Source organism: Lutra lutra, chromosome 9 (genome assembly GCF_902655055.1).
Source record: "Lutra lutra chromosome 9, mLutLut1.2, whole genome shotgun sequence".
Taxonomy (NCBI): Eukaryota; Metazoa; Chordata; class Mammalia; order Carnivora; family Mustelidae; genus Lutra; species Lutra lutra.
In genome coordinates this window covers 28,087,214-28,375,571 of record NC_062286.1, presented here as the reverse complement: position 1 = coordinate 28,375,571, position 288,358 = coordinate 28,087,214, and the positions used below count along the sequence as shown (strand labels likewise).

The 288,358-nt window shown below is 35.7% G+C and overlaps 1 protein-coding gene across 1 annotated transcript; it reads left to right on the top strand.

Annotated features, from left to right (window-relative positions):
* Window positions 1-53,113: 53,113 nt before the first annotated feature.
* Window positions 53,114-187,845, top strand: LOC125109785 (40S ribosomal protein SA-like). Its single transcript, XM_047746934.1, has 3 exons — window positions 53,114-53,159; window positions 68,584-68,975; window positions 187,786-187,845. The coding sequence occupies exons 1-3, from the start codon at window positions 53,114-53,116 to the stop codon at window positions 187,843-187,845; spliced, it is 498 nt and encodes a 165-aa protein (XP_047602890.1).
* Window positions 187,846-288,358: the final 100,513 nt, after the last annotated feature.

Here is a 288,358-nt window from a genome sequence, read left to right as displayed (position 1 = left end):
GAAATCTTCTAATACAGTTATGCTTCATTCAGGAAATAGATACAGGTGGTCTCTGACTCCCTGTAGCCTCAAAGCTAATAAATATCCATGAGGTTTCAGAACAAGGTATAAGACCCAAATTCTCTTTATCACCTTGGGATCTTATTCCATGATTCCAGAAAACACTTCTCGCTGGATTAATGAAAGAATAATGGACCAGATCACGCGAATACCAGCCATATCTATACAACCTACTGCAAGGGTGATAATATCAATTCAAATTATGTATTTTGGAAATTTAGGATTTCTTAATGCTAGGAGATGAGGCTATATCAGAGCATTTGTAGCCTTATGTGCTTAACAGACTCCAGAGACTGCTATTAAGGGTGCAGGTAAGAGAACACAATTGTAGTATTCACATCCCTTCTTCCATTGGCCAGATATTGTAAAAAATTTTGTTTTTAATTTCTTTTAAGCAAAAAATTCTTGAGTTTGAGTAAAATGCAAGTTTGACAATTACTTCTGTGGTGTACGCCATTAGAGAAAAGAACAAAGACGAATCAGGGGATTAGAGAGCCTAAAATTTCACTCTAAGAAAACAAAGAGCCAACTAAACTGAAGTGAGCAAAAGAAAGCAAATAAAGCTAAAAGTAGAAATACACAAAGGATGTCATATAAAAACAAAAAAGAAAAATTAAGAAAATCAATAGTGGCTTTTTTAGATGATTAAAAAAATAGATTAATCTCTAGTGAGGCTGAGTAGGAAAAAAAGACAGGACACAAATCACCAATATAAAGAATGAGAGAAAGAACAATACTACAGGGCACACAGGTATCAAGAGAATATAATGAACTTTATGTAATGAATTTGACAACTCAGATGAAATGGACAAATTCCTTAAATGACACTAATTAAGAGGACTCCCTCAAGAAAAACTGATAACTGAAATCATTCCATATATTTAAAAAATTGTTTTAAAATATTCCCAACATAATTTCAGTCCTATGTGGTTTACCCAAAGAATTCTATTAAACATTTAAGGAAGAAATGACAGGACTGATATAAAAATTCTTCCAGAAAATTAAAGAGCAAGGCATGCTGCCCAGCTTATTCTATGAAGCTAGTGTTATACTAATAGATAGCAAGACTTGAAACAAAAAGACAAACCAACCAACCAACCCAGGACCCAGGAGAGGGATGCCTGGGTGGCTCAGTCAGTTAAGCATCTGCCTTCAGCCCAGGTCATAATCCCAGGATTCTGGGACTGAGTCCCACCTTGAGATCCTTGCTCAGCAGGGAGCCTGCTTCTCCCTCTACCTGCAGCTCCCCCTGCTTGTGCTCTTTTTTTTCTCTCTCAATAAATAAAAACTTAAAGCAAAAATGAAAAAACCCCAGGAGGTTAATAGGATTGCCAACTGATCTCAATGAGAGATGCACAAATTCTTAACAGAAGTTTAGCAAATTTAATTCAATAAAATAAATGAAATAGAATAATATATTGTGAGTAACTGAGGTTTATCCTAGGAATGCAAGGACAGTTTGGAACTCATATATCTATGTAATCCACCACATTAAAACTAAAAGGGAAAATTATATGGTAACCTCATTCAAAGTATAAAATGAAAAAACTTGCAGATTTTTTAAAAAAATTAACATAGTGAGACTGTATTTCAATGAAAGAGTAAAGGACCTGGGAGTGGCAACAGTAACTTTGAAAGGGAGGAACAAAGCTGAAGGATATATACTACCTTATATGAAGGCATACCATAAAGCTATCGTGATTATGATAATGTAACAGAATAGAGACAAAAAGAGCCCTAAAGAGCGTGTGAGAGTGCACGCACATGTGCACACAAGCCGACTGAGTTTTGACAAAGTTGCCAAGGCAATTCCCTGTGGGGAGGATAGTCTTCAAAAACAAAAATGGTGCTGGAACAATTTGTCACATGCAACATAAAAAAAAAAAAAAATGAATACCATGATCTTAAACCTCACAATATAGGCAAAAATAAACTTGAAATGAATCAGAGCTCCATGTATAAAATGTAAATTATAAACACTGTAGAAGAAAACACAGATGACAATCTTAGTGACCTTCCACTCTGCTTTTCCAAGTTACAAGCTGACTATGATAGGGTCTATCTATAAATTTATTAGAGAGTGCATTAGGAAGTATTATTTTTGCTGAGAATCAAAGCCAATGTCACCAGTAATCAACAGTATTAATTATATTTATTCTCTTTTGATTAGCATCCCCTAAGAGAATAGAGCATGAGTGAAGTCTTAGAGAATTCAAAGAGGTCTATTCTGGTTCTCACTACTGTGTGAAATTTTTGAGCCTCAGAATCTTTCTAATATTTGAAACAAGGGCAACAATATTTGTTCTGCCTACCTTGTAAAGTGGCTCTGAAAGTGAAATGGGATTGTATGTGTAAAGAAGTCTGTAAACTGAGAAGCAGGGTATGTTTGTAGGGATTTATGATAATGATGATTATGATTCTAGAATTCTCTACAGTTCTGGGGTCAACCTGAACAAATACTAGATTCCAAAGCAGGTCTTCTGATTACTAACTAAATGCCTTTTAGGTTACCAAAGTGATTTTAACCTCCCAAACCAAGTTTTCTTCATCACTAGAGTGAATTATACCAAATTTTGAGTTACCGGTATCTTCATAATTGCATTACTGGAAGTATGAAATGGATGAATTCTTTAGCACCATTGCAGGACCATGGCTAGTATTTATGGACAGCCTAATACATGTTAGACATGATATAGATCTTAACTCATTTAATCTCTGAATCAACCCCGTGAAGTAGCTACCATTTTTATTAACATTTTATAGAGAAGTGACTGAGGCATATAGAGGTTAAATAACCTACTGGAGATATACAGTTAGTAGGTGATAATATGGGAGATTTGAATCCCATGTCAGGATCCACAGAAGTCTTGCTTCATAGCCCACCCTTTTAAAACCTATATTACCCCCCAACCATCTGTGTTCAGCTTACACAGTCATTATTATTGTTATCATTAGTATCATTAGACAGTGTAGAATACTAGCTCAGGTTGTTCTAATCCTCTGAAGATTCCATAAAATGAACATAATCAAGTCTCTTTTTTTTTTTTCTTCTTAAAAAAAAAAAACAATGGAGAGACAAGAGTATTAGGTAAAGATTTCAGGCCATTAACACAGAACCCCAGATTCAAACCAAAGGGCTTAGAATCCAAGTTTTGTTATCAGATTCTGTTCCAGGGTCATCTTGCTTATCAGCCTCCCACAGGTGCCAGGAAAATAAGCACAGGGTGTCAGAATCACCCACAACCAGGTGTTCAAATTCTAAGCCAAGAACCCAAATTAAGGCAGTCTCAGCAGATGTCTGGCTTGGCGATCAAGCTGGCCTGGCAAATTCAGTGGAAGACCCAGGGAAACGTGTTGGGCACGAAAGATAGTGAATTGACTTTCTAAATTTGGTGCCAGCAATACGCTGCCCATTGCTGCAATTTTAATAGAATATTATGTCTCCAAGATTTTGTCCAATTCTATGTCCATTTCATCTATTTGTGGCCTCTCATGTTTATGGAAAGTAATACCCAAGTGAAGTGAATCTCCTGATAAGGATTAAATGTACAAATCCAAGAGCATGGGACTAAGTACGAAGGTAGAATTTTATGGGTTTGGCCATGCATTAAGAAAGATGTTTTTCAAGTTGGGGCTTTGGAAAACATCTAAATACAGGAGGCGAGTACAACAGTACAAATAACCAGTTGGGCTGGTTATGTCCAAACAGAAAAGAAATGGACATGTTCTTGGAAAAGGTGAGTCACCGTAAGTTATATTTCAATAGCCCTGAGTTCTAATACAGGACTAAAAAGACAATTCATGTGGATACACACACACACACACACAGAGTTCTGAGATAAACATAATAATTTTAGATGCCATAATAATAATATAGATAATATTTTTTGAAGATTTTATTTACGTAATTGACAGAGAGAGAGAGCACAAGCAGGAAGAACAGGAGAGGGAGAAGCAGAATTCCCTCTGAGAAGGGATCCTGATATGGGACTCGATCCCAGGACCCTGAGACCATGACCTGAGCCGAAGGCAGATACTTAACTGACTGAGCCACCCAGATACCCTATATAGATAGCATTTCGATAAAATTATATATTTAAAAGATAATGAATACTGAGATCATTAATAAGCCATCAGAAATGATCAAAGGGGAAACGTGTAATGAAAATTCCATTAAAGACAAGAGCACTTGTTAGGTTTTTTTGTTTTTGCCTTTCTTTTTTTTTTTAAAGAGATGAGATACTGTAGGAATGTTTACTGAATACAGTGCCAGATTTATAACTAAAACTTATTTACAGCTTCTGTAGAGTTGGTCTCCCATCAGAGAGGTGGTTAAATTTCCAAATAGTTTATCTTTAGGTTTAGAGAAATATTCAAGTACATTTCCTTTTCCAATAGCTATAGTGAAGGGTAAATTCAGCAACAAAAAATCTCCTACTATCTTTGCTACAGATGTGTTTAATGAGCATTTTAATTGATTTGGTGAAAAAGCACTCAACCACCCATGACACTACCTATTTCCTCCAAGAGGTGCAGAGAGCAAAACATTTGTCTTTTATGGAACAACTTCAGGGGATAAAATAAATAAATAAATAAATAAAATAGGAACTTCCACCTGAAGGGACAGATTAAGAAAGATTCCTGGACTCTTATCACTGATGGAAATAGGGATGAAGACAATCCTTGTGTCATAGATTACTTGTCACAATTGGAAGCTAGGACTCCACATTATGAATAAGAAGCTTGATTTTCTCTGTTAAAAGCAAATATTTTATTAAACATAAAAGTATATTTTACTATTTTGTATCCCCCATAGGAACCAGTACCATGTCATCAGAAGTATTCAGCACAGGTGAAGAAAATGATAAAATATCGTCAGACTTCTGTGTGTGTGTGTGTGTGTCTGTGTGTGTGTGTGTGTGTGTCTGTGGATGAATTAGAGTGAGTCTTTAGTGATTTTACAGGAAAATCTTGTCTGAGCTAAAATTATCACAGAATGACACATCTGTGAGCTATGGGAGACTCAATAATCATCATGGATTAATTATGTGCTTTCTGACTTTAGGTCAAAGAAAATATTTCTTTTTAAAGGCCTATATTCATAAACATTTCTTATAAAGTGGTTGAGCTTGCTTCAAACATTAAGCATCCAAAAAATTAGTGATTACTGACGTGTCTGTTCAGTGTACTAATGCTCTCTCCCTTCACAGTCAAGAGTAGGTTAAGTGTGTGAAGCATTCGCATTGAATGAAAAATTTGCAGGGGTGTCAAAAAAGTCAGTAATCCACATAAATAACATTTTACTATAATATTTTAAATTTTCAAAATATAAACATCTTCAATAAAGACATTCCTGTGATGAACTCTGGATCTTGAGGCAAAAGAAATGATTTTTTAAAAAAATATATATATGTGATTTTAGCCAGTTTCCTAGCTTTAATGGAAGAACACTCATTAACAATATTTTCAAAGTCTACTTTTGGAAAAAAATTAACCATTAAAAAATATGTATTATTATCATAATATTTTTAGTATAAATAAAATATAAATTTAAAATAATGTGAGTTTCAGTACATCTAGTTTCCATTTAAAAATATTTTTCAACTACTTTAATATTCAGGAAAAATTAACCATTTAAAAAATACATAAAAACATGTATGTAGGGGCATACAGTTTTCTATTTGCCTCAGGATTAACATGGTCGGGCACTGCAGATCCAGTCTTTATTTTTAGTATTTTTGTTTCTAATGGATTTTTTTTCTAATTAACTTTTTGGGGGGCATTCTCTTAAGTTTTATACCCAGGGTGAGTAGCTCTCTTCAACCTAATCCTGTTACTGTACTGAATGGGTGATTCATCTTTCCATCATTTGGTACCAGCAGATGCTGTCAAAACTGGTAAATTTAAAAGAAAACACATCTTATTTTGTATTTCTTCACAAGGATCAAAGAAACCTGGTGAATTAATAACTCCTTTAGTGTCTTACAGGTCATGTTGGGGAGCATGATGAAACCTGAATGCTAAGGTATTTAATACTTGTCCTGTTACAAGAAGGATTTAATTAAACCAAATTTTAATAAAGTAAACAAAAATAATTTCTACCACTTTGATGAAGATGTATCTTTATTCTCAGTCCAAGGATACTCCTATTTCACCTTATTATTATATTTCTTTGCAAATTCTAATGAGAGTGTGAACTCTATTACAGTTTTGAATCCTACTGTCCCTCAAAAAATAAATTCAAAATTTCTGCATCAAAGTTATATATAAAATAAAGAACATTTTAAAACTTTAACTTCCTTCTTTCCTTCACTGCCTTTTTTTTTTTTTAACATTTAAAAGAAGGTTTTATTTTTGTCCCCCCACCCCCAACTGATATGATTTTGGAGAACAGAGAAAGCACATCACGGTCTCAGATTTTCTTTGTTTAGGGAAAGGCACCAGAAGGGCTCATTAGTCACTCAAAGGCGAGGTAGAAATAAAATAATGATTTTTGTGGATTTCCAGGCATTAATGAAGAAGTTAATCTGAATTAGCCAATACATCAGACCAGACATTGAAAATATAATGTCTAATTGTTGGGAGGAATCCTCCTGGTTTGAAAGACATTATGAGATGCTTTCCACATTTCACCTCTTATATGGAAACAAATAAGGGGAGTAAGGGAGGGAGAGAGACAGGGAAAGAAAGACAGAGAGAGAGAGAGCGCCACTATGCCATCAGAAGGAGAATGGAGGGAACTGGGCTGAAGAGGACAGGAAGAGGGGAAGGTGGAAAGCAGCAGCATGGAATGGCTGAGTGAACGGACTGCAAAGGTATTCAAAGTTCAGAATTGGAGAACCTTAGTATCTATCTAAGATAGATAGTATCTATCTAAGATGTTTTTGGGACAATGCAGGGATTGTCCCAAAAACAGCTTCTAGGACAGATTTGAAGATTACATCAGGTATCTTTTTTGCTCTCTTACCATTTCCCTGGAATGTCTTCCGTAGGGTGGGTGCTAATATACTGCTGTGAAAATGGAGTCTACCTAGCTAGCAGATACTGGGTCATTGCAAATGGGTAAAACCGTATCATAGTGAATTGGTAGACCTGGATAAATTTTTTTTCATGTAAATCACAATGTGCAAAAGGTTATACAAATAAGAAAATTAAAAATTATGTATAAATAAATAAATAAATAAATAATGTATAAAGACATACATAAATAAAAACACAAACCAAATACATAAATACATGTAGTTTCTATTAAAAAAAGGGGGGGCAGTAACTGTGTGGCTCAATTCCTTACTAAGAAGTATCCATTAACATTAAATCTCAGCCAATATATAAGGATCAAAACATAACACTAAGAAGATATTTTTACAAACTGCAAAGGCAAAGAATGCTTTGAGTCCAGAGAATAAAGGAAACCAAACGCCCAGAGAGTTAAAATTTTCATGCACAGAAGAATAAGAACTTAAGACCAGTTTTTAAAAGTTGAATAAACTTGGGGCGCCTGGGTGGCTCAGTGGATTAAGCCGCTGCCTTCGGCTCAGGTCATGATCTCAGGGTCCTGGGATTGAGTCCCGCATCGGGCTCTCTGCTCAGCAGGGTGCCTGCTTCCCTCTCTCTCTCTCTCTCTGCCTGCCTCTCCATCTACTTGTGATCTCTCTCTGTCAAATAAATAAATAAAAAAAAAATCTTTAAAAAAAAAAGTTGAATAAACTTGGGTTGGCAGAGAAAAAGTCTGAACGGAGAGGAGATGCTAAGAAGAGAAATGGAATGAGGAATGAGCAAAGAGTGTGTGTGTGTGTGTATGTGTGTATGTGTGTGTGTGTGTATGTGTGTGTGCGCACGCGTGCGTGCATGTGTGTTTAATTTTATTTCCCAATGTAACAGCCCATTTAAAAACTAGAAACAATTAAATCCCCATCGTTTGGGTATTGTTAAATAAGTAAAGCCTATCTGCGTGATGCACTTTGTACTTGAGGAGTGACGGTGATCAAGATAGTATTGCAACGAAGAAAGTATATTATAGAATGATTGTTTTGTAAACGACTTTCCATTATCTGTGTATGCTGTTTTTCTCTCTCCCTTTATATGTGTGTAAATGTCTTTATTTTATATAACCACCCATATCTATATCAACTAAACTGATCATTCACACGGCATTAGATCAGACAATTCTAGATTTTCATACAATGACCAACATTTACTACCTAGGTAACCTGAAGCAAGTCATTTTATAAATCTGCATCAGTTATAGGCTTGTCAACTTTAGGTTAAAGAGAAAACCTTCTCTCACAGAATGGTAAATGTTGAGTGAGTTCATATACATAAAAGCACTCAGTTCAGTGTCAACCACATTTATATAAACGGAAGACTCAGTTCCTCCCTCATCCTCTCCAATCAGAGGAATACAGAAAACTAAGAGTGGAATGTGAGCATAAAATGGCGGCGGGGGGTGGCCCACAAGCCTGTGGTAGTCAGAATAATGTCCCCCAAACATGTCCAGGTCCTAATCTCCAGAACCTGTGGATGTGTTAGGCTGTACAGCACAGGGGGATTAAAGTTGTAGGTGGAATTAAGGGAGATTAGCCTGGATTATCCAGGTGAACCCAATATAAGCACATAGACTCTAATAAGTAAATGAAAGGGAGAAGAAAGAGAGCCAGAGAGAGAAGTATGAGAGGGACTGGGGCTGATGTTGCTGTCAAGGAGTGTGGGTGGTTTCCAGAAGCTGGAAAAGGCAAGGAAACAGATTCTCTGCCAGAACCTGTAGAAGGGACACCACCCTAACACCACTTTGATGTCATGTGAGAACCATTTTGGATTTCTGACCCCCAGAATGATAAGATAATAAATTTATGTTGTTTGATGCCACCGAGTTTGTGGTAATTTGTTACACCAGCAATAGGAAACTAATTAGAAAAAGCCCATGATCAGCAGAAGAGAAAAAGAATGAAAGGGGGCCCTTTAAGGATGCTCTATATTCCATTCTCTCCTGCCTCATTAGAAACCCAGTCCTGCTCTCCTCTTTATCTTCAACTCTTCTCTCTGTACTGACACTTTCCCATTAGCATTTAAACAAGCTCACATTTCTATAGCCTTAAAAAAAAAAAAAATTTCCCCCACACTTCCTGCCTTAAGACACCAATAATATCAGAATTCCTTAAATTGTGACAATCACAAAACTTGTGTGTGTTATTTCTCTGGGGAGGGTCCATGGTGTCAGTCCCCTTTTAAAATGGGTGCAATTCAGTGATGTTCTGGTGACCACCAACTCTCCATGATTTCAACAGTTCTGCTCTGACTGACGGCAATCTACCAAAGGTTTATCAGGACCTCAAAATGTTACTATTTAACAATTGGCTCCCCTGAGCCAGTTAGGTTCTGGCTCTGGCCCAACACTAGGTATGTTAGGAAAAAAAAAAATAAATAAATAAAAAGCATCATGGAACTGCATGCCGGTATAATCAACATATAATTTAGGTATCTCTACTAAAACTCAAACTTGAATATTAATGACCCTTTAAAGTCTCCATAACTCTATGTCTATAGTCAAAATTTTTAAGAAATCTCCACATTAATGTGGCCAAATACTTGAAACGCAGTTTATCCCAAATTAAATGTATTAGTCTTCTATTGACAGAAAGCTCTCAGATATTTCTGATAGTTCTAATTTACAAACCTGCCATAATCTTATCAATGTTTTCTGACTGCATAATGATAAAACATCACTTTTTACTGCAGTGAACTGAATAGCACCCCCTCAAAATTCATGTCCATCTGGAATCTCAGAATGTAGCCGTATTTTCAAATAGTGATTTTACTTTGATTTTATACTTCCGTCCTCTGTTACAGTGAAAGAAAACATCACTGCTGTTTTAAACTACACAATGTGCGATAATTTGCTACGGCAGACCCAGGAAAATAATTCACTACTACGGTCTGAATGTTTGTGTGCCATCCCCCCAAATTTATATATTGAAATTCTAAGCCACAAAGTAATGGTGTTACGTGGTAGGGGCATTAAGAAGTGATTAGGTCAAGGGGTTGGGAAGCCCCTTGATTCTGGGACCAGGGTCCTTATAGTCATGACTGGGATTAGGGCCCTTATAAAAGAGGACCCATGCAGCTCCCCAGCCCCTTCCACAATGTGAGGAGGACACAGTAAGAAGTCACCAGCTTGCAACTTGGTGGAGGGTCCTCACCTGAACCCAAAGATGTTGACATGTTGATCTTGAACTCCCAGACTTGAGAAGTGTGGGAAATACATTCCTATGGTTTATTAGCTTTCAGTCCGCAGTATTTTATTACAGTAGCCTGAATGGAGTAAGATTTACAAACACTAACTGAAGATCACTAAGACATAACGCACAGAAAATCCCAGAGAAGAAACCCTTGGTGTTGGAAAGTATTATATTGATATTATCAAGAGAAAACAGTTTATAAATGTATAAATACATCGGAGTATGTCCAGATAGATGTCTTCAGGTAAATAAAGGAAAAATAAAGCCTTTTATGTGAGGAACAATGAAGGAAATGGGCAAGGCAAAGCTAAAGATAAAGCATTCAGGTAATTTCAAAAGCCATCATATACTGAAGGCAGGAAATGTATTTACTGTGTTTTCCAGTGTTTCCAATGTCACCATGCTATCAATGGGAATCAGGAATAGATTTGAGATAGATAGATAGATAGATAGATAGATAGATATTGATATATATATAGATATTGATAGCATATATATTGATAGCATATATATAGACAGATAGATAGATATATCTCCTTTGTGAGAGGAAATCTCTAATTAATAGATTTATCCAAAAATGGAATGACCTTTCTTGTGAAGAGCTGTGTATTCTCTCATTAGAGAAGAGAGAGTGGGATAAATAACTTTGAGGAGATTTATGTCAGTACTATTCAGGGAGAGGCTGGACTGGGAAAGACACTGGTCATTTTACTTTAATTTCCACTGAGGGACACAGCAATACTTTATATTGATTCATATCCTCAGCAATGCTGAAGAACACTTTTTTCTAAAGCATCATTGCTCTGTACACTTTAGAAATCTGTTACTATGAGTGTTGACACACTAAGAATCAGGGCAATTTAGCTGATTGGTTCAATAGATCGCACTGTCATCAATTATGCGTGTGCTAAAGTAGGGCAGTCCCAAAGTACAAAGTCATCTCATTCACTTATATTGATCTCTCACCATGGGATCATATTTTGTTAATTACTGAACTGCATCATATTCTCTCTGAAATGCTGAATTTATAGTTTAATTTGCTTATGTTTATTCTGCTAAAATAGATGATAATATTTAGGAGGAGTGAAATCTGGCCCTAGTATCAATTTTTTTTTTCCCAATCCATATGTTTTCACCTTCAGAATCAATGATTCCTACAGTTTATTAATGGCATAAAGAATGAGAGATTTTGTTACAATTTATGTCCTTGAACATATATGACATTTGGAAATCGCCTTTCAGTGTGTGAGGAAAGCCTCTCAGAACATTTGTTTCCAAGTACCTGATCAGTAAGAATAGTATTTGAAATTAAAATCTGAGTCAATAAAGCATAGAGCTTTTCTGCTAAGTACTTGAAAAACAGTTTCTCAGCAGGCTATAGCCAAGGGAGCAACAGAATTCAAGTGCAGTGAGGCTAATAGAGGCATCAGCTGCTGAAATAGAATTAAATTGAGGGTCAGGAATTAGACTTGACAGAAAGATTAATAATTCAGTTGGGAACATAGAAAGCAACATGAATGGTTTCAGCTTTTGCTTGGTAATTGTGTCATCTGAAAAAAAATAAACATAATGAAATAAAATCAATCACTCTTTGGACCATGATGCTTTTTGAAGTGGAATATGGACTGTCTGACAGAGCTCCTGAAGTTGATATCATAGGTCCCTTCAAAGGCGCTTTTACCAGATTTTGCTTTGGCTGATCATCAGAGTGGCCATAGCTTGCAAGCCTCTGAAGGGAAAAGGAACTTACAGACAAAATTTTAACAAGGTTGAACCAAAGACAAAACACTGCCTTCCCTACTGGTGTGGTTCTGTTACTTCTTAACAAAATGGTGGCCAGTGTCTCTACCTAGGATTTTATTAGACTCTTTTTCTTTCTATTACAGTGTGTGGGAAAATTAGTTGCAAATAAGTACATACTCCATCTGCTGATAAAATATACCACGCAAGTTTAGGATATATAAATACAAATAAAAAACCCAACTATATAAAATACGTAGCTATGAGTTCAATAATGTGTCTGGAGGTTATAAAAATGTAAGAATAGAGAAATCTATGCAGGCCAATCAGAACACTTCAGAATTCTCTTCCAACTCCCACCATTCACTACTCATTATTTAAGAGTTACTGTTATTAGAGTGCACCAGACATTTTTGGCCCACTTCGGACAGTGTATTAGTTTACTTGGGCTACTATAACAAATTACCACGGACTAGGTGGCTTACATAACTGAAACTTACTTTCTTACATTCCCAAAGGCTCAAAGTCCAACATCAATTTGTTAGCAGGGTTAATTTCTTCTGAGAACTCTCTCCTTCGGTTGTAGATGACCATTTTCTACCAGTGTCTTCACATGGCCTTTTCTCTGTAACTGTCTGTGTTCAAGTTTTCTCTTCTTGCCACATTTGATTACAGCCCACCCCAGTGACCTTATTTGAACTTAATTACCTCTTTGGAGGCCTAGCTCCAAATGCAGTCACAGTTTGAGGTATTAAGCTTTAAGGTATTAATATTCATATATTAAATTTAATGTATGAATTATATGGAATAAAATTCAGCCCATAAGAGAGGGTCTTGAGTTTGTTCAGGTAGAAAGGAGGCTTTCAAAAAAGAAAAAAGAGAAGAAGAAAAAGAAAAAGAAAAAAAAAAGAAAAAGAAAGGAGGCTTCCAACATCTCAGTAGGAGTCCAGCTTTGCTTCTCCCAAGACTTGAGCAGCTGAGTGTCCCGGAGTGATGAAACAGTGTTTTCAACACAAGGTTATTTGGAAGTGAATCAATTCTTTTTCCCAGCATAATTACTATTCACTCTTTCTGGACAGTCAGTGAGTTTGGTGCTAGATGTTGATGTGCTTACACTTTTATAGGTCATTGAAAAGAGGTACAGTTTGTGTGTTCCCTGGCCTCACGGGCAGTCTATGGACACACAATGACAATCTTCTCCTCTTACAAGGCTGTGGTGTTTAAGTTTTTGTTAACTGGTATGTACATCTCTAAAAATAATCCTTCTCATATATAAAGTTAGTCAACAGTGAGACTTAACTTGAGAAATTCTGGGGTAGAAAAATGGGGAGGCTCTAAGGAAGTCATAATGTATATGTAACTGTGGCAAAGATGTATCTCAGTAGTTTCCACTTTCACCACACACTTGGAAGAATGAGTTTCTGGGATCCAGATATATCTGAGTCACAGGATATCCTCTTTAGCCAGCTTAAAACATCACCTTACTCTTCAATATAGTCTCTTGGTTTTGCTGGGGTAGTAAAAGTCCCCAGGTTATTACTAACTGCCTCTATGTTTGCTAAGTCAATATAGGAGTTTCAAGAAGCTATGATTATTAGGGAGGATAGTCCTAGAACTTATGAAGTTTTATATTTTTGCCATTTGCAAATGTGATGTCACAGACTATGAAAAATTACTGGGTACAACAGTAAGTGGAGAACGCAAATAGAATTTTTGAGCACATATTACGATGATGAACAGAACTAGATGTTTGCATATGGCATCTTAATTTTCACAACAACCTTATAAATAAATGTTACTATCTGCATTTACTGATGTAGAAAGAGCTGCCAAAGTAATTAAACAATATGGTCTAAATCATGAAGATAGGAAGGACCAGAAATAGAATTCTATTCTTCTCTAATCCATGCTCTTTTCATTACACATTAATGCAGGCGTCACTAGTCAATCTGTCAGTACGAAGGGTTATGGTTCTTCAACAAGTATATCCATTGGAATAGGGTAACACTGCATTGATTGCTTACTGTTCATCTACTCCTGCTTTCCAATTACAGAGTTAGAGTTAGGAGATTTTAGTAGGCACTAAAGGATACCACCCACATGACTTACTTTAAATTTCATGTTAAATACTTGAATCAGAAAATAACTAATTTAAAATCAAAGATGATTCCATTAGAACTGATTTTTCTTATATTTGGGGCCTTGTGTTATCCATATTCGGGTGTGAGATACACACATAGGTACACACATCATCTCTTCATGTAACACAAATCTTCAAATCAATTTAATCCTAACACTGAGAGTGTAAGTTTTTTTGTTTTTTGTTTTTTTGTTTTTAATAGGCCTGTGAGGGGTTAAGGAATGTCCCAGATCTCTGCTGCAATCACAGGTATTTTAAAACTCTCAATCCGTAGTTCCAGCTTATGTCTTTCCATGTCAGGGAACTACTCACAACCAGAACCAAGAGCAGGTATCTCTGGTCTGGACTGACAGCTATACAGTTTTAATAATAGATAAATTTTCCACATTCCTAGATTCTGAAGTACTTGCTCTAGTTTCCTAATTGGCTCTATATTCCCTTTTTAATTTCTCAGTTTTCTCTTTCCCAGCTTGACCCTTAGATGATACCTGTATATTAGAATGACTACTTTCTGCTTTCTCTTGCTTTAATTTTCATTTATTCATTCAGTAGTCAGTAAAGAGTTATTAAGAAATTTCAATGCTTCTGGATGTTTTTAGTTGCTATGGATATAATATTTTTTAAAAGATAAAGTTGCTATCATATGATCTCCCTGATATGAGGAAGTGGAGATGCAACATGAGGGGTTTGGGGAGTAGGAAAAGAATAAATGAAACAAGATGGGATCAGGAGGGAGACAAACCATAAGAGACTCTTAATGTCACAAAACAAACTGAGGGTTGCCGGTGGGAGGGGGCTCGGGAGAGGGTGGTGGGGTTATGGACATTGGGGAGGGTATGTGCTATGGTGAGTGCTGTGAAGTGTGCAAACCTGGCGATTCACAGACCTGTACCCCTGGGGCTAATAATACATTATATGTTTATAAAAAAATAAAAATAATAAAAATAAATAAATAAAAGACAAAGTTGCTGCCTTCATTTAGCTTATATTTAATTGGGATAAGTAGATAAAAATAATGGTATAGATATATAATGTCAGGTTGGGATTTGAGCTCTAAAGAAAAAAAGAATTAAAGAGTAGAAGAGGATAGAGCGATTATCAAGGCTACTAATTTGTTGAGGTGGCCAGGGAAGGTACTTCTAGGGAGGTGAAATTTGAACAAAGACCTGAATGGGATGAGGGAGAAACTTGATAGATATTTGGAGGAAGAGTTCAGGATAGAGGTGGTGGAAAGTGCAGGTGTCCTGAGGCAGGAGGTGGTTGGGATCTTTGATGAACAACCAAGAACACAGTGTGACTGGAACATTGGGAGCAAAGCAGGATATGGTAGGCATGTGAAAAATTTGAAGTTGTAGAGAAATCAAAAGCAGAATCTGTAGCCTTTGCAAGCTGTGGCAAAAACTAGATTTTACTCCCTGTGTATGTGAAACCACTGGAGATATTTGACTTACTTGGAATACTATGACTTGATCATCCCTTAAAAGATTCTTTTTGCTGCTATAAGTTAACTGGCACAGAGTTGTAAATGTTGACAAGAAAAGCTGTTAAGAGGCCATAATAGTAAGAGTTCAAATTCTGAGTATCAGTTACACACATGTATCTAGGGCCAACAGTATTTGCTAATGGACAGTCAAGAATAACTTCAAGGTCTCTGACCTCAGGTTATGCCATTTCTGGAGATGGTGATGATAGCAAAAAGAACAGGTTTAATGGGGGAAATGCAGAGGTCATATTATATTTGAGATGCCTACTAGAAATCCAAATGAATATGTCAATCAAGTAGTTATGTGAAAATACAGGGGAGAACTCATGGTTAAACATCTAAATTTCAGTCATCAATATGGAAACGGTACTTTTAAAGTCACAATCTTAAATGAACCCACCAAAGGGGACAGCATAGACACAAAACAGATTAAGTTCAAGGACTGCACTTTGGGTATATCTGAGTTTTATACATTGGATAATAAAGAAATTTCAGTAGAGGAAGACTGGGAAGGAGTGGTGAAGGCAGTAGGTGGAAAAAGCAGGGAAAGTGCAGTATCTCAGAGGGGAAGAAGAGAAGGTGATTCAAGGGAGAGAATATGCCCCACTGTGTCAAATGTTACTGAGAAGGTGAGTACAATGATGACTGAGACTGTGGTGATGTGTGGGCCTTTGGTAAACATCTGCAATCACAGTTTCAAAGGACAAATGAGGACACAATGCTGACCAGAGAGAGTTCAAGATATAACAGGAGAATGAAGATGACAATGAATATTAACACTTCCTTTGACGGGAAAAGAGAAATGGAGCAGGATATGAAAGAAGATATGGGAATCAAAATACATGTATTTTGATGGGAAAGACATACGATAGAGGAAAACCGCACATTTAGAAATAAGAGATAATTTTATTATCTACATCCTTACACGGGCAAGAGAGGATGGGATTCAGTTGTACAAGGTCAGGGTTCTTCTGACATGATCAAAGAACATCCATCACAGCTGGAGAGAAGATACAGTTGATGACTTCACATGTTATGGAGGTAGGAATAGATTTATATTTCAGTTCTTTTCTGTTTGCTTTTCCTTTCCCGCTAAAATGAAAACAAAGGTCATCAGCTGAAGTGTGAAATAGTTGCTTGGGCAGGACAGGAGGAGAATGGACTGACAAGAAAAATGTAATAGGAGTGTCAGTCAGCACAGACTCTTTATTTGAAATTTAAGACATTGATTGGTAATGAGTCCAGTTAGGTCAACCTTTTTTTCTCGTTTTTGTTTTGTTTTGTTTTTGAGGTTGTTGGGTTTGACTGCAGAGTAGGCAAAGAGTAATCTGTATCCAGAATGAGGCTTTGCCAGCAGAATATGATGGAGGAAGAAAGGAACCAAGAGAGTGGAATATGTCTGAAAATGCATTATGATAAAGGTGACTCATGAAAGTTAAGTGGATATGGATGGAATTAAGAACATGAAGAGAATCATGGACACAGAAAAGTTGGTGGGGTCAACGAATCCATAGCACTGACAGAAACGGGGTCTGGGATTTTAGCGTGGTAAGTTGGAAAGAGAGACTGTACCATAGATGGGATAATGAAATGAGTATTATGAGGTACAACAGAAATTAGAAAAGACACCATCTAGTCAATGACCTTAGGAATGATCAATGGGGAGGGGATGGAGGATAAAATCATTGGCACTGAGGAACATAAGGATGAGAACGACAGGGACATGGATGAGTTTTTAAAAGCACCAAGAACAATAACAGACATCAGAGTGGAGAAAGAGCAGTAAGCCAAGTGCAAACCAAACCAAACAAAATTCAAAACAATATATGCCCAGGAAACAGAGAGGGGACTCCAAAAGAGCACAGATGATGTATCCGATGGCATATAATTTAGTATGTATTTTTATTGTGTTTTGTTTTAGGGAAGAAGCAATGAGAATTGAGGAGAAATCTCTCCCTCCAAGTCTAGTTGTGGGTGGGTTACTAGAGAAAACACTGTATCTTCAGGAGTACATTCAGTTAACATCTACTTTTCATTAGAGAGAGATTAAAAAGAGAAAGAAAAATAAATACTAGGGAGTCAGTTGATATGTTTTGCTGATCATAGGCACTGGGGTCCAGAGGGCACGAAGGAAAGTATAAGGCCCTGAATCAGGTGATTGTATGCCGTCTAATGGATGTGAGAGTCAGGGATATGGGATGACCTAAAAAGCTCAGACTTCTAGTGGTAACTTTGATAGAGAGGGATAAGTTTTAACAGTCTCTAAAGAAATATACTCGATCAGTTCTAACAGCAGTCTTTTGGGGGGAGTGCTAGGAGGTTAAGACTACAGGAGGGGCAGAGGTCCATGGGTCTCCCTTGAAATCCTCCTGAAGGCAGAATTTAGAAGGGTGGAGAAGCAGTTGAATCATTATTACTTGACTTTGGAACGGTGCTTGCCCACCTCCATTCTGCTACCATAACTAGGTGGGAAAAATCTGTCTAATCTGCCTTTCCTTTCTGTGGATATAGTGCCTATGTCAGAAATGATTAAAGTATATGACTAACACATAACCAGTGCAATAGATTATCTCCAACACAGGTACCTGCTAGAGAATTCAATAATGAATTTACTACAGTTTAACACCCGCTTGCTAAAGACATATGATATTTGAGAGGAGGGCTTGCTGGATGGAGAGACTGCATGCCCATTAGGCTCTTTTAACATAGTATTCTTACATTAATTCAGATCACCAGAATACAACAGAACCAAAGGCACAATTATCCCAGCCTCTCACTGAGCTACATTTAATAATCAGCCTTCTCCTTTATAAAGATTCAGGAGTAGATGCATGCATTTGAACAGCAGTTCTGGCTTTTATTAAACCATAGATTATCCACTGTGTTAATCTGTGTCTCTTAAACCAAGCTGTTTGACATAAATTTCTTCTTAACTTTATTTCAAGGAAATCACTTAGCTCTACAAGGGAATTTTTGACTTATAGATTTTGTCAGAATGCAAAAATTATTTAATGAATCCTATTTTCCTTTTCTGCAGACCCTAGAAGACCTGAACCTAGAAAGCTTAGGGTCATATGCAATGCTGGACTCTATTTCATCTCACTGTCTGGAAATAAAGCACACGCAATATATACTTCTTTTTCTGTTTCGAACCTCAACTACACTATTAAGCCTTATGATAAAAGTTTAAGCTATCTCAAGTTCTTTAAGAAGTAGGCTACATATAAATACTTAGACTATGCAAAGAAGAACAATTCCACAAATTTTTACTCTAGATTTAGAAATAAACTCACATTGTTCTTTACATGTGACATAAGCATAGATTATCTATGATCCCAGATAAATTTAAAAAGAAACATCCATTAATGAGAATGCATAGAACTAAAAGTAGCAGAGAAGGGGATTTGTAATGTAAATAATAAGTTGAATAACATGCAATTAACTAATTCTGTATACTTGTTTATAACTTAATCACTACAATATTATGATTTATGCATTATTATTATTATTATTATTATTATTAGAGGAAATAGCAGCCTAGCGAGAGTAATTAAAATTTTTATTCTCAGGATGCCCACAGCTACCAGAATGGAGATAGGAACTCACAGTTTAACTTCAAAGCCTGTGTTCTTTTCCCCCACACCTACTGCCTCCCAGCCTCATTACAGGAAATATATACCATCCTACATTCACATTTTTACTGCTTTAGCTTCCAGTTAAAATTCTGGTAAGGAGCCTGTTGCTAGAAGCAGAGCAAGTCCATATTACATTGCAGGCCCTTATGATTACAGAACGGCCAACCAAAATGGCGAGGGAAGCCTTGAAATTATCAAGGGTCCTACAAGGCTCAGTAAACATCAGTAATAATAGCTCTATTGTACAAGGACTAATACAGGATAATTTTGCCTGAGCGCATACGCTACTTGGAAAAATGTCATCAGTCATTTTTCTGCAATGCTCTGTCCTATTTTTCTAATATTTGTATGTAGCTTTCCTTGAGTCTAAAACATGTATTCAGGGCACCTGGGTGGCTGAGTTGGTTAAGCGTCTGGCTTAAGCTCAGGTCATGATCTCAGCATCCTGGGATGGAGTCCCATATTGGGCCCCTTGCTCAGCAGGAGGAAGCCTGCTTCTCCCTCTCCCTCTGTTGCTCCCCCAGCTTGTGCTCTCTCTCTGTCAAATAAATAAATAAAATCTTTAAAAAAATAAAATGTGTATTCATTGTAATTTAAGTTCCAGCAGCAGGTTTTTTTTTATTTGTTCTTTAGTTTGTAAGTGTATTGTTTTTTGTTTTTCGTTCTATCTACTGCTTAACCACTCAAGATCTAAAACAGAGTTGAACACTTACTAGGTGTTTAGCAAATATTGCTGATTAAATAAATGAATCTGTTTTAATTTCAAAAATAAACTCTATGACAATTATTTCTTAGCACTTTTCAGCTCGACAAGAATAGGCCTGTACTAGCGATCAGCCCAGAATGAGGAAATGCATTGTAATTTCCTAAGGGAAGCTGGTAACAAGGCAAATGCAAAAACCTATAAGAAGTGCTGCCTTTTGATTTGACATTAATGGAGATTAGTTAAAAATAAAAGCAGCTGCTCTGCAATAATAAACAAAAAAATTCAGCATTCCTCTTTCCTTGCCATTCTGTCACTCTAGTCTTATCTTTTAATTAAACCTGAACTTTAAAATAAATGTGTCTGGCTTGCTAGTTTATTAAATGGAATATCAGTGGAGAGCTTCTAGATTCAGCAATTGGTATGCTATAGAATGCCTTTTAAAAATATACGGCCACATCAAAGCTCTAATTGTACTAAAAGTCCAAGTTTATAGTTCTATTAGAAAGGCGCCAAAGAAAAGTGTGACAATTGAAGTGGTTTGGCTTGTTGAAGTGCTCACATAGCTGTGTTTAAGGAATGATTAGCTTTTATTAAACATGGTAATTTTGCCAAGAAATGTAAAGTTCAGTATGATTTTTACAATGCAAGCCAACTTGAAACTTCTGAATTTATACCTACTGAGTTTTGCATACTTTGCCCATTTTTGCATTTTTGTATTTTGCTTAAAATCCACCATAATCAAATTCATAGTATCCTCTCTCAGTCACATAACATTTTAGCAGTGGTCAGTGTTTGCTTTTGAGCTGTTTATTATTTATAAGCCAATGGTATGAACTTGTCAATATTAAGAAATCTGAGGTTAATAGTTTTGCTTGTATGCATATACATAGCATTCACACATACTTAAATTCTGGTTATGCTCTAATATATTTATATACCACAGGGTGTCAAGAGTATGATTCTTAGTCCTCTATCTACCACTCTGTGACTTGGGCTTTTTGGTATTTTATGACTCTTTTTTTTTTTTTTTTAAATTTTTATTTATTTGAGAGATAGAGACAGACAGAGAGAGGTCGGGGAGAGGAAGAAGGAGAAAGTCTGAAGCAGGCTCCTGGTTGAACACAGAGCCTACATGGGGTACCATCTCACCACTCTGAGATCATGACCTGAACTGAAACCAAGAGTCGGATGTTGAACTGATTGTACCACCCAGGCGCCCCTGACTCAGCTTTTATTTATAAAATAAAAGTGCAGGCAAAGCATTAAATATTAATAACAATCTTTCAGAATCAGAATTTCAAAATAGGGGGCGCCTGGGTGGCTCAGTGGGTTAAACCGCTGCCTTCGGCTCAGGTCATGATCTCGGAGTCCTGGGATCGAGCCCCGCATCGGGCTCTCTGCTCTCTCGCGGAGCCTGCTTCCTCCTCTCTCTCTGCCTGCCTCTCTGCCTGCTTGTGATCTCTCTGTCAAATAAAAAAAAAAAAAAAAGAATTTCAAAATAGGGGATATAACAGCTTTACTATTGTTATTTGCCACTGTTATTGCCTCTATCAGTTTGATCTTTTAAAAATAATCTGTCTGTATATTAGCATATATACTCAGGTAGGAATGATTGGGCCATATTTACAACTTTAAATGTTCATTGTACTATTCATATCCATTAGGTAGAAATTTTTTTTTTTTTTTTTTTTTAAAGCAGGAAGGGGGAGCGCCTGGGTGGCTCAGTGGGTTAAGCCGCTGCCTTCGGCTCAGGTCGTGATCTCAGAGTCTTGGGATCGAGCCCTGCATCGGGCTCTCTGCTCACCGGGGAGCCTGCTTCCTCCTCTCTCTCTGCCTGCCTCTCTGCCTGCTTGTGATCTGTCTGTCAAATAAATAAATAAAATCTTTAAAAAAAATAAAAATAAAAAAAATAAAAAGCAGGAAGGGGGCTCCTGAGTGGCTCAGTTATTTGAGCACCCAACTCTTGGTTTCAGCAGGGGTGTGGTCTCAGGGTCATGGAATCGAGCCCTGAGGCCAGAATCCATTGGGCTTGGCACTCAGCATGGAGTCCACTTGGCCCTCTCCCTCTGCTGCTCCCTCCTACCCCCCTTTAAAAAAATAAATAATCACACACACACACACACACACACACACACACACACACACACACACGGCAGGAAGGGGAGAAAAGATGCAAAGATTAATTGGGGGAATATGGATCTTTAATCCTACAACAGATTATGGGAGTGGTACTGGTCATTTAAAAATGAAATATGTAAGTAATACATAGTATGAAAGGAGAAAAATGTAAAGTCAGTTGTATCTCTTGTCGAAATCCGTAAGACAAATTTAAACAGATAAATGTTATTACCTAAATTTGGTAATTGGATAAAGTTTTTGTGAAAAAAGACTAGCAATTATTTTTGCTGAAAGTAATTTTTTAGGCTACCTCAATAAAATATATTACAGTGTTCAGTTACAGTAGATGGTACATCCGCATTGCAGTATTAGGTTTATTTTTAATTACTTCTTAAAACAGACAGTAGGCAACTTAGAAAATATCTGGAATATATCCATAAATCACACATGAGAAACATGTGAAGTGCTAGATGGTTGGATGCCCCTCCCAATTACTGTCATAGCGCCTGTAGCATTTCATCCTAATTTACGGAACTGTTGACTTCTCCTGTAACCACAGTGAACTGTAAACTCTGTATCATGTGTCTTATTCTCTGTAGAATCCCTAGTCTCTATCACATATTAATTCTACAACAATTTTCTCCTTACACGGTTGGATATGGTTTTTTGGGGGGAAAAATCTAAAGGATAATATGTTCGGTATGTTCAAAATAGGAATAGGTAGAGCAAAAAGAACTAAAATTAACATGGAATGCGCGGAACAAATTAGAACTGACTGAACAGATGATTCAGAGACATGAATTTCAGCTGTTCAAGGGAAGATGTTATAGCCTCTAGATAAATCCAAATATTAAAAAGAATGCTTCCAAAACTAAAACTGATTCACAATCAACAACATTCAACCAGATACTGGATAACCATTGATGAGGATTATTCTCAAAGATTACTGCCTTGGGGTTGAAGTTAGAATTAATTAAATTAATTTAAACAACAAATAAATTAAATAAGTAAGTCTTTATAACCTAAATCTCCGTCATTATATAGGTCAATTTATAAAACAAGAGCAGACAGAATTAAGTAATATCCAAAAGCAGTGATCCCAGGTTTTCCCCAACAAAGATGGGTCCTATATAATCTGGTTTAGAATACAAAAAAGACACCTGTGAGGAATGGTCACTTCCAGATCTGCTTGGTTTCCTGACTCCACAGAAAACAGGAAGCTGCCTCCAGCAAATGCTGGCTTATCTTGTGCTCACCAGCTTTATGTTCTGCTCCTGAAGAGTGGCATACTTGCCTTTCCAGACCCCTTTCCTTGTTCTGTGCTAGCATCGTATCTCATTCTCTTTTATAGTATCATTAAAATGAATAAACAGAGTAATTGCCTTGCCAGCAAGTAGGGCTAATCTTATTGCATGTATCCTAAATGTCTTAACTATTTTGAAAACCAGCTGGTCTGTGTCTCAAATGCTGACAACAAAGGTAATAGCTTTTACACCTAGACAAGCCAATGGTTTTCTTCTATGGGTTTTTAGATTTGCCACAGGGAAAAAATTGTAATCACTTCTTTCACAATGATAATAGCTTAATGTACATCAATTATTGTGAGGCAGCTGAAATGGCTGTGTACTTCAGGACTGTGTATTATCTCTCAGGGCCAGAGCAGGATTGCCATTTTTGGCAAGAAACAGCTAGCTATCCATTTACTGCCACTTGATTGGAATAATATAGAGATTCCTTTGCTTGCCAGAATTTTTTGGCTGTGAAATCTACGAAATGTGTTCTGTGTTACTGCAGTGATGCTCATTTTTGGTTCCATGTTTTTTGTTTCTCTTTTCAGTACTTTCTCTCACCTTTTAACCTAACCTACAACCCTCTAAAGAACTGCAGGGAAATCCTTCAATTCTCCCACTTGGACTTGACATTGAACCATCAATAGGAGAATGAGATGGAAATTACTCAAAAAGGGGTGGGGGAAGCTATGTGAATCCAGTTGCCTCATGCTTATTAGTGGTATTATCAGTATGCCATATGGATTCTGGCTCTGTGAATTCTCAAGCCACCCCACCTCCCACTATGGAAAGGCCAAAAAACCATGCCAACATCCATGAGAACACTTGAGGGCAGATTTACACTTAACATTAGGAAAGTTGGATATTCCCCTCTAGGGAGAAAGCTATAGTCAATAGTGTTGTAAGTTACATTACCTAAAGGAACAAATTATCAAGCCTATGGTTGAGGGTTGAGAGTACTGCAAGACATACTTATTGCTATAGTTTACTTTGAAAGTGTAATATCTAATCAGACTGGCTGGGTTTCAATTTTGGTTCCAGTTCTTGTTAGCTGTGTGACTTTGGGCAATATAATAAATTCTCTCTGAAACAGAATTATTAATAGTACCAGCATCTAAGGATTGAGATGATAATTAAACATGATAATGCCTATAGATCATTTAGAATAGGGTCCATTTCAGCCCATTTCATCATGTTTGATAAATTATACACAATTATTATTGTTACTACTATGGCCACTACTACTATGGTAGTGTAAAATTATTTAATCTCTCACAGATAACAGAGATAGGGAGCTTCATAAAGAGACAGAGATAGAAGGAAATGAGTTATCAAACTTAACCACAGTAAGCCTCTAGTTAGATTTCTGGTGGAATAATTCTTATAAGCAGATTTACTTTTGATCAGCTGGCCATGTAGCATGGACCCAGCTGTTTGGATACTTAAATGACAGTCTTAGCCAGAACAACATGAGATAGAGGAATGTTTATCTTTTTCGTCGTTGTTGTTAACTTTTGTTATAGTTGGTTTTATTTGCGTTAAATCCCTTGCCAAAATTCTAGGGCTCGTCAAGTCCTGAGCCAGCTGGGAAGAAAAGCTCCCATAAGTACTTATTTATCCACTCCTAGTGTATAACATCCTCAATATGTTGGAGGATAAAGGCAAAATAAAATTACAGGGTGCATTTTGCCAAATATTTCTGTCATTTCACATGATAATTTTGGCTTTTCTTGCCATCAAACTAATATATCTAAAAATATGGACAAACTGTCCATGAACAAGGCCACTCAATTGGAGCTGTCTTAGATTTTGGAGCCAACCCAGATTTCAAGTTTATCTAGTTTCCATCTCAAGTATGGATTTTTCAGTGTCATTCAAATTGAAATGTGTCTGAAAAATGGATGCACAGGGAGTTGGTAGAGATGGCATTTCCTCGAAAGAATGTTCTCTTTGCAGTAAGACAGTTACATTTTGGAGAAAACTCTACTTGTCTTACTGCATGACAATAACCTGTTTGGAGTCTTAACAAACAATTGCCTTTATGCATTTGTGTTCATGCTGTCATTGGTATATGTATATGTATATGTATATGATGTATATGTTATGTGTGTGTATGGCTATATGGTGTTTATATATGGTTTCTCTTCCTAAAATTACTTTTTTGAAATAAAAAATAAATAAAACTAAAGGCTTACAGTGTTTTTACTAAGCCTTAAGAACTGACCCACATTTCCATGGAGAAAAATGGATAAAATAACTTAAAACTGAGAGTTAGAGAAACTGTATCCATTAACACTGTTATAGATCAGACAAATGTAGTGATAGCTAAAAGCACCAGGTTCTTAAAAGTAACAAATAGACTCAAACAGGTGAGCATTAGATAATGTTTGCTACCATTGAAAAAATGGGGGTGGTATTAGGGATGGGAGGGAAGTGAAAAGACTGTCACTGGGTTTACACATATCTGTTTGAAAACAAAGTTGTTTGTTGATATAAGGAAAAAATGATATTTATTCCAATTTACACACTGAAAACTGCCAGGAGGATATAATGTGGAGTTGTAAGTATATTAGTATAAATGGAATTTCAACTATAAATTTCCTCTTAATCTGATCTGGGCTATAGCAAATGCAAACAAAAGAGAGGCTAAGATTCTATTTTCTAAGAAGGAACAGTGTTATCAACCACTTTGTCAGTTCAGTGTTTTTGAGGATGCTCAGTTCATACCTTCTCTACTATACTTGCGCGAACGCCTAACGACAAATCTTGCTCGAAGTCTGATCCTTCCCTGTCCTTCCTCCATCATATTAGGCTATAGCAGGGAAGATGTCCATCAACACAAGTGGAGCAGGGAATAATTCAAAATTTCTGTCATACTGAGTTTCTGCTGGAATGTCAATGACTCAGGAAGGCACAGGGGCAGAAATAGTGAGGTTCATTCTCTGGGAAGACTGGAGGATCATGTGATAGAAAAAAGGAATAGTGGAGCCAAGAGATACAATCATCTCTATCAAACTCAACACTTGAATCACAAAAATACATATGCAATTGTTCTGGGAGCTTCTTCTACACCATATTACAAAGAAGTCAATTTCTATGTGACTCCTGGGAATTCGGTGACACCTTCTGAAACTCAATGGTTCCCCTTAAAATGGTCCTTCTCCAACAGTATTCAGCATCAACCTCCTAAGCAGCAACTCTTACTCCAAGTGTTTCAGGGGATCAAGTTTCAGGAAACCCCACTGTATGTTCCTCTTTCCTTAGGCTTCGTCATAGTTCTCTCCTGTACTTAGATAATGTGTCCAAGGACTTTCAGTGATATCTTGTTAGTATTAGAATGTATTAGAATACAATTCCTAAATGCCCAGCTTTATGGAGGTAGGGACTACTTTCAAAAAACAGAGATAGGGGTGCCTGGGTGGCTCAGTGGGTTAAAACCTCTGCCTTTGGCTCAGGTCATGGTCCCAGGGTCCTGGGATGGAGCCCCACGTTGGGCTCTCTGCTCAGCAGGGAGCCTGCTTCTTCCTCACTCTGCCTGCCTATCTGCTTACTTGTGATCTCTGTCTGTCAAATAAATAAATAAAATCTTAAAAAAAAAAGAAAACAGAGATAAATACTAGTCACTATACACATGTTAGAATCTTAGCTCCTCTATTGTCCATGTATCAGGAAAGATGGCCAAACAAAAAGCCACTGATGTGCTTCAGGCTATGTAGCAGGCATTTTCATCTTGGATCTTACTTTCATTAAAAATTGTGTCTCTTTAATTACTTCAATTATTTCAGTACTCATCTGAGTAACTTAATTCTGACGTGTGTCATTTTCAGTCGCACCAAAATGAAAATTTGGTTCATATACTTGAGTCTTCCCTCTTTCACATTCAGGATTTCATTTTCCTTCAGAGGTTCTTTCCACTTTATCCTCTCTTTTTATATATCTTTTAAACATGTTAGGGTCTTTTTATTCATACAGAAAATACTTAATATATAAATAAAAAACCACTTCTTTAAACTTCACTTGTATACAGTCTACAACAGATTGATTATCCTATGAAAACTTTCTATAACTCCTTGTTACTGATAAGGTAACACCAAACCCCTTCCCCAGAATTCAGGAAATTCCAATATCTGGGTGTGATCAATGGTGAGTATACACTTCAAATGGTTGATTTAGATGTTGACTGTGACTGCCAGTAACTAGAAAATTTAGTAATTCTACTTCTGAAGTTGATCAATGTCCTGACACCAACTGTGCAATAATTAACTTTTCTGTAAGAAAATTTTGATTCCATGAATGATTTATTTCATGTTGAAAATTATAAAATTAATAAAAGGTATAAAATTAGGGTGAATGGTACCAACAGTCAAAAATGAAAGAATTTTTTTAGGTGAATTTCTATACCCAATGTGGGGCTTGAACTCACAACCCTGAGATCAAGTCTCATGCTCTATCAACTGAGCCAGCCTGGTGCCCCAAAGATTAAAGAATTTTGATGAAAGAATATAGAAGAATGATTCACTGAAATTTTAACTAGTTCTCTAAAGTTTGCAACAGCAAAAGAAAGGAAGAAGAAAGAAAGAAAGAAAGAAACTATAGTTTACACAAATCCAAATACAGGAGGCACAAAGATTCTGACCACAGCACTATGAAACTAGAAATCAAGTAAAAGAAAAAATCTGGAAAGAACACAAATAAATGGAGACTGAACAAAATGCTACTACACAATGAATGGGTCAACCAAGAAATCAAAGGGGAAGTCAAAAAATACATGAAGACATGAAAAATGAAAACACAATGGTCCAAAATATTTGGGATGCAGCAAAAGTTATTCTAAGTGGGAACTTAATATCAATATAGGTCTACCTCAAGAGGAAAAAACAAAAACAAAAAAACCCCTCAAACAAACAACCTAATCTTACACCTAAAGGAACTAGAAAAAGAACAAATAAAACCCAAAAGCATCAGAAGAAATTATTAATAAAGATTATAGCAGGAATAAATGACATAGACAAAAAAATTTAAAAAAGAGAGAGAGAAATATCAATGAAATCAGGTTCCTTGAAAAGATCAACAAAATTGATAAACCGTTAGCCAGACTCATCAAAAGAGAGAGAGGGAGAGAAGACTCAAATAAACAAAATCAGAAGTAAGAGGAACAACCAACATCAGGAATACATAGAATTATAACAGAAATTATAAACAGTTAAATAAATGCCAATTGAACTGGACCATCTAAAAGAAATAGATAAATCCTGAGAAACATATAACCTTCAAAAATTGTATCAGGAAGACAATTATCAGCAACAAAATTAAATCAGAAATAAAACAAAATCCCAACAAATGAAAGTCCAGGACCAGATATCCTCATAGGTGAATTCTACCAAACACTTAAAGAAATGTTAAAACATTTTCTTCTCAAACTATTCCAAAAAAAAGAAGAGGAAGAAAAGTTTCCTAATTCACAATATGAGAGCAGCATTACCTTGATACCAAAACCAGATAAAGATATTTCAGGGTTACGTGAGTGGCTCAGTCAGTTAAGCATCTGCCTTTGGCTCAGGTCATGATCTTAGGTTTCTGGGACTGAGCCCCACATTGGGCTTCCCACTCAGTGGGGAGCCTGCTTCTCCCTCTTCCTCTGCCCCTACTTCTCTCTCAAATAAATAAATTAAAATCTTTTTAAAAAGACACTACAAAAAAAATATAAGACACTAACTCTGATGAACATAGATGTAAAAATACTCAACAAAATATTAACAAATCTAATTCAACAATACAATAAAAAATTACGATGATCAAGTGTGATTTATTTGTGGGGATGCAAAGGCAGTTTAATTTTGCAAATCAATAGGCATGATACATCATATCAACAAGAGAAAGGATAAATACCATATGGTCATTTCAATAGATACAGAAAAGTTACTTGGCAAAAGTACATCAATTTATTATAAAAACCCTCAACAAAGTAGGGTTAAAGGGAACACACCTCAACATAATAAAGGCTTTATATGAAAACATTACAGCTAATAATATACACAATGGTAAAAAGCTAAGACCTTTTTCCTAAGGTCAGGAATAAGGCAAGGATGTCCATTCTCACAACTTTATTCAACGTAGTACTGAAAGTCCTAGCCGTAACAGTCAGACAAGAAAAAGAAATAAAAGGCATTCAGATTGGTAAGGAAGAAGCAAAATTGTCAGTATCTGCAGATGACATGATACTATGTGTAGAAAACCCTAAAGACTTCACCCAAGAAACTACTAGAACTGAAAAATGAATTTAGTAAGGTCACAGGATACAAAATCAATACACAAAAATCAGCTGCATTTCTATACACTAATAATGAAGTATCAGAAAGAAATTAAGAAAACCATTCCATTTACAATTGCAGCAAAAATAATATAATACTTAGGAATAAGTGTTTTTTAAAGCCTAGGAATAAATTTAACCCAAGAAGTGAAAGACCCATAGTTTGAAAAGTATAAAAAAATTGATGAAAGAAATTGAAGACAAAAAAAAAAAAATAGAAAGACAGTCCATGCTCATTCATTGGAAGAACAAATCTTGTTAAAATGTCTATACTACCAAAAACAATCTACAGATTTAATGCAATCCCTGTCAAAATACCTACAGCATTTTTCACAGGACTAGGACAATCCTAAAATTTGTATGGAATCAGAAAAGACCCTGAGCAAACTTGAAAATGAAGAATAAAACTGGAGGTATCACAATCCCAGACTTCAGGATATCTTATAAAGCTGTAATAATCACAACAGTATGGTACTAGCATAAAGACAGACACATAGATCAATGAAACAGAATAGAGAGCCCAGAAAGCAACCCACAATTATATGGTCATTTAATCTTCAACAAAAGAGGAAAGAATATGCAATGAGAAAAATACAGTCTCTTCAACGCATGGTGTTGGATAAACTGGACAGCCAAGCACAATAGAATAAAACTGGCCCACTTTCTTACACCATACACAAAAAGAAACTCAAAACAGATTACAGATTAAGGACCTAAGTGTAAGACCTGAAACCATAAAATCTTTAAAAAAAAAGTGCACAGGCAGTAATTTTTCTGATCCTGGCCATAGCAACATTTTTCTAGATACGTCTTCTGAGGCAAGAGAAACACAAGCAAAAATAAACTACTGGGATGACATTAAAATAAAAAGCTTCTGTAAGGTAAATGAAGTGATCAGCAAAACTAAAGGCAACCTACTGAAATGGTATTCGTGAGTGATGTCTCTAATAAGGGTTAGTATCTAAAATAAATGAAGAACTTATAAAACACACAAAAAATGGGAGAAGACATGAACAAACATTTCTCCAAAGAGGACATACAGGTGGCCAACAGACACATGAAGATATGCACAACATTACTAATCATCAGGAAAATGCAAATCAAAACTGCAGTATCAGCTTATACCTGGCAGAATGGCTAAAATTTTAAAAAGTGCGAGAAACAGCAAGTCCTGACTAGGATGTGGAGAAAAAGGAACCCTCATGCACTGTCGGTGTGAATGTAAATTGGTGCAGCTACTCTGAAAAACAGTATGGGGGTTTCTCAAAAAATTAAAAACAGAATTACAGTATTATCCAGTGTTTCTACTACTGGATATTTACCCAAAGAAAATGAAAACACTAATTCAGTAAGATATATACACTCCTATCTGTATGGCAGCATTATTTATACAGTAACAAAATTGTGGAAGCAGCCCAAGTGTCCATTGATTGATAAATGGAACAAGAAGATGTGGTATGTATACACAATGGAGTATTACTCAGCCACAAAATAGAATGAAATCTTGCCATCTGCAACAGTGTGAATGGATCTAGAGAGTATAATGCCAAGTGAAATGCTAGGTGAAGTGCTGTCAGTCAGAGGAAGACAAATACCATAACGATTTCACTCATATGAGAAATTTAAGAAACAAATGAACAAATAAAAAAGAGAGAAACTAGAAAACAGACTCTTGACCACAGAAAACAAAATATGGTTACAGGGGGATTTGAGGGGCGGTGGATGTGGGGATGGATGAAATAAGTGAAAGGGATTAAGAGTACACTTATGATGATGAGCACTGAGTAATGTATAAAATTGCTGAATCACTATACTATAACCCTGAGATTAATATTACCCTGTATGTTAACCACACAAATTAAAATTTTTAAAAAATTCAACATTCTTTATTGATAAAAGACACACAGAAGATTAGGAATAAAAGAGAATTTGCTCAAGTCGATGAAAGGCATCTATAACAAACCCATAGGTAACATCATACTTAATGATCAGATAATGAATGCTTTGTCCCTAAGATCAGGAACAAGATGTCTGCTGTTGTCACTTGTATAGAACACGGTACCGGAGGTTCTAGCCAGGAAAATTAAGGAAAAAGTATAAAGGCCATCCATATTGGAAAAGAAGGGGTAAAACTATCTCTATTTGCAGATGATATGCTTGTTAATACAAGGAATCCACACATACAGAGTAACTATTACAGTTAATTATGAATTTAATAGTTTGGGAGCATGTGAGACACTGAATAGACATTTCTCTAAAGCAGATAGACAAATTGCCATCAAGCACATAAAAAGATGCTCAACATTAGTTTTTAGAGAAATGCAAATCCCTCTATATTTAGGAATGCACAAAAGTTTTGGCAGTTCCTCAAAAAGTTAAAGGTAGAGTTATCAAGTCACTAACCAACTGCTTTCCTAGATATATATGCAAGAGAAATAAAAACCCATGTTCACATAAAACCTGTATAAGGATGTTTATAGCAAGCACTGTTCATAGTAGTTAAAAAGTGGAAACAACCCAAATTTCTGTCAACTGATGAATGAATCAACAAAAAGTGGCATATCTATGCAAGGGAATACTATTTGGCAATAAAAAGAAATAAGGTACTGATATGCTACCACATGGATGACCCTTGGAAACATTACACTAAATGAAATAAATGAGTCAGAATATATCATATATGGTATGATTCCACTTCTATAAAATGTCCAGAACTGGCAAATCCATTGAAATAGAATTTATATTAATGGTTAGCAGTGAATTGGGGAGGAGTAGGGAGCTAATGGATATGGTGGTTCTTTTAGAAGTGATAAAATTATTATAAAATTAGGTCATAGTAGTGGTACCACAATCTTTTGAATGTACTAAAAACTATCTAATTCTACACTTTAAAAGTATGAATTTTACTGTATGTAAGTATATCTGAATAAAACTGTTCTAAAAACAAAATCTTTAAAAATGCAGCTAGGTTGCTGGAAAATGAAGTCCACAAAGATCATTATTTTCAGGGTTTAAATTCATCTAATTTTCTAATCATTGATTTGGGACCTACACTCTTTTAGGTACTCTGTGGATGGGGTTGTAAGATGTGGATCCTGCACTATGGCAGCTCAAAGTTCATGCAAAGATAGGCATGCAAACAAACCATTAAATGCAGTTTCCTAAGTGGTAGTGCGTGCTTACAAAGTGTTCTGGTGGACCAGGGCAGAGAAGAATTTTCTTTTTACTCTGGGAGCTAGGGAGTTGTCAGATAGGCTTTGCAGAAAAATGGACACATAGATCCTAAAAGATATACAGCCATTAACCAAGGAAAAGAAAAGGGTCTTTCAAGGCAGTGAGATCAGATTAAGTAAAACCGCATTACCTGCAAAGATGTCCACCATCTACACTACTATAGTGCCTGGGGCTAACTCTGTACAAAGCATTGCTTTACTACTCTCCATTCTCTTTCTTAATATACACCATCCAGAACAGTTATGTACTCATAAAAATAATTCATGGGTATTTGTACAGGTGTACTGAGGCAAATTTACGCTTGGGAAAATAATCTCATACACACACACACCACCACATGCACGTACAGGCATTTTTCTGCCTACGCCAAGTCATTTTAACCATTTCACATCACAGCTGTCTTTATTCTCTCTCAGTTTAGTTTCTATTCCAGGGGTGCCTTATATAAACTTTCTTCATCTCAGAAATAACTGCTAAAGTCCAGCTCTTAATTTTCTAAAGGAAAAATCGTACATTTTTAGTACTTTATGATATCAGTGAGATTGCATTAAAATAATCACATTGTGATCCTTCTCTTAAGATTGCACTTAATATTGGAAACCTTCTCTTGCCTTGAAAAAATACTCAGGCCTCCAAAAAAAAAAAAAAATTCCCCTAAAAATATGGCATTACAAAAATGTGTGGCTTGTTTGCAAAATAGAAGAATGTGATGTCTTTTCTAGTCCTGAAGACCTCTTTCCATAATCATAGAAGATTGCCATTTCTATCCTCCAGTACTAGATTAGAGCTATCATGTTTAATGGAATAGTATAGCACCTGAGCTACTTGGAGGAGAAAAGATGATTTACAATTACAAATTGTTTTTGAAATGAGTTATAGTTCCTTTTCATGAAGAATTTATAATAATAAAGCACTTTAAGTTTTAGCATTGAAATGCCTAATGAAACTACTTCGAAAACATGAAAGAAAAGATGAATAAATTTTGTGGAAAGCTCAAAAGACCATAATCTAATTGAATTTATCCTGTGAATTCCACATTTTGGATTGTATACTATTGTCAGGAAATCTTTAGAGAGCACAGAATGGTTATTCAATGAGTTATGTGTGATGGGAATTTTTGCATTTGATTGCACTAAATCCCATTTTTCAATTAAACTAAATGGGTAAGACGTTGAAATATACCCTACTCCAATCTTTAATTTCCTTAAGAAACTTCTTTAGGATGTGGCAAGTAAAAAAATGGTAAAAAGGAGTCGACAGCATTTCCCTTTACTCACTAACAGTATCTTGTTATGCAGAGTTGATATTCTTTTGTGTCATGGCTCTTCTTAATAAAATAGTAAACTATACTCCTGTTGCCATTTCTCCTTTTATACTACAAGTAGGTAGGTTTCTATGATGGGTTTCATGTTCTCTAAAGAAGCATGCTAAAGAAAACTATGAATATGGGGCGCCTGGGTGGCTCAGTGGGTTAAAGCCTCTGCCTTTGGCTCAGGTCATAATCCCAGGATTTTGGGATCAAGCCCCGCTTTGGGCTCTCTCCTCCTCGGGGAACCTGCTTCCTCCTCTCTCTCTGCCTGCCTCTCTGCCTACTTGTGATCTCTGTCTGTCAAATGAATAAATTAAAAAAAAAAAAAGAAAGAAAACTATGAATAAATTATTTTCTATATTCTTTCTCTAATGTAATTTAAAAAAATCTAAAGTATAAATTTACCTACAGTGATGTGCACAGATCTTATTGCTAAAATTAAAGAATTTTGATAATTGAAATTATTCGTAAAGGATAAAAGCCTAAAAAACATTTTTGTTACTTGTTACATATTTTTCCTGATTTTAATAATAATGTTGGTCCCATTAAGAGACTTGGGAAGTGTTCTTATTTTATATTCTGAAATAGTTATATAGCTATTGTTATTCCTTATCAATATTCTCAGGCAGGTAATTCCATCATCCTCCAGTTGCTCTTAAGGTTTTTATCTTTAGATTTCAGCAATTTGACTAAGATGCTAGGTATTGTTCTCTCATTATTTATTTTTGTTGAAATCCATTGAGCTTTCTGAATTTGTGAGTTGATATTCTTTACCACAACTGAACAATTTCATCATTGCTCTAATTTTTTATAGTCTTATTTCTCTATTTCTGATACTCAAGTCACTGAAATGTTAGACTTTTTGCTATTTTCTCACAAATGACAAATTGTTTATTTTTGCCAGTCTTTGTCCTCTAAATTTCTGTTTAGATAATTTTTCATACTGTGTCTTCAATTTCATTCATAATTTCCTTCAGTCTTCCATCTACACTTTTTTCTTCCTTTTTTTTTTTAAGATTTTATTTATTTATTTGCAGAGAGAGAGAGATCACAAGTAGGCAGAGCAGGAAGCAGAGAGAGAGGGGGAAGCAGGCTCTCCGCTGAGCCAAGAGCCCGATGCAGGGCTTGATCCAGGGACCCTGAGATCATGACCTGAGCAGAAGGCAGAGCCTTAACCCATTGAGCCACCCAGGTGCCCCTACACTTTTTTCATCTAATAAATTCCTTAAGTATTTTATGCTATAATTCAAGAATTTCTATTTTTTATTTTATTTTATTTATTTAATTTCTATATTTTATATTATTTCCATTAGTTTATTGGGAATCTCCTTTATTTTTCAAGCTGTATATTTATCTTTTCCATAATGTGTTAAATATTGATGCTTTTCATTTCTTATGTTACAGCTCAAAAGTTTATGGTTCTATTCACTTTGTTTTTTGGTTTTCATAGTTATAGAAAATAGTATTCTGCTTCTTTACATGTTTAGCACTTTCTAATTTCTAAAAGGTATTTTGAATGCTACATGTTTAAAGTCTGGGTTTTGTTGTCTTCCTTTAAAGAAGGAAATGAGAACAAAATGAGTTTTGTTCTGGGAGGCAATTAATTTACTGGTAGATTAATGCTGTACTAACTAGCCTTGATTTTAAGTTTTGTTAGATTAAGTCTAAGTTAGGCTTTATGAAATGGCCCAGGTAGTTTTCCTTCTGAGGTATGACATTTTAGAATCTCAGCTGAAAACGACATATTCAGCATTATCTCTCTACTCGGTTAGGATGAAATCCCCATATATCCCTCTTTTTTTGGCCCATGGGGCATCTGTTTAGTGCTCAGCTTCACAATACTATACCTCATGCAATTTCATCTTGTATATGTGCAGCTTATGGTTTGTCCAAAGCCTTAACTAGATGCTTCGCTGTATAGGAATTTTCTTTCCAATATCCTACACTTCAATTTCCAGTACAGATTTCTGCTTCCTCAGCTCAGCAAGACATCTCTGCTTTGATTAGATTCCATTTCCTTCTATTGTTGTCTGGAAAGTTGCTTAAGGTAGAAAATTGGAATAAGTGTAGAGATTACTTCGTGTGTTTCTTTTCTATCAAGAATCATATTCTGCCTGTTCTCTGATGTTCCAAAAGTGTTGCTTAGTATATTTTCTCCTGTTTCATAGTTGTTTATGGTGAAAGGGTTAATCTGGTTTTAAGTTATTCTGTCAGAGTCACAATCATAAGACATTTGGTTTTATTTTGAATATATTACTTCAAGCGTTGTGTCTAATGAGCCCCATATTTAAGGTTGAGTACAAAAATCCACTCTAGTCAGAACAATTCATTTTGATGGTCACTAACATGCCAACAGATGTTTACCAAAGCATATGTGAATCCATGGAAAGAGCTTGGCAATGGGAAGTCAAACTAAAGAACATGACACTAGGAAGAATATCTATTCTTCTTTCACATGCTATTTGGTTGTTCTTTAACCATCTTGAAATATCCATCAATAAATTGCCCCAGTAAACAATTCCAATAAAATGGCTATTTCACTGAAAAAGTGATGAAGTTATTCTCCATTGGTCTTCACATTTAATGATACTATAACCATGTCTAGCTCATACTGGAATACCAATATTTTCACTACTTATTTTAAAATTCAGAGATAACAACAGCAAATAAGAACCTTAAAAATCCTACAAATGTAGTGATCTGAAGGGGCACATGCACCTGAATGTTTATAGCAGCATGTCCACAATAGCCAAACTATGGAAAGAACCTAGATGTTCATCAACAGATGAATGGATAAATAAGAGGTGGTATATATAGACAATGGAATACTATGCAGCCATCAAAAGAAATGAAATCTTGACATTTGTGACAATATGAATGGAACTGGAGGGTATTATGCTTAGTGAAATAAGTCAATCAGAGAAAGACAATTATCATATGATCTCCTTGATATGAGGAAGTTGAGAGGCAACGTGGGGGGTTGGGGGATAGCAAAGGAATAAATGAAACAAGATGGGATGGGGGGATAAACCATAAGAGACTCTTAATCTCATAAAACAAACTGAGGGTTGCTGGGGGGAGGGGGGTAAGGAGAAAGTGGTGGGGTTATGGACATTAGGGAAGGTATGTGCCATGGTGAGTGCTGTGAAGTGTGTAAACCTGGCGATTCACAGACCAGTAGCCCTGGGGCTAATAATACATTATATATTAATAAAAAAATAAAAAATTTTAAAAAAAAGAACCTTAAAAATCCTTAAGGTGTATCTTATAAAATATAATTATAATTTAGTTACAATGATAAGATTGCACTACTAAATATAATCTCATCATGGACAGTTTCCAACCTTGAAGCCAAACTCATTTTGTTTTCACTATTTACAAAGATTAATAAATATAAATAATGCTTCCAGGATTCTTGCTCTCAGGATTCTCCAATCAACATAGGCTTTAATGCGTCTATTTTTGCATACCCAAACACATGTCCTATCAATCAAGACTTCTTATTCTAATCAGAATAATGTGAGTTACCATTTTGGTACACTAAATCAGGAGATATTTAACTAATTCACCAATGTGAACAGCAATTTATGGTGTCCTTCACAGCCATATACCAAAGATGTTTACAATTAAAGAGGTGGACATGTCATATCGTTTAGAAGACAGGATATCAAACATGCTTTTTTTTTTTAATTTAACTTTTTTTTCAGTGATCCATAATTCATTGTTTATGCACCACACCCAGTGCTCCATGCAATACATGCCTACCTTAATAGCCAGCACCGAGGGGCGCCTGGGTGGCTCAGTGGGTTAAGCCGCTGCCTTCAGCTCAGGTCATGATCCCAGGTCCTGGGTTCGAGCCCCACATGGGGCTTTCTGCTCAGCGAGGAACCTGCTTCCTCCTCTCTCTCTGCCTGCCTCTCTGCTTACTTGTGATTTCTCTCTGTCAAATAAATAAATAAAATCTTTAAAAAAAAAAAATAGCCAGCACCGGGCTCACCCAACCCCCCCACCTCCCTCCCCTCCAAAACTCTCAGTTTGTTTCTCAGAGTCCACAGTCTCTCATGGTTTGTCTCCCCCTCTCATTTCCCCCAACTCACGTCTCTCCATCTCCCAATGTCCTCTGTGTTATTCCTTATGTTCCACAAGTGAAACTGTAAGATAATTGACTCTATCTGCTTGACTTATTTTATGCTGAGTGAAATAAGGCAAACGTGCTTTTTTGAAGTTTATGAAGTAATGACTTATGATGTTATTATTTTAACTAATAAGCTATACCACTTAATTACAAAACACACTTTTTTTTAGCTTTGTGGGTAAAAGGTAGCAAGAATAATCACAGCGATAATCATATTGTCCAATAACTTATTAGCAGAACCTACGGGGAGTAGGGAATGGTTATAAATATTAGTTGAAAATTACAGAGACATGGAACCTCAATAAATTATTTGATCTAGTCTTCACTGTTAGGCTAGTGAGAGGCAAAACATTCAAGACAGGCTGTTGTGGAGTATTTTCCATGTTTCAAAAGACAACATTCCCACATTTCCACACATCTACAACAAAAGTCTCGAGAGATTGTGATTGCTTTAATTTAACCTTTGTCTTGCTTGGAGTATTTATGTACATATATGGAATATTCCTTTAATTATGGTTTTCATTAGGGCTATGGGAAGGGGGGTGCATTAACTTTTACCTTTCTCCTAATTTAAGGAAAATCTGGAAATACAATTATTTAAACATGTATTCCAGAATATAAGTAACATCTGAGGGGAGACATAATTTTCTTCAATGTCCCAGAGCAGTTTTAGACCCATTATTTTTTCCTGAATCTGTGGACTAAGTTCTCCTTCTTTCCTTTTTGGACCTTCCTTCTGTCATTAGAGCCCTATTATTACAACCCTCCATCCTTCTAGTATAGTCTCTCTTTCACAATAGAGCCAGCTAAAAGTATTACTGCTACTATATCCTCATTCCCTATACTTACACTGGTAGCCAGAGAAAAAGAGACACACATTATGATACCTCATAAGTTCTAATTAGGAAATGATTGTATAAATTCAAGCTCACATGTAATAAAGTCAAATAAAATTATCTTAATTCAGGTATGTGCCGTCTATCCCTACACTTTGAAGAGTTTTGATCAGGAAGGGATGCTGTACTTTGTCAAATGCTTTTTCAGCATCTATGGAGAGTATCATATGGTTCTTGTTCTTTCTTTTATTAATGTGTTGTATCACATTGGTTGATTTGCGGATGTTGAACCAACCTTGCAGCCCTGGAATAAATCCCACTTGGTCGTGGTGAATAATCCTTTTAATGTACTGTTGAATCCTATTGGCTAGTATTTTGGCGAGAATTTTTGCATCTGTGTTCATCAAGGATATTGGTCTGTAGTTCTCTTTTTTGTTGGGATCCTTGTCTGGTTTTGGGATCAAGGTGATGCTGGCCTCATAAAATGAGTTTGGAAGTTTTCCTTCTATTTCTATTTTTTGGAACAGTTTCAGGAGAATAGGAATTAGTTCTTCTTTAAATGTTTGGTAGAATTCCCCCGGGAAGCCGTCTGGCCCTGGGCTTTTGTTTGTTTGGAGATTTTTGATGACTGTTTCAATCTCCTTACTGGTTATGGGTCTGTTCAGGCTTTCTATTTCTTCCTGGTTCAGTTGTGGAAAAAAAGAAAAAAGAAAGGGTGAATACCCAAGTTTTGTAGCAACATGGATGGGACTGGAAGAGATTATGCTGAGTGAAATAAGTCAAGCAGAGAGAGTCAATTATCATATGGTTTCACTTATTTGTGGAGCATAACAAATAGCATGGAGGACAAGGGGAGATGGAGAGGAGAAGGGAGTTGAGGGAAATTGGAAGGGGAGGTGAACCATGAGAGACTATGGACTCTGAAAAACGATCTGAGAATTTTGAAGGGGTGGGGGGTGGGAGGTTGGGGGCACCAGGTGGTGGGTATTGTAGAGGGCACGGATTGCATGGAACACTGGGTGTGGTGCAAAAATAATGAATACTGTTATGCTAAAAAAAATTAAAAAAATTAAAAAGAAAAAAAAATAAATAAAAAAAGAAAAAAATGATCTTAATTAAAAATTTTCTTTCTGTACTTTTGTGTTAAGTTCACAAGTAAACCTGTGAAATAATTTCATGATCATTTTTTATAGAGCAGATCCCTACCTTTGTGAAAATGAAAATGTGAAAATGAAAATAACAACCATAGTAAAAACATATGGATCAGCAAATGCTCTGGTCTAAATATTCCTCTGGTGTTTATACCACAAAATGCCTCCCTGTTCTGGCATTCAGCTTTTTCTGTAATAGCACACAGAGAGGCAATGTGCCAGCATGAAGAACCAAATAAGGTATGCATCCTGGGGTCTAGTAGGAATCGGACAATGCCAGACCACTGGGCACCACACAGAGTTGTGTTAGTACTAATATCTTGATGTACAACCCTGGAGAAATCAGAAAGCCAAGGTTTCTGGTTATACAAATGTGCCATTCCAGGATGCTTTTTGACTAGTGGGGAGTATTTTCAAGTATGAGAAAGTGTTATAGTCAGACCGATGTAGAAGACAGTAGACTTTTTTTCTGTGAAATTTAATAATTCAAAAGACAAAAAGAAGTTTAGGGACCAAAGGTTGAAATAAAGCAAAGATATCTAATAAAAGCAAATTACATTATTTAGAAGGATATATGAGGAAGCTCTAAATATTTTACAGGTTGAAATAAAAATCTAAGGCTATGCCACTTTTACCTCATCTCAAATATAATTGCTAAAATTCTCTAAATATTAGTAAAAGTAATGAAGCAATCAGATATGCCCTTTGAAACAAATTCCATTGCCTTTTCAGAGTGATTCTCTCCTGCATCTTTCTCCTGGCTACTACGAACGCTTCCTTCACAACTGGCACTCCCTGGTTTCAGTGGCATCAGGCTGCCATTCCCACGGATGCAGATTTTCACAGTCTCTGCTTCAAAGGTTACCCTTCAGGGGAAAAAGGGAATTGCTAAGACTGTGGAAAAAGGTAGGGAATGAAGTAAGTGGCACCTTCCATTCTGCTGAGACCCTGTCAGCCAGCCTCAGAACACATTGTTAAGTCCTACAATGGTGACAGAGGCCATGCTTCCCAACGAGATGCAAAACGGAGGTTCTAACCTCACACACCTGAATGGATTCCTAGCTCTCTTCGCCAGAGAAATGACTGTTATCTTGGCCAGAATCCAGTATGGTAATTGCATTTCTGTTCACCTCTCTCCTCTCCCAACGGTTTTTTCTATTATTGGAAATTCTTCTAATACATGACAAAGTGACAAAGAAAAATTTAGCCACCACGTTCCAAGGAGAGTGTGCTTCTAAACAAGGAAGGGGGAAATTAACAATATCAGACACTCTTTTATTCTCTCTGTACCCATCTTTTGATGTTTGTGATGTACTTTGTGTAACATTCTTATAAAAAACCTTTGTTGTTACTAAGAGAAAACACTACATAGGTAGTAAAGGTGTTCATTCAAAGTGTAATGAGTAATCAGTAAAAAAATCCCCAAACCAAGGTCCTTCCAGAGAACTGAAAAGAAAAGAGAGAGTGCCTCTGGCTTTAGTTGTTTGGAGTAAATGGATTCTTTATCTAAATGCATTATTTAATATCTAAAACTTTTAATTAGTTTTTTATTACAAATCCATTTCTTCTTAAAAATAACATACCGTTACCTCTATTCTGTTATAATTCTTAGAGGAAACCAGAGCTATTCGTTTGTTTCAGAAAACACACATGTGTGCACGATCATTTATATGCAACTATAGGAAATATCGTTTGTATATGGGTAATTTTTTTCTTTGCACAAATGATATAATACTTTATCTGGGCTCTATTTATTTTTCCTCACTTAATAGCACTTCTTAAAATTCTGCTACATCCTTATACTTGCCACCTTCCGTGTATGGATTAGTATATCTCATGCTAGTTACTGAAACAGAACTGCTGAGTCAATAGACATACAAAAGTTCATTCTATCTTTCAAACTGTCTTTGGATGAACATTCATTTTGATTCTTGTAGATTTCTGGGCCCGTTGCCTTTATACCTTTGAATGGAGAGCACCCTGCCCAACTAATGCTAGAGACTCACTCTTCAAAGTCCAACTCAAAGTCACCTTCTACTGGATCCAAGCTCCCAACTCTAACCGACCTTTCTCTCAGGTGAACCTGCACAGCACTTCATCTGTAATTCTGCCATAACACTATGTGGTTCATTGTATTATAGCTATTTATAGGCAGAGCTTCTCTCCTCTTTGTTCCCCACTAAATTGTAAGCTCAGCTCTAAGGGCAGGATTCATACCATCATTTTTATATTTGAATACCTATGTCCCATATCTGTGCACCTTGCATAGGTCATTCTTCCATACCACTTTATTAAGTGGATAAAAGGATGAATGTATGGATGCACGATGTAGCATTTCATGGCAGATCAGTACCAAAGAAATCCCAGGCCATGTCTGTTGTACCGCGTATTGTCAATTCCATGGAAGCACGGACGGAATTCTAAGTAACATTTTTTATCTAACTGCATACTGGCCTCCATCATGTAGCATGTATTTAATCACTGATGATGGAAATGATCTGATGCTTTCAGGGTAGTCTTTGTTCTATTTAGAGAAGAATGTTTGTAAACCCTTTCTGAACTGTTTCCTTTCACCAGTACTATTCTCAGCTGCAGTGAGAGATGAATTTAAGTATCCCAAGTACGTACTTAATATTCCATCTGGTGGTATGTCATCACCACACCCTGCTCTCTGACCCCAACCCAATACAGTCAGCAACCAGGACAAAGACAACCTCTCAACATCTGGGCATCAAGAGTTTGATACAGGTCTTGGCGGATGCAGAGAAGACCATGCTCCTTTCTTTCTTTCTTCCCTCCCTTTCTTTTATTCCTTCCTTCCTTCTTCCTTCCCACCTTTCTTTTACTCTCATTCTCTCAATCTCTGTCTCAAACCAGAATCAGTAGAAAAGGGTATGAGTTTCAATTATAAGAAAATATTATCACACACACATTAAATCTAAAGTTTTATGGGCAACTTACATGATTTTTAAGGGAAAAATAACCTACCATTCAAAAACTCATGTAAGGTGTAGGTGTGTGTGTGTGTATATATATATATGTATGTATGTATGTATGTATGTGTGTATATATATATATATATATATATATATATATATATATATGGCTATCAGCTAAAATAAATATATACACATTTATATACATATACAGTATTTATAACCAAATTAGTTTTATGCAGACCAGCAGTCTGGCTTTCAAAATCTCCTGTCTGCAATCTCTACAGACCCTTTCATTTCAAGATTTCTTTTTTTAACTGAATTCCTGAAATAACTCTCGTAATCTCATCCATCTATAGAAACGATAATAACTTCTTTTATTATGAAATAGTCAATATTTGTTTAAGGACCTGTGTTAATTCTAGTTTTTATCCTTAAAGAAATTTCTACAGGGGTGCCTGGGTGGCTCAGTGGGTTAAAGCCTCTGCCTTCAGCTCAGGTCAGGATCCCAGAGACCTGGGATCGAGCCCTGCATCGGCCTCTCCGCTCAGTGGGAAATCCCAACAGAGAAGCCTGCTTCTCTTCCTTTCTCTCTCTGCCTGCCTCTCTGCCTACTTATGATCTCTGTCTGTTAAATAGATAAATAAATAAAAATCTTAAAAAAAAGAAAGAAATTTCTACAAAGTATGTCCAACATATTTTAAATCTTAAATCTCTAATACTAAACCTTCCTTAAATGGTCAGTACATATAGTGGCATTAATGCAGAAAAATTAGTTATTCTAGAACCTATTCCCTTTTCTGAATTTATTGCAGTCATCAAAACTCAAATGAAATAGTTTTCTATAGTGAGTATCTTAAATATGAAATTGTGTTTCAAATGTTCTACAAATAGGGGTCACTCACAGACATGTTTCTAAAGCCTACATTCATTGGAGATTAGAATAAGCATGTTCACTTGTTAAAAGACCATCAAATGTTTTCTTCAAGAGTCTTAGAATTTTTATTAAGAATAAGATTTTAACTTAATTGACATACATTTCTGCCTTTTGTGGTGTTACTAAAAAAAAACACATATTTAATTTTTGAGATTTCTTTCCTATTTAGGTACCAAGTTCTTCAACTTATTTTTATTTTCCCAAAGAAATTTTGAAACATTCTCAACTAATGATAATATTGGCATCATAACACCGTGTTACCAAAGAAACCGTCCATGTATGAGTATTACGACAATTAGATCTTCAATTAGATTAGCTTAAAATTAATATTGTGTCAGTTTTCCACACTGCTAGTTTTAGAATCACAATATTTCACAATAATTGTGCCTACGGGTAAGTTAAAGGCTAGACATATATTATTTACAGAATGCTATAATATATAAAAATTTTATCTTGTGTATCTCTAAAGGGAAAAAAAAAAGAAGAAAACTCAGGCATTGCTTCAGGAGACTGGCCTTGCTCTTTGAAATATTTCTAAACATTTTTTGTGTGAAAATATACACACACACACACACACACATATGGATATATATAGGAAATAATAGGGATAGATAGATGGATAGACAGAGAAACAGATATCTGCTCCCAGTTCCTGCACAGAGCTCCTAAAATCCTTCTAATTTCCTAAGTGATAAAAATGGTAGAAGCACCTTCTCTTTTAATATTTGGTCTATGACCCTGGCTCCTGACAAAGGGCTTCTTAATCCCTTGAAATCTCCTGAGTGACAGGAGTGTCTTTTGGTCTAATGAAGTGATTGATGGTGGACTCCTGGATAGTTTCATAATGGGGGCTAGTCCCCCAAAAGACCAACCCATGGTTTGAACGTTGGGATTTTCCACCCAACCACAGATCATCCAGAAAGAAGAGAGAGATTAGAGACTGAGTTTACAGTTGATCATGTCTGCATAGAGAAGTTTCCATTAAATTTCCAAAAATACAGGCTTCAGAGGGTTTTTGGGTTGGTAAATGTGGAAGTGCTCACAGAGAAGGCATGGAAGCTACTTTCCACATACTTTTCCCTGTGTATCTCTTCACCTGGCTGTCCATTTGGATCTGTTGTTGTACCCTTATAATAAGCTAGTAAACATAAGCAAGAGCTTCCCTGAATTCTTTGAGTCATTTTAGTCAATTATTTAAAGCAAGGAGAGTGCTGTGGGAACCCTAATATATATATAGCCAATTTGTCTAAAGCACTGGTGACGATCTGGGACTTGTGATCAGTATCAGAAGTCGGAGCAGTCCTACAGAACAAGGTCTGTAACTTGTGGGATCTGATGTTAACTCCAGGTAGATGGTGTCAGAGCTGAACTGAATTATAGGACAGGGTCACAGCTGCTATCAGAAGGAATTGCTTAGTGGGGGGAAAACCCCTGACATACTGGGTATTCGGAGTGTCTGAAGTGAAATGTTCTTTGTGAGTCGTAAAGGAGAAAAACACAGGAGTGTGTTTTTCCTAGACATCTGTGCAGTTTCTTAAGGAGGTAAGCAGGGGTCTTCAAGTCAGCCTTCAAGCTACTTTTTCAAGAACCTCATCTTTCAGACTCTTAACTTGGAAATTTGAGTAAGCACTAACCCCACTCACACAGGTCTCTGTTTATCTTAATAAAAAAAAAAAAAAAACCAAAAAAAAACCTTCCTTTAAAATAAGGCTTGCCTTTGCAGCTGCCAGAAATATTTTTCAAAAATATTTATTGACTGCTTTATAAGGTTAATTGAAATGGAAGGATGATATGTTTTCCCATGAAAAATACTGGGCTTTTGACCTCTGCTTGCAAAATACATAACATATATTTTATGCCTTTTGATTTATTAGACAGATGAAATTATCTTCTCTTCCTTTTTAAAAGGTATTTTTTTCCTCTTCTGGTGGACTTCCAAGTTTTAGCCTGTATCCACTTCTCATTGCTCTTTGCCTCTGCAAGACCATCTGCTCTCTGAAACCAACTGAATACAGCCCTGGTGCTATTGTTCAGAGACTGAGTTCTACGGAGGGGGCAATGTCTACGACTAACTTAAAACTTCTAGACAAAGGAGCTGAAGTGTATTTTTCACCACTATAAAGGTAACACAGACTTTGACTCATTCCAAGACACTTAGCTGTTTACACCAACACTGGAGAAAATGCAGAGACTTAAAAAAAAAAAAAAGATAAAGAGGGTATCAACACAAGTGATACAGAGGGAAACAATGTGCGTATTTCCATTTGGGATGATCAGGAGAAACCCTTGCCTCAGAAAAATTAGGAGGGTGAGGAGAAATTGCAAGAATAAAGCATTCTTTCCACATTAAGATTTAAATAAATTATCACAATTTTCCTTCCCTTCTGATAGTTTTTCATCTACAGAATGACTATTCCGGGTTAGTTACTACATGATACAGTCTCCCCTGCTTCCTTCCCATCACCTACTTCATGTTGCTTTATCATTTTTTTTTTAAATTTATTTATTTGACAGAGAGAAATCACAAGTAGGCAGAGAGGCAGGCAGAGAGAGAGGAGGAAGCAGGCTCCCTGCTGAGCAGAAAGCCCGATGCGGGGCTCGAACCCAGGACCTGGGATCATGACCTGAGCCGAAGGCAGCGGCTTAACCCACTGAGCCACCCAGGCACCCCTATCATGTTGCTTTATCATTTAACTCTTCTTTCCAACCATTCATTGTTCTCTGGTCCCAGGTTGTCAAGTGAAGTCTGACATCCTTGCATGCTCTAGCTCACTAAAACAATCACGGTGGCATTGCATGACAAATGCTTTATAGCAATTTACTTGCTCATAACTAGTAACAAGAATTTACCCTAAATCAAAATTTATTTTTTAAATGGTAGGCACCCTGTAATTCTACTGAGTTATGACTCCATTATTGTATAGTTAACTAAATACATTTATCTTCTTTCTAGCTTTTCCTTTCTTCCCAGCTATATCTTCTTATTCATGGGAAAATTAAACATGACAGAGATATTAAACAGGGAAAACAACTGTAGTTCCTATATCCAGTTACCATTTGTAAGTTTTTCACACTCATACATTGACTTTTTGATTAAATATTTTATGCATTGTCTTGTCTAAATACATACTGGGTATTTGAGATCATTTATATTGTTTTTTTTTTTTTAATGAGTTCTAGTCTAATATAGTCAATGAGGTTATGGTCCTTGATTTGGTTCAGTATGAGAAGCTCAAGTTTTGAAACTGTATTTCTATTCAAACTATTTGTAATTATCTATATATAGGAGATGACACATCTCATTTTCTTTTCAAACAATTAATGTGAAGTACTATCCATTTGGTATGAGGCTCAATATTTTAAGGTTTTGAACATACATTTTTCATAGTTTTTTATTCAACTACAGATTTTTATGTCTTATACCATAGGAAGCTGTCAACACACTAATGATTTCTGTGAAACATTTTCAGACTAAAAGCACGAGTCTCATTGAGCTGTTGTTGTATTTCTGTGTCTTAGATACATGGTAATGCACTGACATATACGGAGAATCTCCAACCCATGACATTAGTTCTGAGTAATCTAACAACACGTCTTCATCCACAGAAGGAAGAATTTCACTGCCATAGCATTTCTTGAGGAAAAACAGAATTGGACACATTTTTACCCAGCTACATACTTTATAACAGTCACTACTGATTCACAGTATAGTGCACCTTTTCTCCACAGTCATGGAATGCCCCCATGCTACACCCCTGCAGAACCCTAGATCCATATACTGCTTGAGTTGAACACATGCTCAAGAACTATTTCAGTGCTGATTCCTAGAATTATTTCTCTCTTTGCACCTAACGAATCCCTCCATGACCTGTGCTGTGAAACCATCAACGTATGTATATAAAATGCTAGTCAGGTGATACACAACTGCCTGCATAAAATAGGTTAATCTTTGAACTATATGGTATGAAGGAGGAAAAAAAAAGCACATAGAATTCAAACACTAGGGGTGCCTTGGTTAAGTTGGTTAAGTGTCTGCCCTCGGCTCAGGTCATGATCCTAGGATCCTGGGACTGAGTCCCACATCTGGCTCCCTGCTCAGCAGGGAGCCTGTTTCTCCCTTTCCCTCAGCTGCTCCCCCTACTTGTGCTCTATCTCCCTCTCTCTGTCAAATAAATAAAATCTTAGAATAATTCAAATACTAAAGTATTAGAGAAAATTATATGCATGAGAACTTTTTCTTCTTTTTCTTTTAATTTCATGCCATGGACATCTCTGACATCATGTCAATGCTTTTCGATCTGCACCCTTTTTAGAGTCCTTCACGGGACACTGGAGTAAGTGACGTTGTCTGGCATTTCTAACACCAGGGAACATGACAGTAGAATTTAGCAGGGCATGTCCTGGGCAGCAGGATAGGAAGAAAGAGCCACAGGGATTTTTCAGAGAATCTGTTTTCTGGAAATCTATCCTCAAGGATAGATAAGCAAACTGTAGAGACTAGAAATAACATCGACATATACCAAAACCAAATGGCCCAATGACAAGTCTTATACTGAGTCACAAAGAGAGGTGTTCAAGTAAAATAAAAGGGAAAAAAAAAACACACATGTCAAAAATACTTCAAAACTAATCGTTAGCTGTGAGACACCATTTATTCAATTAAAAGGACCCACTTGGCTTCCAACATATAATAAACCTGTTATCATCAAAAGGAAGTAAAATAACTTCCCAAGGAATGATTGCTGCTAGTTTCCCCATTTTGGGTTTTATTAACTATTTTTACTCATGATCATTTAATTAAACAGAAAAAATGACAACTATTAAAATTTCTCCTTACTACATTTAGCTGTGTAGAATTCCTTTGGTTTATCATGATTCCCATCTACTCTTATTAAGTTCTAGACCAAACCTTGGGAATTATGGACACAAGTTACTTTCCCTACATGGCTAGGTTGGAAATGCATTTGATTAACGGTGATCTCCATTTCTGTCAGCTCTCAAGGTTTTGATAATTTAGTTAATAGCTTACCTTCTGAAGTGGCAACATTATTATACACTTGAAAATAGGTTGAGTTCCCGAAGGAGAATTAGATCATGTTACAAAATATTACTATATTGTTTTTGGTTGTGGATTGGTAACTGACACATTGCCATAAAAGATAATGAATATTATCTGTAGCAAAGTAAAAGTAAAGATAAAGGGAGACACATGGCCTTAGATGATGAATGACAAAGAGGGTTACTACTCTTTTCCTTTTCCATATCTTTCCTTACAATGCTCAAATTCTTTCTTAAAAAACAAGTGTCTTTCAACCCAGTGATGTTTATTAGCATTATACATACCATAACTTTGTACCAAATATTCTACAGTAGCTTTCTTTTTAAAACCAATAGCTGTGTTCCTGGAAACTTTGGGTGTGATTTTTTAAATATATAGTATATCATATCTTTAATCTCAAGGAGTTTATTTAAGTAGTTTGTTATTGATAAATATCTCATGAGAATTTTACAATGTAGCAGAAAAATATTTAGAAAAAGCAAATGGGAATGTATCTTCATTGTATTTTTTCATTTAATTTTTTTTCCTCTATCTTCAAAGACTTGATGAACTATCAAAATTTCACAATGCTGATAGAAAGCAGAGCTCATGGCTCCCGGGACCTCTTGGTTTAATGGAAGATAAACAAGTAAAACAAATATAGTTGACAATAAACTTGGGATACACATATACATATGTGTGTGGGGGGGGAATATTATATGGGGAAGTGATCTACTTTACCACCACACTTTGCTCTGGACTCAATTGCTGCAACAGGTTCTTACTGACTTCCCTGCTTTCATCTCCTGCCCCTACCTCTATCATTTCTCCACTATTGCCAAAGCAATCTAAAACACAAATATCACATCTCACGTGTATTTAAACTAATGGCTTTCCAATTGCCCCAATGTTCATTCTCCTTGACAAGGGTTACAGGACCCTTCATTGCATGGCTCTCCCATACCCAACCCCTCTCAGCAGCTCCCAGCCACTCCTCTTCTTCACTCTGCACCACTTAATTCAATTACTCCCAAAGTCCTGAACATCTGCAGCCTCCCAATACTCAGCCTCTTCATGAGTCATTGTCTGAGCAAAGCATTATTCTCCCACTCTTCCTCCTCCACCATTTGTCTGGTTAAACAGGTGTGTTGTTAACATCTCACCTTGTGTGAGTAGCTTCCCTTAAATATCACTGTTAAGCATACCCAAGCACACATTGTAAATGTGGAAGTGCTTCTCCCTTACATGTCCTCTCATGGTATTCTCTATTACCCACCAGCAGATCTCATTGCTTTGTATTATTATCTCCTATTTACTCATCCAGATATCACTAGATATCACTGGATGTCACTAGACTCTCAGTACAATGAGGCAAGCATAGTTTTGATCCCGTTTATACTTATATAGATGGTATCTAACACAGTACATAGCACATAGTAGAGGACAAAAAATGCTTGTGGAGCATAACAAATAGCATGGAGGCCATGGGGAGTTAGGGGAAGGGAGTTGGGGGAAATTGGAAGGGGAAGTGAACAATGAGAGACTTTGGACTCTGAAAAACAATCTGAAGGGTTTGAAGAGGTGGGGGGGTGGGAGGTTGGGGGAACCAGGTGGTGGGTATTAGAGAGGGCACGGATTGCATGGAGCACTGGGTGTGGTACAAAAACAATGAATACTATTATGCTGAAAATAAATTTTAAAAAATGATAAAAAAAAGAATAAATGAAGTATTTAGGCAGGTGTTATTTATAAGTCATATAATACAATTATGAAGACAACTGGATTACAATGCAATGATCCTTTTTCTTAGGAAGAATTTTTTAAGACAGAAGCTTGCAAATGTAGGAGAATGAAGCCATGTAAATAATTTATGAGTCCCAGGGCAAAGTGCAATATAGGCCAACCTCTTCATGTAATTTGCATGGTAAAACTGTCTGCCAGTAACCCCAAATCCAACTCTCCATTTCCTTATACCACAAGATACTCTTCTTTTGGTTTTCTGTTTTAGATATTTTGTGAAGAATTGCAGCATTAGTATTTCTAATGGCAAAACTAGATAGAAAACCACTAATACTATTATCAATTAATGAAACCTACAAATAAGCAAACACTGAAGAGCTTAATAATGAAAGTGTTAATCTACAATTGCCTTGGAAAGTGCCCATAAAATTTTCTCCTTCAAATTTTGCAACCAACAATATCATGAGAGAAATAACATGGTGTTATACTAAGAAAGGTTATAAAATGTTATAGCCCTATATTTTAGAGTGTCCCGGGTTGTAAAAAGATACAAGGAATTCTCAAAACTTTTTACTGCAATATACTGGGAGCTCTGTATGAAATTGGTAAAGTATTGATAGAAGAGAAGATAGTTTCATTCTATGTATGATGCTTATGTAATTCTACTGGGCATTGATATTTATCTATATAGTTCAGATTTATAAATATAACAAAGGAATTGGAAAAAGAACCACATTTCAATTTCCAGTTGAAATATTATCCATTTCAATGTTTCCAGAAAGTAGACCTGCTTACCAAGACTTTGCAGTAATATATCACATATCCTTCAGACTCAGAGTCTGTCATGTTTACCTCTTAGATCTCACAGTCCTGTGTGCATTTCTTGTACAATGTGGTTGCTCAATAAGGTTGAAATCAAATATGCAGTAAGAATTAAAAATGTTCCTACAATGATTTATATTTTTAAAAATACATTTATAGAAATATTTAGAAAATGTGACCCCTACAGTTCATATGACCCAGCAATTAAAACATAGAAAACGGTCATCTGAAACAATGCACAAATCTAGAGGATGTATAAACCTGATTTAGCAGCTTTCACAAACGAAAAACAGCCAAGTGTATTGAAGCAGTTCAGATCACAGGTATTGGAGTCTGATGGCCTGGTTCTAATCCCAGCTCTATCACTTAATGGGGAAACTTTCAAGTTTGTAAGCATGAGCTGCTTCATTTGAAATAAGAGTAAGTGTCCATCAGTAGATAAATGGATAAAGATGTAGTATATATACATAATGGAATATTATTCAGCCATAAAAATAATGAAATATTACCACTTATGACAAGACCTGAAGGGGGTTATGCTAAGTGAAAGAAGTCAAACAGAGAAGGACAAATATCATATGATTTCACTTACACGTGCAATCAAAAACAACAAAACAACCAACAAATGAAAAGCAGAAACAGACTCGTAAGTACAGAGAACAAACTGATGGTTGCCAAAGGGGAAGAAGATGGGGGATATGGGCAAATGGGTGAGGGGAAGTGGGAGGTGCAGGCTTCCAGTTACGGAATGAGTAAGTCATGAGGATGAAAGGTACAGCACAGAGAACAGTCAATGGTATTATTAAAAAAAATAAGAGTACATGAACACTGACCCCACCCCACAGGTATGTTCTGAGTATACATATAGTTATGAATGCAGCATGTTTAGCACGAGAACTGGCAGTCAGAAAATTGTTAGATAAACTCCTTTACCTTGTTCTTTTCTAACCTGCAGAAGGAATATTGTTTATAAACAGCATAGGTAAGAAAGCTACTGTGAAGCATGCAATATAATTTTGAGAAAACAGGTGTCCTTATTAACACAGGCATTAATATCAGAAAGTTTGAAGCCCAAACAACTAGGAAAGCTAAAATAAGTCATTTAAAATTTGTAATTTGTTAGTTGGAGCAAAAATAGCTCCATTGCCTGAATTAAGTTGATTGCCATTAGAGAGAACTTTAAAATATAAAGTATTAAAGCAATTAAATGGACATAAAGCCCACTCTCGACGGTGCCCGTTTGTACTCAGTGACTTGCAATGTTAAATCGCTACAAGACATCACAGGATATTGAAAATATGGAAGGTAAGAGTCAGATAAGTGGAAAATTAGTTCTTGAAATAATGTTTGTTCAGGTTGTTAAAGCAAGTTCATTTTTTCCCCTCAGGCAGGTATTTTGAAGGTTGTACTAGCTTCATTTTCTAGAGAGACGGGTAGAGAACAGGAAGTTAATCATATCTCTTCATGTGTCATGTACCTTAGGAGCTGCTCAATAAATATTAATTGAGGGAGATGAATTGCAAGGACTACATTTTACAATTGATTCACAGAAGTCAGCCCTAGGCATCTATACCAATGTGACTGGATGTTTCCAGCATCTTTTATTTAATTCTCTCTTTGCAAGATCATGTCAGAATGCACATGCTCAACTGGGATCCTAAATATCTTCTCCCTTTCTCTCTTTCCTCCTTCTGTCCCACCTTCCTTCCTTCTTTTCCTTGCTCTTCTTCCAGTCTCTCTCTTTATCTCCTCCCATTGCCTGTTTATATAGTATATAGTGAAATCATAGTCCCATTGGATAGAGAGAACAATTAGATCAGGTCTAAGACCTGTTGTCTCTTTAGAGCTAGCCCTTGAAAATCCTTACCTCACGAACCTAGAAAGTAGATGAAGGGACTTGAGCTAATGTTCTCTCCTTCATATTGCCACTTACCATTCACAGACACTCAAGGTTCTCTCAGTTTTTCTGAAGTCTTATCTGCGGAAAGTTATGTGAATGTCACGACTTACAGATACTAGCACTAGCCACTTGGCGTGGAGAGAAACTGTCCTGAAGGCTGGTCAGAATCTTTATTTCTTTAAAACAAACAAACAAACAAACAAACAAACAAAAAAAAAACCCAGCCTGACTCCCTGGAACATCATCTCAGTCCAAACTATGCCTAAACCAGAACTTGGAATAAATTCCTGCCTTATCTGGCTGCTTCATTATTCCACACCTTTTAGGCTCACACATGAAAGAATACTTTTTATCACATAAAATCACAATCTCAATAACTTTTTAAAAAAATGTTTTTGTTTATCCCAAAGTTTCATTTTTCACGAAATGCAATTATTTAGGGAGGCAAGTCACAGAACTCCAGAGGATCATGTCAAAATGTTTACCATGGGTCTGTAGCCTTGGTTAGTGGACAAAATAAACCCTGGCTAGCTAGTAACATTACATTTCTTTTTTATATAATTTAATATTGATTTTTTTCATGTTTTCTTTTTTGTAAAAGCCTAGGTTTTGGCAGGTTTCTTGAATTATCAGCAATTTTTTAGAGCGCCAGATTTCTGCAATCACAAAAATGAATCAATTCAGCAGACAGACTTTGGGTCCAATCTGAGTATAAGCAAGAGGGGTCAGCATGAATAAGGTTAACCTGAGAAGGGAGCTCAGGTGTGGAAAAGGAAGTCAAGTTCACAATTAACTATGATACCTAAACAAAATGCTTTAGAGTATAAGAACAGCCCAAGTTTTCCAGAAAACTAGAAAAGAAGGAGATACTGGTTTTCTGGCTTAGACTAGTTTTCTCACAATTTTTTTAGTGATACAAGTGTTTTTTGGTGGAGTATCTAGTTAAACATTTTCTTTATTCACTTTATGGTCAGATTTTCTAGCTCCCCATCTTCCAGCATGGAGTTTTTGTGTGTAGATGTTGAGATTCGCCTATTTTTATTTCTTCCTGGATATGCAAGGATCTGTCTCTCTCTCTCTCTTTCTGTGTCTGTTTCTCATACAAACACATCTTCAAAATCATAACAGTTTAACAGGAAACACCTTGAAATGTATCATTCTGTATCAATTGTTCTGAAGAGTTGTATTCCTTCCTTCAAACTTGGATTCAAGTTTTCTCCATTTCTAAACAGTTTTCTCAATTATAAATTAAAATATCTGTTTTTTTTTAACCCTCATATCTGTGGGGGCCACATCTCTCATTTTATGCATTTTTAACTTACTCATTTTCAGCTCTTTTGTTGTTTTTGTCTTGTCCTCTCTGGCACCACTTACTCAGTTGTGTAGTCGTCTCCTTTTTACATCTCAAAGGGACCTTCATTTCTGTGCCATTTTATTTTCTGTTTACCTTCTTTTCTGGGCAATGTCAGCTTATTTTTCATGCCCTTCCTCTCACTGCCATGTCAGTTTTGCTCTATTTTCTTTGTATGCTGTGTGTATGTGTGTGTGTGTGTATGTATGAGAGACAGAGATGGGGAGGGGGGAAAGGTAAGGAACATGAGTGCTTTGGTTTGACTTTTCATCATTCCTATATACGTGATGTCATAGTTGCTAACAATGGTGTTGTTTCGGTCCATCAGGGTGTGGCCCATGGTCTGGAACTCTCCGGTTTCTTCTAGTCCTATCTGCACCTGCAGCGGCAGGCATGCCTGGTCTAAGCTTGATCTGACAACTTTCCTCTTAGATTGGGCCTGTGGTTATACTGTGTCCTAGACTGATTTAAGAATTTGTATATACATCTTAGCATCCAAGTTCAGAGATGAAAAAGGGGTACATATCCTCATCTTGTCATCTTAAACCGTAAAGTCCCAAGAATTTTCCTTGAAGTTCTCCCTATAATTTTAGGACATTTATTGGGATAAAATGGTAAAAACAGATGTCAGTCTCTTTAGACAAAAATCTTCCCTGGGATTATTCATTTGTCTTGTACACTCTGCACGATGCAAAACCAATGCAATAAAAAGAAACAGCAGTAACTATGGTTTCAGTGTGCTTACAATACATCAGATACCTTCCATTAATTTTCACCATCATCCTAGATGTGACTTTAGGTTGAACTATCATTCAAGACTAAGAAAATAGATAGGGTCGTGCAATATGCAATGTAGCAGAGGTCGTTCTGTACTTCAAAACATAACTTGGTCAAAATTATGATTTAGTTTTTATTATTGCTAAATGTATTTCTTTGAGCCAGATAAGTGGTGGGATCCATAAGAAACACACCTCCTCTTAGCAATTTAAAAAAAAAAATATGCCAGTAAATACTGGCCAGACTTGAGAATGGAGAGACCAGGGAATAGCTAGTGCTTTTGTAACTGACAGGAGCTAAGTGGGTAAAGCTGTATGGGTCAGGCAAGTGCCTGTTGAATACGTGCTTTGCTTTATCAGAAAAAGCTCTGATGTACAACTCAGTTACCCATCTACCCATGACCTCCTTCATGGGAAAAAGCCAGACAACTGACACAGAGGCCTAGATCAGCATATTTCTGGTCTAAATATATGAATAACATTTGATATACAAACTGTATCTCAATGTTCTCAGTATGATAATCTTCTACCCTGGGGTGAGGAATGAGCAATGAAGTAAAGAAAAGATTGGGGCTGTTATCATGTATTCTTTTTAAATATATTCCATTTATTCACTGCATCTGATAGAGAAGCCTCCCCTTCTTATTTAATTAGATGTCTGGTAATTTTAGGTATTTAATTTGGTTGAAACTTTCAGGTTGGTCCAGGAAAAGTTAAAATTGGCTCTCTGTTCATGAACTTAGCCCAGAAGCTATTCTGCAATACTTCTTTTCTGCATTATTTTTAGTATCAAATTCATGCTGATTCATGCTGTGCTTAGATCAGTGACTCTTACATAGTAGAAAATCAATAAATGTGGGGTTATTTGATTGAAAGTAAATTACAGCATGGGTTAATTTAAAATATTACTCTCTTTGTGGTATTTTACCTGATCAGAATTTTTGAGCAAAGTAAATATAAGACTTATCATCATTATATGACTAGAGTAATGAAAACCCATTGAGAAAAGACCCACAAATACCTTCTTAGACTTCTTGCTATAGGATATAATGCAGTGGCTAAGATCTTGGGCTTTATTTATTTATTTTTTTAAAGATTTTATTTATTTATTTGACAGAGAGAAATCACAAGTAAGCAGAGAGGCAGGCAGAGAGAGAGGAGGAAGCAGGCTCCCTGCTGAGCAGAAGGCCCGATGTGGGGCTCGAACCCAGGACCTGGGATCATGACCTGAGCCGAAGGCAGCGGCTTAACCCACTGAGCCACCCAGGCGCCCCTAGATCTTGGGCTTTAAAATAAAGCTTACCAGGGGCACCTGGGTGGCTCAGTAGGTTGAGCCTCTGCCTTTGGCTCAGGTTCTGACCTCAGGATTCTGAGATGGAGCCCTGCATCAGGCTCTCTGCTCGGCGGGGAGCCTGCTTCCCCCTCTCTGCCTGCCTCTCTGTCTACTTGTGAGCTCTCTCTGTCAAATAAAATGAATAAAATCTTTAAAAAAATAAAATGAAATAAAAAAATTAAGCTGACCAATGTTTACATTTGGATATGTTACCCAAATTCTTAGAGTCTTGTTTTTCTTCATCTCTAAAGTAAGATTAATACTAGTTATCTCCAAGAACTCTGTAAGGAACATCAGAAGGAAAAAATGAATTAGAACACCTTTCACTGACGTCAAACATTTGCTAAGGGAGTTGAGAGAGGAATACTATCTAAAAGAACTTGAAGTTCAAAAGTCTGAGCAGTTCAAGCTTAGAACAGAGTCAAGGAACGTCTGCTAATGCCACTTTGCTTTTTATTGGGCTAGAAGCACTTTTAATTGGGCACCTCTACGATCTCTTGCTATACCTTAAGTAATATACGAAGCCATCCTGATAAGATGACCTACTTCAGCAGTAAAAATAGTTCATTACCCTTTCTAATACCATATCTATTACACAAATCAAAACGTGCTCTTAAAAAAAAATGTGCTCTTATAATAACCAAGGTATTGAGAAGATATTTACTGGTGAGTGGGAGAGGAGGGTAATGAAAAATTAGATAAAATACAGCATTCATAGCCCTACATCTTAAGATAAAATATCCTCATAATCTCAGATATGATAGACAATGCATGTGGTACTCTTACCTTCTCTTGGACCATGAACTGGCATTTCTGGAGCTTCTTCTAGAAGTTTCCAGGCCTCTCATCTCCAAGAAAGCTGAAGAACATCTCCAACATCATTTGAGAAAAGGATGATCAGTATATTGAGAGTAAAGCTCTAACCCGTAACCAGATTTGGTCCTTTTCATAGCTCAGTTTCCTATTGCTGTCACCAGAAATGGAATCTATCAATCTCTAATTCACCTCACATAAGATTTGTACAAAGAAAGTACAAATTTATTAGTAATTAGCCTGTTCATTCTTAAGGAAAATTTATTACAAATGATTTATGTTTGCTACAGCTTTATCCTTTATTTTTTAAGGAAGACTTTATAACAAAAAGAAAAAGCATATGTAATTCCTTGATTCACCAGAGTACATTTTAAATATAAATATTTTTAGTCATCTCAAGAATATCATTTCCTTTTGGTAAAATAATTATCATATATTCCTAAGATAGTTCTTTAATCAAAATCAAACTGGATACCTGGCATTTAAGGCACAGTCAGTTAAGAGTAACTACTTTTATTATTATTTGGTATTAGGGGTGATAAGGCATTAAACAGAAATGGTGCTACTCTAACTGAAAACTAAGGTGATTTATAAGTCTTTCCCAATATTACACTAAGAATAAACAAAGCAAAAGAAAGAAAGAAAAAAGGAAAGAAAGAAGAAGAAATCCCTAGACAAGTCACAGACAAGTTCAAAGTCAAGCTTTGCCACTTGTCAGCACTTTGATCTTAAGCAAGTGTTTTAAGCAATTTGAACCCCAATAGCCTCACCAATGTTCTATATGTCTGGTATATTGTAGTGATTAAATGAGATAATTTATATGAGCATTATCACAGTGCTTAAGAAACACAGTGCTTAAGAAAAAGAGTGCACACAACAGGACTCTGGGATCATGACCTGAGCAGAGGGCAGAGGCTTTAAACCACTGAGTCACCCAGGCGCCACAATGATGTGCCTTTATTTATTTATTTATTTATTTATTTATTTATTTATTTATTTGACAGACAGAGATCACAAGCAGGCAGAGAGGCAGGCAGAGAGAGAGGAGGAGGCAGGCAGAGAGAGAGGAGGAAGCAGGCTCCCTGATTAGCAGAGAGCCCAATGGGGGGCTCGATTCCAGGACCCCGGGATCATGACCTGGGCTGAAGGCAGAGGCTTTAACCCACTGAGCCACCCAGGCGCCCCAATGATGTGCCTTTTGTAGCCAAGTTTTTGCCAGTGACTTGAGTGCAATTCATTGATTCTTCACTGGCATAGTATTTAGTTTGTCTACTACTTTTGATACTTTGCTTGAAAATAACAAAGCCTGCCCCAGAGAATAAGAGATTATTTTTTTAGTAGGGTAAAATATTATATTCACTATTCTGTTTCTTATTTAAAAACCTATGATTTAGGGAAAAGTGTGCAGTGGATCATGGAAGCCAACCTGCCAAAATCAAGTCACTAAGACCTTGCAGGAGCCACAAAGGGTGCAGAAACCATGTTATGGCTTAGATAGAATACAGATTCCTAGCAAACTTTGTGAGATCATGCAGCACCTGGGCCAGTTTGAATCTGGGGGTGGAATTTAACTTCATCATTTGAACTTTGTTTTTTTCTTAACTACCACAGTGGTTAAGGGGTGTAAGAATTGTAATTAAGCCCAAGCCTGACCTTTACTAGTTGTGAGCCTTCCAACTCATAAAGCATCAGTTTTTTTACCAATGGGATATAAAAAATGTGAGTATCTCCCAGGGTTGCTGTAAGCTTTAAAGGACTTTCACAGTGGAAAATGTTTAACATAGCTGTTTGCACAGTCAACACTCAGGAAGTGTTAGCAATTGTGATACAGTATGGGCAGGAATCATAACATAGAGGTCCTCTGCCCACTGCGAGTTTATCTTAACACCCTTCTCATTCGTCGGGGATGATTTTCCCCTCTACTACCACAAAATAGGCTGCTTATCCCTCTTTTAGATAGCCAGTAATCTCATTAATTATGAAAGGAAATATAGTAGGAAGAAATTCAGGGCTTTAAAATTTTTATTCATTCATTCATTCATTCTTATTTATTTATTTATTGGTTTTTAGATGAAGGGGAATAAACTGAATGAAAAATGTTGGTGTTAGTTTTATTATGTTAGCAGCTCTTGCATTGAAAAGAAAGGGAGAGAGACACGGGCTCCTAACCTGAATGTTTTAAGTGAGCTTTTTTTTTTTTTTTAATTTATTTTTTTTAATAAACATATAAGGTATTTTTATCCCTAGGGGTACAGGTTAAGTGAGCTTTTTATCACTTGAAAAAATAATTTCCATGGCTGCAATGCATTAAAAATGAACACAAGTAGTGAACATCTCTATACATAAGTAGTCTTTCAGTTTAATTAATTTTCCCATGTATGACATCTTTTAATACTCTCCAATTTAGCTATTATTATCATTCTTAATTATCAGACAAGAAAAATGTGTGATTCCAAAGATTAAGTGACTGGCTCATTATCCCATAACTAGGGCTTTTAACTTAAAATTCTATACCTTTTTCCATACTTATATTATTCATAATATGCATGTATGTATTATGTATTTCATATCTGTATTCAGTATATGTATACATGCATACATCTATCCATTTATGTATGTGTGCACATTAAGTATGCATACACATCTATATATAAAGAAAGAATATACTATGTATACAAATGTAGTGTATATAAACAGAATATATTTTAGCAAATGTGAACACAGGTCTCGGGACTAGCATGACGATATCAGTAGTAAAAATAAATAACTGACATATAAAAATTGTATTGAAATTATTATTTATACTTGTTTTCCTAGCTGTCTTTGTCAAATGATTTATAAAATTTCTTGTATGTGATTCAGGTGATTCTCATATAGAAGCAAATGACTTATTAGGTTCATTTTATTTGTATCCAACTTCCTCAAAGAATATAAACAATTTTAACAAATTGAATTCATTCCTTACTCTAAATTGAATTAAAGTGATTTCTTGCCTATCTTATGTGGAAGAAGTCACTGGGGTTTTCTTTCCTCTCAAACACAAGTTATGAATCCATTTTCTTAGGCTGATTATATGTGTAATGAAGGACTTTGAAAAGAATTCAGAAACCATCTCAAAGGAAAATTAACATTTAGATATTATTCTAAGTAAAAACACAAAATTCACTGCTACAGTAGGAAAAGAAATTACAATTACTGAGCACTAATATATCAGTAGCTTTCACTTACACTGCCTAATTTAAACCTAACAACAATATGGTAACTGTTGTCCCCACTTGAAAATGAAGTTGGTCACTAAGTTATTCACTGAGCCTAAGACTGCACAACCAGTAAATGGCAATTCGGCTTTCAATTCCTTATTTTCCTGACTCCCAAGACTATGTGGTTTTGTTACCCATATTTCTAGCTTCCTTTTATTTGAAACTGTCAACACATAACCATTTTCATAAACCAAACAGATGAAGGGTTACCATTCTCATATGGCTACTTCCCTATTCTTTCTGGGTTTCCTAGTCAAGAGTTCTTAGCTCTTCAAGAATTTCTGAGTGGGTGTTACTCAGTATTACAATGCTGTGTGGCAATTGGAGACATTCAGCCTCTACCACTTACTAGACTGAGGACTTTGGGGAAATTTCTAGATTTCTCTGAACTAGAAACAAAAAGTCTTGATTTCTCTGAACCTCAGTATACCCAAATTGTGGTATTTCCCAGAGTCTAGGGTCATTTAACAGTTTTATCCTATACCTACTATGAGTTTTATGTTTCTCACGTGGCTTACTTAACCACCCTTTATAAAGTAGATCCATCTCTCCCAAACTTTTATTATTTTTTACCTCCATCCTCACCATAATTTTAAAATTAATTAATTAATTAATTAATTAATTAATTTAGTCTCCATGGAGTTAGAAGGACTTTGTATGATCATTAGCTTATACCCAGTGCTTAGTAGTTTTCCTGGCACACAATCAATACTCAAAAAATACTGAACGAATGGAGAAATGATTGAAATTGCACATGTCCAATCTAAGCCAAACTCAAGGGACAACATTAATAGATAATTTCCTTAATCTTATTCTGGTCTGAGTGTGACACATACTATAACTCATTTGTCTGTAAGTGAGGTGAAACATTTATATTGATCTAGAGTGTTAAGGTCTGTGATTTCCCTGATGTAAACTGGTTTCTTAATGCTGTGACCACACACACCAAAAATTATGTATGTTCTATGAAAAAAACAATTCAAAAAGTGGTGTATAATATTACTGATATCTCTTAGAAAAATAGAAGAATAAAAAAAGAGTCTAAATAAAACTAATCTGTTATGCTGAATACAGACTACTGAGAGCTTATTTCTGAGGAAAACTATGTAAACTCTTCAAGATATAGCAACAGGATATTAAAGATCTTAACATTTTAAAGACTAGCAGGCACCACTCTTATTCAATGTAGTACTGGAAGGTCTAGACAGAAGAGGCAAGACAAAGAAATAAAAGACATCCAAATCAGAAAGGAAGACACAAAATTGTTATTATTTACAAATAATATGATCTTACATATTTAAAAAAATCCTAAAGATTCAACCCACCCCCCCCCAAAAAACATATTTGGAACTCATCAGCAAGTTCAGTAAAGTTGGAGGATATAAAATCAGCATACAGAAACCAGCTGTGTTTCTATAAGCAGTAATCACAAAATATCTAAAAAATAAATAAAGGAAACTATCCAATCCTTAATAGCATCAAAAATGGTAAAATATGTAGGAATAAATTTAGCCAAAATAATGCGAGATCTTTACAATAAAAACTTCAAGGCTTTCATGAAAGAAATTGATGAAGAAACAAATGAAAAGATAACTGTGTTCATGGATCAGAAGGATTATTATTAAAATGTCCATACTAGTCAAAGCTATCTATAGGTTCAATGCAATCTGTCAAAATTCCAATGGCATTCTTTACAGAAATGGGGGGGGGAAGCATCCTAAAGTTTGTACAGAATCACACACACACACATACAAAAGTAAATAGCCAAAGCAATCCTGAGAAGGAAAGACAAAGCCAGAAATATCACACTTCATGTGGTCCGACTATATTACAAAGCCATAGTAATTAAAACTGTATTGTACTGGCATAAAAACAGACATACAGATCAATATAACAGATACCTCAGAAATAAATCCCTACATATACAGTTAAGTAATATTTGATAAGAGAACTAAGAACATTCGATGGGGAAAGGATGGAATCTTCAACATATGGTGCTGAGAAAACTGAACACCTAACATGAAGAAAAATCAAACTGGACCCCTATCTTATTTCACTCACAAAAATTAACACAAAATGGTAAGACTTAGACATAAGACCTGATATGATAAAACTCTTGGAAAATATCACAGGTAGGGAAGAATCTCCTTGACATTATTGATCTTGGCAAGGATATTTTAGATAGGACACCAAAAGCAAAAGCAACAAAAGCAAAAATTTGAAAAAAATGGAACTACATCAAACTAAAAGGCTTCTACACAGTAGAAGAATCAAAAACATAAAAAAGCAACATACAAAATGAGAAAATTTTTGCAAACCATGTATCAGATAAGGGGTTAACATCCGAAATATAGAAATAATTCACACAACCCAGTAACAAAGAAAGCAAACAATCCAGCTAAAAAAAATAGGCAGAAGAACAGAACAAGCTTGTTTCCAAAGAAGACATCCATGTGGCCAACAGGTACATCATTAGCTACACAGCATCACTAATCAAGAAAATGCAAATCAAGACCACAGTAAGGTATTACCTCATAGCTGTCAGAACAGCTATCAACAAGACACTAATGACAAGTGTTGGTGAGTGTGCAGAGAAAAGGGAAATCCTATGCACTGTTGGTGGAAATGCAAATTGGTTCAGCCACTACAGGAAACAGTATGGAGGTTCCTCAAAAAATTAAAAATATAACTATCATATGATCCAGCATTCCTATTTCTGAGTATACAGCCAAGAAAATGAAAATAAGATACTGAAAAGATATCTGAACTGTTACGTGCATTGTAGCATTATTCATAATAGCCAATACATGGAACATCCGAAGCATCCATCAGCGGGTGAATGAATAAAGAAAATGTGGTATACATACAATGGAATATTATTTAGCTGTAAGGAAGGAAGGAAATCTTGCCATTTGCAACAACATGAATGGATCTTGAGGGCACTATGCTAAGTAAGATAAGTCAGAGAGAGAAAGACAATTACTGTACAATATCATTTATATGTGGAATCTAAAAGAGAAGAAGTTATAAAAACAGAAGAAAATGGTGCTTATGAGCACAGGGAGAGAATGGGGATTTGGAAAGAGATTATTTAAGTGTACAAATTTGCAACTCGTAGGTAAGTCCTAGAGACCTAATACACAGCATATGGATCATAAGTTACTAAGAGACTGGATCGGATTTGTTCTCACCACAAAAAAAGAAATGATCATTATGTGATCTGAGAATGGTGTTAGCTGTGATGGTAACCACACTCAATACAAAGATGTATCAAAAGGACATATTGTGTACCTTAAACTTAGACGACGGTTATAGGTCAAGCACATCTCAATTGAAAAATATAGTATTGCCAACATCTCTCAAATCATTAGCTGTAGCTTTAAAATGCTGAAGCTGTTCCTCAGAAATTTGGCCAATTTGGTCAACAGATGTGTGTAATCATTTTTAGAACTATCCAAATAAAAATAACTTGGAATGTTTAAACTATTAACTCGAAGTAGAACCAGAGAAGACTTTATATTATCAAAGCCTGAAAGTAATAAGATGGTCCTGCAGTACAACTTTAAGTCATTACTGTCCCAGTAGATAATAAGTTTTTCTGGGCGACTTTATATAGTAAGACACCAAACAATGTCAAATACATCCATCTTAAATGATGGAACTAAGTAAAGTACTGTGTTTGAATAAGGCACTTGGGCAAAGTGAGGGATATAGTTTGTTAATTGTACTTCGAAATCCTGAAGGAAACGAAAACTTTGATAATTTGGTTACAGGTAAAACAAATATTACAATAAATAATCCAAGGGATGACTAGATCCTTTTTCTACAAAAACAATCATAAGAAGTCTGTGTGTTCCTCAAGTTTCATCTTTATTACTGGGAAAGATTAGGTAATGGTTTAGAAATGTCAGTATGAATTCTAATGGGCTCAGCTTCTATTCTCCAGCATAAGTAGATTCACTTGCCCAAAATTATTTTGGAACCTGACCTCAATCTCAATTACTTATCAATTATTTCTTCAATAATATTTACTGTAGGAAAACAAATATCAAAATACCAGCTATAAAATGATCAGAGGTAGAACATTTTCCTGGACATTCTGTATACAACTTTTCAGTTAAGTATTTTACTGGACAGTTTTAATTGCAGAGTAAATCTCTATAAAATTTGATAATAAATTTAATAGGTTAGTTTCATAGAAGATAAAGAAGTGTGGTAGTAGTCGTCACAGAGGGACAATTAGAGGTTGAGACATGGAGAAGAATTTGGAATTATTAGAATTTCCAATGACCCAAGTAGAAGTAGTTCAAGAGATTTGCTCTTCCACAATAGTGGGATTTATGATAGAAATAGTAGCACTTATACCCTCAAGAAAAAGACGTTTGTACTGCTACTTCTCGGTAATTCAAGAGAGAGAATTACTGAGTGCTAAAACCTTTAGAATGGTGTCAGGTTTGGGAAATTAACACTTTTTGTGCATATGCTAATAGTGATATTGGCTTTCCCAATGATCTTTTTGCTTATAGAAGCTGAAGTTTCCCTTTTCAACAGGCCCTCAGGTCTGAGGACTGTTAAATTCTGTTTCTACTGGGAATCGTTGTTTATCTGAAAGGTGATGTTATTTTAGCTGTTAGTTTTTCAGCCTTTCAAGGTCCCTTCAAAAATATTCCACTACATGATAGAGGTATACCGGATCTATAATTTTTGCATCTTGATTTAGTCTTTCTCACGACATTTTCATTTTAGGCCTTAGATTATTTACAAAAATAGAGGATGGGGTCATTTCATGAGCCACTGGGTCTAAATCAGTACATTATCTGAAAATATCTTGAAGCCAATATTTAAAGTCTCCTACAAATTCTTCCAATCCTTTCTTAAAGTCTTGTATTTTTCCTCTAAAGTTAACTTGACAAAATTCAGAGAATAAATATAACATGAAATATACAGTCTTGCTGTGTCTCTCGTGAGAATTATATATTTGGAATTACTAAATTCTTTTCAGTTTCCCACCCAGTAGCCTTCAACCATTTTTATCCATCTGAGGGACTCATAAATACATGTATTCATTTGTATCAGTCTTTCAGATCTAGAAAGCAGGTGTCAAATAGCACTTGAACTTGTGTGGCAAATTTCTTGCCTATCCTCAATTGTTTTCTTCTTCTGCTTCTGCTGCTTATGTCAGTATAGTTTCAGATTTGCTAGTACTATCACGTAAATGGAGTGACATGATATATGGAATTCTGTATCTGGCTTTGTTCACTTAGTGTAAGTTTGAGGCCCATCCACACTGTCGCATGTGTCAATAGTTTGCTCAGCTTTATTTCTGAATAGTATTACATTATAAGGATACTTGCATTTTATTTATCCACTCACCTCTTGATGGGCATATGAATTGTTTCCAGATTTTGGCTAATAAAAATAAAACTGTAAGAACTACTTGTATGAAAGTCTTCATATGAACATCTCCTTTCATTTGCTTGGGTAAAGATGAAGTATTAGAATAGCTGTTTCATGTGTCAGGTGAATGTTTAGCTTTTAATGAATTGCAGAAGTTGTTTCGAAAGTAACTAACATTCGAACTGGCAATACATGAGGCTTCAGTTTCTCTACATTCTTGCAAAACTTACCCTATCAGATTTTTGGTTATAGACATTCTAGTGGGTATGGAGTGTTCTTAAATCTTGGTTTTAATGAGCAAATTAATTGGTCATTTTCTTATTTTTTATTGACCATTCATATATATTCTTTGGTGAAATGTCCAGTCGAAACTTTTGTCCATTCTTAAAAATTGTGTGGTATGTTTCCTTGTTTAGTTTTAAGATGTTTCATAAACAGATACAAGTTCTTCATTAAATATGTGATTTGCCAGGTTCTTCCAAGTACCTTATCTCTTCGTTTACTTAATAGAGTTTTTCAAAAAAGAGAAATTCTTAATTTTGATAAAGCACAATTTTGCATTTAAAAAAAATGGATTGTGCTTTTAGTAGTTTATCTAAGAACTTTCAGCCTAACCCAAGATCATGAAAATTTTCTCTTGTTTTCTCCAAAAGGTTTTAAAACTTTAGTTAATACATTTAGATCTCTAATCTATTTTGAGTTAATTTCTATGTATGGTATAAAGTAAAGTTCTAAGTTAAGCAAGAGCCAAACAGACAATTAGGCTTGATTAAAAGTAAAAACTTTTGCTCACAAAATATACTATTATTAAAAGAATATATAAGTCACAACAGAGAGAAAATATTTATAAAACATCTCTCTGGGAAGGACTACTGTTTAGGATATAAAGAAAATTCCTACAGTTCAATATTAAAAAGGCAAATAATAAAAAATGGGCAAGAGATTTGAATAGACACTTAAGAATATGTATAAACAATGAACAAGCACATGAAAAAATGTTCAACATCATTAGTCATCGAATAAGTGTAGATTAAAATTGTGATATATATACCCAACAAAATGGTTAAAATAAAAAATATTGACAACACCAAATGTTGGTGAGCACAGGAATACAAGATGATATAACACTTTGTAAAATGTTCTGAAAATTCATACAAAAATATACATACACCAGTCTTCTTACACAGAAATACCACCCCCAAGTATTTACCCAAGAAAATTTAAACACCTGTCCTCAAAAATGCAGTATAAGGATATTCATGGTGGCTTTATTTTAATATCCCAAACAGAAAACAGTCTATCCATAGAATTTCATAAATATACTTGATATACTGGTATCACACTACTCAGCAATAAAGTGGAACAAATCATTGATACATGTAGCATCATGGGATGAATCTCAAACACATTATACTACGTGTAAGAAGCTTTACCCTAAAGAATAGGATTCTACTGATATGACAGATGGCAACAGGCAAAATAATCTATACTACACAAAATAAAAGCAGTATTTATTTTAGAGTGGTTTGGGACAGGAGTGACTGGCATCCTTGAGGAAAGACTGGGGTGAGGTTAATGGTCTAGAAATTGACAAGGGCTTGAATTGGAGATGTATATGCATGTGTTAAAACTTAGTGAATGTATGCTTAAGATATGTGTATTTCACTGTATTATGCATAAATATTATGCACAAAAAGTAATACAAACTTTAAGTAAATTCTGAATTCTAGTTGATTAAAACAGTTTCTGCCCTCTTTTGGGCTTGTGGCTTGGCTGACAAAGATTGAAATGATTCTAGAAGGCCCTGGTTTATAGCAGTGAGGGAAGCTATGAAGTCAGGGACTGTTGTCACCAAGTATGGGGAAAAGGCAGAGAATTAAAAAAAAAAAAAAAAAAAAGATCCCAGGGCTGACCACCAGCCTCTTACAGAGGCGTCTTACGTTAACCTGCCTACCATTGCTCTATGTAACACAGACTCTCCTCTGCACTATGTGGACATTGCCATCCCTTGCAACAACAAGGGAGCTCACTCAGTGGGTTTGATGTGGTGGATGCTGGCCAGGGAAGTTCTGCGCATGCGTGGCACCATTTCCCGTGAACACCCGTGGGAGGTCATGCCTGATCTCTACTTCTACAGAGATCCTGAAGAGATTGAAAAGGAAGAGCAGGCTGCTGCTGAAAAGGCTGTGACCAAGGAAGAATTCCAGGGTGAATGGACGGCTCCAGCTCCTGAGTTCACGGCTACTCAGCCTGAAGTTGCAGACTGGTCTGAAGGCGTGCTGAATGCTCAAGTATTTAGAGGTGATTTTTTTTTTCCTGAGCACTACTTGCAATGATTTTATTGACAATGTCCTTCTCAAGGGAGTGCTCTCAACCTGGAGTTCCCAGTTATATGTTCATAACTCGAAGGGCATATGACATTGTGCTAGCATGAACACAACAAATCTGTCTCTATAATCAATTTCAATCAATACCGAGTAATTTTAAATGTTCATTTTCAGAAAACAGAAAACTATTAGAAGAAAATGAAAACTTACCAAGGTTTAAGATAAAACGTGTGACTACAAAGACAGTGTTGTGGTAGGCTGCTTCAAGTTCTGCCCTTGTACTTCCTGAAGGCACATGTTCTATGCTTTGGGGGGCGTTTTGAAGTTAGAGAAAACCAGCAACTGAAACAAAAGATCAAGAATTGAATTATGTGAGAATTAAGTGGAAATCTTCTAGTACAGAGTTCATCTTAACATATACAGCTTGGTAGAAAAAGACACTTCTCTCCTCAGGTTCAGGGTGTGTTTCTGCAGGTGGCACTTTGATGTTAGAGTTATTTGTGGTAGTTAAGATGATCCAAAAAGGTGCTTAATATCTGGCTCCAACCATAACACATGGTTCTGTTGTTACTGATTGTAAAGTCTCATTGTTGCTCTGTGAAGGAATACATATAACTCAGCCAAAGAATCTGAAGTGATTTTAGCATAGTTGTAATAATTACTATTGGGAAAAAAAAAAAAAAAAAAAAAGAACCATGGCAGAAATATTTAAGTAGGCTGGATAGAATTTACTCTCTGAGACCAGAAAGTATAACTCCCGAACTCCATAAATACAGAAGAAAACTAAACTTGGTGACAGTTCCCCAGAATCAAGTTCATTCACCTCTTCCACCTTTTGGTGAAGTATGTTCAGTTAAGGGCAGGGGTGGACAAGCAAGATAAGAGAAGGATGATTAAATACATTTTTGGCCAAGCTGAGTTCATATTTCTATCCAGAAAGTGAAATCTAAAGTAGTTAAAATACAGTTTTATTTTTGGGGATACATGCACACACACACATGCAGTAGTAAAGTATATACATCAGCACGTTACCCCTCACAGAAAAAAATACTGACAGTAAAAAACAAATCCTTATTGTTTTCTGAGATTTAGGAAATAGGCAATATAAATGGAACTGAAAGAGAATCAAAGAATGAGTTACCTATAGACCTAGAAGACAATGAATATAATTGAATATCATGGCAAACACATGAAATTAGGGGGAGAAATAAGAGCAGCTAAAAAATTCCTAAGAACTACTGAGATACACAAGAGAATGAAATCTGAGAGAGAACCATTGAATTCAGCAAACTCTTTACCTATTGGGCAAGAGAAGTTTTGTTTAAACAATCCTAAATCTTGAATTTTCGATTGTCTGTCTACTTCAAAACATTACTTTGCTGATCTTGGAATTGCACATAAAGCTGTCATTCCTATGGCATCTGGCTGCATTGGGCTCCCTGCTTGGTGGGGAGCCTGCTTCTCCCTCTCTCACTCCCCCTGCTAGTGTTCCCTCTCTCGCTGTGTCTCTCTCTGTCAAATAAATCAATAAAACCTTAAAAAAAAATCATTAGATTTCTTAAGGAATTGCCACACTGGAGATTTTATAAACTGGCTGTTTTCCAAAGTGGCTGTGCTAACCCGTATTCCCACCAACAGTGTAAGAGGGTTCCCCTTTCTCCACATCCTCTCCAACACTTGTTGTTCACTGTCTTGTTGATTTTGGCCATTCCAACTCATGTAAGGTGGTATCTCAATGTGGAGGGGGAGGTGAACCATGAGAGACTGTGAACTCTGAGAAACAACTGAGGGTTTTGAAGGGGGATGGGTGAGCCTGGTGGTGGGTAATAAGAGGGGCACGTACTACATGGAGCACTGGGTGTGGTGCATGGACAGTGAATCTTGGAACACTGAAAAAATAAAATAAAATAAAATAAAATAAAATAAAATAAAATAAAATAAAAAAATAAAATAAAATAAAAAAATTATTAGATTATGACAGTGCTATTCTTATCCAAGAACTCACTCTGAATTTTGCTCCTAGAGAGAAAGAAAAGAGATACATACTCTTTTTTGTGTGGTATGTTATCTCTCCATAACTGAATTCAAGTATGCCATACATCTTTAAAAAAGAAAAGTTAATTCAGATGGTGACATTCCTTAAAATTTTACCAACCAGCTATCTCACCCTAAACATCCATTCCATTAATTTAATAAATTTGAGCCCAAAGCATAGGAAAAATAAAAACAATTCATATTGACAAATATCCATCTATTAGTACTTTATCTGAAACAATGCTATGTAACAAAAAAGAAAATATTTTAAAATGACTGACATGTATCCATTTTCTATTATAATAAAATGGAAGACCATTTACCTATACGGAATTCAACAACTGCCTATCCAAAAAAAAAACAAAAAACAAAAAAACAAAAAACCACCATTTATTTCAGTTGTCAAAGTTGATCTCCTTCAGTGTTCCATATGAATGCTCATGCCAAAAATTCCTGTCTGTACTCAATACGCTGTAAAATAGAACCGTCTGTATTTAACAAATATTCCCATTCAAAGCAAACTCTATCAATATTAACAACTATAAAACTAATGGCAGAATCAAAACATCATTAGCATTCTAAAAAGGCAGGGGTTCGATTTCTCTACAAGCCTTTTCTACAATGCAAATCATGTGTGCCTGTGTTCAGTCACAACAATAAACAGAATTTAGTAAGGCCTAGAAAAGTATCTATTACAATTATTTTCAGCTTCTTTGTAAAGAACAATTTCTCATTTTCTTGAAGCCTTGTGAAAGTGGGCCCTGACTAGGACATTACTGGGTGCTGTGAAAGCTGAGACTTTCTTAATTTATACATTAATAATTTAAACACAAACTCAACTGATTTATAATCCAGACATCTAGTTCTTTTCAGTTTTTCTTTTCTTCTTTCTTTCCCTCTTTTATCCTTCCCTTCCCTCCTTTCCTTTTCTTTCAATAAAATTACTAAGCATCTGATAAATGCTTAGTAGCATTACCTTCATTGTCATGAGCCCATAAGGAAACCAAGAATAATACTTTTAAAAGCCCAAAATAACAGCATTTGGCCAGAATTAATACTGACAAATTATACAGTATTTAAAAATTCATGAATAAAATTTCCCTAATTTTCTCTACTTATAGTCATATTTAGTTGAGTGTATTTAGTCATGTGTATTTGGCTGCAATGGACCAGGGGTGGGTAATTTTTAGTTTCCTGTATGTCCCCTTATATATCCACTTTAAGTTCAAATTCAACACCCTTAAAAATAAAACTTATTTTTTCACACAAAATGCTTTTATCAAACTAGACTTGTGACTTTGAATCAATATTTAATATCTATACTTTCACTATTTCCTAGTATTTAAATACTATGAATATTTCTATTTCCTTTTTATCTCCATTTTTCTGCGTCTTTCATAAGGTATGACCTTCATTATTCCATGCTAAGATGACTAAAATTATAAATGGGTCTAGCCAGAATCTTCCTCATTTTCACCTTCAAGTTAGTTTGTGTACCATCTATGGCCTATAGCTGGCTGAGGGGAGGGGGAAGATACATCACTCCATTGTTACACATTTTTAGTGATCCTGTTTCTTAAAGAAAACAATTCAAACACTATAATTTTTACAACATCCACTAATAATAAAAGCTCTTGAAAGAGAGGGTTTAGAGGGAAAATACCTCAACATAATGAAGGCCATATTTGAAAAATCCACAGCTAACATCACAGTCAATGATGAAAAACAAAGATTTTTATCTAAGATCAGCAAAAGGACAAGGATGTCCACTCTCACCATTTTTATTCAATATAAAAGTCTGAGCCACAGCAATCAGACAAGAAAAATAAATACAAGGTTAACCTTGTATTTACCAAACTGCTAAAGAAGTAATACTGTCAATATTTGCAGACATACTACATACATAAAACCCTGAAGACTCCACCAAAATTTAAAAAAAAAGAAAGAAAATTATTAGAAATGATAAATGAATTCAATGAAGTTGTAGGATACAAACACACAGAAATCTGTTAAATTTCTATACACTAATAACAAAGTGGAAGAAAGAGAAATAAAGAAAACAATACCATTTACAATTGTACCACAAAGAATAAAATATCTAGGAATAAACTTAACCAAAGAGATGGAAGACCTGTACTTCAAAAATTATAAAACATTTGTGAAAAAAATTAAAGATAATACAAATAAACAGAAAGATATACCATGCTCATGGATTGAAAGAACTAATGTCATTAAAGTGTCCATACTATCCAAAGGAACTTACAGATTCAGTGCAGCCCCTATCAAAATACCAATAGCATTTTTGACAAAACTGGTACAAGTAATCATAAAATTAATATGGAACCAGAGAAGACCCTGAAGAGCTAAAGCAATCTTGAAAAAGAACAAAGCTGGAGGTATCAAAATCCCAGATTTCAAGATGTACTACAAAGCTGTTGTAATCAAAACAATATGGGATTGGCACAAAAATGGACACAACAGATTTATGGAACAGGATAAAGAGCTCATAAATAAACCTACAGCTATACGATCAATTTATCTGAGACATAGGAGGCAAAAATATGTAAGTGGGGAAAGACAGTGTTTTCAATAAATAGTGTTGCGAAAACTGGACAGTGTAAAAGAATGAAACTGGACTACTTTTTCCCACCATACACAAAAATAAGCTCAAAATGGATCAAAGGCCTAACTTGAAACCTGAAACCACAAAACTCTTAAAAGCATAGGTGGAGTGCCTGGGTGGCTCAGGAGGTTAAAGCCTCCACCTTTGGCTCAAGTCATGATCCCAGGGTTCTGGGATGGAGCCCTGCATTGGGCTTTCTGCTCTGCAGGAATCCTGCTCCCCCCAACCCCTGCCTGTCTCTTTGCCTACTTGTGATCTCTGTCAAATAAATAAATAAAATCTTTTTTTTTTAAGATTTTATTTATTTGTCAGAGAGAGAGAGAGAGAGAGAGCGAGCAAACACAGGCAGACAGAGTGGCAGGCAGAGGCAGAGGAGAAGCAGGCTCCCTGCCGAGCAAGGAGCCCGATGCGGGACTTGATCCCAGGATGCTGGGATCATGACCTGAGCCAAAGGCAGCTGCTTAACTAACTGAGCCACCCAGGCGTCCCTAAATAAATAAAATCTTAAAAAAAAAAAAAGCATAGTCAAAAAAATAGGCAAACATCTTTGGACATCACCCTTAGCCACATATTTATGGATATGTCTCCTTACGCAACAGAAACAAAAGAAAGACAAACAACTGGGATGATTCCAAAATAAAAAATTTTGCCCAGAAAAGGAAGCCATCAATAAAACAAAAAAGACAACCTACTGAATGGGAGAAGATATTCACAAATGATTTGTCTAATAAGGGGTTAGTGTTTAAAAAATATGAAGAACACCTAGAACTCAAGAACAAAAAAAAAAAAAGCCTAATTAAAAAATGGGCAGAGGACCTAAATAGGCACTTTTCCAAAGAAGACATACTGATGGCCTGCAGAAACATGAAAAAGTGCTCAACAGCACTATCATCAAAACCACAATGAGATATCACCTCACAGCTGTTAGAATGGTTATCATCAAGAACACAAGAGATAACAAATGCTGACAAGGATGTAGAGAAAAAGTACTACCAGTAAATTGTTGGTGGGTATGTAAATTGGTACAACCACTATGAAAAACAGTATGGAAGTTCCTACAAAAAATTAAAAATACCATATGATCCAGCAATTCCACTGCCGAATATTTGTCCAAAGAAAACAAAAACACTATAGTTTGAAAAGATGCATGCAGCCCTATGTTTATTTCAGCTTTATTTACAACAGACAAATATGGAAGCAACTTGTGTACATTGATAGATGAATGAATAAAGATGACAAGGCTATAGTGGAATATTACTCAGCGATAAAAAGTAATAAGATCTTGCCATTCGCAACAACATGGATGGATCTAGAGGATATTATGCTAAGTGAAATAAGTCAAACAATGAAAGATAAGTATCATATGATTTCAATTATAAGTGGAATCTAAAAAACAAAACAAATGAACATGGAAATGAACAGACAAATAGTAAGAACTGGTCGTTGCCTGAAGGAAGATGGGCAAGAAGATGGGTGAAATAGATGAAAGGGACTAAGAGGTACACACTTTCCATTATAAAATAAGTAGATTATGGTGATGAAGAGTACAACCAAGAGAATATTGTAATAGCACTGTACGGTGACAAATGCGACTACACTTATGATGAGCACTGAGTAATGTACACAATTGTCAATTCACCTGAAACTAATATATTATACTTCAATTTAAAAAATGTGATACTAAAAAAGAAGACACTATAATTTTATATTTAATACTCTACTATCTAGCTCTCAATGATTTAATATAAAAAAGAACAATTCTACTTCAAGTAACTTAAAAGAAGCATGCTGCCTTCTAGAATAGTTTTGTCAACTGGAAATTTTCACACCCAGCAAAATGACCCCTAGTTTCGAATATTAAAGTTATAAAATAATTAGAAGTGATATCCACATTGAGAAGGAGTTTGAATTTGATGATCTGTCAGACATTTTTTTCACCTGAGATTTTTTATTCTATTCCTACACATTTATCTCCTTTTAATGCATATATGATCTTTCTTATCTTTATCAAACTCAAAATTTCATCATTCTCTGAACATTTCCTGTATTTTGTTGCTTTCATGCATTACCAATATTTGACACTCCTATTAAAAAAAAAAAAAAAGCCTTTTGCCTTTACACTTCACTCACCTAAGCCCTTGCTATCTTTGAAGGGATATGAAGATGAGCAAGCTGTTACCTTTCACCCAATTTATTATCGAAGTTGGTGTGTTGATGTGCTGTCTAGAAGGCTATCCTCCCTTCACATCTCATCTAACTCTGTTGTGGAAGAGACAGGTCTATGTTCAGTGAATGGCATGGCTGTCCTCAACTTCCCCCATGAATCTTTCAGTAACATACCTATCTTCTAAATCTTTTTCAGAAAGTCCCAACCTTGGGTCTTTTTCAGCAAGGACAAGGGGTAAATAATGGATAGGTTAAGAAAGAGAAGCATGGGGGACGACATAGGACTTGTGAGTGCTCTTCAATGCAGCCACTCACCCGATGTGATACTGACCATGGTTACTCATTCAGCAATATCGCCCCTAACTTAACGTTCTGATATTTGATTCCTTCAATGTAAAGACCTCATTCAGATGGCCCTTAAAGGTGGTAGAATGAACACATGCATTATATTCCACTCCTTTGTGAATTACAGTCTAACCAAAACTATAATGTATCTCTCCTTGGCGGATGGCAGAATGGAAAACTTAGGTTTCTATAGTAAGTGTTCATATGTCTGTGTGTGTGTGTGAAAGGGTAAAATCTACGAAAGAAAGCAAAATCTCCAGTTCTATGGCAACTGTGGTCAGTGTATCATGGTACAAGATCTGGCCCTCAGCACTATGAACTCTGATTCCCCAACATGCCAAGAATAGATGTCATTCTCAATGGCAGGTTCAGGTGAAACAAATTCATGAAACTGATGTATAAAATCCAAATGCTGCTTTTTAAGTATTACATGAGAATGACAGCCTGTGAAGGAACCAAACATTTGAATCCATATAACCAGCTTTTTTCTTCTTTTAGTCATATCTACCTGCAAAATTATCTACAGTAAGGATGTCACTCACCTAATGTAATATAAAAGTACAGAGGGGGTTGGGGCGCCTGGGTGGCTCAGTGGGTTAAGCCGCTGCCTTCGGCTCAGGTCATGATCTCAGGGTCCTGGGATCGAGCCCCACGTCGGGCTCTCTGCTCGGCAGGGAGCCTGCTTCCTCCTCTCTCTCTGCCTGCCTCTCTGCCTGCTTGTGATCTCTCTCTGTCAAATAAATAAATAAAATCTTAAAAAAAAAAAAGTACAGAGGGGGTGGAAATGGATATTAATGTTTTGCATTCATACAGACCAGGGGTGTCCAAAGTAACTATAATATGATCCACAGATATGCACACAAAAGTCTCACATGTAATTTGAGTATTTTTAGAGGCCATATTAGAAAATAAGAAACAGGGGTGCCTGGTGGCTCAGTTGGTTAAGCATCTGCCTTTGGCTCATTTCATGATCCCTGGGATGGAGCCCAGCTTAGGTTCGCTGCTCAGTGGGAAGCCTGCTTCTTCCCTCTCCCTCTGCTGCTCTCCCTCTCAAAAAATTAAGCAAAATATCTTAAAAAAAAAATAGGTGAACTGAATCTTTTTAAAAAAAAATTTTTTTAAAGATTTTATTTATTTATTTGACAGAGATCACAAGTAGGCAGAGAGGCAGGCAGAGAGAGAGAGAGGAAGGGAAGCAGGCGCCCTGCTGAGCAGAGAGCCCGGTGCGGGGCTCGATCCCAGGACCCTGAGATCATGACCTGAGCCAAAGGCAGAGGCTTTAACCCACTGAGCCACCCAGGCGCCCCTGAACTGAAACTTAATATTATATTTAACCTCATATGTGCAAAAGTATAATGATTTAAACAAATTTAAATTTCAACATACAATCAATAAAAGAGTTACTAGTAAGATGATTATGTAGCTTTTGTACTAGGACTTTGAACTGCAGTGTGCATTTTATACTTACTGTACAGCTCAACTTGGACTAGTTACAATTTCAAGTGGTCAGTAGCAACATATGGCTAGTAACTGCCATATTGGACAGGCCTACTGCAAGACTCCTCTTATAAGTATACAAGAAGAGAACTGAACATCAGAAAGCTGCTTTTTAGTGCTGGTCTTAAAACCTCAGGAGTTAGTTATGAAATATGGATATTTAATTGTCTCAGGCTAAGGTGACAAGCCGTATATTATACCTACAGTAAGTACACATCATTCCAGGGGACAGCACAGTTTAGTGCTTGGATGGGGTTGTCTCTTTTCTCTAGATAATATCTGTTGGGATGCAGTCCATGTTTACCTCAATGATTTCCCTTTTTGTTTTCTAATTAATTTGAACCAAATTAGAAATAATTTCTCCTTACCTAGGGTTTGCCTCTTTTTTAGTGACCTTACATATCTTTCCTATTTTCAGCTGTGGAGAAGAACTTCCGTTCCTCTTATTTTCTTATTTCTGGAAAGCATTTTATTAGATACTGGCAAACAGAATCCATATTCCACATGTTTGATGGGTGCATCATCATACAACTTTCTATAGGTATGAATCTCTAATTTAGCAGGTCAGCAAGCTAAAGATTATATATCCTCACAATTCTTATAATTGAAAACATCAATTATATTTTAAGTCCTGCCATAGCAATTATTTTTATACTTATTAATAAAACATACTCTTTGGTTTTTTAAAACATAATTTATTTATAAACTATATAAAATAATAATTGTTCTGTATAAATGTCCTGAAATTCAATGAGATAATATGCAAGATATATAAGTTATGAAAAGTGTTTTATAAATGGATTTACTTAGTGTCTCTATACATTTGTTTTATGTTTATTAAAAATGTACAAAGTTATAAGGTAAAGGACAGTGCCATAAGCATGTATCAGCAGAATGTTTATAGGTCAGGAATATATATATACCATAAATGAAAATCATTCTTGGATAAGAAGCTCCTTTAAAAGATGGCAAACATTTATAGTGATAATAAGTAAAATTATAAACACAAATAAAATTTTTCCATTAAATCCTGTTCTCAATTTCTTGCCACTGAAAAGCAGCTTTCTGCTGTTCAATTCTCTTCTTGTATGCTTGTAAGAGGAGTCTTGCAGTAGACCTGTCCAATATGGCAGTTACTAGCCATATGTTGCTACTGACCACTTGAAATTGTAACTAGTCCAAGTTGAGCTGTACAGTAAGTATAAAATGCATACTGCAGTTCAAAGTCCTAGCACAAAAGCTACATAATCATCTTACTAGTAACTCTTTTATTGATTATATGTTGAAATTTAAATTTGTTGAAATTATTATATTTTTGCATATATCAGGTTAAATACAGTATTAATATCTTGAAAAAAAATTTTTAGCAGGACCTATTTTCCACATTGTATTTGATAAATAATATAGAGATTTTTTTTTAAATTTTGAGATTAGTGAGTAGGGAATCTGGTTTTAGGGGATCTTCTAGTATAAATTAGGAAAGACGTTTTTCATCATCTGCAAAATGAGAGGTCAGACGAAATGGTCCTTAGGCTCTTCCACAGTTCTAACAGACAGACAGACAGACAGACAGACAGACTTATGAATGGGTTGCAGAGGTTCCTGGCACTCACTGTAGCTATCCCTTTTAAACTTAGTCAAGATTTCATAGAGCCATTGAGAGAATGCTCCAATTTCTTGGAATAACAATGCAAACTCATAAGCATAACCATGAATCTAGGACTCTCAAGGCCCCAGAAAATCAGAAGTTCTGGGTTTGAGTTCGGCTTTTATTAAGTATCAGTCTCTGGACAAACTGTTTAATATGCTTGTATCTTCAATATCCTTTTGTAGAAAATGGAGATGATAGCTCCTGTTCTGCCCTTCTCACATGGTTATTGAGATATGTGTGTGTGTATATCCAAGCATGTGGTCATGTAAGTATTAAAGCTAAATAATAATCAAATGAACAGTATTAGTATATTTTCTCCAAATATAAAAGCATTCCTTCGCTTTTACTATCAGCCATGAGCCAGATGTGATGCTAAGAATTTTACTTACATTGCCTCTTTTCATCCCTATGGGGTAGTGCTATTCTCATTTTATAGATGAAGAAACGGAAGTTTGAATTGTCAAATAATTACCTAAAATTACAATGACAGTAAATAGTAGAGAAGGGATTTAAAAATGGGAGTATAGTCTAACTTCAAAGCATGTTTTTTAAAGACATTTTCTTACTTCTCTAAGTATACTTGCACTCCTTTCGAAAAGCAACTATTCAGTTCAGGAATGATCTAGTTTTCTATAAAATAATTCTGAAATTGTCACAGTAATTTAGGATTTGGATTGACTCTACATAATGTAAAAAATACAAACAAACACACACACACACACACACACACACTCACTCTCCCTATTACTTAGGATTCTATGACCCCATTTATAATTTACCCTGGGTATCCTCCAACTTCTTTGCCTGTTTTGTCTATGATTCTCTGAGCTTCCATTAGCTCATCAGCTAAATTATTTAATATGATTAGAATCCCTCCAAAGTTTTTTGCTAATGTAAACATCTATTTTTCTTTTCCCTTGGTTGGTTTAGGTCTCCTTATCACTGTCTTCCAGAACTAAATAGTCTCTGAGTTTCAGCTCCAGTATTATTTTCCTATTTCTTGTTTCTCTATATCCCTTCATCTTTTCTTTCTCCCTCCAACTCCATTCAAACCCAGCATCTTCATTTCTCACCTCTACAGTAACAATAACTGAATCTCATGCTCCATCATCTAAAAATGACATCTTAAGGCCTTTATCTTTTAAAATCTCTAACTGTGGGGAGTCTGAGTGGTGCAGTTGGTTGAATGCCTGACTCTTGGTTTCAGCTCAGGTAGTGATCTCAGGATCATGAGATTGAGCCCTGCTTTGGGCTCCACACTCAACGCGGAGTCCGCTTGAAGTTTCTCTCTCCCTCTCCCTCTGCCCCTCCCACCTGCTCCCTCTCTTTCTAAAATAAACACATTTAAATTTAAAAAAATCTGTTAGTAATAATATCTCTAATTTCATTCTAAAAACATTTCTGCAGTTAATGCCTCCACACCTCCATTACTTTACATTTAGTTTTTATTCTGCCTCTCCTCCCATTGCACTTGAAATTGCTCTCTGATGGTCAACAATGACTTGTGAAAGGTTAACTCCATCCAGTTTCCTCCTCTTTCAGCTTACTTAAACTTTAACTTTAAACTTTCTGTAGAAATTAGCACTGTTAGTCTCCCTTTCCTTCTCGGAAATCTCTACTCTCAACTATTGCAAATTCCTAAATGTCCTTCTAATTTCTCATTATTTTCAATAATCTTCATTGAGACCACCTAAATGAGAATCTGCATAAGCTATTTACTCAAAGCCTAGGTTAGCAAAGTAATCAGCCACTATCACTCATGTATGATGGAAACTCAAAGGCAGGTAGGCAAGTGGGAAAACTTTATAATAGGGGTTGGGAGGGCAATGCTTCAGATATGCTCTCACTGGAAGAGACTGGAGTGGGCAAGCTAGAGGTGAAGCTACTAGAAATCTGACCTCCTATGTAATTAGTGTAGGGAGCATGGCTGGCTTTCTCTGGCTGATCCTGAGGTTGAAGCAGGGATGAAGGAATCAAAGTTTGAGAAACTGACAGTCACTGACCAAGACCTGACTATCTGGGGCCAATTGCTGCAGAGGTTCTTGTTTGGCTTCCCAGAATGGTGGCTATAGGATTGTGGTCAGAGTATTATTTTCATATAGGATATGGCCACTGTTCAATGGTCTATCACTCTAAACTCCTTTAAAAAAAAAAAAAAAAAAGCTACTTCTATAAACTAGCTCCTGCTTCTGGCCCCATTTTTCTACCACAGACCATGTGTCTACCAAAGAGGAGTTGAATAGATACTCTCCTTTCTTAAACACCTTCCAACAGGGACATATTAATGGAACAACATGTTTGTTTTCGTTGACACATTTACTGGGTAGTCACGTGAGGAGAGGGCCTCTCAAATTAATAGTAAGGCCATTTTACTTCCACAGTGGTTTTTTTTAAAGGTAGATATGTCATTTGAAGTAATAATTTTCCAAATATTTTTCTCCTGATTTACACACATCAGAAGACTCCTTAGAAAAATTAGATATATTACTTTTCCTTCACCATTTTCACCTTTTTCTCCAGAATAATTTCAGTTTTCTTCTATCCTTTAACATCTGCTTCACACAGAGTGATGCATTTCCATTTTGAAATCTATATTGTGTCACCTGGACCAGGTATACCACAGTGATTCGAATCAAGAAGCAGATAAATCATGTGTGATTGATAACAGAGGTATATGCTAGCAATGGGAAATGAATTATGATAAAGAATAATCGGCCCTGTCAAGCTAGAAGGCAGGTATTGTGGGGCTTAATGTTGTATAAATATAAAGCCCTAAGATTTTAGAATTTTATGCAGTCCTGCCATAAATCATGACACAAAAAATTTCTGTATTTTACAGATCATGCACACACATTTTTTTCCCGTCATCCGAAAGACATATTTCGAGATTCATTAGGCAAGCTTCTGCTGTGCCTGTGTGAGCAAACTGTGTCCTGCTCTTATGTAATCCAAGGAGAGGGCAAAATGTTTCAATAAACCACTGATCAGACCCCTGAAGAAATTGGTTAACCTCAAAAACTGAGGACAGAGCAAGCTGTAATTTTTTCATTCAATGCTACGAGCCCTTTTGTTGAACTAGGACTACAAAATTATTATTTTTACTTTAAGATATAATTTACATGCAGTAAAATGTTTAGGTATGAAGGGCATAGCTTATGGACTTTGGGTTTATGATATTACCACTAAAATTAACATATAGAACATTTCTACACTGCGAAAATTCCTTCATGCAACACATCAATCCTCCCTCAACTCCTTGTCAGAAGTTTAGTACTGTTCTCATTTCAGTGACCATAGAATAGCTTTGTCTGTTCCTGAACTTCATATAAATTGGATCAGGTTTGTGTACTCTTTTGTGTATGACTTCTTTCATTCAACATATTTTTGATATTATTTTGGAATCAGTTCTTTTCTTTTTTATTACAAAATAAAATTCTGTTGTATTAATATGCCACACTGTAACTATTCTATGGACAGGATTTTGGATTGTTTCCATTTTTTCTTCTTACTGAATAAAACTGCGATAGACATTCTTTTACATCTTTGTGTGCATATAGGCCTACTTATCTCTAGGATATACCAAGGAGTGATATTGCCAGGTCATGGAATACGTGTATTCCTAGGATGGTAAGAAACTGCCTGAGAGTTTTCCAAAATGGCTGTACCATTTCACATTCCAACCAGCAATATATAAAAATTTCTACTACTTCACATCATTCCTAACTCTTGTTACTGTCCATCTATATCCATTTGGATGGATGTGAACCATTACCTGGTTGTGGCTTTAACATACATTTCCCCATTGATTAATGATGTTGAGTATCATTTTCATGGGTTTAGTGGCTGTTTGTGTATATTCTAAGTGTGTGTTTATTTATTCTGCCTATTTTTAGTGGGTTTTTTGTCTTTTTTAAAAATAATTATTATTTTTATTTTTTTTTTAAAGATCTTACTTATTTATTTGACAGAGATTACAGGTAGGCAGAAAGGCAGGCAGAGAGAGAGGGAAGCAGGCTCCCTGCTAAGCAGAGAGCCTGATGCAGGGCTCGATCCCAGGACCCTGGGATCATGACCTGAGCCAAAGGCAGAGGCTTAACCCACTGAGCCACCCAGGCACCCCGGTTTTTTGTCTTTTTTATAATTCATTTATAGGTGTGCTTTATATTTTCTGGATAATTATGTTTTGTCCTCAAAGTTGCTTTTGACCAATGTCTCTATTAGATCTGTGACCACATTACAGAGTTTGTTTTATTATTAAGAAATATTTCCTACAAACACAAATCACTGAGTAATAAAATAAACACTCACAACTGATGTTATGCTTAAATCAAGTCATGAACACTGGATTCATGAGACTGGAAACTTCTTTAATCTGACTGAAGAAAGGAATTTCTCTGTAGCTGTACAATAAAAATCCCCACATAATTAACTGCTAGGAAAATAGCATCTGCAATAAAGGAGCAACTTAATTATGCGTAAGTGTGTGATTATCAGCCTGTCCTGAGTTCCAGAACCAAATATAATTAGTTGTCAACTCATCATTTACTCTTGATGCCTAGAAAAATTAACAAGACTTCTCTTCTGTAATTTTGTCTTTCCGTATTTTCCCCATTTCATTAGATGACACTGCCAAATTCCCACTTGTTTAATTTAAAACCTTGTCATTTATCTGATTTCTCTCATTGTTTCAATCCCTATACCTAATAAATTAACAAATATTAACAATTCTATATCCAAAATATATCACCAAACTAATTACTTTTCTCATCTTCACTGTCACTGTCTAGTTTCTACTACCTTCATCCTCTGAGGGGCTACTTTAATATCTTCCTAACTGACCTCCATGTGTCTACTCTACAATTATTTCTACAAACTATGGCAAAAGTAACATATATATTATAGATATTATGTTATATATATTTATATATATATAATGTAATTATATATGACATATATTAAGAAATATATATGACATGTATATATTACATTAAGAAAATGTTTCTTTCTGTGCTTAAAGTCTTCTAACGTACATACCCAAGCTTTAAGTTCCTGAAAAGTATTATCTTTGCCTACTTCTATTATGTTATCTTGTATTCATAACATCATTGCCCCAAGGCCAAACTAACTTTCTTCTTTTCAAACACCATAAGCTTGTGCCTGCTTCAGAATCTGTGCTCTTGTCCCTCTGTGTAGAGAGAGCTCTTCTTCCAAATTTTCTTAAAGATGGCTTCTTTATATCATTCATGTTCCTGGTCATTTGTAACCTCCTCAGAAAAGATGCTCCTTGCATGCTTCCTTAACCCCATTTTCTATCACAACAGCCTCTTTTATCATTAAAATTAAAAAAACAATAAAAATCAAGTAAGTACTAATAAAAAATTAAATGATCAATTATATTGGTTAGAATTTGAGTATTAATATTAATTACATACCTATCACTCTTTTTTTACTATTATGTTACGTTAGTCACCATACAGTACATCATTAGTTTTTGATGCAGTGTTCTATGATTCATTGTTTGCATATAACACCCAGTGCTCCATGTAATATGTGCCCTCCTTAATACCCATCATCAGGCTAATCCATCCCCCAAGCCTGCTCCCTTCTAAAACCCTCAGTTTGTTTCCCGGAGTCCATAGTCTCTCATGGTTTGTCTCTCCAACTGATTTCCCCCCCTTCATTTTTCCCTTCCTTCTCCTAATGTCCTCCATGCTAGTCCTCATGTTCCACAAATAAGTGAAACAATATGATAATTATCTTTCTCTGCTTGCCTTGTTTCATTTGTCATAATCTTCTCAAGTTCCATCCATGTCAATGCAAATGGTAGGTATTAATGGCTTCTGATGGCTGAGTAATACATATGGACCACATCCTCTTTAACCATTTGTCTGTTGAAGAGCATCATGGCTTCTTCCACAGCCTGTACTTTCAATGCCATCCCAATCAAAATACCAATGGCATTTTTCAAAGTGCTGGAACAAACAATCCTAAAATTTGTATAGAACCAGAAAGACCCTGAATCACAAGGAACATTTGAAAAAGAAAAACAAAGCTGGGGGCATCAACGTTGTCTGATTTCAAGCTATTTTACAAAGCTGTGATCACCAAGACAGCATGGTACTAGCACAAAAAAAACCAGACACATAGATCAGTGAAACAGAATAAAGAGCCCAGATATGGACCCTCAACTCTATGGTCAACTAATCTTTGACAAAGCAGGAAAAGATATACCATGGAAAAAAGGCAGTCTCTTCAATAAATGGTGCTGGGAAAATTGGACAGCTATATACAGAGGAATGAAACTCGACCACTCTCTTATACCATATACAAAGATAAACTCAAAATGGATGAAAGACCTCAACGTGAGACAGGAATCCATCAAAATCCTAGAGGAGAATGAATATAGGCAGTAACCTCTTTGACATCGGCCACAGCAATTCCTTTCAAGACACATCTCCAAAGGCAAGGGAAACAAAAGCGAAAATGAACCTTTGGGACTTGACATCAAGATAAAAAGGTTCTGCATAGCAAAGAAACAGTCAACAAAAGAAAGAGGCAACCCATGGAATGGGAGAAGATATTTGCAAATGACACTATAGATAAAGGGCTGGTATCCAAGAACTCTAAAGAGCTTCTCAAACTCAACACCCAAAAAGCAAATAATCAAGTCAAAAAATGGGCAGAAGACATGAACAGACACTTCTCAAAAGAAGACATACAAATGGCTAACCAGCAGATGAAAAAATGTTTATCATCATTAGCCATAAGGGAAATTCAAATCAAAACCACATTGAGATATCACCTCACACCAGTGAGAATGGCAAAAAATTGACAAAGCAAGAAACAACAAATGTTGGAGAGGTTGTAGAGGAAGGGAAACCCTCTTACACTGTTGATGGGAATGCAAGTTGGTAGAGCTACTTTGGAAAACAGTGCGGAGGTTCCTCAGAAAGTTAAAAATGGATCTACTCTATGACCTAGCAATTGCACTATGGGATATTTGACCCAAAAATACAGATGCAGTGAAAAGGACGGCCACATGCAACCCAATGTTCATACTTCTCACTCTTCTATGATGATTCTTATGTGTCTGAATCTACAATTTTTTTTGAGTGACATCTGAATATACTGGATCCTAAGTAAGGTGGCTCATTACTTTCTGCTTACATGAAACAGACTTGGATTAAGTTTGTTGTGTGTCAGAGTAACCATAAATAGTATCTCTTTTCACTCTTGAAATTCTATGTTCTCCATAACTATAGGTTATATGTAAATTTAAATAACTATTTCCAGAATATTTTTCAGAATGGCTGTATCAGTCTATACTTTCCAGCAGTGTGAGAATTTCTATATGCCAACATCATTACTAGCAACAAGGCAATATCCACATATCAAATTTTCTAGCCAAATAAAGTGATAACTCACTGTGTTTTATTTTATTTCTGTGATTACTATTAAGTTTGGGAACATCTTGCTATGTTGGTAGCTTTACAGATTTCTCATTTTATAATCTACATGTTTATATTATCTATAATTTTTTTACATGTGTTCTTCAATATTCCTAGTTGATTTCATAATTGAGGAAAACAAAATATTAGTTTCTAAGAGGCAATTAAATATTAGAACCATAAAAGCACTTAAGTCAAAACAAATATTGATTTGATAACAGAATTCCTAACTTTTTTAGTGTATTTAGTAAATTGATTATTGGCTATCAAGTGTGACCTATATTCACTTCCTAGAGGTAATAATTTTACCATTTTTTTCAGATATGTGTGTGTATATATATATATAAAACCATATAGGTTTTTTTTTTTAAGGTTTTATTTATTTGACAGACAGCAATCACAAGTAGGCAGAGAGGCAGGCAGAGAGAGAGGGGTGAAGCAGGCTCCCCGCTGACCTGCTGAGCAGAGAGCCCATTGTGGGGCTTGATCCCAGGACCCTGAGATCATGACCTGAGCTGAAGGCTGAGGCTTTTACCCACTGAGCCACCCAGGCACCCCATTTTTTCAGATATGTATATATTTTTAAAATTATTTTTATTAATGTACAATGTATTGTTTGCTCCACAGGTACAGGTCTGTGAATCATCAGGCTTATACATTTCATAGCATCCACCATAGCACATACCCACCCCAATGTCCATAACCCAACAACCCTCTGTCTATCCCCTAACCCCCCAGCAATGCTCAGTTTGTTTTATGAGATTAAGAATCTCTTATGGTTTGTCTCCCTCCCAAACCCATCTTGTTTCATTTTTTCCTTCTCTACCCTCCAACCCCCCCCCAACATTGTTCTCAAATTCCTCATATCAGAGAGAGCATATGATAATTATCTTTCTCTGACTGACTTATTTCGCTCAGCATAATACTCTCTGGTTCCATCCACATCATTGCAAATGGCAAGATTTCATTATATTTTATTTTAGTGGACAAGAAATGTTTCTTTTTACCGGGTTCCATTATCCTTCTGACATTTCACTTGAAGTTAGGAAGAACAACAAATAGGCAAATGGAGGAGAGAGCTACAGCTTTATCTTAAAATAGAAAGGCTAATTCTGGGTATGGCAGAAGTTACAGAATGATCTGTATGTAGCTGGGTTTGATCATCTGTTAGATGTCCTTGTTAAAGTCAGCTCCCCCAAGAGATTTGAGTTAACATTTAAGAAATAAAATGTAATTTCAATCTATTTTATTCAGACTCCAAGGCAGTAGTTTTAAAAATAAGGTTCCATAAATTTTATATAATTATGAAGAAGAATATTTCTTGCCCTTACATTCCTTTAAAAATTAATTTAAAAATCACCAAATAAATTAATTTGAATCTCTCAGGTCAGACAACCAGAACCTTTCAGTTTCCTAAGTCTTTCTTAAGTGTTATTTTTTTCAGAAGATGCATTCACTTCTTCAGAGGTTGGCTTAAAATTAGTACACAATAAAATTAAATATTTTTCATACTGGAAGCAATCCTATACTTCAAATTCAAAAAGGCACTTTGAAATGAATGGTTTTATTAGCATTGCTGACCATTAAGATTGTACTCAAGAGATGTAAGAAACTGGCATAAATAATCATATGTAACTTTTCTTTATTTGAGCATCAACTGGGGAACTATCTATTTATTCTATTTTTCATTATGTCACATCTTGATAATGACTTTCCCTTTACATTAAAAAAAATCTTAAAAGACTGTTGCATGGTCAGTTTTATAAGTTTAGCTATCTTAATGACTTATTAATATTACTTCCCTGTTGGCTAGATTTATTGCTGAGCAATCAGTCTTTAATATGACCCCAAATTCCAAATCAAGCATGTTACGCTCGATTTGGTAGGGCAATTTCGACACTGCTGGTATGGACACTAAATTTTTGTCAGTTTCACTGTGTCCTTGGTCAGTTCATTAAATTTTTGGGTGGATGAGTATCTTCCTCTATTAAGTTGATAATCTACTTGCCAAGAATGGAGGAATAAAGAACTAATTAATATTATGAAAGGCCTTTTAATACTAACAAGTATAAAATAAATGGTAAGGTGAACAGTTAAACCTTATTGTACTACATGACTATGCAATATAATTAGTTATAATGTTTATTTTACTTTTTACCCCCCAAATATTTGCAATTTGATTATGCAAGGCAAATAATATAGATAAAATTTTGAACCAGGCTACAAACCATGTTGTTCTCAGATTTAGCCAGGAATAATCCACAGAAGAAAGATGGCTGATGAAAAGTCTTGGAAGAACAAGCTCATGATATAAGGTATTATTCATTAAGCTAATGGCAATAAATATGACTGCATGAACTCTGAGTTTTGGACATTTTTTAAAGTATCAAGGTGTAATTCATATAGTTGGTTGCTTAACCAATCCCCACTTCCCAAATAGTCCAATTTTTGCTCCTATGCAATCTTTTCTTCATTCATCACATACCCCCTACTTCCAATTTCCACCTCCACGCTTAGTTCCAACTGGTATAAGAGTAAATGTCAACACTAGTAAAAGAAATGAACTCAGGAACTCTAATTTAAACCAATAAACTAATGGCATTTCCCTGGTCATTTTAGAAATGAGCATGCAACACAACCCAGACAAATTTAAAAAGGAAATTTGCTAGAATTTCTGTGAAATAAATTTCCTTTAAGAAATACAGCTTAAGGGGTGCCTGGGTGGCTCAGTGGGTTAAGCCTCTACCTTCGGCTCAGGTCATGGTCTCGGGGTCCTGGGATCGAGCCCCGCATCGGGTTCTCTGCTCAGCAAAGAGCCTGCTTCTCCCTCCTCTCTCTGCCTGCTTCTCTGCCTACTTGTGATCTCTCTCTCTCTCTCTCTGTCAAATAAATAAATAAAATCTTAAAAAAAAAAAAAAAAGAAATACAGCTTAAGCCATCACAAGAAATAGAAAGTTTTAATTTTCAGCTATCTCAGGATGTCATGGTCTATGGCTGTGAATCTTGAAACAGTTACAGACATTTGCCACGATGAGAGATGCTAGCCAGAAGCTGAAAACAATGGATGGTTTGGAGGATGCAGCCCAGGCAAAGACCTGGAAGCACAGTTAGAGGAAGGAAACCAAGCTTGACTTCACTCTATGTCTGGACTTCCAGTTAAATGAATCAATACCAGGCTTACTGTTCAAGATCTAGACCCTTCGCATGCATTTCGTACAGTTGTTTTCTACAAAACCCCACTGGGTGCTATTCACATAAATCTCAATTGCTACTGGGTTGTTTCCAATGAAGGTCCTGAGGCAATTATGTTTCCTCAAGGAAAAGTAACCTAAAGCCTGCAATGATTTATAACAAACTTACATATAAGGCTCTTTGCAATCTTGAACACTGTTCAATGGTTTATTTGCTATGGTTTAACTGCTAAAAAGGTTAAAACTATTTGGACAATGGAAGTATTAACAAAGTTTAAGTAATAACCATACTATCTTATATTCATCATGACTCAATAAACATTTTTGTTGAGTATCTGCTATGTGAAAAGCAATATATAGATGGTATAAAGGATATAAAACTCAGGAAATAGAGTTCTTGCCTTCAGGGATTTTTTTTTTTTTTTACATAGTATGTAAAAACATACCACAACAAAAATATCCAAGGGCTTGGTAGGAAATCCCAAAAAGTGATATATCATATCCAATTTAGCTTAGGGACTGATTCACTAAAGAATTGGGACTTAGTTGTATCTTAAAAGACAGAGATTGGAAGGTTTTGATAGATTTCAATTCAGTAGGGGCATTTTGCAAGCAGAGATAAAAACTGAAGGAAAAAACTGGGAAATTCTTAAGTTGGGAAGTATAATAGTTGATGTGAAAAAATCATTACAAGATCTCAACAGATCTGAGATGGCAGGAGAAAAAAATCCAGTAAATCTCAATACAGATCAACAGAAAATATGAAAATATGCATTCTGAAGAGCAAGAAAAGAGATTAAGCAAATATAAACAAATATAGATGCCCTGTGACAACATAAGCATTCTAAAAGACATATAATGGGAGTCTGAGAATAAGAGAACAATGGGCAGAAAAATTCTTCAAAAATGCCCCCAACTTCCTAAATAAAAAAAGCATTAATCCCACAGATCCAAATAGGATAGACACAAAGTAATCCATACCTAAATAAATTGACAACACCAAAGCAAAGGAAAAATCTGGAAAGATCACTTAGAGGGGAACAATATTACAAGTAAAGGCTAACTACTCATAATACTAATGATGGAGATCAAATGTCAGAAGGATGACAAGTTCAAAGTGTGCGTGTCAGGGTAGGGAGTGGGGAGGAAAGACTGTTCACCAAAGCTTCTGTATCTAGAAAAACAGTATTTTAAAAGTAAAGGTGAAAAGAAAAGGCAATCTCTGATTCAGAAAACCTGAGAAAATAAATTTTGGTCAGCTTACTTTAATGGAAATACTAAAAGTTCTTCAGCTCCAAACAAAATGACAGGAGATATAAATTAAATCCACGGAAATATAAAGAAATAGTAACACTGTATTCTTGGGTTTATAAGATAGAACTATAGGACACTAATGGCAAATGGAGGAGAAAAGAAATTATTCAAGTAAGGGTTCTCTATTGCACTAAAATTAAGTTAGTATTAATCGGAAGTAGACTGTGATAATTCAGCTGCATATTATCTGGAGAACAATCACTAAGAACATACAAAAAATATAGTTGAGGGGCACCTGGGTGGCTCAGTCAGTTAAGCTTCTGCCTTCAGATCAAGTCATGATCCCAGGGTCCTGAGATGGAGCCCTGCCTGGGGCTCCCAGCTCTGTGGGGGAGCCTGCTTTTCCCTTTCCCTTTCCTCACTTGTGCTCTCTCACAAATAAATAAATAAAATTTTAAAAAATACATAGTTGAAAAATCCACAGAGGAATTTAAAATGGTTCTTTTAAAATATTTATTTAGCACAATAGTAGAGAGAAAGGAGGAATGGAGGAACAGAACTAACATGAAACATGGGGAATAAAAGCTATGAGGATGTACTTTGCTTTTGGGTAAGGCTAATTAGCAAACACCGAAAGCCTACAATCTTTTTGACAGTTGTTTTACAACTTGGAGCAAGATGCCCACCTACCTTAGGCTCCTAATCTCCACTGAGACGAGAGTCCCATCTTGCTTGATTACATTTCAAAGGGATAGTTCTCAGGTCCTTGAGAAGGCAATTCCTGGGTTGTAAAGCTGGCAGGAGACTTTTAAAACAGATTTACATCTCAAAGGGACAGATAAAGAATTTACAAGTACAAGTTTTTTAAAGGAAATGTTCCCAAGAAAGTGAGTTCAGGGGGAATCCGGATAGGAGAAAGGCAGTTTCAAGTTTGGTCCTGCTGAGGGAAATGTTAAGGCCTCCTCCCTCAACAGCTAAATATTAAGAAGAGAAGGGGCGCCTGGGTGGCTCAGTGGGTTACGCCTCTGCCTTGGGCTGGGGTCATGATCTTGGGTCCTGGGATCGAGCCCCACATTGGGCTTCCTGCTCAGTGGGAAGCCTGCTTTCCCCCCTCTCTGTCTCCCTGCTTGTGATCTCTGTCTGTCAAATAAATAAATAAAAAATCTTAAAAAAAAAAAAAAAAAAGAAAAGAAAAAGATCATGCAATATTACCAAGAGGGATTTATGCCAAGTATTCAAGGAGGTTTTTAATATTTAAATTCAGTTAAGGTAATATACCATGTTAACAGGATAAAGCAAAAAAAAAAAAAAAAAAAAAGTTACAGGATCATCACAATAGACACAAAGAAAGCATTTGACAAAATCCAACAACCATAAAAACTGTTACTAAACTAGGAATAAAAGTAAGTTTTCTCAACCTGATAAATGGTATCCGTGAAAAACATATACTTAAGGAAGAAAGACCAAGTGTTTTCTTTCAAAGACTGGGGAGAGCCAACATTTGTTTCTGTCACCTTTACTCATCACTGAAAGGCAGACTCCAGTCAAGTGAAATAAGGCAACAAATAAATGTAAATACATACATATACACATATATGTAAAATGGTACAGTCACTGTGAAAGACAGGCAATCTCTTTAGAAATTTAAATTTCACTCTCAGGTATGTATCCGGAAGTAATAAAAACATATGTTAAAAGGGGCGTCTGGGTGGCTCAGTGGGTTAAAACCTCTACCTTTGGCTCAGGTCATGATCCCAGGGTCCTAGGATCAAGCCCTCTATCTGCTCTCTGCCCAGCAGGGAGCCTGCTTCCTCCTCTCTCTCTCTCTCTGCCTGCCTCTCTGCCTACTTGTGATTTGTCTGTCAAATACATAAATAAAATCTTAAAAAAAAATCTTTATAAAAGAAAACATGTTAACAGAAAGATTTTAATATGAATATTCCCAGTAGCCTTATTCATAATAGCTCAAAGCTGGAATCATTCCTAACTTCATCAGCTGGTGAATGGGCAAATAAAATATGGTCTATCTGTACAATGCAATACTATGCAGAAACACAAATAAATGAATTACTGAAATATGCTGAAACACAGATTACTTCAAATATATTGTACTGATCAAGAGAACCCAGGCAAAAAGACTACACATTGTATGGTTCTATTAACATCAAAGGTCCAGAACAGACCAAATCATAGATAAAAACGAGGCTTGAGAGAGAGAGAGAGCAGGAGAGATTGAAAATGGGAATGTAGGACATTTTGGGAATGATTGAAATGTTTAAAAACTAGATTGGGGTGTGACTGGCAAAACACTATGAATTTACTAAAAATCTTGGAATTTTACATTTATCTTCAGTGAATTTTGTGTTATGGACATTATATACCAATGGAAGTAGAGGAAGCTGCTTTCTAAAAAATGGGAACTCAATAATGTTCTTAACGATGTCCAATCGCCTGGGTAGATGGCACTGATGCATTAGGCAGTTAACGAATATGAAGGTACTTGGTGGTAGGTGGAAATACTGCATTACAGACTAAAACATGGATCAGGACTAGAGATCTAGATTTTGGAGTCATATTCATACATATGTATGTGTGTGTGCATATGCGTGTAGCTATATATACATATACAGTGAATACTAAAGTTGTCTAACACATAAATTAACTACTTAATGTTATTAATAACCAGTCATTCAAGAACAAAACTAATCTTGTATTGATTTTTTTTCTCCTCTAACTTCTGATCAAATGAATGCCATAAAATGTTACTTTGCCTGCTCAGAGTAAATAAGGGTCTGTCCATAAGGATTGCTGATGCCAAGCTCTTTTTGATCTCAGCATTCACATTGCAGAGTTTATGCAAGAATTCTATAGTGTACATGGTTATATATCTGTATTTGTGTAAGTTGAACATATTCATAATATACAATTAGAGTTAGCAACCTATGGCCTTCAGCCAAATATGGACTACTGCCAATTTCTTAAAAATGAAGTTTTATTAGAATACAGTCACATCCATTTATTTATAGACCGTCTAAGGATTTTCTCAGGTTTCAACAGCAAAGTTGAGTAGTTTTGATGGAGGCTGTATAACCAACCCATGCTATGCAGCCTTTCATATCTCTCAGTGGTCTTTAATTAAATGAGCACATTAGATTACAAAGAGTACACTAAACTCCTCTCTTACATTTTAGTTATCTGATGTTAAGAAGTACATGAGTTTCTGTCCTTTCAGGTTTTGAAAAGTATAATAGAAACTTGGCACGATTGTGTTTAAATAGTATTTCTTATCGTTCACATGATTTGAGTTTCTGTTTACTCATTTTGTTTTCCACTCATCGGAATGTTGTTTTTAAATACCTGACAGCGATGATGATTTTTCTATGAGAACAACCATATGTGATTTTATAATTAATTTGTTAAGTCTAAATTGGTTTTAAAAAAGGAGACTGTTAAAGATATTTCTAAAAATTTGAAATCATAGAAACAAGAATGAAGTAAACTGGAGATAACACTTATTTTAACTGCAGGAAACTAGCATAAGATAAAAGTACATAGGTGAAAAAATTCAATTAATTTAGGAAAGTATATATATTTAATTTTGGGGTACCCTAACATGTTTTGCCTCAGGTAATCTGTGTGAAAACTGTCCCAGAAGTCAGGAGGGGCACTTTAATACCTTGGAGGCAAATTGGAGAGACCAAAGAAAATGCTCTCATTAACGGGATGTCTAACAGTTTACTCTAGAGCTCTGTACCTGTTATAGGGTTATGCCAGTATGGTCCACAGGACTAGGCATGTATTTCCTGTTGAAATTTAACTGTATGAGAATTTAGTAATGCTATTTGAACATCGGTGTGTTATTTTAATATGCGCTACCAGGGACCAAACTAACTGATATTTGGTTGTGAATGAACCCTCAAACTTCTGTAGAATCTCATAACAAAATGATTGATGGAGATTCTTGATTGGGATTCAGTTTTTGACAAGTCATCAACGGAACACTTTGATCTTGTAAAAGTAGAGATTATGTAATATTCCATTCTACTCTATAATGTTTTACATGCATTTGGGGAGGGGAGGAGAAACACTCTCATTTTATGATGTTATTACTTATGTGCATGTAGAGACTTGATATTGTATATATGAAGTCAATAGCACCATGCCGGTTCACTTAAATGTTTAGTAAATTCTGGCTATATCGTCATCCTATTAATTAATTATGGCATATTTCAATGGAACTTTAACAGTTTACCAAGAGCATACAAACATCCAAGCCTAGATATAGATATGTAATTTTCCTTTTATGAAAAATATGTGAAATGGGCAAAAAAGGTAGTAGTATAGCCACCTGACACTAGGAAGAAGTAAGGGGCAGGGTATGTCCAAGGATACTGATTCCACGTGGAAGTTAGGGAGCTGCAAGTAAACGGAGACAAGCTGACGCCTCTTACTGTGCTCAGTATGTGCCACATCTCTTAACATCTCCCTCTTTTCCACACCGTTATTCAGTCTCAACACTTTGCACTTTGTTTCACATTTGATCTTACATTTTCATCTCTATCTTCATCCACAAAAAGCACACTGCAACAAGGTTCTAATAGGCCTAATTATCTTATGTATTTCCCCCTTCAAATAATTAACAAATGACAACATTTTAGAGTATTTATTACAAATCTATACTATCTTTAATGTACTTGGTAAAATAAAAGACATACTTCTTTGATCAATCTTCATAAAACTATTGCTTTAAGCCTGTCCTTCAGCTGTTTAAAGATTTCACATGGAATTTTAATTGAAGAATTAAAAATCATGATTGTTAGACTATCATTTTTGTTTTTTTTCCTGATTTCTCCCTTTTTGAGGCCGTGGTCATTCCTTTTAACTGACCTCCTTCCCTCTTACAGGGTTAACTGAATAGTAACCAAACTTGAAAGCCCAGTTCAAAAACTATCCAACAGCTCTGTAAAGATATTCTTGGTTTTAAAAAACCAAAGTATGCTCTGGAATTGAGTTCTTGGACTATTTATACCGATACATGCATGTCACATATATAAGGTTTAATAATGCTATTGCTTCAGTCAGCATGGTTAAGAACAGGTTAGCAAAAATAATCTATTGTCTTATAGGGATTTAAACTTGCTGCTCGGGTATGTGCACATAATAAGCACAGAAAATACTGAAATGAGTAAGACTTAGAGTAGCCCTGGTGTAATGCTTAAAATCAGGTTTTGACATAATCAAGAATCTCAAAAGCAACTAGGCCAAAACATCACGGTTATAACAAAAATCATCTCAGGTTCAAAGGTTCCTCAATAAAACTAGGGCTCAAAGACAATCTCTGGTTTTCTGAACTTTTATGCACATCAGTCGGCTTCACCATGCCTTAATACCAAAGTGTCATGAATGGAAGAAAAGTTGGTTTATTTTGAATGCCTTTGGGTATAGAGATTATTTATGTCATTCTACATGTTTCTAGTCCCATGTCTGAAAGATGAATTCTCATGAAAATACAAAGAATTTTGAGAAAACTTTTATCGTCAGAGTAATCATAACATTTCAAAAGATACCAGAATTAGTAAAGATTATAGAGCATTCTCCATAGCAGTAAATATTCTGGTCTCGGTAGAAGCAAAGTGTTTGTCCTTGTAATTCGTGAGCATATAACACACACACACACACACACACACACACACACACACACACAAAATACTGTGTATTTACCTGGTTTTTTAAAATTAACTTCTGTCCAGGGTCACCTGTGTGGCTCAGTTGGTTAAGCATGTGCCTTCAGCTTAGTTCACAATTGAGGGTCCTGGGATCAAGCCCCACATCAGGCTCTGCACTCACTGGGGAGTCTTCTTCTCACTCTCCCTGTGTGATCCCTCTTGCTCTCTCAAATAAATAAATAAATAAATAAACAAACAAAATCTTAAAAAATAAAAAAATGGAACTAGTTAAAAAAAGGCAACCCACAGAATGGGAGAAGATACTTGCAAATTACAGTACAGACAAAAGGCTGATATCCAGGATCTATAAAGAACTTCTCAAACTCAATACACACAAAACAAATAATCAATGTCGAAAAATGGGCAGAAGACATGAACAGACACTTCTCCAATGAAGACATACAAATGGCTATTAGACACATGATAGCCAGTTAGAATGGCCAAAATTAACAAGACAGGAAACAACGTGTGTTGGAGAGGATGTGGAGAAAGGGGAACCCTCTTACACTGTTGGTGGGAATGCAAGCTGGTGCAGCCACTTTGAAGAACTGTGTGGAGATTCCTTAAGAAATTAAAAATTGACCTTCCCTATGACCCTGCAATTACACTACTGGGTATTTACCCCAAAGATACAGATGCAGTGAAAAAAAGGGCCATCTGTACCCCAATGTTCATAGCAGCAATGGTCACAGTCGCCAAACTGTGGAAGAACCAAGAAGCCCTTCAACGGACAAATGGATAAGGAAGATGTGGTCCATATACACTATGGAGTATTATGCCTCCATCAGAAAGGATGAGTACCCAACTTTTGTATCAACCTGGACGGGAGTGGAAGAGATGATGCTGAGTGAAATAAGTCAAGCAGAGAGAGTCAATTATCATATGGTTTCACTTATTTGTGGACTATAAGAAATAACACGGAGGACATGGGGAGATGGAGAGGAGAAGGGAGTTGAGGGAAATTGGAAGGGAAGATGAACCATGAGAGACTATGGACTATGAAAAACAATCTGAGGGTTTTGAAGGAGCAGGGGGTGGGTAGTTGGGCCAGCCTGGTGGTGAGTATTGTGGAGGACACGTATTGCATGGAGCACTGGGTGTGGTGCATAAACAATGAATTCTAGTACACTGAAAAGTAAGTAAAAATTTAAAAATTAAAAAAATAGATAAAATAAGCTTCTGTCCAAATATCTAAACTGGGGAAATCACTGATGAATTTTAAAAATCATTGGTAGCTGGGGCGCCTGGGTGGCTCAGTGGGTTAAAGCCTCTGCCTTTGGCTCAGGTCATGATCCCAGGGTCCTGGGATGCCCCACATTGGTCTCTCTGCTCAGTGGGGAGCCTGCTTCCTCCTCTCTCTCTCTCTGCCTGCCTCTCTGCCTACTTGTAATCTCTGTCAAATAAATAAATAAATCTTAAAAAAAAATAAAAATCATTGGTAGCTACTCTCAGTTTTTACATTGAACACTATTTCCCTATATTCTTAAAAGAATAGTTCTAACAAGAGTTTGACTTATATCTCAATAGACAGGACTTACTTTCTGGGGCATCATAAACTGCTTGAGAAACTATTTCTGAATTCATAACTCTTTATTGGGTAGACATGGTAAGAAGCATATATTCATTTATTTGCTCTGTATTGAGATGAAGATCTCTCTGTGCTCTAAAAAACTGAATTGAATTTCCCCCCAAATGATATAAAATTAAATTTAATGATAATCTTTCTCTTTTAAGAGCTCCAACTAATACTGAATGAAGTTTAAAATAACATTTTATAAAAGGAATCGTCAAAGCAGACAATACACTATTTGTAGTTTTCTTTAGCATGAAGACACGTTTTCTGTGCATTTGTTGCTTCTAATGAAACAACGAGCTCACAAGTACAACTACATAGAACAGATGGCAAAACCTTTGCACATTAGACTTTATATCTGAAAAAGAGACACTTTATTTTAAAATTGCCACTTGGGAACATAAAGTGCTCTTATGAGAAAAACACAATTTACACTTTAAAGGCAGTCCATAAAATAAAGGCAGATGTTTAAATGACTTCTTAATTAACACAAAACAAACATTTACCTACACTGTGGGGATGAAGGAGGGCAATTAAGATGAACCCTTTAAAACAGTCTGGGACATATTTTATGTGAATCAGTAACATTTTATCTTTTAGTATTTTTTTTTGTCTTTTGGTAAGAAGAGAGTAATTACTATTTATCTTTAATTCATTTATTTAAAACTGTTATAAAAATAATAGCTGTTGCTTTCAAGTTTGATTAAAATGCTTTTAAAAATGTACTTGAGTTTGAAGCATATTATAGTTACAAATATTATTTTCAACTAATTATACAATTATGTTACCCCTTTAGCACTGAACACGTCTATTACCCAAGGAAACATTCATTAAGGGATTAGAGAAATGGGAATATTTTTCAAAATGTTCTCACACAAAAAGTATGCAGAATATACTGCTTAAAAAATATAAACACTGATAACAAATGCCTCAATAATCATACAGAACAGAGAGAGGAATATAAATAAATCATTGTTGTTCACAAAAAATACATTTGGGGGAAAAAGCATGTTGACATAATTTTGGAGGCTTAAGGTGACAGGATACAAAGAAATACCATACAAGGTGACAGTGGTCAATTGTATTTCTCACATGCATATGCCCGGCCTAATCTTTTAATATCTCAAAAGTTTAGAAGTAGGAATGCATAGGCTCCTTCCCAAATTCTATTAATGTCGGTAAGTTTTCTCTGCTTTGTTAAAGGCAGGAAGAGCAAGGAAATGACAGTGCCCTATTTGAGACAGTTGAAATTAATATAAAAAGATCACACAGAGACAGAAGTCCTTTTGTACATTCAGAGGGCTTTTCTTCTACAATAAAGAATGACCTGATGACTGGAGTAAGAATAAATATTATAGCGGCACCTGAGTGGCTCAGTCGTTGGGCCTCTGCCTTCAGCTCGGGTCATGATCCCAGGGTCCTGGGATTGAGGCCTGCATCAGGTTTCCTGCTCGGCTGAGAGTCTGCTTCACTCCCTCTCTGCCTGCCTCTCTGCCTACTTGTGATCTCTGTCTGTCAAATAAATAAATAAAACCTTTTTTCTTTTAAAAAAGATCATGGATCATGACCTGAGCTGAAGGCAGACGCCCAATGACTGAACCACCCAGGCACCCCTAAATAAAATCTTTTAAAAAAAGAATAAATATTATAAAAGAGAATTAGTGTCAAAGGTACATGCTCTGGGAAAAAACAACAACAACAACAACAAAAAACATTAATATCTAACATCCAAAAAGAGTGGTTAAGAAATTGAATTGGTGGGACGCCTGGGTGGCTCAGTTGGTTAAGCAGCTGCCTTCGGCTCAGGTCATGATCCCAGCGTCCTGGGATCGAGTCCCACATCGGGCTACTTGCTCGCCAGGGAGCCTGCTTCTCCCTCTGCCTCTGCCTGCCATTCTGTCTGCCTGTGCTCGCTCTCTCTCCCTCTCTCTCTCTGACAGATAAATAAATAAAATCTTAAAAAAAAAAAATTGAATTGGTTACTGGAGATAAAGAGAATAATATATAACGTAAAATAAAATGACTAAAATTATACAACACCTTATTGGATTGACAGAGATAGAAAATAATTAACTAAGGATTATGACCAATACAAGTTTTTTGTTTATGTGACAAAATGTGAATTCCAAAACCACAAACCAGGTTTCGTGATCATAAAAAGATCCTAGAATATTCATCTTACCAAAACCAAACATTATGGCTTATAGAATGGTTTATATAATATTTATTATAAACATTAAACATTTATTGTTTACTATCTATTAACTACCATGCTAAGAGCATGAACAAAATAATGAACCAAGAAAAACATCCTTCCATTTGGGAGAGCACAATCAGATGGGGAGATGAGACATAAATTGTCAAGTGCTATATTAAACATATTTAGTAAAAATCCACAGGAAATATTATAAAATTTTTCAGTGGTTGAAATAGCAAGCTTATTTGCAGGAATCAGTAATGACACAGAATTATCTAATTCTTGTCTTGAAAAATTAGAGGGCATAAATTTTAAATAAATTGTTTATTGTGTTTTAAAAATATAGTTAATTCTGCTTCTTTTTTAAAAGAATCATTTGGGGGTGCCTAGGTGGCTCAGCGGGTTGGGCCTCTGCCTTCGGCTCAGGTCGTGGTCCCAGAGTCCTGGGATCGAGTCCCGCATCGGGCTCTCTGCTCAGAGGGGAGCCTGCTTCCCCTCCCCTCTCTGTCTCTCTGCCTACTTGTGATCTCTCGCTCTGTCAAGTAAATAAATAAAATCTTAAAAAAAAAAAAGAATCATTTGGGAAAATTGAGTATCTTGTGTACATTTTATGAATGTATTCAGAAAAATATTTCACAATTTACTTATGGCCTCAATATAAAAATATGGGCTGGAACACATTACATGTAGATCTTGTAATTGGTTCTACAGTTATACCTAAAATGTTAGTTGATTCTTTGTTAAAACTATAGTTATGGTCTTTGGTTTAAAATCCAGTTTGTCTGATGTAAGTATTGCTATTCTGGCTTTTCTTTTTTTTTTTAAATGTCCATTTGTATGACAAATGTTTCTCCATCCCCTGACATTCAATCTGCAGGTGTCTTTAGGTCTAAAATGAGTCTCTTGTAGGCAGCAGTAGGTGGGTCTTGTATTTTTATCCATTCTGATAACTTCTGTCTTTTGATTGGAGCATTTGGTCTATTTACATCCAAAATGACTATTGATAAGTATGAATTTAGTGCCATTTTATTATTTGTTTTGTCATTGTTTCTGGAGATTTTCTCTGTTCCTTTCTAGTCTTTGTTACTTTTGGTCTTTCTTTCCCACTCCAAGAGTCCTATTCAATATTTCTTGCAGGGTTGTGTCATGAACTCCTTTAATTTGTCTAGAAAACTCTTTATCTCTTCTTCATCAAGATAAAAAGCTTCTGTACAAGGAAGGAAATAATTTAAAAAACTACAAGGCAACTCCCACCTCACATGTCAGAATGGCTAAAATTAACAAGTCAGGAAAGGACAGATGTTGGTGAGGATGTCTGTGGAGAAAAAGGGGAATCCTCCTACACTGTTGGTGGGAATGCAAGCTGGTACAGCTACTCTGGAAAACAGTATGGAGGTTCCTCAAAAAGTTGAAAATAGAGCTAGCCTATGACCCAGCAATTGCTCTACTGGGTATTTACCCCAAAGATACAAATGTAGTAACCTGAAGGGGCACCTGCACGGCAATGTTTATAGCAGCAATGGCCACAATAGCTAAACTATGGAAAGAGCCTAGATGTCCATCAACATATGAATGGATAAAGAAGATACACTACACACACACACACACACACACACACACACACACACACACACACAATGGAGTATCATGGAGCCATCCAAAAAATGAAATATTGCCATTTGCAACAACAAGGATGTAACTAGATGGTATTATGCTAAGTGAAATAAGTCAATCAGAGAAAGATAATTATCGTAAGATCTCACTGATATGTGGAATTTGAGAAACAAGGCCAAGGATCATAGAATAAGAGAGGAAAAAATGAAATAAGAATAAACCAGAGAGGGAGACAAGCCATAAGAGACTCTTAACTATAGGAAATAAACTGAGGGTTGCTGGAGGGGTGGGGAGTGAGAGGGATGAGGTTGCTGGGAGATGGACATGGGGAAGGTGTGTGTTGTGGTGTGAACTATGTATTGTGTAAGACTGATGAATCACAGACTTGTACCCTCGAAACAAAGAATACATTATGTTAATAATAAATAAAATTTTAAAATTAAAAGGCAACCTACAGAATGGGGAAGATATTTGAAAATGACATTTGCATTTGATAAAGGTTTCGTTTCCAAAATACATAAAGGACTTATCAAACTCAACACCCAAAAAACAAATAATCCAGTTTTTAAAAATGGGCAGAAGATATGAACAGAAATCTTTACAAAGAAGACAGGTAGATGGCAAACAGACACTTGGAAAGATGCTCACCATCACTCATCATCAGGGAAATACAAATCTAAACTAGAGTGAGATATCACCTCACACCTGTCACAGTGGCTAAAATCAAAACTAAAGAAAATAACAGGTATTGGCAAGGATACAGAGAAAGGGGAGCCCTCTTACACAGTTGGTGGGAATGCAAACTGGTACAGCCACTCTGGCAAACAGTATGGAGGTTCTTCAAAAAGTTAAAAATAGGGGCGCCTGGGTGGCTCAGTGGGTTAAAGCCTCTCCCTTCAACTCAGGTCATGATCCCAGGGTTCTGGGATTGAGCCCCGCATCGGGCTCTCTGCTCAGCGGGGGGCCTGCTTCCTCCTCTCTCTCTCTGCCTGCCTCTCTGCCTACTTGTAATTTCTGTCAGGTAAATAAATAAAATCTTTAAAAAAAAAAGTTAAAAATAGAAGTACCTTATGATCCAGCAATGGCACTACTAGGTATTTAACCCAACAGATATAAAAATACCGATTTGAAGTGGTACATGCACCCTGATGTTTATAGCAGCATTATCTACAATATGGAAGCAGACATTGACGAGTGAATGGGTAAAGAGGTGGTGTATATATACAATGGAATATGAGTCATCAAAACAATGAATTCTTGGCAGTTGCAATGACTTTGATGGAGCTAGAGAGTATTATGCTAAGCACAATAAGTTATATAAAGATAAACACAGTATAATTACACTCATATGTGGAATTGAAGAAACAAAACAGATAAACATCGGGTGGGGGTTGGGGGGAAGAGAGCCAAACCAGAAACTATTAACCGTGGAGACAAAACTGAGAGTTGCTGGAGGGCCTCCATGGGTGATGGGTATTAAGAAAAGCACTTGTGATGAGCAGGGGTGTTGTATGTAAGTGATGAATGACTCAATTCTATACCTTAAACTAATATTATACTGTATGTCAACTAACTGAATTTAAATGAAAACTTGGAAACACACACACACACACCAGTTCTGAAAAAGTGCAGGACTAACTTCACAATGTATACTTTTTAACTTGTGTGTACATACTGTGAGTAGAGACCCAGAAAACAGAGAAGATGGTTCAAAACAAATGGCAGGGGTTTGCTCATATGTTGGCTGGGAAAATGATTCTAAGTGTCCTGCATTGTAATAGTCTGATATAGAGGTAAAATTTCCAAATACAAAATAAAATTTCGAGGAGTTAATATAAAATGATGCATTTGAGTTAAAAATAATTATAGGGTGGTTGGGTTATGGCCATTGGGGAAGGTATGTGCTAGAATGAATGCTGTGAAATGTGTAAGCCTGATGATTCACAGACCTGTACCCCTGGGGCAAATAATACTTATATGTTAAAAATGATTTTAAAAACTAAGAAATAAAAAATAAAAATAAATAAATAAATAAAAATAATTTTAGCAGTTTGGTTTCCAAGATAAAATTTTGAATATAGGGGTGTCTGGGTGGCTCAGTGGGTAAAAGCCTCTGCCTTTGGCTCAGGTCATGATCCCAGGGTCCTGGGATCAAGCCCCATGTCGTCGGGCTCTTTGCTCAGCAGGAAGCCTGCTTCCTCCTCTCTCTCTGCCTCCTCTCTGCCTACTTGTGATCTCTGTCTGTCAGATAAATAAATAAAATCTTTAAAAAAATTTTGAATATAAACTTTATATCAGTTAACATATTTTAGGTGGTAAAAATATTCTAAGCAATGTAGCTGCTTTAAAAACTAGTAAAATCTAAAAGACATTGTTACTTTTACATAATTAAATCTTACATTAAGCTAACACAAATGTAGAACCAAAATCTAGAAATACATTTGTCCCATCGCATTTCACAGAATCCTTACCGATTCTAGAGTTCTGATTTTGGTTCTGGATATCACAATACGAGAGGAGCAATATGTTGTCATTCAGCAGATGGATACAGAAATAATTCAAGGTATATAGAGCTTTTAAACTTAAAAAGAAAAAAAAATTAAGTGGAAAAATTAATGGTGTCTCCAAAGGTTTCAAAATGTTGAGAAAATGTTTATATTATGCTGCTTTAGATGACAGAAGTAGAATCTGAGTATGGAATTAAGATGAAAATACGAGCTTCAGAGAAGACATAAAAACCTAGTTAGATACTTAAAATGTTCTGTTTTTTGAAGTTTAAATTTCCCATTTTTAAAATTGCTCAAAAGACTGAATGACACATACATAGTAGAAATCTTACACCATGCATGTGTGAGATCAGAAATTTAAACTATCATCAAGAATAAGATATATGAAGCTAAAAAATCACCCTAAAATCTTATACGGGACCAATAAAAAAAGCTTGAAGTATCAAAGATAAACACAGTATTTTTTGCTTTTCCTTTCCCTGTATAAGCAAATGAGAAAATATCTGGCATAATTAATCATTAGGGAAATGCATTTAAAGCCCTCATGAGATAACATTACACACCAGTAGAATTTTTGGAATTAAAAATACAACTCATACTCAGTGTTGATAAAGACCAGCTGGAATTTTAAAACACTGCTGATTGGAATATAAAGTGTTGAAACAGTTTGACACTTTCTTATAAAGTTTACTGTATACCTCTCACTTGACAAAGCATTCCACTCCTAGGCATTTGCCGAAGAGAAATAAAAGCAAATGGGCATACAAAGATTTGTACATGAATATTCGTAGATTTATGTCTAATAGCTCAAAGCTGGGAAACAACCCAAAAGTCCATCAACAGAAGAATGGTTAAACAAATTATGGTGTATACATACAATGGGATATTACTTAGAAATATAAATAAATGGCTATATACAACACTATTAATGATCCTCAAAACACCCCCAAAAACAAATAATTCAGTCAATAAATGGGCAGAAGATATGAACAGATATGTCTCCAAAGAAGATATACAAATGGCTAGCAGGCACATGAAAAAATGTTCAACATCACTGGTCATCAGGGAAATACAAATCAAAACCACAATGAGGTACCACCTTGCACCAGTTAGAATGGCCAAAATTAACAAGAGAGGAAACAACAAATACTGGTGAGGTTGTGGAAAAAAGGGAACCCTCTTACACTGTTGGTGGGAATGCAAGCTGATACAGCCACTCTAGAAAACAGTATGGAGGCTCCTTAAGACATTTAAAATAGAGCTACCCGGGCGCCTGGGTGGCTCAGTGGGTTAAGCCGCTGCCTTCGGCTCGGGTCATGATCTCAGGGTCCTGGGATCGAGGCCCGCATCGGGCTCTCTGCTCGGCAGGGAGCCTGCTTCCTTCTCTCTCTCTCTCTGCCTGCCTCTCCGTCTACTTGTGATCTCTCTCTGTCAAATAAATAAATAAAATCTTAAAAAAAAAATAAAATAAAATAGAGCTACCCTACAATCCAGCAATTGTACCACTAGGTATTTACCCCAAAGATACAGAAATAGTGAAAAGAAAGAGCACATGCACCCCAATGTTGATAACAGCAATGTCCACAATGGACAAACTGTGGAAGGAGCTGAGATGCCCTTCAACAGATGAATGGATAAAGATGTGGTTCATATATACAATGGAGTATTACTTAGCCATCAGAAAGGATGGATATACACCATTTGCATTATATGGTTGGAACCGGAAGGGATTATGCTAAGTGAAATAAGTCAAGCAGAGAAAAACAATTATCATATGGTTTCACTCATATGTAGTACATAAGGACTAGCACGGAAGACACAGGGGAAGGGAGGGAAAACTGAATGAGAAGAAATCAGAGAAGCAACCAAATCAGGAGAGACTCTAGACTCTGGGAACCAAACTGAGGGTTATAGAAGAGAGGGGGTAGGGGAGGGAGGGACTGGGTGATGGGTATTAAGGAGGGTATGTGTAGTGATGAGCACTGGGTGTTATATGCAACTAATCAATCGCTGAACACTACATCACAAACTAATGATGTACTATATGCTGTGTAATTGAACATAATAAAAAATAATTTTAAAAATAATAAACTAGGAAAAAAAATGATCCTCAAGACTGCCTGAATGAAACTCTACTGATGTCACTGTAAAACAGATTACATACTAGATGGCTCAGTTTATTTAACAGAAAGTACAAATTAATCTATGTTATAGAAAATTAATCAGCTGTCTGGGGATACAGGGAAGGAAGGGGTAAGAGGCACAGATTACAAAAGCATATAAGAAAACTTTAGGTTATGATATTGATTGTGGTAATTGGTCCTCATCAGACCATATGCTTCCAGTATTCAGAGATTATGTCAATTATCCCAAAATAAAACTATTTTAAAAATAGTCACAAGTCATCTAAGGTGTGCATGAGTGGATGTGTGTTGAGTGTGTAGTAGATGTTTTATGTGAGTATATATGCAGAACCGAGGACTTACAGAATTCACCAATGCAGCCAATCCACTTAAGCCACTATTAATTACTATAGTTAGGAGGCTTTCTGGCAATGTAGAGGAGATATTTTTTTAAACTAGAAACCCTCTGGACCTTTAAGAGTTTGAGTCTGAGATTCTTAGAGTGGTCTCTGAAAAGTTCTCTCTTGTTCACGTTTCTCCTTTCTTCAGGTAAAGAGAAGGAAATAGCAACATAGAGCTCCTCTCTTTCCTTTCACATGGGTTGATTTGTTTGTTTGACTGGACAATCATTTACTGAGTCACTATGACATGCCATGTATTGGCAAAACAGGAGTCCAACTGGGGAATACAATCTCAAATATTGTAATATGGGCAATTAAATAAAAAACAGAAACATCTTAAACACCGAGTACTTCGTGTGTTTGACCTGAGAATGGTCCCAGGAGTAAAGGGAAGGAATGTTCTCCTTCTCTGACTTCTTATTCCTCCTCCCCTCTATTCCTTAACACTCTTAGAGGATGGCTACCCTGCCCTTCCTCTATGCAGCAATAGTAGCTTTCACAGTATGAGTCATTACTAAGTGCCAGAGGATGGAGTTAGCTCCTCCCTGGCCCTAGCATTTGCTTCTAAGCCATTAACTGGCAGACTCTACTCTTTGAAACCATATTTCTAGCTCCTTTGCTAGCAAAGCCATTGGCTCTGGACTTGTTTTAGAATGTAATATTGAACAAGGTAATAAATTATCTTGGATGTTTGGTTGTCATCTGTTTCTTAATAGCTATGAGGACATCGTTACTGTTTCTTATTAATTCCTTCCTGCTTACTAGAATGAGCTTGACCTAATAAAATACTCTTATTCCTAACTCATCCAAATTGCGTTTGAGTGAAGATGGCCTTTTGGAGAGCAGGTTTCTTGCGTAAGATTGATTAGCCATTTCTGAAGCAGGAAACCATGATCATTAGATTCTATTTTTGCTTGTATCTTGAATTAAAAAATAACAAATTAAACTAATTATTCAGCAAATGCGGTACATAAAATTATGTAAACAAACAGAATAAACTCAGCTAAGAAAATGTAGGAGGCCTCTACTTAGAAAGGAAATTATTTTTAATACAATATACTGTAAAATAACTCCTCTCCCACTGTAGGATATTTAAAGCAAGTGGCTGAGAATGTCCTTCTGATAAATTAAACTGTTTTTCTTTTTTAAGTTTTTAAAGACTCTACTTACTCCTTTTTTTTTAAATAGCATATTGTTCAATTGATGCAGCACTTTCATTTAGTTGTCATGGTAACAAAAAAAATCAGGCCTGAATTAAGCCCCTAGGCAGTCAAATTAGTCAATGTTTTGCAAAAGGCAACTCTCCTTTTTCTAGTTTGATCAGGTCTCTTAGTAAACTGAGGTGAATTTAGCACATCATTGAGTCCTCAAACCCAGTTTTGAAGTTTAACGAAGAATGTTTAGAAATAAAGAAAAAACTTATTCTGAGAAGAAAGATTTTACAACTTAGTATGATTTATTAAAACACTGAAATTGAGAGAAACAATGATGTTTTCATTATATGCTGTCAATGCAGATTTTATTTGTATATATTCTTTGCAGTAGATTTTCCTAATGTCTTACTTATTTTCTGGTTACTCCTCTTAGAATTCAGTAGTAAATTTAATAGTATCATGTTAAGGATAATTCTGGTTATATCTATAACCTATAGAATGGAAGACATGGAAGCATTCTGGGCACCTATTTCTAGGGATATAGACAATAAGTGAGAATTTCACTTATATCTTGCAACCATGTTTTTCTGCACTTAATGTGGCTCCTGTGAACTGAGTATGTCAGGTAGGTGTTTGAATGAACTCACTACCTCTGGATTCCAGATAGTACCTTTATATGTCATTATAATATTAAGTCTCTTTATGTTTTTATTTATTTCCAGTTTAGTTAACATACTGTAGAGTATTACTTTCTGGTGTACAATTTAGTAATCCAACACTCCCATAAAACAACCAATGCATATCACAGTAAGTGCACCCCTTAATCCCCATCACCTATTTCACCCATCCCCCTGCCCAACACGCCTCTGGTAAAGATCAGTTAGTTCTCTATCGTTAAGAATCTGTTTCTTGGTTTGTCTCCTTTTACCCCTTATGATCATTTGTTTTAAGTTCCACGTATGAGTGAAATCATATGGCATTTGTCTTTCTCTGACTTATTTTGCCTAGCATAATATTTTCTAGTTCCATCAACATCAGTGTAAATGGCAAAATTTCATTCTTTTGATGGCTGAATTGTATTCCATTGTGTGTGTGTGTGTGTGTGTGTGTGTGTGTCTGTGTGTACACCTGTACCACCTCTTCTTTATCCATTCATCAGTCAATGAATATTTGGGCTGTTTCCATAAAGTGGCTATTGTAAATAATGCTGCTGTAAACATCAGGGTGCATGTATCCCTTTGAATTAGTATTTTTTGTTTCTTTGGGTAAATACCTGGTAGTGTCACTGCTGGATCATAAGGTAGCTCTATTTTTAACTTTTTGAAGAACCTTCATACTGTTTTCCAGAGTGAGTACACCAGTTGTATTCCCACCAACTGTGTAAGAGGGATCCCCTTGTCTGTATCCTTGCCAACATCTGTTATTTCCTGTATTTTTTATTTTAGCCACTCTGATAGGTGTGAGGTGATATCTCACTGTAGTTTAGATTTGTATTTCCCTGATGATGAGTGATGTTGAGCATCTTTTCAAGTGTCTGTTGGCTATCTGTATGTCTTCTTTGTAAAGATTTCATATCTTCTGCCCATTTTTAAAAACTGGATTATTTGTTTTTTTTGGGTGTTGAGTTTATTTATTTATTTATTTTTTTAAAGATTTTATTTATTTATTTGACAGACAGAGATCACAAGTAGTCAGAGAGGCAGGCAGAGAGAGAGAGGGGGAAGCAGACTCCCTGCTGAGCAGAGAGCCCGATGTGGGGCTCAATCCAAGGACCCCGGGATCATGACCTGAGCCGAAGGCAGAGGCTTTAACCCACTGAGCCACCCAGGCGCCCCTGGGTGTTGAGTTTAATAAGTTATTTATATATTTTGGGGACTAACCATTTATCCTTCTGTGATTTGCCTTTTAGTTTTGTTGACTGTTTACTTCACTGTACAGAAGCTTTTAATCTTGATGAAGTCCCAATAGTTTATTTTTGCTTTTGTTTCCCTTGGATCAGGAGACATACCTAAGAAGTTAGTATGGTGATGTCAAAGAGGTTACTGCCTGTGTTCTCCTCTAGGATTTTAATGGTTTCATGTCTCCTGTTTAGGTCTTTCATCCATTTTGAATTTATTTTTGTGTGCGGTATAAGAAAGTGGTGCAATTTCATTCCTTTGCATGTTCTTGTCCAGTTCTGCCTACACCATTTGTTGAAGGGACATTTTTCCATTGGATATTCTTTCCTGCTTTGTCAAAGATTAGTTGACCACATAGTTGTGGATTCCTTTGTGGGTTCTCTATTCTGTTCCACTGATCTATGTCTATTTCATGCCAATACCATACTGTTTTGATCAGCTTTTTTTTTTTTTAAGATTTTATTTTTTTTATTTGACAGACAGAGATCACAAGTAGGCAGAGAAGCAGGCAGAGAGAAAGGGGGAGGCAGGCCCCCTGCTGAGCAGAGAGCCCGCAGAGGACCCTGGGATCATGACCTGAGCCAAAGGCAGAGGCTTTAACCCACTGAGCCACATTAAAAGCTGCACAACAGCTTTTAATATAACTTGAAGTCTGGAATTGTGATGCCTCCAAGCTTTAAGACTGTAGGTACCTTAAATTTCATGGAAGTGCATCTGAACAGAAAAAGGAAAATAAGCATTGTACTTTAGCTTCTGGACGTTAATATGCTTAATAAAGATTGACTAAGGTGCTAATGGTAGCAAAATTAAGTCTATGTCATGGATTAATAAGCAGGAGAACACCGACCACTCTAATTGTGTCCATCACAACACTTTCTCAACCCCTCTTGTTACCTGGAAAACTTATTAATATACGTGTCTTGTAATGTTTCTGCATTTGGGGGGAGCTGGTAACCAAATCTGAATTCAATCTATTTTGAATTCAGATTTTTAGTTTCCACATATATGTGAGATCATGCAGTATTTGTCCTTCTCTGACTTATGTCACTTAGCATAATGACTTTAAGTTCCATATAATGTTCTAAATGGCAGGATTTCATCCTTCTTTTTATTACACAGGATTTCATCCTTCTTTTTATTACACACACACACACACACACACACACACGTGTGTGTGTGTGTGTGTTTCTTAGGTTCATTTGGCTATACGCCATTCAAATCTACTGGTTCTTCCTTTATTCTCTGTCTGGATTATCTATCCATTATTAAGAGTGGGGTTTTAAGGTCTTTAGCAATTACTGTCTTATTTCTCCTTTTAGTCCCATTTGTAATTTGCTTACTATATATGAGTAATGCAATGTTGGGTGCATAATTATTTATGAGTATTATATCACCTTGATGAATTGATCCCTTTATCGTTATATAATGCTCTTTTTTGTCCCTTCTGACCATTTTTAGCTTAAAGTCTATTTTATCTGATACTAGTATAGTTACCCTGTTTTCTTTTGGTTATCATTCTTGTGAAATATCTTCTTATTCTTTCACTCTCAGATTAAATCTGTTTTTGAAGCTAAAGTGGGTCTCTTGCAGGCAGCATATCGTTGAATCTTTGTTGCTACTGCTGTTGTTGATGTTACTTCATTCAGCCATTCTGTGTCCTTTGACTGGAGAATTTAATTCACTCATGTTTAAAAGTAATTATTGATAGTAAAGGAGTTAAAATTGTTAATGATTTTCTGTTTTGCAGATATTTTGTTCCTTGCATCTTTTCCTGCCATCTCTTATGATTTAATGACTTCTTGCATAGTTTGTTTTGACACCTTTATCATAATCCTTAGTATAACTATTACAGGTTTTTTCCTTTTATGGTTACCATGAACCTTACATAAACTATTTGTAACAACCTATTTTAAGCAGATAACTTCAAATAGCATACATAAGCTTCATGCCTTAAGTTCATTTAAAAAAAATAACAACAAAATCAAAGTCTTAAAAGTTATGGACATAGGCAGTCTTATCTTTATGGATGTGAAGTGCTCTGGCCACAAGATGTGCTTCATGGTACCTGGTCATATAACCCTGAGTGGTATGTGTGGCTACATCTAGAGCCTCCATTCCACATTTATTTTAATCAAAGGACAAAGATGGTGACTTCAGCAGATAAAGAATAATCATTCCTCGGCTAAAGGTCCATGACTCAATTATACTTTAAGTAGCACCAAAACAGAAGGAAATTTGATAATTATTTAAAAATTTAAAAAAATTAACTAGGAATATTATTTCCACATTACAGTACTAAAAGCAGATGAAGAAAAGACTGCCATTTACATCTTAGTTTAAAAAGTGCATTTAATCTCAGATCTAAGTTTAAATGAAGTTAAAATTATTTACTTGTTTGCTAGTATTATTATGGAGTCACTGAATTCTCTATTTTCTGTGAATATAATGGCAAGTCCCATTTTAGCACTGAAGAACAAATATATGAACTACAAAAAATTTATACTTTAAAATGTTCTACTTTCAGAGTAAGTAAGACCAGTCAAGCAAAATGAAGATAAATGTAAAAAGGAATACACAATCTATCTCAAACAAGTATTTACCTTAAGTTTAATGAGTTAGTTGCTATATATTTAATGAGTTAACTGGTGCATATTAATTAAATCTCGATTGTTTGTTTAAAATCTTTTTTGGCGGATTTCATGCCATCTGGTTAACTTAGTTTAAATGACAAAAGCAGTAAGTACTTAATTGCATTCCTATTAATGCACTGTTATTTCTAAACATGTGAGACTTTTAATGAGCATTTTACAAGGTTTACTGAAAGAATATTGTATAGTTAAGAATAAATGTTTTTGTTAACTCCTTTGCTACTAAGAGTAGGTGTAAAATAGCATAAAAATGTCATTAAATAAGATTTACATTATTTTAAAACAATTTATCACACTTTAGCAGTGAATTTCTAAAAATGTCTTCCTACAGTGCTTTTTAAATCTCCTGCAGTGTGTCCCCAGATGTTAGATTTCACTTTCTCTGTTCTTATGCCCCAGAAAAGAAATGTTGTGAACAGAAACATACACAATTGTTTAACCTTAGTGTGACACTGAATACAGAAGCTTAAAGGTTCTGTTTTAAATTACTCTCCAGGGGCGCCTGGGTGGCTCAGTGGGTTAAGCCGCTGCCTTAGGCTCAGGTCATGATCTCGGAGTCCTGGGATCCAGCCCCGCATCGGGCTCTCTGCTCAGCAGGGAGTCTGCTTCCTCCTCTCTCTCTGCCTGCCTCTCTGCCTGCTTGTGATCTCTCTGTCAAATAAATGGATAAAATCTTAAAAAATAAATAAATAAAAATAACTTACTCTCCAAGTGTGAGTGTTGTGGAAATGTAGAGAACTGTGGATATACATCAGTCAAAAAATGGGCATTTTGAAGAAAATATATTTACAATTTACAAATATACTGAACTATGAAAGCTGTTTACACATTAATTATTTAAAACTTGGAAAACATTTTAATTTGCCCTCAAAATCATAATCATCAGATTTGTTTCCTTGACCTGTCTGAAAATAGATTTTACCTGTACTATATAACAGAACCAATGTTTAAACCAATGCCTTTCAGATTGCAGGACGTGACTTCACTAGTGGGTTTGGAATTCAAATAGGTAATAGCCATCTTTTTCCTAGGTGAAAACGAAGAATATATCAAATAAGTTCTACTTTTTGAGGGTAAGGGACCATTTGTTACACTTTTGTTTTATTTTTATAAATGTGTCTATAATATGTATCTATGTGCTTAACATTTTGCCCATCAGGAATTGTGAAATCAAATGTGTTATACTGTAAATCACTGCCAAAAAATCTGAAAATCACTGGTTTAGGCATTCGGTAAAAGCCATTAACTATCTCAGTCTAAATTCTATCCCTGGCACAGTTAAAGAAAAATTGGTATCTATCAAACTATTTTTAAATATTTAAATATCTATGGCTCTGCTAGATAAGCAACATGTACTGCATATGGAGTTGCATTCCAACAAAAACTTGAAAGTTGATTCTATATATGTATTTCTACAAATAGTTGTCATTTTGCTCTGTAATAATTAGGCATCAAAGGCAAGTAGTAAGCAAATGGACATCACAAACTTTTATTAATTTTGGGGGGGTTATCAACTTTAACCAAGAATTTCTGGGTTTAGGTGATGTTTATGGGAATTAATCTTTTTTATGTCATTCTTTGTCACTTCAGGGCCTCACATGTGTAAACCCTCTATTTCTCCATAAGTGGTGAATAGATCAGTAGCCATCCTGGCTAATGGTCACACCAGTATATTTCTTTAGGTACTTGGGAGTTAAGATGATTCTCTGGCTCCCTTTTGCCTAAGGACACCATGTTTCCTAGTTTGACTATACATTACACTAAAAAGGCTAAACCTTAGGAAAGGACCTTGTAAGCAGACATTTAAGGGACTACCAGCTGAGTGGTGTCATGTGCCCTCCACCCCAGAAAAAGAGACCTGGGTCACTTTCTGTGTACAGAAGAGAAAGCAATTCTTATGGATCTTTCTTCTGTCCACTTAAGATGGAAATATAGCTAATAGTTAGAACGTAAGACAACATGAGGCTGAGAGAGGCCAATACAGAAAAAAGTACAGTTTTTGTACTAGATTAGTAATGAGGTATGGTGGGGAATGTACAAATATGAAGGATATTTTATAGGAAAGTCTCTTACATTTTGTTTAGAAACTAAGAGTCTTAAAGGAATTAGGGGGGAAGGAAAGTTGGAAAGGTAAAGTCAGATCTAAAACAGCTACAGGAAGAGACAGAACCAGGTAGGATACTCTGGCTAGAGATAAATCAGGAACCATATTGTTATTTATTAACAATATGTTATTTATTAATAGTAATTATCATAATAATTCATAATGATTTATTTATATTATATAATATACAATATTGTTGTTATAAATTATGACTTATTAATAACAATTTATTAACAAAAACATTGATATTGTTAACTATTTTATTCCTTAATCAGGCCCAATCTTTACCATTGAGGATTTTTAATAATAAGGAAAGGAATTTGACTCTGTTCAATTAAAAATGATACGGGGCTTACTGATTGTTAGAATGTACATACAGAATTAAACCTAAACTTTGAAAAAGAATCCTAGAAACTATGCCTGAAAAGTGACATAATGAGGAAACCACAGTGATGTGACCATTGACACTGCTCCCCCAAACTGAACTGCATTTGAGTTGCTCCTTTGCCCAGCACTAGTAACACTTTACAGCAGGGACTCCACCTGTCAACCAACATTATCCCCAAACTGTGCTCAGGCACAAACAGTGCCATTAAATGAAGACCCTACGTACAGTCTGTTTCCTTGGCTTGAGCACTTCTGCACCAAAGCCTCCCACACATGTGCCTGCAGTTGGGTTAGTGAGGTTCAAACACTCAGCTTGTGTTTGGATGTAAAGGAAGTTGGGAAGGAGTTTCCTGGGTTACTACATAAGGCTGAGCTTATTACTCTGAAATTCCCCATCAGAGCAAGAATCTTCAAAATATGCTAATAAGCCTGAAAATATAACTCAGAATAAGGTCCTTTTGCATCAGCTACTTCTTCCTTTTGGAAACCTTTCAAGATCTTTAGATGGCTGTCTTTGAAAATCAAGGCCAAAGTTCAATTTCACTTCTTCACAAAGGCCTTCTTCAACTACCCTTATTCAGTCTTCCAATCCTTCCTTACTCTCTATCACCAGAACGTCTATCATCTATAAAAATTCACCAGTATTTGAGGGGCACCTGGGTGGCTCAGTGGGTTAAGTCTCTGCCTTGGGCTCAGGTCATGGTCTCAGGGTCCTGGGATCAAGCCATGCATCAGGATCTCCACTCAGCAGGGAAACTGCTCCCCCCCCCACTCTCTCTCTGCCTGCCCCTGACTTGTGATCTCTGTCAAAGAAATGAACAAAATCTTTAAAAAAAATTCACCAGTATTTGAAACATTTAATCTCTTCCTTCCTTTCCTCTCCTTCCATCTCCCTTCTTTTCTCCACCCCCCCACCCCATTGTCTCTATTTCTTAAGTAGAATAATCAGGGCAAGAGCAGGATTCTGTCTTGTTCACAAACTACTGTCATCACCCAGAGCAGAGCTTGGCACATGGCAGTGGCACAGCAGATATTTGCTGACAGAATTTTTGAATAGTGGAGTAATATAAAGTACTGGGCATCTAAAGATTCCTCATAAATACCCAGAGGGTTGGGGGGTCTGGTGTAGAGGAGGAATAGTAATGATGTAAATGGAGAAGACTACTGGAAGCACCCTCTGTCCTACTCTACACCTGCTTTGGTCTCCAGAAATGAATGTAGGCATGTGATTGTTTGAGGATCTGCTACTCAGGATTGGTTCTCATGGGGTGACAATCCCATAGTTAGGGAGTGACAATCTCATAGAAATCCAAAGAAAAAGCTGTGACCTCATTTTAAGAACCTGCCTGGATGAGGCAATAGCTAGGCTGGAGAAAGCCATGGTGACAAAATGGAATTGATTAGGGCAGAACTGAAAGCCACCAGGGATGATGCTCACAGTGTTAGGGCAGAACTGAAAGCCACCAGAGATGATGTTCAGTGTTAGGGCAGAACTGAAAGCCACCAGGGATGATGTTCACAATGTTCTCAACGAGTTCCAATCTAATCTAAATTCTCTAAAATCTAGGGTAACTGAGACAGAGGATAGAATTAGTGATCTGGAGGACAAACAGATAGAGAGAAAGGATCAGGAGGAAGCCTGGAACAAACAGCTTAGAAGCCACGAAAACAGAATTAGGGAAATAAATGACGCCATGAAACATTCCAATGTTAGAATTACTGGAATCCCTGAGGGGGAGGAGAAAGAAAGAAGACTAGAAGATAAAGTGTAACAAATTCTCCATGAAAATTTTCCCAATCTAGCAAATGGAACCAGCGTTCATGTACTAGAGGCAGAATGGTCTCCCCTCAAGATTATAGAATCTAAAAAAAAAAAAATCAAGGCACCTGATAGTAAAATTGAGAAATCATAATTGTAGACACGATCTCTTAAAAGCAGCTAGGACAAAGAAGCTCCTTACGTACAGAGGAAAGCCCATCAGAATAACATCAGACCTGTCCACAGAAACCTGGCAAGCCAGAAAGGGCTGGCAAGACGTATTCAGGGCACTAAATGAGAAGAACATGCAGCCAAGAATACTTTATCCAGAAAGACTGACGTTCAAAATGGATGGAGATAGAAAGAGTTTCCAAGACTGGCAAGGCTTAAGAGAGTATGCGACCACCAATCCAACACTGCAGGAAATATTAAGGGGGGTTATATAAAAGAGGAAAAATCCTAAGAATATCATTGAACAGAAATATATGGAGAAAATCTACAGAAAGAAAGGCTTCAAAGGTAACACGATTATCAATAAAAAAGTCTCTCTCAATAATCACTCTCAAAGTGAATGGCCTAAATACGCCCATAAAACGACACAAGGTTGCATATTGGATAAAACGACAGGACCCATCCATATGTTGTCTACAAGAGACCCATTTAGAACCTAAGGATACATCCAGACTGAAAGTGAAGGGATGGAGAAGCATCTTTCATGCCAATGGGCCTCAAAAGAAGGCCAGGATAGCGATTCTCATATCAGATAAATTAGATTTTAAACTAAAGGCTGTAGTCAGAGATACAGAAGGGCACTACATAATTCTTAAAGGGACTATCCATTGAGAAGATCTAACAATTGTAAATATTTATGCCCCCAATATGGGAGTAGCCAATTACATAAGAAAACTATTAATCAAGATAAAGAGTCATATTGATATGAATACATTAATAGTAGGAGATCTCAACACGCCTCTCTCAGTAATAGATAGATCATCCAAGCAGAAAATCAATAAAGAAACAAGATCATTGAATGACACATTGGACCAGATGGACCTCATAGATATATACAAACATTCCACCATAAAAAAACAGAGTACTCATTCTTCTCAAGTGCACATGGACCCTTCTCCAGAATAGATCACATACTGGGTCACAAATCAGGACTCGACTGATACCAAAAGACTGAGATTATTGCCTGCTTATTCTCAGATCACAATGCTTTAAAATTGGAGCTCAATCACAAGGAAAAGTTCGGAAGGAACTCAAACACCTGGAAGCTAAAGACCACCTTGCTTAAGAATGCTTGGATCATGGGGCACCTGGGTGGCTCAGTGGGTTAAGCTGCTGCTTCGGCTTAGGTCATGATCTCGGGGTCCTGGGATCGAGCCCCGCATCGGGCTCTCTGCTCGGCAGGGAGCCTGCTTCCTCCTCTCTCTGCCTGCCTCTCTGCTTGCTTGTGATCTCTCTCTGTCAAATAAATAAATAAAATCTTTAAAAAAAAAAAAAAAGAATGCTTGGATCAACCAGGAGATCAAAGAAGAACTGAAACAATTCATGGAAACCAATGAGAATGAAGACACTTTGGTCCAAAACCTATGGGATACAGCAAAGGCGGTCCTAAGGGGGAAATACATAGCCATCCAAGCCTCCCTCAAAAAAATTGAAAAATCCAGAATACACCAGCTGTCTCTACACCTTAAAGAACTGGAGAATCAACAACAAATCAAACCAACTCCACACATAAGAAGGGAAATAATCAAGATTAGAGCAGAGATCAATGAGGTAGAAACTAGAGATACAGTAGAATGTATCAATGAAACCAGAAGCTGGTTTCTTGAAAGAATCAATAGGATCAATAAACCATTGGCCACACTAATCCAAAAGAAAAGAGAGAAAGCTCAAATTAATAAAATTGTGAATGAAAAGGGAGAGAGCACAACTAACACCAAGGAAGTAGAAACAATCATCAAAAATTATTATCAACAGTTACATGCGAATAAGTTAAGCAACCTAGATGAAATGGATGCATTCCTGGAAAACTATAAACTCCCAAAATTGAACCACGAAGAAATTGACAACCTGAATATACCAATTTCTCGTAACAAGATTGAAGCAGTGATCAAAAACCTCCCAAAACACAAGAGCCCTGGACCTGATGGATTCCCTGGGGAATTCCAAACTTTCAAAGAAGAAATAATACCTATTCTCCTGAAGCTGTTTCAAAAAATTGAAATAGAAGGAAAACTTCCAGACTCTTTTTATGAAGCCAGCATTACCCTGATCCCCAAATCAGGCAAAGATCCCACCAAAAAGGAAAATTTCAGACCAATATGGATGAATATGGATGCTAAGATTCTCAACAAGATCTTAGCAAACAGGATCCAACAGCACATTAAAAAGATTATCCACCATGACCAGGTAGGATTCATCCCTGGGCTACAAGGATGGTTCAACATTTGCAAATCAATCAATGTGATAGAACAAATCAATAAGAGAAGAGAGAAGAACCACATGGTCCTCTCAATTGATGCAGAAAAAGCATTTGACAAAATCCAGCATCCGTTCCGATTAAAACGCTTCAAAGTACAGGGATAGAGGGAACATTCCTGAACATCATAAAATCTATCTATGAAAAACCCACAGCAAATATCATCCTCAATGGGAAAAAGCTCACAGCCTTTCCGTTGAGATCAGGAACACAACAAGGATGCCCACTCTCACCACTCTTGTTCAACATAGTATTAGAAGTCCTAGCAACAGCAATCAGACAACAAAGAGAAATAAAAGGTATCCAAATTGGCAATGAAGAAGTCAAACTCTCTCTCTTCGCAGATGACATGACACTTTCTATGGAAAACCCAAAAGACTCCACCCCCAAATTACTAGAACTCCTCATATAGAAATTCAGTAATGTGGCAGGATACAAAGTCAATATACAGAAATCAGTTGCTTTCTTATACACTAATAATGAAAACACAGAAAGGTAAATTAGAGAATCAATTCCATTTACTATAGCACCAAGAACCATAATATACCTGGGAATAAACCTAACCAAAGAGGTAAAGGCTCTGTACTCGAGGAACTACAGAACACTCATGAATGAAGTTGAAGAAGACACAAAAAGATGGAAGACCATTCCATGCTCTTGGATTGGTAGAATAAACATTGTTAAAATGTCTATACTGCCTAGAGCAATCTATACTTCTAATGCCATTCCAATCAAAATTCCACCAGTGTTGGGGGCGCCTGGGTGGCTCAGTGGGTTAAGCCGCTGCCTTCGGCTCAGGTCATGATCCCAGGTCCTGGGTTCAAGCCCCGCATCGGGCTTTCTGCTCAGCAGGGAGCCTGTTTCCTCCTCTCTCTCTGCCTGCCTCTCTGCCTACTTGTGATTTCTCTCTGTCAAATAAATAAATAAAATCTTTAAAAAAAAAAATTCCACCAGTGTTTTTCAAATAGCTGGAGCAAATAATCCTAAAATTTGTATGGAATCAGAAGAGACCCCGAATTGCTAAGGAAATGTTGAAAAGGAAAAACAAAACTGGCAGCATCACATTGCCTGATTTCAAGCTTTACTACAAAGCTGTGATCACCAAGACAGCATGGTACTGGCATAAAAGCAGACACATAGACCAGTGGAACAGAGTAGAGAGCCCAGATATGGATCTTCAACTCTATGCTCAAATAATCTTCGACAAAGCAGGAAAAAATATACAGTGGAAAAAAGACAGTTTCTTCTTTGGTGCTGGGAAAATTGGACAGCTATATGTAGAAGAATATATGTAGAAGAATAAAACTCGACCATTATCTTACACCGTACACAAAGATAAACTCAAAATGGATAAAAGACCTCAATGTGAGACAGGAATCCATCAGAATCGTAGAGGAAAACATAAGTAGTAACCTTTTCGATATCAGCCACAGCAACTTCTTTCAAGATATGTCTCCAAAGGCAAAGGAAACAAAAGTGAAACTGAACTTTTGGGACTTCATCAAGACCAAAAGCTTCTGCACAGCAAAGGAAACAGTCAACAAAACAAAGAGGCAACCCATGGAATGGGAGAAGATATTTGCAAATGACAGTACAGACAAAAGCTTGATATCCAGGATCTATAAAGAACTTCTCAAACTCAACACACACAAAACAGATAATCATGTCAAAAAATGGGCAGAAGACATGAAAAGACACTTCTCCAATGAAGACATACAAATGGCTATCAGACACATGAAAAAATGTTCATCATCACTAGCCATCAGGGAGATTCAAATTAAAACCACATTGAGATACTACCTTACACCAGTTAGAATGGCCAAAATTAACAAGACAGGAAACAACATGTGTTGGAGAGGATGTGGAGAAAGGGGAACCCTCTTACACTGTTGGTGGGAATGCAAGCTGGTGCAGCCACTTTGGAGAACAGTGTGGAGATTCCTTAAGAAATTAAAAATAGAGCTTCCCTATGATCCCGCAATTGGACTACTGGGAATTTACCCCAAAGATACAGATGTAGTGAAAATAAGGGCCATCTGTACCCCAATGTTTATAGCAGCAATGGCCATGGTCGCCAAACTGTGGAAAGAACCAAGATGCCTTTCAACGGACAAATGGATAAGGAAGATGTGGTCCATATACACTATGGAATATTATGCCTCCATCAGAAAGGATAAATACCCAACTTTTGTAGCAATATGGACAGGACTGGAAGAGATTATGCTGAGTGAAATAAGTCAAGCAGAGAGAGTCAATTATATGGTTTCACTTATTTGTGGAGTATAACAAATAACATGTAGGACATGGGGAGATGGAGAGGAGAAGGGAGTTGAGGGAAATTGGAGGGGGAGATGAACCATGAGAGACTATAGACTCTGAAAAACAATCTGAAGGTTTTGAAGGGATGGGGGTGGGAGATTGGGGGAGCCAGGTGGTGGGTATTATGGAGGGCACATATGGCATGGAGTACTGGGTGTGGTGCATAAACAATGAATTCTGTTACTCTGAAAAGAAATTAATAATAATAAAAAAAAGAAACAACAACTAAATAAATAATCTCATTTCTCAAAAGAAAACAACAAAAAAAGAACCTGCCTGGATGATTACTTTTTCATTCACTATTAATTTAATAATTAGAAAAAAAATTATTATGGCAGGCATTGTGCTCGTACAATGATGTTTTTATTCTATTTATGTCTTCTATACTACAGGTTTTTGTTTTGAGTTTCCATGTTGCTGATTATGTCTGATCATTATCTCTATATTAATATTTATGCTGATATTGGCTAAGCTCTTTGGCAGAAGAGGCAACATGGTATAGTGGGTCAGCCCAAGGGCCCTAATGCTAGCCTGAGTTCAAATCCCAATTCCTTCATTTATTCTGTGCATGAGCTATCTAACTATTCTGCTATTTACCTCGCTTATAAAATAGGGGTGAAAATAATCGCCATGAATATTAAATGAATTAATATACGTAAAACAGTTAGAATGTTGGCAAGTATTTAGTTGTATGGAAGCATTTGCTATTATTACTTGGAATGAGTTTCTGATAATTTTCTGATTCTTTCTGGCCTTAGCTTTACTTCATAAACACTTAAAGGACCATATTATGCCCGGCTTTCTCTATCTTGGCATCATTTCTGATTCCTTTTATTGAGCTTTTCCCTTAATCAAGCACACTGGCACGAGAAAAGGCCAGGAAAAGATTAGAAGGTTGATGTAGGAACAGATGGAGGAGGACATCAAGAACAATCTTTTCCTACTTCACAACTGGATCCAGTCCTGGCCGATTATTTTCTCTGTCTTCTAAGAGACAAAATAAAAAGAGTTCACCAGACATCTCTAGCAGGATACAATGATTCTTTCATTCTCTTTAAGCAAAAGGAACTTCTGAGGCAAAAAGAAGGTAGAATGATTAAACCACAATATAAAGGTCTCTTTTCATTTACCAAATAAAAGATTCAGCTCATCAAAACTTCATCGCTCATATCTATAGCCAGCAGCCCTGAAGTCATTTCCACTATATCCTCCCATCTGTTGCAGGGAGCCACAGCTATAGTTATGGGCAAATAAAATTGAATTTGTTTGTTAAAAGGATGGTGCCCAGAGTATGTGCCATAGACTAGATGTGTGTATGTACATGCTCGATCATAGTGCCTGAGACTCTGTCTGTGCTTACATCCCATGTAGGCAAGTAGTTTAGTAAGAATATGAATATACACTTAAGTGAAGCCTGGTACACCTAACTATTTCCGGTTAGCTAACCAAAGAAGTGGACGGGACTCAGAACTCAGATATGGCAATGGGTGACCCATCTGAAAATACTTGACTGCTCTTGATTATTCCTATTAATTTTAATACAAAATTAGTATCTTTTTAAGTTTTAAAACAAGCATTTCTTGTTGGAAGTTAAATTCTAGCTTTACCACTATTTGAAACACAGGGTAAGACTTTCATTTAACATGGCACCAAAAGTTTGTTTACTAAAATTTTTCTATATACTTTATATAGAAAAATGTGAGTATTTATGTGCTTGGACCTATTGACCTTGTGCTTGAATGTTAAGTTTTGAGTTGCAGGTTACAGATATATGAAAAGTACTCATCTTTAATTGGTGCTTGGATATTTACACTTACTCAGTAGTAACTTACTACTAGAGAGCTCTAACTCTAACATGAATAACAACAGCAGAATGTAGCCTATTTATTTTCCCATCATCTTTTTCAAGGTAGCCTCCCACAAATTTAGAAAAATGTCTACCTTGCTTAGCTCAAGTTATTTCAGTGACATGAAAGTACCCTGGAATTTCAATAAAACAACTACGGGGTCCTTTGGGTGCATCTGAAGTAGACATTTTTCAACATAGTTTCTAATATAAATCTACTTTTTCTTCTCATGAAGGTGTGGAGGTGAGCTCAGTACAAATAAGACTTCGGAGCCTCAGTAAGCACCGTGTGTGTAATGTTTCTGCTCTGTTCTAGAACAGAATGTTTTAGTCTGACAACAAAGATCAGGGTGTCTGTCAAAGATCTATTGATAGCTATGACAAATCACTACTTTAATTTTTTCTTTGGTGAACTGAATTGCAAGAAGATTCGTCACCATTTAGAATTTTAAATGGGATACAATCATTTAAAAATAAGACATTATTTGAAGATAACACAAGTAGAAGAGCAGACAGTATGAAACATGCTTCAGCTTCATAGTTGCTAATATGCACAATTACATCTTCCGGGGAAACAGGAGTACAGCTCACATGATAGTGTTAAAATGAATGAACACAGTGAAAGTCAATGAGAATGAGGCTGATAGGAAGGCTCAGCTGGAGATCTACCCTCAGGAAGTAGTTTAAAATATTGGCCATTTGGTACCATCTGTTGAATTCCATATACTAAAAACAATGCTATTCAGAACTCAATCTTTGTGAGCCAGGAAAGAAGGATGTGTCTTACAGGGATCATTTAACAGAATTCATTGAACAGGCGGAAGACCATCAGAGGGACAGTGAAATCTCTCCTGACCACTCCACACCACATTAATCTGAAATGGACTGAGAAAATATAAGCATTAATTCATTCTTGCACACACATGATCCTCAAATTTAGTCAGTAAGTGGAGAGGTCCATCATATTGGATGGAATAAGCAGGCAGGAGAAAATAGCCAAATGGACAGATCGTTTGTTCAGGGCCTTATACGAGTCTTTATGGAAGTTTATATAATGTCATTACAGGAGTAAGAGAAAGCCTACTAAATTTAGATTCTAGGTTCATCTTTAAAATGGTAATCACCATTAGTCAACCTCTTTCTTTAACTTACCAATAGTCTTTTTATGTAATCAAATAGCCAGTGATCAGAAAGCAAACAGAGCAAACAAAATATAGAAGTCAACAGTTTTTCATTTTTTTTTTAATTCGAAATTGCCTAGTTTTTACTGGAGGATTTCACATATTATGTTGGTGATGTTGCCCCCCAATTTCTTATGAAATTGTATTTATGAAACTGGTAGTCAAACGCATATAAGTTTGGTGTCTTATTACAGTGTGTGGTACATGATAAATATTCAATAAATATTTGGTGACAGAAAAAGTGAGTATCATAAACCCAAACATTTTCTTGGTATGCAAATGGAGAGGATTAGAAAGTAGAAATATTATTTATTTTTAGGGGAAATAACGGGAGTATGTTGTTATCTACATACATCTACATACATGCAGATAACTACATATGTGCATACATACAATAGGCCACTCTGCCCAAAGGAGGATGAAAATTATATTCATGCTTCTGGTTTTTTAAAGAAACCCCAAACTTAAAATTAACTAAGAAATTTACTTCTAATGTTAATGCATTACTTTATTTATAATCAGGATTAGCAAAAACGATGTGTCAGGTGTTAAAACATTAGTGAATACTAACTAGCTGAGCATTGTCCTGTATTTTCCCAACTAACAGTAGGTAAAATTTGGAATAAGTTAAATTGCTAAATGAATCTCACAATGTTGAGATGAGAACTACTCACAGGACACTTTTCTACCCAGAGAACATAACTGAGTTCTACACATAGAGCAATGTCTCTGATTCCAGTGCTGATTATATGACCAACAGAAAATTCTTAGTCATCATTAAGGAAAGAAAAGTATTTATCATGAAAGATTTTTCTCTTTCTTTAAACCTTTGATCTGATTAGCATTTAATCATTTTCAAACAAAGTTGAAAAATGTACTAGGACATTGATGATATCAAGAAGATATATAAATATATATGTCGTGTGTTATATAAAATCTACCTATGAATGTGATTTTTCTCATTTTGAGGTATCTAAAAATTTAGCTTAATTAAGAATATAAAGTTTAATTTAGCACAAGCAGCAATGGTTTTATTAAAATCCTATCTTCAGGGGCATCTGGGTGGCTCAGTCAATTAAGCATCTGACGTCAGGTCAGAGCATGATCTCAGGGGCCTCTGACTGAGCCCTGTATCAGGTTCCCCACTGAGTGGGGGATCTGCTTTTCCCTCTACCCCAACCTCCTCTTATGTGCACAGACATACGTGCTCTAATAAATGAATAAAAACTTACAAAAATAGAATAAAATAAAATTTATCTTCATACATGATGTTGAAATAGAGCACATGAAATAGAATGGCTTCCCTAAAGAGAAGCCAAGGACAGAAGGATAATACTTCAAACTCTAAAAAGTACTCACTATAGAATAAGGAAAGATCCGCTGACATGAGCTAAATTTGCATTAACTAATGCATCATTGTACAGTAGTAACCAAATTAAAAAGTTATTTATAAATACTAACTAGTGTTAAGAAAGTCAACAGAATATTTGATAGAATTATAATTTCTGAAGTAAATTCTAAAGAAGTCACCCGGCTCAAATATACATGATTCAAATAATCTCATTTATTTGAATTATTTGAATATGATTATTTAAATATGAATATTCAAATAATTCAAATATTATTTGAATATGATTATTCAAATATTCATATATGATAATCAAATATGACTATTTGAATCATGTGTATGTAGAAAAAATCATATGTATGTAGAAAAAAAATTATTCAAAAAAGAGTCTACTAGAAATAATGGAGTAAAGGTGAAAGAATAAAGTCCTATCTCTAAGGAGGTTTGCAATCCAAAAATTAGATAACAAAAGGCAACTTTCTTCTTTAACAACTGGAATTGTACTTCAAGGCCAAAAATAAAGAAATAAATAAAAAGCAGGTGTTGACCTAGTCCTTGAATTACTCAATCTTGTTCTAGTCCTTTTCAATTTTATGTTTTCAAATGCAGAATTTTATTTTGCTGGGGGCAAAATAATGCCTAACAGAGCTATTGGAATGTTCATAAAAGATCATGTAATGGCTGAATTATGAATTTTGAAAATTAACTTTCTCATTTAATATTGAGCATTTCTTTGTTTCTCCCTCTTTTTTCTAAAACCTACTATAGAGTGTGTTGTATGTTCTACCTCTTATGACTCAAAGATAACATACATATTTTAAAAAGGAAGAACCTGAGCTCTTTTTTTTTTTAAGATTTTATTTATTTATTTGACAGACAGAGATCGCAAGTAGGCAGAGAAGCAGGCAGAGAGAGGAGGAAGCAGGCTCCCTGCTGTGCAGAGAGCCTGATGCAGGGCTCCATCCCAGGACCCTGAGATCATGACCTGAGCCAAAGGCAGAGGCTTTAAACCACTAAGCCACCCAGGTGCCCCAAGAACCTGAGCTTTTAAAAGGTTATAAAACTTGCTCAACATCACATAGTAAGTGGTCAAATTAAGTCTTGTGATCATCTGTAACAATGCTTGGTCCTTTTCTCCTGTCTATATTACCTTCCTATGCTTTTTATTGTCCTTAAAAAGTGGTATGTTCTTTCCAAATAAACAGGATGATTGATAGTAATGAACTGGTATATGACTAAGAATCATATCCTGGTTTCACGTTTAGTTACTAAACTTAATTTTGACTTCATTCCCTCCATGTCTTCCTCCCCTCCTCTAGCCTGGAAGCAAGCCAACTCTTCTACAGTCAACTTTCCTACTTTTCTACAGGAAACAAGAGGATTTGAAGGCAATGAAGAGGAAAAAATTGCAATGAAGGTGAAAAATAATGATGGTAGGTGTTCCAGACTGAGTAGAAGCACGGGAGAGAGAGAATGCTGGGAATCTGGTTTTTGAGTTTTCAAGAATCTTTACTATTTAATAGAAGCCATTTAATGGTGAAAAGGCATGTAATAATCTTAATTATATAATTAAAGGAACAAAAATCCTTTTGAAAAATACAACAACAAACAAGAGGCTTGTCATGCCCTATATGGAGCTTTCATTCTGGTGGGAAAATCAAACTTTGAAAAAGAATTTTAAACATGAGACTATTTACATATAATGAGGGAAGCTAACAGGTCCAAATGGCAAACCCTCCTTGAGGAAGTGATGTTGAAGACCTGAATGATGGGTATGACCTAGTTAATTGAAGAGTTGATACAAAGACTCCAAGAATAAAATAGGACACTTGAAGTAAGACAATGGCACATTCAAGAAACTCAAAGAAGCTAAAGCCTACCTAGAGCATACAGAAAAGTAATCACTCATAATAAAAACAGTATTTATGTTTTTAAAGGGATAAACATGATGCAACTTCAACCCAGTAAATAAGCAAATGATTAGTTCAATATGCCAAAAGAATGTATAAGTAAATGCAATTAAAGAAAATTTCAGAATAATTTATTCTTTAACAAGAATATAATCAGATTGCTAAACTGAATTGTCTTACTCAACTATTAACTTGAATTGGTTTATAGTTTCTAAGAGTAATGGTTTTATAGAAAGCTAATAAAGCATTTTTTAAAAGTTTGAAAAAATTATTCAGTATATCCAGTTTCATGATTTGAAAAAATCAATACAAAAATTATTCATTTATGAGATTATTGATAGTAAAATCCAATCAGTTTATGTCTCAACCCTTGTTGAAAACCAATTCAATTCTTGAAACACCAACTTAGAAACTTCTGGCCTTAAGCATGAAGGACACAGGCATCTCCATTACTTTTTAGGAGGTAGGCATAAAGTAGAAGCATCATTCTACAGAGAAAATTTTTCTAATACATAGCTCGAATTCTTTTGTTTTTTTCTTACTTTTCTCAGATTAATTTTAGTTTGCTCTCCAAATGGAAGGGAAAACATTCACATTCCTTCCTACTTCTGTATTCTATTGTCAATTTGTCTCCTCTAAGTCAATGTTAATTATGTACTAGTAGCTTTCTTTGGAAGTAGAAACTCAGTATGAAATGTGTGACTACCAGGTATTTGATGTTATCACTCTCATTTCAATCCATTTTCACCCTTGGACTTATAACTACACCTAACAGACCATAATCAAAACTGTAGTTGACAGTAAATGAAATCTTCTTCTTCATGGAGGACATGTTCCTAGAGGACTCAGCAGAATGGGGGACATATGGTTGATCCACAGAGAAATCTGCCTCCATTTGAGTGGCCTATAACAGGTTGCCATAGAAAGGATCAACCCAACAAATACACTTTTAAGATTGAAAGAAGTGATAATAATTATTCTAAGCAACAGCTGTAGACTGGAATTGTACTGGGAAAATTTGATATATGGCCTTCTTGATCATAACAAATAAGAGAATAGAAACCCAGGATGCCTGGGTGGCTCAGTTGGTTGGACGACTGCCTTTGGCTCAGGTCATGATCCCAGAGTCCCGGGATCGAGTCCCGCATTGGGCTCCCAGCTCCATGGGGAGTCTGCTTCTCCTCTGACCTTCTCCTCGCTCATGCTCTCTCTCACTGTCTCTCTCTCAAATAAATAAATAAAATCTTTAAAAAAAAAAAAAAAAGAGAGAATAGAAACCCAAACTACAACATGACATCTTTGAGACTTTATTATCATCATGTCAGTGATGACTAGCTTCTACAACCTCTCCACCCCACCCATCCCTAATCTTAGGGACAATCCCTGTTAGGTAGATCTATTGTAGTTTAAATATCACTATTGGGGACCTGGGTGGCTCAGTTGGTTGAGCGACTGCCTTTGGCTCAGGTCATGATCCCGGACTTCCAGGATCGAGTCCCGCATCGGGCTCCCAGCTCCTTGGGGAGTCTGCTTCTCCCTCTGACCTTCTCCTCTCTCATGTTCTCTCTCACTCATTCTCTCTCAAATAAATAAATAAATAAAATATTTTAAAAAATAAATATATATCACTATGAATTGTATGAATGAATTGGTCTAGTAAATAATATGTGATTCATCAACTAGTGATTATTTATAGAATAAATTGAGGCAGTATACTTGTTTGCAATGTTAATAGTAAGACTAAGGTATGGTCATATCTGTAAGAAATTAGAAATTCAGAATAGAATATAAAAAAATATGTGGGAAAGCTTGTAAAAGCCACTTTAGATCTGAATTCTTATTCAAAGACAGAGGTGTAGACCCTCCCACTGAAGAAACATAATTAAAGACAGTTAGAATTAAGGATTTCTTAAGGTTCAAAATAAGGTAATGCTTTGAAATTAATCTCTAAGAAACTCTTGAGTTTTAGAGCAGGATCAGTTTTTCACTGATGAACCTTGAAAGAGAGATATTCTAAACAAAGAGAATACATGTTTTGGGAGATATAGAGACTAAGTTTACCAAGTGAAGATTACAAGTACAGGAAAACAGAGTTGGCAAAGACAGGAAGCCCTTCAAAGGGCTGTTCATAACACATAGCTCCCAAGTAGGTAAAACAGAGCCAAATCTAGTTTTACCTCCAAATATGGCTTATAGAATAACTGTTAAGTCCACCAACTGTTATGCAAAATCTTTATAATCATCAGGGATTTGTCCCTTTTTTATGTTAGGCTGAGGTCTCTTCTTGTGGCAACTCTACCTATTTTATTGCTTTATTTTCTAAAAGGAGAGTGATCTTGTTTCATTGAAACTGCTGGAGTTATTTTGAGCTTTACAATGAGGCACAATCTAACTTCTGAAAACCAGTAAACACTATCTAACCCTCTGTCAATAAACAGACCCTTGACACAATTCAGTCAGGAGGCTCTGATGATAAATTGAATATCTATGGTACCCTAAATGACTTGCTTTCAGAGTATAGATCACAAGCCACTAGTTCAATACCATTCAGAGACTCACAATATTTTAGAGCTGAAAGGGAACTTACAGCTCAATTTTGGACATATTTATTGAATACTAGCTATGTCATAGGTTTGTAATGTTAAAGCCAGATGATATCTAAAGGGTCTAATATTTAAGATATTACAATATTGGACAGACAATAATTAAGGATAGGATTGTGTTCTAATTACTTAGAGGGGAAGATAACAACGATAATGACCACATTTACCTATTGAGTACTTTCTAGTACCAGGCCTAATGCTAAACTTTATATGCATTGTCTCATTTGCTGCTCAAAGCAGCCCCCGCCCACCACTGTAATAAATATTTACACACATACATATTAGAATGTAAGCTAATGAGAGCTAATGAGAGAGGGCCTTTGTATGTCCTGTTCTTATTATTATCACCTATGAACATGCCAATCAGAAGTCAGGCATTCAATATAGATGCACTGAATGAATAAATGAGTGACTAATGAATGACCAATCCCACAAGTACATGCTACTTGATCTTTAATTATAAGTGAAGACGTTAAGGATCCAAAAGACTAAGTACCTGGAATAAGGAGTGAAGACTAGAACCCACGTAGTTTGAGTCCAGAACTGTGCTCTATCATTTGGTATAGATGAATCAACATGGCCTAGTATGGTGGAAGTGAAAATAGGAATGTCAAATAGGTAAACTGGTTTAGGTTTGAGGTTCTGATATAGGAGGAAAATAATTTTCTCATTATTTATAAGATACAGCAAATCACATCTTTAAATGAATTTGAAAGAATTCTGGATTTTCATTTTTAATGAGACCAAGCCATCTAAATAGGTAACCATCTAAATATTACTGAATAGGGATGACTAAATATATTTGAAAAGGGATATAAGGTGGACAGAGTTGACAAGCAACAGAACAAATATATAGAAATCAATAAATTATAAGCCTGAGATTCTCATCCAAAACATTTTTTTTAAAGATTTTATTTATTTGACAGACAGAGATCACAAGTAGGCAGAGAGGCAGGCAGAGAGAGAGGAGGAAGCAGGCTCCCCACAGAGCAGAGAGCCTGATGCGGGGCTCGATCCCAGGACCCTGGGATCATGACCCAAGCCGAAGGCAGAGGCTTTAACCCACTGAGCCACCCAGGCGCCCCAAAACATTTTTCTATGAAGCTGACTCCCTTGATTTTTGCCAAACATTTATACACTGAGTAGTTTGTTGAGCTTCAAATAGAATACATTAGTTAAAAGAGTTTTTCTCAAAGAATAACTCAAGTATCTAGAGTCTACTAAGTATCTGTGTTGTTCTGGGCTAATGGGACCCACAGGTCCAAAAACTTCACGTAACACATTGTTTAATCTGGTAAAGATTGTTTCTCTGTGGTTGCTGACACTTGAAAGTCACGAAATGTTGTTTCATGCCGTAGGTTAGCTTCCTTAGCCAGTGAACTCTAACGAGGTGTAAACTAGATAAATAAATATGCTGGTGCTAACTCCTTGAAACAGAAAGCAGGAAGTTTTTTAAGAGGGTGGAGCTATTAGAGTTTAAATAGTTGTGCTACATCAAAAGTCAGGAATGTCACACACACAATATAACCAGCTTTTTCTGTAAGGTTTATGGACACAATGCCACTGTCTTCAGCTCAGTGTAGTACAGGTGATGTAATGGTATTCCTGCCTATTTCCAGGAAAGATTTCTTCCATTCATGACTACACTCACCAGACCCCCACCTGAATTGACAGAGCTCTAGACCACAGGTTAAGGGACTAAGAAATGCTCTATGTCAAGAGGTCATCTTCTGAATCTGTTAGCTTTGTTACTGATCTTATTCTGATCATCGTTCCTTGTCACTGTGGCTGAAGTATCTTTATCGCAGAGACTGAAATCCTGAAATATCTCTGTGGTGAAAATCCCTGTCATATTTGGAATTTTGTTGATCTTCTGTCATTTTGATTTGAAATAAGTCCCTATGAGAATTTACTGGGATACTCAGGACTGGGCAGTCTTGCAGTCATGCCCAATGTGCACAAACTGCGGTATAAATAAAGAGGGCCTTTATTTTTTATGGGACCATAGGCAGATTACGTTATGTACTTCACTGAAAGTCTAGCATCTGAGGTGCTATGTAGTTAAGGCAGCAGTCTTCTCAGATTGGATTGTTCACTAAGGTGCTTGTTTATTTGGAAATGCTTTTGATGTTGCTTAAAATCTACTGCCAGGGGCGCCTGGGTGGCTCAGGGGGTTGAGCCTCTGCCTTTGGCTCAGGTCATGATCCCAGGGTCCTGGGATCGAGTCCTGCATCGGGCTCTCTGCTTGGCAGGGAGCCTGCTTCCTCCTCTCTCTCTGTCTGCCTCTCTGCCTACTTGTGATTTCTGTCTGTCAAATAAATAAATAATCTTTTAAAAAAAAAAATCTATTGCCACCTGCCTATGGTTTCCCCTATCATCTGTTCTTAAGAAGAGGTGGGGGGGGTGGGAGGTTGGGAGAACCAGGTGGTGGGTATTAGAGAGGGCACGGACTGCATGGAGCACTGGGTGTGGTACAAAAACAATGAATACTGTTATGCTGAAAATAAATTTAAAAAATGATTAAAAAAAACATCATTTCTTTATTCATATTCCTTGAATAATTATATATCTAAGAAATTTACCTCACACTAAAGGTCTATATTATTTCTTAACCTTGACATTTTTTGGTTTGACATGAACTAAACAAACTTCCTAAGCATGTTAATCATGCAATTTAAGACATTAGCAAAAAAAAAAAAAAAAAAAGTGACATAAACTATGAGACAACCTGCTTGTTGCTAAAGGAAAGATTTTCCTAGATATTTAAGAGATGCATAAGAAGCATGTTTATTGGGGTGCATGGATGGCTCAGTCAGTTGAGTGTCTGCCTTCAGCTCAGGTCATGATCCAGGAGTCCTGGATCTAAGCCCTGCACAGACTCCCTGCTCATCAGGAAGCCTGCTTCTTCCTCTCTCTCTCCTCTCCCTCTGCTTGTGCTCTCTCGCTTGCTCTCTCAAATAAATAAGATCTTTTTTAAAAGGAAGCATGCCTATCACCCACAGATATTGACACCCTAATCTAAAAGTCATCTTGCTTCTCAGTATTTAAAAATTGTTCTAACAGCCTTTTGTGCATTCTTAAAACTTATTTTTATATGCAATTGATGAATTACTGAACTCTATTTCTAAAACTAATGATGCACTATATGTTGGCTAATTGAATTTAAATAAAAAAGTAAGAATTAACACTTACTGTACTCCTTAAGATTGAAATTTGATTGAAATCTCATGATTCACTTCCATGTTCCTTCAAATGAAGCCACTGTCAATTATGAATGGCCTTTTAAAGTTTTTTAAGCTTTGTTTACATCACAGAGGTTATATTAAAACTACAAGTCCTCCCTACCTCATAATACTGTTGATGATAAAATTAAATTAAGTTAGAACATATGCTAATTTTCCTTAGCCTCAACTGTAATTATAGTCTCCAGTGATTTCAGCAGACTCCCTCACTGGATAGAATTCAGAGATCTTCATCTTTCCTTCCAAATCAAGGATTCCATGATCTTGCTAGCTAAGGCAAAATGAGTTAAGTAATAAAGGTGATCAAGAAGTTTATGATCATGTTTAGGATCCAGAAAAAAAATAAAAAATAAAACAGAGACAAGAACCAAGAAGTGATGAAAGGTTAAGACCAATGGCAACTTAAATCTGAATAAAGCAAGAATATGAGCAAAATAAGCAGAACATGCTATTTTAATATGTTACTATATTTCAGAAGGACATTATATATTTATTATGGACTATGCACCAGCCTTCAAGTATGGTTAATCTATAGACATTAGAGATCAGCTAGCAAGAGAATGGAAATTGAAAAAAATAATTAACAATTACAAGCAGATTCAGACACAAAGCCTGACCATGCTGTGGACAACATTTGTCAAAGGTACTGCTTCATCACCCTGATCTCTCTACATGGATACTGAGACATCAAGATGCAAGCAGGCTAAATTACCTAATGGAAACAATCACTGAATCCTATTCCCAGGTGGCAACTTGAAACTGGTAAGTGTCACGCTCATTTTAACAACTGCATCTAATTGAATAAGACCACTTTGATGATGAGAAAGATGACCTACAAAAATAAGATGCTTTCACTTTCAAATTCATTTGCAGATTAAAAAAGACAATAAACCTACTCCCAGTCCTTATAACCCTTTATACAAAGTAAGTAAGTGTTTATTAAATACCAGAGGTCAAGAGTGGCTGAAATCTTTTCATATTGGACACGGCACTGCTTTTGCATTTGTGTTTATTCCCCTCTTTTAGTATTCTTTCAATAAGTTTATATGAATGCTGCTCAACATCATCTTTAAAAAAGTCTTATTTTCTAGAACATACCATCCAATCCAAAAATCAAATTCATTGCCTTCTTTAGCGTTGTCCATTTTTAAGAATCTGTAGGCTACAGAAATTAGTAGCAAATAGTTGGCAGTTTCAAAGATAATTTAAATGAAGGTATTTGTGCTGAACAGGATCTTGTCCTTACAAGGTTCAAAATAGTAATGATATTGAAGGCAAGAGGCTATCCTAGACTCCAAGAAACACACTGGAGAGGATCAAAGTCATATTACTACTGAGACAACGTAAGAATTAGGGTAAAAACTATATGAATAGGTCCCAGCACAAGTTGTACACCATAAATATATCTGCCATATGTTTAAGCAGTTGCTTCATTGTAAGAGATTAGGAGAAAGACTTTCTTCTTTCCGTACTTTAGCATCGTGCTCAATCCGAGAGTCCCATCACACCATCGGTATACAAGAGAGCAAAGGATTCCAGCATTGGAATTTAGACCACCAATTCAATTTTTTTAGAGCTTTACTGAGGTAAATTTTACATACCATAAAATTTACTAATTGGGAGTGTTAATGGCTTTTTGTAAATTTGTATGGTTGTATATAACCAAATAATCCAGCTTTAAAATTTTTGCTATCCTCTAAAATTCCCTGGAGATTGGTTATTGTCAATTTCGACTGTTTCCTCTCCTCAATCCAGAGGAAACAACTGATGTGCTATTTGCCATAATAAATTTACCTCTTTGGTCTGTTCATGTAAATAAAATCATACATCGTATCATCTTTTGCAACTAGCTTCTTTTCCTTAGCACATGGCTTCCAAGGTACATATATATTAAAGTTATGTATCAGGAGCTTGTTACTTTGTATTATTGAATAGTATCTCCGTGGAGAAATTTATCTATTCACTAGTTAATGGGTATTTGCCTTACTTCCAGATTTTAACTAGTATGAATAAATCTGCTATCAACAGTCACATGCAGACTTTGTGTGATTATATGGTTTAATGTCTCTTCTCTAGATTACTAAGAGTGGAATTTCTGGACTGTATGGTAGATTTACTGCATAACTATATGGAACTGTCAGTTTTCCAAACTAGCTGTTGCATTTTAATGTAGGAATATATGAGGGCTGTAGGAATATAAGAGGGCACCAATTGCTATGTAAAACTTATTAGTCATTAAAAGGGAATATGATGAATAATTTTATGTCAACAAATTAACATTTCTAGAAATTTCTAACCCTGATTCAAAAAGAAAAAAATCTGCATAGATCCATAACAAAAAGATACCGAATTCGTAATTTAAAATCTCACTGCGCAGACCACCAGATAGCCACCACCATATACATATATATATTTTTAAAAAACAAATATTGACAAACCCTTTCAGAAAATAGATGACACTTCTTAACTCATTCTATAAGGTCACTATTGCTGAAAGCAAATTAGGCGTATATATTAACTATTACACATTCTAAGCCTGTACACAGTGATGACCGCCAATGAATTAACTCAACTGCTTATAATTTTGATGGAGGGCATATGCTTCTGTAGACTGACCATTTCTTGTTCCTGTCCTGATTTTTTTAAAATGTATTCCTTTTCATAAAGTTGGTATAGTCAATCTATTAATGCAGTAATAGAATCTGTATGATTAAAGTATTTAAAGGAAATAAAGGAGTAATGTTGCTTCATTTAAGACTTTTTTAGCTAAATGTTGATTAGGTGACATTCCTCAAATTTTCAAGTTGAGAAATGACAGACTATTTCCACTACAACTGCACTCTGATAAAATTAGGTATTTATTCTTTAGTAGGATGTTCTTTAACCACATGTAATCGTGGTCTTTCCCAATTTTTTCTTGTGATTGACTTCAAGTTTCACAGCATTAAGGGCAGAAAATATACATGGTATGATCTCAGTCTTTTTGTACTTGTTGAGTCCTGATTTGTGACCAAGTATGTGATCCATTCTGGTGAAAGTGCACTTTAAAGGAATGTATATTCTGCTGCTCTAGATTGCTATATTCTGAATATATCTGTTAAGTCCATCAGGTCCAGTGTGTCATTCAAAGCCATTGTTCCCTTGTTATTTCCTGCTTAGGTGATCTATCCATTGCTGTAAGTGGGGTGTTAAAGTCTGCTACTGGTATTGTATTATTATCAGTGAGTTTATCTTTGTTATTAACTGATTTATATACTTGAGTACTCCCAAGTTGGAAGAACAAATATTGTGAAAATGTCCATACTACCCTAGGCAACCTACACATTTAATGCAATCCCTATCCAAATACCTACAGCATTTTCCACAGAGCTAAAACAATCCTAAAAAGAAAAAGGAAAAAAAAAAAAAAGACCTCAAGTAGCAAAAGCAATCCTGAAAAAGCAAAGCAAAGCTAGAAGCATTGGAATTCCAAACTCCAAGCTATATTACAAAGTTGTAGTCATCAAGACAGTATGGTACAGACACAAAAACAGACATGTAGAACAATGGAACAGAACAGACAATCCAGAACTGTACCCACAGCTATGGTCAAATTAATCTTCAACACAGCAGGAGATGATATTCAAAAAGAAAGACAGTCTCTTCAACAAATGGTGTTGGGAAAATTGGACAGTCATATCCAGAAGAATGAAATTGGACCATTTTCTTACACCATACACAAAAATAAATTCAAAATGGATAAAAAACCTAAATGTGAGAAAGTAAAGGAGATAGAACACAGGTAACAACCTCTTTGACATCAGCCATAGCAAATTCTTATTATATACATCTCCAGAATCAAGGGAAACAAAAGCAAGATAAAAGATTTCATCAAGATAAAAGGCTTCTGCACAGTGAAGGAAATAATCAACAAAATTTAGAGACAACCTTTGGAATGGGAGAAGGTATTTGTAAATGACATACCTGACAAAGGGTTAGTATCCAAAATCTATGAAGAATTTATCAAACTCAACACCCCAAAAACAAATAATCCAGTTAAAAAATGGGCAGAAGACATGAACAGACGTTTTACCAAAGAAGACATAGAGATGGCTAACAGACACATGAAAAGATGCTCAACATCATTGACCATCAGGGAAATACAAATTGAAAGCTCAATGAGATACCACTCATACCTGTCCAAATGACTATAATGAACAACACAGCAAATAACAGATATTGGTGAGGATGCAGAGAAATGGGAACCCTCTTACACTGTTGGTGGGAATACAAACTGCTGCAGCCATGCTGACAAATTTTATGGAGGCTCCTCAAAAAGTTAAAAACAGAACTGTCCTATAATCCAGCTTTTGCATTAGCAGGTACTTACCCAAAGGATAAAAAATACTGATTCTAAGGGACACATGCACCCTGATGTTTATAGCAGCATTATCAGCACCACCAAATTATGGAAAGAGCCCAAATGTCCATTGACTGATGAATGGGTAAGAAGAGGTGGTAAATATAGACAATGGACTATTACTCAGCCATGAAAAAGAATGAGGTCTTGCCATTTGAATGACATGGATGACACTAGAGTGTATTATGCTAAGCAAAACAGTCAGAGAAAGACAAATACCATATGACTTCACTCATATATGGAATTTAAAAAATAAAACATGATCATAGGGGGAGGGGGAGAAAAGAGGGAAGTAAACTGTAAGAGACTTAACTGAGAGAGAATGAGGGTTGCTGGAGGGGAGGTAGATGGGGAATAGGTTAAATGCATAATGGATATTAAGTAGGACACTTGTTGTGATGAGCACTGGGTGTGAAATCTAAGTCATGGATCACTAAATTCTACTCCTGAAACCAGTATTACCCTAAATGTTAACTAACTAGAATTATTTTTTTTAAAGATTTTATTTATTTGTCAGAGAGAGAGAGAAAGCAAGCATGAGCAGGGAGAAGGGGCAGAGGCAGAGGAGAAAGCAGGGTCCCACTGAGCAGCGAGCCCCATGCAGGACTCAATCCCAGGATCCTGGGAAAGTGACCTGAGGTGAAGGCAGTCGCTTAAGGAACTGAGCCACCCAGGCATCCCTAACTAACTAACTAGAATTTAAATATACTTGAAACAGACAAAAGTTAGGTATTTAAAAATGTATTTATATTACCAAACCTGGTAACATGAATTCATTCTGTAGTGGGCTGAGCATAAGATATTATCATTTATGGCTGCTTGGGCAGCACAGTCAGCTGAGTGTCCAGCTCTTGGTTTTCAGTTCAGTTCATGATCTTACGGTCCTAAGATTGAGTCCCATATTTGTCTCCATGCTTAGGGGAGAGTCTGCTTAAGATTCTCTCTCCCTGCCCCTCCCACTTATACTCTAGCTCTCTTTCTCTAAAATAAATAAATCTTTTTTTTTTTTTAATTTTTTATTTATTCATCTGACAGAGATCACAGGTTGGCAGAGAGGCAGGCAGAGAGAGAGGAGGAAGCAGGCTCCCCGCCGAGCAGAGAGCCCGATGTGGGACTCGATCCCAGGACCCCGGGATCACGACCTGAGCCGAAGGCAGAGGCTTTAACCCACTGAGCCACCCAGGCGCCCCCTAAAATAAATAAATCTTAAAAAAATAGTTACTAATTACTAGAAGCTGGAGATTCAGCATACTTAGCATTAATTACACTGCCAAAGAAACTATGGTTGCAATCAATTATCTAACCACTCTTACTTTCACAGTATTATTTTCATTTTTATACCATTTCAATTATTCAAATTTCTTCCAGTCCAATTCTAAAGCATGTATCAATTATTTTTTTATGAAATAGGCAATTACATTTGTTATTGGCAAAATGATGGATATTGATTAAATTCATGAGAAATGGAATGATGATGAAGTAAATTAAATGGATTACTATCAAGTCAGTTGTTATGTGATCCTTTTTTTAACACGAATTTTATTTTCATATGAATGAGTTAATGAAATTTAATTGATGTACTTTTCAAAGAGACCAAGGGAAAAATGTAACCATCAGCACTTATGGATACTAATTTGATGGTTTCCATAAAGTCACAAACCATGTCCCCAGAACAGTAAAGTTTATGACACAGAAATGGGCTTCATATCAATAACGTGTATCAGATCTCCGTGTAAGACAATAATAATTTATTAGTGGGTAAAAAGATATTTCCCAGTTGCCCATTAAAAAACAGCACAATATTGTCAAATATTGAACACAGCATTGTTACATGCTAGCTTTTATTTTACTGTAGGATACAAGCAGCCTATCAATATTAAAACTTTATATCCAGGTAGTATTGTAATTTCATTTGCTGAGCTTCCACCTTAACAGAAACTGAAAGCAGAACCTTTCTTTATTTGTATTGGAAAATCAGCCCACTAACAGAGTAATAGACTTTTTTTTTTTTAGCTTTGCATTTTTCCCCTCACTCCTAAGGTTGCTTGAAGTAAATTTATATAATTCATTAACAATATAATTTTCCTTGATCTTTCCAAAGTTGCTATCAACCTCATAGATTTTCTCTCCTACTATCTCAACCATTTTCTGATCATTGCTAACAGGCAAATTTTCAAATAAAGTTATAATTATAGTTCATGCTTCCATCAAACATATGACTCTTCTCCCAGTATTCCTGATTTTTTTTAATGCCAATTGGATAAAATTTAGTCTCCAAGGTTGAACTTTAAGTATTACACATATGATATTGCTAAACGTAGGTGACTTATTTATTCTCCATCAAGTCTTTGCTTTCTCTAGAGTGGAAGTTCAGTCTTCACTATCAGAAGACTACTATCTTATTTGAGGTTAAATTAAGGCTACACTGCAGGCTACTCTAAACCTGCCATACAAATATTAAAAATAAGACTTGAAATGGTAACATTTATCTGAAAATAGTAAAACTGTATGCTAGAACAAAATCCAAAATGATGTGAAGCAAAAACAAATCCGAAACCCATAACAGAAATCACAATATCTAGTGTCCAATAAATATCACCAGGCATTCACAGAAAGAGGAAAATTTAATCCATAAATGGGAGTAAAATTAATAAATATAAAGACCCAGAAATTCCATAAATGATGGAACCAGGGGTGCCTGGGTGGCTCAGTGGGTTAAAGCCTCTACCTTCGGCTCGAGTCATGATCCCAGGGTCCTGAAATCGAACCCTGCAGAGGGCTCTTTGCCCAGCAGGGAGCCTGCTTCCTCCTCTCTCTCTCCCTGCCTCACTGCCTATTTGTGATCTTCGTCTGTCAAATAAATAAATAAAATCTGAAAAAAAAAATGATGGAACCAAAAAATAGCAACTAGCAAACAAGGATATAATATCGTTCTTATACATCAAGATATTTCTGGCTAAGAAGAGAAAATGTAAGCATGATGTAAGATAAATGAAAAATTAGAAATTATCCAACTTATTATCAAAACTTTAAAAAGTTCTGGGTAGGATTAATGGTAGATTAGACACTAGAAATGGAAGATCAAAGAATTTAAAGATACAGAAGTAGAAACTATTTATAGTAAGTCACGGAGATTAAACTATTAACAACTTCATGGCCAGAAATCTAATAATCTATATGAAATAGATGATTTCCTTTAAAGACACATCTGCCAAAACTCACAATAGGAAAAACAGACTTATCAATAGGATTATATCTATTAGAGAAATTGAGTCAATGATAAATGACCTTCTGAAATAAGAAGCATCAAGCCCAGATGCGCTCACTGGTGAATTCTTCTAAAACACTTTAGAAATTATACCAACCCTCTACAATCTCTTCCAGAATATAGAAACAAAGGAAATACTTCCTAACTTATTCTATAAGGCCAGAATTACCTGAATAGTGAAATGCCATATAAAGAGATAATAAGAAAAATACAGAATAATATATCTTATGAACATAGATGTAAAACTCCTCAATGAAATACTGGCAAATCGAATCCAACACTAAAAAGAATTATACATCACAACTAACTGGGATTTATCCCAGCTATGCAAAGATAATTTAACATTTAAAAATCCATTTATGTAATCCATTATATCAATAGACTAAAGAAAAATTATTTGACAAAATCCACTTACTAATGATAAAACTTTTAAGTAATTCTGATATAAAAACTCTTACTTAGCAAAGTAGAAATAAGGAATATCTACAAAAAATTTCCAACTAACATTATTTTAATGATGAGAAACACAAAGCTTTCCTCCTAGGATGAGCAACAAGACAAAGATGTCCCCTCTCACTATTGCTTTTCAACATCATACTGGAAATCCAAACTAATGCAATAAGACAAGAAAAGGAAATAAATGGGAAACACATTTGGAAGGAGGAAATAAAACTGCCTTTGGTTGTGATGACATGTACATCTACACAAAAAATCCAAAATAACTTCAAGGAAACCCTCTTGGAACTAATATAGGACTACAGCAAGGTGACAGAATACAAAGTTAATATAAAAAAAATGTTGTTTACTTTCCTATATACCAGAAATGAACATGTAGAATTTGAAACTAAAGCATGTTACTATTTATATTGGACCAAATTTATATTTGGCCAAAAGCCAAATAGATATAAATTTGACAAAGTATATACAAGATCCACATGAGCAAGCTACAGTTCTGATAAACAAACAAATAAAAAGGAACTAAATGTTGAGAAATAGTCCACATTTATGGAATGAACATCAGAACTGCCAAGATATCTGTCCTTCCCAACTTGACCCACACATTCAACACAATGCCAGTCAAATTTCCAACAAGGAGTGAAAATATTCCCAGGGAATAGAATTTAAGTCTAACAATAAATATTCCCTAAAGCTGGAGTGAAGTGCCCTGAATTGATCTACTAAGTGTGATCTTAGAATTGCTGAAGAAAAATGACTGTCAGCGTCCACCCTTCTTCCCATTTCTGAATGAGAATATTTTTGTAGTTATATAGTTCCTGTTCCAATATCGTACAATTGAGTATCTAAAGGACAATTAACATACTCTGTTATATCTAGCTCTCCAAACCAGGAGCACAGCTTTATTTCTGTTAAAAATACCACAGGTCCAAAATGGTGTCACTTAGTTTAAGGCTCCAAGTCAATAAACCAAGACTTTATACCTAACCGTAGTTTCAATCCCGCAGAAATGTTACCTTTAGCTAGTCAACATGGTAATTTCCTGCTAATAAGTTGCCTTCCATTGCCCTTTAGGAGGGTAACCTTGCTGAAAACGGTGGATACTCTACTAATCATTTCTTTTACCACTCCCTGTCTCCCTTTGAAAAACTTTCTTCTTCTGTAGCTCTTTGGAACTCCCCTGTACTTTCCAGAAAGGGTTGCTGCCTGGTTTAGGAACTGATTATTAGAAGCTGATTAGATCTTTAAAGTTTACTCTGTAGAATTTTTGTTATTTAACAGTCCCAAATTTAGAAACTACCACCTATTATAAAAGACCTCACATTTCAGCTTGATTCCATTCTTGTATGAAACCTTTAGATTGGCTCACTTGGGGCGAGGGTGAGTATCTCTCACTTGAAGGAAAAAGAATGAGCCATTATTTGGTAACCACAGGGTAGAAAGTGATATTCATGAGTGGTCTTAACAAAATATGTCTTCATCCTCAAGTTCTGCTAGAGTGAAGAGCAATGTTATAAACTGGCTGCTCTATCTGAACCCACAGTGAGCAGGATGCAGAGAAGAGCTTCAGATGACTAATGGTTGGCAATGGCTAACTTTGTTATTTGAAACCCAGGACATTTTAAAGGTTATCGGTGTCCCAAATTTAGCTTATCCAAATTTATATAATCCTAACACATTTCAGTTGACACCAGAAATAAGTTAGAATTGATTTTCTACTATTGTTAGTATGCCAGGGAACTTCTGTCAGTCTACACATAAAGATTTCTTTATTTTCCCTAATGATTTCCTAGAACCTATGGGAAAAAAAAGTCTGGTCTTCATCACTAGTACTTCAAACCCTTCATGTTTTAGAATGACAGCAGAATCTTAATTTTTCCATGGTTCCCTACTTAAATTCTCGTCTTTGACAGCCTGGTAGGTTTCTTTACTCATCACCCTGTTGCTGCCACACACATTTTCTTTGTACTAGTTTCTCCTTATGCTTTCCAATCTGCATTTACAGGCTAATGTTCCTCTTAGGTACTTTTCCCCCCTAAGGCCCAAATTCAGTTCACTCCTTTCATTAAGACTTTCTTGGTATGTTCAGCTTAAGATTGGCCCATTATTTGAATGTTTATTTATGCAAAATTTAATAATGTTGCCTGGCTATTGGATCTTCTTCTCCTTCTCTTTCCCCTCTTCCTATTTCGTGTCCTCCTCCTACTCCTCCTGTTGTCTTCAGTATGCGTATGTTGTGCCTGTATATTATTGTTCTCTTATTACAGAATATTAGCTGTAATGGTTCACTGACAACATGCACCAGCCTTAGATTTTTCATCAAAAGCAGGTCTATGTATATGTATTCAAATGGATAGACTGAAACCTTTAGTAAGTACTTCTTTTGATGCACTGATAGGATGCATTTGAAATTATTCCTAAAATAGAAGGATCAAGGGTTATTTGACTCTGGTTTAAAATGCCACTAACAACAACAACAAATTCCAGTAACTAATCAAAGAACATTTTGCAAATATTTCAGCATTATATAAATTTGCATGTAAAAGAAGAACATTAAAATTTTATTACATAAAACTCAACAAAAATGATTTACTTGGATATAAAATTCATACCATCAAGATTTTACTTTTATTAGAAGAAAAGCAAAATTGATATTTGTCAATTATCTACAGTATGCAAGTAACACTTTATGTTGAATGACTTTTCTTTACATTATCTCCACTAATCTTCAAAACCATCCCTCTAAGGGAAACTAACACCTCCATTTTACACATGCAGATATGTCTCTGGCACATATCTAAGTCTGATACAGGTATACTATTGTTTTTAATTAACAACCCAGGATGTTAATGTTGACATTCTCACATAACTATTGATTCTTGTCATCTACATATGTCAATATTCAAATGAATTATATGGAAATGTTGCCATAGCTGAATAATCTATTGCAGACTTATTTACATACTTTATATATATATATATTTATATATATTTTTATATATTTATATATATTTTATGTATTTATGTTTATATATATTACTGCTTCCCACAGTAATACAATGATATGTAATACATGATATATATATATATATAATATAATGGTGTGTGTGTATATATGTCACATTGGTGTCTCAACTGTGGACCCTATCCATGGTTTAACTCTGCCCATAGTATACTGGTACATTGGACCTCATGTAGTGGGTTTGTTATATCTACTTTTGATATACCTGAATACTAAGCATATAATAAAATATGAAATAATCTGGCTATTCTTATGGTATTTAGACCAAGGTTTGGCAAGCTATTGCTAATGGGCTAAGCTGCATGCATTACTTTTCAATTACTCTCTGTGAAAGAATGATTTTTACATTTTTAAAGATTTTTTTTTTAATATTTTATTTATTTATTTGACAGAGAGAGATCACAAGTAGACGGAGAGGAAGGCAGAGAGAGAGAGAGAGAGAGGGAAGCAGGCTTCTTGCTGAGCAGAGAGCCCAACGTGGGACTCGATCCCAGGACCCTGAGATCATGACCTGAGCCGAAGGCAGCGGCTTAACCCACTGAGCCACCCAGGCGCCCCTTAAAGATTTTTTTTAATGAACAGGACAGAGACTACATGTGGCTCCCAAAGTTTAAAATACTGTGTGATCTTTACAGAAAAAAAAATGCTACAGTTTAGATACATATAAAGAGAGAAGTAAATGGAATATGTATTTCAACTGATTACTTATTATGAATCAACATCAATTGTTTAAATTCAAAGACTGATTTCCTCCTATTCATCATTCAGTTGCATAGTTTCATAGCTTTCTACAGATTGTTTTATGCAAAGGATACTATCATGTAATAGAGTAAATCCTTACTTTTGATTTTAAAATGTTAATCACAAATGAAGTATTCATGATAATTGCCTACACAGAATGAAAACCTGTTTTAAAACAGAATAATCAGTAGGATATCAAAATGGTTATCTATTCTATCTACACAAAAGTCAGAAATATTGATTAAATAGAGACCAAAGCACCAATATTTATAAAACTGTGCTAGTTTAGGGGGCACAAGTATACCTTTCATAGTCTCTTCCAGAAAAAATAAAAAAAAAACCCTGTTGGATTAAAGTGAGTAATTATGAAGTTGATCTAGTTAGCTATAATGAGAAATTTATATACTAATGTTTACTGAACTTAAGATACCCAAAAGAAAAAAAAATTGTTCTTAAATAATGAAAGAGAAAATACTTCATGGGAAAAATGTGGCTATGATAATGAGAAGTGCATCTGAAAAAGAACTAAATTATTACTGTAGAAGTACTTTCATGATCAAAATAGGAATACATAAAACACTGTATCTAAGAAAGAAATTTGCTAGGCTTGATTGCCACAACAATGGTAAGATTAAAATGTTTGAAAATATATAACCTGATAAGCAATTTAAATAGATTATATCTGAACATTTTCTATGATAAAGATGTTGTGCAATAAAAGAAAATGAGAGTTGTAAGTAGAATAATTTTAGCTATTAAAAATAATGACAACGTCCATGTCATAAACTGTTGTTATGATCACAAACCATAACAAATTTCACAAATGAGGATTTTTAATTATTTATTTAATGTAGTGAAAAGTTATTATGTTTTCTAAAATGATTATAATTATCCCATAAATGATTGTGTTATTGAATTTATGACTATATTTATAATTTAGGATTGCTACACTAAAACAGTCAACTGCTTTTTCATATAATCAAACCATTAGATGAGTGAATGAAAACATTTCATATAAATTTGGTTGACTATTCGAAATAGATAATGAGTAGGAGTTCAAATAGTTACAAATGCATTGTTCAATTTCTTGTTTAAAACAAGGTATTATATTATTTCAAGAATAACTTGAAAATCTATGTGTTCATTCTCATCTAAATATAAAAGGACTGGTTTTAGAATTGGATCCTTTGAGAAATTTCCTGATATGCACTTTAAAAGTCAACAGGACTGATCATATCAATCTGACATTAAGGTGAATTCATGGACTCCAACAGGTAGGCATATAAAATATAAATTTTTAGATTTATGTGTGTATTGCCAATCTAAGATTTTATTTTAGCTAATGATTTTTACATAATATGGAAAAAGGGATAAAGAAAATCTGCCTAAAATCTGACGAGATTCTTTGAAAACATCTGAAGTCTGCATTATTTTCAGAAGAGCAAGGAAAAATGACACATATTTATCCATATGCTTTCTAGTCAGAAACAGACTTTAACTTAAAAAAAAATAAGCCCTGATTAATTTATGTTCTTATGCTGTAAGAAATTTCTTAAGCACCAAACAGACTCAAAGCATATATAAATGAAAGAAAATAAAACAGACATAAAAGTTTGGAAACACAATTTAGAGTAATGCATTCAATACTGCCTAACTGCATAATGACAGCTGAATTTTGAAGCAGCTGCTCTCAACTGGAGTTTCCTCTAAATGGATGAAGCTCTTTTGAAACCCTATTTTTTAATCCTGTCTTAGAATAATAATCTGACTCAGAAGAAATATTCTAGTGTTCAAAACATAGACGTTTCAGGCTTGGATCGTAAAGCTTTTCATAGTCACAAATCTTCATCTTCTAGTTTTTTTTTTTTTTTTTTACAAAGTTTTTATTTCCAATTAATTAGCAAACAGTGCAATATTAGTTTCAGGTGCACAATATAGCAATTCAGTATTTCCATACAATACCTGGTGCTCATCACAAATGCACCCCTTAATCCCCATCATTTATTTCACCCATCATCCCACCCATCTTGCTTCTATAACTATCAGTTTGTTCTCCATAGTTATGAGTCTCTTTCTTGATTTGCCTTTTACCCCCTTTGCTCATTTATTTTGTTTCTTAAATTCCACATATGAATGAAATCATATGGTATTTGTCTTTATTTCACTCTCTAGCTCCATCTGTATCCTTGCAAATGGCAAGATTTTATTTTTTGTGGCTGAGTAATATTTCATTGTGCATATTTCCTTCCTTGTCTTTATCCATTCATCAATCAATGGATACCTGGGCTGTTTCCATAATTTGGCTACTACAGATATTCCTGCTATAAGCACTGGGATACATGCATTCCCTTGGAATTACTGTTTTTTGTATTCTTTGGGTAAATGTATTCTAGTATTGCCATTGCTGGATTATAGGGAAGTTCTATTTTTTTTCTTTTAGATTTTATTTATTTATTTGAGAGAGGGAGAAAGAGATTGAGATATTGAGTGGGAGGAAAGGAGGAGGGAGAAGTAGACTCCCCAAGGAACAGGGAGTCCGACATTGGCCTCCATCCCAGGGCTCTGGGATCATGACCCGAGCAGAAGTCAGAGACACTTAACTGACTGAGCCACCCTGGTGCCTGAATTATGAATACTCTGAATGGTATCTAGAATGGTGATTCTTTCCCAGAAGGTTTTCAATGTACTCTGTCCAGATCCATCAGAGGAATCACAATCTCTGGTAGCTATAGACTACAAGATCTATTTTGTAAATATTAAGACTTGAAATTTGAAATTACTCTTTGATCCATGGGCTGTAGAATGGATGTTGTGCTAACAGTCATGAGAACAACATGAATCTTATCCACTTCCATCCCGAGCTCTTGGGTGACCAGATACATAGTCAATAAGCAAGGATATTTTGAAAGGAATCTTTTTTTCTGAGCAATGGGTTCCAAGGTTAGGTTTGATTTATTCAGTAAACCATACTATAAACAGATGTGCTGTCATTTAGGCTTTGTTGGTCTACATCTATAGAGTACAGTCTACATCTACAATCTACTGAGTAGATTTAGTATACTTTTAAAGGATCCTACAATTTTTGGAATGACAAATGAGCATTGGCTTCAACTTGAAGTTACCAACTGCATTACTTCCCAACTAGAGAGTCAGCCTGTCTTCTGATGCCAGGCATTGAATGCTCCTCTCTAGCTATCAAAGTCCTAGATGGTGTGTTCTTCTGAAATAAAACTGTTTTATTACACAGAAAATCTGTTGTTTTAGTGTAGACACCTTCATTAATTATCTTAGCTCTATCTTCTGGATAACTTGTTACTTCACCTTGGACATTTTGGTTTAACCTAGCTATAGATACTTCTTCTGCCACTTCCTCATCTCTCTTCATAGGATTGAAGATAGCTAGGGGCTAGCTCTGCAATAAATTTGGCATGAGACAATCTCATGGCTAGTTTGATCTTATATTCAGACTGCTCAAACTTTCTCCACATCAGCAGTAAGGCTATTTTGCTTTCTTAACTGTGTGTTGACTAGGAAAGCACTTTTAATTTCCTTCAAGAACTTTTCTTTTGCATTCACAACTTAGCCAAATATTTCGTACAGGAGACCTAGCTTTTGGCCTGTCTTGGCTTTCAATATGCCTCCCTAGCTAACTTCAATCATTGCTAGCTTTGATTTAAAGTAAGAGATGTGGAGGAGGAGCAAGATGGCAGAGGAGAAAGAGACCTAAATATCATCAGGTCCCAGGAGTTCAGCTAGATAGTTATCAAACAATTCTAAATACCTACAAACTCAATAGGAGATCAAAGAGAAGAATAGCCACAATTCTAGGAACAGAAAAACGACCATTTTCTGGAAGGTAGGACATGAGGAGAAGTGAATCCGTGGCAATATATGGGAAGAGAGACCGTGGGAGGGAGGGGCTGGCTCCTGGCAAGTGGTAGAGCAGCAGAGCACAAAATCAGAATTTTTAGAAGTCTGCTCCACTGAGAGACATCACTCCAGAGGCTAAGCAGGGGCTGGAGCCCCCACTGGGACAGTGTGGTCTTAGGACCTGTGGCGTCACAAAAAGAGCAGGGGTGCTTGGGTGTGGCAAACCTCTCAGGTATTGGAGAAGAGAAGCTAGATGCAGAGACAGAGCAAAGGACAGGGCTCTCAGCTCAGGGTTACTTTAAACCATGATGCAAGGCACAGTCGGGCCACTGCCCTTCAATCAGGGACTGTACAAGTAGAAGATCCAGGGAGAACCCACCCTTCCTCTACCAGGAGGAGTGATGTGGGAGCATGCGGCAGGAATCTGATGGGTTTGGAGACTCCAAATGAGAACATGTGCCAGATATAGAAATGCTTAGTAATAGGCTGGGTAAGGTTGGAGTGTGGCCAGAGACCAGGGAGAGAGGAGTGATTGACTGCTTTTCTCTGAGGGTGCACTGAGGAGTGGGGCCCTGAGCTCCTGGCTCCTCTAAGGCCAGAGACTGGGAGGCTGCCATTTTCTTCTTGTCCTCCAAAGCTGTATGGAAATCTTTCAGGGAATAAAAGCTACCAAGAGCAAATCCTAGCAGATTACTTAGCCCGACCCCTGGAAAGGGCAGAGCAATTCTGCCTTGGGCAAAGACATTTGAGAATCACTGCAACAGGCCCCTCCCCCAGAAGATCAGCAAGAACATCCAGCCAAGACCAAGTTCACTGATCAATGAGAACTGCAGAACTCCAGAGGTAGGGGGTTGAAGCTGATAGGATTCAGGGCTTTTTCACCCTGATTCTTTAGTCATTCAAAGTTAAACTTTCTTAATTTTATTTTTTTCTTATTTTTCAAAATTTTCCCTCTTTCCTATTTTAAGCTTTTTGAACTATTTTATCAATACTTTTAAAATATTTTAAAATTTTCATTGTTATAGTCATATTCTATCCCTTCATTATATTTAACATTATTTTTTGTATACATTTAAGTTTCTCTTTAAAACTTTGGGCTACAGGTTCTTCTAACAGATCAAAATACACCCTCAATCTAGCATATGGCTTTGTTCTAGTTTTCAACCTAATCACAGTCTCTCATTTTCCTTTTTTTCCCTCTTTTTTCAACCAACTTCCTATCAATTCATTTTTAGGATCTTTTTAAATTTTCATCTTTACAGTCATATTCCATCCCTTCATCGGGTTTACCCTTATTTTTGTAGATATATGTTTTTCTTTCTAACAGACCAAAATACATCCAAAATCAAGTGTGTGGCTCTGTTTTATTCACCAGTGTAAATAAATAACTACACACCCACAAACACACACACGCACACACATATGCTATGCATATATATTTTCTTCCTTCCTATCTTCTCCTCCCAGGTTTGGGTCTGATTTGGTTACTGTATATTTTTTTCTGGGGTCACTGCTACCATTTTGGTATTTTGTTATATCATTCATCTATTCTAATCTAAATAAAATGATAAGGTGGAAAAACTCACCTAGAAGAAAGAACAGGAGGCAGTACCAATGGCTAGGGACCTAATCAGTACAGACATTAGCAAGATGTCAGAACTAGAGTTCAGGATGATGATTATCAAGATGCTAGCTGAACTTGAAAAAAGCATAGAATAAAAGATACTAGAGAATCCCTTTCTGGAGAAATAAAAACCCGTTATGGAGAAATAAAAGAATTAAAATCTAACCAAGTTGAAATTAAAAAAGCTATTAATGAGGTGCAATAAAAAATGGACACTCTCACCACTAAGATAAACGAAGCAGAAGAGATAATTAGTGATATATAAGACCAAATGATGAAGAATAAAGAAGCTGAGAAAAAAAGAGATAAACAACTACTGGACCATGAAGGGAGAATTTGAGATACAAGTGACACCATAAGACAAAATAATATTGGAATAATTGGGATCCCAAAAGAAGAAGAAGGGAGGGAGGTATTTTGGAGCAAACTATAGCAGAAACTTCCCTAATTTGGGGAAGGGAACAAGCACCAAAATCCAGGAGGCACAGAGAACCCCTCTCAAAATCAATAAAAATAAGTCAACACCCCATCATCTAATACTGAAACTTAAAAGTTTCAGTGAAAAAGAGAAAATCCTGAAAGCAGCTCAGGACGAGAGGTCTGTAACCTACAATGGTAGAATTAGATTGGCAGCAGACTATCCACAGAGACCTGGTGGGCCAGAAAGGACTGACATGTATATTCAGAGCACTAAATGCGAAAAATATGCAGCCAAGAATACTATAACCAGCTAGGCTATCATTGAAAATAGAAGGGAAGATAAAAAGCTTCCAGGACAAAAAAAAACTAAAAGAATTTTGCAAACAGCAAACCAGCCCTACAGGAAATATTGAAAGTGGTCCTCTAAGCAAAGAGAGAGCCTAAAATTAACAGACCAGAAATGAACAGAGACAATGTACAGTAACAGTTACCTTACAAGCAATACAATGGCACTAACTAAATTCATATCTTTCAATAGTTCTCCTGAATGTGAATAACTAAATGCCCCCAATCAAAGACACAGGGTATCAGAATGGATTAAAAAACAAAAACAAAACCCAGGATGCATCAATATGCTGTCTTCAAGAGATTCATTTTAGACCCAAAGTCACCTCCAGATTTAAAGTGAGGGGGTAGAAAACAATTTACCATGGACATCAAAAGAAAGTGGGGTGGCAATCCTTACATCAGATAAATTAGATTTTAAGCCAAAGACTATAATAAGAGATGAGGAAGGACACAATATCATACTCAAAGGGTCTGTCCAACAAGAAGATCTAATAATTTTAAATATCTATCCCCCTAACATGGGAGAAGCCAACTCTATAAACTAATTAATAACAAAATCAAAAAAACACATTGACAATAAAACAATAATAATAGGGGACTTTATCACCCCACCCTCACTGAAGTGGACAGATTATCCAAGCAAAAGATGAACAAGGAAATAAAGGCCTTAAATGACACACTGGACCAGATGGATATCACAGATATATTCAGAACATTCCATCCCAAAGCAACAGAATACACATTCTTCTCTAGTACACATGGAACATTCTCCAGAACAGATCACATCCTGGGTCACATATCAGGTCTCAATTGGTACCAAAAGACTGGGATCATTCCCTGCATATTTTCAGACCACAATGCTCTGAAGCTAGAACTCAATCACAAGAAGAAAGTTGGGAAGAAATCAAATACATGGAGGCTAAAGAGCATCCTACTGAAGAATGAATGGGTCAACCAGGAAATTAAAGAAGAATTGAGAAAATTCATGGAAACAAATGTTAATGAAAACACAACTGTTCAAAATCTTTGGGTCATGGCAAAGGCAGTCCTGAGAGGAAAGTATATAGCAATACAAGCATTTCTCAAGAAATAAGAAAGGTCTCAAGTATACAACCTAACCCTACAGCAAAAGGAGCTGGAGAAAGAACAAGAAAGAAAGCCTAAACCCAGCAGGAGAAGAGAAATCATAAAGATCAGAGCAGAAATCAATGAAATAGAAACAAAAAAAAAAACAGTAGGACAAATCAATGGAACTAGGAGCTGGTTCTTTGAAAGAATTAATAAGATTGATGAACCCCTGGCCAGACTTATCAAAAAGAAAAGAGAAAGGACCCAAATAAAATCATGAATGAAAGAGGAGAGATCACAACCAACACCAAAGAAATACAAACAATTATAAGAACATACTATGAGCAACTATACACCAGCAACTTTGACAATCTGGAAGAAATGAATGCATTCCTAGAGACATATAAACAATCAAAACTGAATCAGGAAGAAATAGAAAACCTGAACAGACCAATAACCAGTAAGGATATTGAAGCAGTCATCAAAAATCTCCCAATAAATTAGAACCCAGGGCCAGATGGGAATTCTACCAAACATTTAAAGAAGAATTAATACCTATTCTCCTGAAACTGTTCCAAAAAATAGAAATGGAAGGAAAACTTGCAAACTCATTTTATGAAGCCAGCACTACCCTGGTCCCAAAACCAGACAAAGACCCTACCAAAAAAGAGAATTATAGACCAATATCCCTGAAGAACATGGATGCAAAAATTCTCATCAAAATACTAGCCAATAGGATCCAACAGTACATTAAAAGGATTATTCACCACAACCAACTGGGATTTCTTCCTGGGCTGCAAGTTTGGTTCAACATCTGCAAATCAATTAATGTGATATACTACATTAATCAAAGAAAAGACAAGAACCATAGGCTACTCTCAATACAAAGTACAATGTCCTTTCTTGATCAAAACTCTTCACAGTGTAGGGATAGAGGGTACATACCTCAATATCATCAAAGCCATCTATGAAAAACCCACAGCGAGTATCATTCTCAATGGGGAAAAACTGAGAGCTCTTCTCCAAAGGGCAGGAACATGGCAGGGCTGCTATTCAACATAGTACTAGAAGCCCTAGCCTCAGCAGACAGCCAAAAGAAATAAAAGCATATGAACTGGCAAAGAACAACCCAAATTCTCAGTCTTTGCAGATATGTTACTTTGTATGGGAAAACCCAGAAGACTCCACTCCAAAACTGTTGAACTCATACAGGAATTCAGTGAAGTGTCAGTATATAAAATCAATGCACAGAAATCAGTTGCACTTCTATATACCAACAACAGGACAGAAGAAAGAGAAATTAAGGAGTTGATCCCATTTACAATTGCACCCAAAATCATAAGATACGTAGGAATAAACATAACCAAAGAGGCAAAGAATCTGTACTCAGAAAACTATAAAGTACTCATGAAAGAAACTGAAGAAGACATAAAGAAATGGAAAAACGTTCCATGCTCATGGACTGGAAGAACAAATATTGTGAAAATGTCTATGCTAGAGCAATCTACACATTTAATGCAATCCCTATCAAAATACCATCACCTTTTTTCAAAGAAATGGAACAAATAATCCTAAAATTTATATGGAAACAGAAAAGACCTTGAATAGCCAGAGGAATGTTGAAAAAGAAAGCCAAACTTGGTGGCTCACAATTTCAGACTTCAAGCTCTATTACAAAGCTGTCATCATCAAGACAGTATGGTACTGGCACAAAAACAGACACAGAGATCAATGGAACAGAATAGAGAGCCCAGAAATAGACCCTCAACTCTATGGTCAACTAAACTTGACAAAGCAGGAAAAAATGTCCAATGGAAAAAAGACAGTCTCTTCAACAAAGGGTGTTGGGAAAATTGAACAGCCACATGCAGAAGAATGAAACTGGACCATTTCCTTACACCACACATGAAAATAGACCCAAAATGGATGAAAGACCTCAATGTAGACAGGAATCCATCAAAATCCTTGAGGAGAACACATTGGCAGCAACCTCTTTGACCTCAGCCACAGCAACTTCTTCCTAGGATCATTCTCAATGGCAAGGGAATCAAGGTAAAAAATGAACTATTGGGACTTCATCAAGATCAAAAGCTTTTGCACAGTAAAGGAAATAGCCAACAAAACCAAAGAATAAGTGACAGAATGGGAGAAGATATTTGAAAATGACATATCAGACAAATGGCTAGTATCCAAAAACTATAAAGAACTTCTCAAATTCAACACCCAAAGAGCAAATAATCCAATCAAGAAGTGGGCAAAGGACACAACACAGACATAGGACACAGATAATTCTGCAACGAAGACATCCAGATGGCCAACAGGCACATGAAAAAGTGTTCATCACTTGGCATCAGGGAAATCAAAATCAAAACCACAGTGAGATACCACCTTGCACCAGTCTGAATGGCTAAAATTTAAAAGTCAGGAAATGACAGGTGTTGGCAAAGATGAGAAGAAAGGTGAACCCTCCTACACTGTTGGTGGGAATGTAAGCTGGTGCAGCCACTCTGGAAAACAGTATGGAAGTTCCCCCAAAAGTTGAAAATAGAACTCCCCTATGACCTAGCAATTGCACTACTGGGTATTTCCCCTAAGATACAAATGTAGAGATCCGAAGGGGCACGTGCGCCCAAATGTTTATAGCAACAATGTCCACAATAGCCAAACTGTGGAAAGAGCTTAGATGTGCATAAACAGAAGATGTGGTATATGTATTATGTATATATATACATAATACATATATGTGTGTGTGTGTGTGTGTGTACATAAACATACTACACACACACACACACACACACACACACACAGGAATATTATGTAGCCATAAAAAAGACAAAACCCCGAAATCTTACCATTTGCAATGACGTGGATCCAACAAGAGGGTATTATGCTAAGTGAAGTAAGTCAATCAGAGAAAGACAATTATCATATGGTCTGTCTGATATGAGGAATTTGAGAGGCAGGGTGGGGGGTCATGGGGGGAAGGGAAGGAAAAATGAAACTGGATGGGACTAGGGAGGGAGAGAAACCTTAAGAGACTGAGAAACCTTAATCTCAGGAAACAAACTGAGGGTTGCTGGGGGTTGGGGGGAGAAGGATACGGTAGCTGATTGATGGACATTTGGGAGGGTATGTGCTATGGTGAGAGCTGTGAATTGTATAAGACTGATGATTCACAGACCTATACCCCTGAAACAAATAATACATTATATGTTAATAGATACATAGATAGATAGATAATTTTAAAAAATAAAGTAAGAGGGTAAGACCCTTCCTTTTACTTGGACACTTAGAGGCCACTGTAATGTAATTAACTGGCTAAATTTTAATATGGTTGTGCCTCTGGGTACAGAGAAGCAGTAGGAGAGGGAGAGAGACAGGTGAACAGCCCACTGATGGAGCAGTCAGAACACATACAACATGTACCAATTAAATTGCTGTCCTGTGTGGGCATGGTCTTTGGTGCCCCAAAACAATTACAATAGTAACATTAAAGAGCACTGATCACAGAGCATAACAAATATTATGAAAAAGTGTGAAATATTTTAAGACTTATCAAAATACAGGGCTCCTGAGTGGCTGCCTATCACTCTGGTCATGATCTCAGGGTCCTGGGATTGAGCCCAATGCCAGGCTCCCTCCACAGTGGGGAGTCTGCTTCTCCCTCTCCCTCTGTCTCCCTGCTCATGCTCTTACTCTCTATCTCAAATAAATAAATAAATTTAAAAAATTATCAAAATGGCACAGAGATACAAAGTGAGCAAATACTGTTGAAAATGTACCAACAGATTTGCTGGACATAGGTCTGCCACAAATTTCCAATTTGTGAAACACAGACAATAACTGCAAAGCACAATGAAACAAGGTATGCCTGTATGCATCTTATTTGTCCAAACCTTAAATTGTTTTTCTTTAACCCCCTCTTTTTCTGCCTTCTTTTTGATTAAGGATTTTTAAAACAACCTTTCTAGGTTAACTTACTATTAGCTGTACATCCTCACTCCATTCTTTAGGAATTACTCTGAGGTTTATAAGAAAGGTCTCCACTTAGGGACACCTGGGTGGTTCAGTCGGTTGAGCTGCTGCCTTTTACTCAGGTCACGATCCCAGAGTCCTGGGATCGAGTCCCACATTGGGCTCCTTGCTCGGCAGGAAGCCTGCTTCTCTCTCTGCCTCTGCCTGCTTGTGTGCGTGCTCTCTCTCTCACTGAAAAATAAATAACTAAATAAAATCTTAAAAAAAAAAAAAGAAAGGTCTCCACTTAAATAATATTCCATCATGCAATGCATATTGGCATAACCATACAATAACATAACTTCCTTTACTCCTTTTCCATCCTCTAAACTATTGTTGTCATATACTGAACTTCTATATATGTTAAATATACTATTAATGTAGTCTTGCTTTGTCTTAGTCAATTGCATTTTAAGCAGAATTTTAAAATTTGAAATTCTTGATTTAACTTTTTTCTTTATTCTCCATTTTTTCATACAGCTCCAAGTTCCCAACTATTATTGCTATCTGCTTGAAGAACTTCCATTAATATTTCTAGTTTTTGTTTTTCTGAATTTCTGAATTTAAAAAAATTTTAAGTTATCTTTGCACCAAATGTGGGGCTCAAACCCACAACCCCAAGATTAAGAATCACATGTTCCATGACTGACTGAGCCATCCAGGAGCCCCTGCATTTTTTTGATAGAAGATATTTTCATATGATATTGAATTCTAACTTAACTGTTAATTTCAAATTTTTAAGAAGATTTTATTTATTTATTTGAGAGAGAGAGAGAGAGAGAGAGCATAAGCAGGGCGAGGGGCAGAGGGAGAAGCAGGCTCCTATATAAGCAAGAAGCCTGACATGGGACTGGATTCCAGGACCCTGAGGTCATGACCCGAGTGGAAGGCAGATGCCCAACTGACTGAGCCACCCAAGCATCCCTAATTTCAATGTTATACAAATGTTTCTTGGGGTGCCTGGGTGGTTCAGTTGGTTAAATGTCCAACTCTTGATTTAAGCTCAGGTCTCAGGGTTGTGAGATCAAGCCCCATGTCAGATTCCATGCTAGGCATGGAGCCTACTTAAGAGTCTCTCTTTCCTTCCCTCTCCCCCTCTCCCACTTGAGATAATGTTCCTAATTTTTTTTCTGGCTTATACTTTTTTTTTTAAAATATGTTATTTATTTTACAGAGATCACGAGTAGGCAGAGAGGCAGGCAGAGAGAGCAGAAGGGAAGCGGGCTCCCTGCTGAGCAGAGAGCCCGATGTGGGGCTCGATCCCAGGACCCTGGGATCACGACCCAAGCCAAAAGCAGAGGCTTTAACCCACTGAGCCACCCAGGCACCCCTGGCTTATACTTTTTTAATGAGAAGTCTGAATTCCTTCTTTTCAAATATCTTTTTCTCCTAGATACTTGTAAGATTTTTCTCTATAACACTCATTATCAGAGATTTGGTTATGATAAATATTGCTGTGATTAGTATATCCAAACTGCCATTATTTCTATCTTATTAATTTCTAGTTCATATATTATACTTTTCAACTCCACAAAATTAATTTGCTTCTTATATATCTCCTAGTTATCATATATTCATTTTTTCCTTTAAAACTTAAATGTAGTTAAAATAGCTATTCTAGCACCCTGTCTTCTATGTTCTATGTCATCTTTCTCAATTCTGTAGCAGTTTCTGCTGACTGATTTTTTTTCTGTCCTGGGCCATACTTTTCTGCTTTTTGGCATACCTCGTGATTTTAGATTTACATCGTTAAGCATCTGAATTTTCTTACCTTAATGAATTAAACTATGCTCTGGTGAACAATTAAGTTACTTGTGATTCAGTTTGATTCATTCAGAACTTGTCCGAAAAAGGAAATTTGTCATAGCATTTACTCTATTAATGGTTTAGTCACAGCATTAAGCTACCTTCTGGAGTAGGCAGTAAACACCCTAATTGCTCAAAGAGGATTATATATTTTGGCTGGTGAGAACTCTGATGATTCCCAGCCCTGTGTGTCATACTGATAGTTCATCCTACACACTGACTGACTATTCAGGAAAGATTGAGGAGACCACTCAACTCAGATTTTGAGCCTTTCCCCTGTACTTTCAGAACTCTGTCTAGCCACTTCCATCTACTGCAGACTCAATGTCTCTCCTCAACTCCCTAATTTAGCAAGACATCATGTTCTGCTTGTTTTCATACTCCGTGCTTTGCTGCTAGATATATACCTTCATGAGAAAGCCGTGAATTCTGTAGGTTCTTGTTTATTGACCATCTCTTGAGGATATAAAAAGCTGTTGCTTCACAACTTGGAGATAATTGCTTCATATATTCTGTACTTTTTTTTCCTAGTGATTTCATATAGTAAGTCCAGTCACTGTTATTCCATCATGGAATTTTTTTTTTAAAGATTTTATTTATTTATTTGACAGAGAGAGATCAAGTAGGCAGAGAGGCAGGCAGAGAGAGAGAGAGAGAGGAGGAACAGACTCCGTGCTGAGCAGAGAGCCCAATGCGGGACTCGATCCCAGGACCCTGAGATCATGACCTGAGCCGAAGGCAGAGGCTCAACCCACTGAGCCACCCAGGTGCCCCTCCATCATGGAATTTTATATTGAAGGATTAAAACACACAATTATTTTTTTCTATCAAAGTGGTGTTTTTTCAGTGTAACTAAAACATTCCATTTCTGTGCTCTACTCATCCCCAACTTGTAGGCATGGGAATCAGTGATTTAGGTGGTAATCATAAATGTAATGCAAGTATCCGTTTAGCACATTCTTTTATAATTAAAAAATTTTAATAAGAAGTTCAATAGAAATGACCTAATTTTTTATCAAAGTGTTTCCACATCAAGGTGTTTCGCATGAAAGTAGTCATGTTATTATGCATGTACCAGAATGACATATTCAAAGACATATTCTGTAAGTGTGCTTAGCAGTGCAGACACTCACATGGTAAAACATAAGCTGTTTTCAAATTAATGTTAATGGCTCTTATTATTCTTAATTTAATTGAACTAACCTAAATTTACTCATTCAGCAATTAAACCTAGGATTGGTTTTTTGAATACAATTTTCTAATTTTACTTTATTTTAAAAGTAATGTGTTCAGCTAGCCAACATATTAAAAAAAGAAACACATAAAAGTAATGTGAATTAAAGAAATAATGGAATGCAGAAAAATACCTTAAAATACTTCCTACAAAAGGTAAAGAAGTACTAACATTTCAGTGCATGGTGTTTTGCTATTTCCTTCACCAAAACTGTCAATGTACTACATGCATTGTTTTACTTACCTAATACTTGTAACCGAATCAATCAAATACGTCCCACGACACTAAATATCTATATGCATGGTGTACTTTCATAGTGAAAATAATTTGTTTAATGGGATTGCTTTATTCCATTTATCCAAATTGCTGGATACTTAGGTTTTACCAAATCCTTCCCATATAATGAAGTATCAGTCTCTTTAAATAGATGAAAGGTGACTTTTACTCTTTTGGGTACTATCTTATGCTAAGTACTTTGAGTCTTATTTAATATGTACTTAATAAATAATTGTTACTTAGAAAACAAATACAAGGGGAAAAGTACTATATTCATAGCAAAGCTAAATAATGGTATGTACATAATTTTAGTTTTGACATATATTTATATATACATATACATACTGTCTTAGTTTTATTGTTTTATGGAGGACACACTTTTCCTGCAATTAATTTGACTAAAGGTTGATGGTAAATAGTACTAAATTATAATCATATTTTGAGTGCCTACCTTGTGCTATGGACTATTATTATGAAAACAGAAAAAAACAAAATATATTCTCATCTATCTCTCAAAGACAGATATATTCCAAAATCTACTGGCTAATACAGGACAATAATTACTCTTATTCCTCTGACATGACTTCTATAGATTCAGATTTAAAGTAACTTCCTGTCAAGCAAAGAGTGTAAAGATTATAACTTTACATTTTTTTTAAAGATTTTATTTATTTATTTGACAGACAGAGATCACAAGTAGGCAGTGAGGCAGGCAGAGAGAGGAGGAAGCAGTCTCCCTGCTGAGCAGAGAGCCCGATGCGGGGCTTGATCCCAGGACCCTGAGATCATGACCTGAGCCAAAGGTAGAGGCTTAACCCACTGAGCCACCCCGGTACCCCATAACTTTACATTTTAATTAACTTCAGTAAACAGAACAATCAACTTTTTTTTCCCCCTGAGGGGGGACTTTAATTGCCTAATTTTTAAAATGATAAGAATAACATTTCTTGAATGCTATGTAATTTATTCAAGCATAACACTAAATTATGGCTGTCTTTCAAAAGCCAGCTTGTAGTTATGAATTTTTAAGTATCAAGTGGTATGATCTGCACAAATACTTTCCCTTTGAGCTGATTAATTCATGAAAAATTTAAAAAAGAAGAACTAGACAAATTATATTCATGTATTAATGTATATGCCCTTCAAAGTTGAGGGGATGGGAAATGAGAAATGCTAAATTGGCAAATTCCAGGAAATTAATGCTATGCTGTGTTAGAATTAAGGACAGAAAAATCCTTGCATTTTAGTTTATGTTCCAGTAGCAAATGAGTGGGGAAAAAAATGTCCCTAATAATTAATATTTACCTTTTTTTAATGAAGTGAAATAAAGGAATGATCAATTATGAGATCTAAGTGAATAGATTTCTTTAAAAATTTTCAACTAATTTACTAATTCTCTAAGTATCTGCATAAAGACTTCTTTTCTAAAACAGCCAATATTTATCAAATACTTCCTGATGTAGGACAGTCTTCCATATGCACTACAGCACTTAATCTTCAAATATTAATGACTATTTTTAATCTGTTAAGGTGATTTTTAATTTGTATTTCATAGAAGATGACACTGAGGCTTAGAAAGTTGATGTGTCCTAAACAGATTAAGCATTGTTATCCCTATTTCCTGAAAGCCCAAATAAATAATAGTTTGTATATTTTTAAAAATTGAATCTTTCATCCATTAAAAAACAGCAAACATATTAAACTTCCAACTTTGAACATTTTCTGGAGAAGAGAGTGAGGATGGAGGAACACAGACGGATGAACATGAGGAAGGAAGCTACAGTCATGAAACTACTTGAGTGGGGCACAGGGACAAGAATACTGACCCACAGGCTGGGATGCACGAGCAGCTTCAGTCTCAAGGATGGCAGATGGAACTGAGAGCATACTTGAGAGGAAATGCTGAGAGGAGGTAAACTGAAGTGTCTATATGAACAGTTAAATCATGGGAACAAGAGCATTTCTCACCAAAGCTCAGATCAAAAAGTGAATTTTTCTCCTTAGAAAAACAGAAAACTTAACTATCTCAATCTCATTCAATTGTCTTGAAAGGATGAGTTTATGTTGCCTGGAGCAGGTAAAGTTCTGTGTACAGAATCTGCGCATTTGTCCTTATTTGGAAAAAGGGCCTTTGCAGATTAGGTTAATTATCCTCAGATGAGGTCATCCTTGATTTTCTGATTGGGCCCCAAATCCACTAAGGAATATTCTTATAAAAAGAGAAGACACAGTTACAGAGGAGAAAGCCATGTGAAGATGGAGGCCACATTGGTGGCTTAGAAATTAATCCACCATTACATCAGAGAAAACCTAATTTTCAGAGATTTGAGTTCTAGAGGTCTAGCAACCAGATCCTTGCTATAAACAAATTGCATCTATACACAGAAGTATCTCAGACAAGTGTCTCAATCTAAAGTATGAGTGGGTTTTTAACAATTAACCATTTTTTAAAGAAAAATCTTATTTCAGAGGATGTTGGAGATAAAACAGGATGCAAACTTCTTCTGGACCAAAAAAAAAAAAAAAAAGAAATGGTATTTCCAGTAAAAGAATAAAACTTCTGGGACGCCTGGGTGGCTCAGTTGGTTAAGCAGCTGCCTTCGGCTCAGGTCATGATCCCAGCGTCCTGGGATCGAGTCCCACATCGGGCTCCTTGCTTGGCAGGGAGCCTGCTTCTCCCTCTGCCTCTGCCTGCCACTCTGTCTGCCTGTGCTCACTCTCGCTTCTCTCTCTATGACAAATAAATAAATAAAATCTTAAAAAAAAAAAAAAGAATAAAACTTCAACAACAACAATCTAACTACTGTCTTCAAAGGCATTCAAATTGAAATTAGTTACTAGATCTACAGAAAATAAGAATTTTCCAAGAAAAAAAAAAGGGAAAATACAGGGTAAAAGTGTTTTTAAGAAATGTAAAAATATGATATGCAAATTAAAATACTGACTAGATAGAGGGAAGGGTTTATCACACATGAAGTGAGAGACTTCTCTAAAAATTCAGACAGAAGCAATGTCATGCATAGTATGTAATGGTCAATACACAATTAAAAAGGGAACAAAATGACAGAGAGGATATTATCAAACAAATAATAAATGGGTTGTCTACTGGATGCTGAAGTTAAGAATTAGGGAAAAAAAGCATACTTTTCATCATAAGTGAAATTCAGTAATACAAATAATCAGAAGAAGTCCTGAAACACTTCCAGAGTTTTTGAGGATAAATATGATTAATGTAGACTAGTTAAAATTCCCACAGATTCCCTAATCAATCATTAGGGCAGATAAAACATTTCTCTTTACATGCTATACTATCTTAAATTTTTTCTCTCATAATCCCCCCCCTTTTTTTAAGATTTTATTTATTTATGTGACAGAGAGAGATCACAAGTAGATGGAGAGGCAGGCAGAGAGAGAGAGAGAGGGAAGCAGGCCTCTCGCTGAGCAGAGAGCCTGATGTGGGACTCGATCCCAGGACCCTGAGATCATGACTTGAGCCGAAGGCAGCGGCTTAACCCACTGAGCCACCCAGGCACCCTCATAATCCCCTTTTTAAAGTAACTTGAGAATATATTTTATTAATTAAAAAGTGAACTGAAAACAGGAGTAAATAAATGATATGCAAAAACATTTAATGCATCCAAGAAAATGCTGAAGAGAATCTAATGCTACAGGCCAAGAGAGTACTCAGTCTAATAAAAATTAGGAAACAAAGGGCTCCAAGAGAGTGTTATTTTGAGACAAAGTAGGTATTCAATAACCACAGGTAATATGATAGTTTCAAATTTATGTATCTGCAAATAAAGAGTAAGAAAAAATTCTAAGTGAATGCAAATGAAAATATATCAAGGGCTTTGAAAATAAACTCCACTTGTTTATGATGTACTTTTAAAAAAATTTCCTGGATTTCAAATCTAGTTAAATTTAAAATTTGTCTATCAGAATTTGAAATAATTTCAGATTCACAAGAAGCTCCAAGGACAGTACAGGAAGATCCCATGTATGTCTCACCTTATTTCCAGCAATGGTTCCATCTTATCTAACTATAGCAACAACATCAGAAACTAGAAAATCGGTACAATGTGTCACATGGGTAAATTTATGTAAGCATCACAATCAAAGTACAGAATTATCTGATCTCCCTAATGTTAACTCTGTCTAGTCCTACCAATTGCCCCCTACTTTCCCATTCCTAAGCCTATGTAACTAAGAATTTGTTCTCAATACCTATTTTGTCATTTGAGGAAAGTTACATAATTGAGTCATGTTATATAAACCTTTTTTCACTCACCAATATCCTTGAGACCCATGTTGTTACATTTATCAATAGTTCATTCTGTTTTATTACTGAGTCATATTCTATGGTATGGGTGTACCAGAATTGATTTAATCATCCTCCTACTGTAAAATATTTCAGTTCTTTTCAGCTTTTACCTATTACCAAGAAAGCTGTGGAAATCATATAGAGATTTTTGTGTGGACTGTTTTATTTCTCTGGAATAAATGCCCAAGATAAATATTGAGTCATATGGTAAGTATATGATTAGTATGTTATCTAAGTGTCAAATTCTTTTTCCAGAAAAGCTATACCATTTTACATTCCAACCAGTAATATAAAAGTGATCCAATTTCTTTGCATCCTTGTTGGCATTTGGTTATTATCACTATTTTTTATCTTTGCTCTTCTGATAGGTATGCAGTGACTTTCATTGTGGTTCCTTTTTTTTTTTTAAGATTTTATTTATTTGACGGACAGATCACAAGCTGACAGAGAGAGGCAGGCAGAGAGAGAGAGAGGAAGAAGCAGGCTCCCTGCTGAGCAGAGAGCCCTATGCAGGGCTTGATCCCAGGACTCTGGGATCATGACCTGAGCTGAAGGCAGAGGCTTTAACCCACTGAGCCACCCAGGTGCCCCTCATTGTGGTTCTTGATTTGCATTTCCCTGATAGCTAGTGACATTCAATCCTTTTTACATATTTACTTGATATCTATATATCCAATTCAGTCAAATGTCTCTCTGATCATTTTGTCCACTTTATAATTGGAATATTCATTTTACTCTTATTGTTTTATTTTGAGCTTTCTTATATATTCGGAAAAAGTCCTTTGTCAGACCTGTGGTCACCAAAAATTTTCTCCTAGTTCATACTTATCTTTTCATCTTTTTAAAGTCTTTGCATGACAGAAATTTTTAACTTTGATAAAGTCTAATGTGTAAAATTTTCTTTTTATGGCTCGTACTTTTAGCACCGTGGCAAGATATCTTCATGGAGATCTAGGACCCAAAGATTATTTCCTATGTTTTCTTACAAAATTTTATAGATTTAACATTTTATTTTTAAGTCTATGATCCATTTTGAGATAAATGTTGTGTAATGCCTCGGGTATTGACCAAGATTTATTTTTTTTGTCTATTAATATCCATTTATTCAAGCACCATTTACTGAAAAGACCATTCAATCTCCATGTTAGCTGCTTTTCCAACTCTGTCAAACATCAATTTGGGCATTTTTGTGTTGGTCTATTTCTGGGTTCTCTATTCTTCCTGATCTATGGGTCTCTATCTCCACCAATTCTGCCCAGTCTTAGTTACCATAGTTTCCTGGGTTCTGAAAGTGGTAGAGTGATTCCTCGATTATGTTTTTCCAAAATTGCTTAACTATTCTAGTTCATTTTATGTCTGGCTTGCTTTCATATAAATTCATAACTTACCTTCTTAGTATGCATCTTTAATCCAATTCATGTTTAGCTAACAACTTCAAAATATTACTTTTATCTAAGTACATTTTTTATATCTACAGAGGAGGATCTATCTGCATGTATCTGTTTACACATTAGAATTTTCAGAAACTTAGGTTAAATCAATCAAGCCATTAGTAAAAGTACTTGAAACAGCATTTTAAAAGTGCCCCATATAGTAACCATTATAACTGAAATGTACATCTATTATGTAATTACCATATACAATAAGTTGAATACTTTCCTAAAATAAGCATATTTAAATATATTGTATATAGAAGCACTTCTTCAAGTGGTCTGAAAAATGCTGCAAACAGATGCATATCACATAAGGGAAGAAAGATTACATTAATGAAGTTGGGTTATTACTGGGTGGATAAACAAAAAGAACTTGGAAGAAATTTGGCTTCAATTTCCAAACCAAAAGGAAAGCTTTCAAAGCAAAAACCCAGCTGTCTAAACTAGTATTTTCTGGAAAGAACTGTTTCAATTATTGCTATACCCCATTAGTGGAAAAAATATGCCATTATTAGTGTATCACCCCTAATATTAAAAATAGCTAATAGTAAAGTATCAGAGCTTATCTAATTCTAGGTAGGTAAAATGATGATGAATGAAAATGAGTTCCACAGACTTGTCTCTAGGAGATAATGAGTGATAGGATAAGAGCTAAATGGCTTTTATAATGAACTAGAGGAGGAAAATCACATGTGGGGTGGGATGAGGAGTGGTTCACAGGAAAGCAGAGGCACATGTTGAAGTTAGGTCAAATTACATCTGACAGGGAATGCTGTCACACCACCATCTGTGAGGGAGGAGCTTAGATATCACTAGAAGAAAGGTGTCTCTGGGTAACTGGAAGTCCTATTTGTAAGCAGTCATCACCTGTGTAGTTATAAGAGAAAGATAAATTTTAAAGCCTCTAATTAATAATCTCATAATATGATTTGACAACCGCTAGTTTAGGTTGGTATCTTGATTTCTAAAAATAATCATTTCTTGTAAGGCAAAGCAAAACAAAATCAATACAAAACAGCCTGAGAGTCTGAAGGCCTGAACTTCAGACTCCAGTATTAATTAATTTTTTGTTTGAATGAATCTAATACCAGTCATTTTTTTGTTTGTTATGTATCCATTGTGGGCTTTAATTTTCTCATCTGTAAAATGATCAATGTCTGAAGACCTTTTGGCCTAATGGTCTATACTCTAATGTTTACTAATTCAGGAGTTACATGCAATACTCTTCACCTATATGCAGAAAAAATTTTAAAAATCACTAGTTACAAAATTAGGGAAAGTCTTAACCACTATGATATTTATTAACTATATTTTACTCAGTGATTTTAGCTTATGTTAATGCAAATTATTCAAATTTTTCTAATTTCTACAACTAAAAATTGCAGAAAGCAAACACAAAGCCAGTATGATGGATAGATAATCTACTAATAGTGGTAGGCTCTGGAGTCACTGGAAAACAGAGCTTCAACCCAGGAGGATTAAAATTCTGGTTCTATCAACAGATGATTAATAGATACGCAGTAGCCATAGTAGCCAGTCGTAAGAAAGTAATACATAAGTGGGAAAGTAGGAAGGTGGGACATTTGAAACTCAACAGTTACATAATTGCCTAGATCTGAGAAACATGGTCACCAAGAAACATAAGACAACATGGTAAAGTCAACACTGATAACTCAGTTGCAAGTATCTTGAAATCAATGACAGAAATATTAGGCCCAGAAATGAGTCATAATATTAAAAGTTCCACTGCATGAGGCTCAAGGCTCATGGTGAGATTGCACAGAATTGAGTATGTATTTATTTCATTGAACTTCAAAGGCATATGTGTATTTGACATGGATCCAGCATTTCTCCATTTATATATTTATGCATATACATATATGTATTTGTGCATATATATATCAAAGAAAAGCAACATTCTGATATTAAAAATAGATATAATTATACTGGTTTAAAATAATCCCTAGGTATTACTGCTTCAGGAAGATAAACTGGACATACTTGTTCTTATTCCTTTCACTAAGCAGAATTAAAAACTCAACATTATAGACAAAACAAATATAAAACTATGAAAGGTGGAGAAAAGAAGGTGCTTTGCCTAATGGCCCCAGGACACAAGAAAAGGTAAAGAACATAGGTGAGTTCCCTCTGTTATCTTTTCACCTCAGGCATTCCAATGCTCCAGCTGAAAAAAAAAATGGCAGTGCGGCAACATCAACAGGTATTAAAAACAAACAAACAGGGACACCTGGGTGGCTCAGTTGGTTAAGCAGCTGCCTTTGGCTCAGGTCATGATCCCAGCGTCCTGGGATCGAGTCCCACATCGGGCTCCTTGCTCGTCAGGGAGCCTGCTTCTCCCTCTGCCTCTGCCTGCCATTCTGTCTGCCTGTGCTCACTCTCTCTCCCTCTCTCTCTCTCTGACAAATAAATAAATAAAATCTTTAAAACAAACAAACAAACAAACCTCCCCCAACCTATTTATCTAGTCAAAGAATCAGGAAAGGGTCAAGAAAATTTCAAGATAGAAGACTCTAGACAATAACCAACCACTCTACTTCAGTCAAACACCACACAAAATATTGCAGACCCATCAACAGCCACGTCAGCAAAAAGCAAGAAGGGAACCTAGACTTCTACCTTCACCAGGTTATAACTAGGTGCCTCAACTCCATGGGCAAGGTGGTGTTAGAGAATGCTCAACAGGGAGCCAAGGAGTATCATCCCTGCTGGGTGGTAAAGAGTCTCTCCTCTCTGATGGTAGAAGTGGAAAACATAGAAGGACTTGGAGCCCCTATCTGGAGTGACAAGGAAGACCCATCTCAGGTCTCAGCCTAGGCTCTGAGGAGAACCTGGGATCCTAGCAGCATTTAGTATTAATGGGATAACCCCTCCCTCCCCAGCCAGACAATGTCAAAGGAAGCAAGCTAAGACAAAAGGTTTGATTAAGATTCAGAGTCTCTTACAACAACACTCCAGGTTGTTGTAGAAAATCACTAAAAAAAAAAAAAAGAAAAAGAAAAAGAAAATCACTCATAACAAAACCATGAAGAGCTAAAAAAACAAGCAAAAACCCAAAAAACTATTGAAAGATGACAGTTTAGAGATGACAGCCATGTTAAAAATATTAGACAGAAATTTTAAAGCAGCCATTCCAGAAAGGTCTTAAACAATTACAAGTATGCGTGAACAAATGAGGAGGAAGTCTCAGCAAAGAAATGGAAAACAAAGATCTTAATGGATATTTTAGAACTAACATATACAATTGCTTAATCAAAATCTCAATGGACAGGCTCAATGGTGGGGACAGAAAAAGAACACATGAACTCGATGATTAAAAAGTAGAAAGTACCACGTGGGAACAACAGATGAAAAACAAAAACAAAAACACAGAGCCTGAGGGGCATGTAGAACTGTAACAAAATACTTAACATTCATGTAGCAGGAATCCCTTAAGGAGAGGGGAAAGAAGGTAGGGCTGTAAAAGTACTAGAAGAAACAATGGATAAAAACATTCCAAATCTGGTAAAAGTTAAAATACAACCAATTTTTATTTTTTTGTTTTATCTTTTGAAATATTTTATTTATTTACTGAGAGAGAGAGAGAGAGAGAGAGCATAAAAGAAGAGAAGGTCAGAGGGAGAAGCAAACTCCCTGCTGAGCAGGAAACCATATGCGGGACTCAATCCCAAGACTCCAGGATCATGAACTGAGTCACCCAGATGCCCAAAATACTACCAATTTTTTTTTAAAGATTTTATTTATTTATTTGACAGACATCACAAGTAGGCAGAGAGGCAGGCAGAGAGAGGAAGGGAAGCAGGCTCCCCGTTGAGCAGGGAGCCCGATGCGGGGCTCCATCCCAGGACCCTGATATCAGGGCCCAAGGCGAAGGCAGAGGCTTTAACCCACTGAGCCACCCAGGTGCCCCAATACTACCAATTTTTAAAAGCTGAACAAAACCTTAGGATAACTCTAAAGATACTCACATCAAGATATATACTCTGAACTTCTGAAACCTGAGGAAAGGTAAAGAAATCTTGACAGCAGTGAGGGAGAAGCAATACCTGACTAAAAGTTGAAATATTTTTGAATGGCACTGGATTTCCATTCAGAAGCCATGAGGGCACTAAGGAGGTAGTATAACACTTCAAAAAAGCAAAAGAGCAAAATACAAAACCTGTCAACTCAGAAACCTATATCCTAATTAAAAAAACATACTCCAGGATAAAAGGGAAAATAAACCATTCTTAATTAAAGGAAAACCAAGCACATTCAGTACCAGTAGACCTACTGTAGACAGATGCTTAAAAATAGTTCTCTAAAGACTAATGAAATTGTTGGGTCCCCAATGTTGGGTCGCCTAATAATGGGTCCATGGTCAAAGGAGCGAGACTGATACAAAGCGAAAGTCAAGCAATGCTTTATTTGCACCAAGCATCAAGAATCAGACCGACTGGGCGCCTGGGTGGCTCAGTGGGTTAAGCCGCTGCCTTCGGCTCAGGTCATGATCTCAGGGTCCTGGGATCGAGTCCCGCATTGGGCTCTTTGCTCAGCAGGAAGCCTGCTTCCCTCTCTCCCTCTCTGCCTGCCTCTTTGTCTACTTGTGATCTCTCTCTGTCAAATAAATGAATAAATAAATAAATAAATAAATAATCAGACCAACTGTCAAACAGACCAGTTGGGGCCACCCCTTACATAGAGGATGACTTCTCCCTGCTTTCCAGACTAACTTTTATAGAGGAAAGGCCATGTGGTTGGGCCTGGCCACACACACATGGCTAATTGAATTACAATTCACCTCACAGTAGCCATGGAAACTAGCCCATCACCTTGGTAGCTAGGAGACAGTATGTGCCCCCACTGATTGAATGTCTCCACCTGATCTGACCCACCCTTGCATTTGGGCCATTATCTCCACTTGACCTGACCCACCCTTGTATTTGGGCTGGGACTGGTACCTGGGACTGGTTTCCCAGACTTGCTTTTAAGTAAGTTCCCCTGGCAGGGCAAGGTCAATTTAAGTTTTACAACAAAATAGCAGTTCAACTGGGGTGGGACTGCTCTGACTGAATAGGCCCTTACAGAAATAATAAAAGAAGAAATAAAAAGAATGAGGATAAAACACAGTAAGCTAGTGCATGGGTACATGATGCTTTCTTCTTTTGAATTTTCTAACATATAACTTGTTCATGAACTAGATGAATAAGTATTAAGATGCCAATTCAGCCCCCAACTGATCCCAAACAGTATTTGACTATTAATTTTGTTACAGAAAGAAGCTAATTATCAAACTTATCCTAGAAAATAATAGATCTGTAATAGGACAATTTTGAAAATAACAAAGTTGGGAGACTTGCACTATCTCGTTTTAAGACTTACCAGAGAAAGAAAGTAGTGAGTTTTGTAATGTGAACATATGTTCAATTTATCAGTTTTCTTTTATGGCTCATACTTTTTGTGTACTAAGAAAATTTTGGCTCTTTCAAAGAAACGCTTAAGAAAATTAAAACCTACGAGGATAAATATTTTTAAAATACACATAAGATAAATAATTTAAGCCCAGAACATCTCAAGCAGTAAGAACAGAAAAACTCAGTATCTAAAACAAGCAAAACATGTTCCTCACGCAGAGATGTGGATGGCAAATATCCCCATGAAAAGATACTCAAAATTATGTCTTATGGGAAACTCAAATTAAAGTCACAAGGAGATAGCATTATAGAGAACTGAAATGCTTAGAAAAAAGAGAGTATCAACTGTTGGTGAGGGCACCAAGGATACTGGAATTACCACGCGTGACTGGTGGGGATGCAAACTGGTACACCACTGTGGAAAACAGTTTCCCACTGCTGGACAACTGAAAACATACATCCACACAGAAAGCTTTCTGCAAATTGTTTATAATAGCTTTATTCAGAACTACCTAAAACTGGAAACAATGGAAATGTCCATCAACTGGTTAATGACTGAAAAGAATGAAGATAAAACTTCATTCTGTGGTGCATCCATATAACGAATCCTACTCCACAATGAAACGAAAAGGCTCCCGACACATGAAACGACCTGCACGAATCAATGAAGCATTATGCTAAGTGAAAAAAATCCGGATTCAAAAGGCCATGTACATTCTGGAAAAGGCAAAATTCTAACAGAAAAGAAATCAGCAGTTACCAGTGGTGAAAGAAGGGGAAGCAGACTACAAAGAAGCATGGGGAAATTTTCAGAGTGAAGGAAATACTCCATATCTTGATGGTGAAAGTGGTTCTGCAAATGTGTGTATACAGTTGCACACCTGTATAGATCATTTATGTGTAAAGTATACACCAGTATCTAATTATATATAACTATACCTACTTATATATATATTAGTTACATATATACTATGTGTATACATATTATATGCAACTATACTATTCAACTGTATTATACATACATACATACACACATTATTAATATACGTGTGTGTCTGTGGATGGCTTCACTTTCTTCTCAAATGTTCCTTTATGGCACACATATTCACCTCTGCTTCTCTTCTGTGTTTGGCTGTCCAGAGAAGACTAATTTGATACATTTTAGTTCACAAATCTGAGATATTCTTAACATAACTAATATTAATGCTAACTTTTATTTTGGAATTTTGTGTGAACTGTTTAAGTTCTTCTATCATGCTTTATATAAAACATGTTTCTTATTTGAAATTTAGAGAGTATTCAAATATTCAGATTCTTATTTAACTCACAGAAAACAGAAGGTGTCTGTTTTAGCATAAGATGTATACGTCTTACAAAATACTTTATGACATGTCTAAGTCAATGGATCACACTCTAAGCAAAGATTTGGATCTAAGGGAATAAAATGGTCATCCTCACATACAGTTATCTTTTGATAAATCATGAAAAATGGGCTGATGATCTTCATACAAAGCTCACTCGTTTTTGCTATTTACAAGTTATGACACTTTTTGTGTTCATATGAAATAATTCTTTCCACATTTGGAAATATGATTTCATATAAAACTTCCCAAGGGGGCGCCTGGGTGGCTCAGTGGGTTAAGCCACTGCCTTCGGCTCAGGTCATGATCCCAGGTCCTGGGTTCAAGCCCCACATCGGGCTTTCTGCTCAGCAGGGAGCCTGCTTCCTCCTCTCTCTCTGCCTGCCTCTCTGCCTACTTGTGATTTCTCTCTGTCAAATAAATAAATAAAATCTTTAAAAAAACAAAACAAAACAAAACAAAAAACTTCCCGGGACTTATTATAAATTGAAAGAAATTTCCAACACAATAACTATGTATTTTACAGAATGAAAACACATGGCCCTGTTTTATTCTTCTTCCTTTCTCTTAAAATGCCTAACAGAGTTTAATACTTAATGACTGATGTCCTCGTGTTATGAGCTCTTATTTCTAATTAAGTATTTTTAATTCTTTAGTGCTGCTGCTATATAGTTATATAGGTATTTAAGTATTTAAGTTATATAAGTATTTAAAGGTATTTAAGTATTTAAGGTATTTAAGTATTTAAGTTATATAAGTATTTAAAGGTATAATCCAATAGTCTGGTAATTATAAAGTATAATCTCCCAATATCAACAAATCGATTCTATGCTATGTAGAATGCTATATATTCACCTCTGCTTCCTCACATCAAAACAACATCCTCTAAATAACTCACCAATGGTAAAATCCACCTATTTCCATTTTTGCCATTTTACTTAACTAAAAGTATTCCTAAAGTAAAGTTGGTATTATCAGCTTTCTATCAGTAGTTTTATAGAGTCTCTAGATCATTTTTTTTCACGTACAGTTCTTTTTTTCTGGGAAGAATTTTCACATTTAATGAATAATAGAATAAGTCATGTTTCCAGCTAATTAGTTAGATAATAATTACACTAATTTGAATAAATGAGTAAGAATATAGTACTCTCAGTTAAAATGCAATTCTCTTACCTAACCAATCTCTGTACTCAGCGAAGAAGCAATATTTGCATTTGAACTTTCTGGGTAAAGGATTGCTACATAATTATATTCTAATATATTCTGATTAATTTTGAGAAGCTTCAATATTAAGACTCAAGTAGAAGAATTCAAAGTTCTCAGAGGTGTGGAATTTCGACCCCAGTTCCATCTGTGATTGCAGATAACTCTATTCACATCACATAATGAGACTGAATATTTTTCAAACCTAAAGTAACATTAATACTTATTTCAATAATTCAACCAATAAATTCTTCTTCTATGTCGACTAAGCCATCTTAATTCTTAAAAGTAAATAACTTACACAAATCACCTTTGAAATATATAGATACATACCTTAAAGAGGCTTTAGCCCTCCTTGCAGATACTTTGGTAAATACAGCATTCAAGGATATGGTATTAACTACTTAGACATAATCCTACCAAACTATTACTAATACACAATTGGATATAAAACCAGAGTTAGGTATAGGAGACTAAGGCCACAATCATCTTAAATAAAATGTAGCATGCTAGAATTACTCAGCATAATTGAGAAAGTTCAACCCAATCTGCATTAGATTATGCCCCCCAAGCTAACAGTGCAGCTGCCCAGATCATTCATTAAAAAGAGCATTAGCCAACTGGACTAATTGGTTTGGCTGTTTTTTCCTTTCTTTGCTTGGCTACATATAAATGCTTGATTTCCTCTCACAACTGGTCCTTTTTATTGTGTTTCCCAGTCTAACACTAATTTCCCCATTACTAACAGTGTAAATAGACAAAGTTGTATATATAACCCTGCAAAAATTTTTAAGCCAGAATTTATCAACCTTTTAAAATATTCATAAATAAATCAGTAAATATGTACACTGAAATTTGACTAACATTCTATATTCAGACTAATGTTTTGCATTATTTAACTGATGGCTGCTGCTCAAATTACCAGCTGGCGCATCAACACAAAATAAGAATAAACTTGAAAGGAAAAGAGTAATAGATCAATTTGATTTACCAACAGCTCCTATAAAAAGGACCCATGAAAACAGTGAAGAGATGAAGCTAGAAGCTAAGAAAGGAAACTGGCATCTTTTGAATCTGGCAACCCAGTCTTTCTAGACAGTGTATTTGTTTTGCTTTATAAAGGAAATACGACCTTGAATAATGGATTATAAACTTATGGAAACAATACAGCAAACTATGTCTTGGTAGGCTATTTAATGGTTTCCAGAAACATCTGGGCTAATTTATACAAGGCAGAGACATAGATAGATACTAAAGTGAAACAGAACATCCCAGCTACGAAGGCCTTTCTCTTGCCTTTTAGCATTCCATTTAATAAGTGAACTTTGTACTGGGTAAACCAGGGGTACAATCTAATATATCAATTTCTAGGTCTTTGTGAATGTAATTATCACTCCCTTTTCTCAAGATAAGCAATTTATTGGCTTTAAAAAATTTGTTCCAATGACTCCTCCCTGGGTATTGAGCTATCCTATTGTTTCTAATGGCTCCTTATCTAGGTCATAGGATTCTACATTATGGATCCTTCCGAGAACTTCTTTTGCCACCTGATTAACTTTACTCATTGTATGGAATGAATAAAATTAAAATTAAAGAAGAAACCTAGTGTTACCTTTGAGCAGTGCTTTGTACCTTTATAGTATTAGCACAATGGGAAATGAAACTTGCCAAGTCAGAGGCATATCTTCACAATTAACAAACTGAAGCACCAAAAAACCCCATGAATATTAATTTGCCATTCTGTGCGAAAGGTCACCCCTTAATTTCAGTCCTGACACTTTCCAGAAAACAAATATTTTATAATGACAGTTTTTGAAACCCCATAATGTTCTAAATATTCTAACTGTCATCTCTTCTAGGTATTATTATCTATGACATAAGCTTTGTCTTCACAGTAGTTTTAACTGACCTGGGAAAGTTAAACAGGAGATAATTTTAAAACTAAGAAAATGATTTGTAACTGTAAGTTGAATAGCAGAGTATATGTTTTCTTTAGGGTTTTTTAAGAGAATGTAATCACTGTTTGAAACTGTGTTGGACAATGCAAGGTCTGAGATGGGCTTAAAAAGAATGTTAGAGATGTCTGTTAAGAGGCAGAACCTTGGTGTTAGGAAGAGCGGTATGGGTTAAAAGGTAAGTGGGACATAAATGCTGAATTTAACTCCAACGTGTCAGTTCTTGGTATCTTTGCCTCAGATCCACTCCTAACTTTTCTTTGCTTTTCTGTGTGTAGCAAGGAAAATGATAGACCCAAATACTGGTTTCGATTCAAGTTAAGCCAACAGAAGGCACTGAAGGAACATAGGAGGATAAGAGAGAAAAAGCAGGCAATTCTGTCTATCTCTGCTTCTGACAGTTATCTGACAGTGACCTCAGGGCTCCAGATCCCAGTAAACTACAGCTCCATTTGTCCTGTGAGAGGAGAATTAAAGTTAGCTTTCCACTAATCTCTGGGTTGCCTCATTCTCCCCTAGTTTATCAACCCTTCTCTCACCTGCATAAAAAATTTCTTGATTTAAGTTCCATTCGATTTTACTACAGAGAATGGTTTCTGAAAATATTATTTAACCAAACCTAGCCAGACCCCATTGAACACTTCTAACCTATGGCATTGGGACTTGTTATTCTGATACCCCATATGTCTGTAAAATAAAGATTGTTTTTACTCCTCAATTAAGAAGAATTTTCTGAAATTACTTTGTAGGATAAGTTTTTAAAAATGGACTAGTTGAAGCGTAACTTGCATACCATAAAATTCACTAATTTTGGATCATATCATACAATGGAATCACACAATATATAGATTTTCTGTTGGGTTCCTTTCATTTACCATAATATATTCAAAGTTCAACTATGTTGTAGTATGTATCTGTACTTGATTCCTTTTTTATTGCTAAATAATACTCTGTTGTATGGATATACCCTATTTTTGTATTCCATTCACATGGCCATTTGGGTTGTCCTCACATTTTAGCTATTATGAATATGCTACTATGGACATTGGCCCACAAATCCTGTGAAGACCTATATTATTATTTCTCCTGGGCATATATCTGGAAGTTGAGTGATGGGGTCCTATGGCAAATATGCATTAAGCATTTTTAGGGTGACAGCTACCCTAGAGACTTGGCAAACACATATTATCAAAGTGGATAATTTCCTATAAAACTCTAGAATATTGCTAATTTAACAAAGTCTGTTAAATTATACTGGGTTATGCCTCCACAGTGAAGGATTTGTTACATGTTTTAACATTAAGAAAGAAGTAAAATATTTACTGGACCTCTCTGCATTGTACTGGGAATATATTCTACATTTGGGATATGTGTTCCTGACTCATTTACAAATGATCTGAAAGGCTCCCAGCTCTGCGTGTGCCAGGGAAAGAGGCTCTTTTACAAGGTCCAGGCCCAGTGATAAAATGGGTCTACCATTTGGTCCTCTATGACCTAGTGGATTCAATGAGCCTGCTATATCCTGAAGAATATGGGGGAATTTCAGGCACTACCTGACCTGTGAATTCCAGGGCAAGTTCTGCGAATTCTCTACCAAACTGACAGATACTCTCTTTGGCCAGTAACTACTCATTTTGAATACTTCTTTTTGCTTTGCCAATGGGTTTTGTTAGATCCTACGGCAATCCGTAGCAGACAAATCAAGAGGAAACTCCCATTTTACATTGGTAAACAACTATTTTTTTAGAGAGAGCTCTTGGCTTTTGATAAGCTGTGATGAAATCTGAATTCCTGATGGACACCAGGAAAACTCTGACTCAGAAAGTTCATCATAGTACAGGGCCCTAAATTTAGCCATGCCCTGAAATACTTCGTCAATAAATAAAAATGACATAAAAAATGGCTGGCATCCAAAATGAATTCTGCATTTCAGTTTCTTTGAAGATGAAGAGTTTGATGTTGTCATGACTAATATATTGGGAAAACCCAAAAGCTATTTTTCCATGAAACTTGAAAAAAAAATACACAAACTTCTAAAATGTATAACTGCATTCAGTTTGTTGAACATTAAAATAGAATTCGAATGAGTCTCTGGCTGGTTGTGCGCCTTTTACATCCCTGCCTTAATTTAAACAAAGTATTTTAAAATTAAAAATAGATTCATGTTTTAAAACTATAGCTGTGTCAGTCACATCCATTAAGGTCTGTGAGACAGGAGTTCTTATTTTAATAATGCTTCATCATCTTCACATGCCATATGCACTGCTGTTTCAAAGTGTTTCCAAAGAAATAAGTCATGAGTTTATAAATTATTTTATACAGATGAAAACAGCTTCTGTTTACAATAATCTCCCCTTCCAGCATTAAGTGAAAAGAAATAACATTCATTAAAACAGCAAGGGTTAGCCCTTTGATAAAAAAAAAAAGGATATTCTCTTCTAACAAATCTGCCTAAATAATTGCCAGAAGACTCCTTTTAACACTGTGCGAGCAGAGGTAACTTCCTGAATGGTTTGAAGCAAAGAACAACTCATACTAGAGAGTTCACAGCTGGAGCAATTCCAACAGGGAATGATAAACTTGCCTGATAGGACACAGCAAGCAACTGGTAGAAATAGTAAGATTCATTTTAAATACCGTATCAGCCTCTTATTTAATTATTCTAATAATAACAATGTTTTGAAGTGAGTTCTCCCTGGCTTCCCAAGATATTCAAATCATAATATATTCAGCTACAAATAGATGGGAGTGCTATTTAAAATTTAAGGGAGAAGAAAGTGCTGAGAAAGCAACATATGTATTATGTAGAAGTACAGTGTCATGGATACTGACATGAATTTTTGTTTGAGGTAAGTCAGTAGACCAAGAAACTCATTCTCTGGTTGTAGATGACATCACAGCAAGCATGCTATTTGGCACCGCAGAACCAAAGCAGTGCCATGGTAGATGATTACGGGAATCACCCCAGCTGCAACGTAACCTCATCTTTCCAGTCTGGGCCGTGCCACGTAACTTGTTTTGGCCAACAGGATGATAGCGTATAGGACACAGAGGCTTGCGAAAACACCTGCATGCTTCTGCTCCTTCATGTTCTCTGCCATAACCAAAAAGTCCACATCCTCGTGAACTTTCTGGATGGTGAGGAACAAATGATAGTGAATCATTTCAGTCATCCCAGCTGAAAACTTACTAGATAAGCTGAGCCACAAGAATCACCAAGTTGATCTCAGTACAAGGCTGACCTGCATGCACACTACTTCATAAATTGTTATTGTTTTAAGCAACAAAATCTTGGCATGGTTTCTTATGCAGCACTGTGGTGGTAATGAGTAACTGATACAACCATTAAGTAGAAGAGAAGAGAGAGGACATAATTAATAAACCAAGAAAAAAACCCTTGAGTCATTGATGTTTCTTTTGCGTCTGGGACTATTTTGTGTTCAGAATTCCATAGGAAGTTTGTTCCTATCACTCAAAAGAATAGTTAAAACACCTATTACAATGTAACAGTGCTCAGTAGAACCCACACACACAACGAACTCAAGTGTTAAAAAGGAAACAGGGTTTGGGGTGGCTCCATTCCTCCCAAGTCCTTCCTCTTGCAAATAAAAACATCCTGGACAAAACACAAGGAACAAATGTAAAAAGGCTCTGAAAATTGCTATAGTTGACTGAACGGTGTCCCTCAAGAAGATGTCTTAAGTTCTCAGCCCTGGAGCACACCAATTTGACATCATTAGGAAAAAGCATCTTTGAGATGTAAATAAATTAAGGATGTCCAGATAATATCATCCTGGATTCGAGTGAGACTTAAATCTAATAACCAGGGTCCTTAGAGGAAACACAGGGGGAAGGTCATGTGAAGTTGGAGCAGAAACTGCAGTTACGTTGTCACAAGCCAGGGAACACCGGGACCTGGAAGAGGAATGGAAGGATGCTCTTCCTATAACCTCTGGAGGGAACATGAACCTGCCAACACCTTCATTTTTTACTTCTAACCTCCAGATCTGTTAGAGAATAAAATTCGGTTGTGTTAAGGCACCCAGCTTGTGGCAATTTACTGTGATAGTGCTAGGAAACTAATATATGCGGAAAGGAAAAGGATGACCAAACACAGACCTTGGTGCTTGAGGGAAAAGATGGTGGTGACTCTCCTGGGATTCCTTATTTTTTTTTAAAAGAATATTTATTTATTTGAGAGGGAGAGAGAGAGAGAATGAGCACACACAAACGCACTTGAACACAAGTTGAGGAGGGCGAAGGGATGGAGGGACGAGCAGACTCCGCACCCACCTCCACCTCTGTTCTGAGCAGGGAGCCTGATGCAGGGATCTATCCCAGGACCCTGATGCAAAAGCAGATGCTTAACTGACTAAGCCAGCCAGGTGCCCCTTTTCTCTGGGTTTCCTTATTGCCTCCCAGATGGGGAGCTAGAAAAAAGCCTCCATCCCAGAGCTGAAACAGGTAGAGACAAAACAAACACCGCACTTCCAGAAATGCCTGCTCCCCAGCTAAAGTGACCTGGAAAGAGTGGGCTAGTAGAACAAAAAAAACTTTTTAACAATATGCACCCTACTTTAGTCAAAGAGTAGTGGAAGAACTGACCCACTCACCCTAGCAGTTTCAGTAGATAAATGAGGAGCTGATTTTCTGACTGTCTTGATAGAAGCAAGCTACAGTGTTCAAATTTCTCTACCAGGATGGTGTTGGTGGGGCCAAGTTGGGAGCTGAATTTTAAAGGTGGATGGAAGCAAGTAGCAGTGCTCCCCTTCCTCTGACTCAATTTCTTTGCCCAGGTAGTGTTAGTAGGAAGCAGCAGCAATCTGAACCACTATCACCATCCAGCAGCATCAAGACTGAAAGAGGGAGAACCAAGTGGGGTTAGTCTGAACTCTATTACACCCTGACTTTCCCGCATATCACCAAAGCCTAGCAAGGAGCTAAAATTCCACCTCTGCCAGCATCAATACAGTGAAATGAAGTGATAGGAGATGAGCACCTCCTGTTTTTATCAAGGTCCAGAAGGAAGCTGAGCCTACTCCTCTCTCAGTGGCAATGAGGTAATGCTAGTTGATGCTTTCTTTGCCTTCGCTGGGAGTGTTTACAGGGCTGGGGAGAGAGTTGCACTTGGACCTTAATCATATTCAGTGAGGCAGTGTGAATCAGCTCTTATCAGGATGGTTTTAGTGGGGTCTAACAGGGAAGTAAAAATCCACCTCCACCTGAACCTGCACAACAACCAAACAGGGTGACTTATGTGCAAAAAATAAGATTAAACAGGATTCAGAGTCTTAGCACATAATCTCCAAAATAATCCGTGCACAATCCAAAGTCATTCATCATACCCAAAACCAGGAAAATCACAACAAGAAAAGACAACCAAGAGCTGCCAATGGTGAGATGACACAGATGTGGGGATTATTTGATAAGAATTTTAAAACAGACATCATAAAAATGCTTCCATGTATAATTATGAAGATGTTTTTTAAAAATGGAAAACAGAGGGGCACCTGGGGGGCTCAGTGGGTTAAGCGTCGCCTTCGGCTCAGGTCATGATCCCAGAGTCCTGAGATGGAGCCCCGCATTAGGCTCCCTGCTTAGCTGAGAGCCTATTTCTCCCTCTCCCTCAGCCTGACACCCCCCCTGCTTGTGCTCTCTCCCTCTGCTAAATAAGTAAAAATTTTTTTTAAAGGAAAACAGAAAATCTGTGCAAGGAAACACAAAACATTAAAAATTACCAGTGTAAACTAAAGAATTTAAAAATGCAACAATTGAAATAAGTTAAGAATCAAATCACTGGAAGGCTCACTCTAAAGACTGAAAGAATATTGTTAAAATGTCCATACTACTCAAAGCAACCTACAAATTCAATGCAATCCCTGTCAAAGTACCAACAGTATTTTTCATAGAACTGGAACAAAGAACACTAAAATTTGTATGTTACCACAAAAGACCCAGAGTGACCAAAGCTATCTTGCAAAAGAACAAAATTGTATGTATCACAATTCCAGATGTCAAGATATACTACAAAGCTGTAGTAATCACAACAGTATGGTACTGGGAAATAATAATAATAAGAAGAAGAAGAAGAAGAAGACACACAGATCAATGGAAGAAAATACGGAGCCCAGAAATAAACCAACAATGGTCAATTTATAAATAAGGTGGCAATAATATACAATATACAAGATTATATAAAAGATAGTCTTTAATAAATGGTGTTAGGAAAACTGAGCAGCTCCATGCAGAAAAATGAAACTGGTCCATTTTCTTACACCATATACAAAATAAACCCAAAATGGATTAAAGACCCAAATGTAAGATCTGAAACCATAAAACTCCTACAAGAAAACAAAAGCAATTGCTTCTTGGACCTTGGCCTTAGCAACATCTTTCTAGATAGGTCTCCTGAGGCAAGGAAACCATAAATAAATAAACAAACAAACCATCAGGACTATATAAAAATAAAAAGCTTTTGCACAGGAAAGGAAATCATAGATGAAACAAAAAGGCAACCTACTGAATGGGAGAAGATATTTGCAAGTGATATAACCAGTAAGGGGTTAATATTGAAAATATTTACACAATTTGTACAACTCAACACTAAAAATATTTAAATAAGCTGGTTTAAAATGGGCAGAGAACCTGAATAGATATTTTTCTAAAGATGACCTAAGGGTGGCCAACAGACACACACAAAGATGTTCATCACTAATTATTAGGGAAATGCAAAACAACAAGATATCACTTTACACCTTTAGAATAGCTAGAATCAGAAATACAAGGTATAACACACTGGTGAGGGTGGAGAAAAAGGAACCCTCATGCACAGATGGTGGGAATGTAAACTGGTGTAGTCATTGTGGAAGAAAGTATGGAGATTTCTGTAAAAATTAAAAATAGAAATACCACGTGATCTAGTAATTCCATTACTGGGTATTTAATCAATGAAAATGAAAATACTAATTCAAAAAGGTATATGCATCCCTGTTTATTGCAGCATTATTCACCAGAGCCAAGATATGGAAGCAACCCATGTCCACTGATAAATAAAGATGTGCTGTGTATGTGTGTTTGTGTGTGTGTCTGTGTCTGTGTCTGTGTGTGTGTGGTATAATGGAAATATACTGAGCCATAAGAAAGAATGAGATCATTATCATTTGCAACATGAATGGATCTACAGAATATTATGCTAAGTAAAATAAGACAAAGAAAGACAAATACCATGTGATTTCACTAAATGTGGAATTTTAAGAATGGAAGAAACAAACAACAGATTCTTTTTCTTTTTCAAGATTTTTTTTTAAAGATTTATTTATTTATCTGACAGAGAGAATCACAAGTAGGCAGAGAGGCAGGCAGAGAGAGAGGAGGAAGCAGGCTCCCCGCTGAGCAGAGAGCCCGACGCGGGGCTCGATCCCAGGACCCTGAGATCATGACCTGAGCCGAAAGCAGCGGCTTAACCCACTGAGCCACCCAGGTGCCCCTCTTTTTCAAGATTGTATTTATTTATTTGACAGAGAGATAGAAAGCACAAGTAGGGGAGCAGCAGGCAGAAGGAGAGGGAGAAGCACTCTCCACCGACCAGGGAGCCCAAGGCAGGCTGAAGGGAGCTGTGTAACTGACTGAGCCACCCAGGCGCCCCCAAACAACAGATTCTTAAATACAAAGAATAAATTGGTGGTTGCCAGAGAGAAGGTGGTTGGGGGACAGGTGAAATAAAGAGTATTAAAAGGCATAAACTCCCATTTTTGAAAGTAAGTCAGAGAAGAAAAGTGCAGTGTAGGGAAAACAGTCAATATTGTAATAATGTTGTATGGTGACAGATGGTGATAACACTTAATTTTAACAAGTACTGGGTAATGTACAGAATTGCTGAATCACTATGTTGTACACCTGAAACATATATAACAATGAATGTTGATTATACTGCAATTTGGGGGGTAGGATTAAGGTAAAAGAAATACCTAGTTATGACTCCAAGTAAAATACATACATGATCAATATGCTGAAAGTTATAAGACATTGATGAAAAATTTTCAAATATCTAAATAAATGACTTGAAGATATGTGGATTTGAAGATTGATATAGTAAAGACCTACTGCTCTCCAATTAGTATGAAGACTAACATCAAAACACTATATATAAGACAAGTTATGTTTAAAATTATATGGAAAGGGAAAGGAACTAAAACAGTAACATATATGCTATGTAAAATGCTAAAAACAAAAAAATGGTAAGAATTTCTTTCAACGTTACGCCAAGATTTACTGTGTCTACAGTCATCAAAATCACTGTGGTTTGGTGGAAAAATAATACATAGATCGATGAACAGAGTAGAGAAACCCAATCTAGACTAACATGAACATGTCCAACTGATGTTTGAAGAAAGTACAAAAGCAATTTAAATGGAGGATAATCTTTTCAATCAACAGTGATGGCATAACTAGATATAAACAGACATATAAAGAACCACAACCTGCACCTACAATATATACAAACGAAATTCAAAACAAATCCTATATTTCAGTATAAAACATATAATAAAACTCAGAAAAGATAGAACAGGAGAGCATCTTCAGCATGCAGCTAAATAAAGAATTCTTAGAAATGACATGATCCGTAAATAATAATAAATTGGACTTCATCATGATTAACCGTTTTTGCTTATGAAAGACCCAGTTGAAAGACGTGACAACTACAGACTGGTAGAAAATACTTGCAACCCCATATCTGACAAAGGCGAGTATCTAGAATGTATAAATAACTCAGAATGCAACAGTAAAAGCAAGCAATTCAGTTATAAAATGGAGACACACATAAGCATACATTTCACTAAATAGGAAATAAATATGACAAATATTTGCACATTAAAGCAATAATCAAAATCATTAGCCATTAGGGAATGAAATTAAAACTATTATAAAATACCCTTACACATAGCGGTACAGCTAAAATAAAAAAAAAAAAAATAGTGATCATACCAAATGGCGAGGAATGCAGGGAAACTGGATCTCTCATCCACTGTTGGTGACAACATAAATTGTTAGAGACATTTCGGAAAATAGCTTGGCATTTTTCTATAAAACTAAATGTGCACTCACTACAGCAATTGCTCGCTTGGACATTTATCCCAAGAAATATACATATATTTGCACAAATGTCTCCACATGAATGTTCACAGCAACTTTATTTGGAATAGCAAAATGCTGGATATTTTCCACAGGTCATTCAACTGGTGAATGCACTCTGCACATCAACTGGGCTTCTTGGCAATAAGAAAGATGAACCGTTTATACATGCAACAACCCTGCAGGATCCTCAAGAGCAAGTTAAAATTCAACTTCTGAAGTTACATATTGCATCATTTCACTGGTACAGCATTCTCAAAATGGCAAAACTAAAAAGACGGAGAATACAGTAGTGGTTTCTGGCAGCAGGCATGAAAGTGTGGGGAACATACCTAAACCCAAAGAACTAGCATAAGGGAATTCTTTTGTATTAATGGAACCATCCCGTGTCTTGAAGTTAGCAGTTACACACATCCCCGTATTGAACAAAATTGCACAGATCTGCACATATAGCCCCCCACACAAATGTATGCTGTTATAGTGGTAAAATACAAAGTATACAGATGAGCTTATAATTATATGCCATTGTCCATATCCTGCTTTGGATATTATACTGAAGTTACATAACTGGCCACTATTGATGTATGTTGGATCAAAGATCCAAGAGACAGTGTACACAGTATCTGTCTATATATTTTTTCAGAATAAAGTTTAAAATACAAACTTGTTTGAACTTTAGAGTTTAACTTTGCTGATATTAAGTGTAGATACTAAGATAATAAAAAATTTTATCAGTATCTTGGTTAACATTATTTTGATACTAACTCAGATGAAAAGAATTCTGAATTTTACACCTGTTAAAGAAAGATGTTACTAATTGTTAGAATTATGCTACACTTGGAAAAGTTTAAGTTCACAAGAGTAAATAATTGGAAGACTTCACCTGACAGATCCAATTATACCACATTTTAATTAAATAAAAATACAAAAGAAAATTTAGTATCAAGTGATCTTAATAAATAATGAGATTTCATTACAATTTTTGTCATCTCCCTCACCATCATGGTTATACATACAGGACTTTTTCCAGTCAGGATTAGTCCAATAATAGCATGATCAATTTGCTAGAAGCTGAACTCCCTGAAAAGAACCTTGAATGAGGGTGCCTGGGGGCTCAGTGGTTAAGCAAGCATCTGCCTTCAGCTCAGGTCATGATCCTGGGGTCCTGGGATCAAGCCCTGCCTCCGGCTCCTTGCTCAGTGGGGAGCCTGCTTCTCCCTTACCTGACCTTCCCACTGCTTGTGCTTGCTCTGTCTCTCTCTCTTGCTCTGTGTCAAATAAATAAAATCTTTTAAAAAAAAGAGCCATGAATGGGAAATCTCAGTATTTAATGAAGAACATTCCAAAAATTTTAAGTGATATGAGTTACAAAGGAGCAGTACAAATTCATATTGTAGCCTTCTAACTGCTCTAAGGTGGAGACCAGGTACGGTTTAAGCTACTGCAGGGCTGTATTGTCCAAGGGTTATCATTAATACTAACTTTTATTTCTTTCCTACTCCACAACTAAAGGATCTGAAGATCTTGTTCCCTCTTCCTTCAAGATTCATTTAGCTGCCATCCTAACATAAGCTGCAATCAGCCCTTCCCAGAATTACTACCATGACCTTCTAAGTGGTTTCCCTCCTTTATCTTTGCTCCCTATACTGTTCTCAACAGAGAACAAGGATATTTAAAAATTAGATCTTTTCATTCCTCTGCTCAGAACCCTCCCATGATTTGCTTTCTCAGAGTAAAAGCTAAAGTTCTTACAATGTCCTATAGTGTGTCCTGCAATGTCTTAACCCATCATTTACTACCTGTCATTTACACCTCATATAATTCTCTTGATCATTCCATTCCCCCACATGAGCTCCACGCTGGCAGGACAAGAATGTTCCCGACTTTGGGACCTTTGCATTTGCTAGGTGTTCTGTATGGAACCAACATTCAACTCATCAATGCATGGCTCTCTCCTTTACCTCCTTCTAGTATCTGTTCAAAAGTCAAATTATTGAGGCCTTCCCTGATTATACTATTTAAATAGCTCTCTCTCTCCCTCTCTTACACAATTATTTTTAAACATCCACAACATTTAACACAATCCAATACTCTTCCTTGGTTACTTACTGGTATCTCCTGTATTCCCAATGTTAGTCTCATAGTGTGATAACTTTATCTGCTTTTTTTTTTCAGAGTCATCCTGACGTTTACGAGTCTGACACATTGTATACCCCAATAACTTTTGATAAGTAAACGATCTGCTGAGTCTTTACTTATTTAATACTTATACTTTTCTTATTTTAATACTAATATAAACTCTTGGATAAAGATTTCTAAATGCATTTGCTCTTTGCCTAATGACTACATTTACTACTACTATGAAACACCTAGAAATCCTCCTAACATGCAGATTTAAATGCAGATCTGCTGTGGGGACAATTCTACATTCATAAATGCTTTCCAGTGAAACTGAGGCCTTCATTCCTCAGACCACACTTTGCATAACAAAACCCTACAAAATACAGAAGCAGTGTGCGATGGCCAGGTTTCCTGATTAAAAGTACTCACCTGGCTAGAGAAACTAAGGGCTTATGTGGAAGAGTTTAAATTTCCTGAGTAGGTTCTATAAATTGTATTTAGATTTTATCAAACTTAAGATAATTAAGGAGTTAAAATCCAGTAAATACGGATTTTAAATCCAGTAAAATACAGACTATGGAAAAATTGCCTCTGAAGTTGCTTTTCTTTTTACATGATTTTAAACAAGCACATCAAAAAACTAGTATCTTCCTAATATTCGCATCATTTCCTAGAACATTATGCTTCTTAGGTGGATCAAAAATTCCATAGAAAGTCCTCAGTACCATTCCATTTGTCCAGAAAGGTGGCAGTCACCATGAAACCTGTTCTAAAAGGGACTTCATGAAACACAACTTGCTTTTAGACATCTTCTTCCTTTCCTCCACCCACACTCATTACAGATGCTGCAAACAAAATCGACACCAACATCTCAGAAATCGAACAACCTTTGATGTAACAAGACAATCAGAATTCATCTGAAGGGCTCCTGGGTGGCTGGGTCCACTGAACATCTGCCTTTGGGGACGCCTGGATGGCTCAGTGGGCTAAGTCTTTGCCTTCAGCTCAGGTCATGATCTCAGGGTCCTGGGATCAAGCCCCACATCTGGTTCTCTGCTCAGCAGGGAGCCTGATCACCCCCTCCCCCTCTGTCTGCCTCTCTGCCTACTTGTGACTCCTCTCTCTGTCAAATAAATAAGTAAAATCTTCAACAACAACAAAAAAAAGTCTGCCTTTGGCTCAGGTCATGATTCCAAGATTCTGGGATCAAACTCCATTCAGCAGGGAGTCTGCTTCTCCCTTTACCTATCCCCCCTGCTCATTATCTCTCTTTATCCCTCTCTCAGTCTCTCTCTCAAATAAATAAAATCTCTCAAAAGAAGGAATTCATTTGAAGAGATAGTCTATAGAAAATTCTCCAAATTGTTTAAATTTGACAAAATGTATTTAATAAAATGTATCTCTATGTACTGGCATATAAGAAATTCATGTTTGTTTAGGTCTTAATTATGTATCTACTATATAACCAGTTATATTTTAGATATACAGAAATTAAGAGTTGAAAATAGTATAACTTTTAAAGTTGAGGAATAGGAGGCTCAGAGATACTGTAATCTATAACCATTTAAGAATCAGAACTGGAATTTGAGCCCCAAATTATTCCGCATCAAAAGTATATCCATTTTGCATTATTCTATGCTGCTCCTAAACAATGACTTTTAGAAATTCAAGATGGTGGTGACAATCCCATAATGCATTATAATAAAGAAAATAATTTTATTATTGTTCATAACTGAAAAATTAGAAAAAGCAAATAAAGCTGTTCAGGCTCAATAATCAAAATAATTCAAATTTAAGACACTGGATACATTTTTAATGATTATTTGCAGGGTTGGCAACAGTGCAGCCTCTTCTGCTGCCGGGAGTTATAAAAAGGACTATCTCTTTGGAGGAGAAATTGGCAATGTATATCAAGAGTATTTTAAATGGCAATATTTTTTGACTCAGTAAATCAACTGCTGGGATTTATTCTAAGGAAAAGCACAGAGTTCTACATAAAATTGTTCAGTGCATTCAAAAAATAAAAACAAAAAATACTGGTGATACCTTCAAAGCAAATAAAGAAAAAAAGTACTGTCACTGAAATTCCATACAAATTTTATTCACCTTTAAAGTCATGATTTCAAGGAATTTTAATGACTTTTACTTTATTTATTTTTTTTAAAGATTTTATTTATTTATTTTCCAGAAAGAGAGAGAGAGAGAAAGCACACAAGCAGGCAGAGAGGCAGTCAAGGCAGAGAGAGAGGCAGGCTCCCTGCTGAGTAAGGAGCCGGTTGCGGGACTTGATCCGAGGACCCCGGGATCATGACCTGAGTCGAAGGCAGCGGCTTAACCCACTGAGCCACCCAGGCATCCCAGTGACTTTTGATATCTTAAGGAAATGCTTTTGATGATACCTTAAGACGTAATAAAACAAGTATGAAATTATACTATATCATTTTTATTGTTAACCTTGTTCCTTGCTATGTGGAAGTCAAAAAGTTATTTCTACGATCTCTTGGTGTTGATGGCATTTATCTCTGTTTTGTGCCTACGCAGTAATGGCTTCACCTAGTAACGGGGTAGGAAGAGGAAGTGCAGATTGATGGCCCTCATCTTTGTCCCCAGCAGAGACCCCATAAGAGGACTGAAAAGTAGTTACTGTTCTAGGACAAGCAACTCTCCCAGAATAAAGATTACAGGGAAGTATCCAAGTTCTTTACCAAAAACCTGGTTGATCTCAAAACAGCAGTGGAGTAGCTGTTACTTCACTTAAAAGCTTAAGGCTGTCCTATTTCACTGTATTTTCTTAATGTCCCCACCCTTACCCATGGAGCCCTATCTCACAGGTCTCTGTATCTGCAAGAATTCTCACTTCTTCTATTTGAAATTAGACTGTGATGCAAGCTATCTATGTATCTACATGAGGAGATTGTTATTCGATGCCATCACAGTCTAATTTTCAAATGACAAATTGTGCATATATACACACATATATAATCAATTATATATTGATGGAATTGAGGGCTGCCAATTGAAAAGGTTAAATTAGGGCGCCTGGGTGGCTCAGTGGGTTAAGCCACTGCCTTCGGCTCGGATCATGATCTCAGGGTCCTGGAATCGAGTCCCGCATCAGGCTCTCTGCTCAGCAGGGAGCCTGCTTCCCTCTCTCTTTCTCTCTGCCTGCCTCTGTCTACTGTGATATCTCTCTGTCAAATAAATAAATAAAAACAAAACTTTAAAAAAAAAGAAAAGGTTAAATTGAGGCTGATATATATATCATATATGACATATGATATATATATCAGCCTCAATTTAAATTTTTCCCCATGAGGATTAAAACAATAATTCTAGTACTAATGTGCTAAAAGCATCAGACTCTTCACTATGATTTTAACAAAAGACATTTAAATTGTTATAAATGGCTGAATCTTCGCCATCCAATAGATTGAGCCAGCTCCGAATGGTTTCTCTTATGCTCCATGATTTATTAAAAGTAATGGTGATGAGGATGCACAATTAATCTCATGCAAACATGTACTCAGTAGTAACTCTGCTGTATCTCAACAATAAGTTTTTTAGAAAATTATATCGTGTATTCTCTGTATAATCTTGTTATTTCATAGTCTATTATATATTTTTCTAAATGTTGTATTTTTAGTGAATGTACACTTAATTTTTTTATAATCAGAGGCACATTAGCATTATGTTAAAACATTTATGACATTTCAGTAGTAATGCTTGAGACAATTATTTATAATTTATTTAATGTCTACATACCATGGCTTCCCAAATCTATATTAGCTTTACTGATGGTGAGATGCAATACCAGTAACATGGTTTTGGGAGTGAAATATGCATTATTGCCTTAGCCCAAGAACTTGAAATCAGTCTCATCTTAATCCCTTGAACTTGGAGTATTTCTGCACCTTAGAAGTCCAGACTAGTAATATCTACCTTTCAGTTTGGATGAGGTTTAAACAAACTAATATGAGGACATGTAATAGTTTATATTAAAGAGCTATGAAGGCAATTATAAACTTCACAATGTTTTTGTTTTGTAAAGTAACGATTCATCAGAGTTCTTTCTTGCTTGTGCTGCACATGAAATATCAAATTCTTGTAGGCAGGCTACTTGAATTTTAATATCTTTTGCTCTGCCCTGCCAACCCCCCATCATCCACCTCCTTCCAAAAATTGATTTTATTGTGGCATAGATGTAAATGAGCAGTTGTAAAGTATGTCCTAAATTCCTGGCAACCTGCAGGGCTCAGGCTGTTAGAGTATTTTAAAGCAAGTATTTCTTATCATAAATTTCTGGAAACATAATAAGACTGTGATTTCTGGCCTAACTGGTGAGCCAGGAAATTGAATCACTGCTCTGAATGTGACAGTGGTAGTAGACTTGCTTCTAAGATACCTTCAGTAATCAGTTGGCTTAAAAGGCTAATTGAAATACTTCTGCAAGAAGGTAGGCTGTCAATAGCAGATAATCACCAAACATATTGTACTTAAATATGAAATACTGTAAAAAGCTAGTTGAAATTCCACCTGCTTCAAATACTTTAGAAGTAGATACGGCTCCTGAGTGAGCTGGTCCTCATTATTTGAACAATTTTTATGTTCCAAGTCTGAGCAAATATTTTAATATAGAAATTGAACTAGAAGCCAGACAATTCTGAAAAGTTGAAAGCCTGTCTCCCATTCTTAGAAGAGGGCAATCCAGTAAAGTAAGTCCCTGTCAACCGGACTAAAGAATATTTCAAGCAACTCACAAGTAACAATCCACATGCATGCACACACACACGCACATAAAACCTTTAGCAACAAATTATCACTAATATAAAGAATCTCTCTGAACTAATGAGGTTGAGGCCAGTTACAAATAGGAGATGGGATTCTAAAGCTGTCCTTTCTAGAAGCTGAGAAGAGCAGAACTCGCAATAAGAAATACAAGGGCATCCAGGACAGTCATCAGGCTCTCTTGAAAAGCTATTCAAACCCCTGGGACTTAATTTGGTTTTGTTTGATAAAGCTGAATGTAGTTTTTCTCACAATAGAGAACCACTGTAGGATTTTTAACATGATTTTCTTAAAAGGATTGTTTCTAAGTAGATCTGCATGTATATGAGAATTGGTAGATATGGAGAGGTAGAAGATTGGAATATAAAGAAATTTAATTAAAAGAGATAGGGAGACAACCCAAAGTTAGATGCATAATTGCAGATTTGTAAAGACTTGTATTTGTAAAAGCCCTCTCGTAAAAACAATCACTTGGAAAAAATTTTGTAAAAATGAAAGCTTAGTAATATTTGGTAATTTGAAGCTCAAAGCAGTTTTGCAGTGAAAGAACAAATATACTGATATAGGTTTTACTACACCAATGTGTTTATTGTTATATCTGAATTTTCTACAGTACTTTGGGGAGGCTTTTGTTTTTGTTTTTTTTTTAACTCAAAAATACAAAAAGAATCAGAATTCTAGCACCCCATAACCAGTTTACAAAAATATCTCAGATCATTTGCCTATTGACCCAAACTGAGAAAATCTGCATATAAATGTCCTTCTTTTATATTCACATGATATCATAAACATCCTCTAGGCCATTAATATTTTTATAATAATTTAATAAGTATGTCATATTGCATATATCATAATCCATTTACTCATTCTGAATTTCTAAATAAAAATTCAATAAATAATAGTAACAACTATTTAATTACACAGGATTTTTCTCTCATAATCACCTTATTTGACATTTCTGATTATAAGACTGGGTATTTATTTTTCCTATGTTTATTAACCATGTACTAATCAGGCAAGCATTCGGTCCAAAGAAATCAAAGTGAGCATTCAATTAACCACATAGGGCAGGGTCCAGCAGGTTGGCATCACACAGCTGGCCATGTCTGCCCTGGCACGAGACTGAGCAGAGACTTCCTCCAAATGACTAGGAAAGACAGAGCTCATAAGGTGGGCATTCATAGCCTTCACTAAAGAGATAAGGGAGGCAGAGTTTGGTGAACCAAGCAGACACTGGCAAAAGACCAGATAGTCTAACCACTCGATCAGTTGGCCAGTCGATAAGTATTTTTAGTATTTATGCAAACTATAAACTCACCTAATTGATAAATATGGCCCACTCTGGAACTTGAGCAGAGCAGAACATAATACAGGCTGATTAATTCATAGTTCAAATTCATAGAAGATTATCTCCTCTGAAAAAAGGACTGGTCTTCTTATTAGTTTAGGAAAAACCACATGGTATATTTCCCTCTTGGAAATTTATATTGCTTATTAAATATACTGAGAAATTTTAGAGTAAAGCCACTTGTTTCATTACAACACAGTGTTTACAAAATTTATTATCAATTTTGTGGGAGTAAGAGAGTTGTTCTGTAATATCCATTTGTTTCCACTAAGGTATTGAATATTCTTCACAAAACACTCAAATATTAGACTTCAAAGCCATTTAAAAGTAGGTTTAAATCTTGACGCTGCCATAGGACATAACAAAAATTCTTGGACAAATTACTAAATTTTTCTAAGAATCCATTTTTTTATCTGTAAAATTATAATTAAATAGTTGATTGGCAGGGCTTTTGCTAGATTAGTAATCACATTCTGTTAGAGGATATAGTATAAATTTAATAGATTTTAGCTACTATTATTAATAGAAATGCCTTTTAAGATATTCAACTTTTACTGAAAAAAAAAAAACTCAAAATCACTATTTATTTATTTATTTATTTATTTTTAGTGAAATGAGTGTTCTGTATTAATTCCTACACTTAGTCATGTCCATGGGAGAAAATGTTGGATGTTTGACATAAACAGCCAGTACCAGGCATAGTTTTGTTGGTTTCTGTTTTTAGCTTTTTTTTTTTTTTTTTTTTTTTTACTTTTTATTGCCTGTGCTAATTATTAGCTTACAAGAAGATATGTACATTTAGGAACCAAAAAAAAGTTTTAACATTATAGTAAATGAATTAAATAATCCAACTGGGTATATATTTTCACATATCAAAATCTTACTAAATTTATAATTACCTGGTATTCCTTAAGACATAGATAATTCACTAAAATGCCCAGATTTTCTCTGATTAAGTTGAAAAACATGAATTCAACATACATAACATTGACTATAAAGTTCTTCAGCTTATCTTTAAAACATACAGATAAAAGAGGACTTATTTGTGAGTTTGTATATGTACCATATTATAGATATGGCCTTCAGAATTTACAGGCTTTTATAATTAAGAGAACTAATCCCAACTCAGTCCTCCATGCATAATTTTGGGAAAATAGCCAAAGGGCTGGTAACAGCTAAAAAAAATTTTTAATTAAGAAACAAAAAACCAAAAAAACCACAGGTGTTAGCCGTTATTCATGCACACACAAATTCCTGTACTGCATTACATGCACTCATATTTCATTACTGTTGCATCGTGTCAGAAATTTAAATTGATCATGATGCCTTTTAGCTGCTCCTGATGACAACAAAATACCCTGGGCATATCCCTCCCTTGAGCAAAAGAAGGTGAAACTCACCTGCATTAAAAAAATAACATTACCTCTAAGATTTTATATTGCTTTTAACTCTCTCCAGCTCTTGGGTGGTTATGAAATTATGCCTACTTTATAACTTTAATTTCCTACTCTAATGAGAAGTGATTATAGAGTGGCCAAAGGCTGATACAGCAAATGGCTCTCAGAACTTACTGTTTTATAAAATTTTTATTAAATTAGTTACAGAATATATCAGAGAAACTCCTTTCTTCCTCATTACTGGGTAACAGCTGTCTTCACTAAGTATATTTAAATTTTTGTTTTTAGTTGGTGCTATAGTTTGCTATAGTTGGTGCTATAGATAAGTGATTGGGATTTGTGGTGAAAGAGATGAACTGTGCTGCTGTGGGTTTACTTGATTAGAATAGTTAGAATATGTAGATTAAAATGTAAAATTTTATAAATTAAGAGCATCTATCAATGTCCTTGGCTCAGGATATTTAATAATAGGAAACCCTGCATTCTAACAGACTGAGAGATAAATCCCAGAAATAGAACAGAATAATTAATTAGATGTTTGATTTGGCCATGAATGTCATTTCTTATGATAAAAAGTCCTAATTTGCTTATATTAAGGAATTCCCTAGACACTTTTCTCTCCCCTTCCCTTATGTTATATGCCTTAAGGAGACTTCATAAAAATTAATCTTTGTCACAGTTTCCAAATCTATACATTCCCCTTCACTGGACAGTCCCCTTGAGGCTGTTTCAAAACAAGACTCCTTATTTTCCTCCTACTGAATTCTATTTATGACTTCCTGTTTCCACTAATACTGCTTTGGTCATTTTTTCAATAGGTATTATAAAAGATCTACTTACAGAGATTGTTTAAAAAGTAGAACATCAAGGGCACCTGGGTGGCTCAGTTGGTTAAGCATCTGCCTTCAGCTCAGGTCATGACCCCACAGTGCTGGGGTCCAGCCCCATGTTGTGTTCCCTGCTCAGCAGGGAGTCCCCTCCCTCTCCCTCTGCCCTTCCCCTCTACTCAAGTTTTCTCTCTCTCTCTCAAATAAGTAAATAAATTAGTTAATTAATTAAGTCTTTTTTTTTTAAAGTAGAGCAGCAAGTCTTATTTCATACTATGGAATAAGATTTTCTGTGGTGGCAACTGTGGAAACCTGCTTTCTAGATGAACACCTACACGATCCTTATGCACAGCAAACTTTGAAAATCATTAGTGTGTAAATTACTAAATAAAAACTGTCTACGCATCAGCATCATCTATCAGAATATCAAAACCAAAATAATAAAGATAAAGCAATTTTATGTATATACACACAAATCTCTAGATAATTAGAGGATATAATACAGATACACAGAAATACATAGCAACAGAAGTATAACCTATCTGTACATATATGTATTTCCAACCCTGGGCTACATTACTGAATGTATCACCTCAGTAGGCTTGGACCCACTATCTAGACTGTAAGATTACAAAATAACAGATTGTGCTTTGTGAAATGAACGCTCACAGAACCAAAGACTTTCCATGAGAATTTGAAACTTCTTCCAAAATACGACTAAAGTCTAAAATTTCGTGCAGAATTTGAAGCCCCTATATGGGAGTTAGATAAAAGTATTCTATATGTGTGGAAAACATTAAGAAGAAAAATATTCCCCATCTATGGATTGCCTGCCTAAGAAGAGTTAATAGTTCTGGGATTTAATAAGATTAATTACAACATATGAGTTATATGTTACTTAAAATCCAATTTAATAATTTAGTCATGTTTTAAATGGCAGCTGTTTATAACAAAATACAAACTCGTTTATTACTTCCCTTATCTGTGATAAGAAGGCTGGTAGAAGCTTAGTATCCTATTTCTTATTGGTTAAAATTACTCAAACATGTGTTTTCTTTACTATGCACAAAGGATTGAAAAATCATCATTTCCAGGCTTCCTCTGGCTATCAGTTTTAAAGAAAACATGAAAAGCACACAGAAGTCTTCACCACTGGCTGTTCATTTACAGTAACTTTGACATACTCTGTTTTGATGAAAACATGTTTCCATGAGAGGAAAGCTTACTCTAACTGTTCCCATCTCTTCAGGCATCTTGCTTTCCAAACTTCCTACCAGTGCAACTGAAAAAAGTTTGGGGGGGGGTGGATATTCCTTTGTCTACAAAGTATGTTACTCTCAGCTACTCATTTGGCCTAAGCTATGAACCTTGCACCACTATTAGCAATAAGGAACGTTATCTGGAAGGCAAAATTATTTTGTTAAGCAATTTAAGACTTAGATTTTCTCTTTACAAAGTTCAGTTATCTGTACTTCATGCTGCGGTATTCATTCTTGTTGATCAAGCAATGGATATTTAATGAATGTGTATTGTATTATGCCTTGTAGTAAAGAAGCACATCATATAAACTGAGGGCTAAATGAGTCCTCAGATTAATCTCATTCAGTCCTTTTCATATTGCAAAGGAGAAACATCAGACTAAGACAATCTTGGTCTCAAAGTCTGCTGGAACAGTTTAGTCCACTGCTGGAATGAGAGAAGTTGGAGTCTGAATCAAGTAACAGCTGGTCAAACTCAGGGCTTCCCTTGAAAAGATTAGATAGGTAGACTGACAATGGGTAATGACTGTCACCCTTTTGCTGATACAGGAAGATGCCCATGGCAATGTCTAGGACAAGAAAGCAGATTTCTCAGATAGTGATAGTACTTGAGGACAGACGTGTGGCAGCACCTTAGTTCTACGCGACCAATTCCCTCTCTGAACAGGACGGTCATTGTGGTCTGTGATCCCAGGGAGAAGGATCATGGCGAAGTCATGAAGGAACACAAAAATGGTAGAACTCCAGTAAAACTCCCTCAAGTAGCTGACCTATGAATCAATTCAAGTAAACTTTAAATTACTTGACTGAGATTTCAATGAAGTACTCAAAAAGAGGGAGGAGGAGGAGTTGGAACTTAGTAAGAACCTAAGAACAAAATACCTAATCTCAAATATCTGACTTTATTAATTCCGGTCTGTAAATATTGGGAGGAATAAACCCTTAAAAGCCTAGGAGCTGCCTGAGATTGTTAGGACAAAATTATCAGTGTCTACAGATGATAAAGATTATAAAACCTAGCAACCAAGCAAACCCAAAGGGAAGAGGATTCCTCCAAGACCACTAAGCTGGTCAGGGACAGATAGGACAAATCCCAGATCCTTAAATTCCAGGACATTGATTATTAAAATATATCCCTGTTCTCATAATTAAACCCAAGAGAATCTTCAATTTATTGGTAAACACAAACATTAGATACGGAGGTAAGTGAAATAAAGAAACAGGTCTCATGATCTGCACAAAAAATACAGTAGAAAAATTATTATAGACATTACACAGAAAACTATTCGATGATTGCCCTCTATCCACCTGCTCTATCTTACATTTGGGACAGGGCAATCCAGAATACACTAATGTCAGGTAGATTCATCCTATATATTTTTATTTCAGTCAAACTCAAAATTTTTGTTTTTCTCAAAGATCATTTTTTTTAACATATTTCTTTTGAAGCCTGCTGACACTAAAAATTATGGTGGCCAATATCTTTGGAAGATTAAAACAATAGAATGGGCATTTATGTGAATATAAATAATAAACTATGCACCACGCTAAAATTACAAGAGTCATCAATCGTTGTGTTTCAAAGCATAAAATGATAACCAGCTGGAATTAGGAAAAAAATTTCCCCTGTGGTGTAATATTGAACAATTGGACAGGTGCTTTATGAAAGGTAATTTTTTTCTGGCCTTCTGCTGAAGCATCTAGTCTAGGTTTTTATAAAATGCCAGTCTAATGGGCCATTGATCTTTTCAGCTAATGCAATTTGTAGGATTCTCACTTTTCCAGAAGTAATCAATAAGAATCTTAAGCTTACATTGAAAAAACAAAACCATACCACTGATTTACTGGAGGACCTATTAGCAAAGTGGTAGACTGCATTGAAAAAGAAATCATACTATAGCCAACCAAAAAAGCAATAAAAGAATGATCATGTTATATATGAATTACATTTATAGTGGTAACGCTGGAAACATTTATACCTCTATGTGGAACATCATTCAGAGAAAAAATGATTGTACTTAGTGATACAGATGTAGAAATGTGCCTAAGTAAAAATTCCAGTATGTTGGACATAACTTGCACTTATTAAAACTGAAAACAAAAGAGCTTTTAAGTTTACATTTTAGAATGACTCCGAGATCCCATCTCTTTTTATATTCTTATTTGGCTGTACTTGGGTAGACTGTAGCCTTCCTAACTTCTCTATTTTAAACCATGCTTGTAAGTTTTCCTTATGTAATTAAATACAGTGAATAATGAGTTTGTTTGACTGTCTATTGTTTTTCTGTGCCATGTGAAATACAGCAGCAGAGCTTTTCCTCTAAACTTCGTAGTAGTATATCCATCTGAGTCTTAGCATGTTCTAATGTTCTGTTCAGCCTGTCAGAGATGTCAATCACAATACGGGGCTCACTAAAGGACGGGCCACCCCTGACCCCAGAACTCATGAACAAAGAAAGATCCATAGAGGCTGGAAATGCACTTGCCTCATCAAATAACACCCCATGCTCCTCTGAGTGAGGACTCAAGAGTCTTGTTAGCTCACTTGTGTTCAAGATATTTCTCAATATTTGTACCTTCAGAATTAGAAATACCATCACCAACCATTCTCAGAACTGGACTCTGCTTCCCACTGAACTTCCCCACCAAAGCTACTATAGCCCAGCATGACAGCGCCTAAATCCCGAATGACATCAAGGTCTACCTAGACATAGCCTGTCTCTGCAGTCTTCCATCCTGCCTCTCTTGACAGACCTCTATAGATGCTGACGCCTGCAGAGTAAATACACAGTTCTCGGGGCTCTGTCCAATACATGACAGAATGGAGCTAGTCCCCACCTCTTGTACTTAGAGTTTGCCACCCTACCCGGTGTGGTTTTGGCCAAGTCAACCATTTCCCCATCCCAGTATGCCATGTTTCTGGGCTGCTCTCATGTTATCTCACATTAAATTCTCCACCTCCAATAATGTACCCATGATGCTTATCCCAGACCAATTCTCCTTCTAGTCAATGTTCCACCTTTCTCTGGGTCACTTGACCTGAAACCCATGCATTTATTGCATTTATCTATGATTCATAATTTCCCCATTCTGCCTTTGTTTTATATTTATGCTTCCCAAACCCTAACCCATATCATTATGGCCCATTCATGAAATATTATGTTTTCCTAAATGATCTAATACTAGGAATTGCCAAAATAATATTCCTGAAGTATGATCTTTGATCCCATTGAAAATGGAGAACAAATATATATATATATATATATATATATATAGAGAGAGAGAGAGAGAGAGAGAATTTCCAGAATAATATTGAAAGATGAATAAGTATGCAGAAAAATTAAACCTCAAATGGAAGTACTAAAATTCACATTCTTCTACCACAGTGGTATAAATTTAACAAAAACTATAATCTCCTGGGGCACCTGGGTGGCTCAGCTAGTTAAGTGTCTGACTTCAGCTTAGGTCAGGGCTCCAGGGGAGTCCTGCATTGGGCTCCCTACTCAGTGGGGAGTCTGTTTAACCTTCACCCTTTGCCCTTTCCCCTCCCTTGCTCATGTGCTCTCCCTCTCTCAAATGAATAAATCAAATCTTAAAACAAACAAACAAAAAAACCCCCCAAAAAACAAAACATGTAATCTCCTATGTGGACAAGTATGGAGAACAACTGAATCTCCTATCATGCTGATGGTATTTGTGTGTGTACACATGTGTGTTAAATTATGAATGACACTTCTTTAAGATTTTAGGGAGAGAAAGAAAGCACAAGGGAGTGCACACATGCACAGGGCAGGGTAGGGGGAGAGGGAGAGAGAATCTTAAGCAGAATTTGCACACTAAGCACAGAGCCCCCTCTCCCCAGGCAGCTTGATCTCATGATCCTGAGAACATGACCTAAACTGAAATCAAGAGTCAGTGGTTTAACGCTCCGTGTGCGCCACCTAGACACCCCTGGAGGGCTAATTTTTAGAGATAGTTAGGATTCTCAAATACTATACTTCTAAGAATTTTCCATAAAGATAAAAAGAACTATATTTATAAGTTCTTTTAGCATTTAAAAATTACTGAAAATCTAAAACTACCAAACATCCAACAGTAGGAATTTGGTCTATTATGATATATGCTTGTAATAAGAGAATATGCAACACTAAAAATTTTCTTGTAGGAAAGAACACATGGACATGTTAAAGAAACTAAATCATAAGCCATATGAAGACACTGAATAATGAAGGCAAAGAGCTCCTTTAATGAGGCTTCTTTGTGTGGAGATTTGGGTATAAAAATATGTGTATATGTAGTAAGTAAGAAGAAATTCTAAGTCTCCGTGAAGTAGAGGCTCGGAAAGAAAAATGGTGGTGGGAGAGGACAGAATACTTATGAGATGGAAAAGCTCAAGAAATAAACCCAACAAGAAGGGTTGAACAAGACACCAACTCATACACATCTTAGTAAATGCAAATACTAAAAATGAAGTTACTCATTAAATGTATTTCAGAGATGTTTTCTTAGAACTGAATGACATGAGGGTGAATGGAATTTAAGACACCGATTTAGAAAGAAAGCACTTCGTCGAAGTTAGTCTTCCTTAAGTTCAGAGTTTTAGCTACACCCTAAGGTGACCTCATCTTAAAACTGAATCAGAGCTATTGCAAGTGCATAAGCAGTGACTATTCCAAATATGCTCATCATCAAGCTGGTTCAGTTTATCAAAAGAGTTCTTCACTAACACTACTGTACAGGAGTTTATAGAAACAACAGAACAAAATACTGTCTTTTGATGAAATTTTATGGACTATAGTAGTCCCCCCTCCCCTTATCTATGGGGGATACATTCCAAGACCCCCAGCAGATGCCTTAAACCACAGACAGTACTGAACCCTATGTATGTATGTATGTATGTATATATGTGTGAGTGTGTATGTTTTTTCTATACATACATACCTAAGATAAAATTTATGAATCACAGTAGGAGATTAACAATAACTGAAAATAAAATAGATTGTCACAATACAAGTTATGTGAATGTGGTCTCTTTATCAAAGTTTCTTATTGTATTCTACTTCTTGTGATGACTTGTAAAATGACAGACTGACTTGTGAGGAGATAGAGGTGAAAGATGTAGGCACTATGATATAACGAGAGGCTACTGATGACCTTTGACACTAGGTCAGGAGGAGGATCATTATCTGCTTCCCGGTCATGGTCGACTATGGGTAGTTGAAAGCATGGAAGGCACAACTGCAGAGAAGAAGGAATGACTATACTGTATTTTACATAATCTAAGACAGTGTAGAGGCATTAATACATGGAAAGCATCAACATTTTACAATGAAAATAATTGCTAATGTTCCTCATATTATCACAGCCAACATAAGCAAAATGGAAAACTGTTAATTGGCCATTACATCATCATCATTGGAATTACTTAGTATTAATAAAATTTTTCACTTTGGATCGGTCATGTACTTATTACAGGGTTACAGCAGTAACTACAGTGCGATCATGAAAAACACCTGTTTCTTAAATTGGCTATAAAATCTCTTAGCTCAGCAATTTACAATAAGCTGATGCTGCCTTTTCAGTGGTGTGTGTGATTTTCTGGCTTACTTCTTAATAAATGCAAAAACGATCTACTATGTGGGGGTAGCAGAAACCAAAAAACAGGTTTTTTCCCCTTATTCTTATATCAATATGAACAGATATTCTATTTGTTAGATGCTTTGCCTTCCAAATGGTACTGTTCTCTTTTGTTTCTCATGGCTCATGTCAAGACCTATAAAACACTTAAAATAATTTAAAAGTATTCTAGATTTTTAAAATCTGACAACAAAATTTAAATATGATGTGGATTATCATAGGATTTCTTGATTTCTCCTGTGGTATATTTAAATAAAGAATATTTAGCATTTTTTTAAAAGATTTTATTTATTTATCTGACAGAGAGACAGCAAGAGCAGGAACAGAAGCTAGAGGAGTGAGATAGGGAGAAGCAGACTCCCCAGCTGAGCAGGAAGCCTGATGCGGGGCTCGATCCCAGGACCCTGGAATCATGACCTGAGCCGAAGGCAGCCACTTAACGACTTAGCCCCCCAGGTGCCCAAGAATATTTAGCATTCTTGGCACATATTCATATGTGGCTGAACATTTCCTGTCACGTGTATCCAACTTAGCTGAGCGTCATGGATTCCTATAGGAGCACTATCATATTCCCTATCAAAAATGGCAGAGCCATGTTATTGCTATCTATACAGATTAAGTTTTTTCTAGTAGCAATGGTACTTTAGTGTTTATAAGCACTTGAACTGCATTATTTTAATTCTCACCCAATCACTGGCAATAGGTGTTTTATATCCTTTAATAAATTGGAAAAGGAAGATCAGAGAGCTACAGTGACATACCTGAGGTTAGGCAACCAGTAAATATCAGAACGTAAATTTGAAATTATGACTTTTAGAATCAAATCCAGTCATGCAATATGATTTCTGTACCTCTATTCACCATTTTTGAATTATATGTTCAAGTAGACAACAGACATGTACATATACTTTCATGTGCACTCTATGTGAGAGGTCTCACTTGTCTACTCATGCCACCAGCTAAATATACACATGCTGCCTTATAAAGTTTAAAACACTGTCTATCAAAATGGCTGAAAGGGAAATAGTGATAACACTGAATTTTGGCGAAGATCAGAAAAACTGATCCCTGTCAGCCATTGCCAGTGAGAATATCAAGTAGAACCACCACTTTAGAAAATAGTTTGGGAGTGTCTTATAGAACTAACCATGCACTTACCCTACAACCTAAGAATTGTACTTGGGCATTTATCCCAGAAAATCAAAGCTTATGTTTATACAAAACATGTACATGAATATTTATAACAGATTTATTTGTAATAGCCCAACTGGAAACAAACAAAATACCCTTAAAATGTAAATGGTTACACTGTGGTGTGTATCACAGAATCCTGCTCAGCAACAAAAAGGAACAAAATACTGATATGTACAACAACCTGGATGTAATCTCAAGGGTTTCATGAGTTAAGGAAGATAATTCCAAGAGATCAGGAAGGGATGGGTGTGTTTATAGAGAAAGCATTAGGTAACCTTGTTATCGTGAAATAGCTTGTGTAGTTTGGGACACCACGCAGATCTACAGGTGGTAAAAACCACAGAAAACACCAACAAATGAGTGCATCAAAAATTGGTGAAATCTAAGTAAGTACTGTGAGTTGCATTAATGTCATATTTTTCCTGGTGTTGATATTGTTATCATTGTATATTGTAATCATTGTTGATACTGTAATCATTTTGAAAACAAATCTGATAATATTCCTAAAATTCAAAATGCCAATGTCCTTTGACTTAAAGTACCAGATCTAAAAATGTATCCAAATAAATGTATATATACTCATGAAAACTGCATAGCCATAACTATACTTACTTTATGATTTATAACGAGTATATTTATAATATTTTTCAGTTTTTACAACAATACCCTCAGGGTACAACAATAGAGAAATGATTAGATAAATTAATCTTCATCCACACTATGGGATACCAGGTGAGCATGGAGATTTTGAGGTCTACCTACACATAAGTACAAACATCCAAAGATAACCACATAGTTAGGTGGAAAATAATACTGTAATATATACTGTAGTTTAATAAAATAGTTGATAGGAATTACATCAGGAGTAGAAAGTGTCAGTAGTAGGGAATTTCACATTTTAATCTGTACAATTATTATATTTTTCACTCCGAAAACAAATTCACTTATCACTAGTAAAAAATTTTTTGAATATAAAAATTGTAATATTCCTTAGGGAAAACAGTAAGGATTGATTTGGAAAGATATCTGCCCTCTAGAGTAAGATTTATAATTATTACAATGTGCCCTTCCCTCCTTGGATTTATATTCATGCTAAAATTATTTCTATCCCTACTCAAATATGGCATAAAATTCCAACTGAAAATTAAAAGAGTCAGTTTTGATGTATCTATTTATGTATTTATTTAGTTGAGAGAGGGAGAGAGAGAGAGCTCACTCATGGGAATAAGCAGAGGGGGAGGAAGAAGCAGATTCCTTGCTGAGTAAGGAGCCTAAGACCCTGAGATCATGACCTGACCCCAAGGCAGATGCTTCATTGACTGAGCCACCAGGTGCCCCAGTTTTAGATGTGTTTTTATCAACAAAGATATATTTTTCCCAGGTGACTGATGAAGCCAAGTTTTTTTTAATCATTTTTTAAAATTTATTTTCAGCATAACAGTATTCATTGTTTTTGTACCACACCCAGTGCTCCATGCAATCCGTGCCCTCTCTAATACCCACCACCTGGTTCCCCCAACCTTCCACCCCCCAACTCTTCAAACCCTTCAGATTGCTTTTCAGAGTCCATAGTCTCTCATTGTTCACCTCCCCTTCCAATTTCCCCCAACTCCCTTCTCCTAACTCCCCATGTCTTCCATGCTATTTGTTATGCTCCACAAATAAGTGAAACCATATGATAATTGACTCTCTCTTCTTGACTTATTTCACTCAGCATAATCTCTTCCAGTCCCGTCCATGTTGCTACAAAAGTTGGGTATTCATCCTTTCTGATGGAGGCTTAATACTCCATAGTTTATATGGACCACATCTTCCTTATCCATTCGTCCGTTGAAGGGCATCTTGGTTCTTTCCACAGTTTGGCAACCGTGGCCATTGCTGCTATAAACATTGGGGTACAGATGGCCCTTCTTTTCACTACATTTGTATCTTTGAAGCCAAGTTTTTACTTAGGAAAACAAAAACAAAAAATGCGTTCATCCATATAGTCTTTTATAAGTACACAGATTCAAATTATTAAGAGAAATGAAAGGGTGAAAGTGATGCACTTGATTTTATTACTGGCTCTAAGAAGGTCCATCAACTCCACCAAGTCATTTTAGGTTCCTTATTTAGCTAAAGGAGATCATGGCTGAAAAGAAAAATGCACAGAGATGCTGAGGATACAGTTATTAAGTACTGAGGTCTGAAACACTAGACAATAATGAGGAAAAACAGAAGAATGGGGAGGGAAAGGATTTTATATATAGCCTTAAGAGAACTTCTCATAGAAAGAAAAACTTATGTTTGCAATTTATAGAATACCACAATTCCCCAAATCTATAAAGGTATCAATATACATTATTCTTCAAGTCAATATTTCTGCATAAAATTAAGATCTACCTTTGTAATCTTTAGTCTTTATGTTAAATTCAATAGGAAAAAACGTGAACTAAATTAGAGAATACCTTCATTTCCTTTTCACCGATCCAGTCCACGAACCTATACAGGAACCTATCCAGCAGCTGATTTGCACGCAGTTCCTACTCATTCCCATATTTCAAATCTGTCCAAGCTTTGTACCAGGAGTCCTGGTCTTTGTGATTTTGTTCTCCAGTTTAACCCAGGGATACTAAGAAACTAAAGTTGTTTTAACGAATCTTGTGCTACTTGCATTTGATTAATGATTGGTAAAATGCCTGGCACACCCTAAACACTATACTTCTAGACAAAATGCTAAAGTTGGAAAAAGATTCTCTACTGTCCAAAATCATAATAACCTCATTTAAGAGATCAGATCTAGACCATGCAAGGGTCTCAGCTTTCAAAGCATGAAACATCTCTTTTCATGAGGCTAAAAGCCTTGGAATCCTCTCAGAGGTCTTTTTCTTACTCACACTTCACATCTAGTCCTTCAACAAATTCTAAAGACATCACTTTTGAAATACATGCAGTCCTTCCACTCTCTCATCCCAGCGGCTACCAGTGGCGGCAGCTGTCTTTGCCACATACCTGAATTACCAGCTAGTCTCCTAAACTGTGTCTTCTCAAGGTCTCTGGCACCACAGCAGCCTTTTTAAACATATAAGAGGTCACATCACTCCTCTGCTCAGAGCTCTCCAAGGCTTTCCTCTCACCAATTAAAGGGCCCAAACTACAGAATGTGAATAAAACCTACTGGGCTTGAAGGCCACTTTTCTCCATTTATCTCTGTAATTCCCACCACTCTCCTCTTACACTGTTCCAGCTACACTATACTCTTTGCTGTTTTGGAAACTCCCAGGCGTGATCCCACCGTGGAGCTTTTGCACCCACTGTCCCATTTCCCTGGCTTTCCTTTACTTCAGATACATTAATGCCTCGTTTTCTCATGTCCTCAAATCTTTTTTCAAAATGTTGTCTTTTCAGGTAGGCTTTTCCCGACATCCTCTCTAAAATTTCTGTACGTGTCTCACTCTTTAAATCCCTTTTTCAAAAAAAAAAAAAAAAAGATTTTATTTATTTGTCAGAGAGAGAGAAGCAAGGGAAGTGCCAGGCAAGGGAGAAGCAGGCTCCCTCCAAGCAAGGAACCCGATGTGGGACGCGATCCCAGGACTCTGGGATCATGACCTGAGCTGGAGGCAGACACTCAACAGACTGAGCCACCCAGTCATCATCCCTAAATCCCCTTTTTGATGCATTGCTTTTGTTTCTGTGATAGTTATTACTAATGCGGAGAGGTGAGGTGTAGAATATAACCCGTTAATTTCATTTATTGTCACTTCTCATCACTAGAATGTGAACTCCAGGAGAGTTCACTGCTTGTCCGTAATTGTCACTAGTAATTAGAACTTGCTCAAGATGTATTTTATGAATGAATTTGTTCAAAGAATGCTATATGCTACACTACTAGAAAAAATTTCAATCCTTCTCAGGTTACTCTTCTTAGAATATTTGTCCTCCATGGAAGCAAGGTACCAGGAGAGCATGGAAGGCATCAAGCAGCTACAACTGCTAATAACAAATTCATTTCCCCTAAAATGACCAGAAAGCAAGCTTCCTTTGCCAGCCCACGATCCTTCCACATAGCATTGGCATCAAGTCAAATAGGTAGCCTCCATACTCTATTTATCCCTAGTTTGCACAAATCAACTTCTAGTTTGGCAGGAGTCAACAGATGGGTACCCTCGTGGGCTCAGCACAGTCTTTGCTTACCATGAAATTCTATCCCATCCTTTTGTGACAGCATCTCTTCCTTGAAGACAGCACAAATCTATTCCAATTTTTTTCTCCAGCATGTGTGGCTAATTCCTGTTTCCTTCATTTGCATGTGTTTTTTTTTTTTTTTTTTCATTATATTTAGTTAACTGGAGAAGGAAGACCTGTAACCACGGCAACCTGGGGAGGGGCCTGTGTGTTTCAGTCTTCGCTCTGCCCTCTGCTCCATTTTCTTGAGCTCTGAATGTGTTCTTGGCTTATTTCTGCACATGCAAGCTCTCCAGTCTGCTCTTTCTTTTTTTTTTTTTTAAAATATTTTATTCATTCATTTGACAGAGAGAGAGAATCACAAGTAGGCAGAGAGGCAGGCAGAGAGAGGGAGAAGCAGGCTCACTGCTGAGCAGAGAGCCTGATGCGGGCTCGATCCCAGGACCCTGAGATCATGACCTGAGCGGAAGGCAGAGGCTTTAACCCACTGAGCCACCCAGGCGCCCCTGCTCTTTCTTAATATACCAGTTTCTCTTAATACTCTCCCTTCCCAATGTATTGACCTAATTAACATATTCTATTTCTGTCTTTTTAAACCTAATATACTACTGTCTTTCAACACAATCACCATTCTCTTCAAATTCTTTTTATCAAGAGTCTAAGCCTTAGTTTCCTGATTTATAAAGTCAATGTTCTAACAAACATGACTTTTCAGATTCCTTCAATATTTGAAAGTCTATGTTTCTAAAATATAAACCCCAAAGATGCTAGTCAATCCACAGGAATCCCTCACTTTAGTTCTCCATTTTCATTTGAAGATATGGAGAAAGCAGCATTTCCCCTAGATAGAAAGTATCTGGTGAGTTTGAACTATGCCATGCCTTCGCTATACTGGACCTGTTTTCCTTCCATATTTCTTGGCCATCCTGACTATACCCTACAGCGAAATCACAGGTATCAGACTGATGAATAAGTAATGCAGGATTCATTCTACTATGGAAATATTAGTGAAGTAAACATAGTTTTCCAAATCCAGAATAAAAATTTTGTTTTTAAGCCCTGGCTATACACACTGACACATTGGGAATTCTCAACAGCTTGGAGAGAGGATAGTTAAGCAAAGCGAAGTTGGTTTCTTATTGCCAGCACTGAAGTAACAGGAGTTGTAATGCATCAGCAGGGACAGAACTCATGGTAGTGCTCATGGGGTCATGGAAGTGCAGTGATGGGGACAGTGTTGCCGGTGGTGGTGGTAGTTGTTATTTCTTAGGATTGTGTTGTAGATCAGGCACTTAGCTAAATGCACTAAGTGCAGAATACTGCTCACTACACTAAATAATCCTGTAATGCAGAAGTTAACTAATATTCCCATTCCATAGAGAGGCATCCTAAGGGTGCCTGGGTGGCTCAGTGGGTTAAGCCTCTGCTTTCAGCTGAGGTCATGATTCCAGGGTCCTGGGATCGAACCCCACATCAGGCTTTCTGCTCGGCGGGGAGCCTACTTCCCTTCCTCTCTCTCTGCCTGCCTCTCTGCCTACTTGTGATATCTCTCTCTCTCTCTGCAACAAATAAATAAATAAACAAAATCTTAAAAAAATACAAAAGAAAAGAAAAGAAAGGTATCCTGAAATGGGAAGTTTTAGTAACATGCGCAAGAGACTGCTGGACGAATGGCACCTCTTCAGCCTGACCCCATAACCAGGCTTGTAACCATCACAATGCCACAGAACAGAAGAATTTACAATAGATGTTTTAGGAAACATTATGAAAACTAGGAACAAGTGCCATTCTGCTAAATAATGACCCTCCTTTTAGCTTTCCCCATTAAGAAAAGAAAAAGTTCTTTCAGGTTATTATAGAGCTGTTGTTACTCAAATTCCTAATATAGGCTAAACACAACTTCCCCCAAATCCTGTAGGTTTCTTAAGTGGATCACAGTTACATAATTCTGTGTGAAGTCAAAACTCTGCCTAGTACTTTATCATCCTGCATTCCAGATGAAAGCTTCTCACATTTTATATATATAAATAGTCTCACACACATGAATCTATATAGATCTGTATATCATGTAGATCTATATATGATACACTTCGTCAATGTTGTTTCTGGAATACATATTTGCTATTTTCCTTAGTGTAGCTCATGGAATTCTCTACTTGGAATGACCTTTCTGTTTACATAGCCTTTTTTTTTTTTAACATAGCATTTTGTATCTGTCTCTGTTCAACTACTGAAACATAAACAGCTAACAGTAACATAATATGAGATCACCCATGTTAGAGTGCATCTGAGGTAAGAAACCATGATTTTAGGTGTCCTTATAACCACAGGCTCCCTGTAAGTACCCTGTAGGTAGAACAGGTGCTCAGTAAATAAAAAATACTTGAAAAAGGTAATTGGGTGCAATCAGAAACACACACAAACACACACACCCCTTTCTCTACCTGAAAAGGAAATGGTTCAGTTTAACTTTTAGTTCAATAAAACTGGAATACATAAAATGAGCAGAAGTAGTATAAAGACTGTGATGTTCATGGTGAGTTGATGAAAAGATGTTTCCCCAATTCTTTGTAAGTATTACATTCTTTGTAATTATTTTTTTGTAATTTTCTTTGTATATACTTTGTAATTATTCTTTGTAAATATTACATTCACAAGTTGCTTCATTTGAAGCAATACTAACTGACAAACCCGAGTCATACCCTTTTATGTGATCAGTCAACCAATAGTGGAAATATACTATGAAAAATTTTAAGTTACATTCCACAAGCACACGCTTTACTCCATTTATAAATATGTTCAAAGAATACTTAGTGTATTTCAGACCCTATTCTGGGTGTGGGGATTCAGCAATAAATAAAATAGGTAAAATTCTTGCTCTCATGAAGCCTAAACATCATAGTGCAAACCTAGCAGAATATAATTTATATTTTATAAAAACAAAAACAAAAACATCGGGATCCCAATGTTAAAGCTGTTGCAATGGTGGCTGCAATATGTGTGTATATATGTCTGTGTGTGTGTGCATGTGTGAATATTTCTTTGTGCAATAAAAATAAAGCAGGTAGAGCTGATACGTGCAACTCATTAATCAGATACACTCTCTGGGAACCTGTTAACACATAAGAATACAACAAAGGTGAAAAAAAATTTTCTTGTTAACTATATTATTCAAAGTTATTTATTAGGATGCCAGGAAACACCAGAAGGTAACACAGAATAGACATTTACCAGCTCCCTTTCAACACTACTATTGAAATTACAAATGGAAATATCTTTAAGAGTTCTGAGTATACACTGTGGAAACGTCAAAATGGTTGGTATAAATAGAAATAGCATAGAGAAAATAGACAGTATACATTTAATCAGAAAGATACAGAATAGATGCAGAACACAGATGCTGCATTTTACAACCTGTATTTTTAATCCTCACCTTAAGCAAAATATTCATATTTATTTCTTCAATGATTATTGCAATATGTGCTTTGGATGTATTATTTTTCCTGCCTGTGTAATATTCTGCGATAGGAGGTTGCTAACATTTCTTAATTATTTCTGTTGTTGAACATATTTTTAAAATTTTCATTATAGATTTATAATTCAATAAATATGAATAGTCAAAAATTATAGTCAAAAATTATAGGAAAATATGTTCCATTTTTCACCTATCAAAGTTTTTCTGAAAAACATATATAATGCTACCAAAGGCTTAGTGGGAGTTAACACTTAGATTCATGGAGTACAGATTGAAAACAATTTGATTGGAAAGGAATTAGAAGCCAGAAATGTCAAGAACCATAAAAATAATTATAGAAGTTATCAAACTATTCAAAAGTGGCCCCCATGAGCCACATAATTTTCTACTTAAAAATGTGAGGATAGGGTGCCTAGGTGTCTCAGTGAGTTAAGCCTCTGCCTTTGGCTCAGGTCATGATCTCAGGGTCCTGGGATCGAGCCCCACATTGGGCTCTCTGCTCAGCAGGGGGCCTGCTTCCCCCCATATCTCTGTCTGCCTCTCTGCCTACTTGTGATCTCTGTCAAATAAATAAAATCTTTTTAAAATTTTGAAAAATGTGAGGATATATAAAAAAATATAATGCAAAACTTCACTACACAAATACCAAAGTAAAATGAAATCTCTGTACTGTCTTATTCTCCTTCATCTTACTTTAATTAGAAGTCTCTCCTAGTGTGCACATGATTGGAAGGGCCTAGTGGCAAGGAAGCTGGGTAATTTGAGTCCCAATATGCCAAAAAGACATATAATAATGGGCATTTTCCTATAGGAAAAGACTAATATTCATAAGGCTTTAGCTTCTTGACCTGCAAAATGAACACTATATACCCTACCTCACAGGGCAGAGGGTTGTTGAAAATATCACTGAAATAACTGATGTAAAAGTATTTTGACAAGGTTAACGCTATACAAGATTGAAATTTTAGGTTACTATCCCAGACCAAATCCTTTCAGAAGGAAGGGAGGGATGGAGTGAGGAGTAACAGTACGTGTTGGTAATTTATATCTTCCAAAAACTTTTAGTGATAGTGATTGTGTAGTTTAGTTTAAAAGAATTTTTTTTTCCAGATATCTGGAGACATTTGCAAACTTAACTACTCAGTTGCATTGTGACTTGACAATCCTATTTTAATTCTCCAAGCTTTAACAATTTTGTATGTAAAATGAAAGTGTGTAATCATATATATTTAAGAGAAATTTCACCCTGTAATTATATAAGACCAGGTTACCCAGCCGGAAAATATTTAAACCTTTCCATTTTATCAGTGTGCTCAACAGGACATGCCTTGGGGTGATTCATCATGCTCTCGTAGATGCAAGGATTCAGACACCTATAAGCAATGTAGCCCATTTGGCTATAATTCTGGGCCTTGGGTCAACTGTAGCTCATAATACCATCTTATTTTCTCTAAAAAGAACAATCGCTGATAATGATTACTGACTCATTGGTTCTCAAAATTTGAGTTACTGAAATTTTGAAAAATACTCTCACCTGAGTCCATACAAAAGCAACTATAAATTAATGATTATTATTTTAACCTAGACATTGGTGTTTAAAAGCACACCGGATGTAACAAATTTGGGGAAACACTGAACCAGCCTATCTGCTAGTTGATGAATAATATGAATTCATTGATCCTACAAGGATCTTAAAAATCCTTATCCCACTTAAGGACTGAAAATTCTCAAAATAAAGGTTAATTTAGAATGTCTGAATAACATCTTTTACTCCAACATGTACTCAGAAGATTAAGATCAGGTTATTAGACTATGTAATCTCTCAGAATCTAAGACTCCCAGACAGATGTCCAGTGTGCTCTTCACCACGTTTGTCTCCTTTTCAGTTAACTGGGAAAACCTGACAATGAGACTTGCTTCTGCAAAGCTACTTATTTTCATATAAACTTTACATTTCAAAATTTTTATTACTTAACAATACATTTGATTTTGAGTTATCAATCATTATCCCTTTACTGTGAACTCAATACAGCAAAACATTTCTCCACAATCATCTATTATACATGTTCAAAAATATATTATGCCATTCAAATTTTTCAATTGCTTTCAGACAACTGTGTAAATTACAATGATAAATTGAAATAGGTAATCTAATGTCCTTATTCAGCATAAAGTATCCTTTATCAAAGATAATTAGGCATAGCACTATTTCCAAGACAAAGTCTCATATGCATAGTAATGTGCCTCACAAAGTGTGTTTTTCAGGACATTAATTTTTAAAAATATTCTACCGAGGGAAGTTCCATGTTGCAATATATCCAGCCAACATTGCATATTTTATTTTCTTTCCTGAGATTCAACACGAACAAAACTAAACACTCTGAGAAGCTCTGTAGTAAGGAAGCCCACTCTTCTACACAGAGTTTTCCGAACTTAGTTGATCATAGAGTCTACTGTTTGTGTATAACCTATTCAACGCAATGATCCCGCCTGTCAAAGTCACATTAGTCACAAAGTCACATTAGCACCTTCATTCCCTGTGCTACCACATAGGGTCTATTCCTGAGAATAGACCTTCAGTGTCATGGTCTGTCTCGTTAATACTACACCAGAAAGGGATACATACATCACCTATGAACTAGACTGGCTTCCTGTCACTATTCATCTCCACCAAGTGCTCTGGTGATACACACAAGCATCAACTGTACTCGAAAATACGTACATCTACACTCTACTGTAATCTCAGTAAGAGCAAAGGTTATTCAGTCATCAACCTATTCTCAGAACTTTCCTTTGTTTCTATCATGTATTTTTTTAATGGCTATTTGCAGTATCCTCAGAGAAAGGTGGCTTAGGGGTAGAAATTGGGTCTCTTTCAGTGTTGTAATCCCACTAGCCTTTAACACAATATCTGAACATACTAGTTTCTTCATCCATATTATCTTTGTTTTTTTTTAAAGATTTTATTTATTCATTTGACAGAGAGAGATCACAAGTAGACGGAGAGGCAGGCAGAGAGAGAGAGAGAGGGAAGCAGGCTTCTTGCTGAGCAGAGAGCCCGATGTGGGACCCGATCCCAGGACCCTGAGATCATGACCCGAGCCGAAGGCAGCGGCTCAACCCACTGAGCCACCCAGGCGCCCCATCCATATTATCTTTGAATGTATTATTCTTCAAACATATTAAATGTATATACACTATCCTAAATTAGAAGTTAAAATCATTTAAATGGGAAAAACATGTTAAAAGATAGGCATGATACAGACTTCTTATGCACTAAAAAGAAACATTAGTAAAATACAGCTCTTAAACTGCTCAAGGTCCATTCTGTTCTTTGACATTCTTGTCATGGTTCATTCCCTAGGGGACACTTGACCCTGCTGCCTCTACTCCACCCAAACCAAATATTCAATATTTAGTTTTGACTATTTTCTAGCCTCTACTAGACCAGTCTTCTGCCTCAGTTATTATAAAGGCAATGTCTGACTTATAGTGTTTCAACTTAGAATTTTTTTACTTTATAATGGTAGGAAAGTGATATGCATTCAGCAGAAACCACGTTTTAAATTCTGAATTTTGACCTTTTCCTGGGCTAGCAATACATGGTCTAATACTCCCTTGTGATGCCGGGCAGGGGCAGCGAGCTGCAGCTCCCACTCAGCCCCACGATCACAAGGGTAAACAAACTGACTTAAAACAATTCTACACCCATCTAGCCATTCTGTTTTTCACTTTCAGTAGTCAATAAATTACATGAGCTATTCAACACTTTATTATAAAACAGGCTTTGTGTTAGATGACTTTGCCCCACTATAAGATAACGTGAGTGTTCTGAGCATGTGCAAGTTCCACAGGGCTAGCTATAGTGTTCAGTAAGTTAACATGTCTTCAATGTATTTTTGACTTATGACATCCTCAAGTCATGATGAGACTCTTGGAACATGACTCCACTGTATTTAAGAAGATCTGTACTAGTAAGTTTTATTTATACTGAAGTGTTAATGGAATACACTGTTCCTCTTGCCAAACATTAGCAATTCAATGTGAGGGTTTAATAACATGAAAAGTCAGGTTCAGGTATGAAATTTCAAACACTACAGTCAGTGTCCACAATACAACTCCTAAATTTAAAGATATCATGTGAATTAATGACTTCCTAGAACTTGACTATATATACTGGAACAAAGTCCTTGTTCTTAATAATTATAAAATATATTCAGAATAGTCTTCAAGCTGTTCCTAATGATCACATCCTCTAATCTACAACTGTTAGAGAACTTAATTCTGCGAAGCCCCACATCATCCGTAAAAGCCAAATGACCCAGACAAGGTAATTCTCCCTAAAACAATAAATGCTATTCCAGTGCTCTAACCAGTATTATTATTAGGAGCTTCTACTATTATTAAAGGCAATGTTCTAGATTATGCAGGAGGTATGGGGATAACAATAATGCTTGTTTGTTTGTTTGTCTAAACAAGCAAAATACTGTTGTAGATACAATGTTCTTGCTCTACACAAATCAACATTGTACACTCTAAATATTACCAAATTGAGAATTTATTCACACCTAATATTATTTACATTTCCCCCTCCTAAAAGGACCCTGTATGCATTGCCACACATCCTCAATGGTATAGGATATATACTGAAAAATTTCTTTAATGGACATTTTTTAATGAAAATTTATTATAAGTATTATTCTTTATCACTTTTTGATATTAGTATAAAGTACATACTCTTTTCTCAGACTATGCTGAGAGTTTTGTATTAGGGATCATTTTTTTTTCCTCTTTCTATAGCTTCTCTTGGACTTTTTGAGTTCTTTGTAGTTCTTTATAGTTCATTTACATTCTTGAATTCTTTATAGTTCATTTTGCCCATTTCATTTTTCTATTAGTCCACAATGTATACATTTTTAAGAATTCAGCATTAATACTTGACTTATGAGGTTTAACATTACTTTTTATTTCCACAATCTTCAAAAAATATAAGGAACTAAGAATGATAAAACACGGATCATCAAAAGGTGCCACCGTCCATCTTCTATTTATGGTATCTAAGTTTTACTTCATTTTACTCATCCCTGAAATTAATCATTTTTGTTTTTCTTAAAATCAATGGTAATTTAGATTTATCCCACATAAATTAGTAATTTATTTTCTTGCCACTATTTTAGTTCACTTTATTCTGGATGATTATCCTTCTCTCTGCAGTGTATCCATTATGGCTTGTTTTCCTGAAAAGTTCTTCCCTTTGCTCTCAGTTCTCAGTGATGATTTGGGGCATGAAGAATTTGAGGATAGGTGGGACGCCTGGGTGGCTCAGTTGGTTAAGCAGCTGCCTTTGGCTCAGGTCATGATCCCAGCGTCCTGGGATCGAGTCCCACATCGGGCTCCTTGCTCATCAGGGAGCCTGCTTCTCCCTCTGCCTCTGCCTGCCATTCTGTCTGCCTGTGCTCGCTCGCTCTCCCTCTCTCTCTCTGACAAATAAATAAATAAAATCTTAAAAAAAAAAAAAAAAAGAATTTGGGGATAGGAATGATTTTACTACTTCCTACTCTTTCAATACTTTGTGGGTAAGTAGTCCATGGTCCTCTTAATTTTTTGTCATAATTTTTTTCTATGGTCCCTTTAAAGATAATTATCTTTGGTTTTCCAAATTTCCACTTGAAGTTTCCAGACGGTCACTTTCCCAGTGTGAATATATACAAATTTTCTTCAATTACATATTGCAATCATCTGCCATTATCTTTGTAACTAATGCCTCACCTATTTCTGTTACACTCTGCAACTCCTATTACTTGCATTTTGGAATATCTCATTAGGAGATGCATAGTCTATGCATCTCCTAATCTCACCTCCACAGTCCTGTGCTGTATTCTGGATCCTTTCCTCAGACCTGTTTTTCCTATTCATTGTCTCTTCAGCTGTGTATAATCCAATGTTTAATGCCTGTTGGGTTTTAATTTCAATGAATTTTTTCATTTCTAGAAATTCATTTTGGTTTTAAAATTTTTGTTTCTTAGGTGCCTGGGTGGCTCAGTGGGTTAAGCCTCTGCCTTCAGCTCAGGTCATGATCTCAGGGTCCTGGGATCGAGGCCCACATCCGGCTCTCTGCTCAGCTGAGAGCCTGCTTCCTTCTCTCTCTCTGCCTGCCTCTCTGCCTACTGGTGATCTCTCTGTCAAATAAATAAATAAAATCTTTAAAAAAAAATTTGTTTCTTTTTTCATCCTGTGGCTCTTCCAATTGGTTATACTTTTTATTGCAAATTCTCTACCCACAGACTATATGCTTTGTGAGATCTAGTTTGTGCAGGTTTCTTTAGAGAGGAGGCTTACACTAGCTCCTAATAACCATCCCAGTGTTTTCACCATATACTATCAGTCTTTTAGTTCTGATTTAGGGATTAATCACTAGGGTAAACTTGGATACCACATGTATGAAAGGCCAAGGATTTACAGTTCCAATTTCTCAGAAGGCACTTCCTTCCTCCCACCTCCCCATAAAAGCCTAACAAGATACAATTTTTCTTGTGATATTCATGGGCTGAGGAGTGAAAATCTGGCAGCCATTTACATGGACAGAGCAACTCTTCCAGACCTCCAATGTCATGAGATGCTAGCATTCTCATTCTTTGATTAGTTATATGAGATATATTAAAGTATAGGAGATAACAATTTTCATTTATTTTATGGCATTAATTGACCATTACATGAAGTTTATTCCTTATAATATGAAAAACACTTTGCAAACTATAGGGTTGAGCTTGTATGAGCTAGTTTGTTGAGCCTCATAAAACAAAACTTAAGAAAATCTTAATGATGTCCTTTCTGCTCCAGTAAAATACTTAGATGTTCAAATATTACTTGTATTCTATGTTTAAGAGTGTATTATTTAATGCTTCAATTTGGAAACTTAAATGACAGTGAAATTTAAAATTTTAAAAATTTTATAAACTATTGACAAAAAAATCTAATTATCATGGCCCAAAAGAGACCATTTATAAGGCTGCTGCAGATACCCTGTCAGTCACTGATTTCATTAAGTTAGTAAAAGATATTTCTAGATCACGGGAATAAAAGGCACAGCATGTAAAATATAGTCAATGAGACTGTAATAGCATTGTATGGTGAAAGATGGTGGCTACATTTGTGGTGAACCCAGCATCACATGGAGAGGAACTGAATTCCTATGTTGTACACCTGAAACTAATGTAACATTGTGTGCCAACTATACTGAAATAAATTTTTTTTAAATATTGATATCTTACTTTTTTTTAAATAAAGATTTTATTTATTTGACACAGAGAGAGAGATTACAAGTAGGCAGAGAGGCAGGCAGAGAGAGGGAGAAGCAGGCTCCCTGTGGAGCAGAGAGCCCGATGCGATGCGGGGCTTGATCCCAGGACCCTGAGACCATGACCTGAGCTGAAGGCAGAGGCTTAACCCACTGAGCCACCCAGGTGCCCTGATACCTTACTCTTAATACTGATCATATTGTAGAAGCAGTATCAGATAAAAATTTCAAAGAAATAATCAGTTCATTTTATAAAGTTGTCTATACAAAAGAACAACAACAACAACAAAACAAACAAACAAAACCCAAGTAATAGGTAACTTACTCTTATTGCCACCACAAAATGGAAGAAAAATTTAAAAATCTAATGGCTTTCTTCTAATATTCTTGATTCTAGTTTTTCTATTTTAATGTGATGATTATTCATATAGTGAACTTTTATTTAGATATATCTCCTTGTCTGCTCCGTAAAAGTCATCATTTTTCAATGAAACATCAAGATTAGTTCACAATAAAGAGCTAGGGAAGTATTTTGTATGTTGACATCATGAAATGTGGTGTTGGAAACCTGAATTTAAGTTCTGATTCACTAAGCCTAGTTGTGACCTTGGGGTAAATTAATGAAGCACCTTCATTTGCCTCATTTACAGTAGAGGAGATCTAATTATCACTGAGTACCTAAGAAGTGCTGGCTGTGTGACAAGGGCTTTCAATACATGGACTTAATTAAATGTCACAACATCACTACTGAGTTTTATCCATACAGTGGCAGAGTCAAGATGAGAAACTAAGTGATTTTATGTCAAAATGGCATGTTCACTGCTCAGAAACACAGAGACTGCAAAAATAGCATCAATAATTCCCATGTATCAATAGTTTAACTTGGGTGCAGAATCACTAATTTTCTAAGCTTTTATTTTCAATGTCAATAACAATTAAAAAACATAGAGTTTTATTTTTTATAATATATGTAAAATATAATGAGAAATTCAAGAGCATAACCTTATATACAATGAGAATAGGTCTCACTAAATTTTACAGGTTTTTTGAAGTCAGATTTACCGAGGCCTAATGTACATAAAGCAAAATCCACATGCTCTCTGTACAGGTATATGGGCTAGAAGAAATATATACACAGTGGACACTTGAACAACATGGAGCTTAAGGGCCCCAAACACTTGCACAGTCCAAAATCCATGTATAATTTCTGATTCCCCAAAAGTCTAACTAATAGCACACTAACTAAAAGTCACACTAATAGCACACTGACTGGAAGTCTTATTAATCAACAAACAGTTTATTAATACATTTTAAATATTACATGAGTTATATATTCTTACAATAAAGCTAAAGAAAATGTTAAGAAAATTGTAAGAGAAAAATATGTATTTAGAATACTGTACTTATAAAAAATATCCATGTATAAGTGGACCTATGCAGTTCAAACCCAACTATGTTCAAGGCAACCATGGTTTTTTATAACCACTGTCATTATCAAGATGAGGAGTTCTATCTCTTCCCAACATTCTTTAACCCTTTCAGCAATTCCAGCACTCTGTTATATGGAAGTGAGGAGAATGGACATCCCTGCTTTGTTCCTGATCTTACAGAAACAACTTTCAGCTTTCAATGTTGAATATGATGGTAACTATAAACTTTTCATATATGACTTGTTCTCTATTGAGGTCAATTTATTCTATACCTAGTTGGTTGAGAATTTTTAAATTATGAGACAGTATTGAATTTCATGAAATGTTTTTTCTGTATCTACCAAAAATATCATGTAATTTTTATCCAAAACTGAGTCAAGAATAAATAGAAATTCTGAAGAGACCAATAATGAGTAAAGAGATTGAATCAGTAATTTAAAATATTCCAACAAAGAAAAGTCACTAATTCTAGTATTTAAAGAATATCAATATTTCTCAACTTTTCAAAAAAACTGAACAAGAGGTACCACTTCCAAACTCATTTTATGAGGCCAGCATTTCTCTGATATCAAAGTCAAAGACACTAGAAGAGAAGAAAACTACAGGCTAATATTCATGCTGAACCTAGATGCAAGATTTCTCAGCACTATAGACTAAATGGACCATACACAGATATATACAGAACATACAATCCAACAGAATATACACTCTTCTCAAACACATGGAACATTTCCTAGGACAGATCACAAGTTAGGCCACAAAAATAAATTCAATATAGAAATTACATCAGCTATCTCTTCTGACCACAATGGTTTGAAACTAGTAATTAGTACCAGAAGAAAAATTGGAAAATATTCAATTATGGGGGCATTAAACAACATACTCCTGAGCAACAGATCAAACATATCAAAAGGGAAATAAATATCTTGAGTCAAAGGAAAATGGAAACACAACATACCAAAACTTACAAAATACAACAAAGGCAAATCCAAGAATAAAATTACAATGCACTGATCAAGAAAAAAGATCTTGGGTTAAATGGGTGATGAGTATTAAGGACGACACTTGTGATGAGCACTAGGTGATGTATGTAAGTGATGGATTACTTAATTCCAATCCTGAAACTAATATTGCACCGTATGTTAACTAACTGGAATTTAAATAAAACTTGAAACCACCAAACCAAACAAAACAAAGCAAAGCAAAACAAAACAAAACAAAAAACAGGAAACCACACACACACACACACACACACACACACCAGAAAAGAAAGATAATCTCAAACAGTATAACTTTACACCTCAAGGGATTAGGGGAAAAAAGAGGAGCAAATTAAGCCCAAAGATGGCAGAAGGAAGGAAATAATAAAAATTAAGAGTGGAAATACATGAAATAGAAAACAGAAAAAAAATAATAAAGATTAAAAGTAGTAAAGAATTGGGTTTTCAAAGAGATATAAATGACAAATCTTTAGGTAGACCAAATACCCAAAGATCTGGGACAGGACCCAAATGAATAAAATTATGAATGAGAGAGGAGACATCACAACTCCTACCATAGAAATACAAAGGGTCACAAGACTATCATGAACAATTATATGGCAATAAATGAATTTATCAGGAAAAAAAAAATCCCTAGAACACCAATAACAAGTGAGGAGACTGAACTGGCAACCAAAACTTCCCAAGTTAGGAAGGTTCCTGGCTGGATGACTTCACTGGTGAATTCTGCCAAACACTGAAAGAATTAGTACCAATCCTTCTCAAACTCTTCCAAAAATTTGAAAAAAAGAGAACACTCTCAAACATATTTTACAAGGCCAGCATTACCCTGATACCAAAGCCAGATAAGGACACTATAAGAAAACTGTTAGGCAGAAATCCCTGATAAATGTGGATGAGAAATTCTCCACAAAATTCTACCAAACCAAATTCAGCACATCAAAAGGATAATAACTACGGCCAAAAGGGATTGGTCCCTGGGATGCAAAGATGGCTCATTGCACACAAAAAATTAATGTGATACACCATATTAATGGAAGATTTTAATTCTGTAGTCGAATGCATCATTTTCTTTTGGTGTCCTATCCAAAATAATTTTGCCTAATACAAGGTCATAAAAATTTTCTATCACACTTCTTTTAGAAGATTAAGGTTTTAAGAGTTTATGCCTGGATTTATGAGTTAATTTTAGTGTATAATGCAATGTAGCACTGAGATTTATTATTAATGTTCAAATTTTCCATGACAAATTATTGAAAAGACTATCCTTTCTCCATTGTGTTGCCTTTATATCTTCATTAAAAATCAGTTAACTGTATACTTGGTTCTATTTTTGGGCTTTCCATTCAGATCCATTGATCTGTGTATCTGTCCTTTTGCCAGTTCCTATATTTGTTAACATATTAATCTGTAGTTTACATTTCATGTGATCTCATTGTTTGGTTTTGCTGTCAAGGTAATTGTGCCTTATGAGTTCGAAACTGTTTGCTTTGCTTCTATTTACTGGAAGTTTATAATTTTTCTTTCTTTTTTTTTGATACCACTGTATTGAGTGGCAGAAGCTACTTCCACTAGACCAGAAAATGAAAGTGGTGAGAACACTTAAGATGTACCGTCTTCGCAAGTTTCAAGAATACAACACAGTATTGTTAACTATAGACACATTATAGTACATTATTTTCCTAGAACTTAATCATCTTGCAACCTGATACTTTGTATCCCTTGACTAACATCTTCCCATATCCCTCTTCCCCCATGAGGGTTATGTCAATTAGCCTGATTATGGTGATGACTTCACAATGCACAAATATGTGTGCATCTTAAATACATACCTTTAATTGTCAATTATATTATCAATAAAACTGGAAGTTAAAAAAATCAAAGGGGAAGTTTTCATTGTAAAGTCAGGTGTTACTTCAAACATATACTTATGTACACAACAGCTTCGATTTAGAAAGCAGAGATTACTTAAATATGTCTGAACACAATTATTTCATAAGCTTGTTACTACACTAATAATTTCCAATTTTTCTTTGGAGAGAAAAGTAAATGCAGTAGTTAATGAAGAACTAGATTTAAGTAGCACCAGGGATGCCCTTACACCACTACAATTGGTGGTGGTGGTGGGGTACCTTCAGAGAATGTAGAAAAACAAAAGATAAAAAGACTTAGAGTTTTTCTTCCTTAAAAAAAAAATTATTTATTTGAGAGAGAGAGAGAGCAGGTGAGGGGCAGAGGGAGATGCAAACTCCTGGCTGAGCAGAGCAGCTCATTCAGGGACTCGGATCATGATCTGAGCCAAAGGCAATGCCTAACCCACTGAGCCACCCAGGTATCCCTGGAGTTCTTCTCCTTAGCCAAGAATGGAAACTTAGAGCAAAAGGTATTGTGTATACCACAAAGCTTCTTTTGAATTGAAACTATGGGGAAGTTCATTTTAATTTGGAGAGCTTGGCTAAAATTCTTACCAGCATATTATTATTTTACTTAGGACAGTCCCTCAATTAAGACAAATATCACATAATATCTGTAGCACATTTCTAGGCATACCTTCTCAAAAAATTTAATAGTAATCATTTTGTTAACATTTATTTATGGGTTAAATTAAAAGCACCAAGCATAGGGCTTCCAATTTATTAAATATTGTATTTTTTTTAAAGATTTTATTTATTTATTTGACAGACAGAGATCACAAGTAGGCAGAGAAGCAGGCAGAGAGAGGAGGAAGCAGGATCCCCGCTGAGCAGAGAGCCCGATGCGGGGCTCGATCCCAAGACTCTGGGATCATGACCTGAGCTGAAGGCAGAGGCTTTAACCCACTGAGCCACCCAGGCGCCCCCCCCCACTTTTTTAAGATTTTATTTATTTGACAGAAAGAGATCACAAGTAGGTAGAGAGGCAGGCGGGGGGGGGGGAACAGGCTCCCCACTGAACAGAGAGCCTGATGCGGGGCTCGATCTCAGGACCCTGGGATCATGACCTGAACCAAAGGCAGAGGCTTTAACCCATTGAGCCACCAGGCGCCCCTAGATGCCCATTTCTTACAGTAATCTTTTGGTGTAGGGAAAAGTAACATTTATGTAATTTACATATGATAAAACATCTACATATAGAGAAATAAATATTCTGGCCAATATCAAATGACAAATAATTGATATTTTAAATTTAATAGTAATTCAACTTAATGCATTGCATTTTCTTAATTCCAGGTGAAGTATGAAATATCAGGCAACATATAAAGACATCAAGTGGAAAATAGAAAACATCTATAATTACAGAAAATAGCAGTTCAAAAGAATGATCTCCAAAGTGAGGAGTGTGAACCTGGGAGGGTGGAAAATACATCCCGTTGGGATGTAACAGAAAGAGTAGCTAGCATTAGTATCCTGGTCACTAGATAATGTAATTCTTACAATCATCCTAAAGTATTAGTGCCTCCATCCAGACAAGGAAATTGAAGTACAATGGGTAAAAATTGAGAAAATAAAATTTCTATGAATACTTATCAACAAAAACATTTAGTTTTAACAATATTCAAAATTAATATTGGTAGAACATATAATTTTTAACTAATGAACATTTATAATTTATGACTTTGTAAAATGTTTTCTGAAATGTGTGATCACAATTTTGGAGATTTCTGATAAATTATTTAGGAAAGGCTAGTTCCATTTAACCGAAGGGAAAAATACTTAATTTTCCTTACATCTAAAATTGCTATGTATATCCCAATAAAAGACTAAGTTTAAAACATTCTTATGAGTGCTATTTTCACAAGGTTCAGTGGTAACTTAGAAAGGCAAAATTAAGAAGATATAAGAAGCTGGAAACAGTTTTATGGGCTTCAGGTCACAAACCAGCTCTAGGTTCAGTTTGGATTTCTCTATTTTGCTAAGGTTATTGCTAAATTAGGATGCATTCATTACAGCTGCTTAAAGGAAACAGGAAAAAAAAATGCAATTCCATAGTCAAAAGAAAGGGTTTGGGGCAACTATTTGCTTTTCCCAAGAGCTTCACGTTGTGCTATAGTCAAAGTAGGATTGCTTCCTCCTCTCTGAGTAGTCCATCTCAAAATACGCCCTCCCCTCCTTTCCCCAACATGTATTTATTAGGGGTCCACTATGTGTCAGGTAATTTTTTTCCAGTTCTGTTGAGATATAATTGACAAAATTTCTAACTATGTGAGGTGATAGATATTAACATTTTGTGGTAAACATTTTACACCATGTGATTTATATCAAATTATGTTATACACCTTAAACTTACTCATGTTACAATGTCAATTCTATTCAATTAAGGTTGACTATTCCCACTGTGGCTGGCTTACTGTAGTAGTTAGAATGCTCCGGGTATTTCCAAATTTCTCCTATCTGAGCACATTTCTCTATAATACATTAAGGATTTTCCCCATTACTGATGAAATTCAAATATTCCTGAAGAAGGGTTAGATTTTGAAGAATGTCTCTTTCATTTAAGGGGAGTGGGAGAGAGAAGCTTCCAGTTATGGAATAAGTAAGTCATGGGACTAAAAGATACAGCATAGGGAATATTCAATGGTAATATAATAACATATGGTGACAGAGGTAGCTACATTTGTGATCACAGCATAATGCACGGAGTTCTCAAATCACTAGGTTGTATAACTGAAACCGACCACAGTGTGTCAACTCTAATTAAATTTTTAAAGTGTTGCTTTATATTACATGTGTAGCCCCTGTTCTTAAAATTTCAAGAACATTAATCTACTTATTATAGCAGCCCTATTAGTGAAGATATTAGCTTTGCTTTACAGTAGAAGAAACTGAGTATTTAAGTTTTTCCAGATCACAAAATTAGTAAGTGGTAGAGCTGAAATTAGATCCCAGACATTTGGTTTCAGACTGTATTTATAGGAATGACCACATAGTTTATCTTCCAAACTGGGACACTTTGAAGAACAAAGCAATCCTCTGCCCAAGGGATAGGAAGGCATAATGGTTCTAAATAGGGACTATTTGGATAAATAAGAATATATGGCCATCCTACCTAAGACCAGTAGAGCAGATAATATGAAAAAAGACATTTTCTCTCCCATTATATCTATCTCTGGTGGGAATGCCATAGATTTCAGAGCCAAGTACAAAAGCAGTTCAATATTCCTTAGTCCTAAAAATTTAATGAAGTCCCTTACCAGAAAGTGAACATCTACATATATGCAAGCATGTGCATTTGCAAACATTCATGCATAAAATTTCTGTACCTCTAGGACTCTTCAAGTCCCTTCACTGTTCCTCAGAGGGGCTGTTGACATGATACTCAGATTATAAATCCCTGATTTAGACAAGGTAATTCAGATTTAACAATATCACCTATTCATTTGTTAACAATATGACTGCTAAACTGCACAACTTGTATTTTGGATTGAGCTTTTTCATGAATTAGAGTCAGTGAAAATATGTAACTGATTTTCTTCCTTCAAAATGTGTATCATTTTGAGTCTGAAATGTGTATGGATAACAAGGAGATAAATTTAATAAAGAGGATAGAGTCTCTATAATCATTATCCTAATAGTTGTTATTAAAAACCATGCCTTTTAGACTTCCAAAGTTACCTTCAGTTTCTAGGAGTATAATTTTTTTTTGATATTACAAAAGATCCACCGTATTACCAAAAATTTTATTTATATATGGAAAAAATGACAGCCTACTAATTAGCTGATTTGGAACAGATTTAAAGTAATATAAGTAGTACTTAAGTTGGCGGATAGGATGTTTGGAGACCTAAATAGTGATGAAGAATTATTAATACTGAATTGAAGATGATGTTTCAAATTCAATAAAGAATGTCAATGTCTATGTGGAAACTATGTGGAAAAGTGGATTAAGATGACTGGATCATATGCAGAAGCAGAACTCAGTTAAAATCAGAGCTTATGATAAAACGGACTTTCCATAATTCTACAACGCTGATGGCAGTGGTCTTATTCAGGACCACCAACTATCCTTTCTGCTCTAGATGACAATGTGGTTTCTCTTACAACAAGTTTTGCTTAAGAGGGTCATAGATGTCCCTAAGTATTTTCTCTTTTTTCTTAAGATTTTATTTGAAAGAGAGAGAGGGAGGGAGGGAGGGAGAGATAACACACGTGCATGTGCGCACACATGAGAGCAGAGCATGGGGAGGGGCAGGAGGAGAGGGAGAGGGAGAAGTGGACTCCCCACTGAGGAGTAAGCCCACAGAGGGCTCCATTCTAGGACCCTGAGGTCATGACTGGAGCTGAAGATAGATGCTTAACACCTTAACCAATAGAACCACCCAGGTGCCAGGCCCTAAACATTTTCTATTAAGGGTAAAGATACTTAGATTTTTGGTGACAATTCTTCATTAACAGGAGTTAATTAAATGTTTCAAAGGACAATGGCACAGCTAGGAAGGTCTTGTGTTGATGCTTTCACAGCATCTCTCCAAACTCCACCAAGAGGTACCGCTTCTGCTCCTGATAGACGTGGCTATTTCACTTCCAGTAGAAGTATACACCTTTAGTTTTAAAGGACAGCTTAATTTTATATAGCTGGTTGCTTATGGTCTCTTCCTATCAAGCAAGGTATTATAACTGGATAGTGTAATTGTTGGTCGGTGGCTCTGGGAATGTAGGAGGAACAATAGAAATGACCGCAGGGGCCACCATCTTGCAGCCCGCTTCCCCCTTTCCTCAACCCTTGACTCTCCCGCCAAAAGGATGTATGCCCAGGTCACGTCTCTATAGGTAACCCCATACCTATGCAGGAAACAGAAGTATCAGGACCTCCCACCCCATACCCTGCGATCACAAAATACCCTACCATATATGGATGTGAGCCCATGCCCTGCCCTGGCCAGATAAAGGACCCCTGCTGACTCCCTCCCAGTGCGACTTCCCCGACTCTGCTTTCCAGACACCTGGAACCTTGCCTTCGCCAGAGGGTGCCCACCTCCTCCCGGTGCGACTTTCCTGGCTCCCCTTCTCCTGAGTCCTGAAACTTCATTGGAGAGTGCCTTTAATAAATCTTGTCTTGTGCCCACCTCACCTGGCATCGTGTTTATCTTGCCTATAAAACCTTACAGTAATAGTGAAATAGAGAAATACAGTAATAGTGAAAATAGATATCCTCTATTTATTTTAAAGAAATATTTTATTTAATATATAATATTATACATTATGTATATATAATATATAATATATAATATATTATTATATAATATATAAATATTTATTTAATAGAGGATATCCTCTATTTCTTTAAAATCTCAGTGATCAAATTCTGAAATAGATAAATCCTTTCAAAAACTGTTTTCAGCATAAGAAAAAATGTTTTAATTAACCTTGATGCTATTAAAGTTCTTAAATAATTTATGTATGCCACACATGTCTTTGAAGCCTCCTATGCTCTAGTGCATTTGAGGATTAAAAAAAAAAACACAGTATATATACAATCTGGATTAAATTTTAGCAATTCTAACTTAGGAGAATTGAACTGCTCACTTTTAAGATAACTACTTCCACTACTACTAGAAATGTTTGAGAGCAATTATAATTCATATTTCCCTGTTTATACTATTAATTATCACTATAAAATAATGAAACTGCCTTAAAAATATATCAAAACTTGAACATTTCCAAATGTGCTGGTCCATATCACACGGTGACCTTGGAACCATGTTATCATTGCAGAAAAGTTTCAGAAGTGCTCTTGAAGACTGCTGCTTCCTTTTCAGGTCTGTAATAATAGCACGTCTTTACCATCAAAGGAGGAATTTAAATTTTGGAAATTGTCAAAAATCATTTAGAGCTAATTGTGCTTAATGAAAATTGTGATCAAGCAAAGCAAAATTATAGTATTGTTTAGAGAAGAGTTTTAAAGATAGCACACCATGAACCCTAGCAGTTTGATGGTAAACATGCCAATCAATTATACCTCAAACAAGACCAGGACTAAAAGCTCAAAGCAGGATGACAACTAATGGATCTCAACTCCAGCAGCACTTAGAATAAGTTGAGTAGTATTTAAGTAAATTTGAATAAAGTTGATTCAGAGTGGTTACCTTTGGGAAGTTTTGTTTGTTTTTTGCTAGGTAATACTAATATTAGGTATGAAATGGTAAGAGTTAAGTCTAGCTGCACAGAGATGTGAGAGCACAGCAGTCAATGACTACATGGTTCAAGTTCAGGTACAAAGTGGCCCCCTGATGCCATATTTCATCCTCCTTGCTTTCCCTCTTTCTAGAGGATGCCTAAGGAAACATTAACATTTCATGACTTTAGTCCTTAATTTGTTGACCTGTTTAAGAAACGATGTATCCTTGGGGATGGGACATGCCACTTTCATCTATTGTTAGAGTACACATTCACACACTCACACATAACACACACATACCTCAACAAGCTATGTGAATCAAGCATCTGAGAAATGTTTTTGCTGGAAGAACATTGACAGAGGACCAATTAAAACAAGAATCCTAGGAGAAACTGATAGGAAATTTAACACCAACAAAGGAAGGAAAGTGTTATAGGAAGTTATGGACTTCCACAACAAATAGGCTTCAAACTCCTAATTTTAGGCTGTATAACTTACTAATTTTAAAAATATTTCTTTAGGATTTTGAAACACAATCAACATTAGAGAAGGTTCAACAAATTTTCATAGTCTTAAGGTGACAGGCATATACATTTTATTTCTTTGCCAAATTCAGTTTATTCTCCATGTATCTTTTTAGATTTTTCTTATTTTTTTCCCTTTTTATTTAAATTTTCTCTTGCAAAAATGAAAACTTACTTTTACTTTTCTATAGCTCTGTATTTTATTTTCACAACTAAGGTGTTTTAAAAGTTATAGGCCTGATGTATTTAGCCATTTAATTTACAAGAACATTATTAATCACCCATGTTTCTAATTATGATTTGTGACATTTTCTAAGTTTCTACCTTAGATGAAAATAGAAATGTCCCCCTTTATACCATTCCTACCATCCCTGGTCTTCTATATAGAGGAATTATCTTATGTTTACTTGGGTTCACAAGTAAAAATATTTCAAGGTCACTTCCACTTCTATCCATACCTGAAAATAGGTAGTATCAAACTTGCCCTCACTATATATAGTCCATTACCTAGAAAAATTTTATGTAGCCACTGTTCTCAACGACTTTGATAATATACTTTATGTAGAACCTATTTTAATGTTTAAAAGAAAAACTTCCACTTCAATGAGATTTAGGCGTCCTTTTCTTTCAAACTTTTGAATGTTAAAGAACTTGTAAATGCATCTTTTCTTTGGACCATGTCTTCCTTTCCAGTTCCATCTTAATGGCCTGAAGAATGTTGGTATCCATATGTTTATGGTTATTCTCAACTCTATGGACGGGTAATAGGGTTTTGGTCATTGATTGCAAAGGAAAATTGCCTAAGTACAAAATCAAAACATTATGTCCAGAATCTTTAGTCATTAGTTTACTACTCTTTTTTATATTTTAGCTTTCATACAGGATTTACTGTTTAACAATAGTCTGAATACCATCATACCTGACACACTCAAGAAAAGTAAGCCCAAATGCTATTTATCTCATTTAACTTATTTTTCTCATTTAAATGGGAAAAAATTGTTAACATTAAAAGCCATTTTTCACTATTTCCAGTTCCACTCAAAATGAAAAAAATCCCATCAAAATGATGTATACAGGTTTCCCTTTGAGCTTTTAAGTATCTATTATAAAGAACATTTCAAGGCGAAACAATAATGTCAAAGAGTATGAGTTTTGGTAGACTAAAAGTCTTAAATTTACATGTTTTTATATCACTATATAAACACCTGAGGTCTGACATGCACTATATACACTCATCTTGAGCATTCTGGAATGTGGAGCAATCTATCACCTAGAACCTCTACATTTAAGACAGGAGAAACTTGTATATGCAAATACAGTTCATGTGAAACACTGATGTAACTTTTCTCAAAGTTACCCAAAAAATGACTTTTAGTATATTCTTAGAATGAAGTTCATTTTATTTACTGTTAATTCTTAAAAATATTTTATTATCTCTCAAATAATCAGACACTCTGATTAAGCACCTAACATTATTAATGCTTACAAGACAATATTCCATAATTTTCTATACTCTTCTCATTGTATTATTACGAGCTTCTATACTTATGTAGGGATATTATAATATGTAACTAGTGATTATATATACATACACATGTACATACATACATGTAGGAACAAATGTTTTTGCTCTTTTTAGCTTAAACAACTTTATGTATGTATCCATGCACGTGTATGTATGTAAATGTACTTGTGTGTATATACAATATCTACACAATGATGACACACAGGACATATTTTCAGTATGCCTCTAGAATTGAGTGCATTTTAGTAAAACATGCATTCATTATTATATATATATGCAAATATATATATGTACATATATATATGCAATTAATTGGCAAGAAATATTTAACAAACCAGAATAAGCTATCATACTTTGATTTTATAGAACTGCGTATTTATAGTCTTTCTCCGTATTTTCTATCATTTAACCATGCCTTGATATTTCGTAAAACAAAGTAGATGTAATGTGCATTTCCAATTACTGATGCAGTTATTTCTGTGCTTTAGTATTCTTTTGGAAAGAGAAGTGGCACTCTGGGAAGCCACAGGACATATGTCAGGTAGCAAAGAGATCATTTAGTAATTTGAAGCATTTGTTTTTCCACTCTGTGTCATTATCTATCTTATCCTATCCTATGAACCAAGAAACAATATAATAGATACAAAATTAGCGATCTTTTATACTCTCTCCTAAATTCCACATCCACTTCAAACACAGGAGGATCTTGAGGACTCACAAACACATCTTATAGGAGTGTATCAACTGCACTATGATCACTCCTGAGGCATAGAAATTATAACAGGATTTGCCATGTCCCTATCCTAATCCAGTATTCTATAGGTAATTCTAATACAATGCTTAAGAATACTATGAAATAACTAGTACTATCTGCATTCCTGAAAAACTGGACCAGCAACCCATCATGATGGTTCTGAGATGCTTGAGAATATTATGGAAGCTATCTATCTTCTCTTCAGAAATATATTACAAACAAAAAGTTGCATAGCGACAGCAATTTAAAGATGCCTTGAGGTTCCTATAATAACAGGAGCATCTTTATGCCACTGAGCTTTCAGGACATGCGGTGGGTTTACCAGCTGAACTGTATCCAGTCAAGTCATGCCTCAGAAAATGTTTCTCTTAGAAATTTTTATCTTAAGCCAGAATTAAACTGTATCTTTTGATGGCTTTCGCTCTCCTTTCCCACCCACATTTGAACTGGAGGGGGGACCCTGCCCCAGTGGCAGACATTCACATACCAATGTTTTAAGAGAATTAAAACTCACTACCTAAAATAGTGAAGATAAAGGTGGGAGCAAAAGAATAAAAAACTTTATTTTTAACGTATCTGGTGAGAATTTAAAGTTTTACTTCTAGGGAAAAGTTTTATTTGTGGGATAGCCATTTTTATACTAAAATTCAAAGGCAGATTGCATAAAAGACCCAAGCAGAAAAAAGGGGATGGAAATCCTGCATGTATACTTCTGGAGAGAGATTGGCAACTATTTCCTTTGCTTGTGTGTTTCCGGGTTCACTGAGGAATACGTAATACAGGAGAGGAGAAAGGATGTAGATTTTGAAGAATGCTCATGAAGTAAAACTTCTTTTAAGTACTCCTAAATTAAGATACTGATTATCACCTTATTAAAATTCTCCAGAGAAACCAAACAGTATAGATATGTGAATTCGTGTGCGTGTATATCTATGAGGGAAGATTATACAAAATTGGCTTACATGATTACGGAGACTGATCTGCAGTGGGCAGGCTGGGCATCCAGGGAGCTGATGGGAGAGCTCCAGTCTTTAGATGGGCAGGCTTGAAATCTACGAAGAGAAAACGCTTCAACTTGAGACTGAAGAGGAAAAAAAAAAAATCAGATCAAAAGCATTCAGGCACCAGGGGTTTCCTCACTTCCCAGAGAACAATCTGCTCTATTCAGTCCACCAATTCAAATGTTAATCTCATCCTGAAACATCTTCACAGGCACACCCAGAATATTTAACCAAATATCTGGGTACCCCGTGGTCCCTGCAAGCTGACACATAACATTATATACTCTCTGTCACTTAGTCTTCCTGTGCATTCCTTGGTGATACTTCTCTGCCTAACGTGAGAGAAACATTACCATCAGATTTTTAAACATAATTTTGCCTGTTCCCTAACTTTACTAAATGTATTCTTCTCTAAGTTTATTTTGCCCATATTTGCTGGTTTTATACATATTGATTCTTGAAGCTATAGTCAATTTTCATTGCTGTGCAGTATTCTAACATACGACCTTTCACTAAGAATTCTACTGTTGCTACACATTTGAAAACTCTCAGCTTGGGATGCTTATGAATAAATCTGCTATCATCATCCTTGTACCTTCTGATATCCATGCATTTAACTGATGGATTCCGTGGATCTAGGTTCTATGAAACCTCAGCTTGTATACATGATGTCCGTATAAGTTGTTTCCCGGAATATTTTGTTAAAATGATCCCTTTGTCTAGCACTGTACAAGACTGCCCTATTTTAATCACAGTATGTACCATAAATACTAAGAGCTGAAAGTATGAATATTTCAGTTGTGTTCTTCTCCTCAAAGATTATTTTGGCTGTTCTCAATCCTTTAAATGTTCATATACATTTTAGAAGAGTTTTAAAAATCTTGTTGGGATTTTGATTGAGGTTTCATTGAATCCACAGGTGTGTTTGGATACAATTGATATTTATAGCACTAATGCATCCAAACCATAAAAACAATCCATCTGTCCATTTTTTAGTATTTATCAAAAATTTTTAGGCATATTTTCTTCTTAGGTTTATTTCTTGATACCATATTATTTTGATGATTATATACATTTTATTTTTTTTTTCTTCTTGATGGTTAATACCCAGTAATCAATAATTTCTGTACACTTATTTTTATGGAATAAATCAGAATAACAAAGTGTCAAATTTATGTGTTGATTTTTAGGATTTCCTACTTATTATTATCTCACTGACTGCAAGTAACAAAGATTCAAAAGGGGGAAAATCCATTAAGTATGTTATTCCTTTTTACTTGCCTCATTTCACTGGCTAGTTCTCCAGGCGTAGTATTGAAAAGATGGAATAGTAGGTTTGTTACCTTCACAATGTTGAAAGTTCAACATTTTGCATTAACTATGTTATTTGATAAAGACCTATAAAATATGTTTGGTAGCTATTTCTGGAGAGGGGCTTTTCTGATAAAAGTCCCCAGGAGTAGACTTTAAATTTCACTTAAACTCTACAGTCAGTTCTGAAACAAACACCATACATCCCCATCACACCCTCTAGGCTCAGCATGTGCCTTTTGATTCACCAGCCACCTGTCTCCATTTAGGATCATGGAATCTACAAAGAACACTCAGTGGCAGGTAAAATTTAGAGAAAAGATTTCTTGGTGCCTAAGTTTCAGGAGGACTACACTGGCATATAATATCTAATTTTACCTCTACTGATGACAGGTGGTATCATTTGCAAATAGCAACATCCTCCCTGGGTCAATTCTGCTATTTTTTTTTTTAACACTTGCCTGCATAGCCATAAACTCAGTTCTTCATGACTTAAAAGAGTATCTTGAGCTACTTAATACAATTTCATTAAATTTTTCATTTCCTTACATCAGTCAGAGTTGGTTTCTACGATGTGTAACTAAGCATCCTGAATGATGTAACAGCACTTTCGGACACCTCACCACTCCCTGCCCCAGATCTACGCATGGCTTTTACTCCTCTTCCCCCTTTGACCTCTCTTGTCTGAATCCATTCCACCTAGGACTCCTCTTGCCAACATCTTCCATGCTGTAATCCTCAATTCCATCTCCCTATCACATTAAAATTGTCCCATCAGATCAAAAACAGGGTTTTTTTTTTTTTTTAAGATTTTATTTATTTATTTGACAGACAGAGATCACAAGTAGGCAGAGAGGCAGGCAGAGAGAGAGAGGGAAGCAGGCTCCCTGCTGAGCAGAGAGCCCGATGCGGGACTCGATCCCAGGACCCTGAGATCATGACCTGAGCCGAAGGCAGCTGCTTCACCAACTGAGCCACCCAGAAGCCCCCAAACAGATTTCCATTTAAAAAAAAAAAAAAGAAAAGAAAACCAAAAACAAAAGAAATATGCCATCATATCCCTCCCAGGTTACTTTTCTATTCCTGTTTACCCTTGTAACAAAGCACTTCAAGAAATATTCTCAAGGCATCCAAATCGGCAAAGAAGAAGTCAAACTATCACTCTTCGCAGATGATATGATACTCTATGTGGAAAACCCAAAAGACTCCACTCCAAAACTGCTAGAACTTGTACAGGAATTCAGTAAAGTGTCAGGATATAATATCAATGCACAGAAGTCAGTTGCATTTCTCTACACCAACAACAAGACAGAAGAAAGAGAAATTAAGGAGTCCATCCCATTTACAATTGCACCCAAAACTATAAGATACCTAGGAATAAACCTAACCAAAGAGACTAAGATTCTATACACAGAAAACTATAAAGTACTCATGAAAGAAATTGAGGAAGACACAAAGAAATGGAAAAATGTTCCATGCTCCTGGATTGGAAGAATAAATATTGTGAAAATGTCTATGCTACCTAAAGCAATCTACACATTTAATGCAATTCCTATCAAAGTACCATCCATTTTTTTCAAAGAAATGGAACAAAGAATCCTAAAATTTATATGGAACCAGAAAAGACCTCGAATAGCCAAAGGAATATTGAAAAAGAAAGCCAAAGTTGGTGGCATCACAATTCCGGACTTCAAGCTCTATTACAAAGCTGTCCTCATCAAGACAGCATGGTACTGGCACAAAAACAGACACATAGATCAATGGAACAGAATAGAAAGCCCAGAAATAGACCCTCAACTCTATGGTCAACTCATCTTCGACAAAGCAGGAAAGAATGTCCAATGGAAAAAAGACAGCCTCTTCAATAAATGGTGTTGGGAAAATTGGACAGCCACATGCAGAAAAATGAAATTGGATCATTTCCTTACACCACACACGAAAATAGACTCAAAATGGATGAAGGATCTCAATGTGAGAAAGGAAACCATCAAAATCCTTGAGGAGAACACAGGCAGCAACCTCTTCGACGTCAGCCGCAGCAACATCTTCCTAGGAACATCGCCAAAGGCAAGGGAAGCAAGGGCAAAAATGAACTTTTGGGATTTTATCAAGATCAAAAGCTTTTGCACAGCAAAGGAAACAGTTAACAAAACCAAAAGACAACTGACAGAATGGGAGAAGATATTTGCAAATGACATATCAGATAAAGGGCTAGTGTCCAAAATCTATAGAGAACTTAGCAAACTCAACACCCAAAGAACAAATAATCCAATCAAAAAATGGGCAGAGGACATGAACAGACATTTCTGCAAAGACGACATCCAGATGGCCAACAGACACATGAAAAAGTGCTCCATATCACTCGGCATCAGGGAAATACAAATCAAAACCACCATGAGATATCACCTCACACCAGTCAGAATGGCTAAAATTAACAAGTCAGGAAATGACAGATGCTGGCGAGGATGTGGAGAAAGGGGAACCCTCCTACACTGTTGGTGGGAATGCAAACTGGTACAACCACTCTGGAAAACAGCATGGAGGTTCCTCAAAATGTTGAAAATAGAACTACCCTATGACCCAGCAATTGCACTGCTGGGTATTTACCCTAAAGATACAAACATAGTGATCCGAAGGGGCACATGCACCCGAATGTTTATAGCAGCAATGTCTACCATAGCCAAACTATGGAAAGAACCTAGATGTCCATCAACAGATGAATGGATAAAGAAGATGTGGTATATATACACAATGGAATACTATGCAGCCATCAAAAGAAATGAAATCTTGCCATTTGCGACAACGTGGATGGAACTAGAGGGTATCATGCTTAGCGAAATAAGTCAGTCGGAGAAAGACAACTATCATATGATCTCCCTGATATGAGGGAGAGGAGATGCAACATGGGGGGTTAAGGGGGTAGGAGAAGAGTAAATGAAACAAGATGGGATTGGGAGGGAGACAAACCATAAGTGACTCTTAATCTCACAAAACAAATGAGGGTTGATGGGGGGAAGGGGGTTGGGAGAGAGGGGGAGGGGTTATGGATATTGGGGAGGGTATGTGCTATGGTGAGTGCTGTGAAGTGTGTAAACCTGGAGATTCGCAGACCTGTACCCCTGGGGCTAAAAATATATGTTTATAGATTTAAAAATAAATATAAAAATAAATAAATAAATAAATAAAAGAAATATTTGTAATTAATTCATCATAATACCCATCTGAGAACATATAAAGTCAAAAATAACACTGAAAACTTGGCTATTATCTTTTCGGTAGATCTGGTATTTCATAAAACCAGTTTTGCTTCCAAACAAGTAATAATACTTGAGTATATATATTCCTCTAAATATTTAGTTTGCACGATCAAACAATTTTGAAAATGTTGCATAACACACACTCCTCTTAGAAAGTCCCTATTCAAATATATTAAATATCTGCACATATTTCAATTGAAAAAAAAAAAAAAACCTTATTTATTTTCTCTTACATTGTATCAATACTTTATATTCTATTTTAACTCATTTCTGGCTTTAGCCATATTTCTTTCTATTTCTTTTAGTGGTTTTAAGGATTACAAAACAAATACATCACTTTTCACAGACTACTTCAAGTTAATTTTATACTACATCAAGTAAAGGAGCCTTAGAACCATGTACCTCTTTCCCTCACTTAGGTTATAATTTTCACATGTATTATTATCTATAATCATTAAAGTTCTACTACAAGAGTTATATATCATGCTTTCAACAGGCATATACATTCTCTCAAAGTTAAGAAAATACTAAACTTACCCAGGTAATTTACCCTTTCCTTGTTTCTCCTTTATTCCTGAAGTTCCAAGTTCCCTCTGGTCCTATTTCATTTCAGCCTTACCTTGCTTTAGCACTTCCTTGAGAGCATGTTTACTATCAAACAATTATTACAGTTTTCCTTCGTATAGAATAACTTCATTTTATCTCACTCTGGGAGAACATTCTCACGGGCTATAGAATTGTAGGCTGACAGTTCTTTCCTTACAGTACTTTTTAGATGTTCCACTGTTCTTCATTCTCTGGTTGTTGGTTTGCAAACAGGCCCCTGTGTCTAGAAGGAAGAAAACCTAAAGGTAGAAGCAAACCATTCCAGATTGGTGGGCGGCCAGTCTGACTAGCAAAGGAACTCACACAAAGGACACTTCTCCTGAGCAGCCTCAGAATAAGCAAATCTCTACAGGCTTGCCCCAGATGCTTAACCTTTATATAGAGGCCTTAATGATGTTTTTGTCATGTAAATGTTCAGGTGATCTCCACACCGCATTGCTTTCTCAAGTTTTCAGCCTTGAAAAGGGCTCCAGGTGTGGGAATGGTAGGCCACACCTTTATTCCCCCCACCCCAGACTTGAGGGGTGTGGAGACTTAATTGCCCCTTCTAGCTCAAAGGTCAACCAGCAGTCACTTCCTCTCAATGACCTCTTCCAATAATGGTTACTGGTGAGAAATCCTGGGTTATTTAACTTTTTGCTTCTTTGTATGTAATGTGCTGTTTTTCTCTGGCTTTTCTTTATTTTGGTTTTCAGTGCTTTGATAATATTGTCTGATCATGATTTTGTTGAGTTTTTCCTTGTGGAATTTGTTGAGCTCTTTGAAAATTTTGCCTTTTTTAAAATGTCCTATAATTGAAATCATTTGATATGAAGCCTTTTCAGATAGGCTTCTTTCAGTAAGTAATATGCATTTAATTGTCTCCATGTCTCTTCATGGCATGGCGGCTCATTTCTTTTTAGCTCTGAATAAATTCATTGTCTGAATGTGCCACAGTTTATTTATCCATTCACTTCCTGACAATTATCTTGGTTGCTTCCAAGTTTTGGCAATTATGAATAAAGTTGCTCTAAACATCCATGTGCAGGATTTTGTGTGGACATAACTTATCAGCTCCTTTGGGTCATACCAAGGAACACAATTGCTGGAATGTATGGTAAGACCATGTTTAGTTTTGCAAGAAACCACCAATCTGTTTTCCAAAGTGGATGTACCCACTTTCATTCCTACCAGCAATGAAGAGTTACTGTTGCCCACATTCTCAACAGTATTGGACAACAGTCAGTGTTCAATGAATTCACTCACTTTGATCTGTAATAACCATCTTGACAATCATCTCATAGTAGGTATGCTACAATTAGATGAGTTGCCTTGATTCTAGAGACATGGTGGGCTGAAAATGCCCAATTCTTTGTTTTATTTGATGAATACTCAAAGGAAACAACCTTTATAGAATGCTTCTTTCTAGATCAAGGGCATATATTATAATAGCTCGTCCTGTGTATAAAACACAGTGAGAAGTAATGAGGAGGTATGAGTAATATAAAATGTTTCCATTGTCAAAAAAAAAAGCCAAAAGTTTCTCCATAATCCTGCCATAGGTCTTTAAGATCTAGCTATCTAGCTATCTATCTACTCATTCATTTATCCCATGTGTTCATTTTCAAAATACAACCATTTTTCATGTTACAATTTCATGTTACACACAGAAGTAGAAGGAAGCTTATGGTTGTTATTAACTAGTTTTTGGGTTTGCAGATAGAAGGATCATAAAAAGGAAAATGCAAAGAAGCAACAGGTGCATTGACTGCAGGATAAGAGGTAAGGGAGAAAAGCTGAAAGCCAGTGATATTGCTACAGAAGAGATATACCTGGCTCTAGGGCTTACTTGGGGCTGGCCAGGTTGGGAGGTAGCCTTTGGGAGGTAGAAACCACCTATACAGTCTGAAGACAATTACCTTTCTGGGAGTCTGTGGAAAGGAAGTTTTTTTTCCCAGAGTTGTTGTTGTTGTTGTTGTTTTTCTTGGTTCCATTAAATGTGAAACAGAGAAACTACTACCACTTACTCAGGATCGTTTTGAAGATTAAATGGGTGTATAAAGTGGTAAAAGAGTGATGAACGTATAATAAATGCTCAATAAATGGCATTTAGAATAGTAGCTCTTTTTTATTATTATATTCAGTTAGCCACTGATGTAGTGTTCAATGGTTCATTAGTTGTGTTTTTAACACCCAATGCTCAATACAACACATATCCTCCTTAATACCCATCATCCTGTTACCCCATGCTCCCATCCCTCTCCCCTCTGAAAACTTCAGTTTGTTTCCCAGAGTCCACAGTCTCTCATGGTTTGTCTCCCTCTCTGATTTCCCCCATTCAGATTTCCCTCCCTTCCCCTATGGTCCTCCGTGCTATTGCTTATGTTCCACATATGAGTGAAACCATATGATAATTGACTTTCTCTTCTTCACTTATTTCATTTAGCATAATCCCCTCCAGTTCCATCCATGTTGATGCAAATGTTGGGTATTCATCCTTTCTGATGGCTGAGTAATATTCCATTGTCTATATGTACCACATCTTCTTTATCCATTCATCTGTTGAAGGGCATCTCAGCTCCTTCCAGAGTTTGGCTGTTGTGGACGTTGCTGTTACGAACATTGGGTGAATGTGCCGCTTCTTTTCACTACATCTGTATCTTTGGGATAAAAGGCTAGTAGTGCAATTGCTGGCTCATAGGGTAACTCTATTTTTAACATCTTGAAGAACCTCTATACTGTTTTCCAAAGTGGCTGTTCCAGCTTACATAGAATAGTAGTTCTTAAATTCTTTTGTCTAAACACTTAGTTTCACAGAAATATGACTGATAATTCATGTTTTAGGTATACACTAAACATTTGTGAAAGAGGACTTGCAAAGGTCAATATGATGCTTATAGATACCAAGGTCTTTAGATTTGGACTCCTTAGGACTAGGCTGAGATACTATTTTAATTAAGATCAGGCTTAAAATAAGATAGGTAAATAGTTACCAGCCATTACATGGCCTGGATATTCAAATCACTATGTACTTATATTTAGTTTTTCTCAGTGATATGGACACAGGTCACAAATGGGAAGCCTCACACTAGTTCTATGGCTACTGTTCCACAAAGTATTGGTCCAGAGAGCATTGTAGTTTTTTCCTTCCTTTCTTTCTTTTAGATAAAATCTAATTAGATTTTCATACTTACAACTGGGGAACTTTGTACAAATTTGTTTCCATATCTTGAAAAATCTGGGACTGTGTTCTTAGATTACTCCAATTTCAATGGGCTGTGCCTGTGGCCCGCAATCTCCAAATTTCTAATTAATTACAGTCCTTCTACTCTCCCTTGTTTCCACAACACTGAACAAGGGTCTCAGCTTCCTTTATTCATTAAGTTTTCACTCTTATTTGTTTTATCCACACGTGACTCTTAGAAGAACAAAATACACACATATCTACACACACAACATACACTCACACACTAACGCCAAGGTTTTCAATTGTGAAGTCATAACCCTAAGGAAAAAGAAATGAACTTAGTCTCCATTTACATTTCTTTGCCTCCTACTTGCTTTAGACAGAATATTACTGTAAACATCTAAGCCTAATATTGATTAATAGGCCATTGCTTCTCAAAGTTTAATGTGTATGCGAATCTCCTAAGGATCTCATTAAAATGCAAATTCTCATTCCATATGGCTGGAGAATGCCTGAGTCTCTACATTTCCGATCAATTCCCAAATGATGCTGAGATTGGGGTCTGAAGAGTGCACTTTGTGTGCAAGGGACTGCAGAGTCTTCCTCCAACAATAGCGTGCTGTTCGAAATAAACCAATTGAGAGAACGCTCTATCCTATGAGAGACTTTACAAAGATGTAAAAATAGAAGGCAATTTTCTTTTTTTCTGATGGAAAACCTTTCTTAATTTTTTGCACAAATACAGTTATTTCTAGCAGATCCTGATGGATGCACACTGAATGACAGCTACATGAATCTAGAAAATGCAAATATCTGTATATATTTTAGAACAAATCATGAAGGCCCTAGAATTTGGTATATCAGTTCATGATTCTCCCCAGTTAGTACATCCATTGCAGCTAAGGACTTTAGCTCTGGATACTGGCTGAAGTAGAAGATAAGCAAGGAAGTTCCGTCTAACAAGTCAGTGGATTCTGAAACTCATCTTTTTTGCCTTCAGTCACGAGGTCTAATTTCCAAATCACCCCGTTCCCAGATAAGACCAAACCATGAACATACAGAGTAGTCTTCAGCCTTTGTTGTAACTACTCATATGTGAGCCTGGTCTATGTCTGTCTTTGTTTATTTACTTTATCACCTATTCTTTCAAATATTTGACAGGGATTACTGTGTTCCAGGTACTGAGGATATAAAACAGAGAAAGACATAATATTTATCCCCCAACGTCTCCCAGCCTGGTTAACAAGCCCAGGTTGAGCCCTGCGAGCCATCTGCCTGGAGATGGTAACTTTGCCTGGGCCCCACCAGGCCCTTTCTCCAGGGACTATTCTCTTGTATTTCAACATCCTGGGACTCCATTCCACATTCTATGGGCAATCTTGAACATTAAAACTCTTATTTTGAATATTTTCACCACCTCATAGAGACTTCTATTGCCATTTATTATTCCCAGATAATGTCTTTTGTGACAGAAATCCTCACCCAGACACACATTTGAGTATCACATGTGTTTGGAATTTCTTAGTTTGGGTCAGTGGCACCCTCCTAGGGTGTATGCCTCAGGGTCCCATTAGGCATGGCCTTAATTATTTCTGACTCCCTCTTCATCTCTAACTATCTCTGTCACAACTAAGCCATGTAATAACTGAAGGGTAAGGTGGGAGTGAGAACTGACCCTTTTTAAGGTTCTCCCTTCTCTGGTTGCTTTGGCCTATTGCATAGAAGATGTAACAGTTCCTTGTTTTTTTCCTTCCTGTTTTTTCTCTCCTGATAAAGGAGAAAATCCTACTTCCTCCACTGTACTTGTATATGAAACAAGAAGAGAACAGGGGAATAGACAGGGTGAAAATTTTTTATCCTAACTAATTTGGTGAATCTCTTCTCGCTTGAGCCCTTTGAATACTCTTACACATGCACCATTTTCTCTCTCATGGTCACATAAGGTTTTATATTATATAAAAGTTATGTGAATATATTTCATGCCTCGGTGCATTTAAATACTTTTAGTAAAGTGTTACCAGGTGAAATAGAAGACTTTGGAGGACTGGGATAGGCTGGATTTGGTGCTTATGTAGCAAAGTGAGAGGGACTTTCCTAAAACATGCACGTGCACACACATGCACACAAAAGTGATGAGACGTCAAATAAAAGATCTTAGGGTTTGTAAGGAGGATAATATTTGAACTCTTTATAAGGCAGGACTTACACGCATCTGCTCTTGGGCTTTGAAGAAGAAATGAATTTTTTTCTTATATATATTGTATAAAAGAAGTGAATTCTTATATACAATATATATTTCTTTATAGAGAAATATATATTGTTTCCCCTTGAGTTGAAAATAAGGAATTGGAAGAATGAAAATTAGTCTTCATCATTTTCTTTTTTTTTTTCTCTATCAGCCTTTATATTATTTTCTAATATTGTTTTTCCTAGCCAATAGTCAAGATTTTGAAGAAAATAGGTCATTTTAATGTCAGTTAGCTCCTTACCAAAACTTTATTACAATCTTTTTTTCTTCCTTGTCTCCTTCCTTGAGCAAACCTGACATGAAGCATTTCCACAAGAGCCTGTTCCTAGAGAAATTAAGGTCAGTGAAAGGCCAAATCAAACAGTAGCAAATTTAGAAGAAAGGATGAATGGTGCATTTCTCAACTATACCAGGGGAAGCAAATTGCATTATACTCTCTTGGTTTTTTCTAGTTTCTTTCTTTTTTTTTAATTTTTAATTTTTTTTTACTTTTACAGAATATTAGAAAGATACAGTGCTTATATATATTAGACTGTAAGATAACCTTTAATTGAATACTCTGATTTGTTTTAATAACATGTTTATTTAGATTTAAATTGGTAGTTTTACTTTTTCTGTTCTGAGAAACATAAATGACAGACTGGGAATCTAGATTAACCAGGTATGAGTAACTGAATGATTAACTTACTGCAAGATAGAGTTCAAACGGAAATCGTTAGATTATGAAGAAAAGGGATAACATATAAGGAAGGAACCTCATTATCCCCTAAGCATGGCCTTCCACCACCCAGGACGACATCACCATTTTATTGGCACTCACACGTGAAATCTAAAGTGTCCCTTGACTGACCTAACTACTCTATAGTCTACTGGTCCAGTTCACGCAGCCCCCAAACTTCCACATCATGAAGGTTCTTCCATGCTCAATTTCATTCAGTATTCTCAAACATGTAGAGTAGAGTTGCACCATTTTTATACTACATAAATATCACTTCAGTACTTGATTTAAATGCAGATGCCAGACTATAGACATCTTTTTTGAGAAGAACTGGCATCAAGGACAAGATTGTATTTTAAGTAGTACACCCAAGTGATTCTAAAGCAGGTGGCCTGAAGTTCATACTGAGACAAGTGTTCTTCTACAGGATATAGTGGAAGCACAGCCTTCCGCAACTCAAGGTACAAAGCACCTCTCCAACCACACTACTTAACCTTGCCAAGAAAGTTCTTTACTTCAGCGAAGTTATGCTCTTCCTTCTCCCTCAGATACCGCATCTTTTGATTTTAAGAATTTGCTGTGTTTAGCTAAGTTTGGAACGCCCTGTCCACAGCTATTCGTCTGCCAAATGCCTGCTTACCTTTATAGGTACAGATCAATCTCTGCATCCCCCATAGGGACTTGTACTGACATCAGACCCTATTCAGATTTGCTCCTTTTGTATGTCATATATACAAATTGTTATATATTATATATGTTATATATCTAAATTATTATATATTGTGTATATAAATTATTATTTATTATATATAAACATATGTATATACACATATTTTACATCACTGGTTGTCATAATGGTAAGTGCAGCAGGAAGGATTTTATAGATACATTGCTTGCGTTTAAGACATATTGGTTCCTTTCCTTTTTTTTTTTTTTAAGATTTTATTTATTTATTTGAGAGAGAGAGAGACAGAGATAGTGACAGAAAAATCAAGAGAGAGCACAAGCAGGAAGGAGAGGGAGAAGCAGGATCCCCACTAAGCAAGTAGCCGAACATGGGGCTCGATCCCAGGACCCTGGGACCATGACCTAAGCTAAAGGTAGATGCCCAACCCACAGCCAGCCAGGCATCCCTGTACTGGTTCTTTTCCAATCTCCTTTTTCATAATTGTCTTCCCTCACTTTAGGAAGAGAAGTGTGACTCTTCTCATCAAGACTCTTCCTATAGTGCACTGAGGGGCAAAAAAACAGATTAAGTATTGTTCTCTGAGAAGCCTCATTTAATGGAGGCACCATCCCTCTAGGAAGGCTTCATGATTCTCCCTGGCTCAAGCATATATGTATTTAAGTTGAGGCATGGTACATGAAGTGGAATATATAAAATACAGTTAGGATGTTTTAAAATTAAATTTAAGTATGCAGTATTATAGTGTGGGGTAGTAGGGGCATTGACAATTCTATTTTCATGATGTTAATTATTGCATCTCCCAGCAGTTGTAGAAGGATGGTACATCTATGAAAGACAGCCTCAAAGTTACTGTAAGCAAATCCCTTCTTTTCTTTTTTATATATGGAAACATTTTATTAAAGGTCTTCCTTCTTTTTTCTCTTTTTTCTTTTGTTAACATCCACAAAATAAATTAAGTTGTATCCCTGAAAACCGAAATATGACTAAGTCAATTAGGAAAACATCTAAAATATTTCCAATTTATGAGATAGTTTCAAATACCCATTTTAGCTCATTTTAACTCCACAGATGAGGTACCTCTTAAAAAAAAAAAGAGTAGTGGATATCATTCAGAGATATTTAGTTTCAGTAAAGCCGATATACCTGCCCCACGAATAAAGAAAATAATTAACTTTAGTGTCTTTAACTAACTTTACTCAAAGTCTTTGATTTAAAGAAAACTGAAGGAAAATTCAAATGTGTTTTCAGATAAACTACCATTTAGTTAATTGTTGATTGAAAAATGTCATATGATTTTTGGTATATAATTTGGAAATGGTACAATTACTTGAACAACATTGCCACATCAAATGATTTGACATTTTTATCTACTTGTTTATGTACATTCGCTTTCCATTACCTCAGATATAAATAACCAGAAAAGAAATATACATTGATGCTGAACTATTCTCCTTCTAACAATAAATCATATTCCTATATCAATATAAAATACTATAGTAACATTTTTAATCTCAAAGAGAGGCATTTTCAATATTTTTGTGTTAAATAATTAACAAATTTTTAATAGAGTTTTGTTTTTGATCAGTTCTATTTTAAAAGCAATTGCAACAATAACATAGCCTAAATTATTTTTTAACTTAGAACCTCATAGTCATAGCAAATAAAAAGTTTAAATTCATTTATATATACATAAATACAAATTTGAATTTATGCTTATAAAAAATCGGTAATTAAAAAATGTGTAAAGAAATGCATCATTAGCAAATGTCCTTTTTTTTTTTTTTGGTCTATTGAGCAAATGTATTAAAACCACTACTTTATATCTCTCTTTTAATATTGAATCATATATATATCTGTATTATTTTGATGGTTTGTCGTATCCATTTTTCTTTATTATGTCCTATTGCCACAGTGAATTGTAAGCTATTTCTGGGCATGGATTTTCTTTCATATTTTAGTTTTTTTCTCTGATAATGAAAAAAGTATATTCAATAAGTTATTGTTAAATTATAACAACTATTGACCTTATTTCTAAGAACAAATATAACAACTCATCTTTATCTACACAGAAGATGTACTGAAAATAGACACAAACTACTGAAAATAGACACAAACTGAATAAAATAAATAGTATTCAGAGAAAAGGCAAGTTTTTTTTCCACTGAAAAGTAAATTTTGAAATAAAGTTCCAGTCAAGCAAATATTTAATTCTTTCCAGCAAATTAACATCTAAAGCTATAGAGAGACTTTCTGAATCTAGAACACTATAAAATAGGAAACATGAGTTTCAGTCTTTGCCCTACCACTTATTTGCTGTGACCCTAAAATATTCACTGTTATTCTTCTGTTCCCTAAACCAAAATATGGGAAAATCATTACATGTAATTAGCAGATATCTCTTAGGTTAAAATGCAAATGAGAAGTGTCTTGTCAGGGTCTCTTATTATTATAGTGTGAAGCACAGCATACAGAACCTTCGTGAAGGCAAGTCAATTTCCTGAGCATATTTTAAAATATCCCTTTTTTATATAGGAAAAATTGGAAATAAATGGGTTCAAAACTCATCTACAAAATATGTAGTTGGGAGAAGAATTTCATCCATTTGGTCTAACTCTTAAGAAATGAGTTCATTAAAGATTCAAGTGTATGTGGTACACAATAATGTAATTATGGAAGTTTTCACATTTGATGTGTGACATACCTGATAGGACCAATAAATATACATTGAGTCTGAAGATTGCTGAATAAGCAGATCTTGAAGCTTCTATTAAAATTTGAAGTCAATACAGGACAAACTCTTTGTGACTCTATGCCAAGTTGTAGTAAACAACACGTCAACTTTAATGTGCCATTACAGACATTTGTAATCATTCCAGTTAACTGCTATTGGAACCGACATCCTGTTTTTCATTCCTCTACTGCCACATTACCAAGCAAGCTCGATCAACCTCAAATTCATCACAGCAAAGCAGTGAAAGGTTTGTTCCCACGTATTCAACTATCATTTCCTGACTTTTCAGTGAGAAGTTAATATCTTTGCCTATAAATTCTTGGCAATATCATCTCTCAAGAGTCAAGCAATTACATAATTCTTATGGCAATATATTCAGAGAAAAATATCCAGTGACTTGGATGGTATCCAAATTCCTTGTAGAGTCTTTTGCCCTCTTGACTGGTAGTGTGGTAGGATTCTTCTAACAAAGCCCAAAAGTAAAGCTTTGTTGAAACATTTTTTATCTTGGTTCAATATACTAATCGAGTTTTGAAATAATATTAACCTTTAGTGATATTTACCAATGTCGTTAGAAGTTTACCTTCTTTGGAGTGCAGTGACAGCTCATGCTAAAAAGAGGAGACAGATCATGTTGCCTATGAGGTTAAAGACAGGGTTTTACTCATTATGTAGCATTTTTACAGTTGTTAACAATACGTTCGTGTTGTGAAGAACACCACTTACGGGGAGAATCTCTGAATAATAAATTTTTAAGAACTCTACTAGAAATCAATCAAGTCTACTAGAAAGTCACAAATGTTTAACAGTAGAGGGCAATCTTCTCTAGCAATAGTATATATAGGGCAAAAACACTGGCTATCGTTTCTACTCTGAAACTACTTTTTTGTTGTTGTTTTTTCACTTTCTCTGAAACTATATATATATATATATATATATATATATATATATATATAACTATATATATATACACACACGCACACATATGTTTATGTATACACACACATACTATTTTGAGCACATAGACTACCTTCTGCACTACTCTTTCATGTTTGAATTATTATTATTGTTTTAACTAAAGTGTTCCACAGTAAACCATAAAGGGCAGAATGAACAGGTTACATGTTCATCCTAAGGGTAATACACCATGTAGTGAAGGTTCAGGGGCTGAGAGACAGAGTATTCATCAATTAGAAGAAAAACACCAATAAGGATATGGTAGCACCAGTATATTTTATATTCTGCTATGACATGCCCATTTAAACTAGAATGAAAATCTATCCAATTATAACCAGAAGACAATCTGATAAACTTAAAAACAAACCAACTAAGAAGTTGCCTGCTCTAATAGTAAGCATCTGTCTTTAGTACAACTTGACCCTACACTTTAAAAGTCAAAATTATAGATGCATCAGAAGTAAAAGTAATACAGCACCAAGAAAAGTAATACAGCCAGGAGAATGCTTAGGGATTCAGATTGAACCTGTTGATCCATAGGAGGAAGATTTCAGCATGTAACCTGAACTGAACTCAAGGCCTTTTTGGCAGTTTTCAGCAAATGAGAGTGAATTTGCTGCAGTGCAGCTCCATTTTACTAAAACATCTGGAAGCTACTACCTTTATTGCCTTTATTAGAATTTTATATAATGTCCTAAAATTTAAGAACACTCTCTTCCTACCCATTAATGGGCTAATAGCTTAGACAGAATTTTTTTTATGTCGAGTATCAAAATAATTGAATTTTTATTTGTTCATATTTCTCTCCCATGTTTAAATTTCATATTTGGAACCTGAAAAATTGAGTTTTCATTTGTAACTAATGATGTGATAAAACTCAGCAGGAAAAGTAAGCTTAATTTGAAAGGAGGCAAGAGAGGGATTGAGAGCACATGGCTTCTTAAAGCTGCAGGAGGCTATCAGGATTAAGGGTCAGTCATATTTCTGGCAGACACATTCATGAATTGCCTTTTGGTATTTCTCAGTGTAACTCAGCCCAGCATTGAAAGTGGTAGAGACCCACGGCAAATAGTTACAGTGATTTCTACACATCCCTGAAGCTAGCCTCCCATTTCAGAAAAAGGCAATTTCTCAGATGCTCCATAGAGGTTGGTTAATGGAGTCTCTGAGGATACAGGAGGAAAATTCTTAAGATCAGACAGTAGGGAAGAAAGACCTCAGATTCTGCACGTCCCTAGAGGGAGCATTCAGAACCCCTCTCAAGCTGAAGGGTGAACTGGACTTTGGTGCAGGAGAAATCCTAATAGTGACAGGCATTTTTGCAAAATAAGGAAGTTCAGAATTACGGCAAGAAGCCAAATTATGCTCTTTTTATTTATTATATTTTATAGAAGCAAGATTTATTTTAGTTATAAACTAATTTTGTATAAATATAATTGCATACTCTGTAATGTAGTAGATAAATGGAAGAAATTACAATGTTCTATGTATTATTATTATTTTATCATATATACATATATAAAATATAACATTATTCTCTAATATATTATTTCTTAACATATGAGGTACTCTTGCAGTACTTCAGCATACTGTGGTAACAAGGAAGAAAAAGTCTGCTCTGGCCCACTGCGTCTTAGAAAGGTTTATTGATATTTTATTGCTACAACTATTATGGAAGCAGAGGCAGTAATTCCTCAACCCTCGTTCCAAAAGGATTAAATACAATCAAGATTTCTATAAGTCAAAATCTTCATATTCTGTTGCCCTCACAGAGGAACATCCTTTCTTGCTTCCCCTTACTTCCTACAACCCAGTCAGGAACTAAAGGGGTTATTTCTATGTAAAAAAAAAAAAAAAAAAAACAAGGAGCCGTGCTTGCTATGCTTTCTTGATGCTAACACTGGAAAAATATTTTCTTGGTTAAGGTCTCACATAGCAGTTGATTGTTTTTATGAGCTTGTGACAGGCTCTATAGAGCAAATAATCAGGAAGTTTCCTGATATATTCAATTATCCTTACTTCTCAGCAGCAAGGGTAACATTTGAGGTTTTTTTCTATGTCCTGTATCAGGGGAGCGGGTGAATATAAATATTAAATTTAAAATATGGAAAAGGTTAAGGGAAATTTTTTATGACAGGGGTAATTTCTCTGACTCAGAATATCTACCACTATTACCTTATTTCCCTTCTAGTAGCACTGTATTTTAGGAACACATAACTTGTTTCCTGAGTTTCACAGGTTTATCAGTTGTGCCCCAGGATGGGTCATATGCAAAGTTTCACTCATGCCTGACATATTTAATCTAGATGATTCAGATAATGAGATGCAAGCCTGGTGAAATTTAGATGAACATTTGGACTTTGAATTGATGTTATAATGGATTGAGACTTTGGAGACCTGGAATAGGATGAATGTATTTTGCATGTTGGATGGACATGAATCTTTGGAATACGGAGGGCAGACGACAATAGGGAGGATAATGGCTCCAAATAATGTCCATGTCCCAATCCTCAGATCTTAAAAACGTGTTACTCACTGGCAAAAGAGACTTTGCAGATGTGATTAAATGAAGGGCCTTTAGTTGGGAGAGATTACCCTGGATTATTTGGGTGGGCTCAAGGGGTTTTTAAATAAAAAAATTTTTCCTGGCTGGAGTCAGTAAAATATCAATATTATGAAAACATGGTTGGAGAGATACAATTTTGCTGGCCATGAGCCAGACAGTGGATGGCTCTAGAAACTGGAAAAGACAGTGAAATGGATTCTTCCTGAGAGTCTCCAGAAGGGAATGCAGTCCTGCTAATGCCTTCGTTGTAATGGAATGAGACTTTTGCCAGACTTCTAACCTACTGAACTTTCAGACGATTTATGTTGTTTAAGACACCAAATTTGTGATAATTTATTATAGCACTAGTGGAGAACTACTATAGATAATAAAATGAACTATTTGTAGAGGTTATATGTATAATATGTGCAGACGCTTGCCATGTACGATTATTTCTTTTTTTTAGTTATTGACATTCCCTAACTCATCCCAATGTAACTTTATTTTTCCTAATTCCCTCAGCAACATATGATCTTATCCTTCCCTAGACTCCATCTACTTTACTTATGATAAACTTTGAATAGGTCTTAACTTTCCCACTGAACTATATATTTGTTAATGGCAGAGCTGAGGATTTTTCCTCTTTGTATTTCCTTTAGCTTTTGGTAACTTATTGTTCACTCAGTAAATATTTGGTAGACATGTATATTAGATTCTCTACAATCTAGAAAGTCTATTCATTAAACTACTAAAATAATCAAGAAACTAGACTCTCTGTCACTGTGTATCCTTCCATTCTTTGTGGTAGGATGATAATTTGCTTTTGTATGAGTGTTCTCAGAGGAAAACTGCTTAACAGTTTACTCCTGTCCATCGCTGCTGCCATTGCTGGTTATTGTTTTCATCAGTGCTGCTTTGTTTTAGAATCAGAAAATATTGTTGGTTCTAAACTTATTGGCTTCAATCTTATAAATTCTCTTTTTAAGAATAACAGCATTGGGGGCACCTGGGTGGCTCAGTGGGTTAAGCCTCTGCCTTCTGCTCAGGTCGTGATCCCAGGGTTCTGGGATCTAGCCCCGCATCGGGCTCTCTGCTCGGCGGGAAGCCTGCATCCCCCCCCCCCCCCCCGCCTGCCTCTCTGTCTACTTGTGATCTCTCTCTGTCAAATAAATAAATAAAATCTTTGCAAAAAAAAAAAAAGAATAACAGCATTGTTTTTACTGGAAAAATATGCATAAGCATTGTAAAACATTTAACAATATAAAAAATACAAATAACGCAATTAAAAATCATCCCTATAATCATAATGAAGAAACATCCATCATTATCATTTGGTGAACATCATTTCAGATATCCTGAAACAGAGGGAAATCAAGAAAACCAGATAAAATGATTTTATGATGAGACCATATTATGCATTATAAAAATACCAGCATTATAACTATTATTTTATACCATATATTTATATAATTAAGTTATAACTATGTTCCAAACAGAAAAATTGGAGTACAATTAAGATGAGTATTAAATTTGTCATCTTTGCTTTTGACTGTGCAATCATTTCACCATCTCTAAATCCATGTGAATTTGAAGTGCCCCAAGGATGCCTCTTTGCTAATCTTGCTCCATGCATTCGCTGTCAAGTAAAGTGTGTAAAACAACTCTTCAGGGTTAATGTACTCTTTATCCCCTCACACTGTATTTGGTTTAAACTTTACTTACGTGGGTAGAAAAAGTCAACAGTTCTGGAATGAGTATACTTTAGTATTTTGCTACTGGAAACAACCTATTGCTGTTACTTCAGTGCCTGCTGGTGAACTCCCAAAGACTGAAGTGCTGAGAAAGGATAAATGATTTCCCATTGGCACTAAGGCCACTAGACAATATGAATCACCATGACTCAGAATACTCTCTGATGCTCTTGGCTTCAGGAGATTAACTCTCTCCTACTCATCTGCCATCAAGGGTGAAGAATACGTCCATCCTTCTCAGTCCCATGCTTGAGAGAAAAATATCCCTGAAAGGTTCATGCAGTTAGATTTCCTTCCTGAAAAGAATATAATCCCGTGTCTGTCTATTTACTCTCTTAGTCATATATACATATACATATGCATATATGTATATGTAGAAAGAGAGAGACAGAGAGAAAGAGAAGACAGTGAGATAAACAGACACAGAAAGAAAGAGAGAGAGCCTAAAATATGTCTGGTATTATCATGGATTCTTGTGATCTGGGACAAAAACAAAGACATGAAAATGCTTGCCATCATGGAATTTACAAAAGCAAGATAAATAAATTATTGTCTGTATGAGATAGTAAGAAATAAAAAAAGATCAATGAAACAAGAAAAAATAAAACAAGGAAAAGAGGTAAGTAGCTTAAGGGAGGTTGTATTGTTTTTAATAAGGTAGCTAAAGATTAAACTATTTAGTAGACCCCATAAATATGGTTTATATAAACTAATTAATTAATCTTAAAAGTAGCTCAAATAGTAAATGGTTTGTTTCTAGAGAAAATTTTTCAATATCTTCTTAGGATTTTAAGTAGGTTTAATACCAGACCATATTTATTTGTTTCCTGGGATGAAATTTCCAAGAAAAGCCTTAAGGAAGTTTTTCCACCTACTCAATCTGAATATAGTGTGTGTGTGTTTGTGTGTGTGTGTGTGTGTGTGTGTGTGTGTATACACACATACACATTTAATATTTACAACATTTTCTCTAGATAAATATATATATTTAGTATATAGAATATGCTTTAGCAGAGAAAGAAAGAGTGAATGCCTACAAATCATTTTCACATGCCCACAATTCAATCAATTCAAGCCATCAGATCACAGAATGTTACTAAGTAGCCAGAGAGCCTGAGTTTGAAGGTCTTTTCTATGCTAGCTGCAATAAAAGTCTAACAGCATTTGGCTCAAAGGAGATGGATCCTCAGGTTTGTTGGATCTGATGCTATAGTTAGCGAACACATAGATTACAGAGTATGAACAAGAGCACTATTATTACTCTCAGGTCTTTTGGAGTAAGGCATGAGGATAAAATTTGAGATGTATTTATAAGAAGAGCTTAAGAGTATAATTCATTGGACCATCTTAGCTGAATTCTTTCCTTTCTCAAAACAAACTGGAAAACGTTGAGAAAGGTAGTATGGTTGCTGATCTCTGATCAACTTTCTTTGTATGATAACTCATTGTCAATGTTTAGTGAACACTTTAGTTACTGCTAGGAGAAATATGAAGGCAAAAGTAGAATCATCCATTACACTTGAGAAATTTACAAGAGAATTGGGGAGAATGATCAACATAAGAAAAAAATTATAAGTAAAATATAAAGTGAATAAAGCCAACATCTCAGATGTACTGGGTTTCAGTAACAAATCTATATCCTATTAGACATTTTGTTAAAACAAGATATGTACAAAGTATCTTTTTATGTGAACTATGTACCAATCATAATTTTATGGCAGTTAAAATTTCCAGATCTCTACTTTCCTGTAATGAGTGATACATTTTAAGAATTGACAGGATTTTCCTTTTGTTTAGTCTAGACTGTGATTTTGCGTGGTTAATCTGTTTTACTAAGTGCATTTTATCATGCTTATTGGTCAGGAGTTGAAATTTCAATTTTATGTGTACTTTGCCACAATACTATAATTTCTGTCTGCATTGAGGAATTAAAACAGAGTTATGTTGGTAATACCTTTAGATGGGCTGAAGGATTTCCAAAAATGCCAAACCAAGGAGCAGGATGTCAGGTGAAGTAAGTGGAGATAATCTAGAAACCCTGTAAAAATATAAGTACATTCTGAAGTAGAAATAAACAAATATTGCCCCCCTGGGTACCTATAATCTCCACGGAGTTTAATGTTTTACATTAGAGACACTAGCCCCCACCAAGCCTAAGGCACATTTTACTAGAAATAGAAAACCCAAGTGTTAAACAGAATTTAAAGTAATAGCACATTACTCAGTTTGGGTAAACATGAAGTTTATACTTTGGAAAATATAGTAAATGAAATGTATGTTTAATTTCATTTTCCAAAAATGTTCATTGTTATCATTGTTATCATTGTTATAGAAATGCAACTTATTTTTTATATTGACTATGTATCCTGAAACATTGTTAAATTTACTTACTTTAATGTTTTTTAAAAATATTTCTTAGAACTTCCTACATACACAAGCATAACAGTTGTATTCCTTTCAATATCTGTACATTTTAGTTTGTTTTTCTTGCCCATTGCACTGGCTAGAACCTCGGGTATTAAAGTGATATGAATAAATGCCCTCATCTTTTTTCGAACTTTATGAACAAAGCCTTCACAATCTTACAGTGTCACTGTTGAGTACTGGGTGAACTGTAGATAATAATAAATTCTGTTTATGAAGATGAGTGGGTTTTCTTTTACTCTAGGTGGCTAAGAACTTTTATCATTAATGTTGTTGAAATTTACTGAATAGTTGTTTTGTATCTATTGACATAGTAACATGGTCATAACTTACATTTCTCTAATGAATAATGATGTTGAGTAATTTTTCATGTGCTTATTGGTTATTTGTATATCTTCTTTTTGAAGTAGTTGTTCAAGTTGTTTGCCCATTTTTTGAGTTGTTTAGTTATATTATTATTGAGATTCAAATGTTCTTTATATGTTCTAGATTTGAGCTTTTTTGCAAGAGGCATTTTTGAAAATAATTTCTTTCAATGTGTCTTGCCTTTTCATTTATTAATTGTGTGTTTTGAAAATAATATGTTTTAAATCTTGGTGAAACTTAGTTACTTTTTTAATAGTTGGTGTTTTTTTGTGCCCTCTTTAAGAAATATTTGCTTATCCCAATGTATCCCTTACAGCAATGTTTCTCCCATATTTTCATGTAAAATGCAATAGCTTTAGAAATCAAAACAGTATAGTAGTGGCACAAAAACAGACACATAGATCAGTAAAACAGAATAGAAAGCCAAAAATAAACCCATAATTATATGGCCAATTCATCTTCAACAAAGGAGGTAAGACTATCCAATGGGAAAAAGACAGTTCCTTCAACAAATGGTGTTGGGAAAATGGGACAGTTACATGCAAAAGAATAAAACCGGACCACTTTCTTACACCATACATGAAAATAAACTCAAAATAGGTGAATGACCTAAATGTGAGACAAAAAAATCATCAAAATCCTTGAAGTGAGCACAGGCAGTAATTTCTTTCACATCAGTCATAGCAAATTTTTCTAGATAGTTCCTCTGGGGAAGGGAAACAAAAGCAAAAATAAACTATTGGGACTACAACAAAATTAAAAGCTTCTGCACAGTGAAGGAAATAATGAACAAAACTAAAAGGCAACCTACGGGATAAGAGAAGATATTTGCATATGACCTGTCTGATAAAGGGTTAGCATCCAAAATATATAAAGAACTTATACAACTCAAAACCAGAAAAACAAACAATCCAAACAAAAAATAGGCAGAAGACATGGGCATTTCTCCAAAGGAGACATTCAGATGGCCAACACACTCATGAGAAGATTCTCGACACCCCTCACCATCAGGGAAATGCAAATAAAGCTACAATGAGATATCACCTCACACCTCTCAGAATAGGCAAAATCTAAACCAAAATAAACAAGTGTTGGAAAGGATGTGGAGAAAAAGGAACCCTTATGTACTGTTGGTGAGAATGCAAACTGGTGCAGCCACTGTGGAAAACAGTATGGAGGTTTCTCAAAAAATTAAAAATAGAACTACCTTATAATTCAGTAATTGTACTACTGGGTATTTACACTAAGAATACAAAAATACTAATTCAAAAGGATACATGCACCCCTATGTTTATTGCAGCATTATTTACAATAGCCAAATTATGGCAGGAGCCCATGTCCATTGATAGATGAAAGGAGATATTTGCCTACCTATCTCTATATCTATAATGTATATGTACATATATGTAATGGAATATTATTCAACCATAAAAATAATGAAATGAAAGAATGAAATCTTGCCATTTGCAACAACACAGATGATCCATACAGTATAATGCTAAGCAAAAAAATCAAGCAGAGAAAGAAAAATACCATGTGATTTCACTTATATGTGAAACTTAGGAAACAAAACACAGGAACAGCAACAAAAAAGAGATAAACCACACACAGAATCGTAACTATAGAGAACGAATGGTGGTTACCAGAGGGAGGTGGGTTAGGGAATGGGTGAAACAGATGAAGGGTTTTAAGAGTACATTTATCTTAATAAGCTCTGAATAATGTATAGAATTGTTGAATCAGTATATTGTACACCTAAAACTAATATAACACTGCATGTTAATTATATGGAATTAAAATTTAAAAATTATAATAGCTTTAATTATGGGTAGATCTATGATTTGAATTTTTTCTCATGCATGGTTTGAAATAAGCATTGGGGGCTTAAGCTTACCCCTCACCCCCCATATGATACTCGGTTGTCCTAATACCATTAGTTCACAAGATCTCTTTTCTCTACTAAATTCTGTTGGCAATTTTGTGAAAACTCAGTTGACCATGTAAATATAGTTCTGTTTCTGGACTCTATTTTCTTCCATTGCCCTATTGCACCAATGCCTCATCTTGATTACATTGTCGTGATTATTGCAGTTTAAAATAAATCTTCTAAGTTGTTCTGTTTTTAGAAAATTATTTTCACTTTTCTAGATCATTTGCCTACATAAACATTTTCAAATCAGCTTGTTCATTTCTTCCAAAAAGCCTGCTAGAATCTATAATGGGATTGAATTTCATCTACAGATACATGTGGGAAGAATGTCCGTTTTTAATAATATTGAATCTTTCAGTCCCCAAATAAAACGTATCCCTGTGTTTTCTTTCATCCTTGTACATTTCTTTTATAATGTTTTGTAGTTTTCTGTGAACAAATATTATACACATTTGGTTAAACTTATACCTAAATATATTATTTTGGTGCTATTAATAATTAAGCTTTAATTCATTTTCTATGTTTTTATCATGAGATATAATTTAAGAATTGTATCTTACAATTTTTTTTAAAGATTTTATTTATTTATTTCACAGACAGAGATCACAAGTAGGCAGAGAGGCAGGCAGAGAGAGGAGGAAACAGGCTCCCCGTGAAGCAGAGAGCCTGATGCAGGGCTCGATCCCAGGACCCTGGGATCACGACCTGAGCCGAAGGCAGAGGCCCCAACCCACTGAGCCACCCAGGTGCCCCAAGAATTGTATTTTTAATGCTTATCTTGTATTCTTCCTACACTCATATGTTAGATTTGGCAGCTTTTTTTTAAAAAATAGATTCCTTAGTGTTTTTACATCAACATTCATCATTAGCAAATAAAACAGCTTTACTTCTTTTGTTTCACTTTGTATGTTTTTTTTTTAACCTTATTGCACTGGCTAAGAACTATAGTTAAATGGCAAATAAAGGTGGAGAGAGAAAATATCCATACATTTTTTTCCCCTGACTTTTGGCATTCAGATTTTAAACATTAGGGATGATTATATACTTTATTCTTCTATTTTTGTAGACTCTAGGTATCTGTTGAGTAACTTCTCTCTTTTTTCTTTTTTTAAGATCTTAATTTAATTTAATTTTTTTCAGTGATCCATAATTCATTATTTATGCACCATACCCACTGCTCCATGTAATATGTGCCCTCTTTAATACCCACAATCAGGCTCATCCAACCCTCTTCCCCTCCCCTCCAAAACCCTCAGTTTGTTTCTCAGAGTGGGAGACAAACCATGATAGTAACTTCTTATTAATTTGTAGATTACTGAAAGAGTTTTTTCATGAATGGAGTTTGAATTCAGTCAAATGCTTCTTTTGGCTTCAATTCAGATAAGCACTTTGTTAATATGGCTAAATACAGTGATTAATTTTCTAATGTTAATTGACTGTTTTTGAATGTTTGTGATAAACCACATTTGGTCATGGTGCATTATTTTTATTATGTAATTACAGAAATTGACTTGTTAACATTTTTTTAAGGTTTTTAAAAATCAGTTTCTCGGGCTTTCTTTTTCTTTTCTTCTAATGTCAATGACTGGTTTTGGCATCAGAATAATAGTAGCCTAATAAATGAGTTGGAAAATGTTCCCTTCAAGTCCATTCTCTAAAGAGTTTTTGAGATTGGTATTACTTGTACAGTAAATGTTTCATAGAACTCACTAGTGAAACCATTCTGTGTCTTGAGTTCTGTCATTTATTTTTTACTTTTTTTTTTATGAGAAGGCTTTTAATTATACTTTCAATTTATTTAAGTGGCATAGACCTATTCAGAATTCTATTTAAAATGTCTTCCTCGGTCAATTTTGGTAATGTGTGCTCTTCAAGAATTTTATTTTTGCCTAAGTTATCAAATTTGTGCATAAATTATGCATAATATTCTCATATAAGCCTCTGGAATTTGTCATGATCCTGTAATTCAGGATTTAACATAGGATCTGTTACCATAGTCTCTCCCATTCCAGATATTGGTAACTTATATCTTAGATATTATTTATCAATCCAGTTAGAGGCTAGTTAATTTTTTTTATTAACATATAAAGTATTATTAGCCCTAGGGCTACAGGTCTGTGAATAGCCAGGTTTACACACTTCACAGCACTCACCATAGCACATACCTTCCCCAATGTCCATAACCCAACCACCCTCTCCCTACACCCCTCCCCCCAGCAACCCTCAGTTTGTTTTGTGAGATTAAGAGTCTCTTATGGTTTGTCTCCCTCCTGATCCCATCTTGCTTAATTTATTCTCTTCCAACCCCCCGAACCCCCAATTGCCTCTCCACGTCTTCGTATCAGGGAGATCATATGATAATTGTCTTTTCTGATTGAATTATTTCATGAAGCATAAGACCCTCTAGTTCCATCCATGTTGTTGCAAATGGCAAGATTTCATTTCTTTTGATGGCTGCATAGTATTCTGTTGTATATATATATACCACCTCCTCTTTATCCATTCATCTGTTGATGGACATCTAGGTTCTTTCCATAGTTTGGCTATTGTGGACATTGCTGCTATAAACATTTGGGTGCACGTGCCCCTTCGGATCATTACATTTGTGTCTTTCAGGTAAATGCCCAGTAGTGCGATTGCTGGGTCATAGGGTAGCTCTATTTTCAACTTTTTGAGGAATCTCCATTCTATTTTCCACAGTGGTTGCACCAACTGGCATTCCCACCAACAGTGTAAGAGGGTTCCCATTTCTCCACACCCTCGCCAACATCTGTCATTTCCTGACTTATTAATTTTAGCCATTCTGACTGGTGTGAGGTGATATCTCATGGTGGTTTTGATTTGTATTTCCCTGATGCCGTGTGATATGGAGCACTTTTTCATGTGTCTGTTGGCCATCTGGATGTCTTCTTTGTGGAAATGTCTGTTCATGTCCTCTGCCCATTTCTTGATTGGATTATTTGTTCTTTGGGTGTTGAGTTTGATAAGTTCTTTATAGATTTTGGATACTAGCCCTTTATCTGATATGTCATTTGAAAATATCGTTTCCCATTCTGTCAGTTGTCTTTTGGTTTTGTTAACTGTACCTTTGCTGTGCAGAAGCTTTTGATCTTGATGAAGTCCCAATAATTCATTTTTGCCCTTGCTTCCCTTGACTTTGATGATGTTCCTAGGAAGAAGTTGCTGCAGCTGAGGTCAAAGAAGTTACTGCCTGTGTTCTCCTCAAGGATTCTGATGAATTCCTTTCTCACATTGAGGTCCTTCATCCATTTTGAGTCTATTTTTGTGTATGGTGTAAGGAAATGGTCCAGTTTCATTCTTCTGCATGTGGCTGTCCAATTTTCCGAACATGATTTGTTGAAGAGTCTGTCTTTTTTCCATTGGACATTCTTTCCTGCTTTGTCAAAGATGAGTTGACCATAGAGTTGAGGATCTATTTCTGGGCTTTCTATTCTGTTCCACTGATCTACGTGTCTGTTTTTGTGCCAATACCATACTGTATTGATGAGGACAGCTTTGTAATAGAGCTTGAAGTCTGGAATTGTGATGCCACCAAGTATGGCTTTCTTTTTCAACATTCTTCTGGCTATTGGAGGTCTTTTGTGGTCCCATATAAATTTTAGGATTATTTGTTCCATTTCTTTGAAAAAAAATGGATGGGATTTTGATAGAGATTGCATTAAATGTGTAGATTGCTGTAGGTGGCATAGACATTTTCACTATATTTGTTCTTCCAATCCAGGAGCATGGAACATTTTTCCATTTCTTTGTGTCTTCTTCAGTCTCTTTCATGAGTACTTTCTAGTTTTCTGAGTAGAGATTCTTTGCCTCTTTGGTTAGGTTTATTCCTAGGTTTCTTATTGTTTTGGGTGCAATTGTAAATGAGATTGACTCCTTAATTTCTCTTTCTTCTGTCTTGTTGTTGGTGTATAGAAATAAAACTGATTTCTGTGCATCCATTTTATATCCTGACACTTTACTGAATTCCTGTACAAGTTCTAGCAGATTTGGAGTGGAGTCTTTTGGGTTTTCCACTTATAGTATCATATCATCTGCACAGAGTGACAATTTGACTTCTTCTTTGCTGATTTGCCTTTAATTTCTTTTTGTTGTCTGATTGCTGAGGCTAGGACTTCTAGTACTATGTTGAATAGCAGGGGTGATAATGGACATCCCTGCCATGTTCCAGTTTTTCTCCATTGAGAATGATATTTGTGGTGGGTTTTTCATAGATGGCTTTGATGATATTGAGGTATGTATCCTCTATCCCTACACTTTGAAGAGTTTTGATCAAGAAAGGATGCTGTACTTTGTCAAATGCTTTTTCAGCATCTATTGAGAGTGTCATATTGTTTCTGTTCTTTCTTTTATTAATGTATTGTATCAGATTGATTGATTTGTGGATGTTGAACCAACCTTGCAGCCCTGGAATAAATCCCATTGGTCGTGGTGAACAATCCTTTTAATGTACTGTTGGATCCTACTGGCCAGTACTTTGGTGAGGATTTTTGCATCTGTGTTCATCAAGGATATTGGCCTGTAATTCTCTTTTTTCATGGGGTATTTGTCTGGTTTGGGGATCAAGGTAATGCTGGCCTCATAAAGTGAGTTTGCAAGTTTTCCTTCCATTTCTATTTTTTGGAACAGTTTCAGGAGAGTAGGAATAAATTCTTCTTTAAATGTTTGGTAGAATTCCCCTGGGAAGCCATCTGGCCCTTGGCTCTTGTTTGTTAGGAGATTTTTGATGACTGCTTTTATCTCCTTACTGGTTATGGGTATGTTCAGGTTTTCTATTTCTTCCTGGTTCAGTTGTGGTGGTTTATATATCTTTAGGAATGCATCCATTTCTTCCAGATTGTCAAATTTGCTGGTGTATAGTTGCTCATAATATGTTCTTATAATTGTTTGATTTCTTTGGTGTTGGTTGTAATCTCTCCTCTTTCATTCATGACTTTATTTATTTGGGTCCTTTCTCTTTTCTTTTTGATAAGTCTGGCCAGGGGTCTATCAATCTTATTTATTCTTTCAAAGAACCAGCTCCTAGTTTTGTAGATTTCTTCTATTGTTTTTTCGGTTTCTATTTCATTGATTTCTGCTCTGATCTTTGTGATATCTCTTCTCCTGCTGGGTTTAGGCTTTCTTTCTTGTTCTTTCTCCAGCTCCTTTAGGTGTAGGGTGAGTTTGTGTATTTGAGACCTTTCTTGTTACTTGAGAAAAGCTTGTATCACTATATATTTTCCTCTCAGGACTGCCTTTGCTGAGTCCCACAGATTTTGAACCATTGTGTTTTCATTATCATTGTTTCCATGAATTTTTTCAATTCTTCTTTAATTTCCTGGTTGACCCATTCATTCTTTAGAAGGATGCTCTTTAGCCTCCATGTATTTGAGTTATTTCCAAATTTCCTCTTGTGTTTGAGTTCTAGCTTCAGAACATTGTGGTCTGAAAATATGCAGGGAATGATCCCAATTTTTTGATACCAGTTGAGACCTGATTTGTGACCCAGGATGTGATCTATTCTGGAGAATGTTCCATGTGCACTAGAGAAGAATGTGTATTCTGTTGCTTTGGGATGGAATGTTCTGAATATATCTGTGATGTCCATCTGATCCAGTGTGTCATTTAAGGCCTTTATTTCCTTGTTGATCTTTTGCTTGGATGATCTGTCCATTTCAGTGAGGGGAGTGTTAAAGTCCCCTACTATTATTGTATTATTGTTGATGTGTTTCTTTGATTTTGTTATTAATTGGTTTATATAGTTGGCTGCTCCCATGTTAGGGGTATAGATATTTAAAATTGTTTCTGAGCTAATTAAATTTATTAATCTCTATGAAAATCTTGTAATTTCCTTGATTTTCTTTATTTTCTAAGTTTTATTACCATTCCTTCATATTTTCTTCCTTCCTTCCATATTTCCTTCCTTCTATTTTCTTTATGTTTACTTTTTCTCTCATTTTTTGAAGTATGAACTTGTATCACAAGGTCATTAATTTTTAGATCTTTCTTCTTTTCTATTATACATATTTAACACTATAAATTTCTCTTTACCCATAGATATTTTTATATTTTTGTTATTATAAAAATATTCTTTACGTTTTCTTATGATTTGCTCTTTGACCAATGGAACATCTAGGGGTCTGTGTTTAATTTTCAAAGATTTAGGCTTTATGGTTATCTTGTTGTTATTGACTTCTTAATTTAATTCTTTTATGTTCAGAGAGCACACTGTATGATTTTAATCTTTTCAAGTTTTTTTTTTTTTTTTTTATGGGCTACATATGATCTATCCTGCTAACCATCCCATGTATATCCAAAAATGTATGTGCTGTAGGTTTTTGACATACTGTTCCATAAATATCAGTTAGGTCACTGTGGCTGTTTGTATCTTTCAGACCTTTTATGCCTTTGCCAATTCTTTTCTTTAGTTGCTCTACCATTTGCATAGAAAGGATGTTGAACTGGTTTTCTACCAATGTTGTAAAAAAAATCACAAATTTATTGTCTTAAAACAACATCTGTTTATTATCTCACAATTCTGTAGGTCATAAATCTAGGGACAGCATGGCTCTGCTGTTTCTCTGTTTTTCTGTTTTCATAAGGCCAAACAAAGTGTCCCAGGGCTGTGCTACTTTTTGGATGCTTTGGGGATGAATGCACTACCAAGCTCCTTCAGGTTGTTGTGTAGAATTCATTTTCATTCTGTTGTAGAACAGAGATCCCCACATCCTTGCTGGCTGTCCTTCAGAAGTTATTTTCAGACATTCCTTGATTCATCTCTCCCTTCCTCCATCTTAAAAGCCAGCAATGGTATTTAGAGCCCTCTCACACCTCAGATTTCTTTAACCTCCCATTCTGCCTCATTTCTACTCTTTCTTCTTTTACTGACATGACTCTAACTTTTCTGCCTTCCTCTTCTGCTTCTAAGATCTCATGTGATTGCATGGGACTCACCTGGATGATCTAGGATAGCTGATTAGTAACCTGATTATATCTGCAAAGTCCCTTCATAGCAGTACTTAGATCAATGTTTGATTGGTTAACCAGGGGACAGATCTTGGGGACTTTCTAGAATTCTATCTACCATTGTTGCTAACATTTTTAGTCATTATGTGGATTTTGCTCTTTCTCCCTTTAATTCTGACATTTTGGGTCCATGTACCTTGAAGCACATTTATTAAGCCACACACATTTATTTCTTCCTTATAAATTAACATTTTCATAAGAAATGCTGACTTTGTCTCTGGCAATACATTTTGTCTTGAAATGTGTTCTATATGGCATATATCCCTTCTTACCTTTTTATTTCTTATTTTTCTGTTTGCATGGCCTCTTTCTTCTATCCATTTACTTTCAGCATCTCTGTGTCTTGTATTTAAAATGTTTCTCATATAAAGAGTGTATAGCTGGATTGTAACTTTTCACATCTAATCTCACAAGACAGTGAGATTTCTTAAGGAAAAGTTAGCGGGTGGTTCTTTAGGGTTTCGAAAACCAATATGCTAGCCTGCACTTGGCCCTAAACATTTGTTAAAAATCCTGCTTTTTTGTTTTTAATCCCCATCTACAGCAGTCCTTACCTTCTCCCACTCATCTAAGGGCAAAAGCCAAGATGGGTCTCTTCTCTACCAGGAGAGGCTAATGTTTTCTGATTTGGGTTCCTTTCATTTCTATGCATTCTCAGCTTTCTGATGGGTTTAAATTTTTTTTTTAAATTATGATGTAATTTGTGTTTCTAGCAAAGACAGAGTAAAAGGCATCAGGTTTATCTCCTTACCTCAAAAAATAGTTTTGACATCTGGCAATGGAAGACAATGATCCTGAGAGACAGGAAAAAGATATACCCTATAATTCCACAAGGTAAAATCCTGAAGACAGTGTCCAAACAGCAGTACAGGTAAGAGGAATCCAGGAGAAGACCTGTGGTATGTACATCAGAAGAGGACTAAACCCTGTAAAAATTACAATGTAACAAAAGAACAATAAAAATGCCACAGATCAAAACTATGAAACACAGACAATGCAATTTTTTGATAAATGTGTGTAGTCTTGTATACTTAAAATAAAAATTACATAGGGTGGTAATGAGTAAAATATACTTCCAACTGTGTAACTTAGAAAAATAAAAATAAATCTAAAGAGGGGAGGAAGGAGAAAGTTTGAAAAGTAATAAAAGTTAGTAACTAGAACACAATAGAAAGTTTTAATAAAAACAGAATTCAGTATCTGAAAGAAACTAATAATATAAATCAACATCGGGAAAATCTGCTCATGAAAAAGAGAGAACACTTCAAATAAGCGATATTAATTTCCAAATGCAAACAGTAACTGAAATGTATAGAGAGGGTCACTACCCTAGATAGTTTTTGTAATATAAAGGCTAACTTTGTCTAGGGTTTGGTGGGTGAAGGAAAAGAGGACCTCTTAAATGTTTTGAATAGAAGACCAGGTCCAGCAGAAGAAACCATTCGAAAGTATTTTAGAAGAAAAGAAAGATCCCTTTTATAGCATGCATCTTACAAAGGTGGTAATGTACATGGGTATTTGTGTTAGGAAGAGTCGCTGAAAGAGATTACTATATTCAAATGTCCCTATAAAGTCATTTCCAGGCTTACCATAATTTCATGGTCTTTTATGTGGATCCAGAGTACTATGGAATTTTTTGAGTCCTCTAATGTTGGGATCCCCTTGGGAGGAATTGCAGGACAGTTTTGTTTCATAATTAACCCTTCCCTACAGTGAGCAGGATTATAGGACATCCCATTGCCATTTCCCTGTGGGCTTAACCATTATTTTTCATGAAACTCTTATCCAGATAATCTTTGTCCATTTCTACCTCTTGAAAACCAATTAAAGATTCTTGCATATTTTCTTCTGCAAGTCATTTACAAATGACAGAATCTGGGAGGGTATTTTACAAGGATTGTCAGTAGATTGTCTTTTATTAAGAAACATAAATTCTCTGAAAGATCCAATATACCCCTAGGAAAAAGCTGATGCTGACACACTTTCAGAATCCCTGCAGTTGACTAGAAATGACATTTAAACTAAAGGCCCAGAGAGATTTGACAGCATTCTCTGGAAAGCATTATGACAGGAACTCCTTTAGTTCTATGAATTTTATATGAACATTTTTTCTCTGAAACTGACAGTTGGAGATAGATTCTGTTATTACTGAAAAGTACAGACATGTCCTTTTAGTTCAAAATGAAAACAACCATTAGTAATAGATAAATGTTTCTTTTCCCCTCTACTTCATCTGTTTTAAGTTACAAACCCTCAGGGTAAATATGCCTAGAATGTAAACAAGGTTTTTGGTTGTTTGTTTGTTTGCTTTTATAGCAAATGTTACTTATGGTATGATATGTCCAAGATTTACCTAATTCTTTGTCAAATACTTAACCTATTCTGCAGATCAGTTATCACTGTACTGCCCTAGCTTATTATGAAACAAAGCGAGAACTTTCCTGAACTCATCATATTTTTTATGCACTTCCCGAGTTAATAACCTTTCATATGACTTGCAGTTTAGAAAGACATTAACTGACCAAGCATGGAAAAGAGAAAAGTTGACAAAACATATTATAGAATTCTAGAATGTCTAAAATGAGAATCGAAATATCCAGAAAAAATAGTTTTTAGTAATGTGTATTTTTTTCCCATTCAAAATAATGGGAACACATTTTTGTTAAATAATGATAGTAGATAAAATGGCATCTCTTTGTCTAAAATGTGCATAAATACATTCCATAGCTATTTTTTTTAAAGATTTTGTTTATTTATTTGACCGAGATCACAAGTAGGCAGAGAGGCAGGCAGAGAGAGAGAGAGAGGAGGAAACAGGCTCCCTGCTGAACGGGAAGCCCCATTCGGGCTCCATCACTGGCCCCTAGGATCAAGACCTGAGCTGGAGGCAGACGCTCAACCTCTGAGCCACCCAGGTGTCCCCATAGCTATTTTTTACCTTACCAATAACTAGAGTAAAATGGACACTCCAAATAATAAAACAATAGGAATTGTCCTTATTTTGGGAGTGTCTGTGCAATGTTTAAGTTCTTACCAATTCTGGATTTAAAACTTTATAGTTTATACTAGTACTTTTTCTTTTTGCCATTTGAGGTTTGATAAACTTACACCAATCAGATTGATAGCTACTATTTTTATAAATGAAAGCAATTCTTTCTTTTCATGCTTTGCATTTTATATTCTCTAAGCTGACTATGCACTTTCTCTTCTGAATTGTATGATACCAATTTTTCTTTCTTGCTTGTAAAACTATTGAGGCTGTGATGAATTTCAAGGTACGCATTACTGAATATCAATTCCAGATATTATCTTCAAGAGGATATGTGAATAGAGAAGTGGTTTGAAGAATTTAACTTTCAGTGGATCTGAAACTTTATTGCAAGGGTTTCTAGTAAAGATATAGTTATCCCATTGTCAGGAATATTACGAATGGCTTTGATGATTTTCAAGTATGTTTTACTAACTAATAAATAATACACATTATTACACAAACATTAATAATAACTAACAGATGTCATGGTAATCAAAATAGCATAGACTTTAAAGCTAATTCCACTTAGCTTTCATTTAAAAAAAAGAGATGAGCCAAAAATTTTCTAAAATTACTCCATTTTCATTGGCTATGAAACAAGTGGAAATAGCAATGCAATGAATTCTGTATACATATGTATATTTACATATATATTTCAGAAACAAAATTAGATGCACAGCAATACAGGAGACTTTGAAAAATCGAAGTTCAGACTCCAGCCTCGTTGTTTACACACTTGTGTTGATAAAGCTTTTGTAGAATGCAGCTAAAATAATATGTAAAATAACATCATTCAGTTGTTTAACAAACAATGCACACTTACAAAGGGGAAAATTTATGATTGAGAATATTTTAACTCAATTTGGAAAGCAATAAAATCAAAATAAAGCCTAAGGCCATAATACAGTTAGTCATAATACTATCTTTCACTGTTTACTTCAATTCTTAGTATTTCTCTCTTACCATATGCTTTAAAAATGACACTTATGATTTTTTCCCTTAATTAATTCCTCAAAAATTAACCTCTGCGTTCTCATCATTCTGTGCGCCACAATTTGACTTGGGAAATAAATGAAGAAAAAAGAAAAAGAAAGTTTGCTCATTAAATGGAATTCAAATGAGGCATGGCCCAGGAATATTGGCTGTACTGCTTAATATATACCAAGGAATATCAAGCTTGAATAGATCATCCTCTGCAAGGCAGGTAAAATCTATTTATACTTGTGAGTCTTTGGAGATTGAAATAAGTTAAAGCCTCGGTAGGGTTGCTGTGTCTGAACTCTGGGTTGAATATTTATCAATATTTCCTTCACAGTTAATTCTATTTGTGTCCTGTTTAAGACATCTTCACATCCCAGAAGGGCATAAAGAGATATTCACCTTAGATATATATAGTTTAAGATATTCTAGAAATTTTATTACTTCACCTCTCATGACTAGCTTAAATCATAAATGGAATGGTATGGATTGGAGTCAGAAAATATAAATCACTCTTTTAAAAGTTTTTTTTTTCTTTTCTGAAAAAGGTAGCAGAGAAATGAAAAATAGCAGAAGAGCTAGAGTATTTAAAGAGTTTATGTTTGTTTACTGATGCAGTTGATTGATTGATTAATGGATTGATTTTCCACACATCAAAGCTTGTTATCAGCTTATAGAAAATGCCCAGGAGGAAGGGAGAAATTAATGATATCAGCAGAAATGAAACATATAAGTTGATGGCCTTGGGAATGTGAGGAATGAGTAGTTGGGACCTATTACCTAGGTGTGGGGGTTTTCCACTGACAAAAGTGGAGGGTTTTCTTGCCTTGTATAAGAGTGCAAAAGGACATAGGTACATGAGCACAGTGCAAAGGAAATTTCTGCTTGAGTAATTTCACTTTCTTAATAAAGTATAAAGTGGTGTCATTAGCTGAGAGGGGTCTGTAGGAGCAGGATTTCAATGGAGAAGTTATATTACATCGATATTTTAGGAAATCGGAATACAAATTATTGTCCTTTCCCACAGTTCATAGCCCCCCCCCCCCATATTTCATGCTTTCCTATAAGGCAGGGGGAGTGTTTGAAGATATGTGTGTGTGTGTGTGTGTGTGTGTGTGTGTGTGTAGACTAAATGGGATAAATGTAGAATTTAGCTTTGTTTCGTTAAGTGACTTCTTATCCACTGTCGATAGCCTTACACATATCAGATAAACAGGATAAACAGCACTTTCTATACTCAAGAGAAGATTTATCAAAGTAAAAACAATGAGTCAAAACATGAAGGGACTTCAAGTGAAGGATAATCGTGCTTTTGACCCAGAACCATGCTGGAGTGCAATGGGGACTGATTATGAATTACCACTATGGTGTAAGTCCTTAAACCATGACCTGCTGGCCCACCGAGTGCTATCAAGTGAACCGTGGCAACAGGGTAATTTCCTCCCAGTATGTAAGTCCCCTATTAAAAAGGTTCTGGGCATTCTTGGTACCACTGTACTGTAGCAACATGAAAGTTTTGCAGCAGATGGGAAACATTAAGAAACATAAAAAAGTTATTTTTTATTTTATTTTTTTTAAAAGAATCTCCCAAGGAAATCTTACATAGAAAAATTGTAAATTGCAACTCCAGTGCCTTCAGGGAGGCTTTTATATTTTACTTATTCTTGGGATACATTATAGTGTGTTGCTTTAGAATTTGTCTCAATTTGCTTTTCTTCTTTAGCTTTACTAAATGCCAGGTTTATAAAATTATCCTAAAATCACACAATAGAGGGGTGTCTGGGTGGCTCAGTCAGTTAAGTGTTGGCCTTCAACTAAGGTCATGATCTCAGGGTATTGGCATCAAGCCCCTTGTCCAGCTCCCTGCTTAGTGGGGAATCTATTTTTCCCTCTTCCGCTGCCCCTCCCCCATTATCAAATAAATAAAATCTTTAAAAAAAAAACACTCAAAAAAAAATAAAAAAAAAATCACTCAATAGAAAAGAGTTTTAAAAGCCTAGTAAACTTTATATATGTTGAGGCAGGAGAGATATTTCTCTTTATTTTGATACAAAACTGAGCCCAGAAATTATTTTCCTTTTTTAAAAATTTTATTTGCCGGGCGCCTGGGTGGCTCAGTGGGTTAAGCCGCTGCCTTCGGCTCAGGTCATGATCCCAGGTCCTGGGTTCGAGCCCCGCATCAGGCTTTCTGCTCAGCAGGGAGCCTGCTTCCTCCTCTCTCTCTGCCTGCCTCTCTGCTTACTTGTGATTTCTCTCTGTCAAATAAATAGATAAAATCTTTAAAAAAAAATTTTATTTGCTTACTTTGTTGGAAATTTTCTTGGTGTTTCTTTCTCTCTTTCTCTCCTTCTATTCCTTTGATCACTTCCTTCTCTCTTTTTCCCTTGAATTTTTCCCAGATCTTTTACATATAAAGTCCATAAGCTAAGTTTTCAAATATATGAGAATCAAAAAATCAATTTCTTTATTCCTTTTTACTCTTTTTTTTCAGTTTTATCTCCTTGATTCTTCATTTCAATAATTAATTTGGACAAAATTAACACTATGATTATCTCTTTGATCATCTACTTAAAAAGTAAAAGTGACAGATACATTACTATGAGTAGTTGGCTTAACATACATTTTATTAACTTTCAAACTCATTAATTCATTTGTCATGAAATATTTACTGAGGGTATCTACATGAATGAAACAATAGTAATGGTTTTCCTACAGCCATAGCTGAGGATGGTAATGGTTTTCCTAGAGCCATAGCTGAGGATAACTCAGTGATTTGAAGCCGTAGGAAATCCTGGTGATAACCATCAGATCCTGAGCTAGATTGCCTGAGTTTGAATGTTAGCATTCGCACTTATTATTTGGAGGATTGTGCAAGTTACTGAGGCTCTTTGAGACTCAGTATCTTCATCTGTAAGTGAAGACAGTGCTAGTATTTTCCTTATTAAACTATTATTGTGATTTAGTGAGATGATACCTGAAAGGACTTTCACTAATGATGGATAGAAAATAAAGGCTGAATAATGTTACTTAATGTTATTATCAAATTGCAAGTATAATCAGTTACTACTTTCTTAAATATTTCTACAAATTAGTGGCACCATTTTCTCATTTTTTTAATTGGTGATATGGTAGGCAATCAATCACAGAATTTCTACGTGTATTATGTGATTATATATATATATATATATACATTTCAATCAATTATCTCTACATTTGTGTTGGTCTCCATAATAACCCTGTACTTCAAAGTCTGAACAGTGATGGAATATTTCTGTTCATGACAAAGCATAAAATCATAAGAATCTCTAATTCTATGAGGAATATTATGCTATAATGTGAATTAAAGTGTAATATATGATTATATTAAATATATGATTTTTATGTTTGTGAAATATGGGGTAATACTGAAATACAATATATTGATGTTTCTACTGATCATCTCTGACTTAAGGAAATATAAAAGATTTTATACCCTGTTTCTAAAATTTAAATTCAATTAACATACAGTGTATTATTAGTTTTATAGCCTTTTTAAAATATACTTTATTTTTTAGAGCAATTTTAAATTTATAGAAAAAGTTTGTAGTGAGTACAGAACTCCCATATCTTTCTACTATCTTTATGTTTGCACAGTTTCTCCTATTAATAAAATCTTGTGTTAGTGTGGTGAGTTTGTTACAATTGACGATATAGTATTGATAAATTATCATTTGCTAAATTCCATTGTTTACATTAGGGTTTACTTTTTCTGTTTTATAGTTCTATAGATTTTGCCAAATACATATTATAATCATTCTGTGTATCACACAGATTTGATTCACTGCTCTAAAACCTCTGAGCTTCCATATACATTGAGAAATGAAATGATTCCCACAGTCCATCACCTCACATAATTACTTTTCTGGGAAGGGAAAGTGTTAGCCCTCTTAAGATCTACTCTTCCAGCAAATTTAAAGTATACAAAACAGTATTATTAACCATAGTCACCATGCTATATGTTACATCATCAGAACTTACTAATCTTACAACTGAAAGCTGGCCAACCTCTTCCCATATCTCCTATGCCCATCCCCCAGACACTGGCAACCACCATTTTACCCTTTCTATGGTTCATTTATTTATTTTTTTAAACATTCTGCATGTAAGTGATACCACACAGTATTTGTCTTTCTCTTTCTGGTTTATTTCACTTAGCAATGCCCTCAAGGTTCATCCACATTATTGTAGATGGCATGATTTCCTTCTTCTGTTTTTTTTTTTTTTTTTACAGATGAATGATATTCTATTGTATGTATTTACCACATATTTTGATCAGATCAATTGATAAATACTTGGGTTGTTTCCACGTTTTGCCTACTGTGAATAATGTTACAATAACATGGGAGTAAGATATCTCTTGGAGATAATTGTTTTGTTTCCTTTGGATACCCAGAAGTGGGTTTGCTAAATTGTATGGTAGTTGTCTTTCTAATTTTTGAGGAACCTCCATACTGTTTCTATAATGGTTGCACTAGTTCACATTCCCACCAATAGTGTAAAAGTGTTTCCTTTTCTTTACATCCTTGTCAACATTTGTTTTCTCCTGTTTTCATAACAGAGATTTGCTCTCACATGAGGTGATATATCTTTGTGGTTTTGATTTGCATTTTGCAGATGATTAATAATTTTGAGCATTGTTTCATGTCTCTTCTGGCCATTTGTATGTCTTCTCTGGAAAATGTCAATTCAGGTCTTTTGCCTATTTTTCAATTGGATTATTTGTTTTTGTGTGTTTGTTTTGTTTCATTTTGCCATTGAGTTGTATGAGTTCCTTATATATTTTGTATATTAACTCTTTATTGGATATATGGTTACATATATTTTCTCCCATTCCCAGGTTGCCTTCAATTTTGTTAGCTATTTCCTTTGCTGTACAGAAACTTTTAAAGAGGAAGGAAAGAACACTTCCAAACTAATTTTAGGATGCTCAGCACTGGCCTGATACCAAAGCAAGTCAAGAACACTACAAGAAAATAAAATCGTAGGCCAATATTTCTGATGTAAACATAGATGCAAAATTCTCAACAAAATATTAACAAACCAAATCCATTGGCGTATTAAAAGAATAATATACCATGTTTAAGTGGGAATTATCTCTGGGCTACAAGGATGTTTCAACATATGTAAATCAATTAATATTATATGCCACATTAACAGAATGAAGGATAAAAATCATATAATCCATATGATCTCAAGAGATGCAGAAAAAAATTGACAAAATTCAACATTTATTCATGATAAAACCTCTCAACAAATTGGGTATAGAGGGAACATGCCTCAATATAATAAAGATCATATATAGCAATCACATAGCTAATATCATACTCAAGAGTAAAAATGTTACAATCCTTTCCTCTAAGATCAAGGATAAGACAAGATTATCCACTTTTACCAATTCTATTCAACATAGCACTGGAAGTCACCACCAAAGGAATTAGTCAAAAAAAAGAAATAAAGGCCATCCAAATCAGAAAGGAAGAAGTAAAATTGTCTATTATAGAGGATGTGATCCTATATATAGAAAATCCCAAAGTCTCCACCAGAAAATCTCTTAGAAGGAATAAATGAATTCAGTAAGGTTGCAGAACACAAAATCAGCATACAAAAATTGGTTGCATTTCTATACACTAACAAGGAATTATCAGAAAAAGAAATTAAGAAAACCATTTCATTTTTAATAGCATCAAAAGGAATAAAATATATTCAGGAATAAATTTACCAAGGAAGTAAAAGATCTACATGTGGAAAACTAAAAACATTGATGAAATAAATTAAAGAAGAGAAAAATAAATGGTAAGATGCTCCAGACTTAATATCGTAGACTTAATATCATAAAAATGTCCATACTATTCAAAGCAATCTATAGATTCAATGTAATTTAAATGTAGGACCTGAAATTGTAAAACTGCTGGAGAAAACATAGGGGGAATGCTCCTTGACCTTGGTCTTGGCAATGATTTTTTGGCTTTGACACCAAGAGCACAAGAGACAAAATCAAAATTAAACATATGGGACTTCATCCCTTTACTTTAATCTATCTATATTTTTACAGTGAAAGTAAGGTTTCTTGTAGAAAGCATAGACTTGTATTGTTTTGTTTTTATAATCTACTCTGTCCATCTCTTTCAATTCATGTACCTAGAGCACTCAAATTTAAAGTGGCTATTTATATAGTCACACTATTGATATAGTCACAAATATCACATCTGAAACTGTTTCTATTTATTACCTTGTTTTTGCTTATTTTGGTCTTCTACCTTATTTCGCTTTCTCCAGTTTTAATCAAACATTTATGTGACTTAATTTCTTTCTTTTCTTAGCATACAAATTATACTTCTGAAAATGTTATTGGTGATTGCCATAGACTTTGCAATATAGATTTACAACTAATATTGGGTCACTTTGAAATAACACTATACCCCTTCAGAGGTAGTGTAGGTACTTTGCAATAGATTCTTCCCAGTTCCTTCCTTCCATTCCTTAATATTGATGCCATACCTTTCACTTGTCCTTAAATTATAATCACCCAATATATTGTTATTAGTATTTTAATAAACTGTTATCTGTTAGATCAATTAAGTATGGTGTTCTAAAAAAAAAAAAGAATGGCATTCTAGATAGCAAGATAGTTACAAATTATCTTACAATAAACAATTTACCATAAGGAAAAAAAAAAAAAAAGATTGGCATCCTTACCACACTAGAAATAAAATCCAGAGTCCTCTTTCATTGTGTCACAATATGTTAGCATGTGCTTAAATATTTCTTTCACATGTGTCCTAGTTTATAGTTTCCTACCTTGATACGTTTTATTTTAATTTTTAAGGTTTATTTTGTTCAAATTATTTTTAAAAGTTTTCACCTTTGAAGAATAGCACTTAAAAAAATTTTTCCCCAAGTGTAAGGGTGATCCAAATTAATGTGATGACATTACACATGTAAGGATCTCAAAAAAGCAACTCTAAAAACGAACTGGAACTCAACAAAACATCTTTTATAGATTGTCCAAAACCAATTTGTAGAATATACAATGGGGAAGAATGAACATGTTTTAAGGTAAAAAATGAGTTTGGATTTGAAAGAATTCTGCTGTTCAGATTTGTAAACTGTATTGTACCCATATTTGACATCTACCTTCTCTAGTTAAAAAAAGAATGGTATTAAAATAAAATCAATTTTAAAGAGTAAGAAAGTGTTAGGTATGGAACTTAAAGATCTAACTACGTAAACCGAGGAGCTCAAACTTAAGAACTTAAAGATTTGAAGAAAAGTCAAAATTATAATTTAACAAGACAATAGATTTTTAACGAAAGCCAATAAATTCAAGCAAAGGAAAAAAATGAATGAAAACAAAGTTTTGATTGCTAGTCCTCTCCCTTATTAAGTCAATTAAAATTTATTAAGATACAGTTATATCTAGGTAGAATATTAAATTTTGCACAAAATAAGCAATAGTCTAATTTATTACAGTATTTATATCCAAGAGAATTTAAACCATTACTTGTTTGTTTTCCATTTCTTTGTTTTAATGGTGGCTAAGGCATTCAACATTTTACCTTTTTTATTTTTAAAATTTTTATTATCTTTTAAATTTTTAAAAAGATTTTATTTATTTACTTATTTAGAAAGAGAGAGGCACTTGTGAGAAGGGGGAGGGCCAGAGGGAAAGAGAAATTCTCAAGCCAACTCCAAAATGAGGGAGGGCTCAATCTCATGACCCCGAGATCACCACCTGAGCCAAATCAATAGACAGTTGCCTAAGCAAATGAGCCCCACAGGCACCCCATAACTTTATGGGTTTTTTTTGTTTTGTTTTTGTTTCTCTTTTTAAATTTTGAGGGTTAAGTGTAGAGACATAGAAATCCTTGACGATTTGAAATACTTACCAAATGGCTCAAACAGTTCATAGAATAAACCAGGTAAATTTTCCAAGAAGAAGAGAAAGTTCATAGCATTAGATTTTTGCACCAGTGGGGTGAAAGACCAAAGTTCAAAACAAAACAAAACAAAATAAAACAAAACAAAAGACATTCAAAAGTTTTATTTATGTTAAGGAAATAAATAGGGGCGCCTGGGTGTCTCAGTGGGTTAAAGCCTCGGCCTTCAGCTCAGGTCACAATCCCAGGATGCTGGGACTGAGCCCTGCATTGGGCTTTCTGCTTAGCAGGAAAACTACTTCCTTTCTCTGCCTGTCTCTCTGCCTACTTGTGAGCTCTGTCTGTCAAATAAATAAATAAAAACTTAAAAAAAAATAAATAAGTTGGTAATACACATTTTTAAAGAGGAGATTTTTTCATGTGGTTTTAATTTCCTTAATTCATCATGGTCTGATATTTTATGAGACTAACACTGATGAAGAATTTCAATAAATCTCCAAATGACAAATAACAAGGAATTAACTGATTCATCCAGTTTAGGGAACATTAATTATGTAATGGTGTGTGTGTGTCGGGGGGGTGGTATTGGTAAAGGAATTTCTGTCTTAAAAGCTAAGGAAAAAATTTACCCAGGCTTTTTCACAAAAAGAATGTTTTCATATTTGTTTTAAAGATTGAAAGATTCTAGATTTAAAGATTAAAGTCTCTAGAATCTTTCTTTTGAAAGACACAGGTGATTTTTACGATCACATGTTTCAGAAAGTACCACTTTATAGGGCAGTAAGAATCACATTTGCAGTTCCATATATTGTTCCAGTAATGTTATATTGCTCAATTCATTTTCTCTTCTGAGGAGTCCCTCTTCCGATCTATGCTCATTTGAATTTCTTTCTAGCTTCCTAAAGCCAGATCAGACATCAACTCTCCAAACCCATTTATTCTGTGTTATCTGTGTACCTCACACATAATTTTGTTTTTCACGAATAAAACTTTTTAAAAATAAATTAACTTATATTTATTTTTATGAATACCAATATCTAATGCCTATTGAGAGCTGACAATATGCCATGAACTTCATATTTTATCTCACTAAGTATTCACCGAATCTCAGTAAAAGAGTGTATCAGTTCAGAGCTCAATTGAGAAGCTGAAACACTAGGACATATTTTAAAGGATTTGTTACAGGATGTGTTGGTTATCAATTTATTGCCTGATAACTCCAAATGACCCCTTCGATAATTGCTCTGTGATAAACAGCCTTTAAGGATTTCTCCTGTAACGTGAGTTCAATGTTAAGCTTTCTCGGCAGAGGGCGCTGGAGAGACACTGCAGGAAGAAGGGGCTCTAGGCCATTTCCAGGGCAGTCTGGCCATCAGCAGGTGGGGAGTAGTGCCTGGGGAGTTAGTCCCAGGCATCCTCCCAGACTTTGGACGTTGTGACCTTGCAGCACCAGCCTTGCAATAACCTTTTCTCAGTCCTCTAGACATGCAAACCAGAAACCTCTTCCCAATTTTTGTGCTCTGAAGGCTTCCTGCCAGCTCTGGGCCACAGAAGGAGGCTCTTATCTCCAAAATCTGTCCTCACAATCTTGTCCCCACTGTTTGCTGACCTTCTGTTTTCCGCCTGCACCCCAGAGCTCACTGCTCACTTGGCAACTGGAGACCAGCTCCAACCGAGGCCAAATCAGTGAACATTTCATTAACCAGTGAAATGAACTACATTTTCTCTAGCAAAATCTGAGCCCTTCCAAGTTTGTCCTTCCTTGCTTATTTTTGCCTCAGCCCTAAGATACCATTATAGTGTCCATATAGTTAATTCTCTTGTCATAATAATTTTTATATTAAACTTCTCCTGTTTCACCTTTTGTGTGGGTCTGTCTTCTGATTGAACCCAGACTGCTATAGGGATTTGTCTTTTCATAATTATGAGAACGTTTGTGTAGTATCTCTAAGGCTGTTGTTCTTATGTCTGATGTTGGGGCTTGAAGTCTTCCGAAAAGGCAATAAAGAAGGAAAAAATTATGTAAAGTGGGAGAGAACAAGAATAAGTTAAGACACACAGCATGTGTTGGATCTCAGTTCTCATGTCCTCTGATCTTGATAGTGTGGGTATCTCACAGGATTTGGGGCCCTTATTAATGGAGGTATGCACACACATCCAGCCCAAGAGGTGCTGAAGCTGAAGGAAGATCTGAGAACGTAGAATTATTACAGGCTATCTCCACAAGTTAAGCCGATAAATGAAAATGTGTGTAAACTTCAAAAATGGCCGTTGCTTCCCTTCTGCCACCCAACAGTCTCTGGTAGTCCATCCAAAATCATAACCAAAATCATACAGAGCAATGTCATTCTCTGGAATTTAGTTCAGCCTAGATGAGTTAATACCTAACAAAATCTTCACAGTCTGCCCCTGGTCAACATCTAAAAACCTCTCCTTAAATCATACTTAATCTCCAAAGAAAGGTGAGAGTAAAGGGAATAAACTGCTCTAGGAGTCCCAAGTAGGCAAGCTGCTTTTCAGTGTTCAGGTGACAAGCAAATATTGCCAACTTTCCCTGAGTGGTATAAAGGATTTGTTTCTTTTTCCAAAGGGGAGAAAGCTATAACCCTCTTACCCTCCATCTCTGTTACATGTGGAAAAACCAGAGTTGATAAGCATTTTCCTGCAAACTGAGAGATGTGTAGTGACGGGTATCACAAATATTTTTGCTTTTTTTTTTCTCCCCAGCACAAACCCAGGGCAGGGTCCTTAGTGTCTAGCATAGTGCCTGACACATAGCATCTGCTCAATGGACGTCTGCTGACTTAATGGGCCCTTCTGCCAACTCCAGGACTCAACACTACATACACAACAGATATCTAGGAGAACAACCTATTGATTTACTTACCTTTACTTTGCCATTTTAAATTAAACTCGGTGCATTCAGAGAGAAACTGCACTGACTGTAGCTATCTGGTATGTGATTCAGATTAATTGCTGCTGTAGTCATTCATGAGTTTTGGCACTGTTTGTATTTTGGTAAGCAAAACTAGGGGAGTTTATTTTTGGCCATCTACATCAATCTTTATTTGGACAACTAAATGAATCACTATAAAACCCCACTGTCAAAATGGTCGATGTGATTTGGTACCACACAGAGTTAGTGATTACCTGGCCTTATAGTTCCTTGGGGTTTTCTGCTGTTGAGACTATCACCTGCATCTTTTGACTGCAAGTATTTGGGGCATGGAGCCAGTTCCCATTTCACTACATAAAGCTGTTCTGGGCATGTAGAAACCATACCAATCAGCACTTTTTAGAAAATGAAACAATTTGCAAGGTCCTGAATGATAGATGGCAATAAGGAAATGCATTGTACTGTGCTTTTGAAGTAAAATTTCAACAGTAAGTTTGCTTATAAATACTAGGAGCATGCATACCTGTTTGCCCTAGAGGGTCCTGGATTACACCAGATGCCTTGCTGTAAGTATTAACAGCATTAATTTTTGCTTCCCAAATTATACCTGTTTGGTTGTAAATTATATGGTCACACTTATATGTGATGCCTTCTCTGGGGTTTCACAAGTAGGTAAATTTTAGCAGCCTGCAAGCAATTAGATGCAAATATTTACAGTCTTCTGGATACTTCCAAGACAAAAGAGATGTAGTATATGTTACACAGGTACAGGTAAGGGAACAATGGGTCAAGGAAAGTGGATAGAGAAAAATATATATATATCCAGGGAGAAAACAGAAATGAGAGATTGTAGGTTGGGAAAGAATAAAAAGGTATCATGATACTAGAAGGGCTTATAGAGGTCAGTGGAAAGTCAGCAAAATCTGGGAACAGCAATTCTATAAGCTACTGTTTATTGCACATCTATTATGTGCCAGAACCCGGGCTTAATGGTTTATGCACAAAAATGTATTAAATTCCCACATCAACCTAGGAAATAAATATTTCTGTCCACATTTCATGGATAAAAGTGGACTCAGGAAAGTTTAAATAATTGCTGAATGATTTATATGGTGGGACCAATTTATGAAACTGGATTCATGTGGAATTCAAAACCCTGTACTTTGAATATGGACTTTATAACCTTCCTTGGGGCTCTATTATTGATGACTTCTGATCCCAAGGCTTATACTTTGTATTGTATGAAGCCTGGCAAAATCTTACAGGATTTTGTGAAAAGGCAGAGGAAAAAACTGAGAAATAGCAGGTAAATAATTTTTCCAAGGCCTCTTTAGGACCAGGCTAGGACCAAATACAAGCAAGTTTAATATGATAATAATGCTCCTACACAGTGATAGCTCAGCAATAAAAGATAAAGGAAATAAAGATTTAAAAATAAATATTTAAAATCATGGTTTCAGAATTACACCGAAATTTACATATGGCAGGGAGTCCTTCTCAGCAATATATTCATCGAAGTTCTACTAGGAAAATTCTATTTACTTCTAAGTTTTATATTTACTCTTAAATATTACTTTAAGGACCTTTAAAAATTAGGCCTGTGATTAGTGTTTTTCAATATGTGGAATAAAAATGTAAATCTTACATGGGAGGTTAAGGGGTAGGAGAAGAGTAAATGAAACAAGATGGAATTGGGAGGGAGACAAACCATAAGTGACTCTTAATCTCACAAAACAAACTGAGGGTTGATGGGGGGAGGGAGTTGGGGGGTGGGATTATGGACATTGGGGAGGGTATGTGCTATGGTGAGTGCTGTGAAGTGTGTAAACCTGGCGATTCACAGACCTGTACCCCTGGGGATAAAAATATATTATATGTTTATAAAAAATAAAATTAAAAAAAAAACTGTAAATCTTTTCATGGTCATTGATTCCTTGACCACTTTCAATGGTCTTCAAGTCTCAGTGCAAACTGTCTTTGAGATTGTCCCCAGTTTTCTCAGGGCTCATTTGCAATGTCTTCAATTAGTGTCTAGAGATCTAATGAACTTTTCATACTCTGTTAAATCCACAGGTGCCTTCCCACCAGCTCAGAAATCACATGCCACCAGTATCTCTATAAGTAAGACTCAGAATTTTGTCATAAGAGGAAAGACTGTGGAAGAAATGCATGGCTCTAGAACACTGAGGATGAAGGTAGTTTCTACTGGAGAAGACAACACTTCTACTTATTAAGCATGGACATTTACTGAATTTGTATCATCTGCAGTGCATGGTTAAATGATCATAGAATTTACTAGGAAATCCCTTTCCTCTAGGGATTTAGACCACATATTTTTGAAAATTCTCAGCCAATAGGACGTACCACTGACTACTTCAGTGAAGGCTCCAGTCTCCACATGTAGCAAAACTCTTCCTTATTTTTCTTTTCTTCATATCTCGCCAATTGCGTATTCAACAAATCTCCTGTCAAGTCTTTTTTAATTACCACATCATCCTCATTTGCCAGAAGCATTGCCATTATCTCACCATTGGGCTGTCTGCTTCTCTTTCTTCTTCTCTTAGATCAGCAAAATTTTCCTATAAAGGGTCAGGTAGTTTCAGTGTTGTAGGCTGTCTGTTTTCTGTCACAGATACTCAACTCTGCTATCATAGCATGAAAGAACAGTAGATCTGTAAATCAAAAGGTATGGCTGCTTCCAAGAAAACTTTATTTACAACAACAGGAAGCAACCAGGAAGTCATAGTTTGATGACAATTGAGTGTATTATGTCTCTTCTTAGGAAAACACACATACACACAGATACAAACAGAGGATATTTCATATCTCATTCATATTTTATATTCTCATAGTCTCATATTTGGTGCATATTGCTCTGTGCAATCCTTTAAGGCTGTACTCCTATTATTACTGACTTATATTTCTTCTTTTATCTCCTAATACTTCCACTTAGGTAAACTATATTTCAGTTACTCTTCACTACTAATTGTTGTTCCAATACAGATGTTCAGTGTTTTTATTTATTTATTTTTTAAATTTTATTTATTGACTTCATTTATTGATTTGTCATAGAGAGAGAACACTAGCAGGGGGAGTGGCAGGCTGAGGTAGAAGCAGGTTCTCTCCTGAGCTAGGAGCCCAATAAAGGACTCAATACCAGGACGCTATGATCATGACCCGAGCTGAAGGCAGATGCTTAACTGACTGAGCTGCCCAGGTGTCCCAACAGTCTTTTTAAAGAACTTTCATAAGCTTCTCCTTCTGTTGCCATGACTTTATGCTTTTTCACATATTAGTCTTATTCATTGACCAAGTCTCATTAGATTGTTCTTTGGGGATCTTCTCAAATTTCTTGGCTTAGTGGTCATTTCCTCCACTGAATACTCAAAGCATTGTGTGTATACCTCCTTTATCAGTTTTCATCCTAACTTCCACTTATTTATTTGCATCTAGAATCCCCATTTAAATAAGTTCTTTCACAAATTAAGAAATCATCATCTTTGACTTCACAACAATAGTGTAATACCTGGCATGTACTAAAAGCTCTGTAACACTTAGTACATTGTTTTAAAGTTAATTGCTTATACATATATCTTATCCCATAAGCAGGGGAGCTCTTCCAAGGCACAGACTCCATCTTACTCATTTAGAGATTTTATCAAGATGCCTGGCACGGAGTTCCCATTAAATAAGTGTTCGTCAAATTAAATTGATGATTTGCCAGTTCCAAATTTTCTCTACACCCGTCATAACATTGAACATGCAAATAAATCTAGTGGAGAAAGTTCTTTTACTTTTCATTGAAGGACCTCCTGAAGTACAACACTTAGTTGAGGAATGTTTTAATATTACTCTGTGTGTGTGTGTGTGTGTGTGTGTGTGTGTGTGTGTGTGTGTTTAAGCAGGAGTCTTTTTTTTTAAGATTTTATTTATTTATTTATTTGACAGAGAGAGATCATAAGCAGAGGGAGAGGCAGAGAGAGAGAGAGAGGGAAGCAGGCTCCCTGCTGAGCAGAGAGCCCGATGCAGGACTCGATCCCAGGACCCTGAGATCATGACCTGAGCCAAAGGCAGCAGCTTAACCCACTGAGCCACCCAGGCGCCCCAAGCAGGAGTCTTAACATGAAATGAATCTTACATCTAATTGGCACAAAATAATTTAAAGATTTATTTTGAGACTGGGAAGTTTGAAATACTATAATACTGTCAGGCTCTGGCCACTTAAGAAGCATCTCAATATTCAGATGTGATTTAAAAGAGGATACACTGCCCTAATACACTGTCATTTCTTCCTGCTCTACTAACAGGGTTGTTAATCAAAAAGATCAATTGAGAGTATCCTTTATTCCATTTAATTCTACACATAACATATTTGACAGGCTGCTGATGGAAATAAAGGGAAGCTGTAGTAAAAAGAATAACTTGGCTGAATTTTCTTTTCTTTGTCGTGATATAACTGCTGGAAATATTTTCAGGTGTCCAAGGCTTGTCCTTGACCACTTTCAATGGTCTTCAAGTCTTCAGTATGGAGGCTTAGATTCACAATGGCATATAGAAAGTTCTCTTACTCAATGGACACACATAGAATTTCTAATAGATAAATATTTTCTTCTCATATTTTACTAAAAGCCACTCATTTTGTGTGTGCCTTTCTGTGAATACATCCTGCCTGAATCCATATTGTTCAAGTCAATAAAAAATAAAACAAATTTTAAAGAATGTATTTACATCTTTATGACACAGTAAAATCACGAAAAATTGCATTGTGTTTTCCCACTGTTTATGATGAGATGTAATTGATTTCTTATTAGAACTGAAATGGACCCTCAACTCTATGGTCAACTAATCTTCAACAAAACAGGGAAGAACATCCAATGGGAAAAAAGACAGTCTCTTCAATAAATGATGCTGGGAAAACTGGACAACCATATGCAGAAGAATGAAACTAGACCATTCTCTTACACCATACACAAAAATATACTCAAAATGGATGAAAAACCTCAATGTGAGACAGGAATCCATCAAAATCCTAGAGGAGAACATAGGCAGTAACCTCTTTGACATTGGCCACAGCAACTTCTTTCAAGACACATCTCTAAAGGGAAGGGAAACAAAAGCAAAAATGAACTTTTGGGACTTCATCAAGATAAAAAAAACTTCTGCACAGCAAAAGAAACAGTCAACAAAACTAAGAGGCAACCTACAGAATGGGGGAAGATATTTGCAAATGACATTGCAGATAAAGGGCTGGTATCCAATATCTATAAAGAATTTCTCAAAATCAGCACCCCAAAAAACAAATAATCAAGTAAAGAAATGGGCACAAGACATGAAAAGACAATTTTCCAAAGAAGACATACAACTGGCTGACAGACAAATGAAAAAATGTTCAACATCACTAGTCATCAGGGAAATACAAATCAAAACCACAATGAGATACCACCTCACACCAGTTAGAATGGCCAAAATCAACAAGACAAGAAACAACAAGTGTTGATGAGGTTGTGGAGAAAGGGGAACTCTCTTATTCTGTTGGTGGGAATGCAGGCTGGTACAGCCACTCTGGAAAACAGTATGGAGGCTCCTCAAAATGTGAAAAATAGAGCTACCTTACCACCCAGCAATTGCACTACTAGGTATAGTAAAAAGAAGGGGCACATGCACCCCGGTGTTCATGGCAATGTCCACAATAGCCAGACTGTGGAAGGAACCGAGATGTTCTACAACAGACAAATGGGTTAAAAATGTATACATGTATACAATGGAATATTAATACAATGGAATATTACTCATCCTTTAGAAAGGATGAATACCTACCATTTGCATTGACATGGCTGGAACTGGAAGGGATTATACTATGTGAAATAAGTCAAGCAGAGAAAGACAATTATCATATTGTTTCACTCATATGTTGAACATAAGGAATCAAGCAGAATACCACAGGGGAAGGGAGGGAAAACTGAATGGGAAGAAATCAGAGAGGGAGACAAACCATGAAAGACTCTGGATTCCAGGAACCAAACTAAGGGTTACAGAATGGAAGGGAGTGGGGGGTTAGGGTAACTGGGTGATGGATATTAAGGAGGGCACATGTTGAGATGAGCTCTGGGTGTTACACTCAACTGATGAATCATTGAATACTACAACAAAAACTGATAATGTATTATATGCTGGCCAACTGAACGCAATAAAAAAATAATTTGATTTACAAAGAAAAAAAAGCATTACATTCCCATATTAGGAATAAATATAACTTTTCTCTCAGTGTCAAGAGAAATTACACAAATGACGAAGGCTTACAGCCACAGCCATTCACTCAGGAAATTTTTGGAAACCTACTCCTAGAGAAGATTTACTGTGCAATAGTTTAAATTTAAAATGATGGGTTTCTGACCAACATGTTGGATTGAACAGAATTGAAAGTACTTTCCTGGTCCAAATCATAAAAAATCCTGGATGATGTATATTTAAATTATTAAAAATGTATGTCTGAACACTCAGACATAGAAGGGAGATGTCTAAGTGTTCTAAAAACAAAACAAAAACAACAACAACAAAAATTACCTCATAACCATTTTTGCTAACCAGGAATTAAAGTTGAGCAACCTAAAAGACACTATAACCAGATATATAACTTGTAAGTTGAAGGAGAAACAGCTACAAAGGGATAGTAAGAGGCTGTGTACATTAAGCAGTAGGAATACGGATTCCAGTCTGAAGCTGGATTTCAGGAAATTATGACCACATATATAAATGCTGGCCTAGAATTGTATTCTGGAACTAGGAGAAATGAAGTCATGAATAATTGAAACTCTGAGCATAAAATACAGTTTTGAGGATCAAATTTGTGCAAACTATATAGTACAGAAACCCTAAGTCTGAAGGTTTCACATACAATCTACTTCAGAATTGGTGAACCAAGTAGAAAAGAGTCAGTGGTAACCAGGACGGTGGTAACCAGGTAAGTATGCTCTGGAAGGCACCTACACAGACCACCCACATAAGACTCCTGAGATCTAAGTTCAAGGAACTTGAACTCTGACCACAGATATGTGTAACCAGTGGGCATATGAGAGAGTTCAGTGCTAAGGAAGACAACTATAAATTGAATAACTAGGAGGATTTATGACTGAGAGTTATAGTAACTTGAGAGGGAATTTAAAATACATATTTGGTATGTGTAAAAGGATTAGTAACATCCTTAAAATAAAAAGGGGAAGGTTATGAAACAAGATCAGATAATTTTGAAAATAAAGTAGAAATCTTAAGATTATTCACTATGTGACCTTAGACGTATTATTTAACTCTCTCCCTCTCAGTCTCTCAATCTGGAAAATAGGATAACTTAGGGAGTTGGTGTGAGATTTAATAATTGAGGCAGTTAGAATAGTGCCTAGTACAACATAATGAATGATTATATATTAGTGCTTATTACTATTGGAAATGATGCACATCAGGGCACCTAGACGGCTGAGTCAGTTAAGTGTCGGACTCTTGGTTTCGGCTTAGGTCATGATCTCAGGATCATGGGACTGAGCCCTGCAAGCTCTGGGCTCAATGCGAAGTCTGCTTGAGATTCCCTACCTCTTCCTCTGCCCCTTCCCCTGCTCACCCACGTTCTCTTTCTCTCTCAAGTAGATAATCTTAAAAAAAAAAAAAAGATTCTCTGTCTTTTTCTCTCCCTTTGCCCCTTCTTCCTCGCATACTATCTCTAAAAAAAGAAAAGACAGAAATGATGGCATATGTATTAAATACGTAGAGGCTGAAAAAAATTGCATTTTAGAAAAGTTTTTGTCTAGATTAAAACATTTTAATAGAAAAGTTGAAGACCATAGAAGAAACAAGTTTGAAGGTCAATATAATAGTGTATATAAGTTGAGGAAATTTCAGAGAATTTAAAATAAATACATTTAGAATTGGAAAATGTAAAAGAAAGGATTAGTTTCAGAAATGCCAGTATATTCTCAATATAAATAAAGAACAGAGACAAAGAATGAGACAAATTTATTAAAATTTTTTTCCAATTAAAAAAATCACATTCAGTCCCAAATATCAGTAAAATAAATCTACAAGTGAATTGTGGATCATAAAATATTCAGAATTGAATGAAAGAAAAAAGAGAGCACTTACAAAGGAACAGAAATTAAAATTTTCATTAGCAACATAACATGTTAGAGACAATGTGATAAAGTCTTCAAATTCTGAAGTTTTGAAATAATCTTAGCAATGCCTCAACAGCAGGGAAATTTGCCTAGTCTCTTCTGTGGAACGCATTTGGTTCTTCTGTATTGCAAATCTGACTAGGCTTTGAGAGTTAAAAAGTTTTTGTTTTTGTTTTTAAGATTTTATTTGACAGACAGAGATCACAAGTAG

Excerpts from the sequence above, each read along its gene's own strand:
- LOC125109785 (XM_047746934.1), top strand. The coding sequence starts at position 53,114 with ATGTTAAATCGCTACAAGACATCACAGGATATTGAAAATATGGAAG. Across the intron at positions 53,160-68,583 it reads GGATATTGAAAATATGGAAG|ATCCCAGGGCTGACCACCAG; the intron begins GTAAGAGTCAGA and ends AAAAAAAAAAAG. Across the intron at positions 68,976-187,785 it reads AAGGCGTGCTGAATGCTCAA|AGTCATCCTGACGTTTACGA; the intron begins GTATTTAGAGGT and ends TTTTTTTTTCAG.